Consider the following 236,152-nt stretch of genomic DNA (forward strand, 5'->3'; position numbering starts at 1 on the left):
GCCTGCTGCCCCCACGTGCCTCCAGCCTGCTGCCCCCATGTGCCTCCAGCCTGCTGCCCCCATGTGTCTCCAGCCTGCTGCATCATGTGCGGCCAACACACACATGATTCCGCTTACCTTCCTGCGCTTGGCGGCGGCATTCCCCTCCTCACACATAGGCCGGCGGTGAATGTGTGTGCCCCTCGCATGCCACTGACGTCATACGTCGGTGACAACCTTCCGCACACTTTCCTGCATACATCGGGATGTGTGACGCGGCGGTTCAGGTAATGACCAGCGCCCCTGTACATACACGGCCTGCGCTTTTAAAGGGCCTGCGCCCCTTAAAACTGCAGACTTTTTTTTTTCCTTCTTTTCCTCCTCCTCTCCTTCTCTCAGCCAAGGGCCCTCCGGGGACTTCCCCGATACACTGCCAGGCCAGTCTGACCCTGTTCACCAGCACTAGCACGGTACTCCAGGAACGTCTCTCATCCCAACAATGGTACTAGTCAGTAATGGAGAGTCCTGTACTTCAAACCAGGAGCCTTTTCCCCTTACGGGAGCTGGTTGGCCACTATGGCCGTTACTCAGCTTCTCTGTTGACTGACACTCTGGAACTACCTCCCGGGGCACTCTGTCTCACGTTCCCTGCCCTGAACTATTCCATTACCTTCTGGATGTGCAAACTTGGTACTGCATTGCTAAGCTTCCTGTGCCAGTTCCTGTCTCCAGAGAATTACTCACACCTTTTGTCACTCTCTCTTGTCTCTTTCCTGGATCTCATAACCCCTTCCCTTGGTGTCCACTCACTTCAGGGACACCCACATCATGAGACTCTGTTTATTTATCAGACCATAGGTCTGCTTCTGCTGCAGGCTGGTCCCTATCTGACTTCCTGACAGGAAACTACCTCTGTCCCTACACTTTAGCTTTTCGTACTCTGGGCTAGTGCCAATCTTTAATCCTTACTCTCCCTACTGTCGGTCAAACTGCAACGCCGCCACTAATAACGCATATCACAGTACACATTTCAACATATGTGTCTTCAAGGGGGAACGTGGGCAGCACTTCCATCTTCTTACATTTCTCCCTTCTTTAACAATGGCCGTCTTCGGCCATCAGGTACCTATGCAAAACAATACGGAGTCTTCTTCTCGTAGAGCACATCAACCGGGTTCTACTAGGTTAGAATCCCAGAACCACAATCATCCAAGTCTTTTTTTCCCAGCACCAGTTCATTGGAATAGTCTGGTCTTTCTTGGCAAGGGCCCTGCACCAACAAATTCTTTCTCTTAATAATTCCCATAGTCCTTAGGTATAAGCTGGCTAAGAGCACTTCAATATGTTTAGATATTCACTATCAGTAAGAAGTGACAAAAAGAGAGGTAATGTTAAAAAAGATTTTACTTTATTGAAAACAAGGTAAACAAACAAATATTTAAAAAGACAGGGGGAAGTGCATTACCTCCAAGATAGATGGGGAGGAAAAACAGCAAAGAAATCAAAATACCTGCACCAGTTGTATTAAAAGGGCATAGTATGCAATATGTGTCAGTGATTTTAGAGATCAGGAAAAATGGCTTGTAGGTAGAGTTGGGTTAACCAACCAGGATCAAGTAAGCGCCTAAAAATAATTTGTGCCAGAAAGTGCAAAGTAGGAGAGGCTATCTGCATAGGTTAAAGTCCTGACTGCCATATACTGAAACACCCTATAGCCCTGCCCTTTTGGAAAATACCATGCAGCCAACATATGAAAGAGAAAACTCCATACTTAGGTATTTAAGTAACTATTACCTGAAGTGGATGTCTTATTACTGCGGTGCAGTGCGGTGGGGAGACAAAGCTGTATCCTGCCCAGAGCCCAACGAGTGCCGTTTCGCAATTAAGCTTCTTCCCTGTCTTTTTAACCCCTTAGTGAAGGAGCAAAATTTTTGAAATCTGACCAGTGTTACTTTTTGTGGTAATAACTCTGGAGCGCTTCAACAAATTCCAGTGATTCTGAGACTGTTTTTTTCACGACACATTATCCTTTATGATAACGGTAAATCTAGGTCGATATGTTGTGTTATTTATAAAAATATCAGAAATTTGAGAAAAATGTTAAAAAATTTGCAATTTTCAAACTTTGAATGACTATTCCTTTAATCCAGATAGTCATACCACAGCAAAACATTAATAAATAACATTTCTCTCATGTCTGCTTTACATCCGTACCATTTGTAAAATGTTTTTTTATTTTGCTAGCATTTTAGGAGGCTTAAAAATGTAACGGTAATTTTTCATTTTTTCAAGGAAATTTGCAAATTTTTTTTTTTTTTTTAGGGACCTATCCAGGTTTGAAAGTGCCTTTAGGGGTCCTATATATTGGAAACCCCCAAAGTTATACCATTTTAAAAACTGAACCCCCTGATATATTGAAAACTTCAGTCAGGTAGTTTATTAACCCTTCAGGTGCTTTTCAGGAATTAATGCAAATTGGCATGACAGAAATGAAAATGTGTATTTTTATCACCTAAATGTAGCTAACTTCTGAACAGACTACTACAGCTGTCAAACTCTAAAGCCGCTATTTGGCCATGAACTGCCATGGCAAAGATCAGGACCACACAATCATGATCCGAGGGCACCAATTGGGAAAAAGAGAAAGCCCCCACACTCTGTTAACCATTTAAAATGATGTAGTCACTATAGACAGCAGCATCTAAAGGGTTAAACAGATTTGGACGGTGCAAACACTGATCATGGCTGATGCAGCAAGTTGCCAGTTATAATGTACAGCCAACAGCTGCTGGATTGCCACCTGTATGGGGATGTTAGTCTCTTATATCTCAGGTCAGTTAAAAGACATATTGGCGGTTATTAAGGGGTTAAATATTTGTTTATTTACCTTTTTTTCAATAAAGTAACTTCTTTTTTAACATTACCTCTCTTTTTGTCACTGCTTACTGGTATGGCACATATTCTCATATCAGTGTAGTGAATATCTAAAGTCTTACTCTTGGCAGGTAGCCCAAATGGCAAGGGCACATTCCATCATCCTGTCATCAATCTTTAGGACAGGGAAACAGTCCATTAGGGGCAATGTTCATACTGGATTGGGCTGAGTCCCTAGCCAGGTGGTGTAGAATTTTCCAGTTGTTTTAATGGCTCTCCATCCAGTAGGGGAAAGCACAACCAAACTGGGAAAAACAATAGTTCAGCCATCCGTGGTTAATGATATGAGGGAGTCCCGGACACATGGGCCATAGATCAGCTGGATCTTCGCTCTCCTGGAACTTTAAACTGCTCCGGTCATTGAGGTGCAATGAGCACAACGTAAGCTCTTCCAGCTTGTGACTCTCCTGTTTTTCTTTCACACTTATCCTCTTCTGGTCTTGCTAAGACCCATGTCTTCCCTCGCCTTTCTTCCCACGTGTATACCGTCGAGTGAGAACCTTGAGCCACATATACGACAGCTGGGCTTGCTACCGTAGTCGAGAGACATTAGGGTAATCCACCCATGACTCTTGACTCCACATCAGAACTGTGGAGGCTTGAGATTGTCTACCGGGCCACACCTTCTGTACGAACTTCTGAACCCGAGGGAATAAGGGTTTCCATGACGGGTGCCTTTAGCGCCTTTACTTTGGACTGCACTGCAGTTGGCTACCCTTCTGTCTCCAGCCCATCTTAACTCTGGAGACGGCTACCACATACTAACCCTGGGGACCTCCCACCTTTAAGAGCTGTGCCCACTCCCCACGCTGTAGGCTTTAAAAGTGAAAGAAGAAACTTCGTCGGACGGACAAGGAGGTCACACAGACCACGTGCCTTGTGTGTTCCTCTTTCACAAACCTGTCCCGCTGCGCCCGGTCAAAGAATAGCACCATCCACGTGTCATGTGTTTAGCTAGGTCTTCGCCCTCAGGACTCTCCAATTAGGCCCTCAGCCATTCTTCCCTCCTTTACTTGACTTTGATCATGTCCGCAATCCAGCAAACCATGGTGGTATTGGCTACCTTCACGGTGGCGGGGACCAGCTTAGGGGATGATGATGGACCCTCTGGCATTTGGGCCTGTAGGTCTTCCTGCCACTTGGTTCTTCTGCAGTCCACGATCCAAGCTGGGGTGAGCGGTCAGTCTTCTGGCTTCAGCCCTGTTTTCTTGTAAGGGACCCGGTGACCTTCTCTGCCAGGCCACCCGACCTTACCTGTCCTTCTGACTGCAGACCTCGGACTCTCCGGCCTCTACTGCAGTCCAAGATGGAGGCTGACACAATTCGCAATGGTGTCTTACCATGTGACACCAAGAATTCCACCAGTAAGGTGAGCAATCAGCCCCTCCATGGGGTCATCCTACAGTTCCCGCTCCATTAACTGCCGCAGCCGGGCACACCCTCTTTCTCAACCTGAATACGTGCTGAGCATGGGGCCTACTTCTGCCATCACAAATCTTCTCTGAATCTGTATGTTACTGCTCGCTCAACTCCCAGCAAACCAATGACGCTGGCCACATTGTCACTGAGCTTTCTACATCACTACTCCACCTCTCAGTGGATGGGGCTTCCTTGGGGGCACATCCCGTTTCTTGATCGCCTCTGCCCGTTTTCTTCTATGGGAGGGTCTTTTAATTCCACTTCACCTTACTTAGGTGGGCACCTCTCACTGCTGGTTGGCATTTCCCAATTAGACACTTCTTCTTTAAGCAGGATGGTTCTTTGCGCCCTTCTGTATCTTCTACGCCCACAATGTGCGGGATCTTCTTGTTACACTGCTTCACTAACTGCCATCTTAGAGTTCATGCTCGATGCCATTTTAGACCATATCTTGGTTGCCAACTTCAATGTAACTCGAGTCTTTGCCGGATTACTTCGTTCTTCTGGTTGTGAGACACGTCCTGCCACTCTAGGCTAGTCCCAATCATTACCCCTAACTCTCCTTACTGTAGTTAAAACTACAACGCTGTCACTAATAACGTATGTCACAATACACATTACAACACATGTCTTCAAGGGGGAACATGGGCACTTCCATCTTCTTACACATACATCTCACAAAATATACATCTTGAAGCATTGTCCATGGGGTGCCAGCATGCAACAGCAATGTTAAGACTGCGGTGGAAGCCAGATCAGACACCAGGGAATAGAACTACTTATGCACACTTACCTACAGTACATGACTGAAGGAGCATGCTGCTGAAAGCGGGCTGCCAGAGTGAGGGATCGTGCGTCTGGGAGTGTGCTGCTGAGAGTGTGCAGCCTAAACAAGGTAATGCACGAACAGAGGATACAGCCACAGTTGGTCTCTATGGAGATAAGCAAAAAAGAAACTCCTCGACCTGAGCCATTAAAACTACAGGAAGACCGTTCCAATGACAACTGAGATTACATAGAGCCAAATTGGAGGGGAGGGTCACCATTATGGGTAATTACTGCCCAACATTCAAGGTTAGTAAATTAGATGTATTTGCGAATTGATATAAAAAATAGACCATTGTGAAGACAATTTCATATCATAGGAATTTGCCATCACTGTATAAGATGGGAATAATACTTTAATCTTTTGACTTCGTACCGGTCATGTTGGATTTGACTTGCCAAGTTGATTACAGGGTCTCCAATGCTCTTAGCAGCCATCTGCTCATGTTCTTTCCACTCTGTTTGCTGATATAGTGCTTTTGTATTTTCTCTGCGTATTGATAAATCCATGGCAAATTATATTTGGTGATTTTCATCCCCTGTTCTTCAAAACAAATTAGCTAGTGACAGTGCTGTACATGTTTGTATGCAAATTTTTACATGTATATTTACATGGTTTTAAAAACCAACACATAACAAAAAGTTACTATTATATTGATATTTTATTATTTATATTTTATTTAATACATTAAAAGATACTTTTAAATCCATCTTGAGTAGTAAATAGGGCACGTGCTCTCTTAAAAGCATTTCATTTTCCATGAAAAACACATCCACGGGATGAGATCTTCAGGTTCTTTGCAGCTGTACAATAGCACAATATGCTACAATCAATCTTCTTAATTTACTCTGTTGGCATCAGTGGACTACAGCCGCATCCTTCATACAAAATTGTACAAAATCCTCAGCTCACTTCCTTCATGTCTTGCTCCAATAACATTTCTAGTTTTTTTTCCCCACAAATCTAATATTGTGTGGAGTTATCACGTTCTATGGTTTCACTAACATCCTAGAACAGTGGAGTAATAAACATACAGGAAACACATTTGCAAAAAAAATAAAGTTATCAGTGTACATTGAAAAATCAAGATAAAATGGAAGCATTCATAGGTATGTGTTGTTTTCTTGCTCCACTTAGAGGTCAATTGTGGTTAGCAATCTTAAAGATGAACATGATAGGATGTGTAGCAAGACGTAATAACAGTACTGTGGCCAAAGGCTGCCCTCTATATTGCAATGTGAGGGCACCCAATAGCAATGTGAGGAGACCTGATAGCAATGTGAGGACACCTGATAGCAGCAGTTTAAAAAGGAATGTATTGGTTTGGTCAGAAGCAAAAATAATTTTTTTAGTAAATACAGTATTTTACTTTGATGGGCCGATTATTGAAAGTTAAGTACAAACATTTAATAACTTATGATCAAGTCATGTATGAGGATAGAATTGAATTTATGTGCAAGAAATATATGAACTTATTACTCATCATCCGCAGGTATATTGCTTTGGGGATGGCGTTCTACCATATTTTGCCCTTATTATATGAAATAGGTTAGGAGAAGTTTGCATTATACCCTATGAATATGTGTGAAGAGGGACATACTGTATATAAGAAATAATTTTGAGAAATTCATGCAATTTTTGTAGATTAAAAAAAATTGATTGGATTGTGAAAAAAGAAGACCTTTACTATATAAAAAAGGAAATGTAATGAAGGAAAAGATTTATCATGTTCTGGTTGATTATCTGCAATAAAGATCAAGGTGCAGGACCAAAAATAAGAATTGTATGTAAAAGATTTGGTATACATTATTACATGCAATAAAATTTACTAATTAGGACAGTTCCAGTTGTACTTTACAGAGCAAGATGTGGCTTTTATCAACATTTATAAAAATGATACCACTTTCAGAAACTGGTCTTCCCCTTGAGGGATCTTTCATGCTTTATAGAAAACATGCTCAAATGACAATCTTATGGGCAGAACATGTTTTCTCGGCTCCAAAGGAACTGAACAGGTATAATTATTTAGTACAAGTCTCAGCATGTTTGATGTATGCAACACACAGTGAGGGGAAAACGGGCAACAGAATATGTAGTTATTGAGAACTCATAGAAGTCTGTCTGTGAATGTATCCCCTTGTACCATATGTCATATTTAGAATAAATGTCCTAAATGAAATTTCCAGTTTTACAATCTACCTCTCAGATTTAACACGGTAGCGTAACACAAGATAGGCCAGGAGGCGAAGTCCAACAAAGAAACCTCCCAGCACAAGAAAGTCAACATAAAGTTTTGCATCCTCAACATCAAGTTCTTGTAGGATTTGATGAGGATCCTGAAATGGGGTCCTGCAGGGTTCTTCATTGCATTGTAATTTTGCACGGTCCATGCCATAGATAGTCAGGATAACACCTTCAAAGCCATATCTATAAAGCAAACAAAATACAGTCAAATACAATCTTATCCAATGTACTGAGTGTCAGATACTGGATACCGGACACTGAGGATCTTAAAACATTTCTGATAAGAATAATCAAATTTATCAAAATGAGTTGCGTTGTTAGAGAATGGTACCCAGTTTAGTCCACCATGGCAGCTGGACCAAGATAGTCTAGATTTCTGCAGCTGGCATCTTCAGTTCTGTGAGCCTTTACTAGGTTTTGTGACAAGACGTAGATTGTGCCTAGTAAACACCAGAAGCTCCCAAGGAGTCGAGCTGAGAATATCTCCTGTAAAAGTCAAGACTATCTTTGTCCAGTTGCCACGGTAGACTGGGTGCTGGACCATGGCAGTGGGAATATTTTTTCTCAACTCTACTATATCGTTCAGGGGTGCACAACCTGCGGACTAGGGGCCACATATAGTCTACAAAATGCCTCTGCGCGTCCCTCATCTGTTTGATCACAGACAGGTTTGACAGTGTCTGGAACTGCTCATGTGCATTTTCCATGTCAGAAAGAAGAGGAGTAGTGGGTCACAACACTGGGACATGTAATGATGATGCACTGTGTGATGATCTCAAGGACCCACATATTTGGGAAAAAGGAATAGATGAGGTGAAGAAGTAACTATGCAACAGTGCTGTTATATTCATTGTGCTTTACTGGAGAAGGGAAACACTCGACTGTTTCAGCATTTCACATTACAGGGCTCCGAATGCTGGGGCTTGCACTGGTAGGCGGAATGGTGAATTTTCATTCTTGGCAGAGATCTTTTATCCCTGTTACAAAATTTTATTCCTTCCCTTTTGGCTACCAGAAAAGCCAAACGCAGCACTCCACAGTCCCATAGAGAATAAATGGAGAGACATATGAGCATGTGCACTATGGGTCTATTCTAGAGGAGATATAAGCTCCCCATTCTAAGGATCAGTATGGGTCCAAATGGTTAGACCCCCACAGATCAACCCCCTTAAACCCTCCAAGACCTTTAACATACTCATAGATCATGGTTTGGGTTCTCGACCATTGACATATGGGTACATCATGGCGATTATGTGCAGCACAGGAGCTGTGCCCGTGCGATCGCCGCCAGGAGCTCAGCTTACGTGATAGCCAAGCCTTGGCTGTCACTGCGAGGAGCGTTGACTAATATTGATTGCAGTATTTGGAAGGCAGGGAGAGGGATGGGCTCCCTCTCCCATCTGTTTGGCACCCCTACGACATCATTGAGAGGGCCTGATCATTGTCATGGCAACCCGAGGACCTCCAGGTCTGCCAGAAACGATGGCGTGCTTAGACCATGCCAAGAGCATGATCTAAGAGGCATCTGTCAATGTAACACTGACAGGTATAATGCATTAGAATGCTGGTGCTTTGCAATGCATTATATCAGCGATCAGATTAATAAAAGTTAAAGTCCCATCGAGGGACTGAGTAAAAAAGTAAAAATAAAAAATCACAAAGTAAACAACAAAAAAATTGTACCAATAAATAGGTATATTTATCTAAAAACAAAAATAATCCATAAAAGTACACATTTGGTATAACCGCATCCGGAATGAGCTAATCTATAAAACTATCACACTAGTAAACGCATTCAGTGAACACCGTTTAAAAAAAAAAAAAAAAAAACTGCAAAAAACTGCTTTTTCATCATACCGCCGAACAAAAAGTGGAATAAAACAAATCAAAAAGTCGAATGGAAATAAATTTGTATTTCTTGAAAACGGCATCTTGTTCCACAAAAAAGTAGCCATAGAGCTCCATCAGTGGGGAAATAAAAAAGCTATAGCTCTCAGAATATAGCGAAGCAAAAACAACTTTTTTTTTCTATAAAATAGCTTTGATTGCGTAAAAGCATCAAAACATAAATAAATTATATAAGTGTAGCATCGCTATGATCGTACTGACCCAAAGAATAAAGCTGACTTACAAATTTACCATAGGGTGAACGGCATTAAAGGGAACCTGTCACCCCGTTTTTTAAAGATGAGATAAAAATAGCGTTAAATAGGGGCAGAGCTGGGCGTTACATTAGTGTCTTTTTTGTGCCTTTATTCCCCAGCTATGCTGCCGAAATACCTTTGTAAAGTCGCCGTTTTGGGCTGTCACTCACGCTGGTCTGGTCAAATGGGCGTGGTGACATCACTGTTTCTTCCCCCGATCTTGCTTATCTGTCCGTTGGTGGCGTAATGGTTTGCGCATGTCCAACTGCCAAATCCACTGCGCAGCTGAGGGAAAAGAGCGCGATCTGCGCTATTCCCCTGGTGATCGGTGGGGGCGGCCATCTTCCTGAGGCCGCGCGTGCGCAGATGGAGTGCTCTGATGCACGGGGCTTCAGGAAAATGGCCACGGGATTCCGCGCGTGAGCAGATGGAGATCGCCATTTTCCTGAAGTCGAGTTCGCATCTCGGCTTCAGGAAAATGGCCGCCGCGATCTCCATCTGCGCACACGTGGCATCCAGCGGCCATTTTCCTGAAGCCCCGTGCAGCAGAGCACTCCATCTGCGCACGCGCGGCCTCAGGAAGATGGCCGCCCCCACCGATCACCAGGGGAATAGCGCAGATCACGCTCTTTTCCCTCAGCTGCGCAGTGGATTCGGCAGTTGGACATGCGCAAACCACTACACCACCAACGGATAGATAAGCAAGATCTAGGGGAAGAAACAGCGATGTCACCACGCCCATTTGACCAGACTAGCGTGAGTGACAGCCCAAAACGGCGACTTTACAAAGGTATTTCGGCAGCATCCTGGGGAATAAAGGCACAAAAAAGACACTAATGTAAAGCCCAGCTCTGCCCCTATTTAACGCTATTTTTATCTCATCTTTAAAAAACGGGGTGACAGGTTCTGTCTCCCAAAAATCGGAATTGAAAGCAATCAAAAAATGTTTTGTCCCCAAAAATGGTACAAATAAAAACGTCACCTTGACCCCCAAAAAACAACCCCTCATATGACTATTGCAAGGCATATCTAAAAAGCATAGCTCTCAAAATATGCTGATGAAAAAAACTTGTTTTGCAAAAAAAATTGTCTTTTAGTGTGACAGCAGTCAAACTTAAAAAAACTATGTAAATCTGGTTTTGCCGTAATTGCACCAAGCCTAAGAATAAAGTTGTCTAATCGCTTATACCGCATGAGGAACGGTATAAAAAAGTAAATAGAACAAGTTCTTAACCTGCTGTTGATTTGCTCATTCTGCCTCGCAAAGATCATAGAAAGGCTTGGCTCACTGTCATGTCGGACGCTGTTCAGACCAGGTCGTTCGACAGACAGCGGTAATTCCGCTTTTGACCACTATTTGCTCATTGGCGTCGGCTAGATTTTATCTAGCTGTTCCGGGGTTAATTTACCTGATCCTCGGATTGGAAGCTGGGCCATGCCCATTGCCTTTAAATAGTTCTCCTGATCATTGGGCATCACCGATTATAGCTTCTGTCTTGTGCGTTGTTATCTCGGTCTGGAGTGGAGAGCTGGTTGTTGGAGATTCGTTGCTGGTGGTGTATTTTCCTTAGTCTTATTTACTCCTTCCTATATTTGTATTTATTTTGCCCTGCACATTTATAGTGTATTCCTGAGTGACTGCTGTCATGATCTCTGCAGGCAGAGATCATAGCAAGCCTATAGAGGGACAAGCTCTCGGAAGATGGAACTATACTGACCATGAACTAAGCCTGCCGCGCAACTAGAAATAGCCAGGTAGCATTTCCTATTTATCGCTAGATGCCCAGCTCTGGCCTAAGACCTAAATAGCTAGCAGAGGGAAATATAAGACCTGGCTCACCTCTAGAGAAATATTCCAAAGAAGACAGTAGCCCCCCACATATAATGACGGTGAGTTCAGATGAAACAACAAACGCAGCAGGAAAATAGTCTTAGCAAATTTGAGGTCCGCTTACTAGATAGCAGAAGACAGATAGTATACTTTCATGGTCAGCAGAAAAACACTAACAAAACACCATCCAGAGATTACCTTAAACTCTGGCATTAACTCATAACGCCAGAGTAGCAATCCCTGATCAACGAGAGCTTTCCAGACACAGTAACAAAACTTCAGCTGTGAACTGGAACAAATAGGCAAAACAAAACATGGACAAAAGTCCAACTTATCTAGTAGTTGTCTAGAAGCAGGAACAAGCACTGAGAGGCATCAGATAACATTGTTGACCGGCAAGAAACCACCAGAGAAATGAGCTTAAATAGCGACACCCACTACTGATGGAACCAGGTGAAACAGGAAAGAGGATGACAAGTCCAATTCCACAAGCGGCCACCGGGGGAGCCCAGAATCCAAATTCACAACAGTACCCCCCCCTCAAGGAGGGGGCACCGAACCCTCACCAGATCCACCAGGGCGACCAGGATGAGCCCTATGGAAGGCACGAACAAGATCAGAAGCATGAACATCAGATGCATTGACCCAAGAATTATCCTCCTGGCCGTAACCCTTCCAGTTGACCAGATACTGGAGTCTCCGTCTGGAAACACGAGAGTCCAAAATTTTCTCCACAACGTACTCCAACTCACCCTCAACCAACACCGGAGCAGGAGGCTCAACTGAAGGTACAACAGGTACCTCATACCTGCGCAATAACGACCGATGAAAAACGTTATGAATGGAAAAGGACGCAGGGAGGTCCAAACGGAAAGAAACAGGATTAAGAATCTCCAATATTCTATAAGGGCCGATGAACCGAGGTTTAAACTTAGGAGAAGAGACCCTCATAGGGACAAAACGAGAAGACAACCACACCAAATCTCCAACACAAAGCCGAGAACCAACACGACGATGACGGTTGGCAAAACGCTGAGACCTCTCCTGGGACAACTTCAAATTGTCCATAACCTGCCCCCAGATGTGATGCAATCTCTCCACCACCGCATCCACTCCAGGACAATCCGAGGATTCCACCTGACCGGAGGAAAATCGAGGGTGAAACCCCGAATTACAGAAAAACGGGGACACCAAGGTGGAAGAGCTGGCCCGATTATTGAGGGCAAACTCTGCCAATGGCAAAAAAGCAACCCAATCATCCTGGTCAGCAGAGACAAAACACCTCAGATATGTCTCAAGGGTCTGATTAGTCCGCTCGGTCTGGCCATTAGTCTGAGGGTGAAAAGCAGATGAAAAAGACAAATCTATGCCCATCCTAGCACAGAATGCCCGCCAAAATCTAGACACAAATTGGGTACCTCTGTCAGAAACAATATTCTCAGGAATACCGTGCAATCGGACAACATTCTGAAAAAACAGAGGAACCAACTCAGAAGAAGAAGGCAACTTGGGCAGAGGAACCAAATGGACCATTTTAGAGAAACGGTCACAGACCACCCAGATGACAGACATCTTCTGGGAAACAGGCAGATCTGAAATAAAATCCATCGAGATGTGTGTCCAAGGCCTCTTAGGAATAGGCAAGGGCAACAGCAGTCCGCTAGCCCGAGAACTACAAGACTTGGCCCGAGCACAAACGTCACATGACTGCACAAAGACTCGCACATCTCGTGACAGGGAAGGCCACCAGAAGGATCTTGCCACCAAATCCCTGGTACCAAAAATTCCGGGATGACCTGCCAATGCAGAAGAATGTACCTCAGAGATGACTCTGCTGGTCCAATCATCCGGAACAAACAGTCTATCAGGCGGACAACGATCCGGTCTATCCGCCTGAAACTCTTGCAAGGACCGCCGCAGATCAGGAGAAACGGCCGACAAAATTACTCCCTCCCTAAGGATACCTGTGGGTTCAGAATTACCAGGAGAGTCCGGGTCAAAACTCCTAGAAAGGGCATCTGCCTTAACATTCTTAGAACCCGGTAGGTATGACACCACAAAATTAAAGCGAGAAAAAAATAAAGACCAGCGCGCCTGTCTAGGATTCAGGCGTCTGGCAGTCTCAAGATAAATCAAATTTTTGTGGTCAGTCAATACCACCACCTGATGCCTAGCCCCCTCGAGCCAATGGCGCCACTCCTCAAACGCCCACTTCATGGCCAAAAGCTCCCGATTCCCAACATCATAATTCCGCTCTGCGGGCGAAAATTTGCGAGAAAAGAAGGCACAAGGCCTAATGACGGAGCAGTCGGAACCTTTCTGCGACAACACTGCCCCAGCTCCGATCTCCGAAGCGTCAACCTCAACCTGAAAAGGCAGATTCACATCAGGCTGACGCAACACAGGGGCAGAGGCAAAACGGCGCTTAAGCTCCTGAAAGGCCTCTACAGCATGAGGGGACCAATTAGCAACATCAGCGCCTTGTCTGGTCAAATCAGTCAGTGGTTTAACGACATCCGAAAAACCAGCAATAAATCGGCGGTAAAAGTTGGCAAAGCCCAAAAATCTCTGAAGACCCTTAAGAGAGGAGGGCTGAGTCCAGTCACAAATAGCTTGCACCTTGACGGGATCCATCTCAATGGAAGAGGGAGAAAAAATATACCCCAAAAAGGAAATTTTCTGGACCCCAAAAACGCACTTAGACTCCTTCACACATAAAGAATTAGACCGCAGAACCTGAAAAACTCTCCTGACCTGCTGGACATGAGAGTCCCAGTCATCAGAAAAAATCAGAATATCATCCAGATATATTATCATAAATTTATCCAGAAAATCGCGGAAAATATCATGCATAAAAGACTGGAAAACTGAAGGGGCATTAGAAAGACCAAAAGGCATGACCAAATACTCAAAGTGGCCCTCGGGCGTATTAAATGCGGTCTTCCACTCATCCCCCTGCCTGATCCGCACCAAATTATACGCCCCACGAAGATCAATTTTAGAGAACCACTTAGCACCCTCTATACGAGCAAACAAATCAGTAAGCAATGGCAATGGGTATTGATACTTAACAGTGATCTTATTCAGAAGCCGATAATCAATACATGGTCTCAAAGAGCCGTCTTTTTTTGAGACAAAGAAAAACCCAGCTCCCAAGGGAGAAGAAGATGGACGAATATGTCCCTTTTCCAAAGACTCCTTTATATATTCCCGCATAGCAGCATGTTCCGGCACAGACAGATTAAACAAACGACCCTTTGGATATTTACAACCCGGTATCAAATCTATGGCACAATCGCACTCACGGTGCGGAGGTAACGACCCAATCTTGAGGGTCACCCCTGAGCAAGGAAATCACAATCCTAACCTGCTGAGCAGGGTCTCCAGCTGAACGAGACTTCAGGGACAAATAAAGCTTACAATTATTTCGGAAATTCTGGAAGCTAGCTCTATTCCCTGTGAAGAACTCCGGCAAAGGAATTCTCGGCTCAGATACCGGAGCATGTACCACAAAATCTTGTAAATTTTGTACTTTCATGATGAGATTATTCAAACCCGCAGTTACACTCTGGAGATCCATTATTGTCAGGTGCACACAGAGCCATACAGAGATTAGGAGGAGAGAGAGAAAAAAGACTGCAGCAAGGCAGACTGGAGGAAAAAAAAAAAAAAAAAAAAAAAAAAAAATTCTAGCAGACTTCTTATAACTCTCCTTTCTCAACCTGGGTCTTTAACACTTTAGAGGCCGGTCAAACTGTCATGATCTCTGCAGGCAGAGATCATAGCAAGCCTATAGAGGGACAAGCTCTCGGAAGATGGAACTATACTGACCATGAACTAAGCCTGCCGCGCAACTAGAAATAGCCAGGTAGCATTTCCTATTTATCGCTAGATGCCCAGCTCTGGCCTAAGACCTAAATAGCTAGCAGAGGGAAATATAAGACCTGGCTCACCTCTAGAGAAATATTCCAAAGAAGACAGTAGCCCCCCACATATAATGACGGTGAGTTCAGATGAAACAACAAACGCAGCAGGAAAATAGTCTTAGCAAATTTGAGGTCCGCTTACTAGATAGCAGAAGACAGATAGTATACTTTCATGGTCAGCAGAAAAACACTAACAAAACACCATCCAGAGATTACCTTAAACTCTGGCATTAACTCATAACGCCAGAGTAGCAATCCCTGATCAACGAGAGCTTTCCAGACACAGTAACAAAACTTCAGCTGTGAACTGGAACAAATAGGCAAAACAAAACATGGACAAAAGTCCAACTTATCTAGTAGTTGTCTAGAAGCAGGAACAAGCACTGAGAGGCATCAGATAACATTGTTGACCGGCAAGAAACCACCAGAGAAATGAGCTTAAATAGCGACACCCACTACTGATGGAACCAGGTGAAACAGGAAAGAGGATGACAAGTCCAATTCCACAAGCGGCCACCGGGGGAGCCCAGAATCCAAATTCACAACAGACTGCGCCGTGGTGTATATTTTCCTTTATCCTTGTCTGTGCTAACTGTGGGTATTGGTGTATTACCTCTTCACTGGGTGGTGGGCGGAGGTTTCAGCCTAGGGTTGAAACAGGAGACAGGGTGAGGTTTGAGGCCTGGACATGCACACCATCAGTGTAAACTCCAGGTAGAGGGTCAGTCAGGATTTCCCTAGTCTGAGGGAAACTGCAGGGGCCCGGGTTATTAGCTCTTGCCCACCTAGTCTCCCCGTGACATTGTAATCGGCCCAACAACAAAAAAGGGAAAAAAAAAAAAAAGGGGGGTTTCTTTTTTTTTTTTTGTCATGGATCCCATGACTTCCATAACCCGCCAGTTGGAGGCGCTGTCCCTACAGGTCACTGAGTTGAGGGGGGCAGTACAGCAACAGGGACTAGCAGTATCTAATGTGCAAGCTGGAGCGACAGGAAGAGTTGCTGAGCCTAAATTCCCTTTGCCTGAAAAATTTGCTGGGGAACGCAGTAAATTTGTTTCTTTTCGTGAAGCTTGCAAACTATATTTCCATATGCGCCCGATCTCCTCGGGTAATGAGGCTCAGCGTGTGGGCCTGGTGTTGTCATTGTTAAGCGGGGATCCCCAAGCATGGGCGTTTTCTTTGCCATCTGATTCTGCTGCATTTGACTCTGTGGAGAGTTTTTTTTCCTCTCTTGGAAAAATCTACGATGAACCTGACAGAATGGCTCTAGCAGAATCTAAGATACGCACTATTCGCCAGGGGGAGCGAGTTGCAGAGGATTACTGTTCTGAATTTCGTCGCTGGGCGATCGATACACAATGGAATGATCCAACATTGCGGAGTCAGTTTATTCATGGGGTTTCTGGAAGGGTTAAAAAAGCCCTTCTGATGTACGAGACTCCTGTTTCTCTAGATTCCGCTATGAGTCTGGTTGTCCGCATTGATCGCCGTTTGCGTCAGGGGGAGCATGAGACACCGCCTATGGGAGAGGGTTTAGGTTCACGTGAGGTTGCTGCAGGTGAGCCCACGGAGCCTATGCAAATCGCAGGGGTGTCACATGTGAAGCGTCGAGCCCCTGAGCTCAGGAAGCAGGGAGCCTGTTTTTACTGTGGTAAAACTGGTCATTTTATTAAAATCTGTCCTCTGCTGTCTAAGAAAAACGCAACGGCGGAAAACTTCTAAGCTCAGAGGGTGTGGAGGAGACCAATCTGAGCTTATGTATATCCTCCATGGTGGTTTCTCAATGCATGCTCCCCGCTAAGGTTTTTATCGCTGGCAGTGTGGATAGTGGTTCAGCCACAAATCTCATTGATAAGGAGTTTGCGCGCACAGCAGGTTTTAGGATTGAAAAACTGTCTCATCCTATCCGCGTGGTCACTATCAATGCTGCTCCTCTCTCTCAGGGGGAGATTACTGAATTTGTGGCTGAGGTGAAACTCCACATTGGGGTTCTACATTCCGAGCGGGTTACATGTAAGGTGCTCAGGAATCTTCCTGCTCAGGTGGTTTGGGGTTTTCCTTGGTTGTCCATGCACAACCCGGTAATTGACTGGAAAACTCAGGACATAATTCAGTGGAGCGAGTTCTGCCAGGAGAATTGCTGGCCACATGTGTGGCTGCGGTGACTTCAAGCGTTCCGGAGTCACTTCTGGATTTTGTGGATGTGTTCTCTGAAAAGGGTTGTTCAGAGTTGCCGCCACATCGTCCCTATGACTGTTCTATCAGGTTTAAACCAGGGGCCAAATTGCCTAAAGCAAGGATGTTTAACATCTCCGGTCCGGAGAGACAAGCGTTAAAAGATTATATTGCTGAAAGCTTGAGCAAAGGGCACATCAGGCCGTCATCCTCGCCGGTGGCAGCAGGGTTCTTCTTCGTGAAGAAGAAAGATGGCGGATTACGCCCGTGTTTGGATTTCAGGGAGTTGAACCAGATTACGGTTCGTGATCCATACCCTATGCCACTGATACCAGATTTGTTCAACCAGGTGGCGGGTGCTAAGTGGTTTACCAAGCTTGACCTCAGGGGGGCGTACAACCTCATAAGAGTCCGTCAAGGTGATGAGTGGAAGACAGCTTTTAATACCCCTGAGGGTCATTTTGAAAATTTGGTGATGCCTTTTGGGTTGACTAACGCACCTGCAGTGTTCCAACATTTCATCAATTATGTGTTCTCTCATGTTTTGGGGAAATTCGTTATCGTGTACCTAGATGACATCCTCATATATTCTTGCGACCGTGATCCTCATTTAAATCATGTCAGGCAGGTGTTACAGCTTCTCAGAGAGAATAAGCTGTATGCTAAACTTGAGAAATGTGTATTTTCTGTTCAAGAGTTGCCTTTCTTGGGTTATATTGTGTCTGCTTCTGGTTTTAAAATGGATGCCGCTAAGGTGCAAGCGGTGCTGCATTGGGAACGTCCTGATAACCTGAAAGCACTTCAGCGGTTCCTTGAGTTTTCTAACTACTATAGGAAATTTATCAAGGATTTTTCCATCATTGCTAAACCGCTAACTGACATGATTAAAAAGGGTACCAATTTCTCCGTTTGGCCTGAGGCTGCTGTGCGCGCATTTGAATTTCTTAAGAACAGTTTTGTTTCAGCCCCCATTCTTGTGCAGCCAGACGTATCAAAACCCTTTGTTGTGGAAGTTGATGCGTCTGAGGTTGGTGTGGGGGCGGTACTATCTCAAGGCTCATCTTTGAGTGGTTTGCGTCCGTGCGCCTATTTCTCCAAGAAACTGTCGTCCGCCGAACGAAACTAAGATATCGGCAACAGGGAGTTGTTGGCAATCAAGTTGGCCTTTGAGGAATGGCGACACTTCTTGGAGAGGTCGGTACATCAGGTTACTGTTATTACCGATCATAAGAATCTGCTGTATTTGGAGTCAGCCAAGCGTCTGTCCCCAGGCAGGCTCGCTGGGCATTGTTTTTCGCGCGGTTCAATTTTGTTGTCACTTACAGACCGGGGTCTAAAAACACTAAGGCGGATGCTCTGTCCAGGTGTTTTCCCGGGGGTGAACCTCGGGAAGATCCAGTACCCATCCTCCAAAAGGGTGTTGTGGTTTCGGCTCTCACTACCGAGGTTGAGGCTGAGATTGCCGAGGCTCAGGAGGAGGTACCATCTGAGCTTCCCATCAACAAATCTTTTGTACCACTTCATCTCCGCTTAAAGGTTTTGGCGGAGCATCATGATGCTGTCCTGGCTGGCCACCCAGGGGTTAGAGGTACCTTGGAGTTGGTGTCACGTCGGTTTTGGTGGCCCAAGATCCGACAGGACGTGGTCTCATACGTGTCAGCTTGTACCACGTGCGCTAGGGCTAAGACGCCCTGCTCCCGTCCTGTTGGCACACTACTTCCTCTTGAAATACCTAGTAAGTAGTGTTGAGCGATACCGTCCGATACTTGAAAGTATCGGTATCGGAAAGTATCGGCCGATACCGGCAAAATATCGGATCCAATCCGATACCGATACCCGATACCAATACAAGTCAATGGGACTCATGTATCGGACGGTATTCCTGATGGTTCCCAGGGTCTGAAGGAGAGGAAACTCTCCTTCAGGCCCTGGGAACCATATAAATGTGTAAAAGAAAGAATTAAAATAAAAAATATCGCTATACTCACCTGTCCGACGCAGCCGGGACTTCAGCGAGGGAACCGGCGGCGTTGTTTGTTTAAAATTCGCGCTATTACTTGGTTACGTGAATTCCCGGCTTGTGATTGGTCAGGTCGGCCATGTTGCCGGGACGCGGACCAATCACAGCAAGCCGTGACGAAATTACGTCACGGCTTGCTGTGATTGGTCCGCGTCCCGGCAATATGGCCGCCCTGACCAATCACAAGCCGTGACGTCACGGGAGGCTGGACACGCGCTCATTTTAAAATGGGCGCGTGTCCAGCCTCCCGTGACGTCACGGCTTGTGATTGGTTGCGCCGCGGTCAACCAATCACAAGCCGGGAGGCTGGACGCGCTCATTTTAAAATGGGCGCGTGTCCAGCCTCCCGTGACGTCACGGCTTGTGATTGGTTGCGCCGCGGTCAACCAATCACAAGCCGGGAGGCTGGACGCGCTCATTTTAAAATGGGCGCGTGTCCAGCCTCCCGTGACGTCACGGCTTGTGATTGGTCAGGGCGGCCATATTGCCGGGACGCGGACCAATCACAGCAAGCCGTGACGTAATTTCGTCACGGCTTGCTGTGATTGGTCCGCGTCCCGGCAACGTGGCCGACCTGACCAATCACAAGCCGGGAATTCACGTAACCAAGTAATAGCGCGAATTTTAAACAAACAACGCTGCCGGTTCCCTCGCTGAAGTCCCGGCTGCGTCGGAGAGGTGAGTATAGCGATATTTTTTATTTTAATTCTCTCTTTTACACATTTTAACATTAATGTTGTTGCGATACCCGATACCCGATACCACAAGAGTATCGGAATCCCGGTATCGGAATTCCGATACAGCAAGTATCGGCCGATACCCGATACTTGCAGCATCGGAATGCTCAACACTACTAGTAAGCCATGGACGGAAATCTCCATGGATTTCATCACTGATTTGCCCTCATCAGCTGGGAACAGGGTCATCTTGGTGATTGTTGATCGGTTTTCTAAAATGTCGCACTTTGTGTCTTTGCCTTCGTTGCCTAACGCTAAGACTCTGCCTCAGGTATTTGTGCAGGAGGTGGTCAGACTTCATGGGGTTCCGTCTGACATCGTGTCTGGTAGATCATGAGTAAAGGTACCTTCACACGAAACGACATTATAACGATATCGCTAGCAATCCGTGACGTTGCAGCGTCCTCGCTAGCGATATCGTTTCGTTTGACACGCAGCAGCGATCAGGATCCTGCTGTGATGTCGCTGGTCGCTGAATAAAGTCCAGAACTTTATTTGGTCGTCCAATCGCTGTGTATCGTTGTGTTTGAAAGCAAAAGCAACGATACCAGCGATATTTTACACTGGTAACCAGGGTAAACATCGGGTTACTAAGCGCAGGGCCGCGCTTAGTTACCCGATGTTTACCCTGGTTACTAGCGTAAAATGTAAAAAAAACAAACAGCACATACTCACATTGCGTCCCCTGCAGTCTGCTTCCTCCTCTGACTCAGCGCCGCAAAGTGAAAGTGAAAGCAGCACAGCGGTGACGTCACCGCTCTGCTCTCACTGTACGGCGCTCAGTCAGTCAGGAAGTGGACGCAGGGGGACGTGAATGTAAGTATGTGCTGTTTGTTTTTTTTAGATTTTACGCTGGTAACCAGGGTAAACATCGGGTTACTAAGCGCGGCCCTGCGCTTAGTTACCCGATGTTTACCCTGGTTACCCGGGGACCTCGGCATAGTTGATCGCTGGAGAGCGGTCTGTGTGACAGCTCTCCAGCGACCAAACAGCGACGCTGCAGCGATCGACATCGTTGTCGCTATCGCTGCAGCGTCGCTTCGTGTGAAGGTACCTTAAGACTTCATAGTTGAAACGCGTTGATCCTCCTCACTGGTGTGCCAGGTGTTTGCTATGTAAAGACTTTTCTTGTTGAAGAACTATTTATCGCTTTAGTTGTCTAATAAAGTCTCACAAAGTCTGAACTGCCTCCATCTCCAGCTGGATCATTTCCCTTTTTGTCTTCATTTGCTGTGGGCGCTCACCCCGAACCGTGCTGGGCGTTGGCAGGTCTGGGGATTTCGTCTAAGACCGGTAAGCTGACTACATTCCTTTTTTCTTTTTATATTTTCCTTTATCCTTGTCTGTGCTAACTGTGGGTATTGGTGTATTACCTCTTCACTTGGTGGTGTGCGGAGGTTTCAGCCTAGGGTTGAAACAGGAGACAGGGTGAGGTTCGAGGCCTGGACATGCACACCATCAGTGTAAACTCCAGGTAGAGGGTCAGTCAGGATTTCCCTAGTCTGAGGGAAATTGCAGGGGCCCGGGTTGTTAGCTCTCGCTCACCTAGTCTCCCCGTGACACTCACATTTATCCTGCGCTCTTCACTGAGCACTTGCACCAAGGTTCTGTGTAATTCTCTGAAATAAGTGATTCACATGGAACAGTTGGCTGAAGATGCCCTATAATGAGGCAGGTGGAGACACTGAGGACGCCATCTGGCCTATGATCTGGCGATGACTGTCTTTTTAAGCATGCATAAAAGCACAGTCTGCAACAGCAGTTTTGTGCACCTCTGAAAAGATTGACAATGCTGAACAGAGGCCATACAGAGTCCAAAGTAATGCTGCTCCCTTGTAGTGTATGGATCCCTCAGGCGTTTAATTTGAATTGCATCATTCGGAGATTTAGATGAAAAACCCTATGGAAGTGCTCAGCATAGAGTGCAGGATCAATGTGATCCAAAATGTTATGCAAAATGTTCCCTACTCAATCTACAAAAAAACCTCCGCCTAGGTCAGTGATCTGTCAATGGAAATATAGGGGGTGTCACGATGTGACACGATCCAATGGGGTTCGGTCAGCGGACGGCGCAACACACTAACAATGGGATGGAAATGGAGAGAGGAAGGCACTACTGATAGGGAAAGGGAGGATAGTCACCACCTGAGCTCAAACCTGAGCCTGTCCCTGCACTCTCCTAACGCCCTAAGTGGGTCCTTCCACCGTCATCAGGAACCTCATCCCTCATCCCTCGCTGTCACTTAATACTGCCCTGTCTAGTGCACTGGCCGGCAAGGGGCACTAGCCTCATCACTGCAGATAATACAGGGGACAGTGACAAACACGAAAGGGACAGGGTAAAAACACAACTTAGCTTCAACTTCCTCTGCTGCAGCACACCACACAGAAAAATAAAGGCACCAGGATCATGAGCTCACGAAACCAGCTGATACACCACAGCAGCCAACAAGCTCCTTCCTCCAGGCTTGGTCACTGTAGATTGCTCTATCACCGACAGTCAGCTGATGCATCAGGTGACCATTTAAAGAATGGTGGGAGTGGTCACCACCCACATCAGTTGACCTAGCTACACTGCATTTACAGCTCATTGCCAGTAGGGGAAAACGGATATTAACCCCCGCTGGTCCTGAAAGGAAAAAGCTATATTTAAAACAGAGTGAAACCAGAGCTGCCACGAATCCAAACATGATTCGTGACAGGGGCTTCCATGTTACTCGTAGCATAAACGCTCTGTAAAATTCCCTCCAGAGTCTCACGGTGTGGCTAAGCAGTACTGTACAATCACATATAAGCAGTACTATACAACCACATATGGAGTAATGCCATGTTCAGCAGAAATTGTGTAACACATTTTGGTGCCATTTTCCCTGCATTTTCCCATGTGAAAATGTGAAATTGGGAGTTAAATTTACATTTTTTTGAGGTAAAAAAGTTATTATTTTTTCTTCACTGCCCAATGGCATAAAATTCTGAGACACACCTGTCTTGTCAATAATGATCTTCGCACTATTAGATTAATTCATTTTGTAAAACTGGGTCACTTATAGAGAGGTTCTGCTGTTCTGGCACCTCAGGGGCTCTGCCAATGTGACATGGCACCTGCAAACTATAACATCAAAATGTAAACTATAATATGAGGATTCTTCCTTTCTGGGCTTCCCCTGTACATGAAAAGTAGTTTTGACCACATATGTGGTATTAGCGTACTCAAGAAAAATTGTGTAACAAATTGTACAGTTCATTTTCTCCTATAATCCTTTTTGAAAATTGAAAACTCGGGGCCAAACCAACATTTTAGTGGGAAAAATTGTAATTTTCCTATGACTCAGCCCAATGTTATTCAATTCTGTGAATCACCCGAATGTTAAAAATGCCCATTACACCCCTATTTGAATTCCTTAAGAAGTGTGGTTTTGAAAACGAGGTAATTTGTGCTGGTTTCTGCTGTTTTGGGCATTTCAGGGGGTCTTCAAATGTGACATGGCATCAGCAATATTTTCCAGACAAAATTGAGCTCCAGAATTCAATTGGCGCTCCTTCCCTTCAGAGCCCTGCCGTGTGCGCAAACAGTAGTTTTCCACTACATATGAGGTATTGGTGTACCCACGAGAAATCACACAACAGATTTAGGGGTCCAGTTTCTTCTGTAACCCTTCTGAAAAGGAAAAATTGGGGGCTAAAGTAACATTTTTGCTAGAAAATTTAATTTTTACATTTTCATGGCTCAACGTTATAAAAATTTGTGAAGCACCTGTGGGTTCAAAGTGCTCACCACACATCTAGATAAGTTCCTTGTAGGGTGTCGTTTCCAAAATGGGGTCACTCGTCGGGGGTTGCCACTGTTTAGGAACATCAGGGGTTCTGCAAATGTGACATGACGTTGGCTATGTATTACAGCCGTTTTTGCGCTCCAAAAATCAAATGGTGCACCTACTTCTCTTCCAAATAAAAACAGTAGCTTTCCACCACTTATGAGGTATCGCGTGTACTCAGGAGAAACTGCACAACACATTTTGGGGTCCACTTTTTGCTGTTACCCTTTTGAAAATACAAAATTTGGGGCAAAAGTTACATTTTTGTGAGAACAAGTAAAATTTCCATTTTTTCTTCCCACATTGATTTAAAGGACATCAGTCAGGTCATTTGTATGTAGTATCTTAATAGTATCCAAAATAGGGCTTGGGAAGCACTTTCAGGATATGTAATTTTTATTTCGTTACATGGCACCCTTGTGCTGCTGTAAACCTGGACAAATTTATAGTCTCACGCCGGCAAGTCAAGCATATGTAAATGCATAATGCATAGTCACCCCTTCCCCAGCCCATCATCTCGCCCACCCCTCTGCCAGTCTGAGTGGTATTGTTTTTAAAATGATGCCACTTTTGGGCATTTTCTGTCACATAGGCTCCTCAAAGTCACTTCAAATGTGATGTGGTTCCTAAAAAATTGGTTTTATAAATTTTGTTGAAAAAAATAGAAATTAATGATTAACCCTTCGAACTTCCTAACAAAAAAAAAAATGCTGATGTGAAGTACACATGCAGTAAATGTCATTTATTAATTATTTTATGTGATATAACTCTCTGGTTTAAAGGCATAAATATTGAAAGTTTGAAAATTGCTAAATTTTAACTGTTTTGTAACATTTTCCATACTTTCATAAATAAACGCATATCATATCAACCAAAATTTACTATTAACACAAAGTAGATTGTGTCACAAAAAACAGTGAGATCCATTGAGGTGTTCCAGAGTTATTACCACAAAGTGACACTGGTCAGAATTGAGAAAATTGGCCTGGTCAGGAGGTGAAAACTGGCTGGGGGGTTAATTACAATGGAGGGAGCTGAGCACATTCTCTCTTCCCTTCTGGATTGTGAATGAGGAGAAGGGGACCTTAACCCTCTTGATAGGTGGGAGTTCTAAAAATAAAACTAGCACCTAATTGCTATTTTTGGCATACTCTTTCGATAAGCCCTCGGAACAGGGCCAGCGTCAGCACCTGGTGCACCTAGGCAATTCCAGGGCCGTGAGCAGGCGGGGAGTGCCCACTCGCCTTCGGGGACACCGGCGTGCTAGGGGGGCCTGGTGCCTGTGCTGGCGCTCACAAGTGGGGCCCCTTCCGCTTGCTCGGGGACCTGGTACTTGCGATACTTCTCCACGTTCCTCTGCTGCAGCGTCTTCCGCGTCCTTCAACTGACGTTTCAGGTCAGAGGGCGCGATGATGTGACTAGTGTGCCCTCTCTGCCTGAACAGTCAGTGCAGAGAGCCAGAAGACAGCGAAAATGAGGAGTCTGGAGCAGAGCAGCGGCCAGCGAGGAGAGGTGAGTATTTCAATTTTTATTTATTTTTCAATGTTTGGAGGAATATATGGGGTTCATCATATGGGGCCTATCACATATGGGGCATCTTATGGGACCCATTATATATGGAGCATTATATGGGGCACATTATATATGGAGTATCTTATGGGGACCATTATATAAGGAGCATCATATGGGGCCCATCATATACTGTTTGAAGCATTATATGGGGCCTTTTCTGTATGGAGCAATATATGGGGCTTATCATAAACTGAATGGACTAATATATGGGGCCTACTTTGTATGGGGCATTACATGGGGCCCAATTTATATGGAGCATTATGTGGGGCCCATTCTGTATGGAGCAATATATGGGACCCATCATAAATTGTATGGAGCATCATATAGGGCTCATTATGCATGGGGCAACATATGGGGTCATTATACTGTATGGAGCATTATATGGGGCTCATTATACATAATGGAGTATTATATGGGGCTTATTATACTGTTTGGAGCATTATGTGGGGCTCATTATACTGTATGGAGCAATATATGGGGCTCATTCTTTATGGAGCATTATATGGGCCCACTATACTGTATGGAGCATTATATGGTTCTCATTATACTGTATGGTGCAATATATGGGGCTCGTTATACTGTATGGAGCAATATACGGGGCTCATTATACTGTATGTATTCTGTATGGAGCACTATGTGGCCATAATACTGTATGGAGAACTATACTGTCCGGTTTTACAGCAGACATCACTCATGTAATGTAAGAAGTGAAATCTTTGGCATTGTACTATATCTATAGTTCCTTGCCATATCTGTACATCATGATTTCTGGTATGTGTTAAAGGGGCCCACTGAGACTCTTTCACCCAGGACCCAAGAAAACCTCGGGCCGGCCCTGCCTCAGAAGGTACTAACAATAAATACCCAAGTTTTATTGTGATCCCATAGCACATCACATTCAACATGGCTTCAGGATGTAAGGCCTTCATATGTCAGGCAAAAAAGGTCATAGCATTATAGGTTTACCCCTTAGTGACCGGGCCAAATTTTTGGAATCTGACTAGTGTCATTTTGAGATCAATCATGATCTCAGGGTGCTGATGGGGATAAAGAGGGAGAAGCCACACCCTGTTAGCCATTTATATGATGTAGTCACTATTGACAGCAGCATCTAATGGGTTAAACAGATATGGACGGTGACAACACTGACCGTGGCTGATGCAGCAAGTTGTCAGCTATAGTGCACAGCCAACAGCTGCTGAATTGTCACCTGTATGGAGAGCAGTAGCGGGTTATAATGAGGTCAATCTGGTTGGTAGCCCAGGGCCCAGTGGTGTGGGGGGGGCCCTGGGCTACCTACTGCATTACTACATTACTGCCCTGACTGACAGATGGGCCCGGTGGGCAGAGGGTCTCATCTGCTCACCGGGCCCCCTACGGCGCTGCGGAAGTTTAACACTATTGACGTGCGGACACGTGCCCGCACGTCAATAGTTAACAGCCGCCAGCCAATTGGAGGCTGGCAGCTGACGTCAGCCACAGCACACACGTCACCGGCGTCTGATGTCATTGTCAGTCGCCGGCGAGTGCGCGCTGCTGGACGGAGCTTCGCTGGAGGAGCGGACAGGTGAGGAGAACTCATTTCTTTTTGTTTTGTTTTTTTATTTTGAACGGCAATCCTTGGGGTCCGGGCCAGAATGCTGGATATTGGGGGCAGGATGCTGGACACACTGGGGGGCAATATGCTGGACACACTGGGGGCAGGATGCTGGACACACTGGGGCAGAGATGCTGGACACATTGGGGGCAGAGATGCTGGACACACTGGGGGCAATATGCTGGACACACTGGGGGCAATATGCTGGACACACTGGGGGCAGAGATGCTGGACACACTGGGGGCAGAGATGCAGGACACACTGGGGGCAGAATGCTGGACACACTGGGGGCAGAATGCTGGACACACTGGGGGCAGGATGCTGGACACACTGGGGGCAGGATGCTGGACACACTGGGGCCAATATGCTGGACACACTGGGGGCAATATGCTGGACACACTGGGGGCAATATGCTGGACACACTGGGGGCAATATGCTGGAGACACTGGGGCAGAATGCTAGACAAAGTGGGGCAGAATGCTGGACACACTAGGGCAGATTGCTGGACACAATGGGGCAGGATGCTGGACACACTGGGGGCAATATGCTGGACACACGGGGGGCAGGATGCTGGACACACTGGGCAGAGATGCTGGACACATTGGGGGCAGAGATGCTGGACACACTGGGGGCAGAATGCTGGACACACTGGGGGCTGAATGCTGGACACACTGGGGGCTGAATGCTGGACACACTGGGGGCAATATGCTGGACACACTGGGGGCAGAGATGCTGGATACACTGGGGGCAGAGATGCTGGACACACTGGGGGCAGAATGCTGGACACACTGGGGGCTGAATGCTGGACACACTGGGGGCAATATGCTGGGCACACTGGGGGCAGGATGCTGAACACACTGGGGAAGAGATGCTGGACACACTGAGGGCAGAGATGCTTGACACACTGGGGGCAATATGCTGGACACACTGGGGGCAGAGATGCCGGACACACTGGGGGCAGAGATGCTGGACACACTGGGGCAGGATGCTGGACACACTGGGGCAATATGCTGGATGCACTGGGGGCAGAGATGCTGGACACACTGGGGGCAGAGATGCTGGACACACTGGGGGCAGAGATGCTGGACACACTGGGGGCAGAGATGCTGGACACACTGGGGGCAGAGATGCTGGACACACTGGGGGCAGAGATGCTGGACACACTGGGGGCTAAATGCTGGACACACTGGGGGCAATATGCTGGACACACTGGGGGCAATATGCTGGACACACTGGGGGCAATATGCTGGACACACTGGGGCAGAATGCTGGAGACACTGGGGACAATATGCTGGACACACTGGGGGCAGGATGCTGGACACACTGGGGGCAGTGTTGTGAATTCTGCTCTTGGGCTCCCTCCGGTGGTTGTTAGTGGTAGTGCAGTGGTCTCTGGATTATAGGCCAGGGCAGGTGTTTCTGCTTATTGCAGCTCTATTAGGTATTTAGGTTTGTAGGATCCATCAATCCCTGCCAGTTGTCCATTGTATCTTGGAGGGATTGCATCTCTGTCTGGCTCCACTGCCCTGCTGTCATTTCAGCTAAGAAAAGTGCCTTGTTTTGGTTCTCTGTAGCACGCATGCAGTGTGCAGTGCAATCTATTGTGTTTTTGTCCAGCTTGACTTGTTTGGATTTTTCTGTCATGCTGGTTTCTCTGGAGATGCAGATATATATCCTATGTCTTTAGTTAGATGTAGTATATAGTATTTTCTGCTGTGGAATTTTCTAGTGTTTTAATACTGACCGCTTAGAACTCTGTCCTATCCTTTCTATCTAGCTAGAAGGGCCTCTTTTGCTAAACTCTGTTTTTTCTGACTGTGTACGTATTTCCTCTTAAACTCACAGTCAATATTTGTGGGGGGCTGCCTATCCTTTGGGGCTCTGCTCTGAGGCAAGATAGGATTTCCCATTTCCATCTTTAGGGGTATTTAGTCCTCCGGCTGTGTCGAGGTGTCTAGGCCTGGTTAGGTACATCCCACTGCTACTTCTAGTTGCGGTGTCAGTATTAGGATTGCGGTCAGTACAGGTACCACCTACTCCAGAGATAGTCTCATGCGGCTCCAGGGTCATCGGATCATAACAGTACAAGTGGCCAACAATGAGTTAAATGCATCTCAGAAGAAGGGAAGAAAAGTCCTGAGCCATTTTTTTTTCTGCAGTCTGTTTTGTCTTTCCTTCCCTCTTTTCCTCTGGGTGACTGAGGAGCTGTGTGCTAGCATGGATGTTCAGGGATTAGCTTCTCGTGTAGACCAACTAGGTGCTAAGGTACAGGGTATTTCCGATTATATTGTTCAGACTCCGGTTTTAGAGCCTAAGATTCCTACTCCTGAGTTATTTTTTGGGGACAGGTCTAAATTTTTGAGTTTTAAAAATAACTGTAAACTGTTTTTTGCTCTGAAACCTCATTCTTCTGGTGATTCCATTCAGCAGGTTAAAATAGTCATCTCCCTGCTGCGTGGCGATCCTCAGGATTGGGCATTTTCCCTGGAATCTGGGAATCCTGCTTTGCTTAATGTAGAAGCCTTCTTTCAGGCTCTAGGGTTATTATATGATGAACCAAATTCTGTGGATCATGCTGAGAAGACCTTGTTGACCCTGTTTCAGGGTCAAGAAGCGGCAGAATTGTATTGTCAGAAATTTAGAAAATGGTCTGTGCTGACTAAATGGAATGAGGATGCTTTGGCGGCAATTTTCAGAAAGGGTCTTTCTGAATCTGTTAAAGATGTTATGGTGGGGTTTCCCACGCCTATTGGTCTGAGCGATTCTATGTCTCTGGCCATTCAGATTGATCGGCGCTTGCGGGAGCGCAGAACTGTGCGCGCTGTGGCGTTGTCCTCAGAGCAGATACCTGAGCCTATGCAGTGCGATAGGATTCTGTCTGGAGCTGAACGATGGGGATTCACATGTCAGAATGGGTTGTGTTTTTACTGTGGCGATGCTTCTCATGTCATTTCGGTCTGCCCTAAGCGTATTAAGAGAATCGCTAGTTCAGTTACCATTGGTACCGTACAACCTAAATTTCTGTTATCTGTGACATTGATCTGCTCATTGTCGTCATTTTCTGTCATGGCGTTTGTAGATTCTGGTGCCGCTTTGAATTTAATGGACTTTGAATTCGCTAGACGTTGTGGTTTCCCCTTGCAGTCTTTGGAGAACCCTATTCCTTTAAGGGGCATTGATGCTACACCTTTGGCTAAAAATAAACCCCAGTTTTGGACACAGGTCACCATGTGCATGGCGCCAGCCCATCGGGAGGATTGTCGCTTTTTGGTGTTGCATAATTTGCATGATGCTATTGTGCTGGGTTTTCCATGGTTGCAGGTACATAATCCGGTGTTGGATTGGAAATCTATGTCTGTGACTAGTTGGGGTTGTCAGGGAGTTCATGGTGACGTTCCTTTGATGTCAATCTCCTCTTCCCCCCCTTCTGAAATTCTGAGTTCTTGTCTGATTTTCAGGATGTGTTCAATGAGCCCAAGTCCAGTTCCCTTCCACCGCATAGGGACTGTGATTGTGCTATTGACTTGATTCCAAGTTGTAAGTTTCCTAAGGGCCGACTTTTCAACCTGTCGGTGCCTGAACATACCGCTATGCGGAGTTATATTAAGGAGTCTTTGGAGAAAGGGCATATTCGGCCATCTTCTTCACCATTGGGAGCGGGATTTTTTTTTGTTGCCAAGAAGGATGGCTCCTTGAGACCTTGTATTGATTATCGCCTCTTGAATAAGATCACGGTCAAATTTCAATACCCTTTGCCTTTGCTTTCTGATTTGTTTTCTAGGATTAAGGGGGCTAGTTGGTTTACTAAGATTGACCTTCGAGGGGCATATAATCTTATTCGTATTAAGCAGGGTGACGAATGGAAAACTGCGTTTAATACGCCCGAGGGCCATTTTAAATACCTTGTGATGCCCTTCGGGCTCTCTAATGCTCCATCTGTTTTTCAGTCCTTCATGCATGATATCTTCCGGAATTATCTTGATAAATTCATGATTGTATATTTGGATGACATTTTGATTTTTTCCGATGATTGGGAGTCTCATGTGAAACAGGTCAGGATGGTTTTTCAGATCCTTCGTGACAATGCTTTGTTTGTGAAGGGGTCTAAGTGTCTTTTTGGAGTGCAGAAGGTTTATTTTTTGGGCTTTATTTTTTCTCCCTCATCTATAGAGATGGATCCGGTTAAGGTTCAGGCCATTCATGATTGGATTCAGCCCACGTCCGTGAAGAGTCTTCAGAAATTTTTGGGCTTTGCTAATTTTTATCGCCGTTTCATTGCTAACTTCTCCAGTGTGGTTAAACCCATGACTGATTTGAAGAAAAAGGGCGCTGATGTGACGAATTGGTTCTCTGCGGCTGTCTCTGCCTTTCAGGAGCTTAAACGCCGATTTACTTCTGCTCCGGTGTTGCGTCAGCCAGATGTTTCTCTTCCATTTCAGGTTGAGGTTGATGCTTCTGAGATTGGGGCAGGGGCCGTTTTGTCTCAGAGGAATTCTGATGGTTCATTGATGAAACCATGTGCCTTCTTTTCCCGAAAGTTTTCGCCTGCTGAACGTAATTATGATGTCGGCAATCGGGAATTGTTGGCTATGAAGTGGGCGTTCGAGGAATGGCGACATTGGCTTGAGGGAGCCAAGCATCGCATTGTGGTTTTGACCGATCATAAAAATCTGATTTACCTCGAGTCTGCCAAGCGGCTGAATCCTAGACAGGCTTGATGGTCTTTGTTTTTCTCCCGTTTTGATTTCGTGGTCTCGTATCTTCCGGGTTCTAAGAATATTAAAGCTGATACCCTCTCTAGGAGCTTTTTGCCTGATTCTCCGGAGGTCCTTGAACCGGTCGGCATTCTAATGGAAGGGGTGGTTCTTTCTGCCATCTCCCCTAATCTACGACGGGTCCTTCAGGAATTTCAGGCTGACAAACCTGACCGCTGTCCAGTGGGGAAACTGTTCGTTCCTGATAAATGGACTAGTAGGGTGATTTCGGAGGTTCATTGTTCTGTGTTGGCTGGTCATCCTGGTATTTTTGGTACCAGAGATTTGGTTGGTAGGTCTTTTTGGTGGCCTTCTTTGTCGCGGGATGTGCGTTCTTTTGTGCAGTCCTATGGGACTTGTGCGCGGGCTAAGCCTTGTTGTTCCCGCGCTAGTGGGTTGCTTTTGCCTTTGCCGGTCCCTGAGAGGCCTTGGACGCATATTTCTATGGATTTTATTTCAGACCTTCCGGTTTCCCAGAGGATGTCAGTTATCTGGGTGGTTTGTGACCGGTTTTCTAAGATGGTTCATTTGGTGCCTTTGCCTAAGTTGCCTTCCTCTTCTGATTTGGTTCCATTGTTTTTTCAACATGTGGTTCGTTTGCATGGTATTCCGGAGAATATTGTGTCCGACAGAGGTTCCCAGTTTGTTTCTAGGTTTTGGCGAGCCTTTTGTGCTAGGCTGGGCATTGATTTGTCTTTTTCTTCCGCATTTCATCCTCAGACAAATGGCCAAACCGAGCGAACCAACCAGACTTTGGAAACTTATTTGAGATGCTTCGTGTCTGCTGATCAGGATGATTGGGTGGCTTTCTTGCCATTGGCCGAGTTTGCCCTTAATAATCGAGCTAGTTCGGCTACCTTGGTTTCGCCTTTTTTTTGTAATTTTGGTTTTCATCCTCGTTTTTCTTCAGGGCAGGTTGATCCTTCTGATTGTCCTGGTGTGGATTCTGTGGTGGACAGGTTGCAGCAAATTTGGGCTCATGTGGTGGACAATTTGGTGTTGTCTCAGGAGGAGGCGCAACGTTTTGCTAATCGTCGTCGGTGTGTTGGTTCCCGGCTTCGGGTTGGGGATTTGGTCTGGTTGTCTTCCCGTTATGTTCCTATGAAGGTTTCTTCCCCTAAGTTTAAGCCTCGGTTTATTGGTCCTTATAGGATTTCTGAGATTATCAATCCGGTGTCTTTTCGTTTGGCCCTTCCGGCATCTTTTGCTATCCATAATGTTTTCCATAGATCTTTATTGCGGAAATATGTGGTGCCCGTTCTTCCCTCTGTTGATCCTCCAGCTCCTGTGTTCGTTGATGGGGAGTTGGAGTATGTGGTTGAGAAGATTTTGGATTCTCGTTTTTCGAGACGGAAGCTTCAGTACCTTGTCAAATGGAGAGGTTACGGAGGATAATTCTTGGGTTTTTGCCTCTGATGTCCATGCTGCTGATTTGGTTCGGGCCTTTCATCTGGCTCGTCCTGATCGGCCTGGGGGCTCTGGTGAGGGTTCGGTGACCCCTCTTCAAGGGGGGGGGACTGTTGTGAATACTGCTCTTGGGCTCCCTCCAGTGGTTGTTAGTGGTAGTGCAGTGGTCTCTGGATTATAGGCCAGGGCAGGTGTTTCTGCTTATTGCAGCTCTATTAGGTATTTAGGTTTGTAGGATCCATCAATCCCTGCCAGTTGTCCATTGTATCTTGGAGGGATTGCATCTCTGTCTGGCTCCACTGCCCTGCTGTCATTTCAGCTAAGATAAGTGCCTTTTTTTGGTTCTCTGTAGCACGCATGCAGTGTGCTTTATGTGCAGTGCAATCTATTGTGTTTTTGTCCAGCTTGACTTGTCTGGATTTTTCTGTCATGCTGGTTTCTCTGGAGATGCAGATATACATCCTATGTCTTTAGTTAGATGTAGTATATAGTATTTTCTGCTGTGGAATTTTCTAGTGTTTTAATACTGACCGCTTAGAACTCTGTCCTATCTGATGTGAATTCTGTTCTCGAGCTCCCTCCTGTGGTTATGAATGGTACTTCGATGAATTCTGTTCATGGCCTCCCTCTGGTGGCTGTCAGTGGAGCTGCTGGTTCTGAGATTCCTTCTCCAGCTGATCTCGTTCAGGCCTTGGCTGGCTGCTCTATTTAACTCCACTCAGATCTTTACTTGATGCCAGCTGTCAATGTCCTACTACTGGTTCAGTTCTCTTGGATCTTTCAGATGACCTGTCTAATTCAGCAAAAGCTAAGTCCCTGCTAGCTTATTTGTTACCACTGTGTTTTTGTCCAGCTTGCTAATGATTTAATCTTGTTAGCTGGAAGCTCTGGGATGCAGAGTGGCACCACCGCGCCGTGAGTCGGTGCGGTGGTTTCTTTTGCACACTCTGCGTGTTTTTTTGTTAGTTTTTTATGCTGTCTGTTTAGTTAGCCTGGCCTCCTATGCTGAAACCTATTTCATTCCTGTGTTTGTGACTTCCATCTTAACTCACAGTCAATATATGTGGGGGCTGCCTATTTCTTTGGGGAATTTCTCTGAGGCAAGGTAGGCTGTATTTTCTGTCTTTAGCGGTAGATAGCTCTTAGGCTGTGAAGAGGCGTCTAGGCAGAGTCAGGAACGCTCCACGGCTATTTCTAGTTGTTGTGATAGGATTAGGGGTTGCGGTCAGCAGAGCTCCCACTTCCCAGAGCTCGTCCTGTATTGCTAGTTTGCTCATCTGGTCATTTCTAGTGCTCCTAACCACCAGCCAAACATAACAGTACAGCTGGCCCACAAAGTGTTAATGCATCTCAATAGAGGGATAAGAGAAGTTCTGAGACCATTTTTTTTTCTCTGCAGTGTGTTTTGTATTTATTTTCCCCTTAACCTCTGGGTGGTTCAGGACATAGGTGTAGATATGGACATTCAAGGTCTGTCCTCTTGTGTGGATCAACTCACTGAACGGGTACAAGGCATACAAGATTATGTAGTTCAGAACCCGATGTTAGAACCCAGAATTCCAATTCCTGATTTGTTTTCTGGGGATAGATCTAAGTTCCTGAATTTCAAAAATAATTGTAGACTGTTTTTTGCTTTGAAAGCCCGCTCCTCTGGTGACCCCATTCAGCAAGTAAAAATCATTATTTCTTTGCTACGTGGCGACCCTCAAGACTGGGCATTTTCCCTTGCGCCAGGAGATCCTGCATTGCGTAATGTAGATGCGTTTTTTCTGGCGCTTGGATTGCTTTATGATGAACCAGATTCAGTGGATCAGGCAGAGAAAATTTTGCTGGCTTTGTGTCAGGGTCAGGATGAAGCAGAGGTATATTGTCAGAAGTTCAGAAAGTGGTCTGTGCTTACTCAGTGGAATGAGTGTGCCCTGGCGGCAATTTTCAGAAAGGGTCTTTCTGAAGCCCTTAAGGATGTTATGGTGGGATTCCCCACACCTGCTGGTCTGAATGAGTCTATGTCCTTGGCCATTCAGATCGATCGACGCTTACGTGAGCGCAAAAATGTGCACCATTTGGCGGTGTTTTCTGAGCAGAAGCTTGAGCCTATGCAATGTGATAGGACCTTGACCAGAGCTGAACGGCAAGAATACAGACATCAGAATGGGCTGTGTTTTTACTGTGGTGACTCCACTCTTGCTATCTCTGATTGTCCTAAGCGCACTAAACGGTTCGCTAGGTCTGCCACCATTGGTACTGTACAGCCAAAATGTATTTTGTACGTTACTCTGATTTGCTCTTTGTCGTCCTATTCTGTTATGGCATTTGTGGATTCAGGCGCTGCCCTGAATTTGATGGACTTGGAGTTTGCCAGGCGCTGTGGTTTTTTCTTGGAGCCCTTGCAGTATCCTATTCCATTGAGAGGAATTGATGCTATACCTTTGGCCAAGAATAAGCCTCAGTACTGGACTCAATTGACCATGTGCATGGCTCCTGCACATCAGGAGGATATTCGCTTTTTGGTGTTGCATAATCTGCATGATGTGGTCGTTTTGGGTTTGCCATGGCTACAGGTCCATAATCCTGTATTGGATTGGAAATCAATGTCTGTATCCAGTTGGGGTTGTCAAGGGGTACATGGGGATGTCCCATTGTTGTCTATTTCATCTTCCCATCCTTCTGAAGTCCCTGAGTTCTTGTCAGGTTACCGGGATGTATTTGATGAGCCCAAATCCAGTGCCCTACCTCCTCATAGGGATTGCGATTGTGTTATTAATTTGATTCCTGGTAGTAAGTTTCCGAAGGGCCGACTGTTCAATTTATCTGTGCCAGAACACGCTGCAATGCGGAGTTATATAAAGGAGTCCTTGGAGAAAGGGCATATTCGCCCGTCGTCGTCACCGTTGGGAGCAGGGTTCTTTTTTGTGGCCAAGAAGGATGGTTCTCTGAGACCTTGTATAGATTACCGCCTTCTTAATAAAATCACCGTCAAATTTCAGTACCCTTTGCCGCTACTGTCTGATTTGTTTGCTCGGATTAAGGGGGCTAGCTGGTTCACCAAGATAGATCTTCGAGGGGCGTATAACCTTGTGCGTATTAAACAGGGCAATGAATGGAAAACAGCATTTAATACGCCCGAGGGCCATTTTGAGTACTTGGTGATGCCATTCGGGCTTTCTAATGCTCCATCTGTGTTTCAGTACTTTATGCATGACATCTTCCGAAAGTACCTGGATAGATTCATGATTGTATATTTGGATGATATTTTGGTCTTTTCGGACGATTGGGAGTCTCATGTGAAGCTGGTCAGAATGGTGTTCCAGGTCCTTCGTGCTCATTCCTTGTTTGCGAAGGGGTTTAAATGTCTCTTTGGAGTTCAGAAGGTTTCATTTTTGGGCTTCATTTTTTCCCCTTCTACTATCGAGATGGACCCTGTTAAAGTTCAGGCCATTTATGATTGGACTCAGCCTACTTCTGTGAAGAGCCTTCAGAAATTTCTGGGCTTTGCTAATTTTTACCGTCGCTTCATCGCTAATTTTTCTAGTTTTCTAGTATTGTTAAACCATTGACTGATTTGACCAAGAAAGGTGCTGATGTGGTCAATTGGACCTCTGCGGCCGTTGAGGCTTTTCAGGAGCTGAAGCGTCGTTTTTCTTCTGCCCCTGTGTTGTGTCAGCCAGATGTTTCGCTCCCGTTTCAGGTCGAGGCGGATGCTTCTGAGATTGGAGCAGGGGCTGTTTTGTCTCAAAGAGGTTCTGATGGCTCTGTGATGAAACCATGTGCTTTCTTTTCTAGAACGTTTTCACCTGCTGAGCGCAATTATGATGTGGGTAATCGAGAGTTGTTGGCTATGAAGTGGGCGTTTGAGGAGTGGCGACATTGGCTTGAAGGAGCCAAACATCGCGTGGTGGTCTTGACGGATCACAAGAATCTGACTTATCTCGAGTCTGCCAAGCGGTTGAATCCTAGACAGGCTCGATGGTCGCTGTTTTTCTCCCGCTTCAATTTTGTGGTTTCGTACCTTCCGGGTTCTAAGAATGTGAAGGCTGATGCCCTTTCAAGGAGTTTTGTGCCTGATTCTCCGGGTGTTCCTGAGCCGGCTGGTATTCTCAAAGAGGGGGTAATTTTGTCTGCCATCTCCCCTGATTTGCGGCGGGTGCTGCAGGAGTTTCAGGCTGATAGACCTGACCGTTGTCCAGCGGAGAAGCTGTTTTTCCCTGATAGATGGACTAGTAGAGTTATCTCTGAGGTTCATTGTTCGGTGTTGGCTGGTCATCCTGGAATCTTTGGTACCCGAGATTTGGTGGCTACTGGCTAGATCCTTTTGGTGGCCTTCCTTGTCACGAGATGTGCGTTCTTTTGTGCAGTCCTGTGGGACATGTGCTCGGGCTAAGCCCTGCTGTTCTCGTGCCAGTGGGTTGCTTTTGCCCTTGCCGGTCCCGAAAAGGCCCTGGACGCATATTTCCATGGATTTTATTTCGGATCTTCCTGTCTCTCAGAGGATGTCAGTTATCTGGGTGGTTTGTGATCGCTTCTCTAAGATGGTCCATTTGGTACCTTTGCCTAAATTGCCTTCCTCCTCTGATTTGGTTCCATTGTTTTTCCAGCATGTGGTTCGTTTACATGGCATTCCGGAGAACATCGTGTCGGACAGAGGTTCCCAGTTTGTTTCAAGATTTTGGCGGTCCTTTTGTGCTAAGATGGGCATTGATTTGTCTTTTTCTTCAGCTTTCCATCCTCAGACAAATGGCCAAACCGAACGAACCAATCAGACTTTGGAAACATATCTGAGATGCTTTGTTTCTGCTTATCAGGACGATTGGGTGTCCTTCTTGCCTTTGGCTGAGTTCGCCCTTAATAATCGGGCCAGCTCAGCCACTTTGGTTTCGCCTTTTTTCTGTAATTATGGTTTCCACCCTCGTTTTTCTTCAGGGCAGGTTGAGCCTTCGGACTGTCCTGGTGTGGATTCTGTGGTGGACAGGTTGCAGCAAATTTGGACTCACGTAGTGGACAATTTGACATTGTCCCAGGAGAAGGCTCAACGTTTCGCTAACCGCCGTCGCGGTGTTGGTCCCCGACTTCGTGTTGGGGATTTGGTTTGGTTGTCATCTTGTTTTGTTCCTTTGAAGGTTTCGTCTCCTAAGTTTAAGCCTCGTTTCATTGGTCCTTATAAGATTTCTGAAATTATTAATCCTGTGTCATTTCGTTTGGACCTTCCGGCTTCTTTCGCCATCCATAATGTGTTCCATAGGTCGTTGTTGCGGAGATATGTGGCTCCTATGGTTCCCTCCGTTGATCCTCCTGCCCCGGTGTTGGTTGAGGGGGAGTTGGAGTATGTGGTGGAGAAGATTTTGGATTCTCGTATTTCGAGACGGAAACTTCAGTACCTAGTCAAGTGGAAAGGTTATGGTCAGGAGGATAATTCCTGGGTAGTTGCCTCTGATGTTCATGCTGCCGATCTTGTTCGTGCCTTTCATTTGGCTCGTCCGGAGCGGCCTGGAGGCTCTGGTGAGGGTTCGGTGACCCCTCCTCAAGGGGGGGGTACTGTTGTGAATTCTGTTCTCGAGCTCCCTCCTGTGGTTATGAATGGTACTTCGATGAGTACTGTTCATGGACTCCCTCTGGTGGCTGTGAGTGGAGCTGCTGGTTCTGAGATTCCTTCTCCAGCTGATCTCGTTCAGGCCTTGGCTGGCTGCTCTATTTAACTCCACTCAGATCTTTACTTGATGCCAGCTGTCAATGTCCTAGTACTGGTTCAGTTCTCTTGGATCTTTCAGATGACCTGTCTAATTCAGCAAAAGCTAAGTCCCTGCTAGCTTATTTGTTACCACTGTGTTTTTGTCCAGCTTGCTAATGATTTAATCTTGTTAGAAGCTCTGGGATGCAGAGTGGCACCACCGCGCCGTGAGTCGGTGCGGTGGTTTCTTTTGCACACTCTGCGTGGTTTTTTGTTAGTTTTTTATGCTGACCGCAAAGATACCTTTTCTATCCTCTGTCTGTTTAGTTAGCCTGGCCTCCTATGCTGAAACCTATTTCATTCCTGTGTTTGTGACTTCCATCTTAACTCACAGTCAATATATGTGGGGGCTGCCTATTTCTTTGGGGAATTTCTCTGAGGCAAGGTAGGCTGTATTTTCTTTTAGGGGTAGTTAGCTCTTAGGCTGTGAAGAGGCATCTAGGCAGAGTCAGGAACGCTCCACGGCTATTTCTAGTTGTTGTGATAGGATTAGGGGTTGCGGTCAGCAGAGCTCCCACTTCCCAGAGCTCGTCCTGTATTGCTAGTTTGCTCATCTGGTCATTTCTAGTGCTCCTAACCACCAGCCAAACATAACACCTATCCTTTCTATCTAGCTAGAAGGGCCTCTTTTGCTAAACTCTGTTTCTTCTGCCTGGGTACGTATTTCCTCTTAAACTCACAGTCAATATTTGTGGGGGGCTGCCTATCCTTTGGGGCTCTGCTCTGAGGCAAGATAGGATTTCCCATTTCCATCTTTAGGGGTATTTAGTCCTCCCGCTGTGTCGAGGTGTCTAGGCCTGGTTAGGTACATCCCACGGCTACTTCTAGTTGCGGTGTCAGTATTAGGATTGCGGTCAGTACAGGTACCACCTACTCCAGAGATAGTCTCATGCAGCTCCAGGGTCACCAGATCATAACAGGGCAGTATTCTGGACACACTGGGGCAGAATGCTGGACACACTGGGGCAGAATGCTGGCTGGACACACTGGGGGAAATGTGCTGGAGACACTGGGGACAATATGCTGGACACACTGGGGGCAGGATGCTGGACACACTGGGGGCAATATTCTGGACACACTGGGGCAGAATGCTGGACACACTGGGGGCAATATGCTGGACATACTGGGGGCAATATGCTGGACACAGTGGGGCAGGATGCTGGACACACTGGGGGCAGAGATACTGGACACACTGGGGGCAATATGCTGGACACACTGGGGGGCAATATGCTGGAGACACTGGGGACAATATGCTGGAGACCCTGGGGCAGATTGCTGGACACACTGGGGGCAATATGCTGGACACACTGGGGGCTGGATGCTGGACATTGGGGGCAGATATACTGGACATTGGGGCAGAGATGCTGGACACACTGGGGGCAGGATGCTGGACACACTGGGGGCAGGATGCTGGACACACTGGGGGCAGGATGCTGGACACACTGGGGGCAGAGATGCTGGACACATTGGGGGCAGAGATGCTGGACACATTGGGGGCAGAGATGCTGGACACATTGGAGGCAGAGATGCTGGACAATGGGGGCAGAGATGCTGGACACACTGGGGGCAGAATGCTGGACACACTGGGGGCAGAATGCTGGACACACTGGGGGCAATATGCTGGACACACTGGGGGCAGGATGCTGGAGACACTGGGGGCAATATGCTGGACACACTGGGGGCAATATGCTGGACACACTGGGGGCAGAGATGCTGGACACACTGGGGGCAGAGATGCTGGACACACTGGGGGCAGAGATGCTGGACACACTGGGGGGCAGGATGCTGGACACACTGGGGGGGGCAGGATGCTGGAAACACTGGGGGCAATATGCTGGACACACTTTGTTCAATATGCTGGACACACTGAGGGCAATATGCTGGACACACTGAGGGCAATATGCTGGACACACTGGGGGCAATATGCTGGACACATTGGAGGCAGAATGCTGGACACATTGGAGGCAGAGATGCTGGACACTGGGGCAGAGATGCTGGACACTGGGGCAGAGATGCTGGACACTGTGTGCAGAGATGCTGGACACACTGGGGGCAGAGATGCTGGACACACTGGAGCAGAGATGCTGGACACACTGAGGGCAGGATGCTGGACACACTGGGGCAGAGATGCTGGACACATTGGGGGCAGAGATGCTGGACACACTGGGGGCAATATGCTGGACACACTGGGGGCAATATGCTGGACACACTGGGGGCAATATGCTGGACACACTGGGGGCAGAGATGCTGGACACACTGGGGGCAGAATGCTGGACACACTGGGGGCAGAATGCTGGACACACTGGGGGCAGAGATGCTGGACACACTGGGGGCAGAGATGCTGGACACTGGGGGCAGAGATGCTGGACACTGGGGGCAGAGATGCTGGACACTGCGGGCAGAGATGCTGGACACTGCGGGCAGAGATGCTGGACACATTGGGGGCAGAGATGCTGGACACAATGGGGCAGAGATGCTGGACACATTGGGGGCAGAGATGCTGGACACAATGGGGGCACAGATGCTGGACACATTGGGGGCACAGATGCTGGACACTGGGGGCAGAGATGTTGGACACTGGGGGCAGAGATGCTGGACAATGGGAGCAGAGATGCTGGACACACTGGGGGCAGGACTGGAGACAGATGGGGCAGGATTGGAGGCATGGGCAGAATGTAGATACTGGACATGATTGGAGACACGGGGCAGAATGAAAGATATGGGGCAGGATTGGAGACAGATCGTACAGGATCATGGGGCAGGATGGATACGATGGAGACTGATGGGGCAGGATGGGGAGATCATATGGGGCAGAATGGATACTCATGAGGACAGGATGGGAGAACATATGGCTGGAGCCAGGAATGAGATACATGGGGCCAGGATGGGGGATATTATTATTACCATAGGGGCTAATTAAGGGATATTATTACTGCAGTGATGTATTTATTTTATTTTTTGAGGACACTGTTTTAAATGGGGGGCGGTCCTGTTACTGTGTAGAGTGACGCTATGTCGCCTCTTTTTCTTCATGTGGTGAAATGTAGAAGTTGGGAAAAATTAAGTAATGTGTTCTGCAAGCAGAGCTCGAGATCACTGTGTTATTTCCTGCAGAGATGAGCCCTGGCTGGATGAAGTGATGGCGGTCTGTGCTGGTTGAAAAATGAAGGACTTCACCTAGAGATGTCACTGGTTAGTCAGTGTTACCTATTCACTGACACTATACAATGTATACTATATACAGAGCTCCTGTGTATAATGTCACCGGTGATCAGTGTATTACCTCTACACAGACACTGCATACTAAGTACAGATCTCCTGTGAATACTGGCACTTATGGTGATAGTATTGTGGGGTTTTTTGTTTTTGTTTTTTTTTCTTCCTAACTGAAGGGTAAATTGACTAGATCAATGGATGTTTGACAGGTTATAGTTTCACTCAGCAACTATTTTTCTGGAATAATCTGGTTCAGGTATATGATGACCCCGTCGCATGACCCTGTCGCATGACCCCGTCACATGACCCCATCACATGACCGGGGGCCCACAGTGTATGAACAGCCCGGGGCCCTGGCTACCCTTAATCCACCCCGATGGGGAGGCTAGTCTCTTATATTTGAGGTCAGTAACAAGACGTATTGGCGGTCAGTAAGGGGAGAATATATCACCTTACAAAACAAAATCTATACTAAACATATTCCTATATAGTCTAACCCGTGTTTATCTTATGATTGCATATTTTGATTCTCTTTCTTTACTAGGTCATGGCCGCAGACATCGTGCTGCAGAGATTTGCTCTGCAGAGCATCTCTATAACACTAGAGAGTCGTGGGCATGCTCTGTCACTATGCAGGAGGAAAGAGGAGCTGCTCAGCTGTCCCCAACACTGTTTATCTGACTGATTGCAGAGCTTAGGATGATCGCCATATATACTTTGTAAACCCTATCCAAAGTCACCAAGAAGCAAATTAAATAGAGGAGCGGACGTTCCTGCCCCGTGATACCGGTCATACGTCCGTGGTAACTGCCCAAAGAAATGCAGAAATGCTAAGTGATTAGGAGTTTAGTTTCCTGCTAAGGACCTGGACAGGGGAACTGCTGTGCAGAAGAAATACTGCATGCTGTGTTTTACTACTTTGATGTAATGATTAACTATTTATCTCTGATAAGTGATACATTCTATTTTTGCTGTCAAATTGAATCTGTCAGCTGCAAGCATGTAATCTGAGAGCAGCATGATGTAGAGGCAGAGACCCTGATTCCAGCTATGTATCACTTACTGGGCTAATTTGTGCAATTTTGATAGACTCCCTGTTTTCTTTGTTGTAGATGTAGCAGTGATTACAATGCTGAACTGTTGTATAACCTCATCCACACCCTGACTGGCAGATTCCTGTGAACACCGTGCATTGTCAGCAAGTTGCCAATCAGTGGTGGGGGCGGGGTTACACAGATTAGCCTGACTGTCCTACACATGAGCCCTAGTCCTGCAGTGATAATCTTCTGCTGATAAAACACTGATTATATTGAAAGTACAATACACAGTATAGTAAGTGACACATCCCTGGAATCAGGATCTTTTGACCCATATTGTGCTTCCCTCAGATTAAATAGCAAAAACCTGCTGACAAATTCCTTTTATATTTATTATGTAAGAAAAAACATTACATTATACCCAGCAATCATACACATGAACATATATTTTCCTTTTGCTCTGATTGTCATTTGGATGGATTTTTCACATTTTTCCAATCTGACCTGACATATGAGATGTAAGAACTCCATTGCAGATATGTTGGAATGGTTTTAAAGCTGACAAAGAACCCTGAGAATAGTAACACTGGTATTGCTGTAACTGGGCCCACGAAGGTTGCAACCTGGGAAGAAAAGACATCATTAGAAGCTGCATTAGTCAATGAAATAGAAAATAATCTAGCAGAACAGTTTTTTGATTGGAACTTAACCTTACATGGATCGTTTTAGGTGATTAATTTGTTAAATATATTCATACAAGGGGGAAGGTCATGAGGATGTTGGAAACTCTTTAAACCTTAAAATATGATTTTCTTGGTTTGGCCTCTTCATTCTTCCTCTCCGTCCCTTTCCTTATCCCTAGCTTCCTTATGACACTTCTTTGTTGTTCATGCTCCCACAGCTATTCCTTATACATAAATGGCCATAACGGTTATTGAATGGAACAGCAGACATTACAGGCCATATTGTCACTGCTGCTTCACATTCAGACTGTTATTAAAGAACCCCCTGACGTCATTAACGCCATATTCCCCAGCCACAGGATAAATCAGTGACAAACCGAGCCCCTCTAGTCTGGAAGAGATTTACAATATATATCATTAGACCAAAGCGTAAAAAGTCCATTTTATTACACTCTGAGGTTCTATATACAATTGTGGATGAGCGGGTCTAACAGTATGGTGGGTCAGTAAGGGAAGACTTCAGAAGAAGAAGACGACATCCTGAGGTGGCAGGTTGGAGTCAGGGTAAAGGGCTGGTGAAAGTGACATATTATAAGAAAACTATAGAGAGAAGAATGTAAAAATACAAAATTAAGGCAACATGCACAATTGTAGATGAGGAGTTGGACAAATACCTGTACATTCATTGCTTTTAGGTAGTTAATTATCAAAGAATTATTGATGTAAATACTTTTGTCATTTTGGGGCACAAAAAAATATATATCTACAACCTTTTTCTGGCTAACATTGTACAACAATATAATTTTTTATTGTGCATCAAATAACTATCTAAAAGCATATAATATAGATATATTACTCTACAAAAAGAAATACAGTGCTAGAAAAGACGTGGACTTACTTGTAAGGAGTTAGAAGCTGCACCAATTAGGAGCCCCAAGGATTGTGCAACAAGAGCAGTGGAAGTAGCAAGGGCAGAAAAAAGGAGGAAACGAACAGCCTCAGGGGGCTGACCCGTCATCCAGTATACAATGCTGCAGTATGCGATCGGACACACCACCTGGAGAAACGCAGAAATCAAACACTGATCCCAGATAAACCTTAAATGCAGGGCCGTATTTGCCACTAGGCACCCGAGGGCAGGTGCCTAGGGCGGCGACATTGCGGGGGGCGGCACCTGAGCAAGGTTTTTTTTTTTTTTTTTTTTTTAAGTCCCAGGTCACAAACGCGACCGACCGCCCCGCCCGACTGCCTCGCCCCAACCCCCTGGAATGCTGGACACACTGGGGGCAATGCTGCACACTGGGGCAGATTGCTGGACATACTGGGGCAGATTGCTGGACACACTGGGGGCAATATGCTGGACACACTGGGGCAGATTGCTGGACACACTGGGGCAGATTGCTGGACACACTGGGGGTAATATGCTTGACATACTGGGGCAGGTTGCTGGACACACTGGGGGCGGGACTGGAGGCATGGACAGAATGTAGATACGGGGCATGATTGGAGACACGGGGCAGAATGAAAGACATGGGGCAGGATGGATATGATAGAGACAGATGGGGCAGGATGGGGAGATCATATGGGGTAGAATGGATACTCATGAGGGCAGGATGCGAGAACATCCAGGAATGAGCCAGGAATGAGATAAACAGGGCCAGGATGGGGAATATTATTACCATAGGGGCTAATTAAGGGATATTATTACTGCAGTGATGTATTTATTTTATTTTTTGAGTATACTGTTTTAAATGGGGGGGGGGGGCGTCCTGTTACTGTGTAGAGTGACACTATGTCGCCTTTTTTTCTTCATGTGGTGTAATGTAGAAGTTGTGAAAAATTAAGTAATGTGTTCTGCAAGCAGAGCTTGAGATAACTGTGTTATTTCCTGCAGAAATGAGTCCTGGCTGGAAGAAATGATGGCGGTCTGTGCTGGATGAAAGATGAAGGACTTCACCTAGAGACGTCACTGGTGAGTATGGAGTATCATGTGTGGCCAATGGCCATTATAAAGTATTGAGCATCATGTGTGGCCCTTATACAGTATGGAGCATCATGTGTGGCCATTATACAGTATGGAGCACTGTGTGGCAATTATACAGTATGGAACATCATGTAGGGCCATTATACAGTATGTGGAGCCCTGCGTAGCCATTATACAGTATGGAGCACTGCGTAGCCATATTTTTGGGGGGTTTTAATTATTGTATATGAAACAGTGTGATCAGAAATGCTAAATGGCTGTGGTTGGGACTTGGATATGGGTGTGATTAGTTGTGAAATGGGCGTGGTCAGAGGCGTGGCCTAAAATTTGCCACGGCGCACGTAGTGCGCCGCAACCTTTAGTCCTTTTTCCCTTCTTCAAAAGTTGGGAGGTATGGTACCGCAGTTCCCAGATCACAGCAAGTGCTGCAAATTCCATAGGGAATGAACGAAACCAAACACAGTGTTGCCATAAGTGACCCATTACACAGCAGATGCAGAAAAACTGCCCCAATCTGCTGCAAAAGGCGACTTTCACAACAGCGATTCTTGCCAAAAGTCTATGCAGATAGTGTCATACTCACCAATGGGGGAGGCAGCACTAAAAGTGCCTAGGGCAGCAGAAACTCTAAATACGGCCCTGCTTAAATGTTAAATAAGCATACACTATAGGTCAAATTCAGATTCCACAAAGAGGAATTTCCACATTCTAATTCATGCAAAAAAGTTTGTAGGAAACTTAAAATATTGCTGACACTATTAAGTAAGTATAACACCATGTGATATCATTGTTGTACCCCAGAGATACAGAAATTACATTTTATTTCTTAATAGAATAAACAAAATTACAATTATTTGAAAGTCAAAGTTGAGCAGTGACTAGATACATTGTCCTCCCAATAGTTTATAAGCTAAGTGTATTTATGAGAAGAGCGCTGACTCCGACCTCCAGGTTCCTCACTCACCTTTCAGGGATGTGTTTTACAGGCCGCTGTATAGATAAAGCTAAATAAATATATATATACACATACATACAGGGAGCACTTCCCTTATAGAAACATCGGGCTCAAAGCCAAGGGTGTCAGGCCATTTTGTCTAGTATAATCAACATAATCTATTATGGTAAGGTGCCACAAAGATAAGAAGTGATATAACTGATAAGAGAAGGTTTAGGATAAAAATATATAGATTTATTTAATTAGCGACAATTTATAAAACCAGTTTAAAAAGACAGGGCGAAGAGAAGCCTCCAATAGTGGAGAAGAAGGCAGCAAGTAGATAGCACAGGAAGATGCACTGGCAGCAGGTGGAGGGTGGGATGGGGGACAGTAAATGATGAATTGAGAGGAGGGGACAACATAAGATGATGAATTGGGGTGAGGCAGCAAATAATGATAAATTGAGGGTGGGGGAGAGTAAATGATGCATTGAATGTGGGGGAGAGAAGTTGCTAATGTATTAGAGGGTGGGTGTGGGAGAGAGAGAAGACATAATGAATTTGGGCAGAAGGGACATGTAAATATAATGAATCAGGGAACGGGAGGTACTTAGTGGGGATGTTGAGGATACAGTGACTGGTATTGAATTGGGGGAAAGAGTAAAGGGGCTAATTAATTTATATTTTATGTATTTAGGTCACTGGTGATCCCTGTATTACCTGTACACTATATACAGAGCTCCTGTGTATGTCACTGGTGATCCCTGTATTACCTGTACACTGACACTATATACAGATCTCCTGTGTATAATGTCACTGGTAATCCCTTTATTAACTGTACACTATATACAGAGCGAGTGTGTATAATGTTACTGGTGATCACTGTATTACCTGTACACTGAAACTATATACAAAGCTCCTGTGTATAATGTCACTGGTGATCCCTGCATTACCTGTACACTGACACTATATACAGAGCTAGTGTGTATAATGTCACTGGTGATTACTGTAGCACCGGTACACTATATACAGAGTTCCTGTGTATAATGTAACTGGTGATCCCTGTATTACCTGTACACTACATACAGAGCTCCTGTGTATAATGTCACTGGTGATCCCTGTATTACCTGTACACTGACACTAAATACAGATCTCCTGTGTATAATGTCCCTGGTGATCACTGTATTACCTTTACACTGACACTATATACAGAGCTCCTGTGTATAATGTCACTGGTGATCACTGTATTACCTGTACACTGACAGTATATACAGGGCTCCAGTGTATAATGTCATCAGTGATCACTGTATTTCCTGACTGTGGATCTGAACTTCTTTCTTCAACTTTTATTTTCCTACTTCTGTTAATGGTTTTTCTTACATATTGAAAAGAGTGACCAAACGTGTTACTAAAGAAGATTTATCAAGACGATGCTGTTTACTCCCCCAGATTACAATCATGCATCTGCCCTTGTTCACAGATACAGCACAGGTTTTAGCCTTCAGAGAAATCCACCTGATCACTGGTTTGTCCTTTTGTTTCTCTATTTGCTTGTCACAGCTTAGGGATCCTAATAATGAAATCTTACTAAGACTTAATTTGTTTACAACATTTATAGAATGCACTGAATATTGGGTCTTTAGAGACTCTTTACCTGAAAAGGGACATCTGCCATTGTCTTCGCTAGGTAATATGACTTTAGGCTGTACCAGTAGTTTAGGTGTTCTCTGAGAAAGACAGACATCTCCAAAGGAACTATGGGTAAATATTAAACAGGTTTATAATAGAGGACGAATAATAGAAAATAAAGAAATAATAAACACATAAGTAGAATGGACTAACCAAAAATAGGAAGATAGTGAGATAAAGATGTATAAAAAAAAAGAAATGAACCAATGTACAAAAGGTAAAACCAAGAGAATAAGGGTCAAGACAGAGGAATGCTTTATTGTAAATGTGAAATAGTAAAATAAGAGAAAAAAATAGTATGAACAAAAAGATGTCCAAAAAGCTTGTCATAGACACAAGAGAAAAGTCTGCTGGCTCACGGACGAGATTTTAAAGGGAACCTGTCACCTGAATTTGGCGGGACCGGTTTTGGGTCATATGGGCGGGGTTTTCGGGTGTTTGATTCACCCTTTCCTTACCCACTGGCTGCATGCTGGCCGCAATATTGGATTGAAGTTAATTCTCTGTCCTCCGGAATACACGCAGGCGCAAGGCAATATTGCCTTGCGCTGGCGTGTACTACGGAGGACACAGTATGAACTTCAATCCAATATTGCGGCCAGCATGCAGCCAGTGGGTAAGGAAAGGGTGAATCAAACACCCAAAAACCCCGCCCATATGACCCAAAACCGGTCCCGCCAAATTCAGGTGACAGGTTCCCTTTAAGTTATGTAATACAGTAATGTGCGTCCAGTTATAAACCGCTTTGCAGAAATAAAAAGTTACCGTAATATAGAAAAACTCATTATTTACTAATGAAACCTCTTGAGATGAATGAAAGAAATAAACTGTTTCTCCACTTCTCAGACTACTCTCCCTCCTGTTCACATGCTCTAAATTCACTAGTGAAATCTATACACATGAGGTTGAGTGGAGCTGGAGATTTTCAACTTTACTGAGAGATCATGCTACATCTGCTTCCTATACAAATCTATAAAGAATGGAGGAGGAGAGAGGCTCTTACATACAGATGGTGCTGCTGCACCTAGCAAGGGATCCACAGTCTCAGGCCACTGCAAAATTACCCACTCCTGCTGTATAACATTCTCCATGTGAGAGATAAGGATAGGAAAGCAGGACCTCCTCTTCTGTCTGTAAGGCTATGTTCACACCAGGCGTTTTTTCAGCATTTGTTTATGCAAATTTTAAGCTGCGTTTTACAGTACCAGCAAAGTCTTCGAGATTTCAGAAATATCATGCACACACCTTGTTTTTTTGTCATCAGTATTCTATGTTTTTTGCACAATAAATCATATTACTTCTTTCACTTTCATGTCACGTTTCTTCAGCATTTTTCACCCATTTAAAGCAATGGGTAGTGAAAAAAGCGCTGCAAAATAGCAAGTATCAGATTTTGCAGCTTTTTTTAATGAAAAAAGCAAGTATAGTAGTATATGAAACCCATTTTGTTTTTGCAATTTTACCAGGTTTACCATCTTGTCTTGGTCACCTGAGATGGCAGTTTGGATTAGTACAGTTTAAGGATGTGTAAAACGTAGACATTGGCTGACTAAGGTGTGAGATTGAACAATACCTGTGGCCAACCAAGGTGTGAGATTGAATGATACCTGTGGCCAACCAAGGTGTGAGATTGAACGATACCTGTGACCAACCAAGGTGTGAGATTGAACAATACCTGTGGCCAACCAAGGTGTGAGATTGAACAATACTTGTGGCCAACCAAGGTGTGAGATTGAACAATACCTGTGGCCAACCAAGGTGTGAGATTGAACAATACCTGCTGCCAACCAAGGTGTGAGATTGATCAATATCTGTGGCCAACCAAGGTGTGAGATTGAATAATACCTGTGGCCAACCAAGGTGTGAGATTGAACAATACCTGCTGCCAACCAAGGTGTGAGATTGATCAATATCTGTGGCCAACCAAGGTGTGAGATTGAATAATATCTGTGGCCAACCAAGGTGTGAGATTGAACAATGCCTGTGTAACTCAATGGCAGACCAAAGTCAGGGCCGGCGTTAGGGGCAGGCAGACTAGGCAGCTGCCTAGGGCCCCTGCTGCTGGACATACTGCTGATGGCACTGCTCCGGGGCCCAGAGGTGGAGGGGGCCCCCTGCAGACAGACCCGGTATCATGCAGGATCGGGCCCCTCTTAGTCCCTCCTGTAATCATGGAACACCGGGTGCCAGGGAGAGAGCGGGGCGCGAAGTGCAGGAGATCAAAAAGGGGGCGTGTCATGCAGGGAGAGACGCTGGCCAATGAAAGCTTTCCTCACTAGACTGAGGAGAGCGCTCACTGGCTGCCGTCTGTCCTGCTGCATGGAGCGTCCTAATGGTGAGTGCTCACCTACAGTCAGGGGCCCCAGGGCACAGCACATAGACAGCAGTGGAGGAAGAGCAGGACGTACAGGGGGTCCTCTGCTCCCTCCACTGTTCTAATCGGAGCAGACTGCAGCGTCTCCTCACAGAGAAGAGATGGGGGAGGAGGCTCACTGCACGGCAGCACCAGGGGGCTGATATCAGTGCTGTCTGCTCTGTGCCCCATCCCCCACAGTAGTGGGGTCTGCAGCCCTCTCCAGCTGAACTATGTGACCTCAGCCAAGGCTCCTCTGATCACCTGATATCACAGATTAGTATGTGTGTATGTATATGCTTGTATGTATGTATGTGTGCATCTGTGTATGTACCTTGTGTATCTATGTGTATGTTTCTATGTGTGTGTGTATCTGTGTATATATGTACGGTATGTGTGTATGCATGGTATATTTGTATGGCTGCGTGTGTGTATGTACAGTATATGTATGTGTATCTGTAAGTGCAATAAATTTGTATGTATATATGGTATATACACTCACCGGCCACTTTATTAGGTACACCTGTCCAACTTCTTGTTAACACTTAATTTCTAATCAGCCAATCACATGGCGGCAACTCAGTGCATTTAGGCATGTAGACATGGTCAAGACAATCTCCTGCAGTTCAAACCGAGCATCAGTATGGGGAAGAAAGGTGATTTGAGTGCCTTTGAACGTGGCATGGTTGTTGGTGCCAGAAGGGCTGGTCTGAGTATTTCAGAAACTGCTGATCTACTGGGATTTTCACGCACAACCATCTCTAGGGTTTACAGAGAATGGTCCGAAAAAGAAAAAAAATCCAGTGAGCGGCAGTTCTGTGGGCGGAAATGCCTTGTTGATGCCAGAGGTCAGAGGAGAATGGGCAGACTGGTTCGAGCTGATAGAAAGGCAACAGTGACTCAAATCGCCACCCGTTACAACCAAGGTAGGCCTAAGAGCATCTCTGAACGCACAGTGCGTCGAACTTTGAGGCAGATGGGCTACAGCAGCAGAAGACCACACCGGGTACCACTCCTTTCAGCTAAGAACAGGAAACTGAGGCTACAATTTGTACAAGCTCATCGAAATTGGACAGTAGAAGATTGGAAAAACGTTGCTTGGTCTGATGAGTCTCGATTTCTGCTGCGACATTCGGATGGTAGGGTCAGAATTTGGCGTAAACAACATGAAAGCATGGATCCATCCTGCCTTGTATGGAGCATCTTTGGGATGTGCAGCCGACAAATCTGCGGCAACTGTGTGATGCCATCATGTCAATATGGACCAAAATCTCTGGGGAATGCTTCCAGCACCTTGTTGAATCTATGCCACGAAGAATTGAGGCAGTTCTGAAGGCAAAAGGGGGTCCAACCCGTTACTAGCATGGTGTACCTAATAAAGTGGCCGGTGAGTGTATGTATGTTTATGTGCATGTGTGTGCGGCATGTTTATACTATATGTGTATATACTGTGTGTATGTACGGTACATGTATGTGTATCTATGTACATATATGTGTGTATCTGTGTGTATGCACGGCATATCTATGTACGGTATGTGTATGTATTTACGGTATACTGTATTTATGTGTATTTGTGTATGTATGGTATATGTGCGGCGCGCCCCCACACCGCCGCAGGGCCGAGGGGTACCCGGAGCCGGGCCTCTAGGTCTCAGTCCTGGGGTTGTCACGGTGGCTAGACCCGGTCCGTGGCCCTGTCCGTCAGTGGGGGGACGTCCGGTGAAGTAGGTGCTGTTAACGGTGGTATAGCGGTGCAGTTGTGGGGTGCAGGTCGCGATAAATAACGAGGACACCAGGTTGCGGTCTCTTTACCTCTTTACTGAAGATGTGGGAGACCTCAGTCCAGAGCGCTGTTAACTGGGTTTTCAGAGACCGGCCGGTCCAACGACACATCAGGAGCTCTCTTTACAGGTGGGAATCAGTATCTACCTTCTAGCGCTGTGTGTTGTAGTTCTTCCCTGCTGAGCTCCCGGGATAGTCCTCACAACTGTTTCTTTCTGTCTCTACTGTTCCTTCTCCGTCCTCCAGGTGATATGGTAGGACGCACCCGTATGACGGGGTAGGCCTGGAGTTCTTCCGGGACCCTAGAGTCACCCCTCTCCCACAGCTGCCTCCGTTGTCTGCTTAGGTGTTAAGTGAGACAGCCAACCTGTAGTTAGCTGCCCTGCCGTGGTTTGCAATGTACTTAAAGTCTCTTACTTGCTCGGCGTTCCGGCCACCGACTGTTTGCGCCTCAGAAGGATGTTGCCTCGGTCTAACAGCAAGACCCCTTCTGGTATTTCTCCTTTTCTGTATTCCCGTTGTGCACTGGTTAGTTCTGCTCTGAGGAGTCTGCCAGGATCCCATCCCTGACAGGTCCTCTCACTAGCTCTTCCCAGCTACTTCTCCCTGTCTTCCTGTCCAACCCCCAGTTTTACCAGAGTTGTGAGGAGTGGCCTACTAGATAGGACCACCCCCCCTGGTGGCCGGAGTGTGAAGTGTGGTGTGAGTGTACCTGATCAGAGAAACTCCCTAGTGCAATCAGACGCACCATAGCTCCCCGTAGTGGCGGAGCCACAGCACTGCAACAACCAGGACTCTGGGGTGCTGCACTCCCCCCCGGTTAAATCCAGTACTCCGGGACTGGGAAAACAAGAACAATAATACATGTTAACAGAAAACACACAAATTTTTGAAATAGCATAACAATTGAACATAACAGAGCTTCCCTTTACGGGAGGTGAGGATTCTTGAACGTTGCGAAAGTTTGGTCATGCACAGTTTATGACTCTCAGTTCAGTGGTTGAAACAGCGGGGACCCCGGGTAAACAAAGGGGCCCCCCTTGTGGAAGTTTTTGAGCAATTCACCGTCCATTACTCTAGTGTCCATTTAAAAACCTGTAACAAAAGGATATGCATACAAACATTTTCAATTACATAGCAGCCCTATCAATACCTCCAAGTTTTGTAGCGGAGGGGAGTTTGATTTTGAGTGCTGCGTGTGGACCTTCGCAGCGCAGGGGTTGCTATTGGTCTAACAGGGCCCGCTATGCTTGCTACCGCTGGTGTAGTGCGCTGTTTTCTAACTACACTTCTAGTGAGTCTGGGTAGCACTGGCAGGTTGGGGCTCTCAGAGCTGCTGCTATCAACAGTGGGTACGGCAGGCTCACTGATGGCAGAGGGAGGATTTGCCGGTTCAACGGTTGGCATGGCTTCTTCAGGCAAGGCTTGTTGAGGTTGCGGGACCGGATGATCTGGTACCACCATTGTTTCTGGTGGGTCCGGCTGTGGAAACGTTAGAACAGGTACCGCGATGGCCTGATTTATCTGAGTCCAGGACTGGGGAAAATCACCAAGGACAGTATGGAACATCTTCTCCTTTTCCACCGGCGGGGAGATTTCTGGGGCCGTGCCCCTCTCTTTCAACTTATCGGGGCAGACCTTAAGGTGATCCCTGGATACCGCTGTCGAGGTCTCCCCTCTGTCCTTGCTGATGAGACAGACCTTAGTGTTGTCGAAGTCGGATGGCAAGATGGTATACGGTTCCGCTTCCCATTGGTCATCAAGCTTGTGTAACCTCCTCTTTCGTTTAAGCACTTGCTCACCAGGTGACAGGGGAATCGCAGGAGCGTGTTGATTGTAGTCCCTTTCTTGTTTCTGCTTAGCCTGGGCGAGACTTCTCTCCACACACTCCTGTACTTCGCGGTATCTTCGCTGCCTTTCTGTATCCCAATCTGCCTCCGGCGAGGTATCTTCGGGTACTAGGACCCCCATGTCCAGATCAACGGGTAACCGACTAGACCTTCCTCGCATCAGGTACGCTGGAGTACAGTTGGTGGAACTTACTGGGATGTGGTTGTACATATCCACCAAGTCAGGCAACTTTGTCGGCCACAGGTTCCGTTCCTCCACAGGCAAGGTCTTCAATAAATCGATTACTACCTGGTTCATCTTCTCGCACATCCCGTTGGTTTGGGGGTGGTACGGTGTAGTTCTGATCTTCTTACACCCGTACAGCTGGCAGAATTCTTGGAACACTTCCGCTTCGAATGCAGGCCCCTGATCGGTCAGTACTTTCTCTGGGTAGCCATGGGGTCTACAAAAGTGCTGCTGGAAGGCCCTGGCGGCAGTCCTAGCTGTTAGATCCTTGACAGGCACAACCACCAAAAACCTGGAGTAGTGGTCCACGATGGTAAGGGCGTAGATATAGCCCGACCGGCTAGGCGTCAGCTTCACATGATCCAGCGCGACCAGTTCGAGCGGCCGTTTGGTGATGATAGGCCGCAGGGGAGCCCGTTGACTGTCACGGTCCTTCCTTCGCAGACTACACGGACCACACTCTCGACACCACTTCTCAATGGTTCTCTTCATGCCAATCCAATAGAACCTCCCTCGGAGCAGCTTCTCCAGCTTCCTCCATCCGAAGTGTCCGGCTCCATCATGGTAGGCTCCCAGAACCATGGGCGCATCTCGCCTTGGCACCACTATCTGCCACACCAATTCATGAGTACGTGGGTCGATGCTCCTCCTGCACAACTTGCCATCATGGATAAACAGTTTGCTTCTCCCCTTCCACAGCTGTTGAGTTTCTTGTGGATCATCTGGGCCAGGGTGCAACCCAGCCTGCGTCAAGAGTTCCTTCACCTGACGGACCGCGGGGTCACTATCCTGGGTTTCTGCCCATCCGTGGTGGGGCAGGGGATTCAGCGTGGCATCCGGTTGGTTCTTGTGCCTGTTCTTCACATGGTGAGAGTTCTGAGTGGCTTTGGGGCGATGGAAGGCAGGCAGCTCCACCTCTTCAAGTGCCTCCGGGTCTTCTCCCACTTCTGGTAGATTGGGCATTCGGGACAGAGCATCGGCATTGGCATTCTGGTGTCCTGCCCGATATTTGATGGTGAAATCATAGTTGGACAGCCGGGCCATCCACCGCTGTTCCAAAGCCCCGAGTTTGGCAGTACCCAGATGCGTTAGCGGATTGTTGTCCGTGAAGACGGTGAATTTCGCGGAGGCCAGGTAGTGCTTAAACCTCTCTGTCACTGCCCAGACGAGGGCCAGGAATTCCAGCTTAAAGGAACTATAGTTGTCAGGGTTCCTTTCCGTGGGACGGAGTTTCCTGCTGGCGTAAGCGATCACCCTTTCTTTGCCGTTCTGAACCTGGGACAGCACGGCTCCTAATCCCACATTACTGGCATCTGTGTACAGCACAAACGGTTGATCGTATTCGGGGTAAGCCAGTATCTCTTCTCCCGTCAGTGCCGACTTCAAACAGGTGAAGGATTCCTCCAGCTCTTCGTTCCAATCAAAGGGGGTTTTCCTCCCCTTGGTCTTCTTTGGTTGGCCCACCAGCAGATTTTGCAAGGGTGCGGCCTTCTTGGTGAAATCCTTAATGAATCTCCGATAGTAACCTACCAACCCGAGGAACTGCCGGACTTCGTGGAGGTCACTAGGCTTTGGCCAGTCCTTGATCACTGTGACCTTGTCGGGGTCTGGGGCCACTCCTTCAGCGCTCACCACATGGCCCAGGTACTGCACTTTAGGTTTGAGCAGATGACACTTGGACGGTTTCACCTTTAAGCCGAATTTGGACAGGGCTTCGAACACCTCGGCCAGGTGCTTCAGATGGTCTTCGTAGGTCTTAGAGAAGACAATGACATCATCCAAATACAGCAGCACAGTTTCAAAGTTCATGTGTCCTAGGCAGCACTCCATCATCCTCTGGAACGTTCCTGGAGCATTGCACAGTCCGAAGGGCATGTAGTTGAACTCGCAGAGACCCATTGGTGTCGTGAAGGCCGCCTTCTCCTTGTCCGCCTCTGCTACAGGAACCTGCCAGTACCCACTGGTGAGATCTAAGGTAGAGAAGTAGTTAGCAGATTTTAAAGCAGCCAGAGATTCCTCTATCCTGGGCAGTGGGTATGCGTCCTTATGTGTAATGCGATTCAACTGCCTGTAATCAACACACATCCTCATTGTACCATCTTTCTTTTTAACGAGGACTAACGGAGCTGCCCAGGGGCTACAGCTGTCTCTCACCACCCCAGCCTCCTTCATTTCCCGCAACATGTCCTTGGCACACTGGTAATGAGCTGGGGGTACAGGGCGATATCTCTCTTTTATGGGTCGATGATCTCCCGTGGGGATGTGATGTTGGATCCCTTTCACCTGCCCAAAATCTGAGGGGTGTTTGCTGAATACCTGCTCGTACTCGTGTACCACCCTGTAAGCCCCCTGTATTTGATGAGACGGGGTAGAGTCAGTGCCCACATGCAGTTCCCGACACCAGTCTTTCGAGTGCTCTGCAGAACCTTTGTTCTCCGCCACGTTTGACGGGACCAAGGGTTCAGGTGTCTGTATTACACTATTATTGACAGTGAACAATTTGGCGAGCGTGGTATACTTGGTTAGGTGGACCTCTTCCTCCCCACAATTGAGAACACGTACGGGCACTCTCCCCTGTCGGACGTCAACCACCCCCCGGGCTGTCAGAACAGTAGGCCTATTGTCTGAATATACAGGTTCCACCAAGGCCTGGTAGTCCTTACCCCTGAGGCCTATGGCTGCTCGACACCATATTAACATTTCACTCTTGGGAGGTATCGCGATGGGGTTTGAATCACTTACAGTGACACGACCAATCTCACCACCAGTCAGCTCTACCTGCTGTCTCTGCATCAGAGCTCTGATTTCCTTCTGCAGGGCACGTTGCTCACTGTGGCCAGCGTTTTCTGCCACCTGTTGCAACAAAACAATCACTTCTGCAAGACAATTTTCTATAACATTAGTACCAAGAGTCATCATGGGATTACATTCTCGACGATCAATATCTACAATCACAATCCCTTGGGCTTTCAATTCCACCCGCCCCACTTTGATGGTGACCTCCTTATACCCCACTTGTGGCAACGGCTGACCATTACTGGCGATTATGGTGAAATCATCGTCAGGGCCACGAGTAATATCAGCGTCCTCCCAATACCGTTTGTAGAGCACGTAAGGTATAGTCGTCACCTGAGAACCGGTGTCCAGCAAAGCATTCAAGGGGATTCCATCAATCACTACAGGGAGGACTGGTCGTCCTCCAATATACTTGGTTCTCCAATGCTGCGGGCCTGACCGTCCTACTCCTGGGGGTTGGCCCTTTGCCCCAGGGGTTGCTCGTTTAAAGGACAGTACCTTGCAAGATGGCCCACCTGATGACAGCGGCGGCAGATGGGTCGTCCATCCTGGTGGAAGCGATCGTCGGGCCGGCTCCTGGTCGGCGGAGTCCTCCTCCGTCGCATCCAAGGGACATCCTCCGGGCTGGAAGCCAACTGGATCTTCTCTTTGGGGGCCTCCTGTAGGGACTGCACCGTCCGGGCCAGGGCAGCAACGCTCTTGGTTAGCTCTTGCATCTGGAGACGGAGTCCTGCAGGGGAGTCGTCCTCGAAGCTCTGGGCGTCGGCCTCCGCGGCAACTGGGGTATCCGATGCCACCTCCTGGTGGTAGGTGAGAGCGGGGCGCCTGGGTGGCACTGCGCGGCTGGGCTGCCGCTCCTGCAATGCCTGGATAGCTTTATCTTTAAACTGCGCAAAAGTCAAGTCTGGATTTTGCATGGCCAGGAAGTGCAATTGGCCCCGTTGGTGACTGCACAGGAGCCCCTCGATGAACCGCTCCTTCAGGGTTTTATCCTCATCCTGCATGCTGCCGGGGTCACTCTGCTTAATGGCCCGCATCGCTTCCTGGAGATTAAGGGCATAGTCCCGTAAGCTATCCTGCGACCTCTGTTTGCATCCATAGAAAGTCAGTTTAATCTCTGTGGCAGTGCGAGTATCAAAGGTGGCTTTAAGCTTGGCGAAAATCTGTTGTGCAGTTCCTTTATCCTCAGCGGGCCAGGATTTCACTTCTCTCAGAGCCGCCCCAAAGAGTTGACCGGTTATCATATGGACCTTCTGAGGCTCGGTTAGGGGATAGAACTCGAGTAGGCTGCAGAGCCCTTCTTTAAAGTCAGTGAATGTATGCGCCTCCCCAGAGTATCGTGGGAGCCAGGTCGCTCCGGGCAGGTAGGGCATGGAGAAGGGCATTATGGCTTTTGCGTTAGCGGCGGTGTCCGACTGGCTGATGGGGGCAGCGGGCTCTGCGGCAGCCAGTGGCGGTATTAGGGCCGCGGCTTCGCCCGCTGCGGGGACCGGAGCTGCCCCTGCGTCCGCGGCTGCGACCGCCACCTCCTCTCCTCCCGACTCGGACATGGCCGTCCCTTCCTCCCACTAACCTGCTGGAGGTCGGAGTTCCTCTTCCGGGATTGGCGTCTCACCGCGCTTTCCGTTCCGCGCTTCTTTTGGCCGATTCCGCCCACGTAGCTAAGGCTCCTCCCTCCGCGCGCGGCAATGGCGAATTTTGGCGGTAACTTTCTGCGGCAAGCAGTAGCACACAGTTCTCTCAATAAAGTACAGTTCAAGTACAGTAAATCACAGTCTCTAGGCACACATGACCTGATTCTTCAGGCTTAAGTAGATCCTGTTCGTGACGCCAAGTTTGCGGCGCGCCCCCACACCGCCGCAGGGCCGAGGGGTACCCGGAGCCGGGCCTCTAGGTCTCAGTCCTGGGGTTGTCACGGTGGCTAGACCCGGTCCGTGGCCCTGTCCGTCAGTGGGGGGACGTCCGGTGAAGTAGGTGCTGTTAACGGTGGTATAGCGGTGCAGTTGTGGGGTGCAGGTCGCGATAAATAACGAGGACACCAGGTTGCGGTCTCTTTACCTCTTTACTGAAGATGTGGGAGACCTCAGTCCAGAGCGCTGTTAACTGGGTTTTCAGAGACCGGCCGGTCCAACGACACATCAGGAGCTCTCTTTACAGGTGGGAATCAGTATCTACCTTCTAGCGCTGTGTGTTGTAGTTCTTCCCTGCTGAGCTCCCGGGATAGTCCTCACAACTGTTTCTTTCTGTCTCTACTGTTCCTTCTCCGTCCTCCAGGTGATATGGTAGGACGCACCCGTATGACGGGGTAGGCCTGGAGTTCTTCCGGGACCCTAGAGTCGCCCCTCTCCCACAGCTGCCTCCGTTGTCTGCTTAGGTGTTAAGTGAGACAGCCAACCTGTAGTTAGCTGCCCTGCCGTGGTTTGCAATGTACTTAAAGTCTCTTACTTGCTCGGCGTTCCGGCCACCGACTGTTTGCGCCTCAGAAGGATGTTGCCTCGGTCTAACAGCAAGACCCCTTCTGGTATTTCTCCTTTTCTGTATTCCCGTTGTGCACTGGTTAGTTCTGCTCTGAGGAGTCTGCCAGGATCCCATCCCTGACAGGTCCTCTCACTAGCTCTTCCCAGCTACTTCTCCCTGTCTTCCTGTCCAACCCCCAGTTTTACCAGAGTTGTGAGGAGTGGCCTACTAGATAGGACCACCCCCCCTGGTGGCCGGAGTGTGAAGTGTGGTGTGAGTGTACCTGATCAGAGAAACTCCCTAGTGCAATCAGACGCACCATAGCTCCCCGTAGTGGCGGAGCCACAGCACTGCAACAACCAGGACTCTGGGGTGCTGCACTTGTATGTACGGTATGTGTATATAACTATGTGTGTATGTACAGTATGTGTGTACAGTACGTGTATATGTATGTACGATGGTGTGTGTATGTATGGTATATGCATGTATATGTATGTGTATCTGTGTGTATGTACGGTATGTGTGTGAATGAACGGTATATGCATGTGTGTATGTACGGTATGTGTATGTATGAGGGTATATGTATGTGTATCTGTGTATGTATGTAAGGTATATGCATGTATATGTATGTACGGTATATGTATGTGTATCTGTGTGTATGTACGGTATGTATGTGAATGTACGGTATATGCATGTGTGTATGTACGGTATGTGTATGTATGAGGGTATATGAATGTGTATCTGTGTGTATTTTTTTTTTAACATTAGATTAGATTTTTACTATTTTTGTGTGATGTGTAATATGTTAGTATTTGGGGCCCCATTTTAAACTTTTGCCTAGGGCCCCACTTTGCCTAAAACCGGCCCTGACCAAAGTGTGAAAGTAAACAGTGTCCTACAAACTCAATGCTCTGCCAGTGTTTTAGGTAACTTATTCCAGACCAATTCAACTCCCCCAGCTGTTTCGTTTGTATGGTTTTTTTTTCATGAACTCGAGTAAGGCAGTATAATCACCAGCATCTGCACTTTTGTTTCTGGGCAGCATGTAATTTGACCTCTCAGTGAAGCTGCAAATCATCTCCATCTCTGCCATATGTGTGAATTTATAGCAAATTATCAGTCAGCAGTCGGGTATCAAATGTGAAGTCTGTTAAGTGTATAAAAATTACTTTTTTGGAATAAAATACATCAAAAAGGTTTTTTCTTACTTTTCTGATTGTAAAAGTTGTTTATAGTTAGAAGAACATTTACTACTTAGATAAACCGTGTTCACAGAAGCCGTTCTAGGAATATCTAAACTTTAGGATAAAAAAACACGTCCATTACTATATTGTGTGGGGACAGGATTGTTTTGTGGATGGTTGGGACTTCATACAAATAATTTTTTTAAAGAAAGTAAACATGCCCTGCTTCTTGCATATCACACATTTGTGTCAGTTTTTGCCTTCCTTTAATGTATAATGAAAATGGGGGAAATGATGCGGTCAGCATGGAGGTATATTCAATATGTGGTATAGCTGTGGTTCTTTATGTCAGCTCAGAAAATAATACTTTGGATGAAAATGTCATCTGATGGTAGTTTGGCCAGACTTTTTTCTAATGACTATGGCCAGCTTAAAGGGGTTTTCAAACAAGGAAAATTTATTACCTATCCACAGAATGCACCTGAGTTCCCCATATAGACCGGTGTCCCACTTGCAACTGCAATGCGAGAAACTTGCGTGAGTCTCTCGTCTCAATACCCGACACGGCCGCCGGCGGTTCAGACCGGAGCATTCTGCAGCCTAGAAATACATGCAGCTGCACACTCCGGTCCTGAGTGCCGGCGGCAGTGCCCGGTATTGAAACGAGAGACTCGCGCGTGTTTCTCGCATTGTGGTTGCAAGAGGGACACCGGCCTTAGTCTGTGATTTGGAAGGGTTTGTATGGTTAACAGTTAAACTTTATTGGAAATAACCGAGTAATTGCGCTCAGACTTTTTCTGTACTTGTAGAAAGTTCTATAATGCGAGATCTTGAGCACCATCCCACACAAAACTCCTCCAAACTTGAGCACCATTCCACACAAAACTCCTCCTCATCACATGTGCTAGTAAGGAGATATGAAGGACTCAGGACTGCATGGTTAGTGATTGATGGAGGTGATAAATCTTTTGTTCTTTGGAAAACTCCTTTAAAATGTATAACTAGAATATTAATACCAATAAAATCTATTGACTTAATAGTTGCTCTTACAGGTTAATACTGTTGGCATAAGAGCTGCGAACATAAGAAAGAGCATGGAGAAGAACAGGAAGCCTGTGTTATTTAATACTTTGCTGGCATCATCACCAATGTGCAGGTACAGCAGCCCGATCAGAACCCCGATAAACAGGTGAGACATGAAACGCAGGTGAGTCAGGACCTGGGAGGGTGGGAAAGTACAAGCAACATCACATGTAATGCCCCCATACAGAGAGAACGCGTTGCCTGTAAGAAGAACAGAACAGGCAGCATCATGTGATACAAAAAGACTCATTGGGAGAAAAACATAGGAGAAAGAAAAGAAAAGCTCATGGCCAAGGAAGACAAACAACACAAATCCTTAGGGGCAAAAAGAAAGTTTTACATCTATACAAATGAGAACAGGAACCTGGGACAGCATAAATACAATACAGTCCAAGTGAGTTTGTGAAAAAACGTCTTACGTCTATCACCACAATTCCCCAAGATATTCAGCATTATGCAAAATTTTACAAGGAAAAATTCTACAAAGCAAGAATGCTTTCAGATAGAGCAATGCTAATTGTTTATTTTTTAATAATTAACACAATGTAAAGTGAATGAACAAAAGAGAAATCTAATCAAATGAATATTTAATGAGACCTCGTCTCCAAAAGAGACCCAAAACTTCATTTTCACAATTTTTTTTGAAGGAACTCGAAATGGAGGTTGCTCCAAACATCTCGGAGGAATAACCACAGATCTTCTGTGGATATAGTCATTTTGTTAACTGATAACAAATAAACAATTAACACATCTATTTTTGAAATAATTCTTACTTTGCAGCACTTTATCCACGCTTGAATACACATTTTGCACAGTACTGTGTATCTCTCCCTCCCTCCCAGTTAAGTTAATTTCATACCCATCGTTGTCTTTTAACATACCGTATCTCTCAGGATAGAGAGGAATGTGCGTTTAAAGAGGATGCAAAACTGATTCATGGAGCTTGTTGCAAATGTATGGCTCTCAATTTGGCCAGAGACATCCTGCTGGAAAATAGAAGGGCTAGTGTAAATTGAGAAAAGAGACATGAAGACATTTATAAAAGAACTAGATGGTAGCCCGATTCTAATGCATCGGGTATGGTATTCTAGAATATGTATATATGCATGTATGTATATAGCAGCCACATAGTATATAGCACAGGCCACGAGATATTCTAGAATACCTGATGCGTTACTACAGGCCACGCAGTATATAACAGTGGCCACGTAGTATATAACAAAGCCCAAACAGTATATAACACAGCCCACGCAGTATATAACATTGCCCATGTAGTACTTAACACTGCCCACGTAGTATATAGCAGCCACGCAGTATATAACACAGCCCACATAGTATATAACACAGCCCACATAGTATATAACACAGCCCAAACAGTATATAACACAGCCCACGCAGTATATAACATTGCCCACGTAGTATATAACACTGCCCATGTAGTATATAGCAGCCATGTAGTATATAGCAGTCACGCAGTATATAACACAGCCCACATAGTATATAGAAGTGTGGGCACCATATCCCTGTTAAAAAAATAATTAAAATAAAAAATAGTTATATACTCACCCGCCGGCGTCCAGCGAAGCTGTGTCGATGCGCGGGCGGCTGCCTCCAGCTTCCAATCCCAAGATGCATTGCGAAATTACTCAGATGACGTAGCAGTCTCGTGAGACCGCTAAGTCTTATAGGTAATTTCGCAATGCATCTCTGGGAACGGAAGCTGGCGGCAGCCGCGTGCGCCTCGGCGGACAACGGAAGGTGAGAATAGCAGGTTTTTTTTATTTTTTATTATTTTTAACATTAGATCTTTTTACTATTGATGCTGCATAGGCAGCATCAATAGTAAAAAGTTAGTCACACAGGGTTAATAGCAGCGTTAAGAGAGTGCGTTACCCGCGGCATAACGTGGTCCATTAACGCTGTCATTAACCCTGTGTCAGCGCTGAGTGGAGGGGAGTATGGAGCGGGCGCCGGGCATTGCTGACTGGACGGGAGTAGGGAGGGACTAATTTGCGGGTGGACTGTGCCCGTCGCTGATTGGTCGCAGCAGCCAGGACAGGCAGCTGGCGAGACCAATCAGCGATGCGAGATTTCCGTGACAGAAGTTGCAGACAGACAGACAGAAGGACAGACAGAAAGAAGGAAGTACCCCTTAGACAATTATATAGTAGACTAGATGGTAGCCCTATTCTAACGCATCGGGTATTCTAGACTATGTATGTAGTTTATTTATGAATAGTGTTGAGCATTCCGATACTGCAAGTATCGGGTATCGGCCGATACTTGCTGTATCGGAATTTCCGATACCGAGATCCGATACTTTTGTGGTATCGGGTATCGGGTATCGCAACAACATTAATGTAATAATGTGTAAAAAAGAGAATTAAAATAAAAAATATCGCTATACTCACCTGTCCGACGCAGCCGGGACCTCAGCGAGGGAACCGGCAGCGTTGTTTGTTTAAATTTCGCGCTTTTACTTGGTTACGTGAAGTCCCGGCTTGTGATTGGTCAGGGCGGCCATGTTGCCGGGACGCGGACCAATCACAGCAAGCCGTGACGAAATTACGTCACGGCTTGCTGTGATTGGTCCGCGTCCCGGCAACATGGCCGCCATTAACCAATCACAAGCCGTGACGTCACGGGAGGCTGGACATGCGCGTATTTTGAAAAGCGCGCGTGTCCAGCCTCCAGTGACGTCCCGGCAACATGGCCGCCATTAACCAATCACAAGCCGGGACGTCACGGGAGGCTGGACATGCGCGTATTTTGAAAAGCGCGCGTGTCCAGCCTCCCGTGACGTCACGGCTTGTGATTGGTTAATGGCGGCCATGTTGCCGGGACGCGGACCAATCACAGCAAGCCGTGACGTAATTTCGTCACGGCTTGCTGTGATTGGTCCGCGTCCTGGCAACATGGCGCCGTGACCAATCATAAGCCGGGACGTCACTGGAGGCTGGACACGCGCGCTTTTCAAAATACGCGCATGTCCAGCCTCCCGTGACGTCACGGCTTGTGATTGGTTAATGGCGGCCATGTTGCCGGGACGCGGACCAATCACAGCAAGCCGTGACGTAATTTCGTCACAGCTTGCTGTGATTGGTCCGCGTCCCGGCAACATGGCCGCCCTGACCAATCACAAGCCGGGACCTCACGTAACCAAGTAAAAGCGCGAATTTTAAACAAACAACGCTGCCGGTTCCCTCGCTGAGGTCCCGGCTGCGTCGGACAGGTGAGTATAGCGATATTTTTTATTTTAATTCTTTCTTTTACACATTAATATGGTTCCCAGGGCCTGAAGGAGAGTTTCCTCTCCTTCAGACCCTGGGAACCATCAGGAATACCGTCCGATACCTGAGTCCCATTGACTTGTATTGGTATCGGGTATCGGTATCGGATTGGATCCGATACTTTGCCGGTATCGGCCGATACTTTCCGATACCGATACTTTCAAGTATCGGACGGTATCGCTCAACACTATTTATGAAGATTTTAGATTAATACATTGAATACACAGGATTCGGCCGATCGTGGTTAATTAGCGAAACGTGGTTCAAATCCCACGCCAATTCGCAGCCGGACTGCGCCTGTCGCTGATTGTTCGCGGCCGGCCATGTAGTATACAACAGGCCACGTAGTATATTGCACAGCCACGTAGTATATAGCACTGCCACGTAGTATATAGCACAGCCCACGGAGTATATAGCACAGCCCATGGAGTATATAGCACAGCCACATAGTATATAACACAGCCCACGGAGTATATAGCACAGCCACGTAGTATATAGCACAGCCCACAGAGTGCATAACAGCCCACATAGCATATAACACAGCCACGTAGTTTATAACAGCCCACGTAGCATATAACACAGCTCACGTAGTATATAACAGCCCACGCACGCAGTATATAACACAGCCCATGTAGTGTTTAACACAGCCCATGTAGTGTATAACACAGCCCACGTAGTGTATAACACAGGCCACTTAGTGTATAACACAGCCCATGTAGTGTATAACACAGCCCATGTAGTGTATAACACAGCCCATGTAGTGTATAACACAGGCCCCGTAGTGTATCGCACAGCCCACGTAGTATATTGCACAGCCCACGCAGTACATTGCACAGCCCTTGTAGTACATTGCACAGCCCACATAGTATATTGCACAGCCCATGCAGTATATAGCAGCCCACGTAGTATATAGCAGCCCACGTATTATATTGCACAGCCCACATATTATATTGCACAGCCCACGTATTATATTGGACAGCCCATGTAGTATATAGCACAGCCCACGCAGTACATTGCGCAGCCCACATAGTATATTGCACAGCCCACATAGTATATTGCACAGCCCACGTAGTATATAGCAGCCCACGTATTATATTGCACAGCCCACGTATTATTTTGCACAGCCCACGTATTATGTTGCACAGCCCACGTATTATATTGCACAGCCCACGTATTATATTGCACAGCCCACGTAGTATATAGCACAGCCCACATAGTACATTGCACAGCCCACGTAGTATATAGCAGCCCACGTATTATATTGCACAGCCCACGTATTATTTTGCACAGCCCACGTATTATGTTGCACAGCCCACGTAGTACATTGCACAGCCCACGTAGTATATAGCAGCCCACATATTATATTGCACAGCCCATGTATTATTTTGCATAGGCCACGTATTATATTGCACAGCCCACGTAGTATATAGCACAGCCCACGTAGTATATAGCAGCCCACGCATTATATTGCCCAGCCCATGTATTATTTTGCATAGGCCACGTATTATATTGCACAGCCCACGTATTATATTGCACAGCCCACGTAGTATATAGCACAGCCCACGTAGTATATAGCAGCCCACGTATTATATTGCACAGCCCATGTATTATTTTGCATAGGCCACGTATTATATTGCACAGCCCACGTAGTATATTGCACAGCCCACGTAGTATATAGCAGCCCACGTATTATATTGCCCAGCCCACGTATTATATTGCACAGCCCACGCAGTACATTGCATAGCCCACGTATTATATTGCACAGCCCACATAGTATATTGCACAGCCCACGTATTATACTGCACAGCCCACGTATTATATAGCACAGCCCACGCAGTATATAGCAATGTGGGCACCATATCCTTGTTAAAAAAAAGAATTAAAATAAAAAATAGTGATACACTCACCTTCCGTTGGCCCCGGATGCAGGCGAAGCGGTTACCGACGCTCCTCGCGTGCTCCGGTCCCAAGAGTGCATTGCGGTCTCGCGAGATGATGACGTAGTGGTCTCGCAAGACCGCTACGTCATCATCTCATGAGACAGCAATGCATGAAGCGGTCACCGGAGCGTCGCAAGGAGCGGGGAAGGCCTGTTCTTGATCCGGGGGCCGACGGACGGTGAGTCTATAACGATTTTTTTTTTTTTTTAATTATTTTTAACATTAGATCTTTTAACTATTGATGCCGCATAGGCAGCATCAATAGTAAAAAGTTGGTCACACAGGGTTAATAGCAGCGGTAACGGAGTGCATTACACCGCGGCATAATACGGTCGGTTACCGCTGCCATTAACCCTGTGTGAGGGCTGACTGGAGGGGATTATGGAGCGGGCACTGACTGCGGGGAGGAAGGAGCGGCCATTTTGCCGCCGGACTGTGCCCGTCGCTGATTGGTCACGGCAAAACGGCCACGACCAATCAGCGACTTGGATTTCCATGACAGACAGAGGCTGCGACCAATGAATATCCATGACAGACAGACAGAAAGACAGACAGAAAGACAGAAGTGACCCTTAGACAATTATGTAGTAGATTTTTCTTCCATAGATTGTAGCTTGGAAGCAGGGCCCTCACTCCTCTTGGTATCTGATCTATGTGATTATTGTTATGCTGTAGTGTCTATTGTCTGTATGCAGCACCCCAGAGTCCTGGTCGTTGCAGTACTGCCGCTCCGCCACTAAGGGGAGTGATGGTACGTCTGATGGCACTTAAGGAGTTCACCTGACCAGGTATCACACTCACACATTACACTTCACACTCTGGCCACCAGGGGGAGCAAAGGGTTCTATGTATTAGGCCACTCCTCACACTTTGGTAAAACTGGGGGTTGGATAGGAAGTTAGTGAGAAGCTGACTGGGTTTTGCCCAGGCAACACCTAGTGAGAGAAGAGGTTGCTTGGGAAGATTCAGGGGGGTCCCTGTCAGGGGTGGGATCCTGACAGAGGCCTAGCAAAAGGACAGATCGTTATGGAGCCGCGCCTGCACTTCATTGCGGCGGCATCTTAAGAAAGGACATGAAGCGAGGTATATTGTGGAGAAGTGAGAAACGAGATCACAGCACAAAGGCGATAGAACCAGTAGGAGTCGTGCCGCGAGATCGGCAACATACTACTGAGGCGAGTAGCCGGTGGCCGGAACGCCGAGGAAGTATTGGGCTCTACCCATTACTTTAAACCAACGGCAGGGCAGTTAATTTTAGGTTGGCTGCCTCACCTAAATCACCTAATGAAGACAACGGAGGCAATTGTGGGAGAGGGGCGTCTCTAGGGTCCCTATAAAATAACTCTAGGCCTACCCAGTCATACGGGTGCGTCCTATCGATATCATCTGGGGGACGGAGAGAAAGAACAGAAACATACACGACAGTTGTGAGGACTATCCCGTGGTGCTCAGCAGGGAAGTACTACAACACCCAGGCGCTAGTAGGTAGGCACTGATTTCCACCTGCAAAGGGGACTCTGGATGTGCCTTCGGACCGGCCGGTCTCAGCCAGCCCTGATAACAGTGCTCTGGATTGCGGATGCCAATGCCTTCAGTAAAGAGGTAAAGAGACTGCAACCCTGTGTCCTCGTCATTTACTGCGACCTACACCACCACCCACACCTTTTATTGGGCACCCCTTAGCAGGACCACGGACCGGGTCGGGCCACCGTGACATCCTCAGAACCGAGAGACCCGGTACCGAGTACCCCGCTGTCCTGCGTCTGGGGGCCGCTCCAACTTGGCGTCACGAACAGGATCTACTTAAGCCTGAAAATCAGGTCATGTGTGCCTTGGAACTGTGATTGAATTGTGCTTGAACCGTGATTTATTGCAAAGACTGTGTATTGCTATTTGCCGCCAAAAATTCCCGCCAAAATCGCCGCCATTACAGAGCAACGCGGAGCGCAGGAGAAGAAGAAGGGCGTGGATTTGTGGGCGTGAACAAGCTGAAGAACGCGAAGAACAATGGCCGCCCAGTCTAAATATTTCTGTACTTTGAGGACTTGTCCGTCAGCAGCCGAGATCCGCCTCCTGATCCTCAATGGAGGGCGGAGACAAAGAATGCGAAACCGCCCACGGAGGAGAGAGCGGGAAAAAGACCAGGAAGTGAGCCACGTGGAGGACGCCATGGCCAGTCGCTCAGACCCAAAATGCGGGGTTGAAGCGGAGGACTCCCCCAGCTACCCGGAAGAGCACAGCAGCCAGATCTCCACGCTTGGAACCGGCCTCCTGCAGATCGAGATGGAGGAATTGATTGGGCAGCTTCTCCAACTACGGATGGAAACCAAGGCCTCATCCCAGGAGACGCCAGCGGAGGATTCCCCGACATCGGTTCCTGTACCGCTGCCCGAGTTGTTGCCGATGTCTCAACCGACGTCACCGCCAGCGGAGCCAACCGCGAGGGAGGACGCCGCGCCGGCCGGTAAGCCCGCCAACCCTGCCCCGCTAGCGGAGGACCTGCTGATAGGCCCCGTCGCAGCACCACCTCCCCCTGGGACCCATAGACTCCAGCGCCTTGCACCCTGGGATCAGGCCACGGGTATGGAGCACTTACTCAAAGCCCCGATCTCACCGATCACCGTGGCGGGAGAAGTCTATGCAGAGCGGACCGTATGCCGCTGGGTGAACCCAGGATCAGACTTCATGGGGTTCCCCGGGGTGAAGGGGAGATGGTGGAGGCCCTTAGCTGGGAGGAATACCAGGCCCAGCTAGACCAACGGTGGGAGAAGGAGGAGAAGGAGTACCAGGCCCGGCGGGAGGCCCATCAACAGCGGGACCTAGTGGTGAAGGACCGGGCCCACAAGGACCGCACCACCCACCAGGCCCTGCGCATGCAAGGTACCGCCATGGCTTTTAGACTCCGTGGGGGTTGGGGCTTTATTAAAGAACCAGACTTGTATGCCGAGGTCTTTGTGAACCAACGTGATGTAGAGTCCCACCTCAGAGAAGGCCACCTGGACCGGGATCTTTACCCGGGAGACATTGTCACCTATACCAGGCACTTCGGGGAGAAGGGCTGGTTCGCGCTAAACGTGCGCAAACAGCAGGGCCTAGTAACACCTACACCCGAAGTGCCAAGGAAAGTGTCTCCCATGGCAGTGGCACCCCCTCGTGGTCGGGCCACGGTTACCACCAAAACCACCGTTGCTACCCCGACGTGCACCATCGTCAAAACTACGACCTGCACCGTTGCCACCACTGCCACCGTTATGGCTAGAGAGCTGACTGCGGTGATGGCTAGTGCCCAGGCCATCTCCGGATCTAAAACTGTGGGTACCCAGACCCCTGACTGGAGTGGGGGAGCTCCTGGAACAACACCGGATGACCGCAGGTATCCGGGCGGATGGCCTCGCCCATTGCTACCTGTGGAGCTGCGGCCGCCTGAACAGGAGTAAACCTCAGAACTGGAGCAACTGTAGATAGTTAACTGTGTGAGTTTTCCTTGCTGCCTTAAACCCGACCAGGGTTAGTTCTTAAGGGGTCCCTTTGTTTACCCGGGATCCCTATTGTTTTATGTTTTGCACCAAGTTTATCACTGTTTTAAAAGGACTGCCAAATCATGGACGGAGAACGATTCACAAATTGTTGCTGTAAATAGTTGCACCTTCTTAAAGGTGCCCCCTACTGGTTTTACAAAGGAAAATAGCTTTTTGAAGAGACTGTTCCTGGATACAGCGCAAAAGCTCTTGTTTATTGCAGACTGACAACTTAAGAGATGCACTACCTCAAAGAGACTTGAAATGTCCCTCTTAAAGGGGATGTTTACTGTTGCACTTAGCCAAAATATAACGTTACATAGGAATAGTATGTAGTTGGTTAAACAGTAATAATGTTTTACATAGAAGTGGTATGTAGATAGAGAGATAGTGATAAAGAATCGAAATGTTGATAATGACATGTGAATAAAAATTGAAGTTAAAGTGATTATCGGAACTAATGATAGAGAGCCAAAGGAAAGATGCAGTAAACCCGTGGGGGTAGACGAGAGAGTCCTGCATAGGAGAAAGAGAGCTCAGGAAAATATTGATTTGCACTTTTAGTTTTGTAGTATGCCTTTAGTGGGTACCTGCCTTACGCCCTTAAAGGAAAAGTTAAATTATTGTTCAGAATTTGCACTTAGTAGATAGAATGCCCGGCTGGGTAATGATGGTTACTTATAGTCAGTTACTTAATAAGTGTTATTTAAAATCTTAAGCACTATGTAAATATGTTTTTGTTTTGTAACGTTCAAGTGTCCTCACCTCACATAAAGGGAAGCACTGTTAAATTTACTTGTTTATTGCATTTCAAAACTTTGCATGTCTTTTGCTAACATGTATTGTTGTTCTTCTTTCCCAGTCCGGGAGTACTGGATTTAACCGGGGGGGAGTGCAGCGCCCCAGAGTCCTGGTCGTTGCAGTACTGCCGCTCCGCCACTAAGGGGAGTGATGGTACATCTGATGGCACTTAAGGAGTTCACCTGACCAGGTATCACACTCACACATTACACTTCACACTCTGGCCACCAGGGGGAGCAAAGGGTTCTATGTATTAGGCCACTCCTCACACTTTGGTAAAACTGGGGGTTGGATAGGAAGTTAGTGAGAAGCTGACTGGGTTTTGCCCAGGCAACACCTAGTGAGAGAAGAGGTTGCTTGGGAAGATTCAGGGGGGTCCCTGTCAGGGGTTGGATCCTGACAGAGGCCTAGCAAAAGGACAGATCGTTACGGAGCCGCGCCTGCACTTCATTGTGGTGGCATCTTAAGAAAGGACACGAAGCGAGGTATATTGTGGAGAAGTGAGAAACGAGATCACAGCACAAAGGCGATAGAACCAGTAGGAGTCGTGCCCCGAGATCGGCAACATCCTACTGAGGCGCGTAGCCGGTGGCCGGAACGCCGAGGAAGTATTGGGCTCTATGCATTACTTCAAAATAACGGCAGGGCAGTTAATTTTAGGTTGGCTGCCTCACCTAAATCACCTAATGAAGACAACGGAGGCAATTGTGGGAGAGGGGCGTCTCTAGGGTCCCTATAAAATAACTCTAGGCCTACTCCGTCATACGGGTGCGTCCTATCGATATCATCTGGGGGACGGAGAGAAAGAACAGAAATATACACGAAAGTTGTGAGGACTATCCCGTGATGCTCAGCAGGGAAGTACAACAACACCCAGGCGCTAGTAGGTAGGCACTGATTTCCACCTGCAAAGGGAACTCTGGATGTGCCTTCGGACCGGCCGGTCTCAGCCAGCCCTGTTAACAGTGCTCTGGATTGCGGATGCCGAAGCCTTCAGTAAAGAGGTAAAGAGACTGCAACCCTGCGTCCTCGTTATTTACTGCGACCTACACCATCACCCACACCTTTTATTGGGCGCCCCTTAGCAGGACCACGGACCGGGTCGGGCCACCGTGACATCCTCAGAACCGAGAGACCCGGTACCGAGTACCCCGCTGTCCTGCGTCTGGGGGCCGCTCCATGTACAAATCCTCTCTAAAATGTAAAGCGCTGCAGAATATGTCGGCGCCATAGAAATAAAAATTATTATTTATTGTTTATTTTCTGATTTGTAATTTGATGCCAAAAATACCAATTCCACTGTGGGTAGAATCAATTCCATTCTGCAAGTCCCTACAATGGCCGGGACAGATGGCACTTGACTTATTTCTTGCACAGGCTGTAAATAGAGAATAGCTGAGGTCAAATTACTCAATTTCTTATGGCTGCAACAGAAGAAGTATAACAGGAGAGAGGACCGGCCGGAGGAGGGAAGCGCTCCTATCAATCCCAATCACCATGGACCCCAGCATATATAAATCTATTAAGACATCTTGTATTGGAAAGATTATAAAGAAGTAGATATCCTAGGGATGTAAGACCTTCTCTGACTAAAAGCAAGAAGAAGCAATGATTCCTGTAATATTGTAGATGCATTCTCCCCTTTATGGAGAACACAGGTCACATTGTGTAACTTACAGTCCGAGGAGGAAGCAGCTGAATACACATAATGTCTGCGGATCTTTCCTTCAAGGCCTGTGTTATTCCGCTGCTTACTCCTCATGGAGACAGCAAGCAAAACTGCAATTTCATCAGTTTAGGGGATCAAAGCTTTTAAGAACATGTTAGTACTGAAAATCAATGCAACTCAAAGATTAACGAAAGTGAACATTTACTGGACACATAAGCTTTAAAAAGACTATGAATAATTACATTCTAGCTTATATTAATGGTATGTCCATTTTTTTCCATTAAAAAAAGGAATAAAAATCTATGTATAAGACATGTAGGACTTTTTCTCATAGACATTTAGAAGGATTTAATTTTCTAGATCCATTCACCATTACCCCCACAATAGAAGTGTAAAAACAGATATTATTTTGCCGCACAGAGAATAAATATTTGTGTTCCTACCCCAGCAATCTCTCTCCCTATAAAGGTGCCCATACACAATGAATTTCTGGACTTGCTGACTATCTTGTTTATGGAACACCCCAATGTTCCCAACAGGTGATGTCAGATGAAAGAAGGGTCGGCTTGTTGAATTCTACACATGATTATCAAGATAAACTACTGCCAGAGTTGGATAAACTGAGAGTCTATGTGTCTAAGGCCGGGTGCCCACGATCCAGAACTGGCAGCACTGTGGACACAGAGCATGTTCACTGCACCGAAAGCGCTGCCAGCTATTGAACACTGATGAGTCCACATGTGATCACTGAACCGTGCGGAATCACCTGAGTCCAATACATTCTATTGGTGAAATTTCTCTTGCAGAGACTAGTGTCTCCTCAAGAGAAATAGACATGCTGCAGTCTGGAGAGACGCTCCACATGTCAGTCTCCACAGGTGAGCCGCAGGCATCTGTGGAAGCATAGTGGAGATGGATTTCTTGAAATCCCATCCTGTATGCTGCAACATCTGACCATTATGGGTTTGACGCAGCGTCAAATCCACAGGATTTCCTGATTGTGGGTACATACCCTAAGGCAGTGTTCCCCAACTCCGGTCCTCAAGAGCCACCAACAGGTCATGTTTTCAGGATTTCCTTAGCATTGCACAGGTGATTGAATGCTTGCCTGGCCAGGTGATGCAATTATCACCTGTGCAATACTAAGGAAATCCTGAAAACATGACCTGTTGGTGGCTCTTGAGGACCGGAGTTGGGGAACACTGCCCTAAGGGGTTGAGAGGCACAGCTATCTGTCTGCTACAAGGAGAATTTTACCCCTTGGATAACCTGTCAGAGGCCTCTCACCCAGCCAAACCAGCTCTCCTGCTCTGAATTGATAAGGGGCAAAACTATGAAAACACTTCTTGGCAAATGGAGAGTTTGGTTTGACTTCCTATTCAAAGTCATGTGTCAGGTCCCTTTATACGGATAAAATTGCTACATCCAATAGGTGGCACTAGTGTTCCTTTCCTCTTCCCCTCTGAAGAGGCTATTTGCATAGCCCAATGTCAGGTTATATTAGTGATGCACTTTTTAGGCAGTCCTTGTTCATGGTCTACATTAGTCCTGGGCCACGAGCTGTTCTGGTACAGCCAAAAGGCATTATGCAGTGGTGTCCCACGCCACACAGCTCTCCACCATGCATCTCACTTTCACTGATATCTGCATTCTTGTTATGCAGATACCATAGAACACAATGATGGAACAGGGAACTGTCAGATTCGTGTTCCATCAATGAGCCTATGCATCTGAGAGTGCCTGGCTGGGTGCGATGACATCGCTACATCGTGCCAACAGTGCTTCAGTACACAGCACAGACCGGAGCAGCAGGGAAATGGAGTTAAGTGAGCAGTTTTTTTAACATGATTCTTCAGGGGAAGAGAAGGGGACCTAATGCTGTGTAAGGGGTTATGTGGGGACTTCATTCTGAAAAGGGGGGCTGTGTGGGGACATAATACTGTGTAAGGGGTTATGTGGGGACTTCATTCTGAAAAGGGGGGCTGTGTGGGGACATAATACTGTGTAAGAGGTTATGTGGGGACTTCATTCTGAAAAGGGTGGCTTTGTGGGGACATAAGATTGTGTAAGGGGCTGTGTGGTGACTTAATTCTGAAAAGGGGGGCTGTGTAGGGACATAATGCTGTGTAACGGGTTATGTGGGGACTTCATTCTGAAAAGGGGGCTGTGTGGGGACATAATGCTGTGTTAAAGGTCTTTATTGGGACACCATACTGTGTAGGGGGGCTTTGTGGGAACATCAAACTGAGGGGCTGTGGGGTGACATCATTATGTTGATACATCACACTGTGTGTGGAGACTGTGGGCCATATATTGGGAGCTGTTGATCAAAATATAAGGGCTGAATAACCGGAGCTGCTACAGGTAGGAGAACATATTACAATAAGCCCTCTAGTAACGTATTAGTAGTAGCAGTGAGTCAGCAGACTTACATCAGCTCAATATTAAGTGATGAAAATTAATATCAAACACTAATAATGAGCAGAATTAAGTTCGGCCCTTCACAACCGTCACAGCATTTCATGTGTCCCGAGGGGAAAATTAATTGCTCTCCGCCTGATCTGCAGTATCTGATTTTACTACTTCTACTGCTATTAGTACTTTGCCGCTTGACAACTATAATGTCCTTCTTTTGAAAATGAATAAAAATAATTTTAAAAGAGTCCTGAAAGTGGAAAATCTCTGTATAAACTCATAATTCTTTAGTGTAATATTGGAAAATGGATATTCTATACAGACAACCCAAATTCATGTGTAGCAAACTCTTAACCAATGATACAAAGGAAAAACTCCCATGAGCAAATGTCCTGTATTACTGAGATGCGGGATGATACAGGTCTTGGCTGAATAAATCCCACTAAAGAACAGAATCCAACTATAATGTCCAATTGTGAAAATGGAAACATATGCTCTTACCTATTGACATAGACTGTATATACATATACTCAGTGTAAAGAAGGAATCCTTACCATGCAACTACTTACCAGTGGGAAGACGTCTAGCTCTCCAATAGTTGTCTTGCTCTTTTCCCTACTAATAGGGCATAACCCATCTTCCACCGCCTGGAATAATACGGGGTTCAGGTCTCCATACTCCCCTGATGCGATTTCAATAACTATGTAGGCAGAAAGAATTAGGGATTATAGATCAATAAGTGCAATAAATGAAGCAATAAATGCAGGAAACCAGTGATCTGCAATGATTTATGTATGGATGACTCACTGAAATCTGCAGGATTGTGATATGTTGGACAGTGTAATCCTAGGCTCTTCAGATAAGGGATGAGGTGAGTCACAGACCCCCGATATATGCACTGTCCCTGGCTAAGAATGTAGAGCTGAAAACAGAATAATCCAAATTGCTGTCATGCATGCATAAAACATTGGCTACAGGACTATTAAATGAGCATAGAATATACAAACAATACACAAATAACACAATCTACCGTAATGTCACCTTACAGACCTTGTCAAACATTTCAAATAGCTTAGCGCTAGGTTGGTGTATGGTGCAGATGATGGTGCGACCGCCTTGTGCCAAAGAGTTCAACAATGAAACCACCTGGAAACAAGATGCGCTGTCTAAACCACTGTAAAAAAAACAAAACAGGAACACAATGATGGTGTACATGTACAACATAAACATGTATACAGGACATTTTACTCTTTACCCCTTACTGACAGAGACATACTTAATGACCGGGCCAATTTTTCAATTCTGACCGCTGTCACTTTATGAGGTTATCTCTATAACGCTTCAAAGGATCCCACTGATTCTGAGATTGTGTTTTCGTGACATATTGTACTTCATGTTAGAAGTAAAATTTATTAGAAATATAACTTGCGTTTATTTATGAAAAAATGGCAATTTGGCAAAAATTTGGAAAATGTTGCAATTTTATAACTTTTAATTTTTGTACCCTTAAATCAGAGAGTGGTGTCACACAAAATAGTAAATAAATAACATTTCCCACATGTCAACTTTACATCAGAACAATTTTGGAAACATAATTTTTTTTATGTTAGGATGTTATAAGGGATAAAAGTTGACCAGCGATTTGTCATTTTTCCTACAAAAGTTACAAAACCATTTTTTTAGGGACCACCTCACATTTAAAGTGAGTTTGGGCGGTCAATATAACAGAAAATACCCAAAGGTAACCCCTTCTAAGAACTTCACCCCTCAATATGTGCAAAACCACATTCAGGAAGTTTATTAACCCTTCAGGTGCTTCACAAGAACTAAAGCGATGTGGAAGGAAAAAAATGAAAATGTTACTTTTTTCACAAAAAATTTGCTTTAGAACCAAATTTTTTTCATGTTCACAAAGATATCTGGAGAAAATGGACCACAATATTTGTAGTGCAATTTCTTATGAGTATGCCAATAGCCCGTATGTGGGGGAAAGCCACTGTTTGGGCGCATTGCAGGGCTCAGAAGGGAGGGAGCACCGTTTGACTTTTTGAACGCAAAATTGGGTGGAATCAATGGTGGCACAATGTTGCGTTTGGAGACCCTATGATGTATCTAAACAGTGGAACCCCCCAATTCTGACTCCAACTCTAACCCCAACACACCGCTATCCCTAATCCCAACCCTAACCAGAACTCTAACCCCAACACACCCCTAAGCCTAATCCCAACCATAACCCTATACCTAACCCTAACACACCTCTAACCCTAATCCCAACCCTAACTATAATCCCAACCATAACTACAACCCTAACCCAACCCTACCTTTAGCCCAACCCTAACTTTAGCCCAACTCTAACTTTAGCCCAACGCTAACCCTAGCCTCAACCCTAACCCTAGCCCCAACACTATCCCTAACTTTAGCCCAACCCTAACCCTAATGGAAAAATGGAAATAAATACTTTTTTTAATTTTATCACTTTTACCTACCTAAGGGGGTGATAAAGGGAGGGTTGATGTACTATTTTTTTTTATTTTGATCACTGTGATAAACCCTATCATAGTGATCAAAATGAACCAATAGGAAAAATTTCCTATTGTTGCCGGGTGCCGGCCAGCAGATCTTGGCAGGTGCACTGCGCATGCGCCCACCATTTTCTTCCCGGAAGAAGACACCACTGGCCGGGGGACTTCACAGGGGGGGATGCAGGGACACCGGAGGTACCATGGGGATTGATTGGGGGACCCCATTTCTTCCTCCTCTGATGTGCGATCACATCAGAGGAGAGGGAAATTAAATGGGAAATTGGACTTTTTCTTTTTGCGGTCGCCATTTTTCTGTTAATAACGGTGATCGCAACACTGGAGTCGGTAAAAACCAACTCGAATCATATTCTCTTGGGTCTCAGCTACCCCCAGTAGTCGAGACCCAGAGAAATTCTGACTCAGGGGGCACTATGCACTTATTTTTCAGCACTGTTAGAAAGTACTCTTAACTGCCTCCGTTAAAAGGCGTATCGTCGGTCGTTAAGGAGATAAACAAGCGTATTGCATTGCTCAGTTCCAGGCATCAAACTCCTGCTGCACATACAGTATGTGCAACATAAAGCTGCCTGGAATAATCATTAATAATGTCAGTTCAGCTCAAAGCATAAATGCCTCAATTTGAGGTGGAAATGAGCATCTGTAGATGACCACTTCTTTGTAGGTCTCAGTGTAATTTAAACAAACAGAATTTTACATTTAATTAATTTAAAGGAAGTCTATCAACCCCAAAACACTACAGTGGCATGTAAAAGTTTCGGAACCCCTGGTCAAAATTAAAGTTACTGTGAACAGTTGAAGCAATTTGAAGATGAAATGATATCTAAAAGGCCTAAAGTTAAAGATGACACATTTACTTTATATTTTATGAAAAAAAAAATTATATTGTCATTTTTAACATTTATAAAATTACTAAATTAATTAGCTTGTTAGGGTTATGGCTTGTTCACTGTCATCATTAGGAAATGTCAGGTGATGCAAATTTCCTAGCTTTATAAGTATCCAGCCTTCTCTAACCTTGTGCCAAAAGACGACAGTCATGGATTCTTCTATGCGCTGCCTAGCACTCTGAAAATGAAAATGGTGGAGGCCCACAAAGCAGGGGAAGGCTACAAGAAGATAGGAAAGCATTTTCAAGTTGCCTTTTCCTCAGTTTGAAATGTAATTAAGAAATGGCAGTTAAAAGGAACAATGGACGTCAAGATAAGGTCTGGAAGACCAAGCAAAATTTCATTGACAGCTGCTCCTGGGATTGCTAGAGGCAAATCAGAGCTCCCACTTGACTGCAAAAGACCTTCAGAAAGATTTAGCAGACTCTGGAGTTGTAGTACATTGTAATACTGTTCAGAGACACCTGCAAAAATATGGTCTTCATGGAAGAGCCATCAGAAGAAAACCTCTCCTGTGTCCTCAACATAAAATTCAGTGTCAAAAGTATGCAAAAGAACATCCAAACAAGCCTGATACATTTTGGAAACAACTCCTGTGGACCAATGAGGTTAAAATAGAACTCCTTGGCCACAATGAACTCTTGTATAGAGCAAAGTTGTGCCCACTAGACAGCTGAGTTACTAGACGAGGTGCTGCCTCACTTAGTACAAGTGTATGGAGCGATGTCGCGTCCACCAGATGGGCTCTGCCCAGGAGTATGCATATTGAATACATCACTGCCATTCCTGGCTCAGAAACTGGCTAATACTCGCTGCGTACAGTGCGTATGATGGTGGATTCATAAGTCTGCAATCGCACAGAGTGAATGCAGACTTATCAGTTTTGACCAGACAATTCCTTCTAGCCAAGGCTTTGTAGCCAGTTGGTAGAGGAGAATTCTGATGATCCTTGGGGTCCTAGCAGTCGGATCCCTACTTACTTGGCATTTATTACCTATCCAGTCTCTCAATGCTGTCCTCATTATGCTACAATTTGCCTAATGAAAATGGTCACTGTACCTACCAAACAAAAATGTATTCTTTTGATAACTCCATAGATGCTGATCTTGTACGTGTGTATGTTCGGTGACTATCAAATCAGCTGATCTGACAGCAGATCAAAAGCAAAAGATATTAGCCAAATTACCAGGTTATGAGAAATTTACACTTAAAAAAGCGTCAGACAGAAACAATATGGTGTAGGAACCGACCGGCTTTATGAGTTCTCTATCATGAACTTCTAGTGGCCAACTGTGACTCATGTACACACATTGTTATACAATATGAGGACACTGTGTTCAATCATCGGCCATATGATTTGACTTCTGAAGTGTAGCGTTAATGTCTGTTAACATCTCAATGGTGATGTTCAAAACTACATGTTAACAATGCTGAACTTATAGTGGATATAAAAAGTCAGCACACCCCTGTTGAAATGTCAGGTTTTTGTCATGTAACAAAAAATCGTACCAAGAAGAATAATTTCAGAACTTTTTCCACCTTTAATGTCACCCATAATCTGCACAAATCCACTGAGAAACAATTTGAAATAATTTTGAGGTGAAAAAATAATAATAACAAAACCAAAATAATTTGGCTGCATAAGTGTGAAAACCCTCTTATAATCGGGGATATGGTTGCGTTTAGAATTAGCCATTCACATTTACACTCATGTTAAATACTAGTCAGTGCACAGTCGCCATTATTTACAGGGATTCTGATTAACCCCATGTAAAGTTTATCTGTTCTAGTAGGATTTTCCTGAACAGCAAAAGCCATGGTCCATAAACAGCTTACAACACAGCAAAGGCAAAAATTCCAAGGCATTAGATGTACCATTGAACACTGTGAAGATGTAATCAAGAAGTGGCTTAATTTTGGCACAACAGTGACATTACCTAGAACTGAACGTCCGTCAAAACATGTTGAAAACCAGAATAAAATTGGTCCAGGAGGCTGCCAAGAGGCCTGCAGCAACATTAAAGGAGCTGCAGGAATTTCTGGCAAGTCCTGGTTGTGTACTGCTTGTGAAAACAATCGCCTGTGTTTTTTGTCTGTCTTTCTAGTGGAGTAAGGTGGCAAGATAGAAGCCTTTTATTCAAAGAGAAACATCCTAGCTCATCTATGTTTGGCATAAACCCACATGAAGTCTGCCAAAAGCAAGTGAGAAAATGTGTTATGTTCTAATAAGACCAAGGTAGTTTTCCCTCTTCTCTATATGTTCATTATGAGTGGGACATGTCCCCTCCATGGAGAGGTCTTATGGATTTTAATTTTCCTGTATGAAAATAGATCTATTTTTTTAGTTGTGCTGTGATGAGAAAAATAAGATGTGGTAATCTATGAAAGGTACTTGATGTCTCCTACAGTTAAAATGTGATTTCATGGATGTCCCTCAACTAGAAATAGTCCAGAAATACAGTGTCAGTTGCTTCTGGCCTTTCTCCCTTTTTAATCTATGGTAATTATGCTAAAAGTTTGTGCTATGTGAATATGCACAAGTGAAAGAAGAAACAGCATTATATGGGATGTCTTTTACCTAGTAGGTTCATCAAAGAACATGACAGGTGGATTGTTGACTAGTTCCAAAGCAATAGCTAAACGTTTTCGCTGACCTCCTGAGAGGCTCAGGGTACGAGTTCCAGCGCATTCAAGGAGACCCAGTGCTGTCAAGATCTCATTCACCTGGGAAATAAAACAAACTCATAAATATCTGATGCTAGACAGTGGAAAGAACAGATGTACTAGCTGATCTGAAGAAACGCTCACCAGTTTTCTCTTCACATCCATCTTTTCATTGACTTTCAAGTTGGCAGAGACCTATGTTGGGAGTAATATAACTGGTCAGTCTGAAGTCCTACAATCATCTCCATACAATACCAATAGTTGATGGTGTCCTAAGAAAAGCAAATGAAAGCTATGCTCTCACCATCATGGCTTCCTTGACAGTCAAGTGTGGCAGTAGCATGTCGTCCTGCATGATATAACATGACATCTTTCGGAAAGTTCGTAGCTCCCTCTGTTTCCCATTTACCAGAATCTCACCAGTCATTCCACTGTCCCTGTTGAAAGAAAGTTGTGGGTAAATGTGGTCATTCTGATATGTTTAAGAACAGTTTTACTAATATTTCTATAGTTTGCCATGATTGGATTCTCATTTCTTGACCCTTGACTGACTTTCAGTTTCCCTTCATTGAAGCTGCCTGCAGAGTGTAGTTTGTTTTTTACAGTTTATTCAGGAAAGATATATATCTTGGTACCGTGTTAAGGCCCCGTCTCACTAAGCGATTTACCAACGATCACGACCAGCGATACGACCTGGCCGTGATCGTTGGTAAGTCCCTGTGTGGTCGCTGGGGAGCTGTCACACAGACAGCTCTCTCCAGCGACCAACGATCAGGGGAACGACTTCGGCATCGTTGAAACTGTCTTCAACGATGCCGAAGTCCCCCTGCAGCACCCGGGTAACCAGGGTAAACATCGGGTTACTAAGCGCAGGGCCGCGCTTAGTAACCCGATGTTTACCCTGGTTACCAAAAAAAACAAACAGTACATACTCGCCTTCTGATGTCCGTCAGGTCCCTTGCCGTCCGCTTCCTGCTCTGACTGAGTGCCGCCGTACAGCGAGAGCAGAGCGCAGCGGTGACGTCACTGCTGTGCTCTCACTTCTCACTGTACGGCCGGCAGTCAGTGAGAGCAGGAAGCAGACGCCAAGGGACCTGACGGACATCAGAAGGCGAGTATGTACTGTTTTTTTTTTTTTACATTTACGCTGGTAACCAGGGTAAACATCGGGTTACTAAGCGCGGCCCTGCGCTTAGTAACCCGATGTTTACCCTGGTTACCAGTGAAGACATCGCTGGATCGGTGTCACACACACCGATTCAGCGATGTCAGCGGGGCCTCAACGACCAAAAAAAGGTCCAGGCCATTCCGACACGACCAGCGATCTCGCAGCAGGGGCCTGATCGCTGGTACGTGTCACACATAGCGAGATCGCTATGGAGGTCGCTGTTGCGTCACAAAACTAGTGACTCAGCAGCGATCTCGCTAGCGATCTCGCTATGTGAGACGGGGCCTTTAGCCAGTAGATAGAAAAATATTTACAATTGAGAGTCCTCAGTGGTTGATACCTTTTAATGGCTAATTGAAAAGATGGTAACAAATTGCAAGCTTTCCAGACTACGCAGGTCTCTTCATCAGGCAAAGTCTGATGAAGAGACCTGCGTAGTCTTGAAAGCTTGCAATTTCTTACCATCTTTTCAGTTAGCCAATAAAAGGCATCAACCACTGAGGACTCTCAATTCTAAATATTTTACAGTTTATATTAACTTTCTTGCCACACATTAAGGCAACAGTGGGTGCAACTTGTATCTTGCAGACCATATGGGCACTTTTCATATGAGAGTCTATGCACTTCTAACTGCAGTCTGCACTGAGTCATCTGCCTGCTTTCACATATTGCATAAATAATAATATATTTCTATAACTCCAACATGTTCTTCTGCACTTTACAAACCAGAGGGGACATGTACAAACTATATAATACATATCATAATAATATGTTATTCAACAATTCAACCCTGAGGACTGAGTGCCATGCTCGTAGCTTATAATCTATAGGGAAATAGAATGGACACAAAAAGGTAAAAAGTGTATGGTCCAGCCATCGATATAATAAATAAAAAAGGGGTAGTCAAAGCTGCTTTAACCCGCCATCAGCCATTATTTGTATAAGTATAGATTCAAAGTGCTACTGTGTGCATGGAAAATGTGGCAACCAATGATTGAAAGGACCAGATTCTAAGGAAAAGTTAGGTGATAAGTTTATCTAAATAAATATCTTTTAGTGCATGTTTAAAACTGGATTCTAAGAATTAACCTGATTGTCTGGGGTGGTGCTGTCACACATAGTGTAGGAAAGACTAAGTGCAACACGAAGGGATGAAGGGAGCCCAACACTAGGGAAGGGGGAAGTGGAAACCCCTAGGCAGATCTAAAGTCACCCTGTCTGCTCTAAACATCCCTATATAGGTTTTGCACCTATCGACGAGCAAGAACCTAATCCCTGCCTTATCCTGGCAATAAGCGCTACTTAGGGAATGATGGGGTGATCACTAGTCGAATTCCCACTACCACTAGTCGATCCCCACTACCACTAAAGACAACTGGGATAGAGAAACAAGGGAAACACTTATCTTGAGTAGACTCTGAGATGTAACACAGACGTCCTCCCAAAACACCAAAGAGAAAGATAGCTCCACTGCTATAGCTCCAAGCCTCAACAAGGGGAAATGGAAATATCAGCGCCAACTCCCAGCAGCATGCTGGGAGTCTATAAAACACCCAGTTCCAGGTGTGTCAATTAGAGCCGGAGAAAGGTTGCCACTGGGTCAAAGAGTCAGAAGAATTAAAAAGGTGTCTGCAAAGACAAACTGTTAAATATACTTATTTTGTATATTTATTTAATCAGGACTCTTTACCAGATGTGATACTCTAAAGAAAATGTAGTGATTTATTGCATTGTCCACCAAAAAGCATCATTGCAGCAAAACATAAAATACACTATGTTCCAAATTATTATGCAAATTACATTTTTATCAGATTTTCCTAAATGGTCGGTGCAAATGACAGTCAGTCTAATAAAAGTCATCACCCGTTAGATTATACATCGAATTTTATTGAAGAAACCTCCCAATGATAACAGTATCTCCAAAATGAATAAAAACTCAAAATGCACTGTTCCAAATTATTATGCACAGTAGAATTTCTAAACATTTGATATGTTTTAAAGAACTGAAAATGCTCATTTGTGGAATTTGCAGCATTAGGAGGACACATTCACTGAACAAAAAAGCTATTTAACGCCAAAACATCCCAACAGGCCAAGTTACATATTAACATAGGACCCTTCTTTGATGTCACCTTTACAATTCTTACATCCATTGAACTTGTGAGTTTTTGGAGAGTTTCTGCTTGTATTTCTTTGCATGAAGTTGGAATAGCCTCCCAGAGCTGCTGTTTGGATGTGAACTGCCTCCCACCCTCATAGATCTTTTGCTTGATGATCCTCTAAAGGTTCTCTATAGGGTTGAGGTCAGGGGAAGATGGTGGCCACACCATGAGTCTATCTCCTTTTATGCCCATAGCAGCCAATGACTCAGAGGTATTCTTTGCACCATGAGATGGGGCATTGTCAGCATGAAGATGATTTTGCTCCTGAAGGCACGTTTCTGCTTTTTAGGCCATAGAAGAAAGTTGTCAGTCAAAAACTTTATATACTTTGCAGAGGTCATTTGCACACCTTCAGGAACCTTAAAGGGCCTTACCAGCTGTTTCCCATGATTCCGGCCCAAAACATGACTCCTCCACCTCCTCGCTGACGTTGCAGCCTTGTTGGGACATGGTGGCCATCCACCAACCATCCACTACTCCATCCATCTGGACTATCCAGGGTTGCTCAACACTGATCAGTAAACAAGACTGTTTGGAAATTAGTCTTCATGTATGTGTGGGCACAATACAACCATTTCTGCTTGTGAACACTGTTTAAAGGTGGCCGAATAGTAGGTTTATGCACCACAGCAAGCCTTTGAAGGAGCCTACACCTTGAGGTTCGAGGGACTCCAGAGGCACCAGCAGCTTCAAATATCTGTTTGCTGCTTTGTAATGGCTTTTTAGCAGCTGCTCTCTTAATCCGATGAACTTGCCTGGCAGAAATCTTCCTCATTATGCCTTTATCAGCACAAACACATTTGTGCTCAGATACAGCCACAAATCTCTTAACAGTACGATGATCACGCTTATGTTTTTGGAAAATTTCTAATGTTTTCATCCCTTCACCAAGGCATTGCACTATTTGATGCTTTTCAGCAGCAGAGAGATCCTTTTTCTTTCCCATGTTAATTGAAAACTGTGACCTGCTTAATAATGTGGAACATCATTTTTAAGTAGTTTTCTTTAACCCCTTAATCCCGTATGACGTACTATCCCGTCAAGGTGACCTGGGACTTAATTCCGGGTGACGGGATAGTACGTCATACGCGATCGGCCGCGCTCACGGGGGGAGCGCGGCCGATCGCGGCCGGGTGTCAGCTGCCTATCGCAGCTGACATCCGGCACTATGTGCCAGGAGCGGTCACGGACCGCCCCCGGCACATTAACCCCCGGCACACCGCGATCAAACATGATCGCAGTGTACCGGCGGTATAGGGAAGCATCGCGCAGGGAGGGGGCTCCCTGCGGGCTTCCCTGAGACCCCCGGAGCAACGCGATGTGATCGTGTTGCTCCGAGGGTCTCCTACCTCCTTCCTCCCTGCAGGTCCCAGATCCAAGATGGCCGCGGCATCCGGGTCCTGCAGGGAGAAAGGTGGCTTACCGAGTGCCTGCTCAGAGCAGGCGCTGGTAAGCCTGCACCGATGTAAGTGAGATCGGTGATCTGACAGAGTGCTGTGCACACTATCAGATCATCGATCTGTGATGTCCCCCCCTGGGACAAAGTAAAAAAGTAAAAAAAAAAAATTTCCACATGTGTAAAAAAAAAATAAAAAATTCCTAAATAAATAATAAAAAAATATATATATTATTCCCATAAATACATTTCTTTATCTAAATAAAAAAAACAAAACAATAAAAGTACACATATTTAGTATCGCCGCGTCCGTAACGACCCAACCTATAAAACTGCCCCACTAGTTAACCCCTTCAGTAAATACCGTAAGAAAAAAACAAAAAAACGAGGCAAAAAACAACGCTTTATTACCATACCGCCGAACAAAAAGTGGAATAACACGCGATCAAAAAGACTGATATAAATAATCATGGTACCGCTGAAAACGACATCTTGTGCCGCAAAAAACAAGCCACCATACAGCATCATCAGCAAAAAAATAAAAAAGTTATAGTCCTGAGAATAAAGCAATACCAAAATAATTATTTTTTCTATAGTTTTTATCGTATAAAAGCGCCAAAACATAAAAAAATGATATTAATGAGATATCGCTGTAATCGTACTGACCCGTCGAATAAAACTGCTTTATCAATTTTACCAAACGCGGAACGGTATAAACGCCTCTCCCAAAAGAAATTCATGAATAGCAGGTTTTTGGTCATTCTGCCTCACAAAAATCAGAGTAAAAAGTGATAAAAAATGGTCACGTGTCCGAAAATGTTACCAATAAAAACGTCAACTCATCTCGCAAAAAACAAGACCTCACATGACTCTGTGGAGCAAAATGTGGAAAAATTATAGGTCTCAAAATGTGGAGACGCAAAAACTTTTTTGCTATAAAAAGCGTCTTTTAGTGTGTGACAGCTGCCAATCATAAAAATCCGAAATAAAAAACGCTATAAAAGTAAATCAAACCCTCCTTCATCACTCCCTTAGTTAGGGAAAAATAATAAAATTAAAAAAATGTATTTATTTCCATTTTCCCATTAGGGCTAGGGTTAGGGTTAGGGCTAGAGTTAGGGTTAGGGCTAGGGTTCGGGTTGGGGCTAAAGTTAGGGTTAGGGTTGGGGCTAAAGTTAGGGTTAGGGTTTGAATTACATTTACGGTTTGGATTAGGGTTGGGATTAGAATTATGGGTGTGTCAGGGCTAGGGGTGTGGTTAGGGTTACCGTTGGGATTAGGGTTAGGGGTGTGTTTGGGTTAGGGTTTCAGGTAGAATTGGGGAGTTTCCACTGTCCAGGCACATCAGGGGCTCTCCAAACGCGACATGGCGTCCAATCTCAATTCCAGACAATTCTGCGTTGAAAAACAGTGCTCCTTCCCTTCCGAGCTCTCCCGTGCGCCCAAAAAGGGGTTTACCCCAACATATGGGTTATCAGCGTACTCGGGACAAATTGAACAACAACTTCTGGGGTCCAAGTTCTTTTGTTACCCTTGGGAAAATTAAAAATTTGGGGGGCTAAAAATCGTTTTTGTGAGAAAAAAAATATGTTTTATTTTCACGGCTCTGCGTTATAAACTGTAGTGAAACACTTGGAGGTTCAAAGTTCTCACAACACATCTAGATAAGTTCCTTTGGAGGTCTAGTTTCCAATATGGGGTCACTTGTGGGGGGTTTGTACTGTTTGGTTACATCAGGGGCTCTGCAAATGCAACGTGACGGCTGCTGACCAATCCATTTAAGTCTGCATTCCAAATGGCGCGCCTTCCCTTCTGAGCTCTGTCATGCGCCCAAACAGTGGTTCCCCCCCCACATCTGGGGTATCAGCGTACTCAGGACAAATTGGACAACAACTTTTGGGGTCTAATTTATCCTGTTACCCTTGTGAAAATACAAAACTGGGGGCTAAAAAATCATTTTTGTGAAAAAAAAAAAGAATTTTTATTTCACGGCTTTGCGTCATAAAGTGTAGTGAAACACTTGGGGGTTCAAAGTTCTCACAACACATCTAGATAAGTTCCTTGGGAGGTCTAGTTTCCAATATGGGGTCACCTGTGGGGGGTTTTGTACTGTTTGGGTACATCAGGGGCTCTGCAAATGCAACGTGACGGCTGCAGACCAATCCATTTAAGTCTGCATTCCAAATGGCGCTCCTTCCCTTCCGAGCTCTGTCATGTGCCCAAACAGTGGTTCCCCCCACATATGGGGTATCAGCGTACTCAGGAAAAATTGGACAACAAATTTTGGGGTCCAATTTATTCTGTTACCCTTGTAAAAATACAAAGCTGGGGGCTAAAAAATCATTTTTGTGAAAAAAAAAATATATATATATTTTCATGGCTCTGCGTTATAATCTGTAGTGAAACACTTGGGGGTTCAAAGCTCTCAAAACACATCTAGATGAGTTCCTTAGGGGGTCTACTTTCCAAAATGGTGTCACTTGTGGGGGGTTTCAATGTTTAGGCACATCAGGGGCTCTCCAAACGCAACATGGCGTCCCATCTCAATTCCAGTCAATTTTGCATTGAAAAGTCAAATGGCGCTCCTTCCCTTCCAAGCTCTGCCATGCGCCCAAACAATGGTTTACACCCACATATGGGGTATCAGCGTACTCAGGACAAATTGCACAACATTTTTTGGGGTCCAATTTCTTCTCTTACCCTTGGGAAAATAAAAAATTGGGGGCGAAAAATATTTTTTGTGAAAAAATATGATTTTTTATTTTTACGGCTTTGCATTATAAACTTCTGTGAAGCACTTGGTGGGTCAAAGTGCTCACCACACATCTAGATAAGTTCCTTAGGGGGTCTACTTTCCAAAATGGTGTCACTTGTAGGGGTTTTCAGTGTTTAGGCACATCAGGGGCTCTCCAAACGCAACATGGCGTCTCATCTCAATTCCTGTCAATTTTGCATTGAAAAGTCAAATGACGCTCCTTCCCTTCCAAGCTCTGCTATGCGCCCAAACAATGGTTTACACCCACATATGGGGTATCAGCGTACTCAGGACAAATTGCACAACTTTTTTTGGGGTCCAATTTCTTCTCTTACCCTTGGGAAAATAAAAAATTGGGGGAGAAAAGATAATTTTTGTGAAAAAATATGATTTTTTATTTTTACGGCTCTGCATTATAAACTTCTGTGAAGCACTTGGTGGGTCAAAGTGCTCACCACACATCTAGATAAGTTCCTTAGGGGGTCTACTTTCCAAAATGGTGTCACTTGTAGGGGGTTTCAGTGTTTAGGCACATCAGGGGCTCTCCAAACGCAACATGGCGTCTCATCTCAATTCCAGTCAATTTTGCATTGAAAAGTCAAATGGCGCTCCTTCCCTTCCAAGCTCTGCTATGCGCCCAAACAATGGTTTACACCCACATATGGGGTATCAGCGTACTCAGGACAAATTGCACAACATTTTTTGGGGTCCAATTTCTTCTCTTACCCTTGGGAAAATAAAAAATTGGGGGCGAAAAGATAATTTTTGTGAAAAAATATGATTTTTTATTTTTACGACTCTGCATTATAAACTTCTGTGAAGCACTTGGTGGGTCAAAGTGCTCACCACACATCTAGATAAGTTTCATAGGGGGTCTACTTTCCAAAATGGTGTCACTTGTAGGGGGTTTCAATGTTTAGGCACATCAGGGGCTCTCCAAACGCAACATGGCGTCCCATCTCAATTCCAGTCAATTTAGCATTGAAAAGTCAAATGGCGCTCCTTTCCTTCCGAGCTCTGCCATGCGCCCAAACAGTGGTTTACCCCCACATATGGGGTATCAGCGTACTCAGGACAAATTGTACAACAACTTTGGGGGTCCATTTTCTCCTGTTACCCTTGGTAAAATAAAACAAATTGGAGCTGAAATACATTTTGTGTGAAAAAAAGTTAAATGTTCATTTTTATTTAAACATTCCAAAAATTCCTGTGAAACACCTGAAGGGTTAATAAACTTCTTGAATGTGGTTTTGAGCACCTTGAGGGGTGCAGTTTTTAGAATGGTGTCACACTTGGGTATTTTCTATCATATAGACCCCTCAAAATGACTTCAAATGAGATGTGGTCCCTAAAAAAAAATGGTGTTGTAAAAATGAGAAATTGCTGGTCAACTTTTAACCCTTATAACTCCGTCATAAAAAAAATTTTTGGTTCCAAAATTGTGCTGATGTAAAGTAGACATGTGGGAAATGTTACTTATTAAGTATTTTGCATGACATATGTCTGTGATTTAAGGGCATAAAAATTCAAAGTTGGAAAATTGCGAAATTTTCAAAATTTTCGCCAAATTTCCATTTTTTTCACAAATAAACGCAAGTTATATCGAATAAATTTTACCACTAACATGAAGTACAATATGTCACGAGGAAACAGTGTCAGAATCGCCAAGATCCGTCAAAGCGTTCCAGAGTTATAGCCTCATAAAGGGACAGTGGTCAGAATTGTAAAAATTGGCCCGGTCATTAACGTGCAAACCACCCTCAGGGCTTAAGGGGTTAATTAGAATCACCTGGAAAACCAATTATCACATGTGTTTAAGATTGATTTCAGTGATCCATTGAGCCCTGAGGCACAATAACATTCATGAGTTTATTTGAAAAACAAAACAATTAAATCTTTATGACACTTAAATCCAATTTGCATAATAATTTGGAACACAGTGTAGGTGGAATAGTTACAAAGAGATTGTCCATTTGCCCATATGAAAGTTTGTTCCCCATCTTTCCTAAGATTCTGAATGGTAAATGGCGTCTGTCTCTGTCATGGAGTAGATGTCATCAAGAAGCACATGGCTACCAGCTGTTCATCCTGTCTGTGTGAAATCTGTAGTCCATAGAGAGTGAAGGAGGAGGCCCCAAGTGACCGCCTCCACCCTCCTAAAAGCCGTGATTATATATGCCCCATAGAACGTGTTCTCTCTATATGGTGTTAACTTTTACTCTGAGCTAAATATACAGAAATAGCTTTTGTAATGTCAGCCAAACCTTCCACGAGGCTCAGGACAGAATTGAGTATAATAATAATTCAATAATTAATAATTACTATTTAACACAAACAGAGTCCTTCTGCAGCTAGATGCAGTGCGACTGTCTGCAGCTTCTGACATACCCGTGACAGGTGCAGTCCAGAAGACTGACGCAGCAAGAGAGAAGTCCTGCACACCGGAGTGTGAAGTTCTGGTAATAGAGAATGTTAGTCTCAGGTCATTTCCAGAATGGACAGGACTGATAGGGTGATAGACAGGTGTTGTGAATTCAGCTTTTGGGCTCCCTCCGGTGGTTGTAGGTGGTAATGCAGTTGCCCCTGAGTTGCAGCCCTGGTCAGGTGTATCTGCTGATTGCAGTTCTGACTGGGGTATTTAGGCGTGCAGGATTCATTTGTCCTTGCCAGTTGTCAATTGTTCTTGGGAGGTTATGGACCTCTGCCTGGTTCCTCCTGCCTTTCTGCCAAATCAGCAAAGATAAGTGTCTGGGTTTTTCTTCCTGTGGCACACATGCAGTGTGCTTCACAATTGAGTGCTATTCTTTGTGTTTTCTTGTCCAGCTTCGATTGTGTCAGTATTTTCTCAGTCTTGTTGGATTCTCTGGAGTGGCAGATATACATTCCATGTCTTTAGTTAGATTGTGGAACTTTTTGTATTATCTGCTGTGGATATTTTTGGAAGGGTTTTAATACTGACCGCCTAGTAATCTGTCCTATCCTTTCCTATTTAGCTAGAGTGGCCTCTTTTGCTAAATCCTGTTTCTACCTGCGTGTGTCTATTCTTCTCCTACTCACAGTCATTATTCGTGGGGGGCTGCCTATCCTTTGGGGGTCTGCTCTGAGGCAAGGTAGCATTCCTATTTCCCTCTATAGGGGTATTTAGTCCTCCGGGTGTGTCGAGGTGTCTAGGTTCGTGTTAGGCACACCCCACAGCTACTTCTAGTTGCGGTGTTAGTTCAGGATTGCGGTCAGTACAGGTTCCACCGAATCCAGAGAAAGTTTAATGCGGCTCCAAGGTCACCGGATCATAACAGACAGGGATGAGGGAGGAGGTATAGGGCAGTGTAGTACTGTGTAGAGCTTTGGTGATGAGAGATAAGTAATATAGGAAGTGAAGGAAAGATATGAGTCAAATATAACCCCATGATAGCGGGTATGCTGCTTGGGAGTAATGGTAGAACCACGCACAGAAATGGCAATATTGGGTTTAGGAAAGTTAGTGGGGGGAGAACAAGAAATTCAGTTTTGGACAGATTCAGTTTTAGACACAGTGAGGACATGATGTTACAGACAATCCCTGGTATTTTTTATTAAGGTGTGGGTGATGTCAAGAGATGTGTACAATTGCATGTTAGCAGCATAGAGATGGTACTGAAAACCAATTCTGCCAATGGTTTGTCCAATAGGGGCGGTATAGAGAAAAAACAGGAGGGAACCTAGGGCTGAACCCTGGGATACCCCAACAGTACCCCAACCTCATGTCAGCCATTCCTCACAGTTTATTCTCTGGAGGCAGTCATTTCCTTCTGCGGTGACCAAGAGGATCCACCACCTAGGCTTGCCGTGGGTCACAAAGTGACAAGCAGATGTCCTTCAACACCATTGACGGAAATTACAAAAATCCAGTAATGTCTTTATGGCTTCATAATGCTCTTGCCATCTTACATTTCCTTAATTAGATGTTCCATTAAAGGGAACCTGTCACCCCCAAATTCGAAGGTGAGCTAAGCCCACCGGCATCAGGGGCTTATCTACAGCATTCTGTAATGCTGTAGATAAGCCCCCGATGTAACCTGAAAGATGATAAAAAGAGGTTAGATTATACTCACCTGGGCAGGCGGTCCGATCTGATGGGACTAGCATTTTAGTGTACCTTGATGACATCCTTCTCTTTTCAAAGAGCTTTCATTCCCATTGGCAACACATATGCACTATAAGATATTTTTACCTTGAAAAGTGTAACTTTCAATCTCGTGCTGCCTACAGTGAGTTTCAGAGTCTAAAGATCTTCCCAATCTTCTCAAGATACCCCCATAAGTACGTTTGAACTCAAAGAGGTTGTTCACTATTAGAAAACCCCGTCCTAATATACACAGTGCCAACATTATTATTATTAATTAGTATAGCACCATTTACTCCATGGCACCTTTTCGTGTGAAGAGGTAATAAAAAACAAGTACAATAATCTTAAAAAATACAAGTCACCAACTGATACAGGAGGAGAGAGGACCCTGCCCGCGAGGGCTGACAGTCTATAAGGGAATGGTGAGGATACAGTAGGTGAGCGTAGAGCTGGTCGTTCAAAGGTATGGCAATTGTAAACATACCGTAATACCCATTTCCCCTACACAATGAATGGGCAACACTTCGCATAATGATGCAACATACTAATCCCACAGTTAAATACACTATGGTCAAACAAGTGTCACACAGATATCTTAAAAAACAAAATATCTTTATTAGAAATGGTTAAAATACATATAAATACACAAAAAGACAATAAACAAGGTGCCTCAAACCAACCAAAAAATCCAAATAAGGTCAGCTGGAGCAAGACACGTGATAAATACACAGGGAATTATCTATATGGACAATACACATGCATGGGGTGTTAGGTTACTGAAAAATGATCATGAACTGTTATAGTTCAATGGCATATTGCTGCTATCCTTTGGCCATGCCAGCATATTTATAGTGGTATACTTCCATTGCCCATTAGCCATAAAAGCATATTTGTAGGAATAATGAGACTAATCAACATTGCCACCTCTCAACATTCTTAATCAAAGTGCATATACATAAAAAATGCAATATTCTGTGAGGGGGCAAAACACGTAAATGTATTTATAGAATCACTGAATCATAGATTCTGTTTTGCCCCCTCACGGCATAGCAGAAATATTGCATTTTTTATTTTTTATTTGGCCAGCTATGTCAAAGTATGTGCTCTAACCCCGACGAGCGTTTCACGATTGCTTCTTCCTGGCGATGTGTCTATACGGTGAGCATTATAGGATTTATACAATCCACTAGCCAATGGAGTTTGAGGGGAGGGATAACACCACATGAGTCAGAGTAAACACCCACTCAAATGGAATCCTGCTGGTAACTATGCAACACAAAGTGCCGAGTCGCTGAAACTGTCCATCCGGATGGAATCATGCAGCACAGAGTAACCGAGACGCTGTCAAAGCCCCCGGGATGGAGTCATGCTGATAGCTATACGTCTCAGAGTGACCGGGACGCTGTAACTGCTCACCCGAATGAAGTCATGCTAGAAAGTATGCGGCACAAACTAGCAGAGACGCTATACATGCCCACCGGAAGGCATCAGACTGGTAACCATGTAAAAAGACAACAAACGCGATATTGGTAGATTGAGAAAAAAACAGCAAACAGCCACATTGAAAAAAGGTGAATGGCGATGCAAATCACAGAGGCAGATTCTTACAATTTACCAATATCTACCAGCAGGTTATGCTGGATTCTCAAAAGCGCCAAGAAACATGTGCAAACTAGAGAAAAAAATGTCCAGAATAATTATACCATCCGACCAACCAATAAAACTTAAAGGGACAGGCTAACAACCATAAAATCATCAAGTAAATAATCATACGAATGAAGTCACATTTGTTATTATACCGCACCACCTAGCATGAAAGGCACTGCAACAGCTTATAGCTTGGGCAGATGCCCTCAGTACCGGGGCGAAACTCAAAAGCAGTGAGCTGAGAGCAAGACAGCGCTGGGACTTCACAGAGCACAATACTGAGGAGCAGGTCACTCGCCAGGTGGCAACTAGCTTCGGAGGTGGAAACTCTTTTGTCTGAGGCGAAGCAGACTAAAAAATATAGTTTTTACCAATAACGGTATTTCTCTGAGCCCATGATGGCACCACGGAGAGAGGGGATCCGCCCATCAAGGACAGGAAACCTACAGATAAAAAGGAGGTACCTCTCTCCTGCATCAGTTGTTTACTAGAGAATGATGGGAGACTATGAATAGAGACTTACTTTTAACATTACTTAATTGAGATACCGCGTGACTATTTATACTATTAGCATAAGGCATTATATTACTGTGCACACCAAAAAAGTGAAGGGAGGGAATGTAGGGGTGCCGTCATGGGCTCAGAGAAATACCGTTATCGGTAAGAACTATATTTTTCTCTGACGCCCATGACGGCACCACGGAGAGAATTGCAGAGATTTGTACATTAGGGAGGGACCACCGGTTCCAGAACCCTTTTACCAAAGGTAAGGTCCGAAGGGGAGATAAGGTCCAATCTATAGTGCCTATAGAAAGTGGACGGTGAAGACCAGGTAGCAGCTTTACATATCTGCTCAATCGAAGCTCCGGCCTTCTCCGCCCAAGAGGTTGCTACTACTCTCGTTGAGTGCGCCTTGATATTTCCCGGGACGGGTACGCCACTCGATGAGTATGACAGGCTGATGGCCTCTGTGATCCATCTTGCCAGGGTGCCCTTAGCTGCTTTCTTCCCCTTCCGGAGACCCTGAAAACATACAAAGAGAGAGGCATCCTACCTACTCTCCCTAGTGGCTTCTATGTAATGCATCAGGCATCTCCTCACATCCAATGTATGTAATGACTCTTCCTCTTTGTTTTTGGGATTAGGACAGAAGGAGGGAAGAGATATTTCTTGCGTCCTATGGAAACGGGATGCTACTTTTGGGAGATATGCCGGGTCAGTTTTTAGGATGACCCTATCATCGAGGAATTGCGTGAAAGGGGGGTTAGCGGATAGGGCCTGGATGTCACTGACCCTACGTGCAGAAGTGAGAGCAACAAGCAAGGAAGTTTTAAGGGATAAGATTTTAATTGGAGCATATTAATTGCGTTATTGAGCAAAAGGTGTCCACTTTTTTGTTTAGATGGTTTGCGAAAAGGTCTATGTTTGCTATGCCCCACTTTACTGAGATCTGAGTGAACACTGATTGATTTAGCTCCCATTCCCCCTGTTTCAAGCGAGAACGACTCAGGTAATCCGCTCTGTAGTTGTCCACCCCCTTTATATGAAGGCCCAATAGGGATTGAAGGTTGCTTTCGGCTATGTGGAAGATTGATTTGGTTATTTCCATCAGACTCCGAGAACGGGTACCCCCCTGGTGATTTAGATATGCTATCACCACTTTGTTGTCTGACATAATTCTGACGTGGTGAGACCGAAGGGGATCCAGGAACTCTCAGGCCATGTGCACACGTTCAGTATTTTTCGCGTTTTTTCGCTATAAAAATGTGATAAAAACGCGAAAAAAACGCTAACATATGCCTCCCATTATTTTCAGGGTATTCCGCATTTTTTGTGCAAATGTTGCATTTTTTTCCGCGAAAAAATCGCATCGCGGAAAAAAAAGCAACATGTTCATTAAATTTGCGGAATTGCGGGGATTCCGCACACCTAGGAGTGCATTGATCTGCTTACTTCCCGCACGGGGCTGTGCACACCATGCGGGAAGTAAGCAGATTATGTGCGGTTGGTACCCAGGGTGGAGGAGAGGAGACTCTCCTCCACGGACTGGGCACCATATAATTGGTAAAAAAAAAGAATTAAAATAAAAAATAGTCATATACTCACCTTCGATGGCCCCCGCAGTCTTCCCGCCTCTCAGGTGCATGCTGCCGCTTCCGTTCCTATAGATGGTGTGGTGACCGTGACGTCATCGAAGGTCCTGCACACACACACCATCTATAGGAACGGACGCTGCTGAGGAGATCGGCTGTCTGCAGGTGAGTATAACCATTTTTGTATTTTTTTTAATTATTTTTAAACATTTTATCTTTTACTATTGATGCTGCATAGGCAGCATCTATAGTAAAAAATTGGTCACACTTGTCAAACACTATGTTTGACAAGTGTGACCAACCTGTCAGTCAGTCAAACTTTAGCATTCTGCAAGCTAATTTCGCTTGCAAAATGCTAAAAAAAACGCGAAAAAAGTCGGGAAAAAAAACGCAAAAAAAAAAAAATGCGGATGTCTTGCAGAAAATTTCCGGTTTTCTTCAGGAAATTTCTGCAAGAAATCCTGACGTGTGCACATACCCTCATAGTGTAAACTTGACTGCCAGTAGTTCCTTCATATTGGAGGACACTTTTTTCAGATATGGTGGCCAAGCCCCCTGAGCTAACAGGTCGTTCAGGTGTGCCCCCCACCCACTGGGACTCGCATCTGTTGTTACTATCTGTGAGACTGGAGTTACCCACGGGATTCCTTGAGAAAGATTGTCTTGCGATGTCCACCAACTTAGTGACTGAATTGTGTTTGGAGATAAATTGAGCTGACTTTCTAAATTCCCTTTTAGAGAGACTTCTTCTGACAAGATTTGCTATTGAAGTTCCCTTGAGTGTAGCTGAGCCCATTGGACTGCAGGGATGCAGGCCATCATGGATCCCAAGAGGGACATTGCTTGGCGGAGGGTTATGGAGGGGGTGTCTCGCCTTCTGGATACTAGTCTTATGATGTCTTGAATTTTTTCTTCTGGAAGACGGCATTCTTGTTTTATGGAGTCCAGAGTGAGCCCCAGGTACTCCTGGATTTGGCACGGTAACAACCTGGATTTTTTTAAGTTCACTAACCAGCCCAGTTTTTCCAGTGAATGCCTGATCGTCTTTAGCTGTTTCTCGCAGTGTTGTGGAGAGGAACCGATTATCAAAAAGTCGTCGAGGTATGGTACTATCAGGGTATCTTGCTCCCTCAGGTGAGCCATTACCTCTGCAACTAATTTTGTGAAGACCCGTGGGGCTATAGCAAGCCCGAAGGGGAGGGCTAAGAATTGAAAATGGTATATCACCCCCCTGATGTAGACTGCTATTCTGAGGAATTTTTGGTGATCTTTGTGGATAGGGACGTGATAGTAGGCATCCTTCAGATCCAAGACTACCATGAAACACAGTGGAAACAACATTTTTATCGAGGTTTTTATTGTTTCCATTTTGAATGACTGGATTTCCAGGAATTTGTTTAGACTCTTCAGATTTACGATAGTCCTGAAAGATCCGTCGGGTTTCTTCCTCAGGAACAGAGGAGAGTAATATCCTTGCCCTTTTTCTTGTAGGAGAACTTCCATGAGAACCCCTTTGCTCACTAGTCCCATGACTTCTTTTTCTAATGCTAGTTGTTCTTCCTCCGAAGACCTTAGCGATGTCGTCAAAAAAGAGGGACGAGGTTTTTTTTGAAATTTCAGCTTCAGTCCTGATTTTATTATATTCAAAACCCAAGGACTGCTGGTAATTTTCTCCCAGGCTGAGAGGAAGAGGGACAACCTTCCCCCCACCTGGGGCAAGCATTCATTGGGCAGGTTTTTTGTTGTCGTTAGGGTTCCTGTCATGATCTCCATGGCCAGAGAACATAGCATAAGCCTATATAGGTACAAGCTCTTGGAAGATGGGAACTGAGCTGACCATGAACTAAACCTACCGCACAACTAGAAGTAGCCAGGTAGCATGTCCTACTTTTTATCCCTAGATGCCCAGCGCCAGCCGGAGAACTAAATAATGCTAGCAGAGGGAAATATTAGTCCTAGCTCACCTCTAGAGAAATACCCCGAAAGGAGACAGAGGCCCCCCACATATATTGGCGGTGAATTAAGATGAAATAACAAACGCAGCAGGAAAATAGGTTTAGCAAATTTGAGGTCCACTTACTAGATAGCAGAAGACAGAAAGAACACTTTCATGGTCAGCTGAAAACCCTAACAAAACACCATCCAGAAATTACTTTAGGACTCTGGCATTAACTCATAATACCAGAGTGGCAATTCCTGATCACAAGAGCTTTCCAGACACAGTAACGAAACAACAGCTGTGAACTGGAACAAAAATGCAAAAACAAACATGGACAAAAGTCCAACTTATCTAGTTGTTGTCTAGGAGCAGGAACAAGCACAGAGAGGCTTCTGATAACATTGTTGACCGGCAAGCAACTAACAGAGAAGCCAGGTTATATAGCGACTCCCAAAACTTGATGGGAACAGGTGAACAGGGAAGATGATGACACAAGTTCAATTCCACCAGTAGCCACCGGGGGAGCCCAGAATCCAAATTCACAACAGTACCCCCCCCTCAAGGAGGGGGCACCGAACCCTCACCAGAACCACCAGGGCGATCAGGATGGGCCCTATGAAAGGCACGAACCAGATCGGAGGCATGAACATCAGATGCAGTCACCCAAGAATTATCCTCCTGGCCGTATCCCTTCCACTTGACCAGATACTGGAGTCTCCGTCTGGAAACACGGGAGTCCAGGATTTTCTCCACAACGTACTCCAACTCACCCTCAACCAACACCGGAGCAGGAGGCTCAACGGAAGGCACAACCGGTACCTCATACCTGCGCAATAACGACCGATGAAAAACGTTATGAATAGAAAAGGATGCAGGGAGGTCCAAACGGAAGGAAACAGGGTTAAGAATCTCCAATATCTTATACGGGCCGATGAACCGAGGCTTAAACTTAGGAGAAGAGACCCTCATAGGGACAAAACGAGAAGACAACCACACCAAATCCCCAACACAAAGCCGAGGACCAACACGACGGTGACGGTTGGCAAAAAGCTGAGTCTTCTCCTGGGACAACTTCAAATTGTCCACCACCTGCCCCCAGATCTGATGCAATCTCTCCATCACCGCATCCACTCCAGGACAATCCGAAGATTCCACCTGACCGGAGGAAAATCGAGGATGGAACCCCGAATTACAGAAAAACGGGGACACCAAGGTGGCAGAGCTGGCCCGATTATTGAGGGCGAACTCCGCCAATGGCAAAAAAGCAACCCAATCATCCTGGTCAGCAGACACAAAACACCTCAGATATGTCTCCAGGGTCTGATTAGTCCGCTCGGTCTGGCCATTAGTCTGAGGATGAAAAGCAGACGAAAAAGATAAATCTATGCCCATCCTAGCACAGAATGCTCGCCAGAATCTAGACACAAATTGGGTTCCTCTGTCAGAAACGATATTCTCAGGAATACCATGCAAACGAACAACATTTTGAAAAAACAGAGGAACCAACTCGGAAGAAGAAGGCAACTTGGGCAGGGGAACCAAATGGACCATCTTAGAGAAACGGTCACACACCACCCAGATGACAGACATCTTCTGGGAAACAGGCAGATCTGAAATAAAATCCATCGAGATGTGCGTCCAAGGCCTCTTAGGAATAGGCAAGGGCAACAATAATCCACTAGCCCGAGAACAACAAGGCTTGGCCCGAGCACAAACGTCACAAGACTGCACAAAGCCTCGCACATCTCGTGACAGGGAAGGCCACCAGAAGGACCTTGCCACCAAATCCCTGGTACCAAAAATTCCAGGATGACCTGCCAACGCAGAAGAATGAACCTCAGAGATGACTCTACTGGTCCAATCATCAGGAACAAACAATTTATCAGGTGGACAACGATCCGGTCTATCCGCCTGAAACTCCTGCAAGGCCCGCCGCAGGTCTGGAGAAACGGCTGACAATATCACTCCATCCTTAAGGATACCTGTGGGCTCAGAGTTACCAGGCGAGTCAGGCTCAAAACTCCTAGAAAGGGCATCCGCCTTAATATTCTTAGAACCCGGTAGGTATGACACCACAAAATTAAACCGAGAGAAAAATAATGACCAGCGCGCCTGTCTAGGATTCAGGCGCCTGGCGGTCTCAAGATAAATCAAATTTTTGTGGTCAGTCAATACCACCACCTGATGTCTGGCCCCCTCAAGCCAATGGCGCCACTCTTCAAAAGCCCACTTCATGGCCAAAAGCTCCCGATTCCCAACATCATAATTCCGCTCAGCGGGCGAAAATTTACGGGAGAAGAAGGCACAAGGCCTCATCACGGAGCAGTCAGGACTTTTCTGCGACAACACTGCCCCAGCTCCGATCTCAGAAGCGTCGACCTCAACCTGAAAAGGAAGAGCAACATCAGGCTGACGCAACACAGGGGCAGAAGAAAAACGGCGCTTAAGCTCCCGAAAGGCCTCCACAGCATCAGGAGACCAATCAGCAACATCAGCACCCTGCTTAGTCAAATCGGTCAATGGCTTAACGACATCTGAAAAACCAGCAATAAATCGACGATAAAAGTTAGCAAAGCCCAAAAATTTCTGAAGACTCTTGAGAGAAGAGGGCTGCGTCCAATCACAAATAGCTTGAACCTTGACAGGATCCATCTCAATGGAAGAGGGAGAAAAAATATATCCCAAAAAGGAAATCCTCTGAACCCCAAAAACGCACTTAGAACCCTTCACACACAAAGAATTAGACCGCAAAACCTGAAAAACCCTCCTGACTTGCTGGACATGAGAGTCCCAGTCATCCGAAAAAATCAGAATATCATCCAGATACACAATCATAAATTTATCCAAATAATCGCGGAAAATATCATGCATAAAGGACTGGAAGACTGAAGGGGCATTTGAAAGACCAAAAGGCATCACCAAATACTCAAAGTGGCCCTCGGGCGTATTAAATGCGGTTTTCCACTCATCCCCCTGCCTGATTCGCACCAAATTATACGCCCCACGGAGGTCAATCTTAGAGAACCACTTGGCCCCCTTTATGCGAGCAAACAAATCAGTCAGCAACGGCAATGGGTATTGATATTTAACCGTGATTTTATTCAAAAGCCGATAATCAATACATGGTCTCAAAGAGCCGTCTTTTTTTGACACAAAGAAAAAACCGGCTCCTAAGGGAGATGACGATGGCCGAATATGTCCCTTTTCCAAGGACTCCTTTATATATTCTCGCATAGCAGCATGTTCAGGCACAGACAGATTAAATAAACGACCCTTTGGGTATTTACTACCCGGGATTAAATCTATGGCACAATCGCACTCTCGGTGCGGAGGTAGCGAACCAAGCTTGGGTTCTTCAAAGACGTCACGATAGTCAGACAGGAACTCAGGAATTTCAGAGGGAATAGATGATGAAATGGAAACCAAAGGTACATCCCCATGAGTCCCCTTACATCCCCAGCTCAACACAGACATAGCTCTCCAGTCAAGGACTGGGTTGTGAGACTGCAGCCATGGCAATCCTAGCACCAAAACATCATGTAGATTATACAGCACCAGAAAGCGAATAATCTCCTGGTGATCCGGATTAATACGCATAGTTACTTGTGTCCAGTATTGTGGTTTATTATTAGCCAATGGGGTGGAGTCAATCCCCTTCAGAGGAATAGGAGTCTCCAAAGGCTCTAAATCATACCCACAGCGATTGGCAAAGGACCAATCCATAAGACTCAAAGCGGCGCCAGAGTCGATATATGCGTCCGTGGTAATGGATGACAAAGAGCAAATCAGGGTCACAGACAGAATAAATTTAGACTGTAAATTGCCAATGGAAACAGATTTGTCAAGCTTTTTAGTGCGCTTAGAGCATGCTGATATAACATGAGTAGAATCACCACAATAGAAACACAACCCATTTTTCCGTCTAAAATTCTGCCGCTCGCTTCTGGACAGAATTCTATCGCACTGCATACTTTCTGGCGTCTTCTCAGTGGACACCGCCAGATGGTGCACTGGTTTGCGCTCCCGCAGACGCCTATCGATCTGAATAGCCATTGTCATGGACTCATTCAGACCCGCAGGCACAGGGAACCCCACCATAACATCCTTAATGGCATCAGAGAGACCCTCTCTGAAAGTCGCCGCCAGGGCGCACTCATTCCACTGAGTAAGCACAGACCATTTACGGAATCTTTGGCAGTAAATTTCAGCTTCATCTTGCCCCTGAGATAGGGACATCAAAGTTTTGTCTGCCTGAAGTTCCAAATGAGGTTCCTCATAAAGCAACCCCAAGGCCAGAAAAAACGCATCCACATTGAGCAACGCAGGATCCCCTGGTGTCAATGAAAAAGCCCAGTCTTGAGGGTCGCCCCGGAGCAAGGAAATCACAATCCTGACCTGCTGTGCAGGGTCTCCGGCAGAGCGGGATTTCAGGGACAAAAATAATTTGCAATTGTTTCGAAAATTCTGAAAACCAGATCTATTCCCCGAGAAAAATTCCGGCAAAGGAATTCTCGGCTCAGATACAGGTGCATGAAAAACAAAATCTTGCAATTTTTGTACCTTCGTGGCGAGATCACTCAAACCTGCAGTTACACTCTGAAGATCCATTACAAACAGGTGGACACAGAGCCATTCAAAGATTAGAAGGAGAGAAAGAAAAAAGAAAGGCTGCAGCATAGACAGACTGGCAAGGGGTCCAATTAAGAGCACACTCCAAACTAGAGAAAAAAAAAAAAAAAAATTCTCAGCAGACTTCTTATTTCTCTCCTTTCTCAGCCAAGGATTTTAACCCTTTAGTGGGCCGGTCAAACTGTCATGATCTCCATGGCCAGAGAACATAGCATAAGCCTATATAGGTACAAGCTCTTGGAAGATGGGAACTGAGCTGACCATGAACTAAACCTACCGCACAACTAGAAGTAGCCAGGTAGCATGTCCTACTTTTTATCCCTAGATGCCCAGCGCCAGCCGGAGAACTAAATAATGCTAGCAGAGGGAAATATTAGTCCTAGCTCACCTCTAGAGAAATACCCCGAAAGGAGACAGAGGCCCCCCACATATATTGGCGGTGAATTAAGATGAAATAACAAACGCAGCAGGAAAATAGGTTTAGCAAATTTGAGGTCCACTTACTAGATAGCAGAAGACAGAAAGAACACTTTCATGGTCAGCTGAAAACCCTAACAAAACACCATCCAGAAATTACTTTAGGACTCTGGCATTAACTCATAATACCAGAGTGGCAATTCCTGATCACAAGAGCTTTCCAGACACAGTAACGAAACAACAGCTGTGAACTGGAACAAAAATGCAAAAACAAACATGGACAAAAGTCCAACTTATCTAGTTGTTGTCTAGGAGCAGGAACAAGCACAGAGAGGCTTCTGATAACATTGTTGACCGGCAAGCAACTAACAGAGAAGCCAGGTTATATAGCGACTCCCAAAACTTGATGGGAACAGGTGAACAGGGAAGATGATGACACAAGTTCAATTCCACCAGTAGCCACCGGGGGAGCCCAGAATCCAAATTCACAACAGGTTCCTATTGAATATGAAACCCTTGTTTTTGTTTCGCTTGTCTTCCCACTTATCTTGTTTTTTTCCCGGCTTCCTTCGAAAGAACCTCTTGCTCCGAAAGGGCCTCTTGTACGAAGGGAAACCAAGGGAGAGAAATGATTTCTTTTTATCACTCGCTTTCTCTAAAATATCATCTAGAGTGGGCCCGAATAGGAATTCTCCTTCACAGGGGATGGTACATAATTTAGACTTTGTCTGGAGATCTCCCGGCCAACATTTAAGCCAAAGGGCTCGTCTTGCGGCATTTGAAAAAACCACTGACCTAGCAGATAATTTGATTGAATTGGCCGAAGCATCTGCTAAGAAGGCAGCAGCTCCACGCATAACTGGTAAAGTATTTAAGATTGAGTCGCGAGATTACCTATTTTTGAGCTGGCTTTCTAATTGGTCTAACCATATCATTAAGGAGCGGGATGTACATGCGGCCGCGACTGCTGGTTTAAGGCTTGCACCAGCTGCCTCCCATGAACCTTTGAGGAAGGCATCTGCCTTCTTGTCCATCAGGTCTTTTAAGACCTCCATGTCCTCAAATGGAAGGGCATATTTTTTGGATGCCTTAGCGATGGCAACATCTAGCTTAGGCGCCTTATCCCAGAAGGAGCAAGATTGGTCATCGAATGGATATTTCCTTTTTGGCGTAAGTAGTGTCTTTCTTATAGTATTACATAGTTACATAGTTACATAGTTATTAAGGTTGAAGGAAGACTGTAAGTCCATCTAGTTCAACCCATAGCCTAACCTAACATGCCCTAACATGTTGATCCAGGGGAAGGCAAAAAAAACCCATGTGGCAAAGAGTAACTCCACCATGGGGAAAAAAATTCCTTCCCGACTCCACATACGGCAATCAGACTAGTTCCCTGGATCAACGCCTTATCAAGGAATCTAGTGTATATACCCTGTAACATTATACTATTCCAGAAAGGTATCCAGTCCCCTCTTAAATTTAATTAATGAATCACTCATTACAACATCATACGGCAGAGAGTTCCATAGTCTCACTGCTCTTACAGTAAAGAATCCGCGTCTGTTATTATGCTTAAACCTTCTTTCCTCCAGACGTAGAGGATGCCCCCTTGTCCCTGTCTCAGGTCTATGATTAAAAAGATCATCAGAAAGGTCTTTGTACTGTCCCCTCATATATTTATACATTAACATAAGATCACCCCTTAGTCTTCGTTTTTCCAAACTAAATAGCCCCAAGTGTAATAAAAATTACTAATTAGCATTAGTATTATTTATTGTTATAGCGCCATTTTTTCCATGGCGCTTTACATGTGAGGAGGGGTATGCATAATAAAAACAAGTACAATATTCTTAAACAATACAAGTCATAACTGGTACAGGAGGAGAGAGGACCCTGCCCGCGAAGGCTCACAATCTACAAGGGATGGGTGAGAATACAGTAGGTGAGGATAGAGCTGGTCATGCAGCGGTTTGGTTGATCGGTGGTTACTGCAGGTTGTAGGCTTGTCGGAAGAGGTGGGTCTTCAGGCTCTTTTTGAAGGTTTCGATGGTAGGCGAGAGTCTGATGTGTTGTGGTAGAGGGTTCCAGAGTAGGGGTATACGCGAGAGAAATCTTGTATACGATTGTGGGAAGAGGAGATAAGAGGGGAGTAGAGAAGGAGATCTTATGAGGATCGGAGGTTGCGTGTAGGTAAGTACCGGGAGACGAGGTCACAGATGTATGGAGGAGACAGGTTGTGGATGGCTTTGTATGTCATGGTTAGGGTTTTGTACTGGAGTCTCTGGGCAATGGGGAGCCAGTGAAGGGATTGACAGAGGGGAGAGGCCGGGGAATAGCGGGGGGACAGGTGGATTAGTCGGGCAGCAGAGTTTAGAATAGATTGGAGGGGTGCGAGAGTGTTAGAGGGGAGGCCACAGAGCAGGAGGTTGCAGTAGTCAAGGTGAGAGATGATGAGGGCATGGACTAGGGTTTTTGCAGATTCTTGGTTGAGGAATGTACGGATTCGTGAAATATTTTTGAGTTGAATTCAGCAGGAAGTGGAAAGGGCTTGGATATGTGGTTTGAAGGAGAGATCAGCGTCAAGGATTACCCCGAGGCAGCGAGCTTGTGGGACTGGGGAGAGAGGTTTTTTCCACTCATTTTTAATTAAAGCCTAGATTTTTTCATTAAGGGGAAAGGCCCTTCTCTTTTTTTGATCGAGACCCCCGAACATTATGTCCTGAACTGATCTTTTGGGGTGAGGGTCTGTCAACCCCATAGTGCTCCTAACGGCCTTAACTAGACTGTCCGTTTCTTCTAAAGGAAATCAACTACGACCTCCCGAGGAAGATGAGGATGATGATGAAGACGAGGAGGAGGAAGAATTAGAGGTGTCTGAATCCATATCTTCCCCTGAATCACCGGACTCAGGAGACGGAGATCTGTGCTTGGTCTTCCTCCGCTTTTTTCCCCCTTTAAGAGATCTAAAGGTCTCTTCTACCTGGACTTTGATCAGGTTTTTAAGGTCTGCTGCGAACCCGGGGAGGCCTTTTGACACTGTCTGTTGAATACAAACACTGCAAAGTCTCTTTTCCCACGAAGATGGAAGCTCCTCTTTACACAGGGCACATATCTTATGTTTAGATTTGCCTGTGCTTTTCTTCCCCTATAGTAAGGAAACACAAAGATAGGCCCTCACTATCACGGACTTTCACGGAGATCACTTACCACCTTATGGACCCATAAATACCGGTTGGGGATGATCCATGTCTGTTATCGGTTTATCCCTTGAGCCGGACGTTATGCTGGACTCCTTGCTGTGCAGCGATCCAGAACGCCCTTTGCCGGTAGTTTCCTGGTGTCCTTTCTGGGGTCGTCGCTTCTGCTGCTGCTGCTGTGGCGGCGGCGGTGGAGATGCCCTGGACAGGGGAGATGCCTGTTCTGCGTCGCTCATGGATGGTGAGCGCTGGCCGGTCTCCATTGGAAGTGTCTGCCCTCAGGTGTGTCTTTGCTAAAATAGCGGTGGATGGCGCCATTTTCTCTGCAGCGCAACATCGCGCATGAAATCCCGCACCTGCGCAGTTTGCCTATAGCTTGCGCGTGTGCCGAAGCGAGAACCGTGGTGCGCGAGCACAGTACCGCAGCCAGCCGCGCATGCGCAGAGTCCCTGCACTGCTTAAATCTCGAAGGATCTCACGCGTGTGCAGACGGGATCAAGATGGCGCCGCGCATCACCGCATGTTTGCTGGATTCCCGGAACCCCGGGAACTACAGCCCGCAGACTTACGCTGGAGGAGCAAGACCGGCTCCTATCCACAGAGGGACCCCCCTTGGATACAGCTGCTGCTGGTGAGTCTTACCTAGAGAGGTGGCTGTGATTCAGCCACCTCTCTCCGCGCACCCTAGAGGCCCACTAGCCCCAGCGGTGGCCCTTCGGGTCACACCAGCCGAGGCAGGGGGGCCCCCGCTGCCTGAATCGAGCTGATTGGCCCTGGAATCCCACGACAAATCTTCTTCTTAATGACGGCACCACGGAGGTGAATCTGTAGGTCTCCCATCAAGGACGGGAAACCAACTGATGCAGGAGAGAGGTACCGCCTTTTTATCTGTAGGTTTCCTGTCCTTGGTGGGCGGATCTCCTCTCTCCGTGGTGCCGTCATGGGCGTCATAGAAAAATGCCTAAGCATGAAATGGGAGGACAATGAGGACCCGTGCGGCACGGTCTGACCCTGGTATGCATTATGTGAAAGGAAGGAAAGTGCAGGGAGAGAAGAGGAAATGTGTAATGCTGATTCCGTTACAACTGCTGTTAAAGATCTGGATGTGATGCGTAAAGCTTACAGTAAAGTTGTTAATTTGAAAGTTGTAAAGGACTGTGTCTCAAACTTTATTACAGAAACTGATGGGGACCGACAGCAAAACAGAGGCAACCCTGGCGGTGCAGAGAGTGGAGCCACAGATACACCGTAGAGTTCCGTAGAGACAACTGCTCTGGTCCAGACCCTTACATTTAGCGTAAGTTGGCAGGATGCGACTACCTCGCAATGCAGAGAACCCGCAAAGAAAGAAGATGATGATGATTTGAGTGCCACTGTTGTAACCAGAGAGAACAGTGATGAAGATTTTGAGGATGCTTTTGAAATGCTGGAAGTGACAAACAAAGTGGATTTGACTTACACCGAGAAAAAGACTGAACATGTAGATGTGACCAAGATGGCAGCTATAAGGATGGTGGGAAATAGCGTTGAAGAAGAAGATGACAACAGGGACCCCCTCCTTTATGGGCGCAACAGTACAGTATTGGTGCCAAAATCCCCCTGTTGATATTCCCAGGTCTGCCCCTAGTGGGTGCGGATGAAGAAAAGAAGACCTCACCCTCCTCTACAGAATTCCAGCAAATGGGTGGAGCTGTCGTAGATGTCCCTACCTGGAAATGGATGGGGCCTAGAAGAAAAACCCGGGTGCAGCTGCGCGGTGCCATTGTGTAATCTTGGACCGGCAGTGATGGAGCACTCCTGCACCCGTAGCTGCTGAGCAATAGGCCAATTGGAGTGGAGGTGGCAGCAGGAAGATGCCATAACTCGACCAGGCAGAACGTGGGAAGAAGTTGCGGAGGACTCCACTTACCCACTCCTAGAGTTTTCTCACACATAGAGTCGGCGGCCAGCAGAGTGTCATCCTCGTCCCAGAGTCCGGAACATCATGCGGAGCCAGCGTCGCGACGTCAGGAGGAATTCTGTCATCCGGAACCCAAGTTGTTGACTCAGCTCCGAGTAGGCGTCAGTGGAGCGCCCCCAGATGCAGGGCCGCGGGTTACTCGGTACCGGGCCTCTCTGTCTCGGTCCTGGGGTTGTCACGGTGGCTAGACCCGGTCCTTGACCCTGCTAAGGGGCGTCCAATGAAAGGTGTGATGATGGTGCGTGGTGCAAGGTGCGATGAATAATGAGGACACAGGGTTGCAGTCTCTTTACCTCTTTACTGAAGGCTTCAGGATCTGCAATCCAGAGCACTGCTAACAGGGCTGGCTGAGACCGGCCGGTCCGAAGGCACATCCAGAGTTCCCTTTGCAGATGGAAATCAGTGCCTACCTTCTAGCGCCTGTGTGTTGTAGTGCCTCCCTGCTGAGCACCACGGGATAGTCCTCACAACTGTTGTGTCTGTTTCTGATGTTCTTTCTCTCCGTCCCCCAGATGATTTGGCTAGGACGCACCCGTATGACGGGGTAGGCCTGGAGTTATTCTGGGACCCTAGAGACGCCCCTCTCCCACAATTGCCTCCGTTGTCTGCTTAGGTGATTTAGGTGAGACAGCCAACCTAAAGTTAACTGTCTTGCCGCTGTTTGAAGTAATGCTTGGAGCCCAATACTTCCTCGGCGTTCCGGCCACCGGCTACGCGCCTCAGTAGGATGTTGCCACGATCTTAAGGCACGACTCCTACTGGTTCTATTCTCCTTTGTGCTGTGATCTCGTTTCTCACTTCTCCACAATAAACCTCGCTTCGTGTCCTTTCTTAAGATGCCACCGCAACGGGTGCAGGCGCGGCTCCGTAACGTTCTGACCTTTTCGCTAGGCCACTGTCAGGATCCCACCCCTGACAGAGACCCCCCCTGAATCTTCCCAGGAACTCCCTCTCTCACAGGATGTTGCCTGGGCAAAACCCAGTCAGCTTCTGCCTAACTTCCTATCCAGCCCCCAGTTTTACCAGAATGTGAGGAGTGGCCTAATACATAGAACCCTTTGCTCCCCCTGGTGGCCAGAGTGTGAAGTGTAATGTGTGACTGTGATACCTGGCCAGGTGAACTCCTTTAGTGCCATCAGACGTACCATCACTCCCCTTAGTGGCGGAGCATCAGTACTGCAACGACCAGGACTCTTGGGCGCTGCATCAGCAGCACCTGCTACTCGGGCCACCACCCTGCCATGGCAGACCACGACTTCTGCGGCTGTAGAGTTGTCCTCAGCCCACAACCGGGCATGGGACTCAGCCACTCTTGCAACAGTCCGGGATGTGCGCCGTTGATTCAGTGAAACTTTGCTGCTAAAAAAAAAATTTTGTGCACATTGCACCTCTGACTTAAAGTGAACGGGACTGTTCCGCGTCCCTGCCGGCAGTGAAGCCTTGAAGCACCCCCAGAGATGGGCGTAGTGTGGCCGGATGGCCTCATTACATGGACAGTTTGTTTTATTTTGCTTTGTTGCGCCCATTCTGCTGGATAGCGGAATCTGACCCTTAATGAAAATTGGGTCCCTGGACTAATGGACTGTGTGTGGCTGTAGCAACAGACTGTGTTCCTAGACCAGGCAGCCCACAAACACTTCCTGGAGATGTACTTTCTGCAAAGGAAGGGGGGAAACGCCTCCCTTAAAAAAATATAGTGGACATAACTTGGAGGACTGTTGACTTTATGAAAGGGTCCCATGCTTGTAAATTTGTTTGGTCCTAATAAATGGGACAGTGCTTCCCTCAAAGGAAGGGGGAGGCCCAACCTTAGGAACTATGGACCCCACTAATAGGTCATCTTGTACATATGTTTGATTCCAGAGAACTGGAGTTAATGGACCTGAATATCACCTGGAGGACTGTGAGCCAGGTGTTCAATTTTAAAGTGCAAGGACTCTTGATGCTATACGGCAGCATAAAAGACTCGGCTCGTGTAGAGATAATATGCTACTTGTTTTACCTCATTTTACCCGTTACCTCCCTGCATGGAGTATTATATAAACATAATAAAGGTTTTATAGTGTAATATGGTCAGGGATGACCACATTAAAGGGAAGGGGGAATGTAGGTGGTATGACAAAATGTGTTTATGTCATTGCCCTTTTTCCCTCGTCCCAATGCCATATGTTTTCAGTGTATATGTATAGGTAACACATTATGGTATTGCTACAAGGTTTAGTGTATTACCACCCCTTATATAATGGTACTGCTACACTAACAGGTGTATTAGCATGTCTTGTTTTGCTAAATATATATATATATATATATATATATATTGCTATTTGGTGTACCTGTTATGTAGGGACAATGTGTACTGAAGTTTGGCCACTAGTTGGGGCATTTTGGTACACCTAGGTTAGCATGGTTGTGGATCAGTGTATATATTACTAGTTAATATAGGAGGAGTCAGCTGCAGCACAGGGAAAGAGTGTTTGCTGTATCTAGTGAGAAGGGTCTGAGTGCTCAGACAGTCCACACGGGCTTTAGGCCCATAACATTAGCAGCTACCATGTAACAATATTTGACTAAGAGGAGAGAGCCCAGCCATCAACAGCATCAGGCCAGAAAAATGGAGGCCAGCGCAGCAGTAAGAAAAAAGGAAAGAAGACAGTACAAGGGCACAGGTAGCCCTTGAATGTGGAAGCTTATAGCTTTGGAAGATGCCCTCAGTACTGGGGTGAAACGGTGGCGGGGCAGAACTCAGAAGCAGTGAGCTGGGAGCAAGACAGTGCTGGGACTTCACAGAGCACAATACTGAGGGGCAGGTCACTCGCCAGGTGGCAACTAGCAGACTAAGAAAGGCCTAACTGTGGCAGAGCGGAATTGGGAGGACACTGAGGACCCGTGCGGCACGGTCCGGCCCTGGTATGCGTTATGTGAAAGGAAGGAAAGTGCAGGGAAAATAGAGGAAATGTGTAATGCTGATTCCGTTGTAACTTGTGTAAAAGATCTGGATGTGCTGCGTAAAGCTTACCGTAAAGTTGTTTATTTGAAAGTTGTAAAGGACTGTGTCTCAACCTTTATTACAATGACTGATGGGGACCGACAGCAAAACAGAGGCAACCCTGGCGGTGCAGAAAATGGAGCCACAGATACACCGAAGAGTTCGGCCATGACAACTGCTCTGGTCCAGACCCTTACAATGAAATGAGGGTTACAGCAGGTTGGAGTATTGTTGGAAGGTTCCTTTTGAAGGATTCCATGGTAGGTGAGATTTTGATATTTGGGGTAGAGATCTCCAGAGTAGGGGGATGCGTGGGAGAAATCTTGTATGCGATTGTGGGAAGAGGGGATAAGATGGGAGTAGAGAAGGAGATATTGTGAGGATCAGAGGTTGCATGCAAATAAATAGTGAGAGACTAGGTCACAGATATATGGAGGAAACAGGTTGTGGACAGCTTTGTATGCCATGGTTAGGATTTTGAACTGGAGTCTCTGGGTATTTGGGAGCCATTGCAGGGATTGACAGAGAGTAGAGGCCAGGGAATAGCAGGGGGGCAGGTGGATTAGTCAGGCAGGAGAGTTTAGGATAGATTGGAGGGGTGCAAGAATGTTAGAAGGGAGGCCACAGAGCAGGAAGTTGCAGTAGTCGAGACAGGAGATTATGAGTGCATGTACTAGGGTTTTTGCAAATTCTTGATTAAGAAATGTACGGATCCGAGAAATATTTTTTGAGTTGGAGTTGGCAGGAAGTGGAAAGGACTTAGATAAGTGGTTTGAAGGAGAGAGTAAAGTCCGGGGTTACCCTGAAGCAACGAGCTTGCGGGACTGGGGAGAGTGAGCAGCCATTTACTTTAATGGATAGGACTGTTAGAGGGTTGAGAAAGATGGGGGAAAAATAATGAATTCTGTTTTATCCATGTTAAGTGTTACGGAACCCCCCAGCACCCAGAATATGTTTTGCAGTTATATGTATGTATAATAGGTTCCATGTGAGATGCATGTCCCTAATGCATCAGCCCACAGGCTGCGCCCCTGGGCAGAGGGGACAAGATATCCCCCTTCTGACCTCCCCCACCTTTGTAATTCCCACAGTAAATATCGGCAGGCTCCGGCCACCTGCGGCTATTGTAATGTATGTCTGGCCTGCCGCTTTTCAATTGGCCCGCCCTCTGTATCTGTGTGATATATTCTGTGTCCTGTGAGTAAAGTGTTGTCATATACTGGAAATTCGTGGAGAAGCAGTGATCTTTTATATGCGCCCATGTAACCAAGCAATTCCAGCCAGCATCCTTCATTCAGACTCCAGCCAAAGCAGAGTGGACCTCCTGAAACACGGGGTGGTACTGAAAGAGGTACTCCAGCACGGTAGACCCCGTCACATTAAGTTTTAAAAATCTAGCAGAGAAGAAGAATGAAATGGCAGAAAGATATTGTGGGATTTTAGTTAGTAATAAGGTAATATCGGGTCCAAAGAGATAGATCTGTGTGTCACAAGCATAGAGATTACACTGAAAGCCATGGGACTCTATCAGGTGCCCAAGACTGAAGGTGCAGATGGAGAAGAGCAGGGGTCCTTGAAATTAACCTTGGGGGACACCGACAGATAGGGGCCAAGATGAGGAGGTGGTGTGTGAGTGGGACACGTTAAATGTATGGTCTGTTAGGTATGAAGAGATCCAAGATAGGGCCAAGTCTGTAATGCCAAGAGATGAGAGAATCTGTAGTAAGAGGGAATGGTTCACAGTATCAAAAGCAGAAGACACTTCCATGAGATGTCAGAGTAGTGTCGCTTGGATTTGACATTTAGTAGGTCATTGGTGACTTTCATAAGGGCAGTTTCAGTGGAATGAGGTCGGAAGCCAGATTGTAAGCAGTCAAGGAGGGAGCAGGAGGAACAGTGGGAGGACAGTTCGACATGGACATGTTGTTCCAGTAGATTTGAGGCATAGGGGTGAAGTGATATGGGGTGATAACTAGACACAGAGGATGGGTCAAGGGAGAGGTTTTGTGGATGTGTGTGATCAACACATGTTTGAAGAATGAGGGGAAAACACCATTTGTTAGCGACAGGTTGAAGAGATTGGTTATGGATTGGGATGAAGACTGTGGTGAAGTTTGAGATGAGGTGAGATGGGTTTGGTTCACATGCACAGGTAGTGAGATGTAATCTTGAGACTAGAAAGGAAAGATGATCTTCTGTAATGGTGGAGAAACTGGTTTTGGAGGATGAGGCTGATTGTTATGAGGAGGACATGTGGGGGATGTAGACCAAAGCTTTCTCTATCGATCTTCTGCTTGAAGGATGAGGCAAAGTCTTCAGCTGAGAAAAGAGGAGAAGGAGGAGGTGTTGGGGGATGGAGGAGAATTGAAAGTGTTGAATAGCTGTTTAGGGTTGTAAGACAGGGAAGATATGAGAGATGAGAAGTAGATTTGTTTTGCTGCTGAGTGTGGACTTGAAAGTAGTGAGGGACTGTTTGAATGTGATGAAGTGCTCATTGGAGTGGGATCTTTTTCATCTCTGCTCAGCAACCTTGGAATCCCGCCTCCGTTCCTTAGTCAGGCTGGTGTGCCAGGGTTGCCTTTTGATTGTGCGAGCTTTGGTATATGTGAGGGTGGCGATCAATTCGAGAGCTGCAGCTGTTGTGGTGTTATATAAAGCGGCAGCAGCATTTGCATTATGTAAGAAACCAATGTCTGCAGTAGGGAGAAGGGACTAAGAAAGCAAGTGTAAAACAAGGTATTTGATGGTGTGCAAGTCTGTGGAGTGGGGATTGTGCACCTGGAAAGACAAGGGAAGAGAATGCAAGTAGGTTGTGGTCAGATAGAGGGTGTAATGGCACTGGTCTGGGAGGTAAGTATAAAGGTTTTTTTATGTTATGATGGTCAATAGTAGTATTAAGAAGGGGATGTCTTGTAGATGACAACCCCTTTTACTATTCATATCCACAGGCTGCAGGTCTTAGGAGAATTGGCAGCTAATGCTTCAGTGATTAAAGAACAGTAGTCACACAGCAGCTTTAGCCTTGAGTCATAGCATGGTGATAAGCCAGAGACAACAAACTCAAAGGGTTAAGTGGAGGAAAAGTGGGAAGTTCAAGCCAGAAGTCAAACCAGAAATGAGATCAGAAGGTGACATATCCAAGAAGTCAGATAAAAAGTGGAGTCTAAATAGAAAATACACTGTCAAAGACACACAAAATAAGTAAATTGTAGGTATTAGGCAGTGTCCAGGACTGTAAACAAGTTATTGTGCCACAACATAAAAATTGGATATCTTCTTCTGTGGTTACCCTTCATTTTCACCCATTCCCACCACAGCCAATTTTCATTTTTGCACTTTCAATATTTCTGTACCTTCTTCCTAGAGTCATGACTTTTTAATTTTCCATCACCATAGGCAGGGGCAGACACAGACTGCAGAGGGCCCCTGAGCAAGAAATCTTCCTGGCCCCCCCCCCTTCCATAGCGCAACAAAGTTATGTAAACATATAGGTTGTAATATTTATTATCAGTTTAGAACACAACTATCAACTCAAAATAATAATTGTAAGTTCCATACTTAACAACTGAATATAACACAAAGCAGTCATGCAATTGATGGTATATCTGCACAGAAGACACTTGCAGATCATCCTGTCAGCCAATCACAGATGTGCTTGTAAGGCAAGGTTCACATTGCGTTAATAGCAGCCCGTTCAACACATGGGTTAAACGCGCTGCGTTAACGCAAGTGCCGACATGCCATTGCGCTACCGCAGATGCACTGTGTTCCAAATTATTATGCGCAAAGAGTTTAGGAGTGATAAGGTTAGAATTTTTTTGTTTGTCATTTAAACTCATTGATGGTGATGTGTGTCAGGGCTCTTTATATCACTGAAAGCAATTGCAGATACCTGTGCAAATTAGTTTGGCAGGTGTGTCCAAATAAAGGCAAGACTACTTAAGAAGGCTGTTCCACGTTATTAAGCAGCCTACATATTTCCAAAGCAACATGCCCGCTGCCTTGGGGTCATCCTTGATTCCGAGCTTTCATTCACCCCCCACATCCGATCACTGGCTCGCTCTTCTTATCTGCATCTCAAAAACATTTCTAGAATTCACCCTTTTCTTACTTTCGACTCTGCAAAAACTCTTACGGTTTCTCTTATTCATTCCCGTCTGGACTATTGTAACTCTCTACTAATCGGCCTCCCTCTTACCAAACTCTCCCCGCTCCAATTTGTCCTGAATGCTGCTGCCAGGATCATATTCCTCACCAACCGTTACACCGATGCCTCTACCTTGTGCCAGTCATTACACTGGCTACCCATCCACTCCAGAATCCAGTACAAAACTACTACCCTCATCCACAAAGCACTCCATGGCTCAGCACCACCCTACATCTCCTCTCTGGTCTCAGTCTACCACCCTACCCGTGCCCTCCGCTCCGCTAATGACCTCAGGTTAGCATCCTCAATAATCAGAACCTCCCACTCCCGTCTCCAAGACTTTACACGTGCTGTGCCGATTCTTTGGAATGCACTACCTAGGTTAATACGATTAATCCCCAATCCCCACAGTTTTAAGCGTGCCCTAAAAACGCATTTGTTCAGACTGGCCTACTGCCTCAACGCATTAACCTAACTATCCCTGTGTGGCCTATTAAAAATAGAAAAAAAAAACAAAACACATAATCAGGTTCCTTGCATCGTGTTCTCATACACTTTATGCAGTTAATAGCCCTCTGTGTCTGTACTGCTACATACTTAGGCTGTTAACTGGTTCATGCAGCTTTACATGAACACCCGAGCCTTACACTATGGCTGGTCCAAATAACTAAAGCAATTGTTACCATCCACCTCTCGTGTCTCCCCTTTTCCTCATAGTTTGTAAGCTTGCGAGCAGGGCCCTCATTCCTCCTGGTATCTATTTTGAACTGTGATTTCTGTTATGCTGTAATGTCTATTGTCTGTACAAGTCCCCTCTATAAGTTGTAAAGCACTGCGGAATATGTTGGCGCTATATAAATAAAAATTATTATTATTATTTATTATTATTAATATTCTCCGGAATGCCATGCAAACGAACCACATGCTGAAAAAACAACGGAACCAACTCAGAAGAGGAAGGCAACTTAGGCAAAGGTACCAAATGAACCATCTTAGAAAACCTGTCACAGACCACCCAGATAACAGACATCCTCTGGGAAACAGGAAGATCCGAAATAAAATCCATAGAAATATGCGTCCAAGGCCTCTCAGGGACCGGCAAAGGCAAAAGCAACCCACTGGCGCGGGAGCAGCAAGGTTTGGCCCGCGCACAAGTCCCACAGGACTGCACAAAAGAACGCACATCCTGTGACAAAGAAGGCCACCAAAAGGACCTACTAACCAAATCTCTGGTACCAAAAATCCCAGGATGGCCAGCCAACACAGAACAGTGAAACTCAGAAATCACTTTACTAGTCCATCTGTCAGGAACAAACAGTTTCCCCGCTGGACAGCGATCAGGTTTATCAGCATGAAACTCCTGAAGAGCCCGTCGCAAATCAGGGGAGATGGCAGAAAGAATCACCCCCTCCTTAAGAATACCAACCGGCTCAAGAATCCCAGGGGAATCAGGCAAGAAACTCCTAGAGAGGGCATCAGCCTTAACATTCTTAGAACCTGGAAGATACGAGACAACAAAATCAAAACGGGAGAAAAACAGGGACCATCGGGCCTGTCTAGGATTCAGCCGTTTGGCAGACTCAAGGTAAATCAGATTCTTATGATCGGTCAAGACCACAATACGGTGCTTGGCCCCCTCAAGCCAATGTCGCCACTCCTCAAATGCCCACTTCATAGCCAACAACTCACGATTGCCGACATCATAATTGCGTTCCGCAGGTGAAAACTTTCGAGAAACGAAGGCACACAGTTTCATCAAGGAACCATCAGAATTCCTCTGAGACAAAACGGCCCCTGCCCCAATCTCAGAAGCGTCAACCTCAACCTGAAAAGAAAGAGAAACATCCGGCTGACGCAACACAGGGGCAGAAGTAATTCGGCGCTTAAGCTCCTGAAAGGCAGAAACGGCCTCAAAGGACCAATTGGCTACATCAGCGCCCTTCCTCGTCAAATCGGTCAGGGGTTTAACCACACTGGAGAAGTTGGCAATGAAACGGCGATAAAAATTAGCAAAGCCCAAAAATTTCTGAAGGCTCTTCATGGATGTGGGCTGGATCCAATCATGAATGGCCTGAACCTTAGCCGGATCCATTTCTATAGATGATGGAGAAAAAATGAAGTCCAAAAAAGAAACCTTCTGTACTCCAAAGAGGCACTTAGACCCCTTCACAAACAAGGCATTGTCACGAAGGACCTGAAATACCATCCTAACTTGTTTCACATGAGACTCCCAATCATCTGAAAAAAATCAAAATATCATCCAAATATACAATCATGAATTTATCAAGATAATTCCGAAAAATATCATGCATGAAGGACTGAAACACAGATGGGGCATTAGAGAGTCCGAATGGCATCACAAGATACTCAAAATGGCCCTCGGGCTTATTAAACGCAGTTTTCCATTCGGCACCCTGCTTAATACGAACCAGATTATATGCCCCTCGAAGGTCAATCTTAGTAAACCAACTAGCCCCCTTAATTCTGGCAAACAAATCAGAAAGCAAAGGCAAAGGGTATTGGAATTTGACCGTGATCTTATTCAAGAGGCGATAATCAATACAGGGTCTCAAGGAGCCATCCTTTTTGGCAACAAAAAAAACCCTGCTCCTAATGGAGAAGAAGATGGCCGAATATGCCCCTTCTCCAAAGACTCCTTTACATAGCTCCGCATGGCGGCATGTTCAGGCACAGACAGGTTGAAAAGTCGGCCCTTAGGAAACTTACAGCCTGGAATCAAATCAATAGCACAATCACAGTCCCTATGCGGTGGAAGGGAACTGGACTTGGGCTCATCGAAAACATCCTGGAAATCTGACAGAAACTCAGGAATTTCAGAAGAGGGGGAGGAGGAAATTGACATCAGAGGAACGTCATTGTGAACCCCCTGACAACCCCAACTAGTCACAGGCATAGATTTCCAATCCAACACCGGATTATGTACCTGTAACCATGGAAACCCCAGCACAACAGCATCATGCAAATTATGTAACACCAGGAAGCGACAATCTTCCTGATGGGCTGGCGCCATGCACATGGTTAACTGTGTCCAAAACTGAGGTTTATTTTTAGCCAATGGTGTAGCATCAATCCCACTCAAAGGGATAGGACTCCGCAAAGGCTGTAAGGAAAAACCACAACGTCTGGCAAATTCTAAGTCCATTAAATTTAAAGCGGCGCCTGAATCCACAAATGCCATGACAGAGAATGACGATAATGAGCAGATCAGGGTCACAGATAACAGAAATTTAGGTTGTACAGTACTGATAGTAACGGAATTAGCGATTCTCTTGGCACGCTTAGGGCAATCAGAAATAACATGAGCAGAATCGCCGCAGTAAAAGCACCACCTATTCTGACGTCTGAATCCTTGGCGTTCCGCTCTAGACACAATCCTATCACACTGCATAGGCTCAGGACTCCGCTCGGAAGACAACGCCATAGTGTGCACAACTCTGCGCTCACGCAAGCGCCGATCAATTTGAATGGCCAGAGACATAGATTCACTCAGACCTGCAGGCGTGGGGAACCCCACCATAACATCTTTAACAGATTCAGAAAGACCCTTTCTGAAAATTGCCGCCAAAGCATCCTCATTCCACTTAGTAAGCACAGACCATTTTCTGAATTTCTGGCAATATGACTCTGCCGCTTCTTGACCCTGACACAGGGCCAAAAGTGTTTTCTCAGCATGCTCTACAGAGTTAGGGTCATCATACAATAACCCAAGCGCCTGAAAAAAGGTGTCTACATTAAGCAAGGCCGGATTCCCAGATTCCAGGGAAAATGCCCAATCCTGCGGGTCACCACGCAACAGAGAAATGACAATTTTTACCTGTTGGATGGGATCACCAGAGGAACGGGTCTTAAGAGCAAAAAACAGTTTACAGTTATTTTTAAAGCTCAAAAATTTGGACCTGTCCCCGAAGAACAGATCGGGGGTAGGAATTCTAGGCTCTAAAACAGGAGTCTGCACGATATAATCAGAAATACCCTGTACTCTAGCAGCAAGTTGATCCACCCGAGAAGCAAGTCCCTGAACATCCATGTCAACGCCTAACTCCTGAGCCACCCAGAAGTCAAGAGGGAAAAAAAAAAACACAACAGAGTACAGAAAAAAATGGCTCAGCACTTTCTTTCCCTTCTTTTGAGATGCGGTTAACTCATTGTTGGCCAGTTGTACTGTTATGAACTGGTGGCCTAGGAGCAGCATGGACGAGCTCTGGAGTAGGTGGCCTCTATACTGACCACAGACCCTGAACTTAACACATCAACTAGAAGTAGCCGTGGGATGTTCCTGTCACTCCCTAGACACCTCGTCACGGCCGGAGGACTAATTACACCTAAAGAAAGAAACAGGAATACTATCTTGCCTCAGAGAAAATTCCCAAAGGAAAGGCAGCCCCCCACAAATATTGACTGTGAGAGGAGAGGGAAATTACAAACGCAGACTGAAAACAGAAAGAAACAGAAAGAAAAGACAGGAAAGAGTACTGTGCGGTCAGTATAAAAAAATACTACAAAATCCACCACAGAGAATACAAAAATCTCCACACCTAACTAAAGGCATGGAGGGTAACTCTGTGACTCCAGAGCTTCCAACTTGGCTGAATAAATCTTAACACAGACAAAGCTGGACAAGAAAAAACATAGCAATTCACAGAACTATTAAGTCCACCGCATGTGGACTGCAAAAACAGAGCCAGGACTTATCTTTGATGATTTGGACAATCCAGAAGGAGAACCAAGCAGAGATGTGGATCCCTAGAAAACAATGGACAACTGGCACTCACTAAAGGAAGGAGCCAGACTAAATAGCCCCGTCCAAAGTGGATGCAGCTGATGACTGTTGTGAAGGACAAACAGCAGCACTACCACTTATAACCACCAGAGGGAGCCTAAGAGCAGAACCCACAACAGAATTTACAATAGACATCCCCCTTGAGAACCGAAGGACCCGGTACCGAGTTCCTCACAGCCCCATGGGGGCGATCCACATCCACTGTGCTTCTTTGCAGAATGCACCATTTTGGATGCAACGCAAATGCTCTGAGTCCAAAGCGCTGCTATTCCTGATCATGGAATACCCTATCAAAGAATCTTTTATTCAGATTACAGAATTCCATGACAAACTCCTGGTTTCTTGAGCATGCTCTTGGTGTTCTGATAAATATACCTGTAGGGATATTTTTGCTGAAATGTCTAGGGTGACTGTTTTCTGCCTCTAAAACAGGGATGTCAAACTCAAATACACAAAGGGCCAAAATAAAAAACTTGGACAAAGCTGAGGGCTGACCTTGATATTTATTAAAAAAAAAGTCTACAATTTCCTTATCAAATATAACGATGAAACTTTTCATATGGAAACAAACTTAAAGGGCTGCTTGACTTAGAATAAAATTAGCACATAATCACAAATGGGCCATACTGGAAAAATATAATATGTTATGTAAGAGCAGTAAAAACATATGACAAAATGGCCTTATTTAAATATGTAATAACAAAGGATAAAAAACCTTGAATTAATAAATAATACATATAATAAAATATATTGCCAACACAAGTGCCTCCTAAACACAGTATGATATGCCCACAGTGTATCCCTCCTCAGCACCCTCCACATGCATGTCATCATACATGACCCTACTGTACAGCCCCAGCAAAGTATGATGCCCCAACTGTAATCCCCACATAGACCTCCACACGGTATAATGGGCCACACATAGTCATCTATACAATATATTGAGCCCCACATAGTCCTCCATACAGTATAATGGGCCCCACATAGTCCTTCATACAGTATAATGGCCCCACATAGTCCTTCATACAGAATAAATGGGCCCACATAGTGGTCCATACAGTATAATGGCCCGACATAGTCCTCCATTCTGTATAATGGCCCCATAGAGACCCCGACATCGCAGGCCAAACATAATCACCCTGAGGGCCAGAGTTTGCCATGTGTGCTCTAAAACAGAATCTCAATGACACTTCCCTTTGATTTTAGCAGGAGGTAAATTTTAAATTTAAAGACTTATAATTTAGATATCCTACAAAGTCTGGTAAGGAGGATACATCCCCATCTAGTCAATACAGTGATCATCAATGTATCGTCCATACCAACCCAAGTCATCAAGAAAAGGATTTGTATGTTACTCTTCCCACAACACCAAGTAGAGGACAACTAATGTGGGTGAGAACAGACCCTATAGGGCAGCAACAAATAGGTAAACAGAAGGCAGGATCACAACAAAAAAAATAACACCCAAGCAAAACAGTGTCATGAAATACAAATGCAGTCATATTAAATATGATTTTTCGAAAGTTTAAACCAAAATGTCTTGGTCTCCTTACCTCAGAATGGCAGTTAGGATTAGTACAGTTTAATTAAATTAGTGATGTGTTAAAGTAAACATTGGCTGACCAAGGTGTGAAATTGAACAATACCTGACCAACTCAAGGTCTGACCAAAGTGTGAAAGTAAACAGTGTCCTACAATCTCATGTTCCCCCAATGTCTTAGGTAACCTATTCAATTGAGTATTTTTTCATGAACACATATGAACTTTTTTGTTCAGAATAGTCACTATTTTTTCAGACATACTACTTACACCTGTTTGAACTCGTTACCTGTATGTGTGTCCACACACTCAATCAGACTCCAACCTCTCCACCATGGCCAAAACCAAAGAGCTGTCTAAGGACACCAGGGACAAAATTGTAGATCTGCACAAGGCTGGGATGGGCTACAGGACAATAGGAGAGCAGCTTGCTGAGAAGGCAACAACTGTTGGCACAATTATTAGAAAATGGAAGAAACACAAGATGACTGTCAATCTTCTTCGGTCTGGGGCTCCATGCAGGGTCTCGCCTCATGAGTTAAAGATGATTCTGAGAAAGGTCAGTAATCAGCCCAGAACTACACAGGAGAACCCGGTCAATTACCTGAAGAGAGCTGGGACCACAGTCTAAAACATTACCTTTAGTAACACACTATACCGTAGTGGATTAAAATCCTGCAGGGCAAGCAAGGTCCCGTCCCCCTGCTCACACCAGCACATGTCCAGGTCAATTTGAAGTTTGTCAGTGATCATCTGGATGATCCAGAGGAGGCATAGTAGAAGGTCATGTGGTCAGATGAGACCAAAATAGAACATTTTGTAAGTTACAAAAATTACTACATTTCTTTTTTTTTCCAGTCAAGATGGGGTGCAGAGTGTACATTTTAATGAGAAAAAAAAGAACTTTTTTGAATTTACCAAATGGCTGCAATGAAACAAAGAGTGAAAAATTTAGGGTCTGAATACTTTCCGTACCTACTGTATAGATTGTGTCATGTGATATGTTCCAGTGTGATGTATTATGACAGAGCGTGATAAGTGTTGAAGTGTAATACGCATAATGTATAGTAAGGTATAATATAAGTCTTGTTAGTATAGTGTCTGGTGCAAGGAAGTTCTGCCCAGCAACAGATAGCAGGGTCAGTTAAGTGGTGGGACTAGCCACAGGAGGGGCTTAGTCAAAGGGACAGGACTGTGCTTCCTGGATAGAGTTAGATAGAGTTCGAAGAGTAATGTGAGCAGTGCAGCCCAGGGGTGATCCACAGCTAGAAGAGACTGGAGCGAGGAATAACAAGATCCTAAAGAGAGTTTCTGACAAGACAGACACCTTCCAGAAGGTGTTATCCGATAAGGTGCTAAGTCACGAGAAACCCGAGAGCTTGCTAATGCCGAAGGTAAAAGACCTAAAGAGAAAACTGAGAGCATGGGACTAGTAGGGGTCCCGATCGGTAGATCCAGGGCATCCATAGTGATAGGATGGGGAATTGCAGAGCGAGTGGAGAGAAACTCACTGATTGGAACTGTGGCCTAGAAGCTGGGTTGTGGCGACATAGAGACGAAACAGATAAGCTGCAGCGCCCTGGAGTAGCCTACAGAAGAAGGATACAGTGGGAATGAGAAGCTTCTTACTGTGAAGGAGACATGCTTAAGACTGTGTACTCGCTTATCCCTTGTATATATAACCCTTATCAAGTTCAGAAAAGTCCCCATGTTTGAATGAAAGTCTCCTTTATTAATAGGTGGAATTCATGGTAGTGGCCAGAGTATACCATCAGCTAAAGACATAAGGCATAAAGGCATAAGGCCCACACAACACCAACACCCAGCCAGGACCTACTTTTATGTAATACGTCACACAGACAGGGTAACTTATCCCAAGACTCATTTCTATTTCATTTTTTTTCTTATATTTAATATTTACAAATATAAATTGTTTTATGAATTTGTCGCAAATGAAAAAAATCACTAACTAATTCCAAGCAAAAAAAAAGCCAAATATGCAATGATGAATCTGCCCTATATGAATATTTGGACATGGATCTAGTAACATGGTAAAAAATATGAAATTACAATGTAAACAGATATGAAAAAAATATGAAGTAGCTAAACCAGCCAGGTATATAACTATTAGGTCTAACTGTATAATGTGCAATTCGGTTTTATATCTTGATATTGACCTTACCTGTATCCAGCCAGAATGTTCATTAATGTGGACTTTCCAGCACCAGATGGTCCCATGATTCCTATTAGTTCTTGATTGCAGAACATGCCAGACAAGCATTTCAGGAGCGTCTTGTAACCTAAAAAGCCGTAATAAGAATGTTACACAGGCATCTATGCAATTTACTTCTTAATGAAAATTCTTCCTGTTGTGAAGAAGAGGGATTTGTAATGTTATAATTTACTGCTCGCTGACTAGGTTATCAGTCACCACTGTACTATGGCAGAGGTGGACAGTTTCCCAGTCACGTTGCGCAGCCCTTTAAGATCTTTGCTATGTGACTTGCAAGTGCTGCTCTGAAGCTGGTCAGATCGCTGAGTTCAGTTTCAGTACCCAATTATTTCTGCCTCTGCTTGCAGCTTCAGAGAGGGCACAGTTCAGGCCAGTGGCCCAATCAAGCTGCTGGTCAGAACTGTTAATCATTAGGAACACACCACCTCTGGCAAGCAGGAGGCGGGGAGGCAAGGCACCAGCGTGCTCCTGAAGATACAAGATGACAAGACGCTTTTAATCTTTTAGCTAGATATCTGATTGACATAACTAAACTGCTATGTGCAGGACACACCCAAGATCGTTACAGAACACATCATATGACATTTGACATGTGGACATTCTAGACGACACTCAATAAGAGGAAACCAAACATAATTCAGTAGTCTGAGGCACATCAATACATTCTGATATCTACATGGCAGAAAACCTGCAACAATAAAGAAGGCCAACGATGTGACCACTATAATACATGGTGAGGGCAGCCACCACTGATGTTATGATGACCTGGTGGTTAGGAGCACTAGGAATGACCTGATGAGCAAACTAGAAATACAGGACAAGCTCTGGGAAGTGGGAGCTCTGCTGACCGCAACCCCTAATCCTATCACAAACAACTAGAAATAGCCGTGGAGCGTACCTGACTCTGCCTAGACGCCTCTTCACAGCCTAAGAGCTAACTACCCCTAAAGATAGAAAATAAAGCCTAACTTGCCTCAGAGAAATTCCCCAAAGAAATAAGCAGCCCCCCACAAATACAGTGGGGCAAAAAAGTATTTAGTCAGTCAGCAATAGTGCAAGTTCCACCACTTAAAAAGATGAGAGGCGTCTGTAATTTACATCATAGGTAAACCTCAACTATGGGAGACAAACTGAGAAAAAAAAATCCAGAAAATCACATTGTCTGGTTTTTTTATCATTTTATTTGCATATTATGGTGGAAAATAAGTATTTGGTCAGAAACAAACAATCAAGATTTCTGGCTCTCACAGACCTGTAACTTCTTCTTTAAGAGTCTCCTCTTTCCTCCACTCATTACCTGTAGTAATGGCACCTGTTTAAACTTGTTATCAGTATAAAAAGACACCTCTGTGCACACCCTCAAACAGTCTGACTCCAAACTCCACTATGGTGAAGACCAAAGAGCTGTCAAAAGACACCAGAAACAAAATTGTAGCCCTGCACCAGGCAGGGAAGACTGAATCTGCAATAGCCAACCAGCTTGGAGTGAAGAAATCAACAGTGGGAGCAATAATTAGAAAATGGAAGACATTCAAGACCACTGATAATCTCCCTCGATCTGGGGCTCCATGCAAAATCCCACCCTGTGGGGTCAGAATGATCACAAGAACGGTGAGCAAAAATCCCAGAACCACGCGGGGGGACCTAGTGAATGAACTGCAGAGAGCTGGGACCAATGTAACAAGGCCTACCATAAGTAACACACTACGCCACCATGGACTCAGATCCTGCAGTGCCAGACGTGTCCCACTGCTTAAGCCAGTACATGTCCGGGCCCGTCTGAAGTTTGCTAGAGAGCATTTGGATGATCCAGAGGAGTTTTGGGAGAATGTCCTATGGTCTGATGAAACCAAACTGGAACTGTTTTGGTAGAAACACAACTTGTCGTGTTTGGAGGAAAAAGAATACTGAGTTGCATCCATCAAACACCATACCTACTGTAAAGCATGGTGGTGGAAACATCATGCTTTGGGGCTGTTTCTCTGCAAAGGGGCCAGGATGACTGATCCGGGTACATGAAAGAATGAATGGGGCCATGTATCGTGAGATTTTGAGTGCAAACCTCCTTCCATCAGCAAGGGCATTGAAGATGAAACGTGGCTGGGTCTTTCAACATGACACTGATCCAAAGCACACCGCGAGGGCAACGAAGGAGTGGCTTCGTAAGAAGCATTTCAAGGTCCTGGAGTGGCCTAGCCAGTCTCCAGATCTCAACCCTATAGAAAACCTTTGCAGGGAGTTGAAAGTCCGTGTTGCCAAGCTAAAAGCCAAAAACATCACTGCTCTAGAGGAGATCTGCATGGAGGAATGGGCCAACATACCAACAACAGTGTGTGGCAACCTTGTGAAGACTTACAGAAAACGTTTGACCCCTGTCATTGCCAACAAAGGATATATTACAAAGTATTGAGATTAAATTTTGTTTCTGACCAAATACTTATTTTCCACCATAATATGCAAATAAAATGATAAAAAAACAGACAATGTGATTTTCTGGATTTTTTTTTCTCAGTTTGTCTCCCATAGTTGAGGTCTACCTATGATGTAAATTACAGACGCCTCTCATCTTTTTAAGTGGTGGAACTTGCACTATTGCTGACTGACTAAATACTTTTTTGCCCCACTGTATTGACTGTGAGTTAAGATGGAAGTCACAAACACAGGAATGAAATAGGTTTCAGCAAAGGAGGCCAGACTTAACTAAACAGACTGAGGATAGAAAAGGTATCTTTGCGGTCAGCATAAAAAACTAACAAAAAACCACGCAGAGTGTGCAAAAGAGACCCCCGCACCGACTCACGGTGTGGAGGTGCCACTCTGCATCCCAGAGCTTCCAACTAGCCGGGCAAAATCATGATAGCAAGCTGGACAAGAAAAACAGTGGTAAACAAATAAGCTAGCAGGGACTTAGCTTTTGCTGGAGTAGACAGGTCATCTGAAAGATCCAAGAGAGAACTGAACCAGTACTAGAACATTGACAGCTGGCATCAAGTAACGATCTAAGTGGAGTTAAATAGAGCAGCAGCCTAGAACTAAACGAAGTCAGCTGAGGAAGGAACCTCAGAGCCAGCAGCTCCACTCACAGCCACCAGAGGGAGTCCATGGACAGAACTCACCGAAGTACCATTCATAACCACCGGAGGGAGTTTGAGAACAGAATTCACAACACACTGAGCTGTATGGAGAATTTATAAGCCTGCGCGCCTCTTCAATTTGGCGTGTTTTAGGGAAATCCGGTTGTCAGAAAATGAACTTATAAGGCATCAGCTGGTATTAATGTCAGCTACAAGGTTTGCCAGTTTTCTGCCCTACATTATAGTGAGTGTGATGCACTATGGGTGGTCTGTACCATTTGCTAAACCCTGCACACTTTTAGAAAAGGGACCAAATCAGCGCAGAACAACAAAACATTGCAAATTTCCTTTCCACAAATACCCCAGCAGTTTGTGTATACCAAATCATTTATAGCATGTAAATTATACAAGTCCTTATACTATTACATGGGTGATAATCCCTTTAACAGAGAAACATGGAACAGTAAATATACGAAATTCCTGAACTTCAACTACAACTATAGTAACTACTATTTCGCCGCTTAATACTTTACATTGTGTTATCTTCTATGTGATGCCCCCAAAACAAGAAACCTGACTCTTTACACTGATGTTATAGTATTTGCCAGTAGCCACCACTAGGGAGTGCAGTCCATGCAGATTCCTGTAGCTTACTAGTGCAGCGCCCCAGAGTCCTGGTCGTTGCAGTACTGTGGCTCCGCCGCTAAGGGGGGCTATGGTACGTCTGATGGCACTGAAGGAGTTCATCTGACCAGGTATCACATACACCAATACATTTCACAGTCGGGCCTCCAGGGGGAGCTAAGTGTGCTATTTATTAGGCCACTCCTCACCACTGTGGGTAAACTGGGGGTCAGGCAGGAAGTTAGACAGAAAGCTGACTGGGTTGGAACCAGGCAACACCTTGTGGCAGAGGGTGTTGTGGGGGAAGATTCGGTAGGGTCCCTGTCAGGTTTGGGACCCTGACAGAGGCCTGGCTACAAGGAAGAACGTCACGGGACCGTGCCTGCTCAGCATAGCGGCGGTGCCCTAAGAAAGGATTAGAAGCGAGATATATTGTGCTGAGTGAGAAACGAGATCAAAGCAAGAGGAGAAATACCAGTAGGAGTCGTGCTGTAAGACCGAGGCAACATCCTACTGAGGCGCACAACCGGCGTCCGGAACGCCGAGGAAGTATTTATATATCTAGCTCCAAGCAATACTTCAAACCAACGGCAGGACAGTCAGTCTCAAGCGGGCTGTCTCACATACATCACCTATGAAGACATGGGGGGCGCACTAGGAGAGGGGCGACTCTAGGGTCCCGGAAGAGCTCCGAGCCTACTCGTCATACGGGTGCCATCCTAACCAGAACATCAGGGAGGGACGGAGGAGAAGAACATCATCCGAACGAGTTGTGAGGGAACATCAGAAACAGACACAACAGTTGTGGGGTACTATCCCGTAAGCACAGCAGGGGAGGACCACAACACATAGCGCTAGCAGGAAGGCACAGATTTCCACCTGCAAAGAGAACTCTGGAGGTGCCATTGGGCCGGCCGGACTTGCGTAGCCTGGTGAACCGTATTCCGGACTGAGGACCCAGAGATCTTCAGTAAAGAGGTAAAGAGACTGCAACCTGGTGTCCTCGTTATTTACTGCACCGCACCACCACCACCATCCACATCTATCAGATCCTGTGCGCCCTTCGGCAGGGTCACGGACCGGGGCCTAGCCACCGTGACAACCCCAGAGCGGAGACTCAGAGGCCCGGTACCGGGTACCCCTCGGCCCTGCGGCAGTGGGGGCGCTACAACTTGGCGTCACGAACAGGATCTACTTAAGCCTGAAGAATCAGGTCATGTGTGCCTTGGAACTGTGATTTACTGTGCTTGGACTGTACTTTATTGCAAAGACTGTGTGTTGCCATTTACCGCCAAAAGTTCCCGCCAAAAGTCGCCGCCATTGCAGTGTCACAGGGAGCGCAGAGGAAGAAGAAGGGCGTGCCATGGGAGGAGACTACCAAAGCGGCGCCAGAAATGTCAACCGCCCCCTCCGACTCCTGCTGCGAGAGGACGACCTACCCAGCAGCAGAGGAGAACCGCCCCCTGACTTGCAACGGCGGGAACGAGGTGAAGAAGGAGCCCGACCTCGGAGAAATGGCGGAGCCAGGTGCATGCGTTGCCGCCGAATGCCCGACAGCGACGATGAGCAGCAGGTGCCTGAGCAACAGCGAGGTGATCCCGGCCTGCCCTTACCCATCAGAGACGGACTCGCGTCCACCGTGAGTGGAGGAGCCAAGCCTACCTATCCCAGCCACGGAACCATGGAGGGCGGAGCCACATCAAGAGGTGACTCCAGAGGAGCCGCGGTCCGGGCTGCAGCCGATTCCAGTGTCCTTGTCAACGGAACAGATCGACATCGGTGGAATCACATCAGGCGCAGGTATGGACAGCACCCCTACTCCCCCGGCCGATTCCGCTCCCCCGACCGATCCGGCTCCCCTGACCGATCCCGCTCCTGTGACCGCTCCTCACCCCAGCAATAATCGTTTTTTCTCGGTGGAGCGGGTGATCCTCACCTCTAACGCGATGGGGAAGCTAGTGCCTCCGCTACCAACCAAGATGGGAGAACCCATAGACGTGGGCCCAGACGGGGTGATCCTCCGGTGGGACACCCCCTGGACCGGGCCGGATGGAGCCCGGGAGGATGGCCTCACCCTTGCCGTGCTCACTTGGGAGCAATATAAGCAATGTCTAATCCACCACTGGAAGGATCGAGACGAGGCCGAACAACATGATACACAACGTAGAAAGTCTGCGCACGGCAGGAAAGACGTGGTAAAGCGGGGAACTGTGCTGGCCTACCACCCGAAGAGGGGATGGGGCTCCATACAGGAACCGGGACTACCAACTGATGTCTTTGTTACTAGTTACAACGTGAAAACCCCCTGCTGCAGTCGAGATGGTGACCCATTACAAAGGGGGATCAGGTGACCTACACCCGTCATCGGAATGCACAAGGATGGTGCGCCCGGAACGTTCGACGGTGTGAGCCTGAGAGAGCGCCACCTGTTGCCCCGATCATGACTGATCCCGATTTGCCAGATCTTGTTACTATCACCACCGTACGCCTTGTAGCGGCTACTGAACTTGCAAGCAGGATTAGCCTTCAAATCCAGACACCGGCTGATCTGATGGCATCTGAGAGACCAACTACCAGCACAGGTGCTGCATCGGCCAGGGATCAAAAACCACCTTCGGCATCAAAAGAGTAAGATCTTAAAACTCTGAAAATGTACATAGTTCTTCTAACTGTTTGTTTCCTGTTATGTTGCTGCTAAACCCGTCCAGGGTTAACTCTTAAAGGGATCCCTTTGTTGACCCGGGATCCCTATTGTTTCTGTTGTTTGGTTTTGTTTTTCTACCTTTTCGTTCCATTATCAAGAACTGCTGGAATCATGAACAGTGCATGATACGAACTGCTTGTAAATAGTTTGCACCTTCTTAAAGGTGCTCCCTACTGGTTTTACTTAAAGAAGGACTCTTTGTGAAGATACCGCACCGGAGCCTTTGCTGAGTACGGACTGGTAGCTTGAGAAGATGTGCTACCTCATAGAGACTTGATCCCCTCTTAAAGGGGATGTTCACGTATTGCGCTGATGAACCGTATTGCCTTAAGACAGTTGGGTGGCAATAATGTCTTGAAAAAAGAAAGTAATAATGCTGATATGTAAGAGTTAAATGTAACTAACTAGTTAATTGTAAGAAAGGTTCAATAATGTTGAAAGAAAAATGAGGACAGAAAGTGAACCCGTACGGGGTTAATCAGTGAGTCCTCTTTGGAGTCATGTAGGGATGGCTCAGTGATTTCAAACTGAAAGTAAATGTTATGTTCTATACTGTGTATAGTAGTGGAAGGACAGTAGGCCCGGGCTGAAAGGGGCGGTCCTGTAAAGAAAGGAGAGGCAGTAGGTCTGGAGCATCTAGGACAGGTGGTCCTGCAGATTTAAAGAAGGAGTATGAAGTTAATTGCCTTATAATGTGTGATAAGAAGGTCTTTAGTGGATTTAGAGTGTACATCCTTAAAGGCAATGTTAAATTATTGTTCAACAATTTTGCACTTAGTAGAATACCCGGTTGGGTAAAGGAAAGTTAGTTATAGCATGTTGCTATAATATTTAACCATGTTTTGTAACGTTCAAGTGCCCTTACCTCCCATAAAGGGAAGCCTGTTTAAATATGCTTACTGTTATTGCACTCACAAAAATTGTATGTCTTTTTGCTAACCTGTATTGTTGTTTTCTTCCCAGTCCCGGAGTACTGGATTTAACCGGGGGGGAGTGCAGCGCCCCAGAGTCCTGGTCGTTGCAGTACTGTGGCTCCGCCGCTAAGGGGGGCTATGGTACGTCTGATGGCACTGAAGGAGTTCATCTGACCAGGTATCACATACACCAATACATTTCACAGTCGGGCCTCCAGGGGGAGCTAAGGGTGCTATTTATTAGGCCACTCCTCACCACTGTGGGTAAACTGGGGGTCAGGCAGGAAGTTAGACAGAAAGCTGACTGGGTTGGAACCAGGCAACACCTTGTGGCAGAGGGTGTTGTGGGGGAAGATTCGGTAGGGTCCCTGTCAGGTTTGGGACCCTGACAGAGGCCTGGCTACAAGGAAGAACGTCACGGGACCGTGCCTGCTCAGCATAGCGGCGGTGCCCTAAGAAAGGATTAGAAGCGAGATATATTGTGCTGAGTGAGAAACGAGATCAAAGCAAGAGGAGAAATACCAGTAGGAGTCGTGCTGTAAGACAGAGGCAACATCCTACTGAGGCGCACAACCGGCGGCCGGAACGCCGAGGAAGTATTTATATATCTAGCTCCAAGCAATACTTCAAACCAACGGCAGGACAGTCAGTCTCAAGCGGGCTGTCTCACATACATCACCTATGAAGACATGGGGGACGCACTAGGAGAGGGGCGACTCTAGGGTCCCAGAAGAGCTCCGAGCCTACTCGTCATACGGGTGCCGTCCTAACCAGAACATCAGGGAGGGACGGAGGAGAAGAACATCATCCGAACGAGTTGTGAGGGAACATCAGAAACAGACACAACAGTTGTGGGGTACTATCCCGTAAGCACAGCAGGGGAGGACCACAACACATAGCGCTAGCAGGAAGGCACAGATTTCCACCTGCAAAGAGAACTCTGGAGGTGCCATTGGGCCGGCCGGACTTGCGTAGCCTGGTGAACCGTATTCCGGACTGAGGACCCAGAGATCTTCAGTAAAGAGGTAAAGAGACTGCAACCTGGTGTCCTCGTTATTTACTGCACCGCACCACCACCACCATCCACATCTATCAGATCCTGTGCGCCCTTCGGCAGGGTCACGGACCGGGGCCTAGCCACCGTGACAATCCCAGAGCGGAGACTCGGAGGCCCAGTACCGGGTACCCCTCGGCCCTGCGGCAGTGGGGGCGCTACACTAACATGATGAATTCTAGCTGTAGGAATACATTTGCAGTGAGCTTTACCTAGTGACCACAGCCATTTCCAGTTTTATTATGCAGACGTGACTTTGTGAATATAAGCCGCTTTTCTCTTCAGGACTAGAACTCTAGTGCCACCTATAGGAAGTAGCAATCCTAACAGTCAATATCGACCCTTTAACGGGCCTTGTCACATGACTTAGGATAAAAGCCGAAACCAGAATCTCAATTTGCAGACAGTGTGTTTCGGGGTACTGCCCCTCGTCAGTGCAAAGAGTGAGATCTGGTTTGGCTGAGTGACAGGCATCTGACCAGGATCCAAGGGATAATGGTTTCTCAACACTGACTTTTAGGATTACTACTTCCAATAGGTGTCACTAGAGTTCTAGTCCTCTTCCTCTCTGAAGAGACAATTTGCATATTTCCCAGAGGAGTATTGCAGCTTAAAAGTCTCCTCATCTCGGCATGCTTAACCTGTCACTCTCCGCAAGGAGAAGCGTTATCCCTTGGATCCTGAATGTAAGCAGAGAATTAAACCTTTCTGTCTGAAAAATAAAGCTCTTTAAAACATCCTATGAAATTATTACACTGCACACAGGTTTGAGCCTAAAGTCACAGAATTCATTTTAATTATTTTTCTTATATTGATTTATATAACAAATAAATACTCCCATCCAAATTTTTATCCTCTTAATATATTGCATTTGCCATATTATACAGCACTGTGTACTTACAATTGCTCATTTTGCCTTTCTACCCAAATTCTTCTCTTTTCCATTAGGTCTATGATATCATGACATTAATAACTGAGGAGCTGAATCCTTCTAAGCTCCATGTAGAAACAGGAGGTCAATTTTCCCTGTATGACTCATGAGTCACTGCAAAACTCCCTGGCAGGGGAGGAGGGAGCAGCTGGGTCAGGAGGTGAAGAGGGGAATGATAGATGCAGGGACAAGAGACTTCCTGTTTTTATATAGAGCAGAGAAAATAGAAGAATTAACTTGGTAAAAAAGGTAAAATGAGCAATTGTAAGTGCACAATGCTACATAATATGATGATTGGAATATAGTAAGAGGATACAAAGTTTGATGGGATGAGCGCTTCTTTAATAATGCTTTGTTTCGCATATGGTCATGTGTACGTTTTTTCTTTGTCTCTGTCCTATCTTTAGTGATTAGCTCCTTCTTTATTGACCTCTTCACTAACCTCGTTTCCTCCATCGTGGTCCTTCTCTTACAGAGTAAGATAGATCCTTGAACTCAATATCCACAGATGACCGTTTTGGAAGATGGCAGAAGCGTCTTGCATCCGTAATGTGGTTTTCCACCTTTTTCAGATGAGTGGCAAGTAGAGTTGTGTCCTGTGGGTGCAGGCATGTGTCATCCTCTGTTGCATTTGGGTCCTCAGCTGCTGCAGGTACCTTCTCTGCCATATGTAAGATGGATGATTTCCCAGTGGATCCCCACTACTTCACTCCTAAATTCAGTAAAGCAGACACAGATTTTTACATAAAGTAACAATGCACTGCATCACCACTGCAAATCCTGACAGTGTGGCATACTCATCACTTTCCAGATACTCTACATCATTGAGAAGTCTGGCTTATTAATTTTTGATGGTAGAGTGCTTAGCACTGCTACGAAGCCCTGGGCAGGAATTATCAGTGTTTAAACTAGATCCAGCTTATGTTAGTATGTATGCATTGGCCAGTATTAGGACAAAGCCTAAAAACTCAAAGTCTTAAGTTGCCCCCATGGTAGACATATATTGTTGTGTATGAACCCCAAACCAACTTGTTCACAGTCATAGAGTCCTGACGTAGGCTTGGCGAAGGGAAGTGACAAAAAAGTCCCATCAAAGTCCAACCTGATAGTGCCTACATTTCTGTTTAGCTTTTGGAGTTTAGCCTTGGAGATGGTGAAGGTAATTCTGAGGGTGGAGGGCTGGCTGGTCTTTGCTGCATATTACAGTGAAGCCACACATCAATTATTGATCGTTAGTGGCTGTGCAGGGCAAAAAAAGCTATTTTTGACTTGTTAATCCTGCAGGGCTGTTTTTATATCAGGAACATCTAGAAGAGCTCTACCAAATAACTTATCCAATCTTAGCATCCTGGACCTTTCTAAGTATTTACAACAATCTCATATTTTTCTTTTATTTAGCGCGTGAAAGACGGCCATTGTTTGGCCTAAAATCTGCCCTGGACTGCAGGTCAGACGCCATGTTTAAAGTTTGATCTGTATGTGGATGACTTTCAGTGTTGAATTTGTCCCAAAAATCTGCAACACCTGACAATGGCCATAAAAACAGTATGGCCTCTTTATAGTATAATAATTATAATTATGTTTTTTTGTGTACACAGGGGATCTATAGCTGCATTATGGTGGCCTTCAGCACAATAAAGTGACAGATCAATATTGAAGCCCAGGAAACAAAGGGTGATGCAGTGCCACGACTAGTCACACGGTCAATGGATGTGGTGAGACAATGGATGACCAGCCGCCCAGTCATACTGTTCACTTGTGGCCATGTGATTTCCAAACAGTGGAGAACAAAGCCTGGAATTATTATTCCCTATACATCTACACTATAACATGCAGGAATGCATCAAAATGAAATTAGGATTTGGAGTAGAATTAAAATATCCTGGTTTCTGATATGATTCTTAAATTAGACAAAAATGCTGTAGGGGAAAAAAAAGGCACAAGACACCAAGTTATACCCTTTAGGGTACAGGGCAAATAAAAGGCTGGTGAAGATTGTGTAAAACGCACAACTCCTTAATATGCTGATCTCCTCCCAGGACAGTTGATCAATAAGGACGATAACACAATATTGGGCTGCGCTGCTGGGGGTGTTGTGTAGGGACCTGGGCTGCACTTGTGGAAATGAACAAATCTTCATTCAACCAATCAATTGCTATCTGGAAGCTTTTCCCCTCCAACCACGGCGCTGCAGCTATGGATTCTAAGGCTCCTATGTGTTGTGTCCCGACACAACCCCCGAGGAGCGCAGCCCGATATCGTGTTATCATCCTTATCAATCATGAGTCTGAAATTAAAGCCAATAAAACATTTTTGCCATAAATTAAAGGGAACCTGTCAAGTGACTCATACTTGGAGCAATGGGCAGCATGGATCAGAAACTCCATGATTGTACCCATGTATTCTTTACTACGATTTTATACGGAAAACATACGGCTGGGGTTGAGGTGACTAATTCCAGAGATTAGACCCTGACAGCTGCTCTCTTAAGCCGATTGCTGATTCATGCTGCCTGGGGTTCATACAGCATGAATCAGTTGACAGGTTTCCTTAAATAACTCAGAAAAACCGCTCCAATTGGGAAATGTTCACATGATGCATAAGTGATAGCAAACATTTCTTAAACTTTATACAAAGGACACCTACACTGCACAATCTACTATATAATTGTCTAAGGGTCACTTCCGTTTTTCTGTCTGTCTTTCTGTCTGTCTGTCACGGATATTCATTGGTCGCAGCCTCTGTCTGTCATGGAATCCAAGTCTCTGATTGATCTCGCCAGCTGCCTGTCATGGCTGCCGCAACCAATCAGTGAGGGCCACAGTCCGATTAGTCCCTCCCTACTCCCCTGCAGTCAGTGCCACTGCCCGGCGCCCGCTCCATACTCCCCGCAGTCACCGCTCACACAGGGTTAATGCCAGTGGTAACGGACCGCGTTATGCCGCGGGTAACTCACTCCGTTACCGCCGCTATTAACCCTGTGTGACCAAGTTTTACTATTGATGCTGCCTATGCAGCGTCAATAGTAAAAAAATCTAATGTTAAAAATAATTAAAAAAATAAAAAATCATGATATACTCACCTTCCGGTGGCAAGGATGGTATGCGCGAAGGACCTGCCATGACGTCACGGTCATGTGACCGCGACGTCATCACAGGCCCTGTGCGCCTGCGCGAGAAGGACCTGCCATGACGTCACGGTCATGTGACCGCGACGTCATCACAGGCCCTGTGCACCTGCGCGAGAAGGACCTGGCATGACATCACGGTCATGTGACCGCTACGTCATGGCAGGTCCTTCTCGCACAGGTGCGAAGAAGCTGCGGTACCATGCGACAGGCAGGGACAGCGTAAGGAGCGCCAGGAGCATGAGTATTTCATATTCACCTGTCCGCTTTCCATCCGCCAGGCGCCGCTCCGTCTTCCCATCCTCTTACAGTGACTGTGCAGGTCAGAGGGCGCGATGATGTATTAGTGTGCGCGCCGCCCTCTGCCTGAACAGTCAGTGCGGAGAGACGGGACGCTGAGGAGCAGCGACGAGAGGTGAGTATGTGATTTATTTTTTTTATTGCAGCAGCAGCATTACATGTGGCACAATGCTGTATGGCGCGTCTATGGGGCCATAAAGAACTGCATGGACATTATATGGGGAATCTATGGGGCCATAACTGCATGGAGCATTATATGGGGCATCTATGGGGCCAGAACTGCATGGAGAATTATATGGGGCATCTATGGGGCCATAACTGCATGGAGCATTATACTACGTGACTGGGCAAAATACTACGTGACTGGGCAATATACTACGTGACTGGGCAATATACTACGTGGACATGCATATTCTAGAATACCCGATGCGTTAGAATCATGCCACCATCTAGTATCATATAATCCCCTCTGAATTGTATATATGAATATGTTGGCGCTATATGTTAAATATTAATAATGGTTATTAATTTTTACTCTCAGTTCGCTAGTTTATTTGCTGATATTTAGGTTAGTGTCGTACACTTAGCATGGCTGCATGTACACCGTATAGACGTCCATGAATGGACACAACAAGTGTCATGTGTGACATACATAGCTACAGGACACTCAGGGAAGGACTCATCACTCTTTGCAATCTCTCTCCACTCAGGGGGTCTACATGCAGGAGTTGACACATATTCCTGTTCCTATAGCATTTGGGCACACACAGAGGTGGACATTCTCCTGGGGCCTACTGTGTCCTGGACGTTTGACACTAATGGATAAGTTGCTGACACGTGCTTCTGCGCCCTACTGTGACTTGGACAGACACTCATGGACAAACAGCTAATAAAACTTCTACACAGGATCCAGAGAAAGATGGATAAATAAACTGCAACCAATTTAATGAACCAACTATAGGACTAATTCACATATTTTGTATTTTGCTGCAATGATTTGAGGACAATACAAATAAACCACCACATTTTTTAATTATCATGATATTTTCTTTGGGGCGTCACATCTGGTAAGAAGTCCTGAATAAATATATGGAAAATGCATATTAAACACTATAGAAATGAACATTATTATTTATTATTATTATTTCCATAGATATTCTTCTAGTTTGGTCATATATATATATTTTACATCTTAGCATAGACATGAGATCAATAATGGGTAAAATAGCCAATTTTAACTCTTTTTTTCCATAAGTACTACCGTTACTTGGGCCACCATCTTTTTTTGCCAAAACCAACACATTGTCAACTGATCACCTGGAGATAACTAACTTTGTGTGGTTGAAAATGTGTTAAGTTATAAGAAATAAATTGGGTCGCAGACTTCAGTGACGGGTCATATGGGTCATTTACTATCTGTTACAGCCTATCTTGGCATTGTAGTAATTATATGTAACACATCTGTTTTTGAATCCATCATCTTGGGCAACCAACTTCTCACGAATGTCTATGCCTGGCCGGAATAAAAGTTTACAATTTCTCAGCCGCCATATTTGTTAATTAAGATAAACGTGTTGTAAAAATATATTCATTTTCCAGAATAAAGTATCGCAGATTTATATATAATAACAGACATTAAAGAAGAGGTTTCATAACGGAAATACAGATTAGAATTATTACATGTGAAAGATAGATCTGGATTTCTAGTCTAAAAATGTCAATATTGTTTTTCAACAATATAAAAAGATCGCCACCAGTTGTTCAGGGGTTAATTATTATGTCTCATTGTTTTTTTATCATAAAGTGAATACATTCTATTTTCATGACCTATATTAGCACGGTTCTCTATCCTGGGTGTTACATGTATATTTCCTGCTGATCAGCTTGTCTGCATTGGTTGGCACCATCTCTCTTGATTCTCGGCTTCTTGTAAATGCACAGCACACCTCCCCCAGGTCCCACCCATGCTATATGTTCTGCATGGCAGAGATAAAAAGGACCCCATCCCGGTGCTATTCAGGCCATGTCTATCCAGCATCACTTCATGGCAGACCCTCCACTCTTACTGATTGCAATCCCCCCCCTCGCTCATCCCCAGCAGCAGCCCTGACAGTGTCCCACTATGCAGATCACAGGCACAGACAAGAATGGCTGGTAGCAATAACAAAGGGTCTCACCTTCAGATTTGGGGGGAGGTCAGCGAGTCCCCGTATCGTTCTTCTCCAGCTGCCGAGTTGGCATCCACCCTGTGGGAATTAGGGGGATGGGAAGAATGAGGACACAAAATAGCATGCAGACAGCAGCCTGAAGCCATAACCTTGCAGAATCATTTGCCCACCCATATTTATTAAATTCAGAGGTGTCCCACTGATTGTTTTTGCTGATGCTGATCTTCAGACCTCAGACATACTCTGTAGGCTGGTCCTGATGCAGATCCATCATCTGGCAGGCAGCATAGAGGCTGGTCTTGTCACAGCCCTTCTTAAAGACATAGTACGCCTTTACAAGCAAGTAGTGTGCTCGCTAAAGCCCATAAGTAGGAAAAGTGACATTAAAGAATTAAACAAAGGGTATTAATATATAGACAAATATTGTTTTCTTAATTTCCATCTGCAGTGCAATGTGTGTCCCAATTTGCATGTACATCCACCATCATTATGGCCCTAAAATTAACCTTAGATGACCCATATGCTCATATGTTCCGTTCTTTTGTTCTATTTCATGTATTCAATAATGATCCATTGTGTCAAAGATGAAGTGGAAGCAGAAGGGCCCCATTGATTATTACTGAGTCCGTGAGGGCTTTGGGGTTTTCTTAAAAAAGAAAAAAGTTCTGCATGCAAAGCTTTTTTCCAGTGTAAAAAATGGACACCAGGAGACCCCTGTGGTTGTCATAGCCAGATAGCTATGAGCGCCGCCCAGCAGTCAGCGCTCATTGTAAGGCCGGGTTCACATTAGCGCATGTGTGCGCAGCGTATACCTGCGTACCGATCCGCATGCATCTTGCGTACATATATATAACACTGTGTACAGAGGGACATGCGTTTGTGTAGCGCCCCCACTGCCGCAGGGCCGAGGGGTACCCGGTACCGGGCCTCTGAGTCTCTGCTCTGGGAGTGTCACGGTGGCTAGACCCGGTCCGTGACCCTGCTGAGGGGCGTACAATAAAGGTGGAGGGAATGGTGATGATGTTATGGTGGTGCGGTGCAGTGCCGGTCGCAGTAAATAACGAGGACACCAAGTTGCAGTCTCTTTACCTCTTTACTGAAGACTTCAGGATCCTCAGTCCGGAATACGGTTAACCAGGCTGCGCAAGTCCGGCCGGTCCGATGGCACCTCCAGAGTTCCCTTTGCAGGTGGAAATCTGTGCCTACCTTCTAGCGCTTGTATGTTGCGGTCCTCCCCTGCTGTGCTTACGGGATAGTCCCCACAACTGTTGTGTCTGTTTCTCGTGTTCCCTCACAACTGTATTATGATGTTCTTCTTCGTCCCCCAGATGATATGGCTAGGACGCACCCGTATGACGTGTAGGCTCGGAGCTCTTCCTGGACCCTAGTGTCGCCCTTCTCCTAGTATGCCCCCCATGTCTTCATAGGTGATTGGTGTGAGACAGCCCGCCTATAGCTGACTGTCCTGCCGTAGGTTTGAAGCATTGCTTGGAGCCTGATACTTCCTCGGCGTTCCGGCCACCGGTTATGCGCCTCAATAGGATGTTGCCTCGTCTTACAGCACGACTCCTACTGGTATTCTCCTTGTTGCGTTGATCTCGTTTCTCACTCAGCACAATGAACCTCGCTTCTTATCCTTTCTTGGGGTACCACCGCTATATCGTGCAGGCGTGGTCCCGTAACGTTCTCTCTGTTTGCTAGGCCTCTGTCAGGATCCCACCCCTGACAGGGACCCCTCTGAATCTTCCCCCTACAACACCCTCTGCCACAAGGTGTTGCCTGGTTCCAACCCAGTCAGCTTTCTGATCTAACTTCCTATCCAACCCCCAGTTTTACCAGACTGTGAGGAGTGGCCCAATGCATAGTGCCCTTAGCTCCCCCTGGAAGCCAGACTGTGAAGTGTATTGGTGACTGTGATACCTGGTCAGAAGAACTCCTTCAGTGCCATCAGACGTACCATAGCCCCCCTTAGCGGCGGAGCATCAGTACTGCAATGACCAGGACTCTGGGGCGCTGCACTCCCCCCCGGTTAAATCCAGTACTCCTGGACTGGGAAGAAAACAACAATACATGTCAGCAAAAAGACATACAATTTTTAAAATGCAAGTACAAGTAAACTTTTTAACAGAGCTTCCCTTTATGGGAGGTGAGGACACTTGAACGTTACAAACATGGTTAAATACTTTAAATAACGTACTATAAATAACTTTTTCTTACCCAACCGGGTATTCTACTAAGTGCAAAATTTTTGAACAATAATTTAACATTGCCTTTGAGGACGTACTCGCTGAATCCACTAAAGACCTTCTTATAAAACATTATAAGGCTAATCAACTTTTCTGCATTCTCCTTCTTTACATCTGCAGGACCGCCTGTCCTATCTGCTCCAGGCCTACTGCCTCTCCTTTCTGCTACAGGACCGCTCCTTTCTGCCCGGGCCTACTGCCTTTCCACTACTATACACGGTATAGAACTTATCATCCATCTTTCAGTTCAGGATTACTGAGCCATCTCTGTATGGCTCCTAGGAGGACTCACTAACTAACCCCGTACGGGTCCACTTTCTGTCCTCATTCTTTTATCAACATCATTAAACATTTCTCACAATCTAACTAGCTTTCTACATATAACTTTTACATATCAGCATTGTTAGTACTTTCTTTCAAAACATCATCATTCTTTAAGTGCTTTTGATGAACATCCCCTTTAAGAAGGAACTAAGTCTCTAAGAGGTAGTGCAACTTCTCAAGCTGCAAGTCTGTTCGCAGCAAGGACTCCGGTGCTGGTTTCAAGACCAGTGTCTTCGCAAAGAGTCCTTTCCTTGTGTAAAACCAGTAGAGGGCACCTTTAAGAAGGTGCAAACTATGTACAAAAAGTTTGTAATCATGCATTGTTCATGATTCAGCAGTTCTTTCAATGATGAACAAACAGGAAACAAAAACAAAAAGCAAAAGAAGGGATCCCGGGTAAACAAAGGGATCCCTTTAAGAGTTAACCCTGACTGGGTTGTAGCAGCAAAACATCAGAAGGACAAACAGTTAACTATATACAAATGATAAAGCATTCTTGCTTACTCAGTTTCTGGCTGCGCAGGGGGCGGTCTCCTTCCTGCGGCTGAGGTGGTATCAGTGTCAAGGGTTGGTCTCTCGGGTGCAGTCAGGTCACCCGGTGTCTGGATTCGAAGGCTAACCCTGGCTGCAAGCTCGGTAGCCGCAACAAGGCGTACAGTAGCAATAGTAACAAGATCTGTCAGGTCCGGATCAGTCAGAGTCGGGACAACAGGTGACACCCCCTCAGGCCCACATCGCTGGACATTCCGAGCGCACCATCCTTGCGCACTCCGGTGGCGGGTGTAGGTCACCTGGTCCCCCCTTTGCAATAGTGGGTCTCCATATTGATCGCGGCAGGGAGTCTTCACGTTATAACTGGTAACGAAGATGTCAGTCGGTAGTCCCGGTTCCTGTATGGAGCCCCAACCCCGCTTTGGGTGAAAGGCCAGCACAGTTCCCCGCTTTACCGCGTCTTTCCTGCCGTGCGCAGGCTTTGGGCGCCGTACGGTTAGTGGATCAGTCTGTTCGGTCTCTTTTCGGTTTTTCCAATGTAGGAGCAGACATTGTTTATATTGTTCCCAGGTGAGCACAGCAAGGGTGAAGCCTTCCTCCCGAGCTCCTTCTGGCCCGATCCAGGGGGTGTCCCACTGGAGGATCACCCCTTCTGGGCTCACATCTATGGGTTCCCCCATCGTGGTCGGTAGTGGAGGTACCAGCTTCCCCATCGTGTCGGGGGTAAGGATCACCCGCTCCACCGAGAGGAAACAGTTATTGCTAGGGTGAGGGGCGGTCACGGGAGCGGGATCGGTCAGGGGAGCTGGATCGGTCGGGGGAGCAGAACCAGCCGGGGGAGTAGGGGCGCTTTCCATACCTGCGCCTGATGTGGTTCCACCGGTGTTGATCCGTTCCGCTGACAAGGACACTGGAATCGGCTGCAGCCCAGACCGTGGCTCCTCTGAGGTGACCTCTTGATGTGGCTCCGCCCTCCATGGCTCCGTGGTTGGGATAGGTAGGCTCGGCTCCTCCGCCGGCGGCTCCAAGGAGTTCAGATCCTTCACCGGCGGTGGACGCGAGTCCGCCTCTGGTGGGTGAGGGCAAGCCGGGATCACTTCGCCGTCGCTCGGGCACTTGCTGCTCATCGTCGCTGCCTGGCTTTTGGCGGCAACGCACGCACCTGGCTCCACCATTTCTCCTAGGTCGAGCTCCTTCTTCGGCTCGTTCCCGCCATTGCAAATCAGGGGGCGGTTCTCCTCTGCTGCTGGGCAGGTCGTCATCTCGCAGCAGAAGTCGGAGGGGACGGTCGCTACTTTTGGGGCCGCTTTGGTGGTCTCCTCCCATGGCACGCCCCTCTTCTTCCTCTGCGCTCCCCGTGGTACTGCAATGGCGGCGGATCTTGGCGGGAACCTTTGGCGGCAAGTGACAATACACAGTCTTTGCAATAAGTCACAGTCCAAGTATAATAAATCACAGTTCCAAGGCACACATGACCTGATTCTTCAGGCTTAAGTAGATCCTGTTCGTGACGCCAAGTTTGTAGCGCCCCCACTGCCACAGGGCCGAGGGGTACCCGGTACCGGGCCTCTGAGTCTCTGCTCTGGGAGTGTCACGGTGGCTAGACCCGGTCCGTGACCCTGCTGAGGGGCGTACAATAAAAATGGAGGGAATGGTGATGATGTTATGGTGGTGCGGTGCAGTGCCGGTCGCAGTAAATAACGAGGACACCAAGTTGCAGTCTCTTTACCTCTTTACTGAAGACTTCAGGATCCTCAGTCCGGAATACGGTTAACCAGGCTGCGCAAGTCCGGCCGGTCCGATGACACCTCCAGAGTTCCCTTTGCAGGTGGAAATCTGTGCCTACCTTCTAGCGCTTGTATGTTGCGGTCCTCCCCTGCTGTGCTTACGGGATAGTCCCCACAACTGTTGTGTCTGTTTCTCATGTTCCCTCACAACTGTATTATGATGTTGTTCTTCGTCCCCCAGATGATATGGCTAGGACGCACCCGTATGACGGGTAGGCTCGGAGCTCTTCCTGGACCCTAGTGTCGCCCTTCTCCTAGTATGCCCCCCATGTCTTCATAGGTGATTGGTGTGAGACAGCCCGCCTATAGCTGACTGTCCTGCCGTAGGTTTGAAGTATTGCTTGGAGCCTGATACTTCCTCGGCGTTCCGGCCACCGGTTAGGCGCCTCAATAGGATGTTGCCTCGTCTTACAGCACGACTCCTACTGGTATTCTCCTTGTTGCGTTGATCTCGTTTCTCACTCAGCACAATGAACCTCGCTTCTTATCCTTTCTTGGGGTACCGCCGCTATATCATGCAGGTGCAGTCCCGTAACGTTCTCTCTGTTTGCTAGGCCTCTGTCAGGATCCCACCCCTGACAGGGACCCCTCTGAATCTTCCCCCTACAACACCCTCTGCCACAAGGTGTTGCCTGGTTCCAACCCAGTCAGCTTTCTGATCTAACTTCCTATCCAACCCCCAGTTTTACCAGACTGTGAGGAGTGGCCTAATGCCCTTAATGGCCTAGTGCCCTTAGCTCCCCCTGGGAGCCAGACTGTGAAGTGTATTGGTGACTGTGATACCTGGTCAGAAGAACACCTTCAGTGCCATCAGACGTACCATAGCCCCCCCTTAGCGGCGGAGCATCAGTACTGCAACGACCAGGACTCTGGGGCGCTGCACTTGCATCAGTTCGCATGCGTTGTTTCACAGTGTGCGGCAAATGCAACATGCTGCATTTTTTTAGGTGTCAAAGATGCGCAGGTACGCATACGGATGAGTGCGTCAAAACAACGCAATACAGTCTATGGGAACGCAGTGGTACGCAAGGACATAGTACGCATGCTTTCGATACGCTGCGTACTTTGGACTGAGCATGTCCAGGAACTGATTGAGACACGCCCATTGAGACCAGAGCTAGGAATGTTGCTGATCATGTGTAGTGCATGATCAGCAAGTCTCTCTGTCAGTGCAGAGCTGACAGTTTCTACAGCATGGGAATGCTGCTGCCTCCCCATGCTGTAGAAGCAATCAATCTGCAAAAAATGATAGTCCCATTGTATATATTTGTATTGTATCTTTAAATAAATATTTGTATGAAAAAAAAACAATAAAAAGTACAAATATTTGGTATCGCCGCGTCCGCAACAACCCGACCTATAAAACTGTCCCACTAGTTAACCCCTTTAGTGAAAACCATAAAAAAAAAACAAGGCAAAAAACAATGCTTTATAATCATAGCGCAGAACAAAAAGTGGAATAAAACGCAACAAAAAAGATGGATATAAATAAACATGGTACCACTAAACATCTTGTCCCGCAAAAAACAAGCCGCCACACAGCTCCATCAGCGGAAAAATAAAAAAGTTATAGCTTTCAGAATAAAGGCATGAAAAAGTAACTATTTTTTCTATAAAATAGTTTTTATTGTGTAAAAGCACCAAAACAGAAAAAAAATATATAAATGAAGTATCGCTGTAATCGTACTGACCCGAAGAATAAAACCGCCTTATCAATTTTACCACAGACTGAACGGCATAACCCCCCTCCCCCCAAAAAAAATCCTGAACTGCTGGCTTTTGTTCATTCTGCCTAACAAAAATTGGAATAGAAGACAATCAAAAAGTGTCCTGTGCCCAAAAATGGTACCAATAAAATGCCAACTCATCCCGCAAAAAACAAGCCCTCATATGAATCTGTGGGCCAAAATATGGAAAAATTATAGCTCTCAAATGTGGTGATGCAAAAACTGTTTTTTGCAATAAAAAGCGTCTTTTAGTGTGTGACAGCAGCCAAACATAGAAACCCGACATAAATCTGGGATCGCTATAATTGCACCGACCCGAAGAATGAAGTTGTCTAATCATTTATGCCGCACGAGGAACGGCGTAAAAAATAAAACCAATTCTTCACCTGCTGTTGATTTTTCATTCTGGAACACCCGCCAGGGCCGTGGGGTACTCGGCATCGGGTCTGGGTACTTAAGGGGATATGTCACGGTGGTGGCGACCCGGTCCGTGGCCCTGGGTGCCCATGTAAAAGGGACGGTCTTTAAAGGGGTTTGAAATAAAGTTTGTGTTCGTGACGCCACCTGTGGTATTTGGTCAGAGGGGACCGACGCTGCTTAAAGAGGTCCGCTGGGGTGATGGTATGGCAGCTAAGTTGGTATAACTTCCCACAGGTGAAGCTGGGTCCCTAGGGCTCTCGGTGTGTAGATGGAGATGGTGAGTGGTGCAGTAAGAAACGGAGGACACGGGTTTGCAGTCTCTTTACTTGGTTTACTGAAGACTTCAGGCAGCCACATACCAGGGCACCAGATCACAAGTACAAGCAGGGTCCTGCCGGCTTGGAAGCGAGTTCAGAGTTCCCTTTTACCATGTGGATTTAGAAGCCTTCCTACTAGCGCTCTAGTGTAGTCCCTTGCTGCCTGTGGCTTCTGTCAAGGTCCTCACAGTTCTCTATGTCCTCCTTAACCCCTTTACCCCCAAGGGTGGTTTGCAACGTTAATGACCGGGCCAATTTTTACAATTCTGACCACTGTCCCTTTATGAGGTTATAACTCTGGAACACTTCAACGGATCTTGGCGATTCTGACATTGTTTTCTCATGACATATTGTACTTCATGATAGTGGTAAAATTTCTTCGATATAACTTGCGTTTATTTGTGAAAAAAACGGAAATTTGGCAAAAATTTTGAAAATTTCGCAATTTTCCAACTTTGAATTTTTATGCCCTTAAATCACAGAGATATGTCACACAAAATACTTAATAGGTAACATTTCCCACATGTCTACTTTACATCAGCACAATTTAGGAACCAACATTTTTTTGTTAGGGAGTTATAAGGGTTAAAAGTTGACCAGCAATTTCTCAATTTTAAAAATACCCAAGTGTTGACACCATTCTAAAAAATGCACCCCTCAAGGTGCTCAAAACCACATTCAAGAAATTTATTAACCCTTCAGGTGTTTCACAGGAATTTTTGGAATGTTTAAATGAAAATTAACATTTAAATTTTTTTTACACAAAATTTATTTCAGCTCCAATTTGTTTTATTTTACCAAGGGTAACAGGAGAAAATGGACCCCAAAAGTTGTTGTACAATTTGTGCTGAGTACACTGATACCCCATATGTGGGGGTAAACCACTGTTTGGGCACACTGCAGAGCTCGGAAGGGAAGGAGCGCCATTTGACTTTTCAATGCAAAATTGACTGGAATTGAGATGGAACGCCATGTTATGTTTGGAGAGCCCCTGATGTGCCTAAACATTGAAACCCCCCACAAGTGACACCATTTTGGAAAGTAGACCCCCTAAGGAACTTATCTAGATGTGTTTTGAGAGCTTTGATTCCCCAAGTGTTTCACTACAGTTTATAACGCAGAGCCGTGAAAATAAAAATTCTTTTTTTTTTCCACAAAAAATGATTTTTTAGCCACCAGTTTTGTATTTTCCCAAGGGTAACAGGAGAAATTGGACCCCAAAAGTTGTTATCCAATTTGTCCTGAGTATGCTGATACCCCATATGTGGGGGGGAACCACTGTTTGGGCGCATGGCAGAGCTCGGAAGGGAAGGAGCGCCATTTGGAATGCAGACTTACAGTAGATGGATTGGTCTGCAGGCGTCACGTTGCATTTGCAGAGCCCCTGATGTACCCAAACAGTAGAAACCCCCCACAAGTGACCCCATATTGGAAACTAGACCTCCCAAGGAAATATCTAGATGTGTTGTGAGAACCTTGAACCCCCAAGTGTTTCACTACAGTTTACAACGCAGACCCGTGAAAATAAAAAATCTTTTTTTTTCCCACAAAAATGATTTTTATCCCCCCAAATTTATATTTTCCCAAGGTTAACAAGAGAACATGGACCCCAAAAGTTGTTGTCCAATTTGTACCGAGTACACTGATGCCCCATATATTGGGGTAAATCCCTGTTTGAGCGCACGGGAAAGCTCGGAAGGGAAGGAGCACTGTTTGACTTTTTCAATGCAGAATTGGCTGGAATTGAGATCGGACGCCATGTCGCATTTGGAGAGCCCCTGATGTGCCTAAACAGTGGAAACTCCCCAATTCTAACTGAAACCCTAATCCAAACACACCCCTAACCCTAATCCCAACGGTAACCCTAACCACACCCCTAACCCTGATACACCCCTAACTCTAATCCCAACCCTAATCCCAACCGTAAATGTAATCCAAACCCTAACCCTAACTTTAGCCCCAACCCTAACCCTAACTTTAGCTCCAACCCTAGCCCTAACCCTAACGCTAACCCTAACCCTAACGGGAAAATGGAAATAAATACATTTTTTAAATTTTATTATTTTTCCCTAACTAAGGGAGTGATGAAGGGGGGTTTGATTTACATTTATAGCATTTTTATAGCGGATTTTTATGATTGGCAGCCGTCACACACTAAAAGACGCTTTTTATAGCAAAAAAGTTTTTGCGTCTCCACATTTTGAGACCTATAATTTTTCCATATTTTGGTCCACAGAGTCATGTGAGGTCTTGTTTTTTGCGGGACGAGTTGACGTTTTTATTAGTATATTTGAAAAAACTGACCGTCACATCCATACATAGACTAAGTGTGAACAGGTGCTGAACCTAGAGTAACCAACTCATATTTAGTCAAGTAAAAAAGGCAGCACACTGCAGCGCTAAGACATGCAAAATGAAACATGAAAACTGAACTGCAATACTGCACTAGAAATATGAAAAATGAGAGCGTTTAGCGCATAAAAATGGCCAATTTTATGTGTACCTGATAGCCCCTTTACGGCATCTCTCGTATATCAGGTCCTACGCTTGCCTACCTCGCTGAGAATAAACGTCTCCATGTGAATGGGTACCTGTGAAAACCTCTTCCTAGACTCATATTCTCTCTCTCTGTGGAGGGGTATTGGACCTGTTGCGATTAAAACACCTGGGCTAGGAGGCGGAGTGCTCAGTCAGAAGGCTAAATAATATATTTGAAAAAACTGACCGTCACATCCATACATAGACTAAGTGTGAACAGGTGCTGAACCTAGAGTAACCAACTCATATATAGTCAAGTAAAAAAGGCAGCACACTGCAGCGCTAAGACATGCTCAAGAATATGAGTCTAGGAAGAGGTTTTCACAGGTACCCATTCACATGGAGACGTTTATTCTCATCGAGGTAGGTACACATAAAATTGGCCATTTTTATGCGCTAAACGCTCTCATTTTTCATATTTCTAGTGCAGTATTGCAGTTCAGTTTTCATGTTTCAGTTTGCATGTCTTAGCGCTGCAGTGAGTTGGTTACTCTAGGTTCAGCACCTGTTCACACTTAGTCTATGTATGGATGTGACGGTCAGTTTTTTCAAATATATTATTTAGCCTTCTGACTGAGCACTCCGCCTCCTAGCCCAGGTGTTTTAATCGCAACAGGTCCAATACCCCTCCACAGAGAGAGAGAATATGAGTCTAGGAAGAGGTTTTCACAGGTACCCATTCACATGGAGACGTTTATTCTCAGCGAGGTAGGCAAGCGTAGGACCCGATATACGAGAGATGCCGTAAAGGGGCTATCAGGTACACATAAAATTGGCCATTTTTATGCGCTAAACGCTCTCATTTTTCATATTTCTAGTGCAGTATTGCAGTTCAGTTTTCATGTTTCATTTTGCATGTCTTAGCGCTGCAGTGTGCTGCCTTTTTTACTTGACTATATAGACGTTTTTATTAGTAACATTTTCAGACACGTGACAGTTTTTGATCGCTTTTTATTCCGATTTTTGTGAGGCAGAATGACCAAAAACCAGCTATTCATGAATTTCTTTTGGGGGAGGCGTTCATACCGTTCCACGTTTGGTAAAATTGATAAAGCAGTTTTATTCTTCAGGTCAGTACGATTACAGCGATACCTCATTTATATTTTTTTTATGCTTTGGCGCTTTTATACGATAAAAACTATTTTATTTTGGCATCGCTTTATTCTGAAGACTATAACTTTTTTCTTTTTTCTTTGATGATGCTGTATTGTGGCTTGTTTTTTGCGGGACAAGATGACGTTTTCAGTGGTACCATGGTTATTTATATCCGTCTTTTTGATCGCGTGCTATTCCACTTTTTGTTCGGCGGTATGATAATAAAGCGTTGTTTTTTGCCTTTTTTTTTTTTTTCCTACGGTGTTCACTGAAGGGGTTAACTAGTGATATAGTTTTATAGGTGGGGTCGTTACGGACGCGGCGATACTAAATATGTGTACTTTTATTGTTTTGTTTTTTTTATTTAGATAAAGAAATGTATTTATGGGAATAATATATATATATTTTTTTCTTTATTTAGGTTTTTTTTTTTTTTTTACACATGTGTAATTTTTTTTTTTAACTTTTTTACTTTGTCCCGGGGGGGGGGACATCACAGATCGCTGATCTGACAGTTTGCACAGCACTCTGACTTACAGCACTGCAGGCTTACCAAGCGCCTGCTCTGAGCTGGCACTTGGTAAGCCACCTCCCTCCCTGCAGGACCCGGATGCCGCGGCCATCTTGGATCCGGGCATCTGCAACGAGGAGGAGGTAAGAGACCCTTGCAGCAACGCGATCACGTCGCGTTACTCTGGGGGTCTCAGGGAAGCACGCAGGGAGCCCCCTCCCTGTGCGATGCTTCCCTGTACCGCAGGCACACTGCGATCATGTTTGATCGCGGTGTGCTGGGGGTTAATGTGCCGGGGGCGGTCCGTGACCGCTCCTGGCATATAGTGCCGGATGTCAGCTGCGATAGTCAGCTGACACCCGGCCGCGATCGGCCGCGCTCCCCCCGTGAGCGCCGCCGATCGCGCTGGACGTACTATCCCATCAGTGGTCATACGGGCCCACCCCACCTCGACGGGATAGTATGTCCAATGTCAGAAAGGGGGTAAAGGTGGGACACAAACCCGTATGACAGGTGGCTCTAGCCTTTTTACAGGGTCTCTATCACGACCCGGGCTCTATGCGCCACTGTGTCTCCTGGGCATTAGGGTGGACAGGTGACGTGTAGTCCTGCTGTCCTGCCGGTTTCTGCTGTGCCTCGTGGAGTCCGACACAACCTTGGTATTCTGGCTACCAGTGTCTGCGCTCTGTAGGGAGGTAGCTCAGTTGCAGCTATTCTCCACAGTTGTCACTTGTCACGATACCTGGGTATAAATGCTGCAGGGGAAACTGCACCCAGCAGCAACAGAACTGAACCAGACACCGGGTAACTAACATGAACACCAACGGGACCTTTCACATGAGACAGAGTGAACAGGCAAAGTAGAAGGACCTACGATCATGTGACAGAGTGGGAGGCGGTCAGGGGGCGGAGCAAGATGCCGTGGAAACAGAGAAGGGACAAGCATGAAAGAATAGTAAAACAAGCCGAGATCGTAGCCAGGAGATTACAAGATACCAACAGGGAGAGTCAGAGAATAGTCAGAAGCCAGGCCAGGGGTCAGTAATCCAGGAAAGCGAATAAAGCAGGTGACACCAAGACACAAAGCAAGCCAGCACACACTACAGAAGTCAAGCATAGAGACTGCAGAAAACCTATAGCTGACAAGGATACCAGGTTAGGAGCGAGTATAAATAGCCCTCCCATCATGAAAGAGAGGCTAAGAACATTAACCCTGAGAGTACAAGACATAACAATGTCCTGACCATGACAGTACCCCCCCCCCCTTAACGGGGGGCCACTGGACCCCCAGGCTCCTCAGGGTACCTGGCATGAAAAGCCCGCACCAGTCGATCAGCATGCACAGAACTGGCCGGAACCCATGACCGATCCTCAATAGAATAACCCTTTCAATGTATTAAGTACTGAAGCCTTCGACGCATCCACCGTGAATCAATAATGCGCCCTACCACATACTCCGGCTGACCCTCTTCCAACACTGGCGGAACATTGGATGAGGAATCTTCTCTAACCTTCCCCACAGGTTTTAATAGGGACCTGTGGAAGACATTTGATATTTTGAAGGAGGTGGGCAACTGTAATCTGTAGGCCACCGGGTTGATCACCTCTAATATCTTGTATGGACCTATAAACCTGGGGCCCAACTTCATAGAGGGTACCTTAAGTTTGATGTTACGGGTAGACAACCACACCTTCTCCCCCACTGTCAGTGTAGGAGCTGACCCCCTCCTCCTGTCTGCAAAATGTTTGTACCTCTTTTGAGCTTTGGAGATATTACCCTGAACCTCCCTCCAAAGGGTTCTTAACTGTTGCACCAGACCCTCAGCACCAGGGCAACCAGAATCCATGCGGTAAAATTCTCCAGATTGCGGAACAAATCCATAGTTGACCTGAAAAGGAGATTTGCCAGTAGATTGATTAATACGACAGTTGAATGCAAATTCTCCCATGGGTAATACCTCACACCAGTCCTCCTGTCTGGAAGAGGCAAGGCATCTTAAAATTTGTTCCAATGACTGGTTGGTGCGTTCAGTCTGACCATTAGATTCCGGGTGATAAGCAGAGGAGAAAGACAACGTAACCCCCAACTTCTTACAAAAAGCCCTCCAAAATCTAGCAACAAATTGCACACCCCTGTCAGACACCACATTCACAGGGACCCCATGCAACCGAACTATATGCTGAATGAACAAACGAGCTAAGGTTTCAGCAGAAGGCAATGCAGATAACGGCACAAAGTGGGCTTGTTTAGAAAATCTATCAACCACTACACAGACTACAGAGTTGCCCTTTGAAGGAGGAAGATTAGTGATAAAATCCATGGACAGGTGTGTCCAAGGTTTATCTGGAATTGGCAAAGGTACCAATTCCCCGGCCGGCCGGACCAGAGAGCTCTTAGAGCGAGCACACACCCCACAAGTATTCACAAATTTTTTAATATCAGTACCCATAGAAGGCCACCAAAAATTCCTAGCTACTGCTCCCCGGGTAGCTGCAATCCCAGGGTGTGCACTCAACACAGAGTCATGAAATTCTTGCAGAAGTGTGAGACGGAAATGATCGGGTACAAACAATTTGCCAGAGGGTTTACTCTTGGGAGCTTGTGACTGTGCTTCCAAAATCTCTCTCTGTAACTCAGATGAGATTTCAGCCACAACCACTCCAGGTTGAAGAATGGAGGAAGGAGGTTCTGGAGGGGACACACAATCAAAGCTTCGGGATAAGGCATCCGCCTTTACATTTCTAGACCCTGGTCGGAACGTAATGGTAAAATGAAACCGAGAAAAAAAAAAGTGCCCCCCGAGCCTGTCTGGGGGTCAATCTCTTAGCAGACTCAATATAGGCCAAATTTTTATGATCAGTGATGACCGTAACGGGATGAACAGCCCCCTCCAAAAAATGCCTCCATTCTTCAAAGGCCAATTTAATTGCCAACAATTCCCTGTTGCCGACATCATAATTTCTCTCAGCCGAAGAGAATTTTTTAGAGAAAAAGGCACAGGGTTTAAGATTAGTAAGGGTGGATGGGCCCTGAGACAACACTGCCCCCACCCCCACCTCCGATGCGTCAACCTCTACAATAAAAGGTCTCGACGGATCGGGTTGTATCAACACGGGGGCTGAAACAAAACATTTCTTCAATGTCTGGAAGGATTTTTTTGCGGCCTTGGACCAATTTTTTACCTCCGCGTCTTTTAGTGTGAGGTCCGTTAAGGGTTTCACCACCTGCGAAAACCCTTTAATGAACTTCCTATAATAGTTAGCGAAGCCCATAAATCGCTGCAACCCCTTCAGGTCTTGAGGTTGCACCCAATCAGAAATGGCCTGAACCTTCCCCGGGTCCATGCGGAACCCATCCCCAGATACAATTAATCCCAGAAAAGACAGTTCTTGCATAAAGAATGAGCACTTCTCCAGTTTAGTGTATAAATGGTTCTCCCTGAGTCTCACAAGAACTGTCTGAAGATGGTGTAAGTGAGACTGACTGTCCTCTGAGTATATCAAGATGTCATCCAGGTAAATGACAACATAGCGCCCAATCAGATCAGAAAAAAACAACATTAATAAAATTCTGGAACACAGCAAGGGCGTTAGTGAGACCGAAGGGCATAACCAAATTTTCAAATAAGCCCTCGGTAGTCAGAAAAGCTGTTTTCCATTCATCTCCCTCTCGAATCCTTATCAGGTTATAAGCCCCTCGTCAGTCAAGCTTAGAAAACCATTTGGCCCCAGTGAGTTGATTACATAAATCAGGAATCAGAGGAAGAGGATACGTGTTTTTCACAGTGATCTTATTCAGTTCCCGAAAGTCGAGGCACGGTCGCAAACCACCATCTTTTTTATTCACAAAGAAAAACCCCGCTGCGACGGGTGAAACAGAAGGCCGAATATGCCCCTTACGGAGACTCTCAGTAATGTACTCTTTCATGGCTTGGCGCTCGGGCCCAGACAAATTGTATAAACGAGCCTTGGGTAATTTGGCTCCTGGGATTAAATTAATAGCACAATCACCAGGTCGAAGTGGTGGAAGCGCCTCGGCTTCACTTTCGGAAAACACGTCTTCGAAGTCTTTCAGGTACTCCGGAATACCCTCCAGACCGACAGACGACACAGATACAGACTTTATCGGGTTAACAAAAGGTCCTAGGTTACAACATGGACCATTACCCTTACATCTCCATTGAGTAATCTCCCCTGCCACCCAATCAATGGCAGGATTGTGGCGTTGCAGCCAGGGCATTCCCAGAACCAGTCCTGCAGGCAGATTATTCAATACAAAACAACTTAATTGCTCCACATGAGTGGAACCCACTTTCAGAGAAAAAACATCAGTTTTGAAACAAATCCCATCCCGGGTAAGAGGGGACGAATCAACAGCCACAATTTTAACAGGGTTTTTCAACCTAACTGTCCCTATCTTATTACGAGTCACCAAATTAACTGAAGAACCGCAGTCAACAAAAGCGGTGGTCACCACAGGACCGCCAGCAAGCTCCAAATTCACCTGGAGCACAAGTTTTGTAAGCGAGAAAAAATGTACCTGGGAGTCTGGACAACCTCCTTGATTGTTGCCCAGACTCAGTCGTTTCTCAGATGGTTTCACAGAAGGGCAGGATGGAAAGCTCCTTTTGCAATGTCCAGAGGCTCCACAGTAAAAACACAGTTGATTGTCTCTGCGGTGTCTTCTCTCACTTTCAGAGACCGAGACTGACCCAATCTCCATGGGTTCAGATTTAGGTGCAAAGTCACATAACTTAGAAAACAAGGAAGTCTCCTGTTGCATCATTCCTCTAGCACGAAGTCTCTGGTCCATTCGAACTGCTTGTGTCATGGCGTCCTCCAGGGTATCAGGAGGAGGATGAAGTGCTAGAGTGTCCTTCAGAGGGTCGGACAGACCCATGCGGAACAACCCCCTCAGGGCTGCATCGTTCCAAGAAACTTCAGCTGCCCAGCGCCTAAACTCTGAGCAGAACCATTCAGCGGAGTGCTTCCCCTGTGTCACACTCATTACCATATCTTCTGCCAGACGCACTCTTTCTGGCTCATCATAAATGTGCCCCAGAGACTCAAAAAACAGGTTCACAGACATGCGTTCAGGAGCAGAGGAAGAGAGAGAGAAGGCCCATGCCTGCGAGGACCCCCTTAATAAAGACATAACTACCCCCACCCTCTGCCTTTAATTTCCAGAGGCCCGGGGACGTAACTCAAAAAACAACTTACATCCCTCCTTAAAGACCCTGAACAATTATTTATCCCCAGAAAAAGTGTCGGGTAATTTTACCGGTGGTTCGGGGTCCGCTAAGGATACATCAGAGGGACCCCCCTCCCGGGACCGAAAAGGTGCAGACACCTGTAAAGCACCTGCCACATCTCTCTGCACCTGTTGTTGCGAGTGGACCAGGGCTTGCTGTTCCACAGCTTCTGAAACAGCTGAGAAAGCTCATTAACCTGTGCCGTGAGAGCCTTCACCGGGTCCATGGCATACAAACACCACCCCCCACAAAACTATCAGGTCAGCTATAATGTCACGATACCCGGGTATAAATGCTGCAGGGGAAACTGCACCCAGCAGCAACAGAACTGAACCAGACACCGGGTAACTAACATGAACACCAACGGGACCTTTCACATGAGACAGAGTGAACAGGCAAAGTAGAAGGACCTACGATCATGTGACAGAGTGGGAGGCGGTCAGGGGGCGGAGCCAGACGCCGTGGAAACAGAGAAGGGACAAGCATGAAAGAATAGTGAAACAAGCCGAGATCGTAGCCAGGAGATTACAAGATACCAACAGGGAGAGTCAGAGAATAGTCAGAAGCCAGGCCAGGGGTCAGTAATCCAGGAAAGCGAATAAAGCAGGTGACAGCAAGACACAAAGCAAGCCAGCACACACTACAGAAGTCAAGCATACAGACTGCAGAAAACCTATAGCTGACAAGGATACTAGGTTAGGAGCGAGTATAAATAGCCCTCCCATCATGAAAGAGAGGCTAAGAACATTAACCCTGAGAGTACAAGACATAACAATGTCCTGACCATGACATCACTCTCCTGTGCTTCGCTCTCCTGCACACTCTCTACGGCCCCTTTAGTCCTTCCAACTCTCTCTCCTCTCTGACAGGAACTAACTCTCAGACTGCCTGATTTTCCCTCCAGACGAGAATGTATATATAGGGGAGCCACCCACAAACTGGATCAGAGCTCCCCCTTCTGGCCTGGAGTGTGAACATGTTGTATGTTTGTGGTTACCTGATAAAGAAGATCTTCCCTCGCTTCCAAGCATGACATCACTCTCCCTGTGAGGAAAGCAATACCACTAACAACCGGGACCCTGGGGTGTTACAATTCTGCCTCCCAAAGATCGCAGTAAGGCTCGACACACATTTATCCTGCGCTCTTCGCTGAGCACTTGCATTGGGGTTTCCGTGTAAATCTCTGAAATACGTGATTCAGACGGAACCTCTGGTGGAAGATTCCCTATAATGAGGCAGATGGAGGCACTGTGGATGCCATAGGACCTGAAATTCGGGGGTGTCCGTCTTTTTAGGATTGCATAAAAGTGTCGTTGGCCACAGTTTTGTGCACTTCTGAAAAGAAGGACACTGCTGAACAGAAGCCAGACTGAGTCCAAAGTAACTCTGCTGCCTCATTATAGTGAATGGATCCCTCGGAGGTTTCATCTGAATCACGTCACTCAGAGATTTAGATGGAATTCCCAAAGTAAGTGCTCAGAGTAGAGCGCTGGATAAATGTGATCCCAAACATTATGTAAAATGTTCCCAATAAAAGCTTGAACTCAATCCACAAAAAAAGCAAGTCTTCACTCAGGTCCATCATCTGATAACGGAAATATAGGAGGCTTCCACGTTACTGGTAACCAAAAGGCTGTGTAAAAGCGAAATGGCTCCTCACTCACCAAAAGAAATTCAGCAAATTCTACCTAAACCACATACTGAGTTCACGTTTAGCATTTATGTAGTAATAAGAGCCTGTCTAACTTATGGTTGCATGTATCCAGAAGCATGGGCTGGGCATAATGTACTGATGACTGTAATGTCCTGGTCACTACAGCGTACTGGTCACTAAAACGGCAGTGTGCATTTTTCACTCGGCAACGTTCATTGCTGCTTGTTTCTGGAAAATACCCATGGAGTCAAAATAGTCACTACACCTGTAGATAAATTCCCAAAGGGGTATAGTTTCCAAAATAGGGTTACTTGAGGGGAGATTCTACTCTTCAAGCAATTAGGAAGTCAGCATATTGAGTCCGCAATCTGTTCTAGGAACATCTGCACTCCAGGAAGCAAACAGCGCTCCATTCCTCCCGAGTCTCTCCGTATGGCTAAGTAGTACTGTACAGCCACATATGAGTACTGCTACGCTCAGTAGACATTGTGGGACAAATTTTGGTGCAAATTTTACCCACTTACCCAAACAGTAGTTTTCACCTTCATATTAGGTATCAGCATACTCAGCAGAAATTGCACCACAAATTGTATGGTGCAATTTCTCTTCTTACCACTATGAAAATGTAGCGCCCCCACCGCCGCAGGGCCGAGGGGTACCCGGTACTGGGCCTCCGAGTCTCTGCTCTGGGGTTGTCATGGTGGCTAGACCCGGTCCGTGACCCTGCTGAGGGGCGTACAGTAATAGATGTGGGTAGATGATGGTGGTGATGCTGTAGTGGTGCGGTGCAGTAAATAACAAGGACACCAGGTTGCAGTCTCTTCACCTCTTTACTGAAGATCTCTGGGTCCTCAGTCCGGAATCCAGATAACCAGGCTGCGCAAGTCTGGCCGGTCCAATGGCACCTCCAGAGTTCTCCTAACAGGCGGAAATCTGCGCCCTCCTCCCAGCGCTATGTGTTGTGGTCCTTCCCTGCTGTGCTTACGGAAAGTCCCCACAACTGTTGTGTCCGTTTCTTAAGTTCCCTCACAACTCGATTAGATGATGTTCTGCTAATCCTCCGTCCCTCCCTGATGTTACGGTTGGAACGGCACCCGTATGACGGGCAGGCTCGGAGCTCTTCTGGGACTCTAGAGTCGCCCCTCTCCACTAGTTGCCCCCCAAGACTGCACAGGTGATCCAGGTGAGACAGCCCGCCTTAGACTGACTGTCCTGCCGTTGGTTTAGAGTATTGCTTGAAGCTGAATATTGTAATACTCCCTCGGCGTTCCGGCCGCCGGTCGTGCGCCCCAGTAGGATGCCGCCCCGGTCCCACAGCACGACTCCCACCGGTATTCTCCCCGCTGCCTTGATCTCGCCTCTCACTCAGCACAATCTATCTCGCTTCCAGTCCCTCCTTGGGTACCGCCGCTATACTGAGCAGGCACGGTCCCGTTACGTTCACTCAAGTTGCCAAGCCTCTGTCAGGATCCCACCCCTGACAGGGACCCTACCGAATCTTCTCCTACAACACCCTCTGCCACAAGGTGTCGCCTGGCCCCAACCCAGTCAGCTTTCTGTCTAACTTCCTGCCTGACCCCCAGTTTACCCACAATGGTGGGGAGTGGCCTAATGAATAGAACCCTTAGCTCCCCCTGGCGGCCCGGCTGTGAAATGTATTGGTGTCTGTGATACCTGGTCAGATGAACTCCTTCAGTGCCATCAGACGTACCATAGCTCCCCTTAGTGGCGGAGCCACAGTACTGCAACGACCAGGACTCTGGGGCGCTGCAAAAATGCAATATTTTGTGCTAAAAAGACATATTTGTGGGGAAAATTGTTTTGTTTTTTTTTAAAGCTCAACGTTATAAACTTCTGTGAAGCACCTGAGGGTTCAATGTGCTCACCACACATTTAAATCAGTTCCCTGAAGGGTCTAGTTTCCAAAATGGGGTCACTTTTGGGTGATTTGCACTGCTTAAGCACATCAGAGGCTCTCCAAGCGCGACATGGTATCCATCAATAGTTCCAGCAAATTATGCATTCAAAAAGTCATTGCAATTTTGCATTCAAAAAGCTTCCCTTCCGAGCTCTGCTGTGTGCTCAAACAGTAGTTTTCTCCCTAACATGGGGGTATCGGCATGCTCAGGAGAATTTACACAACAAATTTTGGATCTGAAGTAATTTTTTGTGAAAAAAAGTTAAATGTTCATTTTTTTTTTTCAACATTCCAAAAATTCCCGAGAAGCACCTGAAGGGTTAATAAACCTCTTGAATGTGGTTTTGAGCACCTTGAGAGGTTCAGTTTTTAGAATGGTGTTACTTTTGGGTATCTTCTATCATATAGACCCCTCAAAGAGAATTTGAAACAAAGTAAATTTTGTTGTAAAAATGAGAAATCACTGATAAACTTTTAACCCTTATAACTTCCTAACAAAAAGAAATGTTGTTCCAAAATTGTGCTGATTTAAAGTAGACATGTGAGAAATGTTATTTATTTTTATTACTTCAACTGTATTTATGAATTTTTTTTTTTAACATAAAAGGAAATATGCAACAGGGGGGAGCAAAAGGGGGGAGACAAGGTAAAGGAAGGGAAACAGGGAGGGTAAGAGAATTAAAATTTAGAGAACTCAAAATACTGATACATATCATGGTAACTAGAATAAACAGTGCGTAGCTTAATATGTATCTAGTAAACATTATAATGAACCTAATAATGCCTTAACGGTGAGTGGAATTAAGAGTTCTCTCAGCCAAACGAAACACATAAAATATCACTATAATGAACTCCAAAGAGATAACCAGGTGCTAATATGTTGGGATACTGAGAGAAACAAAAATAAAAAAATAAAGAAAAAATACCATAAAGAAAAATGAGACTAAAGTTTGGGAAACATAAGGTTCCAATGGTCCCATTTCCTTGAATATTTCGCGAGACAATTATTTATTGTGAATCTCAATCCCATGGAACTATGTAAATACATCTTGTCCATAATATCAGAGAATTTAGGTATCTCAGGTTTTTTCCAGTAAAAGGCTAGATAATTTTTCACTGCCAAAAGAGTATGGATTAGAACAGCTCTAGTAGTAGAGCATAGGGACCTTTCGTCAAACTCAATTTGACAGGTGGACCCGCCCCTATCAAAGTGTATCAAAGTGTGTAACCCCACCCCTCCCTGGCTGCCAGCTGTTCCTCCTTGTCTGGCTCTCCCCTTTTGATATAATTTGATATTGTTATCACAGTATTTAATATTGTTAATACTGTGATTATTATCCCAGTAATTGTTTTTATATTAGATTTATGTGCTGTATTGTTTACTCTTATTTGATAATCCGATGATAGGGAGAATGAGCCTGTGTTTCTGCAGTATTATTTGATAGTGGAATTCTCATTTATATGTGTTTTATAATGGGCACATTATGTATGTGGCCATATTACAACACCCGCAAGTATGAAGCGCGGTGTTTTATATGTTTATAAAAAAGCAAAGACACGATATTGTAAAAATTTAAAAGATTTTATTGTAAAATAAACACATCTCAAAGACATTTCAATACTGTAAAATTCTTGCAGAGTATAAAAGCAAACACATTAAATAGTACAGGGATCATACAAAATAAATAGTATCACAAGTACAATGAATATACAACATTACACTTCTTACAAAATAAATAATATAGTGTTACAAGTCATGTACGTCATTTATCCACTACATTCTTTACATCGTGAGCCACATGGTTTGTAGCATCGGTAGAGACCTTTTTTTTAGGTAGCAGAGTTCCATGTGTGGTACCTAATGACGGGGAATGTAAAGATTGAATTGTACGCGGCGTCGGAGCTAGCTTCTGCGGCGTAGATACAGCGTGTGTCTCGCTGCTGGAAATTTTTAATTCATCTAAAAACTTCCTAGTAGTGGGGTTACCAACAACTGTAGACGGTATATTTAGCTCGGCCATAGCCTGCATAAATGAATCCCAACCCGGCGGTAAATTTGTGCCGGTCAGAGCATGGCTCTGCGTAGTACTACGTACCAAATCCAGTAAGTTAGACCCCGGTATTACGGATCCTTTGAAAATAAATTCAGCTTTATTATTCCAGGCTGTAACATTTCTATTCTGCAGTAACCTGTTTAGTAAAAATTCAGCATTCTTTTTATATCTTTCGTTTATATGGCTGACAATTTCAGCGATCTCTTGATTTTTATCAGAGTCGGTATTTGACAATTGTTGCTGACCAGGATCAGGAGTGCTAACGAGATTTAAAGCCGTTACTTCTTTTGAGCTGTGCCGCGTATGCACCAAGTAGCGCTGTAGCACGGTGCTATACATTTTAATTTTCACATCATCTGGAATGTCACGACGTTGTAAAATGTCGCTAATTTCGCCATCAAGGCGATGAATAACACTGTCGCGTATGCTAACTGTAGCGGCTGGTCTTAGTTTGTCTAGCTCCTGTTTGGGGACTAGATACATTTTCTCTGTATGCTCCATTATCTTCCTGCGAGCAGGCTTGTTATTATAGGGATTGCAAAAGCTAAAAAAGGGCCGATAAACCCGCCGGCCTGCTTTAGTAGCCGCTTCTTTTTCTTTATGGGCTGAGATCTCAGGGTTCTTATAGCTTTACGCCACTTCTTTAATATGCCTTTTTGATGCTCTTTCAGCGGAATCCTGCCTTTTAAGATGTTTAAAGCAATCTCGCCTATGGCTGTAATTAAATCATTGCTTGCATTGCGCAAAATAGACTTTCGGACAGCTGGGGTTGCCTTCACCAGAGTTTTTAAGAGAGCCCAGTTACGTCGAAGTCTCTCAGACATCTTTACATCACAATGCACACAGCGTAGAATGTCTGATGCCAGGCTAAAATTCACTTTTTAGACGTGTTTTTCTTTTGAACATAGACAGCAGGCAACACTGGTGGAAACAAGCTGGTCCTTAAGCAAAGTTCCTCAGGGGTATTAGCTCTCAAATCTACAAGCAAATACCCATAAGGTTCCCGCGTGGCATCCTCAAAAGCTTCTAGGAAAAAACGTGTTTTTCCGGGATACATCTGACGAGCTAGAGTTAAAATTTGTAATTTATCTCGGGGGTTATTAAAAAGCACCATGTATTTTGTGTTTAAATTTATCGTACGGCTTTTCTTACCCTGACAAAATATGTTTTGTACCAGGTAGAAAATGCTGAGATTTCTGTGGTGCACATACTTGGTAAAGGCTTTTTCTATCTCACAATTTTCACTAGCACTCTCCATGAGATCATCAACAATAGCCAAATTCACCTTCTCCGGTGGGAATAATTCGTCATCTACGAATGTATTCGGCAGACCCTCCACAAATCTGGTGTGGGGAAAAGAGAGAGAGATTTCATCATATAGTTTTTGCCAACACAAATAAAACCAAACAATATTATCAGGTTTCTGAGAAAAATTAGTTTCAATATTATACAGCAGTTGTTTTACAAAATAGCTGTTTCCAGAATTAGACGGCCCTGCTAGAATGCATGAGAATGGGTGTTGCAAGCGTGTATCCATCAGCACAATACTCGGCTAATACCCAAAAGGCAGGGTTGTGAAACCGTCAATTAGTCGCCGCTTTGTATAAACGCACTTTTGTGTTTTGCGTAACGGCCTCGTTTCAATCTCCCAGTACTTTTTATTTCTTACAATGGACGGCTGTTGTACGACAATACGTTTCTGTGTATCTGTGTCAGAATTGCTCGGGTAGTCCCGAACTAGATCTTTTAGACTGTTGAAATTAATAGATTGAGAGTTACCAACATTTAGTGTTATCCCCTTAACTTTTAAGACAGTTTTACCGGTGTTGAGTTTGTATCCGTAAGTTTTGGGGCCCGCGGATACAAATTCTGTGATGTGTGTACCATCGGGTATTTCACTGGTCAGCTCCCCCAGGTAATCGCCTAAAGGCGGCTGCCACTCACCATCTCTCTGTACAAAAATAACAGAATCTGTGTCGTGATAAAGGCACCTTTCCTGCAGTCGGTCCAGCAGCGAATAGAGCTCTAGCCGGGCATACGCGGTTGTAAAACATGCACACCGCCGCTATTTTTAATGATGGTGACGACTAGCTTTAATGAATTGGATGCTAGACATTCAACGTTACTTTGAAGTGTGCTGGCAACGGCATTTAAAAAAGATTCGGAATTAAAATCTTCCCGGGTTTGCTTTGTAGCGAAAATAGGGTCTAAAGTATCACCACATTCAAGCCTTAACTGTACAAAGTCACCAGGTTCAGTGTCCCTGATGATTCTATCCAGTAATGACTGAACGCCGTCATGAACAATATTCACGGCCTCTACAAATGATTGTACACGCTCCAAATTTACAAATCTAAAATGATCCGTATGTATATGGCCGTTGAAATTGCAGAGAGTCCTTTGATGATGATAAAAATGTTGTAAAACGTCTGAACGATCTACGGCCATTTCATTATCATAAACACCATTACCTACAGAGGCTGCATCATGCGTATTTTCAGTTTGTGTTATAAGATGCCCACTGCTCTGAGCATCTGGAACAGCACTGGTGTTGACACTTCCAGGGTTGTCTTGGGTGTGTAAAACTGTAGCTGAATCATGTAATAGCCTCTGTGGATATTGTGTAGTTATAGCGCTGTAAACTGTCTTTCGCCCACTTCTAGCTGCTTGCGATCTTCTGGATTTTTTCAAACCATGGCCAACCAAGCTTAGTCAGGTGGATTTAGATTTATTTAGATTCACAGGTGGTGTATGTACACAGGCATGATTTAGTTTAAAATCATATAGCTCGGCAATAATGTTAGGTGTTGGGCAGGCATTTATCAGTCTTTCATACGTGTCACAGAAAGATTTTAGTTTGATCTGTGCGAGTTTGTTATGGGCGTACTGAGAAGACATGCCAATAAACATTTTGACATGTTCATCATCCCACACAGGCCTCCCTATGTAAGACGATTGTTCAGCAACTTTCTGTTTTTTACTTATACGGCGGCGTGATAGTGAACGTTTCTTTAGAGGTAATACATTGGCAAAATTGCTAGAAGATCCTGCAAGAGCAGTATCTGCAGGTTGTACAGTTTGACACACACGCATATTACCACGGTTATTACTCTTCTTACCAGCTTCGAGCTGCGTAATTTCTCTGTTTTCGGGACTAGCTTGTGGACTGCTGACTATGCTATTGACTTCCTGAGTTATGCAGGGGCTAACATTATGCGACGCAGATCTCTCTCTTGAAACATTCTTATATTTTTGATGTGGAATCTTGGGGCTTGGATTCCCGCTGTGTTTGGGTGCCGTGTAGCTTTCCTCTCGATCCACAACACAGATGGGGGAGAGAGGTGTTATTCTCACAGCCGCATTAGCTCTTTGTGGTTGATTCTGTGCAGATCCGTAATTACGCCGCTGCAAAACTCGTGGCTGAAGATCCGGCGTATCTAAAAGAAAAAAGTGTCTGTTACCCGCGAAACCGGTGTAAAATTGGAAAAGCTACACGCCGGGTGTTATCCATGATCCTGCGTAATATTTGAAAAGTTAACTGTGACAGATATCCATGAAATCATTGTAACAATATTTGCATAAATCCGGCATAGAGCAGACCAGATATACACTTACAAGTATGAAGCGGGAATTGCACCTCCGCGGATCCTGGTTTAATGGACATCGCATTGTTCGAGCTCGTTGAGACGGGGATATTCTCTTTTTCAAATTGAATTTTTCTGGCAACTAGTTTAGCAGATGTAAATAAAATATGGTTTTTAACACAGAATTGGTTTTCTACACAAAAACTGTCTCGTTGAGACGGAGATATTCTATTTTTCAAATTGAATTTTTCTGGCAACTAGTTTAGCAGATGTAAATAACATATAACTATTAACACAGAACTGATTTTCTACACAAAAACTGTCTCGTTGAGACGGAGATATTCTATTTTTCAAATTTAATTTTTCTGGCAACTAGTTTAGCAGATGTAAATAACATATAACTATTAACACAGAACTGATTTTCTACACAAAAACTGTCTCGTTGAGACGGAGATATTCTATTTTTCAAATTGAATTTTCTGGCAACTAGTTTAGCAGATGTAAATAACATATAACTATTAACACAGAACTGATTTTCTACGCAAAAGTGTGAGTCGTATGTATTTCAAGTGAACCGTTACCTTTTCTATTCTTGAGACACCTGCTTAACGAATTTCCACGTCTTTTAGGAGCATCGGGTATCGGTGAAATTACAGTGTTCTTGACATCTATGATCTCGACATCTGAATCCAGATTTTCACATGGTTCGGGAACACACCAGTTTTCCGGCATACAGAGCGATGGCTGCGTGTCAGTATCTGTATGAGAAATTGCACTTAGTTCGTGTTTACATACAGTGGGTTAAATCAGCTGATACAGTATAATATAGTTTACGGTATATCACTGTTTATGTTGTATCAGTTTTAATAATAGTATTATATTGATGGATCACGACATTATTTGTTTTAATAATTTAACCGTGTATTTATTATGCCATGATTTGTGTAATACAGTAGTTAATAGCTGTTAATACAACCTAACTGACGTACTTACTTATTACCAATGTTTGCTTAGTATAAACATATTTATGCCGCACTCACAAATTTATTTGTTACGGTATATAAAATGTGTTTGTCTGTGGTGTGAAATTAACATAGATAATATATATATATATATATATATATATATATATATATATATATATATATATATATATATGCTTCTTACATGTAATACAGGAAAGATAAATATCATGGTACCGTGTTACAACGACATTTTTCCCTATCTAAATGCAAAAAGGAGAATCTAATTACCTGTGATAAGGTGAAGAGCAGGCTCATTATCTTCTAACAGTTCCTCAGCTACGTGTTCAAAGGGTTCATAATTCTGCGTGGCGAAATTATTGCGATAATCGGGAGACATACACTCCTCTTAAATAAGAAAGAATGCAGGAATATATAATTAATATAAATTACTTATAATATAATGACTTAATCAGAATGAGCCAATACTCTGTACATTATATTCGGTATACCTAGTTGAGTGATTGTAAGAAAAGGGCTGTATTGATCGCCGGAATATTGCAACTCCATCTTAAATTTAAAAAAAAAGGGGAAAAGTTTTATCTTTATCTATACCGATAAATACAGATTTTAACTATATAACAAATATATACTGTACATGAATTAGAATAAAAAGATAAATATAACTAACTAGACATTGCAGTGACAAATATATACTGTACATGAATTAGAAAGATTCAGTTTATTAACTATATGACAGATATATACTATATATGAATTAGAAAGATTCAGTTTATTAACTATATGACAGATATATACTATATATGAATTAGAAAGATTCAGTTTATTAACTATATGACAGATGTATACTATATATGAATTAGAAAGATCCAGTTTATTAACTATATGACAGATATATACTGTACATGAATTAGAAAGATCCAGTTTATTAACTATATGACAGATATATACTATATATGAATTAGAAAGATTCAGTTTATTAACTATATGACAGATATATACTGTACATGAATTAGAAAGATCCAGTTTATTAACTATATGACAGATATATACTGTGCATGAATTAGAAAGATTCAGTTTATTAACTATATGACAGATATATACTGTACATGAATTAGAAAGATTCAGTTTTTTAACTAGCACAAATATATACTGTACATGAATTATAATAAAAAAGATAAATATAACTAACTAGACATTGCAATGATTCAGTTTAAAACTATGTTACAAATATATATACGTTACAGACAATGATAATATCAGGGAGCAAATAAATCAGTTAGCACTTACCTTTTCAAATAACAGCTATTCAGACTCGCAGAAAATGCCTTTAAGATTCTGTGCGTGTCAAACTTGTAGGAGACTGGCCTGTATTTAAAGAGAAAGAGACTCCCACCGCGGCACTGTTTGCCTCTTTAGTGATTTCAGCCAGGCAGTATCGGATTACACTAATGAGTTGCAGCTGTTGTGTTAAACTAAATAACTCATCTAGCCCTGAAATATATTATCTAGGGCTGGAATATTTGGAATAAATACAGCATGTGCATGTATTAACTCATGCATGATATAGTCGGATTAAAACAGGGAATTTTATACAACTGAATTTCTGAAAGAAGCAGGCTGCTGTTCGTCGAGACACAATCATTTTATTCAATCATGGCGTCTAATACCTGGGATCACATATTAGAAAAACAATATTTTACAGCTAGGGAGCCCGGATCATTCGGCGGAATCGACAAATTATTTAGAGCGACGAGAGACCGCTGAATAAAGAAATCTGACGTGTCTGAGTGGCTGAATAGCCAAGATGCTTACACGCTGCATAAGCCTATTAGAAAACGGTTTTTGACAAATAATATTTACGTCTCGAACATTGATGCGCAGTGGCAGGCGGATCTCGTAAGTTTAATTGACTATTCAAGGGAAAATGATAATGTCAAATACATCCTGACGGTGATTGATACTCTATCGCGATACGCGTGGTGCGTTGCCTTGTCAAACAAGAGCGGAGCTATTGTGGCCAGGTCGTTCGAATTAATATTTCAAAATGATAAGCGCATACCGAAGAAATTGCAGACGGATCGCGGCAAAGAATTTATAAATTCGTCAGTCAAGCAACTATGTAATATGCATAATATTCACCACTTTTTTTTACCAACAATGATGTGAAAGCAGCTATGGTAGAGCGCTTTAATCGCACATTAAAAACCCGTATGTGGCGCTATCTCACGAAGCATAACACCTTTAGGTATATTGATATTTTACCGGATTTGGTGCATAGCTACAATCATACTTATCATTCTACCATACTTTGTAGCCTGGCTGAAGTGACAGAGAAAAATGCGATGCAGATCTGGCGCAATATTTACAGCTCTACTATTACTAATAAACCGATTAAACCGACTTTAAAGGTCGGAGATCATGTGAGAATATCGCGCTATAAGGGTCCATTCTGTAAGTCGTATGAGAAATCGTACAGCGAAGAGATTTTTTTAATTACCGGCGTCTCCAATAAATTTCATAAACCTCTTTATAAAATTAGTGATTTAGCCGGCGACCCTGTAGAGGGGTCATTTTATAAGGAAGAACTGCAAAAAATACCTATGGGTGAGAATCGTGTCTACAGAGTAGAAAAGATTTTGAGAAAAAACCGTGTCGGGGGTGTGAGTCACTGCTTCGTCAAATGGCTGGGGTACCCCGAAAAATTCAATAGTTGGATTCCGGCCTCGGAGTTGACAGATATATAGTCATGGAAGCGCGCTCGTTTTTCGTGACACTGCCCAGTAATTCCTCAATTAAAATCTACCCCGATAACACCATATCGAATTACAACACCAAGTTAGCGAGGGCCGTTCATCTTTCAGACGCTTATGAAGTGGCGTTAACGGAAATACAGTACCCCCATACGTGGAACACATTTGAGGCTTTTGAAGGGAACTTCTACGCTGCCAAACACGGCGAACCGTTAGAACATTATCACATAAAATCAGGATTTTACTCGAACATTCATAAGTTGGTTGGCGCTGTCAATGCCCGAATAGAGGCGCTGAATTTATCCGCGCCTGCCTACAGAATACGGTATGATGAGCTACGCCGAGAGGTGATCCTGCCCGACCCGACCCGTATACAGTTTGCTCTGGGTACTAAGCTAAAATTTATTTTCGGGCTACAGACCGTCGATGACTCCCCCGTTGCTTTAATGCCATGGAATCGACGCTTTTACCCCGATTCAAAGGCTGGTTTTTATTCGCTTTTTGTATACACTGATATAATTCAGCACCAGCTTGTAGGCGACAGTTACGTTCAACTGTTATGAACCGTAGAAGTTAGCGGCGATGATAATGATATTGTCACGGTGCGCTACACGCGTCCCGATTACATACCGCTGTGCAAACAACACTTTGACTCCATAAACATTACAGTCATGTCGGACCAGGCTACGCCGGTTAAATTCAGATACGGAAAGTGTATAGTGCGATTACATTTCAGACCGCGACAGTATTGACACAATAAAATGGTGTCTCAAAGGGTGTATGGTGACCCCGCTGTTTATGCCCGCTACTACACTGCCCAGTCGGGGCACGGGCTAGAGGGGTTCCGCGGGAGCGAGTACATGTATGGCTCCAACCTGACCGGGATATTTAAAGGCTTATTTCGCCGCGCCGTGCCGCTTTTCAGAAAAGGCTTATAATTAGTAAAACCGCACATAAAGACGGCGGTCCGGAACATCGCGACGGACGCCGTCACGACCGCCTCAACGGCCCTTATGAAACAGATAAATACACAACCGCAGCAAGACGGATCTGGGATAATTTATGTCACTAAAAAATCACAAAAAAGAAAGAGGCGCGCTTGCCCGCCTTTACCGCCGATGCTCATGAATAAAACTACCACCAAGAGACGACACCGCCAGAAACGAGTAAGACGCTCTGCGGACGTCATCTTCTAATCAGTTATCATGGCTTTCCTGCATTACGCTTCTGTAGAGTGCGCAAAATCTGAACTGGATATTTTTGACGTACCCCCGACACAAACAAGTATAGAGAAATCTCTATTTGTAGAAGTACAGCCAGTTGCAGCTCTGTCAGACAACGGCCCGTTGGAATTTTTCATATCTGGGAGCGGCGATTATTATTATGATCTAAACAATACGCTGTTGTACATAAGCTGTCGCATCGTGAAGCAAGATAATACGGCTATTGCCGATGACTCCCGGGTGGCTCTCATAAATTATCCTCTAGCCACCCTTTTTAACCAGGTCGATATTACTCTGGGAGATCGACTTATCTCACAATCGGACAATCTCTACAGCTATAGAGCGTACATAGAGACCCTTTTAAATTACAGCTTGCAGACGCTGTCATCACAATTTACAGCCGGTTTGTTCTATAAAGACACTGCGGGCCATCATAATGACCGGAGCTTGGATGGCGCAAATGCGGGGTTTATCAAAAGAGCCAACGCAGCTTCTCGCTCAAAGCCCATCGACCTCTTGGGGCCCATTTTTGGGGATATATTTAATCAGCCAAAGTTAATATTGAATGGTCTTGACCTTAAGGTTAAGTTAAAAAGAAATAAGGATGCTTTCTGCCTCATGTCCGCAGAAGCCGAGCCGCTGAAGGTGCAAATCTCGCAAGCGGCTCTCTATGTGAAAAGAGTGCAGGTGTCCGGCTGTCCGAATCGGCCACAGCCAGGCCCTCCTAACCGCAACCGCCAAGTACACTATTGACCGAACATGCCTGAAAGTGTACAGCATCGCCGCAGGGACACGGATCACGAACCACGAGAACCTCTTCCTAGGCCAGATACCAAAGACTGTTATATTGGGGTTTGTAGATAATGAGGGGTTCAGTGGTTCATATGCGAAAAATCCTCTTCAATTCAACCACTACCATATCAACCACGCCGCTTTATATCTAGACGGCCAGCAGATACCCGCGAGACCTTATAATCCTAATTTTAATGATGGTTTAGCCATCAGGGAGTATATGGCGCTTGCCCATATATCCGGTAAGCAAATGGCAGATTGTGCCATGGCGATAGATCGTGAAGAATTTATGGCTGGATTGACTCTATTTGCTTTTGATTTATCGCCTGATCAAGAGCCTGGAGGACATTTCTCGCTCATTAAAACAGGTAACCTACGTGCTGAAGTACGCTTTGCGCTAGCGACACCCCACACGATAAATATGATTGTTTTCGCAGTCAACCACACCATTCTGGAAATTAATAATAGGAGAGAGATCTTGTACGATTTTAATTAAGTAACGATGGACAGTCTGCAGCTTACAACGATACTGAAGGCCGATAATTATACAGCCCGCATATTCGCCGGTGTGTTCCGTGTGATTTGCTTCCGGAAGAAAGGGTGACTCAGAGACCAGCGGCATATATCGTGAATACAGACCCGGCGAATCAAGCTGGACGCCACTGGGTATTAATCGTACTCTGCGATGATAAGACGGGCATATTTTTTGATAGTTACGGCTTTAGTCCTGAAAATATAATCTTCCCACGAGATTTTGTGACATTCCTGAACAAGAATTGTGACGCGTATTGTTATCAAGACGCCCAAATCCAAGATATGTATAGTCATACGTGCGGCCATTACTGCGTATATGTTTTGCATCATTTAGCGCACGGATTACCATTCAAGATGCTTTTACAGCGTTTCAGTTCTGATGTACAAAGAAATGATAGAATCGTAACAGACTTTGTCGCATCAACATTTTCAAATTTAACTCGTTCTAATCGTAGTTATCAATTTAATCGAAAATGCACTTGCTTTCGCTGATCTAAATATGACCAGGACAGTTATTTAGTTAGAAGATATTCAGGATGACATCTGCTAGCAATTAGCTCTGTTGTGGTTTACTTCTCACAATAAAAGATTTTAAACTGTTCTGTGTTTGCACAACTATCTGGGAACAGCCGTGGGGCCCCCCAGTTTGTATGTGAAGAGGAAATGCTTGCCATGTTGATTGATGAGCCAAGGGAAGACACGTCCGTGGGACACAGCATTTCCCCGGTTCACAACAGGATTTGCAGACATATCCCAGCATCACGACCACATCTGTTTGTGACTATATAGGAACCATGATGTTTGTGAATGCATGTCAAGCAGCACCACATCTGCATGTAGTTAACCAAGAAATAGTCAGTGAGACTCACACATTACAGGATACAGGCCTGCAGAAACACAGACTCATTCAAATTCATATCAGCTACATATAAACATCTAATATAAAAACAATTACTGGGATAATAATCACAGTATTAACAATATTAAATACTGTGATAACAATATCAAATTATATCAAAAGGGGAGAGCCAGACAAGGAGGAACAGCTGGCAGCCAGGGAGGGGTGGGGTTACACACTTTGATACACTTTGATAGGGGCGGGTCCACCTGTCAAATTGAGTTTGACGAAAGGTCCCTATGCTCTACTACTAGCTCTAATTGATGGGTCAATATCGTCCGAGCCAACCAAAAGTGCGATCTGGGAAGTAATCAAGAATTCTATATTAAGGAGTAAATTTATGTTTAAGGAGACTTGCTTCCACCTAATTAATTTTTGGCAACTCCAAAAGATATGGAATAGGTTGTCTGGACTATCACAATTTCTCCAACAAAGCGGTAAGTTTTCCAAGTTAATGTGGGAAAGTCTGGAAGGAGTATAATACCATCTGACCAGAATGTTATAGTAAGATTCATGAGGAGCCATCGATATGTTGGAAGCATATGAATATCTAATGCCACTTTTCCACTTGTAATGAGATATTCAAATCGGAGACCCAACATGACATATATACATTCTTGGATATAAAGCGATCTTTATTAAAATAACTACATAGATTCTCCAGAGTAATTTGTGATTTGCATCAAGAGCAATGCGATTATTTCTGCCTTTGGAGATTCATTATGAATACATTTTTGGATATCTTCTTTTAGTATTAAGAAAAACATTAAATCTGATGATAGATTATACTTATCTCTGATTTCTCTGAAAGCTGCAAAATTAATTCCATCATATATATGAGTCGCCCCCAGGGTAGGGGCAATGGGGTACTTGGCACCGGGTCCTTCGGTTTGGTAGGGATGTCACGGTGGCCCGACCCGGTCCGTGGCCCTTTGAGGGACGTCCAATAAAGGAATAGGATTTTTATGGTTTTGGGAAAAGTCCCCCCCCCTCGTTAAGTCCAGCACTCCCGGGCTGGGAAAAGAAAACAACAATACATAAGCAAAAAGACATGCAAGATTTTTTAAATGCTATGAAACAAATTAATATAACAAATGCTTCCCTTGATGGGAGGTGAGAACACTTGAACGTTGCAAAACAAGAACATATTTACATTGTTAGCTTACTTCTGTAGACTATGAAATATTATTACCCATCAAGGTATACTATCTATCTACTACTAAGTGCAATTGTAAAACAATAAATTAACTTTTTCTTTATTCAAGCATAAAACAGTTATTCTTCTCTAAGTGCAAAGCCTTTCAACTAACTTTCTAAGGCTCACTAGAGGACTCACTAATCCCTACGGGTTCACTTTATTGAAATACAGAACAGGTTTCACCCCCTCTACGGGCTCACTGTATCCTTCTTCCAATTTCTTTATCCTCAATTTTATTTAAAGTACATCATCTAATATTTCCTATTCCTAACTACATACTATCAGCTATGTATAAACATTATTACTATCTAACTACTCAAAGCAACATTGTTTCTCTTAGGCAAAGTGCAACAAACTAACATTCCCTTTAAGAGGAATTCCAAGTCTTTTTGAAGTAGTGCAAAATAATCACATCATTAGTATCCAAGTTCACTTAAAGGCAACATGACGTGATGTGAGGGACCCGGTATGAACCCCCAATTGTTGGTCTTGGGTGGGCTACAAGACGTGTAATCCTGATCTGGAATTCTGCCGCACCAAGGGGTTTTTCTTCAGGTCTGAAAGGCAAAGCAGTTATTTTTACAGCATAATTTAACAGCAGTTTCTGTTAAGAGGCAGTCTCTGTAAAAGCCTCCTATGTAAAACCAGTAGAAAGCACCCTTAAGAAGGTGCAAACTATTTACAAGCAGTTTGTGAACCATTCACCGTCCATGATCCAAATGTTCTTTTAAAACAGTGATGAACTTGTGCAAAACTTAGGATCCCTTTAAAAGTTAACCCTGGACGGGTTCAAGCAGCAAAAGAACAGTTAACTATTTACAATCTGTGGTTTCGAGGTTGATTCTGGCGGCCTTCACCAGGGCTTTACCTGACATGTAGCCCTCTGTGGCTTAGGATAGTTTGGGTCCAAGATCACTCCCGGCGCCAGGTATACTCCGTTAGTTTGTTTTCCATGCACGGTCAGGTCGTGCGCGGCAATAAAAGTCTGAGTGGCTTGATGGAGGATGCAAGTTACAGCCAGTGTTGCCGCAGCCACCTCAGTGGTAAGCTCTTCCTCCGAAGTCCTGGATACCGCCAAGAGGGCTGCGCATCTCTGCACATCCCAGGCCCACCAGCTGTTTCCTTTCTGGTACCGGCGATAAGTCACAACATCCCCGGGGTTCAAGGCTGAATCTGCATTGTCTCCAAACAGGCAGGACTCCACCTCATCCCGGGTAACATGGACTCTCACCGATGACCCGATCTCCTGAATGAAACCCTTTTCCTTTTGAGGTTGCTATACCACCACAACACCCCACTTTGGTGGAGAGTCGTCCAGCAATTCGCCTCGGGCCTCCCGTTCCACTTCCCGCTTATACTCTGCGATCAGATGCCGCCGTATTCTCCCCAGGGAAAGGGCCCAAAGTCATGCCCTCGTGGCGCAGGGACTGGTGGAGGGGATGCCGGGGCCCCGACAGCCGCGCCGGTGACAGGAGCAAATGCGGGGGACGACAGACTCCCGGAATGCCACGGCACCGAGTACCTGCACGCGAGGTGACTCTTTCGGCGCTGCTCCACTCCTCCGGGGATGGCGCCAGGACTGGCGACGGTGCTGACAGCGGGGCTTCTGTGGACAGCTCCCAGGGATCTATGCTCTCCAGCAGCGGCATGCCAGTGTAATCCTCCAGTGACGGGGGTCGGTGTGGGGCCATTCTCTTTCGGGGGTCTCCACCGATCTCCAGCTTCATTCCTTCCTCCCTTGGGGAGCGGTTTCGTTTTTGCTGTCCCCGCCCGCCATGGAGAATCAGGAGGTGGACCTCGGCTGCTGACGGACACGTCCTCAGGATACAGAAATATTTAGGCTGGGTGGCCATTATTTTTCGCTCTTCTCAGTTCATTCACGCCCACAACTCCACGCCCTTCTTCTTCTCCTGCGCTCCTCGTGGCACTGTAATGGCGGCGGTTTTGGCGGGAATTTTGGCGGCAAATGGCAATACACAGTCTTTAGGCAGATCACAGTTCAAATACAGTTCTGGCACAGTTCTTAGGCGCACATGACCCGATTTTCAGGCTTAAGTAGATCCTGTTCGTGACGCCAAAATGAATCGCCCCCAGGGTAGGGGCAAAGGGGTACTCAGCCCCAGGTCCTTCGGTTCGGTAGGGATGTCACGGTGGCCCAACCCGGTCCGTGGCCCTTTGAGGGACGTCCAATAGAGGAATAGGGTTTTTATTGTTTTGGGAAAGGTCTTTAAAGAGATAGTTCATGACGCTACCTGTGGTATTCGGTCAGGGTGACCGACGCTGTGGTGAGGGGTCCACTGGGGTGATGTTATGGCAGCTAGATGGTATACCTTCCCACAGGTGAAGTGTTTCCCCAGGGCTTCCCAGATGGGTGGATGGTGATGGTGGATGATGTAAGGCGCAGGGAATAACGAGGACACAAGGTTGCAGTCTCTTTACCTTTTACTGAAGACTTCAGCATCCACAGCCCAGGGTACAGACCACAGGGTAGGCAGAGTCCGGCCGGTCCGAAGGCAAATCCAGAGTCCCCTTATCCAGGTGGAAATCAGTAGCCTTCCTACTAGCGCCTGTGTGTTGTAGTACCTCCCTGCTGAGCAACTCGGTAAGGTCCTCACAACTTTTGTAGATGTTCTAGATGTTTTCCTCTCTGTCCCCCAGATGGTATGGATAGGACAAACCCGTATGACTGATGGCCTGAGGCTTGTTTATAGGGACCCTAGAGACGCCCGACCCCCACAATTTGCCACCATGTCTTCTTCGGTATTAAGGTCGGGCAGCCAACTTGGAATTGACTGTCCTGCCGGTCTCTGAAGTAAAGCGTAGAGTCAATTACTCCCTCGGTGTTCCGGCCACCGGCTACGCGCCTCAGAAGGAGGCAGCCTATTTCAGGGCAGAACTCCTCCCGGTGTCTCCTCTTCGTGTCCTTTCTTAGGATGCTGCCGCACGTGGGGCAGGCGCAGCTCCATAACCCTTTGCCTCGCTAAGCCTCTGTCAGGATCCCACCCCTGACAGGGACACTCTGTCTGCAGCTCAGATGTTCCTCCTTTCCCCCCCGTCTGCCTGACAGGTGTTGCCTGGGCAAAGCCCAGCCAGCGTCTCCCTAACTTTCTATCCAGCCCACCAGTTTTACCCTTCTGTGAAGAGTGCCCTAGTAGATAGGAGCAAGGCTCCCCCTGGTGGTCTGGAATGTGAAGTGTAGTGTAAGGTTTGTGATACCTGGAAAGATGAACTCCTTTATTACCTTCAGATGTAATATCACTCCCCCTGGTGGAAGAATGATATTACTGCAACGACCAGGACTCTGGGGCGCTGCATAGATTTTCTATTTTTTTAGTTATCGGGGATGTTGAATTTATAAATTGAAGCCAATAGAAGAATTTGAATTTTTTTTATTAAATCTATTCTGTTATACCCTTTACCTGCTTTTCCAAGTAGCTTCCATGTGTAAATTATAGCTTGAAAAACTGGGTATTGGGGTTCACGAAGATAAGATTTAAATAAATGATTAAATACTAAATCCTGGAAAGGACAATTTTTTATTTTGGACAGCTTCTAATTGAAGCCAAAACATGGTTTAAAGAAAAATGCTCAATATATATATACACTCACCGGCCACTTTATTAGGTACACCATGCTAGTAACGGGTTGGACCCCCTTTTGCCTTCAGAACTGCCTCAATTCTTCGTGGCATAGATTCAACAAGGTGCTGGAAGCATTCCTCAGAGATTTTGGTCCATATTGACATGATGGCATCACACAGTTGCCGCAGATTTGTCGGCTGCACATCCCAAAGATGCTCCATATAAGGCAGGATGGATCCATGCTTTCATGTTGTTTACGCCAAATTCTGACCCTACCATCTGAATGTCGCAGCAGAAATCGAGACTCATCAGACCAAGCAACGTTTTTCCAATCTTCTACTGTCCAATTTCGATGAGCTTGTACAAATTGTAGCCTCAGTTTCCTGTTCTTAGCTGAAAGGAGTGGTACCTGGTGTGGTCTTCTGCTGCTGTAGCCCATCTGCCTCAAAGTTCGACGCACTGTGCGTTCAGAGATGCTCTTAGGCCTACCTTGGTTGTAACGGGTGGCGATTTGACTCACTGTTGCCTTTCTATCAGCTCGAACCAGTCTGCCCATTCTCCTCTGACCTCTGGCATCAACAAGGCATTTCCGCCCACAGAACTGCTGCTCACTGGATTTTTTTTCTTTTTCGGACCATTCTCTGTAAACCCTAGAGATGGTTGTGCGTGAAAATCCCAGTAGATCAGCAGTTTCTGAAATACTCAGACCAGCCCTTCTGGCACCAACAACCATGCCACGTTCAAAGGCACTCAAATCACCTTTCTTCCCCATACTGATGCTCGGTTTGAACTGCAGGAGATTGTCTTGACCATGTCTACATGCCTAAATGCACTGAGTTGCCGCCATGTGATTGGCTGATTAGAAATTAAGTGTTAACAAGAAGTTGGACAGGTGTACCTAATAAAGTGGCCGGTGAGTGTATATTAGAATATCCGAAGCAACCCTTGCTCTCTTCTAATTCCAAACAAATTAATTGATAAGTCGGAATTTTGCCAAGAAAATGAGAGGGAATAATCAAAGGTCTTTACCTTTGATTATTCCCTCTCATTTTCTTGGCAAAATTCCGACTGAACATATACTAAACATATACTATATTTTGGGCAGTACAAATGTTTTGACAACCAAAATCTTCCCCAACCAAGAAATATCTAAGTTTCTATATCCAAAAAAATCATTTGAAATGGTTTTGATAATCTGTTCTAAGTTAGCAGAGATAGTTGAATGTACATTTTTGGGATGATTATCCCTAAGTAAGTTTCTTCTTCTCCTATATAAAATTTGTTGCATCTTTTATGATGTTGATGGTATAATAATCACTTAAATTAAAATACAGCCCTTTTGGATTTAATTTTAAAGTAAGAGATACTTGAAAAGGATTCCAATACAGACAACAAGGCTTTAATTGAATTGATGGGGTCAGAAAGTGTAAGGAACAAGTCATCAGTGAATAAACTAATTTTAAAATGACGTGTTGGTATCTTAAAACCTATAATAGAAGAGTTGTTTCAGTTTTTTTCCACTAAAAGTTCTATTGCTAGAACAAATAGAAGAGGGGATAAAGGACAATCCTGTCTAGTACCATTAGTAATAGAGAAAGAATTCAACAGATGGTTGTTTACATTTTTGCACTAGGGTTTGAATAGATAGCGAATATCGATGATAAGAATTTATGATTAGCTGAATTTAGTCAGGGTAATCTTCAGGTAGTCCCAATTAAGTCTATCAAAAGCCTTTTCTGCATCTAATCGTAAAAAGATTGATGGAATGTTAGAAGATTTGATTAAGTTAATGATATTAATCAATCTAGTACCATCTGAGGCTTGATGACCTTTTACGAATCCAATTTGATAGTCACTAATTAGGCAGGGAGGATGTCTTTTAACCTATCTGCTAGGACTTTGGAATACATTTTGATATTGCTATCAATTAATTAGATAGGTCTATGATTTTGTACTCTTATCTATTTCTCCTTTTGGTTTTGGAATCATCACTATGGTTGCCTCCAACATTTCCTTTGCAAAAGACCCTGGGGTTGATGCCTGGTTAAATACACGTACTAATTGAGGGGATAATAAATTTGAGAAAAGTTTTGAAAGACTCAATGGTAAATCGGAACTGTTACTTATTAACTATTTTGTATATCTTATCTCTGTGATTTAAGGGCATGAAAACTCAAAGTTGGAAAATTGCAAAATTTTAGTCAAATTTCAGTTTTTTTCACAAATAAATGCAAGTCATATCAAAGAACTTTTACCACTATCATGAAGTACAATATGTCTGTGCAATATAGCTTGCTTCACAAGAAACCAAAGGAGCAGAATGTTGGGGGAGTTCTACAGCCATAAAAAAAAAATCCAAAAAAACAAATTTGATAAATTTTTATTAAATTTTCTTTTTTTTTAATTTATAAATTTGTTTTAATGTATTTAATTTTTATTATTTATTTAATGTTTTCCTTTTACGGAGAATTAGCCTCCCTTTCATCTGGCTGGGTGTGGTTCTAGAGCTTCCCCAACATTCTGCTACTTAGGTTTCTTGTGAAGTGAGCTACTGTATATACTCGAGTGTAAGCCGAGATTTTCAGCCCAAATTTTTGGGCTGAAAGTGCCCCTCTCGGCTTATACTCGAGTCATGATCGGTGGTGGGGTCGGCGGGTGAGCACTGTCATATACTCACCTAGTCCCGGCGTTCCTGTCGCTCCCCCTGCCTGTCACACTGTCTTCGGTGCCGCAGCCTCTTCCCCTGAGCGGTTCATTAGAGAAATGAATAGGCTGCTCCACCTCCCATAGGGGCGGAGCCGCATAATTCATTTCTCTAATCAGCGGTGCCGGTGACCGCTGACAGAGGAAGAGGCTGCGGCACCGAAGACCAGCTGTCCGGGGGAAGGAGCGGGACGCCGGGAGCAGGTAAGTATGACATATTCACCTGTCCTCGTTCCACACGCCGGGCGTCGCGCCATCTTCCCGGCGTCTCTCCGCTCTGACTGTTCAGGCAGAGGGCGCGATGACGCATATAGTGTGCGCGTCGCCCTCTGCCTGATCAGTCAGTGCAGAGAGACGCCGGGAAGATGGCGCCGAGGAGCTGCAAGCAAGACAGGTGAGTATGTGTTTTGTTTTTTTTTATTGCAGCAGCAGCAGCAGCTGCTATGGGGCAATAATGGACGGTGCAGAGCACTATATGGCACAGCTATGGGGCAATGGTGCAGAGCCCTATATGGCACAGCTATGGGACAATGGTGCAGAGCACTATATGGCACAGCTATGGGGCAATGGTGCAGAGCACTATATGGCACAGCTATGGGGCAACGGTGCAGAGCACTATATGGCAGAGCTATGGGGCAACGGTGCAGAGCACTATATGGCACAGCTATGGGGCAACGGTGCAGAGCACTATATGGCACAGCTATCTATGGGGCAACGGTGCAGAGCACTATATGGCACAGCTATGGGGCAATGGTGCAGAGCACTATATGGCACAGCTATGGGGCAACGGTGCAGAGCACTATATGGCACAGCTATCTATGGGGCAACGGTGCAGAGCACTATATGGCAGAGCTATGGGGCATTGGTGCAGAGCACTATATGGCACAGCTATGGGGTAACGGTGCAGAGCACTATATGGCACAGCTATGGGGCAACGGTGCAGAGCATTATATATATGGCACAGCTATGGGGCAACGGTGCAGAGCACTATATGGCACAGCTATGGGGCAACGGTGCAGAGCATTATATATATGGCACAGCTATGGGGCAACGGTGCAGAGCACTATATGGCACAGCTATGGGGCAACGGTGCAGAGCATTATATATATGGCACAGCTATGGGGCAACGGTGCAGAGCATTGTATATATGGCACAGCTTTATGTGGATCATCTATGGGGCCATAATGAACGGTGCAGAGCATTATATGTGGCACAGCTTTATGTGGAGCATCTATGGGGCCATAATGAACGGTGCAGAGCATTATATGTGGCACAGCTTTATGTGGAGCATCTATGGGGCCATAATGAATGGTATGGAGTATCTATTTTTAATTTTGAAATTCACCGGTACCTGCTGCATTTTCCACCCTAGGCTTATACTCGAGTCAATAAGTTTTCCCAGTTTTTTGTGGCAAAATTAGGGGGGTCGGCTTATACTCGGGTCGGCTTATACTCGAGTATATACGGTATATATAAAGAAAATGTGGTATACTTTTACATATGATATATATTTTTTTTTAATCACCTGAAGACGACTCCGGGATGTTGGAGATGTTGGAGTCGAAACGCGTTGTTTTATCCTGTAACTGCTAAATAAATGATTATATTGGACATCCACGAGAATCTTGTGACGGAAGTGCCAACAACTATCTGGGTATTTTTCTGTCTATTGACTGCCTTCACCACGGTTGTTTGAAGCCCTCCGAGAGATCCCAGCTGGTCAAGCTGCAGTCCGCCTCCTCGGGATTCCTGTAGGATCCTGTTTATGCCTCATTTCGCCTGTTTCTGGTGAGTGCAACTATTATAATGTAAAATCTAGAAACAGCCTTTACTACACTTAGATTGTGCGTGGTGCCTGTTTCCCTTTTTTCTCCCTATCTTTTAGGGTCATTTGAATTTATGAAGTACAATATGTCACACTAAAAACAATCTCAGAATCAACGGCCTCCGTTGAAGCGTTCTAGAGTTATAACCACAAAGTGACAGTGATCAATTGTAAAAATTGGCCCTGTCATTAACCCCTTTATCCCCAAGGGTGGTTTGCACGTTAATGACCGGGCCAATTTTTACAATTCTGACCACTGTCCCTTTATGAGGTTATAACTCTGGAACGCTTCAACGGATCCTAATGATTCTGACATTGTTTTATCATACCACTTCATGATAGTGGTAAAAATTTCTTTCATTTTCGCAATTTTCCAACTTTGAATTTTTATGCCCTTAAATCACAGAGATATGTCACACAAGATGCTTAATAAGTAACATTTCCCACATGTCTACTTTACATCAGCACAATTTTGGAGCCAAATTTTTTTTGTTAGGGAGTTATAAGGGTTAAAAGTTAACCAGCAATTTCTCATTTTTACAACACCATTTTATTTTAGGGACCACATCACATTTGAAGTCACTTTGAGGGGTCTATATGATAGAAAATACCCAAGTGTGACACTATTCTAAAAACTGCACATCTCAAGGTGCTCAAAACCAGATTCAATAAGTTTATTAACCCTTCAGGTGCATTTGTTTTAACAAAAAATGAACATTTAACTTTTCTTCACAAAACATTTACTTCAGCTCTAATTTTGTTTTATTTTACCAAGGGTAACAGGAGAAATTGGACCCCAAAAGTTGTTGTGCAATTTGTCCTGAGTACGCTGATACCCCATATGTGGGGGTAAACCACTGTTTGGGCACATGGCAGAGCTCGGAAGGGAAGGAGCGCCATTTGACTTTTCAATGCAAAATTGGCTGGAATTGAGATCGGACGCCATGTTGCGTTTGGAGAGCCCCTAAACAGTGGAAACCCCCCAATTCTAACTGAAACCCTAACCCAAACACACCCCTAACCCTAACCACACCCAACTCGAACATACCCCTAACTCTAATCCCAACCATAACCCTAACCACACCCCTAACCCTAATCCCAACCGTAAATGTAATCCAAACCCTATCCCTAACTTTAGCCCCCAACCCTAATGGGAAAATGGAAATAAATACATTTTTTTTATTTTATTATTTTTCCCTAACTAAGGGGGTGATGAAGAGGGGTTTGATTTACTTTTGTAGCGGATTTTTATGATCGGCAGCTGTCACACACTAAAAGACACTTTTTATTGCAAAAAATTGTTTTTGCGTCTCCACAATCTCCACATTTTGAGAGCTATAATTTTTACATATGTTGGTCCACAGAGTCATGTGAAGTCTTGTTTTTTGCGGGACGAGTTGACGTCTTTATTGGTACCATTTTTGGGCATGTGACATTTTTTGATCGCTTTTTATTCCGAGTTTTGTGAGGCAGAATGACCACAAAATTCATGAATTTCTTTTTTTTTTTTTTTTTTGGGGGGGGGGGGCGCGTTTATACCATTCCATGTTTGGTAAAATTGATAAAGCAGCTCCATTCCTTGGGTCAGTACGATTACAGGGATACTTCATTTATATAATTTTTTATGTTTTGGCGCTTTTATACGATAAAAACTATTCTATATAAAAAAAATTATTTTTGCATCGCTTTATTCTGAAGACTATAACTTATATTTTTTCGCTGATGACGCTGTGTGGTGGCTCGTTTTTCGCGGGACAAGATGACGTTTTCAGCGGTACCATGTTTCTTATATCCCTCTTTTTGATCGCGTGTTATTCCACATTTTGCTCGGCGGTATGATAAGACGTTTTTTTGCCTTTTTTTTTTTTCCCTTTACGGTGTTCACTGAAGGGGTTAACTAGTGGGACAGTTTTATAGGTCGGGTCGTTACGGACGCGGCGATACTAAATACGTGTACTTTTATTGTTTTTTTTATATTTAAAGAAATGTACTTATTGGAACAATATTTTTTTTTTCTTTATTTAGACTTTGGATTTTTTCTTCACCACTTAACCCTTTCACCACATGCGCCGTACATGTACGGCGCATGCCGTGAATCCCCCTTTGATGTGGGCTCTGGCGCTGAGCCCACGTCAAAGTCGCGACATGTCAGCTGTTTTGTACAGCTGACATGTGCGCGCAATTAACCTGTTAAATGCCGCTGTCAAACGCAGACAGCGGCATTTAACTAAAGCTTCCGGCCGGGCGGCCGTAAATGACGTCATCGCCGACCCCTGTCACATGATTGGGGGTCGGCGATGTGTCAGGACAGTAACCATAGAGGTCCTTGAGACCTCTATGGTTACTGATGCCGGCCTGCTGTGAGCGCCCCCCTGTGGTCGGCGCTCACAGCACACCTGCATTTCAGCTGATGATCGCTGCTATGTAGCTGAGCCGATTGAGTTGTGCCAGCTTCTAGCCTCCCATGGAGGCTATTGAAGCATGGCACAGGTAAAAAAAAAAATGTTTTTAAAAATATGAAAAAAATTTAAAAAAACATAAAAGTTTAAAATCACCCCCCTTTCGCCCCATCCTAAATAAAACAATAAAAAAAAAAAAATCAAACCTACACGTATTTGGTATCGCCGCGATCAGAATCGCCCGATCTATCAATAAAAGAAAGCATTAACCTGATCGCTAAACAGCGTAGCGAGAAAAAAATTCAAAACGCCAGAATTACGTTTTTTTGGTCGCCGCGACATTGCATTAAAATGCAATAACGGACGATCAAAAGAACGTATCTGCACAAAAGTGATATTATTAAAAACGTCAGCTCAGCGCGCAAAAAATAAGCCCTCACCCGACTCCAGATCACGAAAAATGGAGACGCTACGAGTATCGGAAAATATACAAACAAAGGAACCCAAGTACATCATAAACATCATAAGGTGGGAATGCTAAGTAGCCAGCCACCTAGTGTAGCTTAATTCGAACTCCATAAATACTTTGGAATGAGGAGAAAATGGTGGAGTCGACTCGAATTTATAGAATATAATAAAATACAAATTTTATTTAGACAATATTAAAAACAGTACAGACAGTGGAAAATCAAGTATATTCAGGAAAAAGCAGTGACAGGCAAAGTGCGCACATATATGTTGCTATTGGTGAGGCATGAACTTGCCTCAATAATGAGTAATACAGGCAAATAATACTGTGGAGTGCAAAGCTCAGCGGCGGAGGCGTATAGAAAGACTAGTCTAGTGTGACTCTGGTAAGTACAGAGCCGACATTGTAATGAAGCCTCACCACGACATGAAGTGGAGAAGAAGTACGGCAGAGCTTACCACAATGTGCGCAGCAGACCTGTATGTGATGGTGGATGACCCGACGCGCGTTTCGTGTCCACGCTGGACACTTCCTCAAGGGGTATATTCTGCGCATATGGGCAAGGACCTTAAATTGCCATGGCGACACATCACGTGATGTGTTTTTCACCAATCACATTGCGGTGGTGATGGCGCATGCGCAGTGTGGATCCCGGATGTCGGCACAGCAACAAGGCGTCTGGAGTCACAGCGCATGCGCAGATCTCTGGGCAAGCGAAGGAGACCATGGTGACGCCCGTCGTCATGCCGAGCCCGGGGACAGCACCGCGCATGCGCACAACCGCCTGTGGATTTAGAAGCGTATAACGTATACATCAAGTAAGATATCAGCAGCATCACTATAGACAGCATAAAATGTGAAAGTCAGATCGGTATATATATACATAGCGTATTAATTACATGTCAAAAGAACAAAATCAAATTATAAGCGTGAAGCATATATATCTGACCATTATATCAATAGTTGCTTAAAAATGACATAATGTAAAGGATGTCAGCAGCGCTGTATGGACTCCATAATGCAATGATGGAATGATGAAAGAAGTACGGCATAAGGTTCTTGGCCATATTGAAAAGTCACTGAATAAAATAGAAAATTATAAAATTAAAAACATGATAAAAACAAGAAGAACGCATTTTACACCATCTAGAAAAAAGTATATAGAGTAGTATTAGAGCACAAAGAAAAAAAGAAAGAAAAAAACAGGATAATAATGTGGAACAAAACTACAAAAATGGGACAAAGGTAAGAGACTCATTAAGACCCTTAGGGGCCAGTGTATCGAGAACTACGATCCATCTGGATTCTTTTTGAGCTAAGATTTTTTTATAATTTCCACCGCGAATCCCAAGATGGATAGCTTCAATCCCTCTAACTTTGAATGATGTTGGGTCACATTTATGATAGACTTTAAAATGGCGAGGGATGGATTTAAGTTCAGAGAGATCGACCACTGTCTTGGCCGCGCAAATGTCCCGCACATGCTCACGTACTCTGATTCTGAGTTCTCTCGTAGTAAGACCAACGTATATCATGGAGCAGCCACATGTAGCGTAATAAATTACGTTGGTACTGCCACATGATATACGCTGTCGTATTGTGTATTGCTTTGAACCATCTGATGATTGAAACGTAGAGCACCGCAGGACATTCGCGCAGGCAAGACAGTGGCCGCAGGAAAAACAGCCCACTATCGGTTCTCTGTTACTGAAGGGATTAGCAACTTTTGGAACGTAGTGGCTGTTGACGAGTAAATCGTTTAGATTTTTAGATCGTCTTGATGTCATGGAGGGAAAACTGCCAATGGATGGGCCCAGGGAAGGTTCAGCACCCAAGACAGCCCAATGTTTTGTTAGAATATCACGCATGTTTTTCCATTCGTGATTGTACGTTGCAATAAAGCGGATCTTTTGATTATCTTTTTCTTTTTTCATCATATTTTCTCTAGGATACAGCAAGTCACTCCGTGGGGTCCTTTTCGCTCTGCTGTAACCTTTCCTTATACATCTGTTGCTATAACCACGATTAGAAAAACGGACTTTGAGGTCTGCTGGTTGTTTCTCAAACCGGTCATTGGTGGAGCAGATTCTCTTCATCCTGAGGCACTGTCCGACTGGAACGGCGCTAATGGTGGAAGGGTTATGGGATGAACTGGCATGTATGAGTGAATTAACTGATGTCGGCTTTCTGTACACATCAGTCTGCACCAGTCTATTGGCATCGACTGAAAGTGAAATGTCCAGAAAGTCGACAGTAGCAGTATCAAAAGTATATACAAGTTTGATGTTAAGCCTGTTATCGTTCAGAACCGCCATGAAGTCCCCGAGCTCCTGCACCGTCCCGTCCCACAGAAACATCACATCGTCAATATAACGGAGCCAGCACAGCACATGGGAGGCGGCCTGCGCGCCCTCGTCGCCGAACACGGATCTCTCCCAGTGACCTAGGAAGAGATTAGCATACGAAGGCGCACAGGCCGCGCCCATGGCCGTGCCGCGCCTCTGCAAGTAAAATTGATCTTTGAAGACGAAAAAGTTGTGGGTCAGGACAAAGTGCAGAAGCTCGAGGATAAGTTCCACCATCGCGCCGTCCAGGTCGGAGGTCCCCAGAAAGAACCGAATCGCATCTAATCCGTTGTCGTGGTTAATGCAGGTGTATAAGGATTCTACATCCGCTGTTACTAGAATAGTATTTTCATCCACAAGGATGCCATCAACACGTGCCAGGACGTCCGTCGTGTCGCGGACAAATGATGGTAATAATGCTACAAGTGGTTTTAAATAGAATTCTATAAATTTACAAATAGGGTCACACAGACCTTCCATCCCCGACACGCTGGGGCGTCCTGGTGGGTTGAGGGCATCCTTGTGGACTTTAGGAAGAAGATAAAAAGTGGGTGCCTTGGGAAACTTAACTGTTATGACCCCAGTGGACAGGGTCTCAGAGGAACGTGTAAGTCTGCAAGATACAAAAATCCAGCTCATAGGGCTGTGGTAACTGGGTTGACCAAATAGCTACTCCTAACGCCAACACTAGAAGTAGCCGGGGATCATGCCTACGGTGATCGCTAGATGACTCGCGCCAGCCGGAGAATCTAACTACCCCTAGGAGAAGAAAACAAAGACCTCTCTTGCCTCCAGAGAAAGGGACCCCAAAGCAAGATACAAGCCCCCCACAAATAATAACGGTGAGGTAAGAGGAAATGACAAACACAGAAATGAACCAGGTTCAGCAAAGAGAGGCCAGCTTACTAATAGCAGAATATAGCAAGATAACTTATCTGGTCAACAAAAACCCTATAAAAATCCACGCTGGAGATTCAAGAACCCCCGAACCGTCTAACGGTCCGGGGGGAGAACACCAGCCCCCTAGAGCTTTCAGCAAAGGTCAGGATACAGATAGGAACAAGCTGGACAAAAATACCAAACAAAACTAAAGCAAAAAGCAAAGAAGCAGACTTAGCTTGAAAAACAGGAACCAGGATCAGAGGACAAGAGCACAACAGATTAGCTCTGATTTCAACGATGCCAGGCATTGAACTGAAGGTCCAGGGAGCTTATATAGCAACGCCCCTGAACTAACGGCCCAGGTGAGGATATAGGAAAAGACAGACGCTCCAGAGTCAAATCACTAATGACCACTAGAGGGAGCAAAAAGCAAAATCACAACAGTACCCCCCCCTTAGTGAGGGGTCACCGAACCCTCACCACGACCACCAGGGCGATCAGGATGAGCGGCGTGGAAGGCACGAACTAAATCGGCCGCATGAACATCAGAGGCGACCACCCAGGAATTATCTTCCTGACCATAGCCCTTCCACTTGACCAGGTACTGAAGCCTCCGCCTGGAGAGACGAGAATCCAAGATCTTCTCCACCACGTACTCCAACTCGCCCTCAACCAACACCGGAGCAGGAGGCTCAGCAGAAGGAACCACAGGCACAACGTACCGCCGCAACAAGGACCTATGAAACACGTTGTGGATAGCAAACGACACAGGTAGATCCAGGCGAAAGGATACAGGATTAAGAATTTCCAATATCTTGTAAGGACCAATAAAACGAGGTTTAAATTTGGGAGAGGAAACCTTCATAGGAACAAAGCGGGAAGAAAGCCACACCAAATCCCCAACACGTAGTCGGGGACCCACACCGCGGCGGCGGTTGGCAAAGCGCTGAGCCCTCTCCTGTGACAACTTCAAGTTGTCCACCACAAGATTCCAGATCCGCTGCAACCTATCCACCACAGAATCCACCCCAGGGCAGTCAGAAGGTTCCACATGACCCGAAGAAAAACGAGGGTGGAAACCAGAGTTGCAGAAAAACGGCGAAACCAAGGTGGCGGAACTAGCCCGATTATTAAGGGCAAACTCAGCTAACGGCAAGAAGGTCACCCAATCGTCCTGATCAGCAGAGACAAAACACCTCAAATAAGCCTCCAAAGTCTGATTAGTTCGCTCCGTCTGTCCATTAGTCTGAGGATGGAAAGCAGACGAAAACGACAAGTCAATGCCCATCCTACTACAAAAGGATCACCAGAATCTGGAAACGAACTGGGATCCTCTGTCTGACACAATATTCTCAGGGATGCCGTGCAAACGAACCACGTTCTGGAAAAACACAGGAACCAGATCGGAAGAGGAAGGCAGTTTAGGCAAAGGAACCAAATGGACCATCTTGGAGAAGCGATCACATATCACCCAGATAACAGACATGCCCTGAGACACCGGAAGATCAGAAATGAAATCCATGGAGATATGTGTCCAAGGTCTCTTAGGGACAGGCAAGGGCAAGAGCAACCCGCTGGCACGAGAACAGCAAGGCTTAGCTCGAGCACAAGTCCCACAGGACTGTACAAATGACCGCACATCCCTAGACAAGGAAGGCCACCAAAAGGATCTGGCCACCAGATCTCTGGTGCCAAAAATTCCTGGGTGACCTGCTAACACCGAGGAATGAACCTCGGAAATGACTCTGCTGGTCCACTTATCAGGCACAAACAGTCTGTCAGGTGGACAAGAATCAGGCCTATCAGCCTGAAATCTCTGCAACACACGTCGCAGATCAGGAGAAATAGCTGACAAGATAATACCATCCTTAAGAATACCAACAGGTTCAGCGACTCCAGGAGCTTCAGGCACAAAGCTCCTGGAAAGAGCATCGGCCTTCACATTCTTTGAACCTGGTAAATACGAGACAACAAAGTCAAAACGGGAGAAAAACAATGACCAGCGGGCCTGTCTAGGATTCAGGCGTTTAGCAGACTCGAGATACATCAGATTTTTGTGATCAGTCAAGACCACCACACGATGCTTAGCACCCTCGAGCCAATGACGCCACTCCTCAAATGCCCATTTCATGGCCAACAACTCCCGATTGCCCACATCATAATTTCGCTCCGCAGGCGAAAACTTCCTAGAGAAAAAGGCGCAAGGTCTCATAACAGAGCAACCAGGGCCTCTCTGCGACAAAACGGCCCCTGCTCCAATCTCTGAAGCATCCACCTCAACTTGAAAGGGAAGCGAGACATCAGGCTGGCACAAAACAGGCGCCGAAGTAAACCGACGTTTCAACTCCTGGAAAGCCTCCACGGCAGCAGGAGCCCAATTAACCACATCGGAGCCCTTCTTGGTCATATCCGTCAAAGGTTTCACAATGCTAGAAAAGTTAGCGATAAAACGACGGTAGAAGTTAGCGAAACCCAAGAACTTCTGAAGACTCTTAACTGACGAGGGCTGAGTCCAATCAAGAATAGCTCGGACCTTGACTGGGTCCATCTCCACAGCAGAAGGGGAAAAAATGAACCCCAAAAAGGGAACCTTCTGTACACCAAAAAGACACTTTGAGCCCTTGACAAACAAAGAATTTTCACGCAAAATTTTAAAGACCATCCTGACCTGCTCCACATGCGAGTCCCAATTATCAGAAAAAAACAGAATATCATCCAGATAAACGATCAGAAATTTATCCAGATAGTTCCGGAAAATGTCATGCATAAAGGACTGAAAAACTGAAGGGGCATTAGAGAGCCCAAAAGGCATCACCAAGTACTCAAAATGACCTTCGGGCGTATTGAATGCGGTTTTCCATTCATCCCCTTGCTTAATGCGCACAAGGTTGTACGCACCACGAAGGTCTATCTTGGTAAACCACTTGGCACCTTTAATCCGGGCAAACAAGTCAGACAACAGCGGCAAAGGATACTGAAATTTGACAGTGATCTTATTTAAAAGCCGATAGTCAATACAAGGCCTCAAAGATCCGTCCTTTTTAGCCACAAAAAAGAATCCCGCACCAAGAGGGGAAGAAGACGGACGGATGTGTCCTTTCTCCAGAGACTCCTTGATATATGAACGCATAGCGGTATGTTCAGGTATCGACAGATTAAACAGTCTTCCCTTAGGAAATTTACTGCCTGGAATCAAATCTATTGCACAGTCACATTCCCTATGAGGAGGCAATGCACTGGACCTGGACTCGCTAAAGACATCCTGATAATCAGACAAGTACTCCGGAACTTCCGAAGGCGTAGAAGAAGCAATAGACACAGGCAGGGAATCCTCATGAATACCACGACAGCCCCAACTAGACACTGACATAGCCTTCCAGTCAAGGACTGGATTATGGGTCTGTAACCATGGCAGCCCCAAAACAACCAAATCATGCATTTTATGTAGAACGAGAAAACGTATCACCTCGCGGTGTTCAGGAGTCATGCACATGGTAACCTGTGTCCAATACTGCGGCTTATTTTCTGCCAATGGCGTAGCATCAATACCCCTAAGAGGGATAGGATTTTCTAATGGTTCAAGAATAAAACCACAGCGCTTAGCAAATGAGAGATCCATAAGACTCAGGGCAGCACCTGAATCTACAAACGCCATGACAGGATAAGATGACAGTGAGCAAATCAAAGTTACAGACAGAATAAACTTAGGATGCAAATTACCAACGGTGACAGGACTAACAACCTTAGATATACGTTTAGAGCATGCTGAGATAACATGTGTAGAATCACCACAGTAGTAGCACAAGCCATTCCGGCGTCTATGAATTTTCCTCTCATTTCTAGTCAGGATTCTATCACATTGCATCAAATCAGGTGTCCGTTCAGACAACACCATGAGGGAATTTGCGGTTTTTCTATCACATTGCATCACATCAGGTGTCTGTTCAGACAACAACATGAGGGAGTTTGCGGTTTTGCGCTCCCGCAACCGCCGGTCAATTTGAATAGCCAGGGACATGGTATCATTCAGACCTGTGGGAATGGGAAAACCCACCATAACATTCTTAATGGCCTCAGAAAGGCCATTTCTAAAATTAGCGGCCAGTGCACACTCGTTCCAATGTGTCAGCACGGACCATTTCCGAAATTTTTGGCAATACACCTCAGCCTCGTCCTGGCCCTGAGACATAGCCAGCAAGGCTTTCTCTGCCTGAATCTCAAGATTGGGTTCCTCATAAAGTAAACCGAGCGCCAGAAAAAACGCATCAATATCAGCCAATGCCGGATCTCCTGGCGCCAACGAAAAAGCCCAATCCTGAGGGTCACCCCGTAAGAATGAAATAACAATTTTTACTTGTTGAGCAGAGTCTCCAGACGAACAAGGTTTCAGGGACAAAAATAATTTACAATTATTCCTGAAATTCCTAAACTTAAATCGGTCTCCTGAAAACAGTTCAGGAATCGGAATCTTGGGTTCAGACCTAGGATTTCTGGTAACATAATCTTGTATACCCTGCACACGAGCGGCAAGCTGGTCCACACTTGTAATCAAGGTCTGGACATTCATGTCTGCAGCAAGCTTAAGCCACTCTGAGGTAAAGGGGAAAAGAAAAAAAAAATGAGAGAGGGAAAAAAAAAAACTCAAAATTTTCTCTCTTATAATCCCACTTCTGCAATGCATTAAACATTTAATACTGGCCTGGCATACTGTTATGACCCCAGTGGACAGGGTCTCAGAGGAACGTGTAAGTCTGCAAGATACAAAAATCCAGCTCATAGGGCTGTGGTAACTGGGTTGACCAAATAGCTACTCCTAACGCCAACACTAGAAGTAGCCGGGGATCATGCCTACGGTGATCGCTAGATGACTCGCGCCAGCCGGAGAATCTAACTACCCCTAGGAGAAGAAAACAAAGACCTCTCTTGCCTCCAGAGAAAGGGACCCCAAAGCAAGATACAAGCCCCCCACAAATAATAACGGTGAGGTAAGAGGAAATGACAAACACAGAAATGAACCAGGTTCAGCAAAGAGAGGCCAGCTTACTAATAGCAGAATATAGCAAGATAACTTATCTGGTCAACAAAAACCCTATAAAAATCCATGCTGGAGATTCAAGAACCCCCGAACCGTCTAACGGTCCGGGGGGAGAACACCAGCCCCCTAGAGCTTCCAGCAAAGGTCAGGATACAGATAGGAACAAGCTGGACAAAAATACCAAACAAAACTAAAGCAAAAAGCAAAGAAGCAGACTTAGCTTGAAAAACAGGAACCAGGATCAGAGGACAAGAGCACAACAGATTAGCTCTGATTTCAACGATGCCAGGCATTGAACTGAAGGTCCAGGGAGCTTATATAGCAACGCCCCTGAACTAACGGCCCAGGTGAGGATATAGGAAAAGACAGACGCTCCAGAGTCAAATCACTAATGACCACTAGAGGGAGCAAAAAGCAAAATCACAACACTTAACCATTAGACCATCAAAAACCTCCTTTGTGATTATATTCTTTTCATAGGCGGAGAATAAAATACGCTGGAGTTTAAGCGAGAAGGAGGTAGTGGGATTAAATGATAATTTCGTATATGTCAAAGGGTCTCTCAATTGACGAAAGGCCTCTTTTTCGTAAAGTGTAGTCGGCCAGATCACGATGTTCCCTCCCTTGTCCGCTCTTTTGAAGATCACATCAGGTAGTGATTGTAGTTCAGCGATAGCACGGCGTTGTGCCGCAGTAAGATTATCGGATCTACGTCTAGAGGATAGTTTTTTAAAATCCTCACTGACTAATTTGGTAAATATTTCTATCGCTGGACTCAAGGACAGGGGAGGGAACCTCTGTGATCTGGGGCGAATTGTAGATGGAAACCTACCTCGGTCGGAGGAGGCCTGTTCGTCAAGGAGATCTTCTAAATTTTGAAGTACCTCCCTCTCGATTTCGTCCAACGGTTCCGCCAATTGTTTCTTAGTATGGAGTTTTCTCAATAACAGCTTGCGGGAAAATAAATTAAGGTCTTTTAGTGCTGAAAAATAATCAAAAGAGTTAGTAGGAGAGAATGTCAGACCCCTTTCAAGCACTTGGAGCTGTATATCAGTAAGAACATGAGTCGAAAGGTTAAGTACCTGAACTCCCCCCCGGGCTCCACCAGAGGCAGACTTCGCTCCGACATCTTTATTTTTAGTTTTAGTGGATTGTCTCGTAGTTATTCGTTTATTGGTTTGATCAAAGGAGGGCTGGCCACCAGATACTGATGGCTGTGGTTGAATGTCATCATCATATGATCTATTAGATTTAATTGAGGCAGATCTTGATCTAGATCGAGATTGGTTTCTGTACTGTTGGCGGGAGCGCTCATTTGGGTTGCGCCATCTATATACTCTGCCCGTCAGTTTGTCTTGAGTGTCTCTTTGGAACTTTTTATTTTTAGTAGTTTGAATATCACGGACCCATTTTTGGAGTTCCACATCAATATCCTTGTTCAATTTTTTCAAGGCTTCACCCGTCATCTCTTTCTGTAATATAGTTTGTAGGTTATCAATATCTGCTTCAAGAGATTCTAATGAGCCTTGGTTCATGTTTTTTAGAAGTTCTAAGAACCCCTTTGAACAGCTGTTAACCAGTTCCTCCCACTTGTCTTTGAAATCATCATCATATATGGGGAAGGTTGGGAACACCTGAACCCGCAATCCACGAGGGATGAGTTCTTTTTGCAAATACTTCTCTAAGTAGGCATGATTCCACCAGATACGGGTTCTTTTTTTTTTTTTTTTTTAGCCATTGAAGCTATTGAAGCATGGCACAGGTAAAAAAAAAATGTTTTTAAAAATATGAAAAAAATTTAAAAAAACATAAAAGTTTAAAATCACCCCCCTTTCGCCGCATCCTAAATAAAACAATTAAAAAAAAATCAAACCTACACGTATTTGGTATCGCTGCGTTCAGAATTGCCCGATCTATCAATAAAAAAAAGCATTAACCTGATCGCTAAACAGCGTAGCGAGAAAAAAATTCAAAACGCTAGAATTACGTTTTTTTGGTCGCCGCGACATTGCATTAAAATGCAATAACAGACGATCAAAAGAACGTATCTGCACAAAAGTGATATTATTAAAAACGTCAGCTCAGCGCGCAAAAAATAAGCCCTCACCCGACCCCAGATCACGAAAAATGGAGATGCTACGAGTATCGGAAAATGGCACTTTTTTTTTTAAGCAAAGTTTTGATTTTTTTTTTCACCACTTGGATAAAAAATAACCTAGACATATTAGGGGTCTATGAACTCGTAATGACCTAGAGAATCACAATGGCAGGTCAGTTTTAGCATTTAGTGAACCTAGCAAAAAAGCCAAACAAAAAACAAGTGTGGGATTGCACTTTTTTTTGTAATTTCACCGCACTTGGAATTTTTTTCCCGTTTTCTAGTAAAATACCAATGGTGTTGTTCAAAAGTACAACTCATCCCGCAAAAAATAAGCCCTCACATGGCCATATTGACAGAAAAATAAAAAAGTTATGGCTCTGGGAAGGAGGGGAGTGAAAAATGAAAACGCAAAAACGAAAAAGGGCCGCGACTTGAAGGGGTTAAATAAAAAAAGAACCTACTGTATATACTCATGTATAAGCCAAGTTTTTCAGCACATTTTTGTGTGCTGAAAACACCCATCTTGGCTTATACACGAGTCATTGTCTAAGAGAGACGGCGAGGGAGGGGGAGCAGCGGGTCACAGAGGCAGGAGCCGCCGGCCGCAGCTGTATCTACTGTATGCCTGCTGATAAAGAGAAATTAATATTCACTGTGCTGGCAGTGAATATTCATTTCTCTTATAGCATGCAGTTACAGCCACAGCTGCCGGCTTCCAGCACACATCCTACATACCTCCCTGCACGCCGTCGCTGCATCTCGTTCGTTACGGCGCCACCAGCTCTTCCGGCCGAGTGATCACCTGGCCCTGCTAATTAAGGTAATGAATATTCACACCTCTCCACACCCATAGGTGTGGATTGAATGTTCATTACCTTAATGAGCGGGGCCACGTGATCGCTCAGCAGGAGCTGCTGGCACCAGAACAAATGAGATGCAGCGACGGCGTGCAGGGAGGTATGTAGGATGTGTGCTGGAAGCCGGCGGCTGTGGCTGTAATTTTTTTTATTTATTTTTATTTATTTATTTTTTTACAGGAACCATGCATACAAGGATATTGGATAAAGAGCCATGCATACAAGGATGGGATGGGGAGCCATGCATACAAGGACGGGATGGGGAGCCATGCATACAAGGACGGGATGGGGAGCCATGCATACCAGAATAGGGATGAGGGGACAATGCATACCCAGTTTATACTCAAGTCAATAAGTTTACCCAGTTTTTTTGTGGCAAAATTAGGTGCCTCGACTTATACTCGGGTCAACTTATACTCAAGTATATACGGTATACATGTTTGGCATGTACGAACTTGTAATGACCTGGAGAATCAATGTCAGGTCAGTTTTAGCATTTGGTGAACATGAAAAAAAATTGTGGAATTGCACTTATTTTTGTAATTTCACCGCACTTGGAATTTTTTTTTCCGTTTTTCAGTGCACTAGATGGTAAAACTAATGGTGTTGTTCAAAAGTATAGCTCGTCCCACAAAAAAAAAACAATATTGACGGAAAAAAAAAAGTTATGGCTCTGGGAAGAAGGGAGCGATAAACAGGAACAAAAAAATGAAAAATAACCCGGGGTGAAGAGGTTAATGACATTGGCTATATGTTTTGGGTCGCTGTCCTGATGCAGAATAAAATGGGAACTAATCAGATGCCTCCCTGATATTATTACCTCGTGGACAAGCATCTTCCTGTATTTCTCAGCATTGACAACAACAAGAGACGGGCAAAGTTCAGGACCATAGACAAAGTGGTTGTCCAAGGAAACTGTGCAACAGATGAAAGACATCATGCTTATTTCCTTTTGAAAACTGAAGATGTACAACAGTACCATCAGTTTTGAATTGGCAGCCAACAGTGATACCCAACAACACCAATCTACTGTTCAGAGAAAACTTCAAAAGTGGTATCCATGCAAGAAATGTGTCCAAAAAAAAAACTTCGTAAATATAGGAAAACTGACTGAACAGCAATCTAGTCTGAACTGGAGCATAACCAAAAAAAGTCATATAGCAAATAGATCAATGGCTGCACTCAAAATTTACTGTGCTAAAGCAAGTTTATTTCCTTGCTTTAGCACAGTAAATTTTGAGTGCAGCCATTGATCTATTTGCTATATGACTTTTCTGGTCATGCACCAGTTCAGACTATATTGCTGTTCAGTCAGTTTTCTTATATTTACTATGTACTATTTTTTCTGACTTGAACGCCCCGCCCTTCACCATGCTGTGATTTTAATTACATCCAAACACAGTTGGTTCTGAGCTTCCTATAAAAGCAGGCTTTACCATGTTATTAGCCATAGGTAAGTATTCACACTAGGCAGTCAGCTCAGGTACCCATCCGTTCTGAGATTACCTTGACGTTTGGTGCATGGGCTCACAACTTTTGGCCAAATCTTGTGCTAAGAATCTCATGTGTTTTTTCATAAATTTCATAAATCGCACATTTCCTTGCTTTAGCACAGTAAATTTTGAGTGCAGCCATTGATCTATTTGCCAAAAAAAACCTTCCACATGGAAGCAAGACCAAGCTACTCAGGTATGCATGAAAGGAAGTCAGGTGCAGAAAAATGCCAACAGGTCCTCTGGACTGAACTAGATGGACTAAAGAATCAAAATGTGAAATATTGGGCTGTAACAGAAGTTTGCTGAAGGGATGGAGAGTAGCACAATAATGATTATCTGCAGGCAACAGCAAAGAATGGAGGAGGGTCCTTGCATGTTTTGGGTTGCAACTCAGCAAATTGAGATGGGGATATGGTCAGGATAAATGGTGTCTTTGTCACATTAGTCACTACTCACGGACAACCTGGAAGCCTGGTCAGAGGTCAAAAGCCAGGAGGGTACATCATAGACAGAAGGTTGAGACAAAGGCATCTTTAGGTCACAGTCTGGGATCAGAATTCCAAGAAGGTAACGTATCACAACAAAAAGGCTAGGCAAACAAGTTCAAAGATAAATCCAAGGTCAAGCAACAAAGATCAGAATACAAGACTAGGAGCACAGATCACACATACCTCTTATCTTCAGCAAAGCTACAATTGGCATTAATCAAAGGCAGACAGCTGGCTAAATAGCAAGGTAATTGCTGCCACGAGAGATGGTGAATTCTCCTTCCATGGAAGTTTTCAAACAGAGGCTAGACAGACATCTCTCTGGGATGATTTAGTGAATCCTGCTTTGAGCAGGGGGTTGGACCAGATGACTGAGGAGGTCCCTTCCAACTCTACCCTTCTATGATTCTACTAGGAACAGGAGACACATGGATGAAGCCCTGGCACACCCTGGCCCTGATTGGACGGCTAAACTGTCATTGAAGACACTGACAGCTCAGCACAGTCCAGCATCCGACTGGATGAACGACTGAGCTGTTCATCACCATACTGACAGCTCAACAGGCCCCTATCCTAGAGTGGACAGTAGAACTATCGTCCACTGCATTCAAACACACTAATAGGAGGAATCGTTACAGTACCACCTCTTTTTTTGTGGGGGGGGGGGGCACCGAACTCCAAGATTTCCTAGGAAACCTATGATGGAAGATCGTGAACAGACGACAATCAGCCGTCACAGAATGAGCTGGGACCCAGCATCTCTCATTAGGTCCTTATCCCCTCTAATGAATGAGATATTGGAGAGAATTTGGGACCTTCAGAGAATCTACGATTCTCTGCACCTCGAACTCCAATCCTCCATTGATAGAAAACAAGAGGAGGTGAAGACGAGGCAGACAACACTGATGAGACAAACTACTTTAACAGGGATTTTTGGAACACATTTGGGAAGTAAAGTGTCAGAGGAAGTCCTACTCTAATGGCCACCAGATTAACTACCTTCAGAATTTCATATGGGCCAATAAATTTAGGACCCAGCTTCACCAACCATACTTTCAGCTTAATGTTGTTTTTGGATGATAACCAAACCTATCACCTACATTAAAGATGGTACCTTTTGAATGTTTCCTATCAGCCTTCTGTTTTTGACCAAGTTGAGCCACCCCAACATTCTTTTGACATAAAGATACATCCAAGGTGGTCTCCATGCATTTGATGCCGGCTCTAGAGCTGAGCCTGTATCTTTCCCTGCAAATGACAGAGCTGTCATGTGCCTCTAATCTCTGATCTACTAGTGGCTGTTAACCAGCCACTAACACGTGCAGGCTAAAAAGCAAGTCACAAGTACTGCCCATCAGCACCTCTGTCATGTCATCGCAGGACAGGGCACGAATGGGTTATCATGACAGCCGGGAATTTGGAGAAGACCCCTGTGCCTGTCATTGTGAATATCCTGATTATAGGAGATAGTGATTTTTAATAAAATTATCAAAGGCTGAAGCCCTGCTATGTGTTGCACAGGCTATTAGCTCATTGCAGCTTCAAGTCTACTAATTGGACTATTAAAGTAAAAAAAAGATATATATTTATTTATTTCAAAAGTTCTCGCATTTGAGAGAATTGGATCACAGTAAAATGACACTCTGCTCATGTTCAGAGCAGATTTTGAGCAGAGGGTCACCTGCATAAAGCAATCGATATCGATTCTCCCTCAGGAAAGAATCATCAGATGCATCTCGCCAGTGTGAGCGAACCCGAAAAGGGAGTCTCAGCACAGAATGACTGTTCAAACCAAGTACAGGTGCTCAGTGCACCCTCGGTGTGGCCAAATAGTTAAAGGGACTGTCAGCACAGAATGACTGTTTAAACCAAGAACACCGCTCGATGCTTCACAACGGGGGCAATCCTTTATATACACCTTACATCTACTTGATTTCTCTCTATCTCCACCCTTTTCTAGCTCCATGAAGCCAGAGCTGTCAATGAGAAAAAGAGGGGGTAGATATTGAAGGGAAAGAAGAGGTGGGAAGATGTAGCTAACCCCTTACTGACCGCCGATACGTCTCGTTACTGACCTGAGATATAAAGACACTAGCCTCCCCATACAGGTGACCATCCAGCAGCTGTCGGCTGTACACTATAGCTGACAACCTGCTGCATCAGCCACGGTCAGTGTTGGCACCGTCCATACCCGTTTAACCGCTTAGATGCTGTCAGTGACTACATCATTATAAATGGGTAACACAGTGTGGCGTCTCCCTCTTTATCCCCATCGGTGCCCTGAGATCTTCATTGTGTGGCCCTGATGTTTGTCATGGCAATTTACAGCCAAATAGCGGCCTTACAGTCTGCCGGCAATAGAGGCCTGTTCAGATGTTAGCGACATTTTAGGTGATAAAAATACACTTTTTAATTTCTGCTATGTCACTTTGCATTAATTCCTGAAAATCACCTTAAGGGTTAATAAACTACCTGACTGTGTTTTCAGTATGTGAGGAGGTGCCATTTATAAAGTGATATCACTTTGGGGGGGGGGGGGGTCCGGTATATAGGACCCCAAAGTAACTTCAAACCTGAATAGGTCACTAAAAAAATAAATTTTGTAAATTTCCTTGGGAAAAAAAAAAATGAAAATTACTGCTACATTTTTAAACCTCCTAAAAGGCTAACGCAATAAAAGAACATTTTACAAATTGTGCGGTTATAAAACAGACATTAGGGAAATGTTATATTAATGTTTTTCTATGGTATGACTATCTGGATAATCATACCATAGGGATATACATTCAGAGTTTGAAAATTGCACATTTTTTCACATTTTTCTCAAATTTCTGATATGTTTTGTAAATAAACACAAAACATATTGACCTAAATTTATCATTATCATAAATTATAATGTGTCACAAAAATACAATCTCAAAGTCACTGGGATTTGTTTAAGAGTTCAATAGTTATTACCACATAAAGTGACACTGGTCAGATTTCAAACATTTGGCGTGACCACAAAGGGGTTAAACGATTGGCCATGAAGCATCAAACGGTGGGACTTTTTGAACAGTCATCCTATGATGACAGAGTCCCTTTAAGTACAACTTTCCATCTGCTCATCTATATATATATATATATATATATATATATATATATATATATATATATATATATATATATATATATATATATATATACAGCATCGGGATTACTCGCTAATCCCGCCCCCTGTACAGTAGCTCCGCCCCCCACACATCACCACACATAATCCTGCCCCCCGCCACATTACCACACACAATCCCGCCCCCCACCACATTACCACACAATCCCGCCCCCCACATTACCACACATAATCCCGCCCCCCCACCACATTACCACAGATAATCCTTCCCCTGCACAGTAGCTCCGCCCCCCACCCATCACCACACATAATCCTGCCCCCCCACCACATTACCACACATAATCCCACCCCCCACCACATTACCACACATAATCCCGCCCCCCACCACATTACCACACATAATCCCGCCCCCCCCCACATTACCACACACAATCCCGCCCCCCCACATTACCACACACAATCCCGAACCCCACCACATTACCACACATAATCCCGACCCCCACATTACCACATAATCCCGACCCCCACCACATTACCACACATAATCCCGCCCCCCCACATTACCACACATAATCCCGACCCCCACATTACCACACATAATCCCACCCCCCACCACATTACCACACATAATCCTGCCCCCCCACCACATTACCACACATAATCCCGCCCCCCACCACATTACCACACATAATCCCGCCCCCTCACCACATTACCACACATAATCCCTCCCCCCACATTACCACACATAATCCCGCCACATTACCACACATAATGCCACCCCCCACCACATTATCACACATAATCCTGCCCCCCCCACATTACCACACACAATCCCGCCCCACATTACCACACACAATCCCCCCATTTCCACACGAGGCTCCGTCCGCACACATTACCACACGAGGCTCCGTCCCCACACATTATCACCCGAGGCTCCGTACCCACATTACCACACGAGGCTCCATCCCCACACATTACCATACGAGGCTCCGCCCTCACACATTACCACACGAGGCTCCGTCCCCACACATTACCACACGAGGCTCTGTCCCCACACATTACCACACGTGGCTCCTTCCCCACACATTACCACATGAGGCTGCGTCCCCACACATTACCACACGAGGCTCCGTCCCTCCACATTACCAAACGTGGCTCCTTCCCCACACATTACCACATGAGGCTGCGTCCCCACACATTACCACACGAATCCAGTTTGCTTTTGATTTTACACTGTGAATAAAATGTATTAGTATTATTCTGATTTTTAATTATTATTATTGTTATTAACTTCATTTTAATTTAATTTACCACCTGCGTAAGCGCTATTGAATGTTATTATTTACTTTAGTTTAATCACTAGCAGCGTTAATTAGATAGCAATGAGCATGCCGAGCGTTAGCTGGCTGGAAACAGCTAGTTTTCAATATTTCCACTCCCTTCTCTATTTTATCTGACACCTCAGGCATTATAGGTGTACTGTACTGTTTGGCTACGCCACAAAGCACCGAGTGCCTGCTCTTGGTCTGAAAGTCGTTCTGTACTGACAGAGTCCCTTTAAGTTTCTAATTATTTAGGCAGATGAAAAATACTTTGTTGCTATTTTAATTTTTTTGGACAATAATTGTCCCAATCATTGCTGCAGGAGTCGATTTATTTAATGTCCAGTCACAACACCTTACTACACGCTTTATTTTTCATCATTCGTTGTGCCTGTTCCAAAACTGTACTAACACGGGGACAGACATTTTAATGAAATCATTGTGTTTGGATGCAACGTTTATAATAAGTTTTACTTCTAAGGCACATTTACCAATATTATCTAACTCTTAGACAGAGCAAACATGGACTAGACAGCCATAAAATGTGCCAGATTTATCATAAATCAGGGGTGGGGAACCTGTTTTCTGTCAAGGGCCATCTGGAACTTCCTACCATCATTTGGGGGCTGCACAAAGTTATCACCTCAAAATTACCATACTATATTTGGTCAAGCAATTAACACCCCCTAATGTGGTGGCTGAAGCTGCTGTATACACATCACATAGGAGACGCTGGTACCACTGTATATACACTGTGTGCAGAATTATTATTAGGCAAGTTGTATTTTGATCACATGATACTTTTTATACATGTTGTCCTACTCCAAGCTGTTCAGGCTTGAGAGCCAACTACCAATTAAGTAAATCAGGTGATGTGCATCTCTAATGAGGAGGGGTGTTGTCTAATGACATCAAAACCCTATATAAGGTGTGCTTAATTATTAGGCAACTTCCTTTCCTTTGGCAAAATGGGTCAGAAGAGAGATTTGACGGGCTCTGAAAAGTCCAAAATTGTGAGATGTCTTGTAGAGGGATGCAGCAGTCTTGAAATTGCCAAACTTTTGAAGCGTGATCACCAAACAATCAAGCGTTTCATGGCACATAGGCAACAGGGTCGCAAGAAGCGTGTTGGCCAAAAAAGGCGCAAAATAACTGCCCATGAATTGAGGACAATCAAGTGTGAAGCTGCCAAGATGCCATTTGCTACCAGTTTTGCCATATTTCAGAGCTGCAACGTTACTGGAGTAACAAAAAGTACAAGGTGTGTGATACTCAGGGACATGGCCAAGGTAAGGAAGGCTGAAAAACGACCACCTTTGTACAAGAAACATAAGAAAAAACGTCAAGACTGGGCCAAAAAATATCTAAAGACTGACTTTTCAAAGGTTTTATGGACTGATGAAATGAGAGTGACTCTTGATGGGCCAGATGGATGGGCCAGAGGCTGGATCAGTAAAGGGCAGAGAGCTCCACTCCGACTCAGATGCCAGCAAGGTGGAGGTGGGGTACTGGTATGGGCTGGTATCATCAAAGATAAACTTGTGAGACCTTTTTGGGATGAGGATGGAGTGAAGCTCAACTCCCAGACCTACTGCCAGTTTCTGGAAGACAACTTCTTCAAGCAGTGGCACAGGAAGAAGTCGGTATCAAGATATCGTTCAAGATACATGATTTTCATGCAGGACAATGCTCCATCACATGCCTCCAACTACTCCACAGCGTGGCTGGCCAGTAAAGGTCTCAAAGAAGAAAAAATAATGACATGGTCCCCTTGTTCACCTGATCTGAATTCCATAGAGAACCTGTGGTCCCTCATAAAATCTGAGATCTACAGGGAGGGAAAACAGTACACCCCTCGTGACAGTGTCTGGAAGGCTGTGGTGGCTGCTGCAAACAATGTTGATCGTAAACAGATCAATCAACTGACAGAATCTATGGATGGAAGGCTGTTGAGTGTCATCATAAAGAAAGGTGGCTATATTGGTCACTAATTTTTTGGGGTTTTGTTTTTGCATGTCATAAATGTTTATTTCTAAATTTTGTGCAGTTATATTGGTTTACCTGGTGAAAATAAACAAGTGAGATGGGAATATATTTGGTTTTTATTAAGTTGCCTAATAATTCTGCACAGTAATAGTTACCTGCACAAACAGATATCCTCCTAAGATAGCCAAATCTAAAAAAATAAACCACTCCAACTTCCAAAAATATTAAGCTTTGATATTTATGAGTCTTTTGGGTTGATTGAGAACATAGTTGTTGATCAATAATAAAAATAATCCTCTAAAATACAACTTGCCTAATAATTCTGCACACTGTGTACATCACATAGGAGACACTGGGACCACTGTATATACATCACATAGGAGACGCTGGGGAATATGCATCATAGAAGATGCTGGGGGCACAGACATCCGTGGGAAGGACTGATGGTCGTAGATATCCGTGGGAAGGGCTGGGGGGCATATATATATATATATATCACCGACGTGGGCTGGGGGCATATACATGACTCAAGCGGGCTGGGGGGGGCATACACATCACTTGGGATGGTGGGGCTGCCACTGCTCTCTTAATCTGTGGGATGAGAGCATGTCACGTGCTAGCTCCGCTCAAAGTTCATCCTCACACTGGCAATGGCCAGAATGAGGACATAATCCTTCAATGCATGCACATGCAGTATTCAGTAGTGAACGTTGTGTGCCTGTGCTCGCAGTGCAAGTGGGGTATTTAACATCTTAACGACCGCCAAAGCGACTTTTAGCAGAGGTCATTAAGGGGCCTAAGAATAGTGCCACCTGGCGGCTGCAATTGCCATGGGTGTCAGCTGTAGATGACAGCTGACACCCTGCTGTATCAGCAGGACTTGTTTTGGAGCCAGTCGGGGCAGATTAACCCCTTAAATATTGCTGTCAATCAGAAAAGCGGTACTTATTTGGTTACGAGAGCCCCTTCGTAACCATCGGACCCCTGTGATGAGAATTGCAGGTGCCAATGGTTACCAGTGTACCCTGAGGTCATGTGATGACCCCAGGGTATGGTGGCCTGTGCGATACAGCTATAGGCCGGGGTCAGACTAGAGTATAGCATCCGATGCGAGAGCATCGGATGCGATATGCGAATGACCCTTGCTCCTGCTCTGTTGAGAGCGGGATCTGAGTGTCATGCGTCTGTGCTCCGAGCCTCTCGCACTGCTGCGGAAGAGGCGGAGAAATGAATTTCTCCATCTCCTCCATTGCTAGGGTCAGAGTATATCGCACATCACTTGGATGATATCCGAGTGATGTGCGTTGTCTCACTCGCACCCATAGGCTTATGTGGGTGCAAGTGAGCCGAGACTCAGACGAGTGTCTGTGACAATCGCAGCATGATTTCACTCGCACGTTGAAAAAGAATGAGAAAATAAATAAATTTAAAAAAAAAAACACCGCTGATGGGAGCTGCCACATAGATGAATACTGGTCCGACTGATGTACGATGTTTTATTGCATAGCACTTGTCCGTATTTATCGCTAGTGTGACCCCGGCCATAAGTTGAGTCTCATAGGCAGAGCCAGTGAGACACTGACTGCTCTCATGCACTGCTGTACACAAGTACTGTAGTGTAGGAGACCAGATATCAACATAAAAATTATACATGTCCAAAAGTGTAAGAGGAAAAAAAAGTTAAAAAAAAGTTGTAAAAAAGTTAAAAAAAAAAAAAAAAAAAGACAGAAATCACAAAAAGCCACTGTGCGACACAAAATACATTTGTGATAAAACAAAAATGCACACACAAAAAAAAAAAAAGAACACAAGGCAAAAAAGTTGCTTTTTCATCATACGGACTCACAAACAAAAAGTACTTCTCTGGACTTCTCTCTTTTTTACCCCCTGGGAGACGTAAGTGCGAGGCCTCTGGAAGGACTGTGCATCTTAAACGGCGGCCGGATTTACCAGCTCAGAAAGACTTTACACCGCTTTGATTCTATTTGGTCTTTATTGGAGTGGCTCCAATCACGGGATACTACATTCTATAGAAGAAACCCTATCTGGTATATATATTTTGCATTTTTTATTTTCTGGTCTTAGGATTCATTTTTTAGCAATTAGTCCTATGGGTATCTTCATATATAAGGGTTAAACTCTAATCCAGCGCAGATAGCCTTCTTTTTATTTAAAATCTGTCTTAACACTTTTACTGCACGGTGAACGGCGCAAAAAAACCCCAAAACTCTAACCGAATTACTAGTTTTTGTTCATTATGCGTTTGGAAAATCTGAATAAAAAGCGACCAAAACATATTATATACCCCAAAATGGTACAAACTAGTCCTGAAAAAAAATGAGCCCCCATACAGCTCTGTTTGTTAAAAAATAAAAAAAAAGTTACAGCCCTCAGAATATGGCCATAAAAAAATTATTATTTTTATAAGAGAAAATAAATAACATTTATACTATGTTATACCAGCAAAACCTTAAAAACAAAATAAAAAACACAATATAAATTTGGTATCGCTGTAATCGCCCCCCACTTGAAGAATAAATCCGCCTAATCACTTATACCACACTGTGGTATATATCTATAGAATATATCTATTCTTGTACTGCTGTCTATTTGTTCATTCAACCTCCCAAAAATTAGAACTAAGCTCAGCTCACATTTATCCTGCACTCTCCGCTGAGCGTTTGCGTCGAGGTTTCCATGTAAATTCCTCAAAAACCGTGTTTCAGACAAAACCCTGGATTGAACCACTCACTTATAAGGCAGAGGGAGCCACTTTGGACTGGTCTGTGTTCTGCCAGTGTCCCATCATTTTAGGTGTCTTTAGTGCACAAATGTGAGCGACCACAAATCTCTGCAAGCCTAAAAAGATGGACACCACCGGAGAAGATGCCAAACAGACTCCAAAGTGCCTACATCTGCCTCATTATGGTGGGTGGTTCCGTTGGGGGTTTCGTCTGAATCGCATTTTTTGTGGGATTTACACGGAAACCACAACATAAGTGCTGAGCCTAGAACACAAGAATGTGATCCAGCCTTATTCTTGAAGCGATCAAAAAATATTATCTACACCAAAATGTTACCAATGAAAACCCTAGATTATCTGCACAAAACCAGCCCCCACTCAGGTCCATCTTCTGTCACTATAGGGGGTTCCCACGTTACCAGCAGAAGAAAGACTCTGGAAAAGTGACATGGCTCCCACCTCTCAAATAAAATCCAGTGAATTCCGTGCTCCCAAACACAAAAGCCCCCCTCCCCCCTGAGCCCCACTGTGCCTAAATCACAGTAAGTCTGGCATTATTGTAGTGAGAAGAGAGTATTTAAATTTACAGGGGGGGGGGGGGGGTGTCGCCAGAAGCACAAGCTGGGCACAATATATGGGGGTACAATGTTAGGGCACTAAAGTAGCATATTTGCAATTCTGCTGGAAAAAAAGCACGACGTGGATGTTACAAAATAGTTATCGCAGTCATAGATGAATTCATTGAGGTGCAGTTTCTACAATGGGATCACTTTTGATTGTTTTCTGCTGTTCTGGCACCGAAAATGTCACCGGCAAACTATTCTAGCAAAATCTGTGCTCCAAAAGCCAAATAGCGCCCCTTCCTTCTCAGCCCTGACGTGTGGCCTAACAGTGATTTCTGACAACATATGGGGAAGCACCACCTTCGGGAAAAATTGCGAAAGAAATTGTGGGGTCCAGTTTCACCTATTAACTCTTGTGTACCTGAAAAATTTTCAACAAAAATTAAATTTTTACCACTAACATGTCATATTTCCACGTCTCAATGTTATAAAATTCTGTGAGGCACCTATGGATTCAATATACTCGCTAGAGCCCTAGATGAACTGTGAAATTTCCAATATGAGGTCACCTGGGGAGGGGTTCTGCCGTTCTGGCACCTCAGGGGCTCAGTTAATGGAGCCCACAATCTATTCAAATGAAGGCTGCATTCTAAAAGCCAAGTAGCCCTCCTTCACATCCAATTCCTGCTGTATTCTCAAACAGTAGAGTACAACCATATGTGTGGTATTGCTACATTCAGGAGAAATTGCATAACGAATTGTGGGGTCCAGTTTCTCCCATTACCCTTCATGTAAATTACAAATTTGCTGCCAAAGTATTTTAGTGGAAAAAAAATAATTTTTTGTTCTCACATCTAAATGTTATAAAGTTTTGTGAATCACCTGTAGGTTAAAAGTGTTTTGTAAACCCATAGATACATTCTTTGAGGGATCTAGTTTGTTTCCAAAATGGGGCCACTTGTGGGGAGCTCTCCAAATGAGACACGGCATTCACAATCTATTCCTTTTCTAGCCCTGCCATGCGCTCAAACAGAAGTTTATGACCACAGCTCTTCATTCTAAACTTCTGTGAAGCACCCGTTGGTTCAAGGTGCTCACCACACATCTAGATAAGTTACGTCGGGCCTACTTTCCAAAATGGGGTCACTTAATTTCCTGAGCATGCCAGTTTTTGTCCTACCGATGTTTTGGTTTTTTTCCGTTTTTTGGCAGTCTTTTTTACCTGAGTTTTCCAGACTATTTTTAAATCCATAAAACAAAAGAACACTAGCATTTTTTGAAGCAAAACCTCAGAGTAGCTCTTTAACCTATTGACTTCAATTGTAAAGTATTCAGCATCTATTTAGCAGAAAACTCTACAAGAATGTACATGCTACTTCTTTAAACACTTGTCTTTGAAAGCCTGAAGCATTTACCAAAGGACATTTCACTAGTTGGAGCATGTTAAACTGGTTGCATCATGGCCAACCCCTTCCACACACCGTCTCGTGGCAGTCAGTATATGGCAGCACTGCGAGATGAGATCTGAAGGTGTCTGTAAAGATACATTACTCAGTTCTGCTTTATCTCTACACAGTAGCTACAGAGATTCATGAGGAGGACATGTTAAGTTCTCCCCTGCTTGATGCTGCCTACTCATGATTGGTCAAACTCATGCAGGTGAAGAAGAACACACCCCTAGGAACAAATCTATTGTAACTTAGATTGGTGTTTCCCAAATTCCAGTCCTTGGGGCCACCAACAGATTAGGTTTTCATAATTTCCTTAGCTACTATTCTTTGATGTGGCCAGTTTAACATGAATAAACTGGTGAAAGATCCTCTTTAAAAGAGGTTCAAAAGCCTGATTTTGTGAACTGTATGTTTTCCCATACAAATTAATAGGGTCATTGTTTTGATCATTTTCTTTAGCACTTTTTCCAGCATTTTTTTGAGCGGCTATGCTTAAAAACCAGTGTAAAAAAAGACGCGGTGTGAACATAGCCTTAAAAAGTAAAACTAATTATTACCTTCTCCTCTAACAGATCACTACAGATTGAATTCTTGACAGTTGTTATCAGCATCGGTGCATTGAATGCAGGAACCTCAGTTACACTGGGGCCAAAAATGTCAGTTTTATTACACAAGTCGAACTGCAAATCAAAGATGTAAACCAGTAGTAGGAAGGAACTTCTATGTCAGGCCACTGTGACATTGACAAATACCAGGTCATGTGTCCGAGTACCTAGGTTGGAATCAATTGCCAGGTTTAAAGAAAACCAGCTGAAATTGTCAGCTTAAGGCCACATTCAGTATTTTCCATCAGTATTTGTAGCCAAAACCAGTAGTGGGCGATAAATGCAGAAGTGGTGACGTGTTTCTATTATACTTTTCCTCCGATTGTTCCACTCCTGATTTTGGCTTACAAATACTGATGTTAAAAACTCACCAAATACTGAATGTGTGTTGGCCCAAGGGTAGTTTCACCCATCCGATCATAGAAAAAACAAGCTAGAAATAAAAAGGAAAAAGTTAGCTCATAGCTACCCTTTCTAGCGGATCAACTTACTACTTTGGCTGGAAAACTGGAGTGGTTTTTTTAATAATGGAAAATGCTTTGTGTGAAACCTCCATGTAGCACCCATTTAATCATAATTTAGGGTGAACAGATCAAAGCAGTCACATTATTAGTCACGCTAAAAGACGCATTTGGATGATTTCTGTTATGTCTAAGTATGCAGTCATTAGTGGCCATCATTTAGGATTCCAGTCTTGGACTTGCCGCAATGCAGAGAAGCCACCCATTAATGGCCAGGAGCATTTGTTAGGATTTCATAAAGGGGCGAACCTGCCAGATATCTCATTGATGTGCCCCTTCTGGTTCCTGAAGTGTAGAAGCTGAGCAAGATGAACCTCTGTTTCCAGTCTTTGATGTTAAACTGAGGCCAGAACAGGTGGAAGAAAGTTACGATTATAAAGCGCTCAGTTTTGGATCCTTACAGAAGAACGTACTATCCTAGATACAGGCATCATACTATTCTTTGTTCAAAGGCAAGGTGGATACTAAGCAATAGGTCATTCTGATATCAATCTGTAGTCCTTCTCTACCGCAGTCCTGTCATAATCTACTCCATCCAATCCGGTGCTGGCTCCTTGGCTTAAAACCAGACAGGTAGGGGTGTCATCCAGGGACACTCCCTGCTTCTCACGTTCTTTCATTAGTTGTTCTGTCAATTCTACACTTTCATATCTCACCAGTTGCAAACGTAGAAAGCCATCATCGTGTTCCTTATACCTGAAAAAAGACAAAAAAACAAAACAAAACATCAGTTGCATTTTACTTTTTTATATATCAGAACGAATAAGTCCACTGCAGATGTAGGTTTAGTCTTCATTTCTGTAGATAATGCACACAGGCCACAGTAGTGGTATTGCATATACAGAACATGTAGATTTGAGTACCAGGATTGGAAGTGTTTCTGCGCTCTCCGGAATACGGCACAATTAGAGGTATAATAAAATTGAAGGTTAAGGCTATGTGCACACGTTGCAGATTTGCCTGCGGATTTTTCTGCACTAAATCCGCAGCTCTTGGCAGAAAACGCAGGTGCGTTTTTGATGCTTTTTTTGCGCGGTTTTGGGGCGGTTTTTGATGCGGTTTTGTATGCATTTTTGAAAGCTAAATAAAGATGTATTCTTGAACAAAAAAAAAAAAAAGATTTGTGATGTCATGTCTTGTCCAACCCACACTCCATTACACACATAGATAGACAGAGACAGATAAGATAGATGGAATGAGATAGATAGATGTAGATAGATATATGGATAGTTAGGCTACTTTCACACATCAGGTTTTTGCCGTCAGGCATAATCTGGCGAGTTTTGAAAAAAAGGATCTGTTTTTTTCCTCATAGAGTTGTATTAGCGCTGGACTGCGCCTGATGGCCAGACGTTTCAGCCGTTTTTTGCCGGATCTGTCAAAAATAACTGTTTCCGGCGGACGGAGAAAACTTACAGAGGAAAGTTTTTTCTGTCCGGCGAAAAAACGCACAGCGACGGATCCGGCGAAAAACTTATGAAACTGAGATGTGAAATGATGAATCCGGCCTCCGAATGCAGTTTTTCATGCATTTTTTCCATTGAAATCATGCATATTTTCCGTTCGCTCTCTCTAAAAAAAAAAAACAAAAAAAAAGGATCAGTTGCATCAGTTTTTCACTATTTGCAACAGATCCGTTTTTTCAAAAATTCGCCGGATCCTGCCTAACGGAAAGATGTGTGAAAGTAGCCGAGAGAGAGAGAGAGAGAGAGAGAGAGAGAGAGAGAGAGAGAGAGAGAGAGAGAGAGAGAGAGAGAGAGAGAGAGAGAGAGAGAGAGAAAATGTGCATGATTTCAATGGGGGAAAAAATGCATGAAAAAACGGATTCGGAGGCCGGATTCTTCATTTCACATCTCAGTTTCACATCTGTTTTTTTTCAAAACTCGCCGGATTGTGCCTGATGGCAAAAACCTGATGTGTGAAAGTAGCCAGATAGATATATGGATAGAAACATCTATGTATCTATAGATATATCTATACATATATCCATAGATATACTGTTATATGAAAAAGTTTGGGCACCCCTATTAATCTTAAGCTTAATCTAATATATAAAGCTGAATGTGTGTATGTATGTGTGTATGTATGTCCGGGATTGGCATCTGAACCGTTGCAGCTACAGCCACAAAATTTTGCACAGTCACACGTCTGGACCCCGAGAGCGTCATAGGCTATGTTGTGAGGTGAAATTTTAACCCCGCACTTTCCAGTTCACCAAACAATTTTGCCCCTATCTACATAATGGGGAAAAAATGAAAGGAAAAGTGTTGGAGGCAAATTAACAGCAGCCAGATGTGAACAAGGGGTACTTAAAGAATGAGAGTGATGGCGCCAAAGAGTATATACTGTACAGTTGCTAAGGTGGGGCCCCGACATGGGATAATCACCACACCACCACGGGGATATGAACACACACACAAAATGCGCCACACACTACCACGTGCTGGAACACATATACCACCCTCAGCGCACATTTCACCACACATACACCAACCTCGCCACATAAAAGTTGAAACACAAAAGTCGCCGCTCAAAACTCGCCACGCGCAAAACTCTCCACATGCAAAACTCGCCACACGTGCAAAACTCACCTCATGGAAAACTCGCCACACGCAAAACTTGCACACGCGGAAAAATTGCCACATGAACAAAAGTTGCAACACATGCAAAAGTTGCCTCACACAAAACTTGCACATACTCAAAAGGCACCACACATAAAACTCGCCACGCGCAAAACTCGCCATGCGCAAAACTTGCTGCACACAACTTGCTACACTAACCTGTCACATGCAACTCGACACACAAAAAGTCGCTACATGCATGTCGCCACACGCAACTCAACACACACAACTTGACACACGAAACTCGCCCTAAAACACACACACAAGTCTGGTATTATCCTTCAAAAATAAAAATCTGATTAATAAGCTGACAAACTACAAGAGCAACAAATGTACCATATAGGAATCCGGCAGCTGTCAGTCACATGACCAGTCTATTATGTGTATGTGTGAGCTAATATATACTGCCAGGGGGTGGGCTTACTGTTGGCTGGGGATTTATCAGGCTGCCAATTTAGCTTACAAATACTCAGGTAAAAATACTGACCAAATAACGTGTGAACGAGGTGTCATACAGGAGGAGATGACACACAGGTATATACTATATGCAGGAGGAGATGACACGGATATATACTATATACAGGAGAGATGACACAGGTATATACTATATAGAGGAGGAGATGACATACAGGTACATACTACATACAGCAGGAGATGACATACAGGTATATACTATATACAGGAGCAGATTACCTACAGGTATATAGTATATACAGGAGGAGATGACATACAGGTATATGCTATGTATAGGAGGAGATGACATACAGGTATATACTATATACAGGAGATGACATACAGGTGTATACTATATATAAGGGAGATGACAAACATGTATATACTGAGGTGAAAATGAGAGGTGTGAGGTGAAAATGAAAAGGTGTGAGTGCAAAATGAGAGGAGTGAGGGAAAATAGTGGAGTGATCGGAAAATGACAGATGTGAGGTCGAAATGACAAGTGTTAGGGGGGAATGAGAGGAGTGAGGGGGAAAATAAGAGGAGTGAGGGGGAAAATAAGAGGTGTGAGGGAGAAAAAGAGATGTGAGGGGGAAAATAAAAGATGTGATGGGGAAAATGAGAGGCGTGATGGGAAAATAAGAGAAGTGAGGTGCTATAACTAACCACAGATATTTACTATGCCCAGGCAACGCCGGGCTCTTCAGCTAGCTTAGATTTACAATCTCCATGCTTTTCTCATGGTCAACTTTATGTGGCCTGTTCAAGAGTTGGAACAGCCAAAAATCTGTTTGTCTTTGCACCTGAAGGAAAAACTAAGAATGTCGTTTATCAAAAGGCTCTCGAATAAGTAAGTAGAAGATTACTTCACATTACTTGGCCAATTTAGTTAAATCTGTGTGGAATATCTCTGGTGTTGAAATATATGTTGTAAAATGCTTCTATTAGCTTAGTTTTTGCCTTTTAATAATTACATTTCTATCTATTTGTTTTGTGGTTTTTTTGTGCAGAATAAATTTTTGTTAACACATTCTATTTTGCTAACAGCAGTTATTACCCCGGGCGAAGCCGGGTAGTACAGCTAGTGTTTTATAAAAATTGTTTTTTTTGCAACAGCTATTTCAGTTTCATATATCTAATAACTGTTGGACACAGTAATGTTTCTGCCTTGAAATGTGGTTTATTGTAATAACAGAAAATGTGCAATCTGCATTCAAACAAAATTTGACAGGTGCATAAGTATGGGCACCTCACCAGAAAAGTGACATTAATATTAAGTAGATCCTCCTTTTGCAAAAATAACAGCCTCTAGTCGCTTCCTGTAGCTTTTAATGAGTTCCTGGATGCTGGATGAAGGTATTTTTGACCATTCCTCTTTACAAAACAATTCCAGTTCAGTTAAGTTTGATGGTCGCCGAGCATGGACAGCCCTCTTCAAATGATCCCACAGATATTCAATGATATTCAGGTCTGGGGACTGGGATGGCCATTCCAGAACAGTGTAATTGTTCCTCTGCATGAATGCCTGAGTAGATTTGGAGCGGTGTTTTGGATCATTGTCTTGCTGAAAGATCCATTCCCTGCGTAACTTCAACTTTGTCACTGATTCATGAACATTATTGTCAAGAATCTGCTGATACTGAGAGCAATCCATGCGTCCCTCAACTTTAGCAAGATTCCCGGAGCCGGCATTGGCCACACAGCCCCAAAGCATGATGGAACCTCCACCAAATTTTTACTGTGGGTAGCAAGTGTTTTTCTTGGAATGCTGTGTTTTTTTGCCGCCATGCATAACGCCTTTTTGTATGACCAAACTCCTCAATCTTGGTTTCATCAGTCCACAGGACCTTCTTCCAAAAAGAAATTGGCTTCTCCAAATGTGCTTTTGCATACCTCAGCCGACTCTGTTTGTGGCATGCTTGCAGAAACGGCTTCTTTCGCATCACTCTCCCATACAGCTTCTCCTTGTGCAAAGTGCGTTGTATAGTTGACCGATGCACAGTGACACCATCTGCAGCAAGTTGATGCTGCAGCTCTCTGGAGGTGGTCTGAGGATTGTCCTTGACTGATCTCACCATTCTTCTTCTCTGCCTTTCTGATGTTTTTCTCGGCCTGCCACTTCTGGCCTTAACCCCTTCATGACCCAGCCTATTTTGGCCTTAATGACCTTGCCGTTTTTTGCAATTCTGACCAGTGTCCCTTTATGATGTAATAACTCGGGAACGCTTCAACGGATCCTAGCGATTCTGAGACTGTTTTTTCGTGACATATTGGGCTTCATGTTAGTGGTAAATTTAGGTCGATAATTTCTGCGTTTATTTGTGAAAAAAAATGGAAATTTGGCGAAAATTTTGAAAATTTTGCAATTTTCACATTTTGAATTTTTATTCTGTTAAACCAGAGAGTTATGTGACACAAAATAGTTAATAAATAACATTTCCCACATGTCTACTTTACATCAGCACAATTTTGGAAACAACATTTTTTTTGCTAGGAAGTTATAAGGGTTAAAATTTGACCAGTGATTTCTCATTTTTACAACAAAATTTACAAAACCATTTTTTTTTAGGGACCACCTCACATTTGAAGTCAATTTGAGGGTTCTATATGGCTGAAAATACCCAAAAGTGACACCATTCTAAAAACTGCACCCCTCAAGGTGCTCAAAACCACATTCAAGAAGTTTATTAACCCTTCAGGTGTTTCACAGCAGCAGAAGCAACATGGAAGGAAAAAATGAACATTTAACTTTTTAGTCACAAAAATGATCTTTTAGCAACAATTTTTTTATTTTCCCAAGGGTAAAAGGAGAAACTGGACCACGAAAGTTGTTGTCCAATTTGTTCTGAGTATGCTGATACCTCATATGTAGGGGTAAACCACTGTTTGGGCGCACGGCAGAACTCGGAAGGGAAGGAGCGCCATTTGACTTTTTGAATGAAAAATTGGCTCCAATCTTTAGCGGACACCATGTCGCGTTTGGAGAGCCCCTGTGTGGCTAAACATTGGAGCTCCCCCACAAGTGACCCCATTTTGGAAACTAGACGCCCCAAGGAACTTATCTAGATGCATAGTGAGCACTTTAAACCCCCAGGTGCTTCACAAATTGATCCATAAAAATGAAAAAGTACTTTTTTTTCACAAAAAAATTATTTTAGCCTCAATTTTTTAATTTTCACTTGGGCAACAGGATAAAATGGATCCTAAAATTTGTTGGGCAATTTCTCCTGAATACACTGATACCTCACATGTGGGGGTAAACCACTGTTTGGGCACAAGGTAAGGCTCGGAAGGGAAGGAGCGCCATTTGACTTTTTGAATGAAAAATTATCTCCATCGCTAGCAGACACCATGTCACGTTTGGAGAGCCCCTGTGTGCCTAAACATTGGAGCTTCCCCACAAGTGACCCCATTTTGGAAAGGAGACCCCCCAAGGAACTTATCTAGATGCATAGTGAGCACTTTGAACCCTCAGGTGCTTCACAAATTGATCCGTAAAAATGAAAAAGTACTTTTTTTTTTTTCACAAAAAAATTCTTTTAGCCTCAATTTTTTAATTTTCACATGGGCGACAGGATAAAATGGATCCTAAAATTTGTTGGGCAATTTCTCCTGAGTACGCCGATACCTCATATGTGGGGGTAAACCACTGTTTGGGCGCATGGCAAGGCTCGGAAGGGAAGGCGCGCCATTTGACTTTTTGAATGGAAAATAAGCTCCAATCGTTAGCGGACACCATGTCGCGTTTGGAGAGCCCCTGTGTGCCTAAACATTGGAGCTCCCCCACAAGTGACCCCATTTTGGAAACTAGACCCCCCAAGGAACTTATCTAGATGCATAGTGAGCACTTTAAACCAACAAGTGCTTCACAGAAGTTTATAACGCAGAGCCGTGAAAATAAAAAATAATTTTTCTTTCCTCAAAAATGATTTTTAGCCCAGAATTTTTTATTTTCCCAAGGGTAACAGGAGAAATTGGACCCCAAATGTTGTTGTCCAGTTTGTCCTGAGTACGATGATACCCCATATGTGGGGGTAAACCACTGTTTGGGTGCACGGCAGGGCTTGGAAGGGAAGGCACGCCTTTTGGCTTTTTGAATGGAAAATTAGCTCCAATCATTAGCGGACACCATGTCGCGTTTGGAGAGCCCCTGTGTGCCTAAACATTGGAGCTTCCCCATAAGTGACCCCATTTTGGAAACTAGACCTCCCAAGGAACTAATCTAGATGTGTGGTGAGCACTTTGAACCCCCAAGTGCTTCACAGGAGTTTATAACGCAGAGCCATGAAAATAAAAAAAAAAATTTATTTTCGCAAAAATTTTTTTTTAGCCTTGAATTTTTTATTTTCCAAAGGGTAACAGGGGAAATTTGACCCCAAGAGTTGTCCAGTTTCTCCTGAGTATGCTGATACCCCATATGTGGGGGTAAACCACTGTTTGGGCACATGCCGGGGCTTGGAAGTGAAGTAGTGATGTTTTGAAATGCAGACTTTGATGGAATGCTCTGCGGGCGTCACGTTGCGTTTGCAGAGCCCCTGATGTGCCTAAACAGTAGAAACCCCCCACAAGTGACCCCATTTTGGAAACTAAACCCCCAAGGGAACTTATCTAGATGTGTGGTGAGCACTTTGAACCCCCAAGTGCTTCACAGAAGTTTATAACGCAGAGCCGTGAAAATAAAAAATCATTTTTCTTTCCTCAAAAATAATTTTTTAGCCCGCAATTTTTTATTTTCCCAAGGGTTACAGGAGAAATTGGACCCCAAAAGTTGTTGATCAGTTTCTCCTGAGTACGCTGGTACCCCATATGTGGGGGTAAACCACTGTTTGGGCACACGTCGGGGCTCGGAAGGGAGAGAGCACCATTTTACTTTTTCAACGCAAGATTGGCTGGAATCAATGGTGGCGCCGTGTCACGTTTGGAGACCCCCTGATGTGCCTAAAAAGTGGAAACCCCTCAATTCTAACTCCAACACTAACCCCAACACACCCCTAACTCTAATCCCAACCCTAACCACAACCCTAACCCCAACACACCCCTAACCCTAGTCTTACCCCTAATTCCAACCCTAACCCTAAGGCTATGTGCTCACGTTGCGGATTTGTGTGGATTTTTCCGCAGTTTTTGAAAAATCTGCAGGTAAAACGCACTGCGCTTTACCTGCTGATTTACCGCGGATTTCCAGTGTTTTTTGTGTGGATTTCACTTGCGGATTCCTATTATGGAGCAGGTGTAAAACGCTGCAGAATTGCACAAAGAATTGACATGCTGCGGAAAATACAACGCAGCGTTTCCGCGCTGTATTTTCCGCACCATGGGCACAGCGGATTTGGTTTTCCATAGGTTTACGTGGTACTGTAAACGTGATGGAAAACTGATACGAATCCGCAGCGACCAATCCGCTGCGGATCCGCAGCCAAATCCGCACCGTGTGCACATAGCCTAATTCTAACCCTAATTCCAACCCTAACCCTAATTCTAACCCTAATTCTAACCCTAAGTGCAACCCTAGCCCTAAGTGCAACCCTAGCCCTAAGTGCAACCCTAGCCCTAAGTGCATCCCTAGCCCTCAGTGCATCCCTAGCCCTAAGTGCATCCCTAGCCCTAAGTGCAACCCTAAGTGCAACCCTAAGTGCAACCCTAAGTGCAACCCTAGCCCTAAGTGCAACCCTAAGTGCAACCCTAGCCCTAAGTGCAACCCTAAGTGCAACCCTAAGTGCAACCCTACCCCTAACCCTACCCCTAACCCTACCCCTAATGGAAAAACAATAAAAATAATTATATTTTCTATATTTTATTATGGGGGTGATAAAGGGGGGGGGGATTTATTTACTATTTTTTTTATTTTGATCGCTGTGATAGAACTTATCACAGCGACCAAAATGTGCAGGAACGAATCTGCCGGCTGGCAGATTCGGCGGGCGCACTGCGCATGCGCCCGCCATTTTCCAAGATGGCGGCGCCCATGAAGAAGACGGCCGGACACCGGGAGGGACATCGGAGCTAGGTAAGTATGGGGGGGTGGGATTGGAACACGGGGGGGGGGATCGGAGGACCTGGGGAGCGGACAGGAGGACCGGGGGAGCCGACAGGAGGGAGGAGGGGAGCGGAACGGAGATCGGGGCAAAAAGGACGACTGGGGAGGTGATCGGTGGGGTGGGGTGGGGGCAGATTGGGGTCTCCAGCCATGGCAGATGCTGTTGCAGCATCGGCCATGGCTGGATTGTAATATTTCACCATTTTCATAGGTGAAATATTACAAATCGCTCTGATTGGCAGTTTCACTTTCAACAGCCAATCAGAGCAATCGTAGCCACGGGGGGGTGAAGCCACCCCCCCTGGGCTGAAGTACCACTCCCCCTGTCTCTGCAGATCGGGTAAAATGGGAGTTAACCCCTTCACCCGATCTGCAGGGACGCGATCATTCTGTGACACAGCATATGCGTCACAGGTCGGATTGGCACCGACTTTCATGACGCATACGCTGTGTCACAGGTCGGGAAGGGGTTAACAAGAACTGTACCTATGTTCTTCCATTTCCTTACTATGTTCCTCACAGTGGAAATTGACAGGTTAAATCTCTGAGACAGCTTTTTGTATCCTTCCCCTGAACAACTATGTTGAATAATCTTTGTTTTCAGATCATTTGACAGTTGTTTTGAGGAGCCCATGATGCCACTCTTCAAAGGAGATTCAAACAGGAGAACAACTTGCAAGTGGCCACTTTAAGTAGCTTTTCTCATGATTGCATACACCTGGCTATGAAGTTCAAAGCTCAATGAGGTTACAAAACCCAAAAAAGTGCTTTAGTAAGGGCTCATTTCCACATGCGAGATACACGTCCGTGTCTCGCATGTAGAAACCAAGCTCTGGCGCCGGCACTCCAGAGCGGAGCGTGCGACCGCATAGGAACACATGGAGCTGCACGTTCCGCTCCAAAGTGCCGGCGCCACAGCTTCGCTTCCACATGCGAGACACGGACGTGTTTCTCGCATGTGGAAATGAGCCCTAAGTCAGTAAAAAGTAGGTAGGAGTATTTAAAACAAGAAAATGATAAGGGTGCCCATACTTATGCACCTGTCAAATTTTGTTTGACCTGTTAAATGATAGGGGTGCCCATACTTCTGCACCTGTCATTTTCTGTACAATAAACCTCATTTCAAGGAAGAAACATTACTGTGTCCAACAGTTATTAGATATATGAAACTGAAATAGCTGTTGCAAAAAAAAACAATTGTTATAAAACAGTAAGCTTAAGATTAATAGGGGTGCCCAAACTTTTTCATATAACTGTATAATAGCAAGGCCGATGTTTCTTAAAGAACGTTTAATAAAAAAATAAAAAAACTGGCGTGGGCTCCCGCGCAATTTTCTGCGCCAGAGGGGGAAAGCTGACAGCCGGGGGCCAATATTTGTAGCCTGGGAAGGGGTTAATACCCATGGCCCCCTCCCAGGCTATGAATATCAGCACGCAGCTGTCTGCATAGGCTTTACTGGCTATTAAAATAGAGGGACCCCAAAAAAAGAAATGACGTGGGTCCCCCTATATTTTATAGCCAGAAAGGCTACGCAGACAGCTGGGGGCTGATATTCATAGCCTAGAGAGGGGATATTGCCCTACCACCCCCCCCCCCCCGGCTACAAATACCAGCCCGCAGCCGCCCCATAATAAGGGGGTTAATGTCACCTTGCTAATGTAAGGTGACATTAAGCCCGGTTAATAATGGAGAGGCGTCAATGAGACCCCTATCCATTATTAATCCTACAGTACTGAAAGAGTTAAAAAAAAAAATAAAGACACAGCCAGAAAATAGTATTTTATTATTCTTAATTTAACCATACTTACCATACTCGATCACCTGCAAAAAATTAAAAATAATAAACTGTATACTCCCTGTCTGACGCAGTCCAATTAATAACGAATGTCCCACGACGATCTCCCCTATAGAACAGTGACATCGGGTGATGTCACTGATCTATAGACCTCCAGTGACACACTGACAGGAGACAATGGCTCCTACAGTGTATCACTGAGGTTACCTTAGTTCAGTCTTACTTTATGGCATTGCTTCGTGGGAACTTTCTCACACAGCAGTGCCACAAGTGAGACTAGGGACTATTTTTTACAGTGGCGGAGGAATACAGTGCGGAAGGATACCTTCCGTCATTGTATTCCTGGAGCCCCTGGAGAGCAGTCGCATCAGCTGATGCTGCTGCTGTCCACGGGAGATTGTTGTGGGACACTCGTTTTAATTGGATTTCTACGGATCAGGGAGTATAGTGTTTGTTTATTATTATAATATTTTTTACAGGTGACACTGGCTTCGGGGGATCAAGGTGACAAGGTGATGGTGAGTATGTACTCTATGTTATATGTATGTATTGTATGCAATATATGAATGTACTCTATGTATTGTATGTTATATGTTCTGTTGTATGTTGTATGTACAGTTATATGTTGTATGTTCTGTTATATGTTGCACGTTCTGTTATATGTTGTATGTTATATGTTGTATGTACTGTTGTATGTTCTATGTACCGTTGTATGTTCTGTCATGTTGTATGTACTGATATATGTTGTATGTTGTCATATGTTGTATGTTCAGTTGTATGTTATATGTTTGTGTTCTTGTTTACATTCAACACATTGAATGGGACTACTACGGTCCCATCTTTGGCTAATGTGTCAATCACTGTCACTGTAGCAGGCATAACCCGATGGGACTTTTAGTCCCATCGGACAATGCCTGCACACACCCACACGGCAGCCCGCACAGACCCCCGGCAGCCCCGCACAGACCCCCGGGCAGCCCGCACAGACCCCCCCGACAACCCCGCCAGCACACACACACACACACACACACACTTCCCTCCTCCCGAACTGCAGCGTTTCCTCCTCATCTGCCGTTTCTTCCTCATCTGCGGTTTTGCTGCGGAAGTGCCCGACTCACTGCAAGTCTATGGGTGCACAAACGCTGCAGTTCCGCACACAGAATTTACATGCTGTGTTTCCATGCGTTTTTTTCCGCAACATGTGCACAGCGGATTTGGTTTTCCCATAGGTTTACATGGTACTGTAGACCGCATGGAAAACTGCTGCAGATGCACAGCATCAAAAACGCTACGGATCCGCGGTAAAAACAGCAACGTGTGAACATGGCCTTATTGTCAACGCGATTCAGAGTCCACACACTCTTTCAGGACAATCATGCAGAAAAATCTAATTTTATGTATAGCTGTCCTGAAGGAGTCTGTGGACTCTGAAACACGTTGACAATAAACCTACAATTTTATTATACCACTATTGTGCCGTTTTCCGGAGAGCGTAGAAACACTTCCAATCCTGCTACTCAAATCTACTGTTCCATAGAAGCTGCTGCCTCTGGTTTTTCAGGCACTATATGTGTGGTGTCTCACACAAACTCATAATTAAAGGCAATACTGCTCACATTATCAACCTTTTAATGTGGATAAAACTCTATTGCACTTTTGCATGTCTTTACAATATACAGAAAATGGGAGTATACTTGGGACTACAGAACAGGAGAAGGACTTGGGGATTCTGGTTACAAGTAAGCTGAGCAGCAGCACTCAATGTCAAGTAGCAGCTGCAAAAGCAAACAAGATTTTAGGGTGTATAAAGAAAGATAAAATCCCTCATCTCAATGTATTATTACTAAGACTGGTGCAAATCAAGTCACACTATTTCACTATGGCCTCTGGAATAGGAAAAGTAATAATCCCTCTAACCCAACAGTGTCAACAACTCTGGCACAACGTCACACATCACATAAGCAACAATGACATCGCACCAGATCAGCTAATCAAATGAAGGGCTAATAGGCGGTACATCGACCAACTTGAAGTATTGCTCCTTTTAAAACCACTTGTAAGGCCATATCTAGAATATGGGATCCACATTCTGAAAAGGACATTCAGAAGATAGAGTCAGTTCAAAAGCAACAACCAGATGGGATGGAGGCCGCTCATATGAGGAGAGGTTCGTAAAGATGGGCTTGTTTAGCTTAGAAAAAAGACGCCTCAGAGGAGATCTCATCTACTATATAATTGTCTAAGGGTCACTTCCGTCTGTCTGTCATTCTGTCTGTCTGTTGCGGTTATTCGTTCGCTGATTGGTCTCGCCAGCTGCCTGTCATGGCTGCCGCGACCAATCAGCGACGCGCACAGTCCGGAAGAAAATGGCCGCTCCTTACTCCCCGCACTCACTGCCTGGCGCCTGCATACACCCCTCCGCTCACACAGGGTTAATGCCGGCGGTAACGGACCGCGTTATGCCGCGGGTAACGCACTCCGTTACCGCTGCTATTAACCCTGTGTGACCAAGTTTTTTACTATTGACGCAGCCTATGCAGCGCCAATAGTAAAAACATCTAATGTTAAAAATAAAAAATGATTATATACTCACCTACGACGCCTTTCCCGCTCCTCGCGATGCAACCGGCACGTTCCGTTGGCACGGATGGTCTGGCAGAAGGACCTGCCATGACGTCACGGTCATGTGGCCGTGACGTCATCGCAAGTCCTACGCGCCTGCGCGGAAAGGACCTGCCGTGACGTCACAGTCATGTTACCGCGACGTCATCACAGGCCCTGCGCGCCTGCGCGAGCAGGCTGGGACTGGAAGCTGCCGCCTGTACCTCGCACAGGCGACAGAACTACAAGTATGGTGAGTATGTTAGAACTACAAGGGGCCCTCGGATCGGAAGGAGAGTATGTTTATTTTTTAACCAGTGACATACGTGGCTGGGCAATATAATATGCGGCTGGGCAATATACTACGTGGCTCTGTGCTGTATACTACATCGCTGTACAATATACTGCGTGGCTCTGTGCAATATACTACATCACTGGGCAATATACTACGTGGCTCTGTGCTGTATACTACGTCAATGGGCAATATACTACGTCACTGGGCAATATACTACATGGCTGGGCAATATACTACGTGGCTCTGTGCTGAATACTACGTCACTGGGCAATATACTGCGTCACTGGGCAATATACTACGTCACTGGGCAATATAATACGTCACTGGGCAATATAATACGTCACTGGGCAATATACTACATAGCTGGGCAATATACTACATAGCTGGGCAATATACTACATAGCTGGGCAATATACTACATAGCTGGGCAATATACTACGTGGCTCTGTGCTGAATACTACGTCACTGGGCAATATACTGCGTCACTGGGCAATATACTACATAGCTGGGCAATATACTACGTGGCTGGGCAATATGCTACGTTGCTCTGTGCTGTGTACTACGTCACTGGGCAATATACTACATCGCTGGGCAATATACTACGTGGCTGGGCAGTATACTACTACTTTTTTCATTCAAAACAAAAGGTGTGGTACACGATTTATCCTTTGGAAAGACTGTACTAAGAACCAGGGGGCAGTCATTACGTGGGAAGGAAAAGGATTCCTGCAGCTAAATAGGAAAGGGTTCTTTACAGTTAGAGCAGTCAGACTGTGGAATGCTGACCACGGGAGGTAATAATGGCAGATACTACGGCCTTGATTCACCGCCAACGTTCACGCTGGTCTTGATTTGGGAATGCGCTAGTCAGATCTAGCCGATTTATTAACCCCTTCACGACATGCGCCGTACTAGTACTGCGCATGTCGTGTCTCCCGCTTTTATGCAGGCTCCGGCGGTGAGCCCACATCAAAGTCGCGACATATCAGCTGTTTTGTACAGCTGACATGTGTGTGCAATAGCAGCGGGTGAAATCACGATTCACCCGCCGCTATTAACCTGTTAAATGCCGCTGTCAAACGCTGACAGCGGCATTTAGCTACCGCTAATGAGCGCATCGCCGACCCTCGTCACATGATCAGGGGTCGGCGATGCGTCAGGATGGTAACCATAGAGGTCCTTGAGACCTCTATGGTTACTGATGCCGGCCTGCTGTGAGCGCCACCCTGTGGTTGGCACTTATAGCAAGCCTGCAATTCAGCTACATAGCAACTTCTATCTAATAGCAGAGGCTATTGAAGCATGGCACAAGTTAAAAAAAAAAAAATATATATATATATATATATATATATATATATATATATATATATATATATATATATATATATATATATATATTTATTTATTTTTTTAAATCACCCCCCTTTCGCCCCATCCAAAATGCGGGGGCCCGGCTTTATATGCCGGAGGGCTCCTGACTGGCCGACCAAGTTTTATGGTTTCCTGCCCTGTTCTCCGGGACGCCGGGAAAGGGTTAACAAGTACACGGCCCCTCCCCTTGGGCTGTGAGTGAGTCACTTCTGGTGACAGTTTACACCAGTCGGCTGCAGCGTGAGGTGGTGCCTGAGGAGATTCCTGCCGCTTACCAGATAGGTTTGTTTTAGCTGTTTGCGAAGATGTCGTCCTCCCTTGAGGACGCCATCAGAGAGCAGGTTAGCAAAGAAGGGGCCGCATGGCTTGCGGCATTCTTACCGGACTTGGGGGCTGGAAAAGCGGGCATTCACAAGAATGGAGGTAGTTGTCGGTCGCGGCGTAAGCCGCACCCACCGGAGAGGCTGAGCCCGCCCCAGCTGCGTCCAGCTCTACCGCTTACAGCAGGGACGGGGTCTCCGGTCGGGACGTGTTCTGTCGCTGAAGGCAGAGATACTTCAGTGAAATCACAGCAACGCCATAGGGGAACGAAAAAAGGCGGGAATTTTGAAAAGCGTAGCCGTTCAGGTCCGCGAAGCGCTGTTTTACTTCAGCCCCGGACCCCTTCAATTGGCAAGGCACAGACTGAGGGAGTGTCAGGAGAATTAAGGGAAACAACCCCTAATTTACCTCATAGTGTGACAGGACATTATCAACCCATGGGAGGTACACACAGTGCCAGTTCTTCCTCCGAAGTTGAGGCTGGGCGCAGCAGAGTAACTGAGCAACAACAACATGCTCGTTACCTCAGCCAGTTGGAGATCACTTGTCTGTTGATTTGGCCTCGGTAAGGAATCAATCTGTGCAAGATAATCCTATTACTGCCCATACTTCCTCAAGTCTGGGTTTGGTTAGTCCACAACCTACTCCAACGGTGCAGGTAGGATATAAGCATCAAATGATACCCCTTCCACCCATGTTGGCTTTGTCCCAATTTCATAACCCCATACAGACACCTCCTTTGCTGATGAGTTCTGGTAATGTAGGTCAAGTTATGGGGACTATACCAGCAATGTCATCTACACAGATGTCACATCATCATGGAGTGGTGACTGCATCATCAGCAGGAGCAGGCTATCCTTTATCAGTTCACACTGAAATGGCTTCGGCTCATAAAAAGGGGAAGAGTTATAGAAGTGGAAGACATGATAGATCTTCTTACTCTTCTTCGGATTCGGACAGAAATTCTTCCAGATGCCATAGTCGTCGATCCCATCATAGAAGGGGGATATCAGTTTCTAGTTCCAGCAGGCGTTCGAAGAAATCGCGTTATCATTCTTCTTCATCGGAGTCCCGTGGATGCAGTCATGGAAGGAGTCGCCAATCTCCCAGGACGTCTCTCGAAGATCAGCGTGGTTATCATGAAGGATCCCTTCCTGTGGCTACAGGAATAACCGCGACTGATGCACAGTCCGGTGAGTTTGACTATGTGGGAGCATGGGAGCATGAGCAGGTAAAAAAAAATTAGTGACATTGGAAAATTTGCGAAGCATTTTGAGTGGAGAAAAATTAGTTTTGAATCCTAAGTTATTGACCAAAGAAAAAAGCGATGCTAATGTTCCCCCGCCTTTGTGTGCGGATATTCATAAGGACCTTTTCTATTGTGGCGTTGCGCCTTTGGGTTCTCATTTGGATAAGGAGACTTTGGAAAAAATATGGGGTAATGACTAAATTGATATATGGTCATTATTGTCCCCGGAACAGAGCTCTGTGGACAAGGAACGGCGTTCCTCTGACAGGTTTTATGAGCGTCGTCCAAAAGTTGCAAAAACAATTAACAATTGGCTGCAAGCATTTTTCGTTTTAGGTTGTGTCATGGGTAAGAAACACCCAGAGAGGCGCTCGAAATTGTTTCTATATATGGATACCATTTATAATTCATATAAGACACATGGGGGCACAGCGTGGTGGAGGTATGACGAGGATTTTCGTCGACGTCTGGCCATTAATCCGCAGCTGGGTTGGGGAGTTAAGGCCACGGACTCTTGGTTGCGTCTTATGATGGCTCAAAGGAGCAGTCAGCCCTTTCAAGTCGGGGCCCCTGGCCAACAGACAAGCTCTGGGCCAGTCACCGTTCGGAGGCGGGGAACTTGCTGGTTGTACAACGAAGGTCATTGCCGATTTTACAGAGATTATCTATCTATATATATAATTGTCTAAGGGTTTTTCCGTCTGTCTGTCTGTCTGTCTTTCTGTCTGTCCTGGAAATCCCGCGTCTCTGATTGGTCGAGGCCGCCAGGCCTCGACCAATCAGCGACGGGCACAGTATCGACGTAGATGTCATAATGGTTGCCATGGCGACGATGATGTCATAAAGGTTGCCTCGACCAATCAGCGACGGGCAGTCTGCCGCGAATTCTGGAATCATCATTGTCCATATACTACGGGGACATGCATATTCTAGAATACCCGATGCGTTAGAATCGGGCCACAATCTAGTATATATATAATTGTCTAAGGGTTTTTCCGTCTGTCTGTCTGTCTGTCCTGGAAATCCCGCGTCTGATTGGTCGAGGCCGCCAGGCCTCGACCAATCAGAGACGGGCACAGCATGGCGACGATGATGTCATAAAGGTTGCCTCGACCAATCAGTGACGGGCACAGTCTGCCGTGAATTCGCCTCGACCAATCAGCGATGGGCACAGTATCGACGTAGATGTCATAATGGTTGCCATGGTGACGATGATGTCATAAAGGTTGCCTCGACCAATCAGCGACAGGCACAGTCTGCCGCGAATTCTGGAATCATCATTGTCTATATACTACGGGGACATGCATATTCTAGAATACCCGATGCGTTAGAATCGGGCCACAATCTAGTGTAAGTATAAACATGAGTGCTCAGTTCGCGGAGGTCCGCACTCAGTCACAAAATGCCCCAGACCAGTCTCAAAGTTCACCCTGCCCAAGACAAATCCCCAGCAGGAGGGTAAGGACGCCAGTGAACATCATTGCGATGGAGCCGTGGCTAAGTAAATATCATGATAAGGCAGCAGCTGCTCAGTTGCGAGTTGGTTTTCAATATGGCTTCTTTATACCTTTTAAACTATTGCAAGGACCCAGTTTTTTCTTGTAATTTAAAAATCAGCAAAAGAACTCCCGCTAGTCTTATCAACCAAGGTTAAAAAAGAAGTGGCACTTGGTCGAATGATGGGACCTTTTTCTACACACCCCTTTTATAATTTGAGGGTATCCCCGTTAGGGGTAGTTCCCAAAAAAGAGCCGGGGAGTTTAGACTCATTCATCATCTTTCACACCCAAAGGGTTCTTCGGTGAATGACGGAATTAGTCAGGAAGAGTCTTCAGTGACTTATGTGCCTTTTGATCACGCATTGAGGCTTTTGCGTCAGGCAGGACCTGGAGTACTTATGGCAAAACCTGACATTGCATCGGCTTTCCGCTTGCTTCCAGTTTATCCGGATTGTTATCATCTCCTTGGATGTTATATGGAAGGTAACTATTATTATGACACCTGCCTGCCGATGGGTTGTTCCATCTCATGTAAGTATTTCGAATTATTCAGTAGTTTCCTGGAATGGGCAGTAAAAATCGAGTCAGGATCACAATGGATTACGAATTATTTGGACGATTTTCTTTTCGTAGGTCCAGCAAATTCAGAATTTTGTGAGAAGGTTTTGATTAAGTTTCGGGAGTTAATGCAAGTTTTCGGGGTGCCGCTATCGGAAGAAAAAACAATGGGTCCACTGAACCGTTTATCCTTTCTCGGTATTGAAAGAGACTGTTAATAAGGTTTTTCGTTTACCTTCGGAAAAAATTTAAAAATTACTTGAAAAAATTGATGGTTTTCTTTCCATAAAAAAAGTTACCCTGGTACAAATGCAATCCCTTTTGGGTTTGTTAGCATTTGCATGTCGGGTTATGCCGGTGGGTAGAATTTTTTCACGACGTTTGGCTATGTCTACACGAGGAGCGAGGCTTCCTCATCATAGGATCAGACTTGGTCTTCCTTTGCTGGAAGACCTGCGGGTATGGAAAAGTTTTTTGCAAAAATGTAACGGTTGTACTTGTTTTTTAAGTGAGGAAAAGTCTTGTCAGGATATTCATCTCTTCGCTGATGCAGCTGGGTCGGTGGGTTTTGGAGTCATTTTTCAAGATCAGTGGTGTGCAGAGCGGTGGCCAAAAAGTTGGGTGGATAATAATTGGACAAAAAATCTTACATTGCTTGAGTTATTCCCGTTGGTAGTGGCAGTTGTTATTTGGGGTGATCAGTTTCGTAATTCTCACATTTATTTTTGGGCAGACAATGAAAGTGTGGTTCATTCGTTAAATCATTTATCTTCTTCCAGTATCCCAGTCATAAAGCGGATTCGATTCCTATTGTTAAAATGCTTACAGTTGAATATTTGGTTCCGTTCCAGGCATGTTCCGGGTATTGATAACGCTATGGCTGACTCACTTTCACGATTTGATTTTCATAAGGTACCGGGAACCTCTTAATGCCACTGATTTGGGCGTCAGTGGCTAATTCAACATGGAATGCATATGATAAGGCATGGTAGGAATGGTGGGAGTTTGCGAATAAAGTTGCGGTGCATACTTCCAGTGGAGCAAGGTTGGAAGCAACGGAGGTTTATTTGCAATATCTACATGCGAACGGTTCCTCTGCAGCGTTAGCCAGGAACAGGTTATCAGGGTTATCTTTTCATTTTAAACTAAGGGGTTGGGAAGATGTCACAAAAACTTTTAGAGTGCGGCAGGCCCTAAAGGGTTGGAAACACGGGTATTACATACCTGGTAATGTGTGTTTTTCATGAGACATGACGGCACCACGAGAGAGGGGTTCCGCCCATCAAGGACAGGAAACCTTCAAGATAAAAGGGGCGGCTCCTCTCTCCACATCAGTTTTACAGAGAACAAGAGGAACTCCGCTGGTTAGTGTACACATAAATAATACATCCTATACGGTTCTATTCACAGATACCCCAGGGAGTGTATAATACAAGTAATGCTAATAATGCACCCAACTAATGACGTGATCAAAAGGGTGGGAATATAACGGTGCTGTCATGTTTCAGACCCTGTGGAACAACCCTGCCTGCACTACTACACGCTAGAATAATGGCCTCTCTCACCCAGCTAGCGATAGTTTGTTTCGAGGCTTTAAGGCACTTCCTTGACCCCTGGAATGAAACAAATAAAGCCCTCTGTTTCCTCTAGGATTTTGTCATCTCTAAATACTGTAGGATACATCTCCTGACATCTAGGCAATGGAGTCTCTCCTCTTTCTTGTTACTAGGATTGGGACAGAAAGAGGGTAGGGTTATATCCTGAGCCCTATGAAATCTCGATACCACTTCGGGGAGATATGCCGGATCTAATTTTAATATAACCTTATCGTCCATAATTTGTGTGTAAGGGGGGGTCGGCTGACAACGCGTGTAAATCCCCCACCCTACGGGCCGATGTAAGTGCCACTAACAAAGCTGTTTTTAATGTTAGTACTTTATCTGATGTTGTATTTAATGGCTCAAAGGGGCTTTCTGTCAAAGCTGTCAACACTAAGGCCATGTTCACACGCTGCGGGTTCCTCTGCGGGTTAATCCCGCAGCGGAATTGAAAATCTGCAGGGCAAAACCGCTGTGGTTATCCCTGCAGATTTATCGCGGTTTGTTCCGCGGTTTCCGCTGCGGGATTACTGCTGTACTATTGATGCTGCATATGCAGCAATATGCAGCATCAATAGTAATGTAAAAAATAATAAAAATTGGCTATACTCACCCTCTGACGTCTCGATCTCCCCGGCGCTGCAAGCGGCTGTGCCGACAAGGACCTTCGTGACGTCACGGTCATGTGACCGCGGCGTCATCACGGTCATGTGACCGCGACGTCACCACAGGTCCTGTTCGGCACAGCAACTGAGACCGGACGGCCGCGGGCAGTGCTGAGAGGTGAGTATAGCTTCTTTTTTTATTTTAATTCTTTTTTTTACACTATTTTATGGTTCCCAGGGCCTGGAGGAGAGTCTCCTCTCCTCCACCCCGGGTACCACCCGCACATTATCCGCTTACTTCCCGCAACGTGGGCACAGCCCCATGCGGGAAGTAAGCGGTTCAATGCATTCCTATGGGTGCAGAATCGCAGCGATTCTGCACAAAGAAGTGACATGCTGCGGGTTGTAAACCGCTGCGTTTCTGCGCGGTTTTTCCCGCAGCATGTGCACTGCGGTTTGCGGTTTCCATAGGGTTTACATGTTAATGTAAACGCTATGGAAACTGCTGCGGACCCGCAGCATCAAAATCGCGGCGGTTCCGCGGTAAAAACCGCAGCGTGTGAACATGGCCTAAATTTAGATCCCATGGTGGAGGAGTAGGGGATGGAACAGAGTCAGCTTTACTACAGGCTCGGATAAACCTCACCACCCACCTATTGCTTGCCAGGTCAAAGTTGAATAAGGCAGCAATGTGTACTTTGAGGGTACTAACAGCTAATCCCAGATCTAAGCCCTTTTGCAGGAACTCCAGTATTGCCACTATCGGGACCTCCCCTTCCCGTATTGGCCCTGAGCTGGACAGGAATTTCTTCCATATTCTCCCATAGATCTTGGTCGTTACTGGTTTTCTGCTACTAAGTAAGGTGGATATTAAACCAGCTGAGAACCCTTTTTTCTCTAACAACGACCGTTCAAATGCCAGGCTGTCAAATGTAGCCCGGAATTCTGCGGGTGGTTGACGGGACCCTGTGTTAGAAGGTCCTGGTCTTCCGGGAGAACCCACGGGTCCGTCACTGACATCACTCTCAGCCAGTAAAACCATGGTCTTTTCGGCCAGAAGGGAGCTATTACAATTACCCTGGCCTTGTCATATCGGTGGGAAGGCATACAAGAGTCCTGACGTCCATTCTATGCTGAAGGCGTCTACTGCCAACGGCCTGTCTGCTGGGTTCAGGGAGTAGAACTTTTGAACTTTTTTGTTGGCTTTTGAGGCAAAGAGGTCTACACTGGGTCTTCCCCACATGTGCACTATCCGTTGAAAAATTGACTTTTTTAGGGACCATTCCCCTTGCCTTAAGTGGTTCCTGCTTAAAAAGTCTGCCTTTATATTGTCCACACCTCGAATATGCAGGGCTGATAATGAAAGGAAATGCCTTTCGGCTAGAGTCATGAGTCTTTTGGTTATGTGCATCAGTGACCGAGAATGGGTGCCCCCCTGGTGGTTCACCTATGCGACCGCTGTTCGGTTGTCTGACAGGACTCTCACATGATGCCCTGTCAAGTGAGGAAGTAATCTCTCTAGCGCCTTTTTGATTGCTAGGAGTTCCCACTCGTTTGAGGATAGATTTTTCTCCTCTTGAGCCCAGGGATCTTGGACCCATAGTGTGTCTGCGTGAGCTCCGCACCCCCATGGACTGACGTCCGTTGCGATTACTTTGAATACAGAGAGTGGGAGAATGAGCTTCTGCTCTAGCTGCCCTTGAAGTTCCAGGTCATTCTGCAGCACACACCAACTGCCTCTTGCATGGAACTGGGCCCATTTTACTGCCGGTATGCAGGAGGTTAGGGACCCTAACACCGACATGGCTCTTCTTAAAGTCATCTCTGGTTTTTTTAATGTGGTCATAATCATTTGTTTGATCTTTTCCTCTGGGAGGCGACATTCCTGCGCCACGGAGTCTACCGTTATCCCTAGGAAATTCTGGACCATTGCTGGCTCTAGTTTGGATTTCTTGAGGTTCAGTTGCCATCCTAGTGTCTGTAGAGTGTCCATCATTATTCTGACCTGCTCCTGACAGTGAGAAAAATGTTTCCCCACTATCAGGAAGTCGTCTAAGTAGGGTATTATCAGAATATCTTTTTCTCCGAGATGTGCTGTGACCTCTGCAATCAGTTTTGTAAATACCCGTGGGGCTGTTACTTTCAGTACAGGGCTCTGCCCTTTGGGACAGCGACGCAACTGGGACCCCATCTGAACTGCCACTCTGAGAAACTGACGATCTTGTTGTCTGATTGGGATGTGATACTAAGCATCCTTGAGGTCTAGGACAGACATGTAACACTGAGGATATAGGAGCTTCACTGCTGATTTTATTGTTTCCATTTTGAACGATGGAATTATTAGATATTTGTTGAGGCCCTTTAGATTTATTATTGTCCTCCAGGAATTGTCCGTTTTTTTTTATGAGAAAAAGGGGGGGGGGGGGGGGAGAGAAAAAGCCTTTCATCCTTTCCTCTATTGGAACTTCTTCCAAGACGTGTTTGTCTAGGAGTGATATTATTTCTGCTTCCAGACTGTCTTGTTTCTCTTGGGAGGACTGTACCAGGGTCTGCATGTATCTTCTTGGAGGCCAGTGGTGGAATTTTAGTTTTAGGCCTGATCCTATAATCTGACGGATCCATACGCTGGATGAGATCCTCTCCCAGGCTGGAAGGAAGTGAGAGCCTCCCTCCCACCTGAGAAGGACAGTCACTGGGAGGGTTTCTTGGTGTCCCTGGGGGACTTGCCAAAAGAGAAGCCTTTTCCTCCCCTGGATCGCTTGTCCGAGTTGCTCCTGTCTCGGTCTCTATACTGCTGCCTTCGGAATTTTCGGCCTCTCTGAAAGGAGCGCCGAAAGGGCTGAAATGGCTGCTTTGGAAAATTTTTCTTCTTGTCATTGGCTTTCTCTAACACCTCGTCTAATGCCGGTCCAAACTGGAAGTTCCCCTCACAAGGCAAAGAGCAAAGCTTCATCTTTGCCTGTGTATCTCCTGGCCAGCATTTAAGCCATACCGCCCGGCGTCCTGTGTTGGCTAAAGCTGCTGACTTTGCTGCCAGTCTAGCCAAGTCTGCTGATGCTTCAGCTAGAAACACTGCCGCTGCTCTCATGGTTGGTATTGCCTCTAGGATAGTTTCTCTGGGAACTTTTTGATCCACCTGTTCCTCCAGATTGTCTATCCAGATTTTAAGGGATCTGGCTACACAAGTGGCCGCGATAGCTGGCCTTAGTGCCCCTGCTGAGACTTCCCATGCTGTCTTTAGGCAACTATCCCTCTTTCTATCCAGAGGTTCTTTTAGAGAACCTATATCCTCGAATGGCAGGGAGGACTTTCTGGCAACTTTTGAAACTGCCACATCAATTTTTGGGGCTCTATCCCAAGATGAGGACGCCTCCTCCTCAAAAGGATATCTTCTCTTTAGGGAGGTGGTTATTTGGGACCTTTTTTCCGGTTTTTGCCACACCCTTTTAATCAGTTCTTGTAGCTGTTCATTAATAGGGAATGACCTCCGTTTTCTCTTTTGCAGACCACTGAACATAAGTTCTTGGGCTGTCTTTTTTGCCTTCTCATCTACCAGCCCCATGGTAGAGGGAACAGCTTTTACAAGCTTATCCATAGCCTCTGCTGAAAATGTATCTTCCTCCTCTGAGCTACTATCTGGGCAGCGAGCTGTATCTGAGTCCCCCTCTGACTCCGAGGAATCTCTTTGTGACGCTACTGAGGGGCTGGATCTGTCCCTAGATCTGGTATCTGTGTTGGCTGTCTGCAATGCTTTTACAGACCTACAGACCTCTGATTGGATCAGTGATCTTAGACTCTCTGTAAAGGAGGGCGTTTCCTCCGCTGCAGTCTTGTTAATGCAATCCTGACACAGATTTTTATACCAGGATTGTTTCAATGCTTTCTTGCATAAGGGACATTCCTTGTTTTTAGCCTTTGATTTACACTTCTTGGGGACCTCCTATACTCCACCCCCCCAAATGTATGTAAGAAAAGAGGGGAGAGACGGAGATAAGAGACGAGAAAAAAAAACAGACATTAGCGTGCTGGACTTTCTCGAAGTTCACTCACCACTCGGACGCTTTCAAAGTACGGGTACCGGATCCGGAGGTTGGCTGGTTCTCTCTAGGTCTCCCAATGAGACCAGGGACCCCTCCTTGGCATGGCGATCCATCCGTACGCTGTCCGAGCGGCTTCTGCCATGGCGGAT

At 45.1% G+C, this 236,152-nt stretch overlaps 2 protein-coding genes across 5 annotated transcripts in view; both read right to left on the minus strand.

Annotated features, from left to right (window-relative positions):
• Positions 1–5,839: 5,839 nt before the first annotated feature.
• ABCG4 (ATP binding cassette subfamily G member 4) lies at positions 5,840–140,466 on the minus strand. Of its 4 annotated transcripts, XM_077250584.1 has the most exons (16): positions 140,349–140,466; positions 140,188–140,256; positions 135,026–135,295; positions 125,232–125,349; positions 82,413–82,545; positions 82,253–82,303; positions 82,023–82,168; positions 77,065–77,188; positions 76,822–76,936; positions 76,584–76,714; positions 63,263–63,367; positions 62,349–62,517; positions 48,616–48,716; positions 44,940–45,098; positions 43,863–43,981; positions 7,220–7,585 (listed from the first exon to the last, which is right to left on the minus strand). In XM_077250584.1, the coding sequence occupies exons 3-16, from the start codon at positions 135,249–135,251 to the stop codon at positions 7,354–7,356; spliced, it is 1,929 nt and encodes a 642-aa protein (XP_077106699.1). In that variant the 5' UTR covers positions 135,252–135,295; positions 140,188–140,256; positions 140,349–140,466; the 3' UTR covers positions 7,220–7,353. The 4 variants fall into 4 exon arrangements, with proteins under 4 accessions (XP_077106698.1, XP_077106699.1, XP_077106700.1 ...); XM_077250583.1 differs by having other exon boundaries at positions 5,840–7,585; positions 140,188–140,464; XM_077250585.1 differs by lacking the exon at positions 140,349–140,466 and having other exon boundaries at positions 63,263–63,364; positions 140,188–140,325.
• A 69,824-nt stretch (positions 140,467–210,290) lies between these two features.
• Positions 210,291–236,152, minus strand: part of HINFP (histone H4 transcription factor) — a 65,852-nt gene continuing 39,990 nt past the window's right edge. Inside the window, exon 9 of the mRNA XM_077250587.1 lies at positions 210,291–211,655. Coding sequence (XP_077106702.1) covers positions 211,436–211,655 — 220 coding nt within the window. The 3' untranslated portion in view covers positions 210,291–211,435. The remainder of the gene's footprint in view (positions 211,656–236,152) is intronic.

Source organism: Ranitomeya variabilis, chromosome 4, assembly GCF_051348905.1.
Source record: "Ranitomeya variabilis isolate aRanVar5 chromosome 4, aRanVar5.hap1, whole genome shotgun sequence".
Classification (NCBI taxonomy): Eukaryota; Metazoa; Chordata; class Amphibia; order Anura; family Dendrobatidae; genus Ranitomeya; species Ranitomeya variabilis.

What these genes read in the sequence shown, in the direction of transcription:
- ABCG4 (XM_077250583.1), bottom strand. Translation starts at nt 135,251, where the DNA reads ATGGCAGAGAAGGTACCTGCAGCAGCTGAGGACCCAAATGCAACAGAG. An exon ending in ACCACGATGGAGGAAACGAG is followed by an intron (nt 125,350 to 135,025) that starts GTTAGTGAAGAG and finishes ACGGCTTTTTAG; the next exon opens with GTTACAAGACGCTCCTGAAA. An exon ending in TATTTGAAATGTTTGACAAG is followed by an intron (nt 76,937 to 77,064) that starts GTCTGTAAGGTG and finishes TTCTGTTTTCAG; the next exon opens with CTCTACATTCTTAGCCAGGG.